This window comes from Cydia splendana, chromosome 6 (genome assembly GCF_910591565.1).
Source record: "Cydia splendana chromosome 6, ilCydSple1.2, whole genome shotgun sequence".
Taxonomy (NCBI): domain Eukaryota; kingdom Metazoa; phylum Arthropoda; class Insecta; order Lepidoptera; family Tortricidae; genus Cydia; species Cydia splendana.
The window spans coordinates 15,956,991-16,245,348 of NC_085965.1; the positions used below are offsets into that span (position 1 = coordinate 15,956,991).

General features: G+C 36.6%; 4 protein-coding genes and 1 long non-coding RNA gene across 5 annotated transcripts; all 5 read right to left on the bottom strand.

Moving 5' to 3' along the window:
• Positions 1 to 8,848: 8,848 nt before the first annotated feature.
• Positions 8,849 to 15,602, bottom strand: LOC134791881 (C-type mannose receptor 2-like). The gene is made up of 7 exons (XM_063763002.1): positions 15,483 to 15,602; positions 14,316 to 14,420; positions 13,688 to 13,819; positions 12,353 to 12,550; positions 11,279 to 11,396; positions 10,838 to 10,974; positions 8,849 to 9,431 (listed from the first exon to the last, which is right to left on the bottom strand). The coding sequence occupies exons 1-7, from the start codon at positions 15,529 to 15,531 to the stop codon at positions 9,247 to 9,249; spliced, it is 924 nt and encodes a 307-aa protein (XP_063619072.1). The 5' UTR covers positions 15,532 to 15,602; the 3' UTR covers positions 8,849 to 9,246.
• Positions 15,603 to 16,450: 848 nt separating this feature from the next.
• On the bottom strand, positions 16,451 to 174,277 carry LOC134791727 (allatostatin-A receptor). The gene is made up of 4 exons (XM_063762852.1): positions 173,988 to 174,277; positions 52,146 to 52,996; positions 40,292 to 40,447; positions 16,451 to 18,903 (listed from the first exon to the last, which is right to left on the bottom strand). Exons 2-4 carry the CDS (start codon positions 52,974 to 52,976, stop codon positions 18,799 to 18,801), a joined length of 1,092 nt encoding a protein of 363 aa, XP_063618922.1. The 5' UTR covers positions 52,977 to 52,996; positions 173,988 to 174,277; the 3' UTR covers positions 16,451 to 18,798.
• LOC134791882 (uncharacterized) lies at positions 128,686 to 129,691 on the bottom strand. The gene is made up of 2 exons (XR_010144360.1): positions 129,294 to 129,691; positions 128,686 to 129,059 (listed from the first exon to the last, which is right to left on the bottom strand). It is a non-coding gene; the product is annotated as an uncharacterized LOC134791882 (long non-coding RNA).
• A 59,693-nt stretch (positions 174,278 to 233,970) lies between the features above and the next one.
• LOC134791480 (uncharacterized) lies at positions 233,971 to 248,935 on the bottom strand. The gene is made up of 7 exons (XM_063762523.1): positions 248,827 to 248,935; positions 240,093 to 240,299; positions 238,498 to 238,649; positions 235,417 to 235,462; positions 234,974 to 235,051; positions 234,772 to 234,875; positions 233,971 to 234,691 (listed from the first exon to the last, which is right to left on the bottom strand). Exons 2-7 carry the CDS (start codon positions 240,294 to 240,296, stop codon positions 234,097 to 234,099), a joined length of 1,179 nt encoding a protein of 392 aa, XP_063618593.1. The 5' UTR covers positions 240,297 to 240,299; positions 248,827 to 248,935; the 3' UTR covers positions 233,971 to 234,096.
• Positions 248,936 to 276,569: 27,634 nt separating this feature from the next.
• Positions 276,570 to 282,542, bottom strand: LOC134791883 (uncharacterized). Its single transcript, XM_063763003.1, has 6 exons — positions 282,333 to 282,542; positions 281,962 to 282,144; positions 281,455 to 281,493; positions 280,953 to 281,378; positions 279,510 to 279,653; positions 276,570 to 276,756 (listed from the first exon to the last, which is right to left on the bottom strand). The coding sequence occupies exons 1-6, from the start codon at positions 282,367 to 282,369 to the stop codon at positions 276,611 to 276,613; spliced, it is 975 nt and encodes a 324-aa protein (XP_063619073.1). The 5' UTR covers positions 282,370 to 282,542; the 3' UTR covers positions 276,570 to 276,610.
• Positions 282,543 to 288,358: the final 5,816 nt, after the last annotated feature.

The following is a 288,358-nucleotide window of genomic DNA, read 5'->3' on the forward strand; positions in this document are numbered from 1 at the left end:
TAGTTAGTGATTACTGAAGGTTAAGCGAGCGTCTGCCTCATAAAAATACGATATTCATCTAAAGTCGGTATGCACTGACTAGCGACAGAGTGTGGAAGTGCCACCATGGCGCCAAATTTTTATCAAAATACAACTTATAGTAGAAGTAGACGTTGCAAAAGCAGTTTCAAAAGCAGTATTCCATAAAGCACACACAGGAACAGAAAGAACCAAAAAAAACATATCAACAAAAATTACATATTTTAACGTCCAAATATCTTTTATGTCTGCATGATTTTCTTTTTTTTTCATACTGTACTATGTCGTGGCGTTGAAATAAATGTATTTCTTCTTCTTCTTTCTTCTATATGTTCAAACAAACAGTAATTGTAACTTGAGTCCATAAACAAAGTCCTGCAGGCATATTATGGATGGCTTTATCCACGTGATAAAATAACTCTCACTTTTTAACACCGCGGGATAGAAAGTGACGGATACCGTTTTATCACGTTGTCACGTAGGTCGTAGACAATGACGACCATCATATCCGTACTGGTCGCAGGAAAAAACAAGGCCAATATCAACTTTAAGCCGATACGAGTATTATGGTTACAGGAGGCCAATTCTGTTTTCAATATTTGATAAGGTATGGTTTTATTTTAATCTCGGCCTCGGATCTCGAGGTTAAGTACTATGGCTGGCTTGTTTTGCTAGGCAAGCTATAAGAATAGCAACATCGACACGCAATCACTCTTTTGTTTCCAATTTCATTTGGAGGGGCCTTAATACTGCTATTTTTCTTGCTTGTTAATAAAAATCTAAAGGAAATACTGTTACCAATTTAAGCTGTTGCTCTTCATAGTCATAGTCATAGTATTTATTTGCTAGAATTATGGTACATTGTAGATGGTGGACATTGATTTGGTAGTTCAACATAATTCGCCACTATATAGGCATGCAAAACTTTACACTATACATCTCTTGTCTCATTATCAGACACAAAATATCAATTGGAAGTCTCATTTGACATCTAAATCCTTTAATATTTATCATGAAGCCCTATCTTCTATTTATAAGGAAAGGATATATCGTAAGTATGATCCTTGTACGGTGCCAAGACTTCACGCTTGACTGGCACAGCTGACTATAATATCTTCGAAAACGATGAAATCAGGATAACGAAATATACTCGTATTTTCGAGATTCGTGAAATCATAAAAAATAAGCAACGAAGCATGAACAAGAGGTACGTGGTGTAAAAATAAAAGTAAAGAGCGAACTTACAGTCCTCTTCACATAATTGCGCGGCAGAATGGAAAACGCTTTGCCTGGCTTACTCACTAGATGGACCATCATTATAATAAGGCCCTTGGCTGACTTGACTTTAAGGAACTGGCTCGAGAATAGTATCCTCATCAATCAGAAAACAATACTAAGTATGTAGGTATTGTTTAGATACTGCCCCGACAAATCAGGAACGAGCATTTTTAAACGGTCCAGGCCTCATGCCATGCCCAAATAACATGCCTATCGCTAATCTACGTAGCGAACGAAACGCAACTGTCACTGTCACACTAATATGGAAGAGTGATAGAGAGACACAAAGCGATTAGATGGCGAAGCGCAAGCGATTGTCACCTTGGCTAGGCCGCCAGTTGCGCAACAATAGCGCTGTAATAGCGGACGCTTTCATCGCTTTGGGTAAAGGCAGACCAAGCTAAGTTTGCAGCGATTTTGATAGCCCAGACGGTGCAAGTGTTATTTTAAACGTCAATCTTCTATAAAATTATGACGTTTATTTAACAATTGCACCGTCAGAGCTATCAAAATCGCTGCCATATATTGGCTTGGTCTGATTCTATTTAATTGTTAAGATATTAATTCCGGTTTAAACCACAAGGTGTTTTAAGGTGGTTTATAAGCAAGAGCTTTGTGTGTGGTCAACGCAAGTCTTCATATAGTTTATATAAATGCATAAAATATGTAGGTAAATATATTTAATTATAAAGCGGAATCTATGTAGAGTAATCTACGCATGGCCTTTTACCTAGAACTTTTATGAAATTCTCTCGGCTCACATTTGTAAACGGCTCGACACTATTCAGCACCTAAGTGTAAATTACGTCTCGATTCGGGAAATGAATTAGAGATTAACTAGATACGATATAGTAAAGATATGTGACGTTCCACGGCAAAAGGTACCTTATGGCGGCTGGCGCCGCGATACCATTGCATATCTAGTGAATCTCTAATTCATTTCCCGAACGCGGCGCCAGCCGCCATAAGGTACCTTTACACGTGGGACGTCACATATCTTTACTATATCGTATCTAGTTAATCTCTAATTCATTTCCCAAATCGCGCCGTTACTCTTTTTCTGTAGGTAGATAATATGTCTTTGTAATAAAGTCTAAAAACATTTTCGTACATATAATACTACAAGCAGAACGCCGCTCAGTGGCTAAGACCCGCAAGCATTGACATAGATATCTAGGGACTGGTTTACGGGCAATAATAATGAGGTATGACAGAGGCCAGTACAGCGGTGTGAAACCGCTACAACGCGATTGGTTGATGAGTTCGCATCACGCGCGCGATTGGTTGCTGAGTTCGCATTACGCGCGCTATTGGTCGCAATTAGTTGCGTTAGACTGCACGATTGGCTGGAATTCGTGAGTAACACCGCTGAACTAGTACCATTTTTAGGGCCCGTAAGGCCCGTCCTTAGATATTATACGTCAATGCCCGCAAGTTATGTTATGCTACATCAGTATAATATTATAATAAAATTGAAAATTGGAAGGATAAGCCTCGGCTTGCAATTTGTATGGCGTTAGGGCCTCATTATCATTTCTAGTTATTATTAGTTCAACAACCGATAATGTCTTATCATTAAATGGACTACGTACTTAACAAAAACCTGTTTTCATTGATAACAGCAAACAAAATGTGGTACAACATAAAATATTAACGCTAACGAAAAATTGAAACCCGAAATTGAAATAACAAAAATCAACCTTATTCCCATTTCAGCAACAGCGAATGTCCAAATACTTTGCCAATCTAAGAAAGTACCTTGGAACTTTACTTTTAATTTAATATTTAAGTAACCGCGTTAAGATTCAAATTTCGCTGTTAACGTGCTTTAACGAGCTATGCTATTGCGTCTTCTGGAGGCGGTTTCGAGTGACTCTTAAAGCCATTGCAGCGTAGTTTGTAGAGTCTGTGCGGAAAGAGAAGAGTCGTAGATCCCATACATTTCACGACTCTTCTCTTTCCGCACCGACTCTACTGTCAACTTTTGAAAGACAATGTAAAGTTTCGTCGTGCCCCCGTGAGTATGAAGATCGTTCCGGCGAACCTCAAATATTTACTTTAGTTAAAAGTATGTTTCTTTCCTGAGTGAAAGTTTGGTATGCTCGTTAAGTCCCATTATCTCGACATACTTCTTTTACGCACACACGTTTTATCACGGTTTCGTATGTATTTTTGTGTCATAAACCGAAATATGTGTTATGTCAACCGACATCCACGTTACTTCTACTTAAAACTATATTTTGAGTTATAATAAGCCCTGTACTCTTATTGTAAGTGCCATCGACATTTTATTTCATTCAACATTCATTCATTCATTTCCTAAACGTTGTCCTTCGCAGTGTCCCGTAACATTCCAAATATTCTATGGAATTGAGGTAGTTAAGTTACTCTTCCGAAAGAGGCTTCGGTTTTTTGCACGATTTTATTAGGCCGCTTGTTTTGTACCCAAGCATGAATATTGTCACCACTCTCTATGCAATCAAAACAATCCAAAACATTTAAATAGCTTTCCTTGTTTGTTCATGTCATGTCATAGGTATGTGACGTATTAGGACAACATTTAATAACATTTAATAGTTAAATTTGGATATAAAATGAACATATTTTGTGTATGACAATAAAAATACCATATTATCAATATAGTAATCGAAAATTGAATTTATTTTTACTGGCAGTAGGCTAGTAGTGGCGGTGTAAAAGGAATTTTCCTAATACACTTGAAATGCCCCTTCCAACATAACAAACTGAAGATACTCCAAATAAATTAAATGTCAGACACTCGAGATTTCACTTTTATCTTTTCGCGTATACGTCTAGAAATTTCGCAGACTTCTTTCAAAGTTTTGTAAAAAAGATTTTTAATTTCAGACTTTAATCGGTTACATTTAAGACTCAATTTCCTTGTAAGCATCGTTAGTAAACATCATCATCACAACAATGCTATACATATTTTTAACAAGATTGATACCTACTTAAGTACTTGCTGCTTTGATTTTACGAAATATTGTTACCATATTATATTATAATGCTTTTACCCCATGGCGTAAAAACTGTAGGTATCACAGAGGGCTTACGTGAAAATCGAAATTTCGTTATCTGCCTCTCTATATAGGTACATACGAGCAATAGAGAGGTGGTAACCAAATTACTATTTTCGATTTTTGCATTACCTAGTCCCTCTTCTTGGTGTCTTATTTTTTTTTTAAGTTTATTTAAACTGAAACAAGGAAATAAAAATACATATATGAAGAGTGTGTGGTGTGGTGTTTTTATCCTTATAGGAAAACTCTCTAACATCTCAACAAACAGACATACTCAGGGACACTTGTAATTTTCTGTTTTTGCCCACTCATTATAACAAGTTACCTATACCTATTTTCGGTCTCATTAATCCGAAACATTTTCCATTGCGGTTTGTTGTGATGTGTTAAAAAGCTTTTGCGGTTTGTTAATATTCGTAAGTTCTGGTTTTCAATACGGTATTGTTATAGATTTTTGCCTAATCCGATGAAGGGTTGCTTTGTTCTGGGCTTACATATTCGTTTTCAGTATTTACGCAACAGTGAATTCAAAAAATAATGGTGTTTTGAACATGTTTCGCGAGTGTGTACACAATATAGGCGTGTATCTACCTACATTGTGTACGCTAGGTATGTGATTTTCATCGATTGTTTAATTTGTATTGGCTATTTTTATAGTGATGTTATAGAGTAAAATCATATTCCGTATCAGTCTTATCACTTGATTGATAAGTAGGTACAATGTACCCGTACCATGGTACGGCAACACATAGTGTAACCTCTATGTATTTAACTTTCTGTGGACAAGTGCAGGCAGTGCAGGCCAGTGTATAATGGTCTCATTACTACGGTGTGTGGTGGTATAAAAGCTTTTCATTCATATTCAAAGAACTGCATTTTGCTGACTGAAAAGCATTTGCTTACACTTCGGTCGTAGCCGTCGCAGGGTATAGAAAAATGACATCTTGCTCATAAGCAACCGAACTTGGTTTTATTTTGAGCATATTAACATTTTTAACCTCTTTAAAATGACAATAGACGCCTAATATTTTTTTTACGAATTGCATGGTAGATGGCACTGCCCCGTGTGATTAAAATCCTAAATCACACTATCAAAATTCTTCGTGAAATAAAGAGATACCCCAGACACATGCAGTCATTTTATGTTAATAATTGATAGTCCATCAATAAATATTTAGGAATTAGTAATTAACGTAGGTAAAAGACAACTTTTAACGGTCTGTTTATATGTTTGTAAACATATAGTCAAAAGAAGATGAATTTATGACGCGTTGTGTGATCATGAATACTTTTTACATATGTATTGTAGGTACTATCTAGTACTCATAATCACAAATTCAAACCACCAAACACGCATAATATAATTATTGTCAATAGTCCGATACGCAACACTCACTACATCCTTTGGCTTTCACTTCTAAATGACTATTCCACGAGTTGGTGACCAGTTAAAACCAACTTCCCAATTAAAATTCTGGGGTGTTTCCTGATTTGAATCGTTTTCGCACAACTCGAGGATTCAAATGGTGTTCAGTGGAGACAAGTTGTGTTTTTATATGAAGCTCAATCCAGTGATTTGCGCCAGATGTCAGAAGTTCGCGCCCCAGCGTCGTCGATCGCAGATTTGTGTAAACCTGCGTCGAAACTTCGGAAATACTGGCACCTGAAGGTAATAAAATTAATTCGCGGTAGAGCCGATCAAATTATTTAATAGTATATTAAAACGCGAAAGTGTTTATAAATACAGTAATTATAGATACGTACAGTAAAACACAAAGGACGTGAATCAAAGCTGGCTCAGTATAGGTAGGTAAATTTTTTATATAAAAACAGATTCCCTTATTTCCCTTTTGTGTTTGTAGGTTTCCTTATAAGTTTTATTATCCACTCCATTTTAATAAATTGATTAAAGTTCAACCTGCAGTATTTTATTTTCATTGAACCTTTATCAACTAAATGATACCCTTAAAAAGGGAGATAACCATTTTCCATCTCTTTCTTTTAGGCATTCGGCAAATACTGAATAGGCGTTTTTTTATTTCTGTATCCAGAGTTACATAAATCTTAACATAAATCGTTATTTTTACCAAGTAGCAACGGATTGCAGATTGCCTAGTTTTAACTTATTTTTTATGAGGCTTTCGAAAGATGATAATAATTCCTATTTCATTCCAGGAAGGTACATGTGTCATACCATTTTTGAATCTGCATATTAACATGTTCAATAGCTTGACGTTATTTGCTGATTACTTTACTAGTATTTTTTTTTTCACGACAGGTGGTCAAAGTCGAAATTAATGTCTCGCTGTGAATTTAATTCAAGATTAAACCAGTACTTTTTTTCATTTTACATTGTTTATCGATAAAATACCTATTCTGTTATCTTAATTAATTATTCATGATGCCGTACACGTAAAAAAACTAACTTCGAGACTTTTCCGAGTGCACACTGGCACTAACAATGTTAAAAACGGTCAAAATTCATGAAAAACCTTAATTTAGCAATAACTCGAAAACCGTGCCACATTTACTGGGGTCATGTTAAGTTGGTTTGGGTCCTCTTGGCCTGGTCTACCTCCAGTGTCACTATGACGGGTCACTTATGGGACATCCTGTATATCACTTTTTGTTGAATTTATTGTGCAGTGTGCACCATATAATTGTATTTGCATGCATTTAAGTATGTTTTATTGCAAATAAAGTGATTGATTGATTGATAGTATCTATAAGTTATTGCAGTTGATAGTACCAGTTGGTACGAGGTAAAAATTAAATAATAATTTAAGTATCATCATCATTCGCTTGCCCTTATCCCATTCATTTGGGGTCGGCGGAGCATGTCTTTTTCTTCCATACCTCTCTCTCGCCCGTCATCTCATCATTCACTTGCGTTCGCTTCATATCATCTCTCACACAGTCCATCCACCCTTTTCTCGGTCTTCCTCTCCCATTACTTCCCTCCACATTCATTCGTAATACCTTTTTCGTCACATGACTTTCATCCCTCCGCATCACATGCCCGTACCACGCAAGGCGATTCGCTCTTACTTTTTCTACTATGGGTGCAACTTTTAGGCTTCCTCTTATATACTCATTCCTTATCCTATCCATTCTTGTCACACCACACATCCATCTTAACATTCTCATCTCCGCTACATGCAACCTCTTTTCATCCGTCACCTTTAGGGCCCAACACTCCGATCCATACATGACGACAGGTCTTATGATGGTTTTATAAATTTTACCCTTCAATCGAAGAGGCATTCGGGCGTCGCAAATGGTTCCCGTGACCTGTCGCCATTTCATCCATCCTGTGCTAATCCGGTTTTTCACATCACATATATATTAAATAATAATATAAGTATCTGTAATTATTTATTTTAAGATTAGTTTTATTTATTTTTAGATTTAGTTTTTAAGTTTTGTAGGTTAGTTATTTAATTATGTTTTGTTTCTAACTAGGTATGTATATTATATTAAGTTTGTATGCACTAATAAATCAGTATCTGTTATTTAAAAAAAGCAGTAACATTTCGAAGCTGCCGTGGTGAAGTTTGATTTGTTTACAAAGCAAATAATAGGTAACTTTTAAAGATAGAAATGAACTCCATTTTATGACCCTGTTAAAGCTAAGACAGTTTCCTGTATCTTTGCAGAAAAAGCACCGATATTGAATAACGGGCCAATTCTCGCGTACGAAGTTAAGGTAGGGTGACTGCTATATATATTGGCCACTCCTAACAAATCAGAAAGAAACAAGCCAATTGAAGCCTTATTGTTAAGAGTGGCCAATTACTAATTTACTATGTACCTAGTGGCAACAATCACCTTAGTGGAATCGGAAAGATATGAAAATTTTATCCACTTCGCGAGTATTGACGCTTTAACATGCATTTTGGTTTCACATTGCCCAAGCTTTTGTTTTACTGAAACAGAAGCACGTTTTATTTTTAATATACTTATAGTAAGTTATTTAATCTTTACTTTTAATTCCTAAATCGCATTGCTTGTCACTGAATGCAGGCTAGTTTCATTACACCACGGAGTGGAATATAGCTTTGAAAGCTCGGTAGAGTCCTTTGTCAACTTGGCCTTTAGTTTTCGATCAATAGCTTTTAAGTTTCAGGAGATATTGTTTTTCCACCTATTATGAAAGAACAACTTTGTAACAAAACTGTTTCTTTTTTGTTCGGCTTAATGTAATGCGATCCATTAACGAAGGTGTGGTGGTAACCGATAAAAACCCAAAATATTGAATATAAAAGCATATTTTTTCGTCTATTTTTATTACTCGATAGTAACATTATATAGTAACGTTGTTCCCATCGATCATACTCAACTATGAGGAGCGTTACCTGAAGACCACAGAAGGCACGCTCTGAGCGCTCACATGACGCTGATAATTTTGTTTTACATATTTAATTACACAAACGGGTCTTACGTGATATAATTTCATCGTTTTTACCTTAAATTCCGACGTTTCGACGAGACGTAAGAATTTTTTTAACAAGTTTTTATTAGGTCGACCTGTATGTAACTAACTATGTAATGGAATATAAGGTAGCTAATTTAACCATCTTCCAAGGATCGTAGCGTCATGAAAATTGCAATTGCAGCTGTATGTAGTTCTGATGACAATACAATAATAATGGTACTGGCGAACTGATCTGATGATGGAGAGAGGAGGTGGCCATAGGAACTCTGTGATGAAACAACGCAACCTAATTGTGTTAGGGGTTTTTAGAATTGTCTCGATGAGTATTAGTTGTCTGACGTAAGAAAAGAACAGTCAGCGATAAAAGCTTGTACCAAAAATGTAATTTTTGCCAAAAACTTATTTATCAATGTATGTTGGTCGGTGTCAGCGTCGAGCGTACGTTTCGTGGCCGTCGTGCGACGCATTACAAAACTATTGACTAAATGGATCCGAGAGTAAACTAGCCGGGTCCTTCTCACAGATAAAAGGGAGTGTGTTGTCGCAGTTGTTGTCGTCTAGCAGCCCGTTCCGGAACATAGCACCGCAGTTCTGGACTCCTGGATTGTCAGGTTGACCGTCGGACCACCGGTTATACCCGGCTGCCGCAAGCGTTTGTCCTAATCGCACAAAAATAAGTACTTAAATTTAACTATACAGAAAAAAGGATTTAAGAAAAACTTTGATTAAAAAAATCCTAACTTACCGTTTTCCGGTAAAGTATTACGTTGTTGCATAATTTTTTTCCCACTTCAAAATTTTCTTGATATTTTCAGTAGTCTCGGGAATATTCTAGAATAAATCTAGTGTATAGTAGAATGTTCTCGAATTGGGAACCAGTTCGAGGGAAACAGCAAATAAGATTAATACTGCTTTTGGCCCAAACACTACTACCGATCGCATAGTACGAAATTGGTTCCAGCGCTTTAATGAAGGAGACACAAGTCTAAAAGACATTCCTCATACTGGTCGCCCCGTCACGTTTGACGAAGAAGCATTGCGGCGCGAGCTTGAGTTGCATTCGGATTCCATCACCAGGGATTTAGAGAAAACTCTTAATTATCACTACGGTACCATAGATCGCCATCTGCAGTCGATGGGTTACCGTAAAGTTTTGTCAAGATGGACGCCTCATGCTTTGACCGATGCTCAACGTGCATTACGAGTCAACATTTGTGAAAGTCTGCTGTTGCGCCCCCAAAGAAAGAGCTTCCTGGAGTCGATCATCACTGGAAACGAGTCCTGGGTCTTGTACGAGAACGTTACACGAAAAGCCTTTTGGATGCTTTCCGATAAACGGCCACCAACACAGCCGAAAAGCAGTCCGCATGGCCAGAAACTTCTCCTGTCAGTTTACTGGGATTCGCAAGGAATGTTGTTGTGGGAGTTACTCGACGACCATCAGACTATCAATGCCGAAGCCTACGTGAATCAACTACAGAAGTTGGAGAACGCTTCATGATAATGCAAGACCACATACGGCGAAAACGACCTGCAAATTTCTAGAGGAGCTCGGTTGGACAACAATACCTCATCCACCTTATAGCCCTGATCTAGCATATTCCGACTATCATCTTTTTCGGGCTTTGAAACAGCATCTTCGTAAAAAGAAATTCGAAAATTCCGGCGACCTAAAAAATTACCTTGCCAACTTCTTTGTCTCTCAGCCACTTTCATTCTGGGCTAAGGGTATTGAAACTTTGCCTGGCAGATTGTTACATGTTCTAGATAATGATGGTGATTATATTGTCGATTAATTGTTTCAATAAATAATTATTACAAAAAAAAATAGTTTTATTCCAAAGTGGGAAAAGAATTATGCAACAACCGAATAATAAAAAATACTCGCATGCATTATGGACATTTTTTAAACTAAGATACATTTCATTCATTTTGTTCATCATTATGATTGTGACCGAAACGACGATGTAAATGTGTAGATACTGTGCCAGAATGTGGTAATAAACATTGTATAAACATTTTATCTACTTATAGGTATAGTCGGACAATTGAACTAACATCTCACCATGTATAGTCATCCATTGGAATTTATTTTCGATAGTTTTGAACCCTAAGAAAGCAATGTCTCTGTTATACTTCCCGGCTACAAAGTGGGGACGGGCATTGTTCCACAGCGTGGCGATGATCTGAGCTTCCATGATACTGAAATAGAATAAGAGCGTTTAGAATCAAGACACTTTTAGGTTATCGTCATCATTATCGGTCTTATCCCCGGCGGTTAGCACTGGAAGTCCTTTTATAGATTGCAATTACAAAGGTTTGTAGACGTAGGTACCTATTGGATTTATTTGTGTGTTTATTACAAATAGTAGTTTCTGAGTTATGGATTTTTCTATGTAGGTATTTAATTAAGTATTTATCTATATGAAAGTCTTCTTAAGAGGAAGGTGGACGAGAATAGAGTGGTAGTCCCTATTTTTTCCTCTTGATTTTCTGCTACACATACCTGTTGATGACAGCAAGATGGCCACCCTCGCGTGCGCAAGCGACGAATGCACGTGTCCAATTCAGAGGGGACCTGTGCACTTTATAGCAGCTACCTGTTCTTGTGTCCAAAGAGTATTCTGTAAATGTTTGTATAAAAATAAAAAATAACGTAAAAACTAAAATATATTATTCTTCCATATTTAACCAAAATCTATTTAAATAGTGACGATGAATATGATTATACCTATAGTGAAGACAGTACACAATTGTCACAATCTCTGTCGAAGTAAGAAAATATTAGACTTATGAGGCTACCAGGATGGTACTCAGGATTCTTCAACTTGACTGTGGCAGTAAGAACTATTATACGGTATGTAAACTAACTAAAACGATTTACTCAAGCCCGTTAATGAATGGGTCACACTGAGCAACTTTTACTATGGGACCAACCCCGAAATCGCGGAAATAAAATTGGCTCCCCCATAGAAAATTTGAATGCTAGACCAGCAAAATGTATGAAATAACCAAATTTTTTTTCGCGATTTCGGGGTCGGTGCCATAGTAAAAGTTGCTCAGTGTGACCTACACATTAACGGGTTTGAGTAAATGGTTTTAGTAAATTTACATACTGTATAATCTGTGATGGCAGTCTGGATTTGGTCTTTCGTCTCTATTATCTAATATTTGCAATACCAGAGAAACGAAATAAAGCCGAAAGTTGCTAATAAATAACGGCAGTTTGTTAATTAAAGAAATATATAAAAGTTTGGCATAATTAGTCAGTGAGAGACAAAAAGTGCTTCAATTTTAATAAAATAGTATTTCGCAACTTTTAACAACCAAAGACAAAATATTTTTAAATTGTCTACTCTTAAACTAAGAAACAAATCAACATATTTTATTAAATAGTGTGATTTGCTTTTAAGTAGTCACACTAACGAATAAATTATAAACAAATTAAATTCAGAATATCCTGGTACGACCCCAGCCCTGAGGACTGGCGGCTTTGGTCACTTTTTCTTTCATATATGTACTTACAACATCGTAACTATTTCAATTAGTCTACTTTTGTCGAAAATATATCGGTATCTACCTTCGTCCATTGTACCGCACGCGTTAATCTCCTTCTTTGCCTGCTCTTGACTGATGTAACAAAAATAAGGGAAGGTCTCCGAGCACTTGACATCAGCCATGGTACCGTTCGACAGCATAAGGAGGCAGTCCTCGGCGTTGTTCGAGTTGTCGGGCTCGTCAGGGGCCCAGGTGACTGGCATGCGAGATAACGGTGTTCCTATGGGAGTAAAACATGGACAGTAGTCATTTTTCGACGGCAACTCATTGGAGTTATTATCTAATGATGTTAAAAACGTAGGTACTATCTTGGACACTATTCACTGTAGACTCTCCGTTTTTTTAAACTCTAACATTAGATAGTTCCTTAAAGGAATGCGTCGATTTCAAAATCAGCGGTATACATTTATCCCAGATGTGGGAGTAACATAGGCAACAAATGTGTTTTGTATTGATAACGATGTAAATTGCACTCGAAAATCAAACATAAAGTTGCATGCTGAAGATAAACAGACATCGGTAATCATCGAGCAATCGTGGTATTCGCGGTACATCCTGCATCAGAGGCGATCGATAGTTAGTTTACTAACGATTCGATTCGAACTTTAAGATACGTCAATTAATAGATCTAGAAACGATATGGATTAAATGTGTCAGTGTGAAAGGTGACGTTTTTGATTGAAGAAACTTATATTGACATATCTAATCCATATCGTTTCTAGATCTATTCATTGACGTATATTAAAGTTCGAATCGGGCAGTAAGCTTCTGTATGACTAATAAGTTCGGCTGATTCAAACTGAAGCAAAATGTGAAGAGAATATTATGGGATATTTTATAGCATTTTTGATGCCGCGGAGTGGTGTTAACCGAATTGGTATAGATAATTCCACCTGAAATGGTAAATTAAGGCTAATATTAACGCTAATTAATTATTAGGGTTAGAATTGTTTATACCAATTCCGTTACCACCACTCCGCTGCACCGAAAATTCTATAAAATTTACGATGTCTGTATATTACTGCTGAGATAGCAGCTCAGCTTCAAAGAGCTGAACAAAATAACTCATTTTATAAAGGAAATTGACAGTGACAACGCCCGCATAAGCGCTGTAAACGTAGGTACCTAATGCAGCTGCAGTTGCCATCCGAATGTCAATTAAGGATTCTTTTTCATAATATATGAATGATATAAAATAAGCAATTTTTCTAAAACCTACTTATTTCTCCCGAAATGAAACATCGAGGTTAGAAGTCTATAGCAAATTGCACGATGGATTATTGGCTGATAAATGACTCGATATTTTAAATTGGTAACTGGTATATCACAAATCGTCCGTGCATTTATAAACACTCACCCTTTACTGAGAAGTAGGCCCCTTTGCCGAACGTCGCGTGAACGCCAATGTATATGCCACAATTTGATAAAATGTTTAATTTTGTTAGCGCCAACTTCATATTTTCATTTTCTGGAGAGGCTAAGACAGCACCTGGGAAACTTTTTCGATTAGGTAACAAAGTTAACATTTCTTAATTAATCCATTAAGTTACCGAATACCTATAATATTAGCTGAAAAACAGTTTTAATTACATTTAATACCTAACTTGTTGCGAATTTCCTATTTTTCGCACTTTTATCGTAAATAACTATTTAGATATTGGCGCTTAATTCGATATTACATAACGCAGTCCAATTATTGTGGGTAATATGTTGACAAATCTGTAACTAGTTTCATATCATTTAACATTTTTTTTACATTCATTTTAAAATGATATTTTAAATAACTGGTTGATTTTTAAACACAAAGAACTATTCGTTTTTAAACGGATTTTAAGTAGAAAACATGAAAGCACTATTGATTATTAAAATAATTCAAGAGCCCCTGTTATAATTACGCCATTATTTATACAATCACGCTAAATATGCCAATTAACACTGTACAGGGGCTAAAATAAAGATAATTATACGAGAAATAACTGTTTTACCTTCATAATAGCAGTTGAGATAAGCGTCTTGCCAAGTTGCCGGTACCCGGTGTAGCTTTAGCCAGCCATCGGCCTCTTGGGAGTACTCGTAGTCAAACCTGTGTGCTGTTTAAATTCCATTTTGCTGTAAGTACCTACATTTGTTATTTATTTTTCTAAAATATCAGCAATAAATAAAGTATTTATCTCTTTCCCACACATCTAGAATGACAATTAAAGAGTACGGTGAAAGGGAAACCATTCACGTCTGATGAACATTTTATGAGTGAACAAATTCAAAAACGTTACCACTTTTGGATTTCTGTATCGACACGTTATAATTGTACCGAAACGTAAGGTAAGCAGACAGGAAAATACGAAAACATGAATTCGGGAGATATTATTGGCGGTTATATCTTAGAATACCTATACTGTCACAAAATCAAATAATTTATACAATCATATATTAATTCTCAATTCAATAGGTACCTTCTTCTAATGACATTTGCCATCATTCCGTATTCGTTCGTTCGTTTGATTTTCATTCATTTATCGTTGATAAGCAATCTTGTATACATTATTATGTGCTCTTGTCATATTTATTGGTTGTGTTGTTAATTTGCATAGCATTTGCAATGACAATCAAATGCGTGGCAAAATCATTATTAATGTCTAATTTCTATAATAATATGACGTTTATAACGACACGTCCTCACTCTGTTCTATTCAAGTCGGTGCAGAGTAAACTTAGACGGACTCTATGTACCTATTGCCATTAACTTATAAAGAACAAATTGTATATATTTATTATAGGTACATAGTTTGACTTAATTGCAGATGTCTTTTATTATTCAGTTAGGTACCATTTTTTTATTTTCCTGATGTTACATCAAATTATTTTTTTACGAGTAGGTAACTATAGTTCGTCTACCGGTCTGGCCTAGTGGGTAGTGACCCTGCCTATGAAGCCGATGGTCCCGGGTTCGAATCCTGGTAAGGGCATTTATTTGTATGATGATACAGATATTTGTTCCTGAGTCATGGTTGTTTTCTATGTATTTAAGTATTTATATATTATATATATCGTTGTCTGAGTACCCACAACACAAGCCTTCTTGAGCTTATACCGTGGGGCTTGGTCAATTTGTGTAAAAATGTCCTATACCTAATATTTTATATTTTACTTACCGTGGACACAGCAAAATGATATCACACATATGTTTATTACGAAAAACATGTTGGCACGAGATTTATTTCAATGCCTGAATACTTTAAGATCGCTTCAACCAAAATCTCGTCTCTTCTGTTACAATTTAATTCAGCTAATGAATCCACAATAAACAACACAAGGATAAGTGTGGTTTGCGGAAAACTTTACTAATAATAACGTAACACAATATAATATTAATTAACAATAACGACGAATAGATTGGTAATTAAATTTTCGATTTTGCAGTAGGTGGTTACCTACTCAGTTGTTTCTGCTATAATTATATATACAGTGAAACTAGGCTTGGGACGTATTAGTTATTCCCATAACGCATGTGTACCTAAACGACAATGTTTTTATTATGATTACCTACAACATACGGTAATTTTACACTGTAGATATGTGTGCACTAACCTCGTAAATTGAGACTGTTTTAGCTGGAAAATTTACCTTTAGGTTACCTTACCTTAGTTACCTTAAAATAGGTATGGAAAAAACTCTCGTTTTGGGAAGATTTCTTTAATTTTAATTACTGTTAATTGTCTAGACTTTCATGTTATATTTGGATTCCAACATTATGCTTTCAATAATTGTTGATTTATTGGTTAAACTTGTATGGAACCGTCACCTACAGGTACTATCAAAGCTGATATTTGACACGTTCCTTTTTGGTTCACTAGAATTATATTATAAGAAGTGTCTAACGCGATACCATTCGACTCAATGCACACCTAAAAAGTAGTGGGATAAGCCTCAAGTAACGAAATAACCGAACCTTTACTAGCGGAGGAAAATATATTTTTATTTTATATTTATTTCTTTTATTGCCAAAGTGCTTAACCACCTATGCATTTTTATCCTAATTTCTTTACTATTATTTCTAGTTTGGTTAGGTTAGTTAGTTTGTTTTTTTGGTTGTAGGTACCTAAAGAAAAAAACTACACCATTTGTGAAAACATTGATTTTTATTAAACATTAAAGCATGGTACATTACATATACACATGATAAATGTAGCTATATACAAAAATAACAACGAGACATTATTTTATTTTGCAGCTCCAAATTTACCTAAATCTATGACTACGAAAGCCTTTTGTCATCATATGACTTTGACACTACAATTAAATCTTTGAATTAATATTAACAATTACATACTTATCCAATGTAACAACATTACATTTCGATGTTTCTACAGCTTAAACTATATTTATACATAATAATAATGATCACAAACATCTACTTAATACATGTTTAAAAATATTTTATAAGCGATATGATACATTTTACTAGAAATGTTTGCTCCTTCTCACATTGGGCTCAAGAATATGAGAAGGAGGCTATCACTAGTAAATTGACTACGTATTACAAATTCGAAACATAACCTAAACATTGCTTACTACCTTAACAATATATACATTATTAATTTTAATTACATCATACTCACATATATTAAGAAGGACCTCTTAAATTTTAAAACTATACAGGGTGGCAATTGCAAAAGGAAATCTGAAACTATAAGAAGTCACGAAGACGATAAAAAAAACCCTAACTCGAAGACATGACATCTTAAAGACATTCTTGAATAGAACCTAAAAACTATAGTTCCAGATTTCCCTTTATCACCTCATTAGAGTTGTTCGCCTTGTAATACTTCACGTTGTTTTGGTGCAATCAGTGATCAGCAGTCTAATATATGACACGAATGTACTGACGCTGACGCTGCCGTTGTATTCAAGCTTAATGGAATTTTCCGGTTCCATTTAGCCACTGAATCCTCCAACATCAGTCCGTTTAACGTGCAGGAATGATTGGGACATTACAATCCAGAGATTAAAATGTGTTGTTTACATTTTTAATTCCTGATAATTATTATTCTTGATATTTCGCCCTTATTGAATTTCACACCATAACTTAAAAAAATAATTTGAATGATAATGATGATGGTGATTGACAAAAACTATCCTATGTCCATGTCTGGTCTTCAAACTATCTCCATTCCAAATTTCATCTAAATCGTTTCAGCGGTTTAAGCGTGAAGAGGTAACAGACAGACAGAGTTACTTCGCATTTATTATAGTAAGGATAACAGTGAAAAAACGTTTGAAGTGTTCTGATAAAGCCACCTGCGGCGGTAGCACGGTCGCATTTTTATCGCTTGTCACCATGCCTGGCACGTTCTAACAAGTATGTAAGTGCGAGAATGACGGGCGATAAAAATGGAACCATACTGCGCCCGCTGTTTACATTGTATAAATGCGAAGCAAATTAAATGTGAATATTTCGTGAAGACAAATACGAAAAGAAATATGTATTAGGACATTTGGTTCCTAACGTATACAAACACATGCTGTATTGTATACCTATTGTACAGGCTACAGACCTACATCAAATACATAATGCAACTTACGCCAAACTCTAAAAACATAATTTACTCCTGAAAACCGAGATAAAGTTAGGCTCTTGCAATATACTTTGCAAGTTACTTTGCCTACCCGTATCCCTCTTAAGCAAAATTGGACTTGACAGGTCGTAAAAAACACACCGAGTGGCGCATTTTTTATATTTTTTGGCTTCTTTTCACGCCAGTATGAGTAACAAACTTTTTAGCTAAAATATTATAGTCGTTAGCTATTTATACAAATTTGTTGTATTTTCCAGTAAATATTAGTTAGCTTTTATTTCCTTTTTGTCCCTTTGTCTATCAAACAACAGATATATTATAATGATATTGCTTGCCTATTATTTTGGTTTTTATCAATCAATGCTAATGGATTAACATAATTTACTTAAATTAATACAGTTTTTTATAGAAAAGAAGGAAGTGTCCACGATTACAAATTAATAGTTATGTCCGTACTAAATATTGTATTCATTTTTCTTGTAAAAATTAAAAATAGATATATACAATCCGTCCAGTATTTTAAAAACCATATCTTACACACATAGGAATGAGACCTAGAACTTGATATTATTTTGCAGTGATACTTTTAATGAAAAGTGATTCCATGAAAATTACTTAGGACATCAGCCTTGTCGACTCCTGAACACACACCCACATCTAGCCTAAGTAACAAATTCAAAAGGACCTTCTCAACCTAATCTAAAAGTATTGTACATTTTTACACTATTACTAATTTACTAACACTTATTTACTTTAGCTTACACTTGTTTACTTAAGTTTACACTTGTTTACTTAAGTTTACACTTGTTTACTAATGTTTTTACTTGTTCACTTATGCTTACACCACTGTAGCTTGTTCGGATTCCCGGGCGCGACGCCCGCGCACCGAATCTCAGACAATGTCATGGCAGGAGTTCCCATTGCCGGTCCTGGTGGTCTTGGTGGGCTGCGGCCGGTTGCACATGCCGTCGTTGTGGGCAGGCGGGCAGTACATCACCTGGAAATGAAATTTAGAATTAACCATTTGAAATAAGAGAAAAAGTGGTTTGTAGGCGCATTGGACGTTTATATTTCCTGAACAAAGTGTACAGTAGAACGACTACCCTGAAAATGAATGGAAGTAAATATTATGTGCAAATATAGATATTTATTAAATTTTGAAACGAGTTTTGATCGAATTGTCATTACAGAACGAATATTTTTATTTTTTCTATAACGACAAGACACGACATACTTTCAGTTTCTATATGTATTGCTTCAATATCATGTTATTGGCCGCAAATACGCGCTAAACACTCGATTGATTGATTGGATTCCATTTTACATTCCAATTCTCGATATAATGATGAATGTATGATACATTTTATCGCAATATAATACATCGTATGCAAGTTGCTTAGGGCATTCAGTTACTGTGTACATTGATAACGTTCCGGAAAACGGACATCATTTCTGTAGTTAACGATTTGGGTACCTACATTTTACTACGGCGTTCATTATATCGATATTAGGAAGTAAAAAGTTTGAACACACCTTAGTTTACAGCAAGAAAATAAGGCTTTAAAGTCAATTTATTTTGATATCCAAAGGAAATAAGCATAATCTTAACTCGCACAAAAAAAGTTTTTGACCCAAATGTATTTAAGTATAACTCATCAGTACACGCTCTACCTGTTTTGTCTTACACATCCTTAATGTTAGGATCGACAGCATATCTAAATCCCCTTTCATGCTCAAATAACTTTTGTTCCCATTAGCGGAGCTGAAAGGTCTAACCACCAACAAGACGGCTTCCGACCGACATTCATAAGTTTCATAACTTTCCAAGAAATATGCAGCAGGAAAGTTATGAGGCTTAAAACTCGAAGCAAATACTTAGCGGGAGAAAATTATGTGTATTTATATTTCTACGAAGAAATAATGCTTTCGAGACCGCTACTCCACACGAATAAAGTAGGTATCAGTACGTTGACAACACTAAATTGTTTCAGATATAATGAGTTCAATCTCGTGGTCGGTTCAGCTCGGTCTTTGCTGAGTTGACCGCAACTAAAACAATGTGACAAACAGATCTTCTGTGCAATGCGGCAGTAACAGGTTTTTCTTAAGTATGTCGCTTAATACCACCAAACATCAATAATTCTTACCCTCTCAAAATTTATTTTTAAAAGACGGTAGTCAATGTCAAGTGATTGTTCTTTTTTTATTCTGGTTTTACTTGTGTATTTTCAATGTTTTCCTTGTTATATAAATGATAATGTTTGTGATTTTTTTATCAATGTAAATTTATTTGTGTGTCGTTGGCGTACGTGTCGCCATCAACTTTAGATGAAGTCAGGTCCCCACAGAAAACCAGCGCCACGGTTTGCCGCGGCATTATGCTGAGTGGGGATCCTATTTTATCTTCCAAATGTCTGTATGCTTTTCTTCTTTTCTTTCATGTACTATGTTGTGGCGTTAAATAAATGTATTTCTTCTTCTTCTTTCTTCTTCTTAATTATTTGTGATTGATAAGAAAGAGTGATATGGGGCATTCTATGAGCTGTCCTACAAATGCATTTTATTTCGTATATTTCCTCATTTTTTTCAAAGTATTATTACTCATTTTATTATAACAATTCTCACATCCACTGCGACAGAAAACAAATTCTATACCTGCTAATCTTTAGAAATTTCGCGTTTGTACGGGACAACGGTAGATAATTTCGTGGAATGCTCCAAATATAAATATCTATATGCATATAATAATGCGTTAAGCCTACGTCGTCGAGTTTTTTTACAAAGCTTAAATACCAAGTACCTACTACCAGAGTACCGGAATACCTCTACCCACGCGCTACAACGTATTACGGATTACGGACGCATTACGGAGTGAGCCTCACTTAGGGATAATTGAGATATTGGAATTAGGCTGCTTTGAGCATACACGCTTGTGAGAATGGACTACAAAATTCATGCTCGCTAAAAGCATGTATGGAACTTGCTTTGATCAAAGCCAATTGGTAGATAATGAATAAAGTCACAGGCAAAGACGCAAATCAGCAGGGCTAAGATGGTCGGTTTTTTATCATCTGTCACCATGCCTGTCACGTGTGTCACGTTCTAACAAGTATATATGTAAGTGCGACAGTGACGATTGACATGACAGGTGATAAAAATGCGACCATGATAACGCTGCAGAACAATAACATTCTTGCAATATACGATTTATTCACGATAAATTAAAGTTGTTCTATGGTAGCTTGCCTTAATTCTAATGACATAATCATTCATAAGGCTAAAATCAAATTACGCAACACTGAACACAGTCGAAGTTGAGGAAAACTTCCGAAAGTATTTGTTAATATCGCTTTTGTTATAAAATGTTTCTAAGACCGAAAACGAGCAAGTATGCTTTTGTGTATTTTTCCTACATTCAAGAGCAATGAAAATAGATTGCCTTGCTCTTACAAAATTTGTAAGTTCGAGTTTCCGTTAGTATTTAATAATGGTTCACCTAAGTCTTCGTCCTTACTCCTTACTTCGTCCAAGGGGCTATTGCATAATCAAATGCTAGCTAATAGTACTATTAGTGATTTTGTATGTAAAATCACTAATAGTACATATTAACTTATATTTTATTATGCAATACGGTGCAAGTCGTTCGTAATTACAATAATATTCTAGAGATGGCACTTCGAGTTGTATCTCTTTATTGAAACGCAACTATACATATTTGCGCCAATAACTCGGCTTGCGCAAGAATCAGACGAGGACCACAACTTTAAAATCCATAAAAAATATATCCTTCCGCGCGTCAAGTCAGGAAAACGCTCTTTAGCAGATAGCTGTTGGAATATTGAGCCAAAATAGTTTTGTGGTCCTCCATTATTCAAAATTCGAAGTATAAATCGTCTGACTTCCTCAAAGGATACTTTCAACAAAGCTTTGAGTTTCACTTTATGCTTTGTAAAGTAGCTTTGCCTCAATTCTGTTTTGTGTCGTATTTTCCAAACAAGATTATACTATTTAGAAACAAATATTTCCTAAAATACGGTTTTTATTATCATGTTTACATATTTTTAGAAACAATAATAATTATAGGTACCTACAACGATTTACAAAGACCCACGCGATCTAAGATGTGCACATGACACAGTTAATGTTTTGGGTGATGTTTTAGGTGGTTCGGGTAGGACAAGATATAAGTTTGAATTATGTTGAAACAATTAGACAACAAAACAAGCTTAACAACTTTTGAAACAGTCCTCACTATTATATAAACACCTAATAAATTAAAAATAATTATTACATATCACACTGTTGATAAAGTTACAAAATAAAACTTTGTAAATGTACAAGTAGATATTGTCACACTTGCGCTTCCTCTAGCAAACTAGTTTGTGGCATTGTACAAGAATGTAAGCAAAGACGATAATATAGGTAACTATTGAGAACCGCAAGAAAATATTACAAATGTTTGATGCATAATAACAATGTGTGCCCATTTGTCAGAGTAGTCACAATACCTTGTTTTCTAGGGCTAAATGAGTGGCACGAGGTGCCGTATGATTCAAAACGATTATTTTTATGGAAATTTAATGTATTTTTAAGGAAAACAATGCCACAATGACAAGGTAGTTGAATCTTGTGTCATTACTGCTGTTTTTGGTTGTAATTATTTATAGCAATACGTGAAAGGGAAGGAAATATATTTATAATTCAACACATCATGTAGGTATATGCGGTGGTGGTCGGATGAGTCTGAACAATTTTAACGCAGCACTCAAACTGCTGACACATAAAACCTATAAATATTGACTAAAAAGTCAATGTCCCAAGACTGCTACAAGATTGGGCTCAAGTCATCACTCACACGTCAAGTCATGTATACGTAATGACACGTGTGGCTTAGCTTGTAAGTCACCTTCAAAGTAAAATTCCATTTTCACCCTCTGTACCTACATGGCACGATGTAAAAGACGCAAGTTATTATTTGCGTCTTTATAACATGAAAGGATGTGGAGCTGTTAAGGTGGAGTATTATATTAATCCAATTATTAGAATTTCCAGGTAATTCCCTTTCTTCCTCGCCTTAAGTATTTCTTGAAATGCTGTTAAATATATGTTATATATCGTGATACAAATTAAATGTTGCATAAGTCATAGATTGGAAATATTATATCTATTTATTCACATAAAAATTTAACTACTTACATTTTAGTGTTCTCTAAAACAACACAAATGTTATTATTTTGCAATAATGGCTTAAAACTTCAATTAGTCTATGCTACATATTAGATAAATATCTCTTAGTCAAGGTAGATTATATGCTCAATTCAAAGTATGTTGGCGCCATACCAGTAGCAGTCAAAGTTTCTCAAAATAAAATAAAAAGAAAATTTAAAAAGCTACAGTATCGGTGGTTTCGTGTAACTCTAATAGGCCCAAGGTACAGCATGCATTACAGCGTAACATTTTTGATTTGAGCTTAAATATCATTATGCCACGTAAAGGCGTTGCTCTCAAGGGTACGCAATCACTTTACGGTGAACACACAGTTTTGTGTCAGTATGACAATTTATACGCGGTCCCCAATAAATAAAAATAATAACTCGGCCAACTGATACAACATTTTATAATATTATATGAGTAAGTACAGAACAAACATTTCAATATCTTTCGGTCACTGTTTTTTAACAAAGTCTTAGGATGCTACAATGGCTAATTGATAACAAACGGCGTATGACGTTCGATTTTAAAGGAGAAAAGTAAAACCGTTGATTGGGTTATTAAATAAAACTTATACGTACCGACCGGTGTGACTATTACTATGAACAAAACAAATTCAATCAGACTATGTCCAGCATATTTCAACGCTCAATTATAAAGATAAGTGTGTAATACAATAAGTGTACCTACTAATTTTATGATACTGACTGATACTGACAACATAATATGTACCTATTAACAGTATAAGTGCCTTGGCTGGCGCTGTAAACTTATACATAGTATTTACCTGAATAAAGAATAAAGAATAAAGAACGCTCACTGAAAACTTAACAAAATATACAAGATGAAAAACTGTCGTATTCGAACTTCAAGATATTCACAAGAGACGACACGTACTAGATCCATTCTAGATACGTTATAGTTTAGATATCAACTAGTTCTCTTTTGCAGCGCAATTCGGGCGACCAAGGTCACTTTTACGTTAGATAGAGTAAGATATCTATTAGATGTGAATTGGATCTCTAAGTCATATCCTGTGGAAATCGTTCAACAGTATCTCCAGAATCGCGCAAATGTCAAATTTGACAGGTTAGATCTTAAACATATCGTTATCGTATCTTGGTGATGTCTAAAAGATGTCTAATAGATGTCTATTTCAAAATCCGAATCAGGCCCAAAGACTGGGCCGCACACTGGACAAGTATTATTCCAATACATTTGTTGTTTTTATCATCATCAAAATATAAAGGTACAAAAGAAAACAATACTTCTGAAGTAATCAAATAATAAAGACAATATTTTACTGTTAGAAACATGAGTACTATATTAAAGAACGCTTCGCTGGTCAATTTATTTCGTTTATTTTGTTTTTCCCTTTGAACGCGAACCCTGCTATAAATCTATTTTTTTCGGGTACAAATACCTACCTGTATCTACAATTGATCTTAAATTATATCTAATACCTTTAAACGAGCAATTCTTGTTTCTATATATCGTAGGCCGATCGTACGATCAGGCAGATCGTAATGTTCGTGTGTAATGTTTTCATCAAACCAATATATAGGTAGGATAGGTTTGTTAGGTTGCTTCAGATGCCCGAAGGGCAAACTGCCCAGAAATAGGAGCCCCGCGTAGCGGGGCTCCGTCGACTCAGGGAACGAGTCAAAGATTTTCACGTTTCACGATATGCCTGATCTTACGATCGGCCGCCGACATGTATATATTTCGGGGATCTCGGATACGGCTCTAACGATTTCGATGAAATTTGCTATAGGGGTTTTTGGGGTCGAAAAATCGATCTAGCTAAGTCTTATCTCTGGGAAAACGCGCATTTTGAGTTTTTATGCGTTTTCCGAGCAAAGCTCGGTCTTCCAGATATTTGTAATAATGTAAGTAGGTATTCCTTCAAATTTGGCATAATTATCAACGATTTGAATATTCCTTTTGTTACAAAAGCGTTACGTTTTAGAAAATTTCTAAGATTTTTTTTTATTTGTACCTACGTACCATGTTGTTAAAACAGAATATTGTTGAGATATGTTTATTAAAATAATTCAATATATTTTGCTTAAGTATAAATAATCATAAACTGGAATAGATGTCATACACTAAAGAAAGTGACCAAGCAAAGACGCCTACGGCGCGATTCGGGAAATAAATTAGAGATTAACTAGATACGATATAGTAAAGATATTATCTTCACTATTTCATATCTAGTGAATCTCTAATTCATTTCCCGAATCGTGGCGCCAGCCGCCATAAGGTACCTTTTGCAGTGGAACGTCACATATCTTTTACTATTTCATATCTAGTGAGTCTCTAATTCATTTCCCGAATAGAGCCGATAGTCTTTCTAAGATGGCATAGGTATGGTCGAGAAATTGGGACGGGTACAGCCTTGACGGGGTAGCCTAGGGGTCCTGCGGCCTAAACAAGGTGACAATCGTTCGCAGAAAACCGGCCAAGGGCGAGACGTGTGGACGTTCCAAGGGTTCCGTACATAACACAATTTAAAAAAAAAAAAAAATTATGTGAAACGTGACGTGAGTGAAATGTCTGTAAAAACCCCGTAGGGGTCGGATCAAAAACTAAGTAATTAAGTCCGACTCACGCTTGATTGCAAATTTCTTATAGGTTTTCCTGTTATCTACAATTAAAGAACTATTATGTATATTTTGTTTCAAAATTTTAGACCCAGTAGTTTCGGAGATAAAGGGGGGGAAATGGTAATTTTTTGGGTATTTTCTTAAATATCTTCTAAATTAAGTATTTACTTTTAAATTATAAAATAAATATATTTGAGATTCTCACAATGAGCTCTTTCATTTGATATACACCAATATATAGTTTGCATAACTTTGTTTTCTAATATTCTCATTTACCCCCCAAAAGTGTTTAACCCCCCAATGTGACGTAAATAAATGAATTTTAAACATTCATTTATTTACGTCACATTTCCGTCTTTGGGTCACAGACTTACATATGATATGTGTACCAAATTTCAACTTAATTGGTCTAGTAGTTTCGGAGAAAATAGGCTGTGACAGACGGACATTACGGACAGCCAGACGCACGATTTGTTCCCAAAAAGTTAAGTAAATAACTTTTTCTCAAAAATGGACGGCAAAGTCGACTTTGCCGTTTAAAAAATAGGTTTCGAAGCGCGTAGTTTATGGTCAGTCAAAAATTAAAAAGTTAAAAACATTGCAGTCTCGATTTTGGGACTGCAATGTTGCATACAAATTCCATTATTTGTCGAGTTCCAAACTTTTTAAAAGTTGAAATGGCCATATCAAATGAAGGCACAGGCCCATTAAACAGCCAAACAGATGATTAGTACCGCGACTATTTAGCTGTCTCAAATAGGTTGGCGTATTTTCGGCAGAAAAATACACTTCTATTTTTTTTATTAAAAAAATAAAACGGCGGCAAAGCTAATTTTTTCAATTGTTTCTACTTTTTTCTGTGAAAATATATACGTAAGAAAGTTGCTTTTGTAAAATATTTCTATGATATTTATATTTCTTGCACCATTTTTGAGAAAAGCACTATATATGACTCGGCTGGAAGGCTACTTGCTGGCTTCGGATTCAATTAAACGGACTCCCAAGGTCGTCCGTTTAAAACGAATCCTCAGCCTGCAAGTAGCTACTTCCGAGCCTCGACAATAATGTACTATTACTTTTGGAGAAGTGGGCGTTAGATACTTTCTGCGTACAAACACATACGAAACGCTTTTTAAAGCCACATGCAAATACAAAAATCGCCCTATTAACATACAACGCATTCGCCATTTTCTTCTCTGAATATTGGCATTGACGTTTGACTTTGTTCGATTTTTTGTTTTTTGTAAAAATTAGGAGATTTCATAGAAATTTTAAATGCTCCTGACTTTTATGATAATTCGAAAATCGAAACCACAACCGGAGACAACATGTAACTCCGTATAAGATGAATAAAGTCTAAGAAAAAAACGTGCCTCGGAAATCAAGAAAAAGTCATTCTCGGATAGATGGCGCACACACCTTTGGCCTATGGTCGGCTAGATAGCGTTGACGACACCGTTTCATATTTAACATTTTTAACACATAGGTATCAGTGAATGAACATGGGTCAAAATGATACAAAATAATAAAATCATTTATCCATATATATAAATTTTTTCGATAGTTTTATACGTTTTCATTTTGAGTTTTAGTCGTGTGTCGATAGATGGCAGTAAATTTACTGTGACTACAAAATTTATATTGACATAGATATCTAGGGACTGGCCTTACGGGCAAGAATAATGAGGCATGACAGGGGCCAGTACAGCGGTGTGACACCGGTACTACGCGATTGGTTGATGAGTTCACATCACGCGCGCGATTGGTTGATGAGTTCGCATCGCGCGCGCTATTGGTCGCAACTAACTAGTTGCGTTAGACTGCACGATTGGCTGGAATTCGTGAGTCACGCCGCTAAACTAGTACCATTTTTAGTGCCCGTAAGGCCAGTCCATAGATATATACGTTAATGAAAATTTACTATGACAGGACCCTCTATACTATCTATTCTCTTTGCCACAACTATGCCCCTACCCTAAGCTGTGGTTGATATTTATACAACCAATTGTGTCAAAATACTTTCAATAATGTTCATATCCGTAGAGGATAATGAGGACTAAGTTTGTATGAAAAGGCGATTTCGTGCGGGTCCTCCACTTTCGTCTTTATAGTTATGTCCTGACAGCGATAAACACGAGTTTAGTATATCTACTTACTTATCTAGTCAATGATCTAAGAAATTCGTTAAAAGAGCAATAACAATTCAATTAACTAAAATGCCGGCCCAAATAGAATTAGGCCCCTTGAAATTCAACAGGTCGGTCAGTTTGGAAGAACTTTCGGAATCCGAAAGTTAATCAAGCTCGCGCCTGGAATAATAATGGGTTAATTATTGCTGAACGGAGAGTCGCGCGCAGACTAATTAAACAATACAACTACTTGACGAGCTGTCTGGCCTAGTGGGCAGTGAGTAGCTGAGCAGTGACCCAGCCTAAGATGAAGCCGATGGTCCCGGGTTCGAATCCCGGTAAGGGCATTTATTTATATGATGATTTATTTATATTTGTTCCTGAGTCATGGGTATGACTATGTGTATAAGTATGTACTTATTTATTTAAATAATATCGTCATGAACATTGTGGCGTCGCCAGTTACCCATAGTCCAAGCTTTGCTTAGTTTGGGGCTAGGTCGATCTGTGTAGAAATTGTTTTATAATACTTATTTATTTATAAAATTTATACTTGTTACGTTCTGACAATTACTTATGTAAAAGACCGACACCCACTTTCAAATTCAACGTGGGTAGGTACCAAGTATATTTTACGACATTGTTCTATCCTATAAAGACAGGTGATGATTGTAACCAGCCTTAATAACGCAAACTTTATGCTGAAATTTGTGAAACCATTAAAGTAATTTTGAATTTAATTTTATCTGAATATACGCGAAACCTTGAGGACGCTTAGGTAAGCCCGATCGTACTTGAGATTTGTGCTTCCGTTGTAAAGTGCTCCTTAAAGGAATATCAGAATGAACTTTATGATATTCCTTTGTTCTGGATATATGTGCACTTTTATATTTAACTATAGATACCTATCAGTTATATCTCAAGGGAACGAACTGGCAGCCTTTTTGCATATTGCGTTGGGAAAATCTTGGTATATACTTAATATAATCATGTGTTTAATTCGCTTATTAGTGTTTGATAATGGCATAATGTTTGATATCTCTAGTGTAGTGTCAGAGGCAAAGTTAGTCTTTGGGTTTGGGTTTCTAAATAGAAAGCATAATATTTTTTGTTTTAATTAGTTCTTTGTATCTATTTTCTTAAACGGCACAATTGATAATCAATGCCGACATTATTATTTAACATAATTCGTCTTTTAAATTTTGAATAAAAATTATAGTTACATAATTAAGGACGATAAATAATTTATTTACCTACAATTTATAATTAATCTCAATAATGTAAAGTTATTAATTAATATAAAAAACGTAGGCCTATTTGTCGATGTCTAATTAAAGAAATCAGATAAACATAAACGATCTTACGCTCAATAGGGCTTGTCAAATACTTTAAATTTCAGTATGCAATAAATAGTATTTCAATATAATTGTAACACTTCGTGTAGCAACTAGGTACAATGTTACTCTTCGAAGACCGCAAAAATATGTGACACAATTGTACATATTGTGGATAATTAGTATAATTACAAATAAGATCTTGTCAGATATTATTGCGGCCTTCGTTGTGTAACTAATTATTGCAGGTGACTGTACCTGCCTAATGCATTTTACACTCGATATGTTACTATCTTCATCAATAGTTTTTAGACAGATCAAACTACAAAGAAAGATCAAACTACAAAGGAAATAATCTATTAACTATCTTAGATCTATTATTAACTCTTCTCGTCTGTTAACTGTTAACGTAAACAGGTATTGTTTTATTGTAAACAGATTTCATTTTATTTACTTTCAGTTTCGGAAAAGGTATGTTACTTGGCAGAGAAATTATATTTACTTACAATCTTCTGCAATTAGCTTATTGTGTTATGTTACTCGTATGTTTCAAGTATGTATTTGGTAGTTTCTTGCGAGACAAAAAAATACAAAAAAAAAATATCACAAACTGTCGTCTATATTAATTTTTGTTGAATCTTAGGCCAAACTCGACATGTGGGCCTTTTTTTAATTTCGAGCGCTCGATTTCATGTGGCTCCCTACAATACATATATCTCCACTACTACGCTTTTTAAATTCTACTAAAAGGATGAAAAACGAGTGGTCAATACCATTAGATTCCCAATTTCTATTGCTAGTATTTAAAAAAATATGAATTTGCCGTTTTCCACAGATTTTCGAGTGACGAAATTGAGCGCTCCTAATTCAAAAATCGGCCCCTGTAGTCTTTAATTATCTGGGGACTGTCTATTTGAAATTTCATTTAGTAGCTATGACGATTCCAGATAGAGCTAAATGTATGTATATTACTTGATTGTAGCAGGCGTGGCTCGCTCCGCGGTTTCATCGCTTTGCTACAGGTAGCTCCGTTCCACACCAATTTTGGTGGTTAGCCATAAGCCGCGCGTGGCGCTGTCGCCACCTAGCGGCCATACCTGTCCCGATCGTAACAGACGCGTTTTGTTAGAGAGTGAGTCTTCTGTACTTAGTACTATTATTTATTCTGTGATTGTAGTTAGATAACCAGTAACCAACAAAAACCGACCAAGTGCGAGTCGGACTCGCGCACGAAGGGTTCCGTACCATAACGCAAAAACAGCAAAAAAATCACGTTTGTTATATGGGAGCCCCACTTAAATATTTTTATTATTCTGTTTTTAATATTTGTTGTTATAGCGGCAGCAGAAATACATCATCTGTGAAAATAACAGTACCTATCTGTCACAGTCTAATTGTTTTACATACTTATAATGATATACGTAGGTATCTAATTTACGTTAAGAAGTCTTTTATTAGAGAATGGCAGATAATTTTGACGCGTAGTTTAATCCGTTATTTTTGATGCTGACTGTACAAACTTTTCTTGAGACTATAACCAATAAACGAACGGACCTACAAATATAATATAAGTACATTGTGCAACATGGGGCGTAAGTTGAATATTGCAAACGAGAGTAAGTTAAATCGCGACGGCTTGCCGGAGCGATTTATAGACTCGAGTTTGCAATATTATTACGCCCCGAGTTACACACAATGTTTTTCATCACACTTGCGATACAAAAATTAAGTATAAAGACAAAAAACTGTTAATTATGGCACTAGAAACTCCATAACTCCCTAGGGAGAACGCTTTTTCTATAACTCCCGCTAAACCTGCGTGCAATTCCACATTTACTGAGCGAGTGTGATGAAATAGTAGATTGTTAACCAAGGGTGGAAGTAAGATGGTTACTTTTACCCGAGTTAAACACTCTACTTTTCATTTCGACTATGAGGAAAGTCAAACACGAGAAATGTAGGTTAATGATTGGTAAGTACCTATATTTCTTTAGAACAAATTTTTTTTCCGATCACAATGTAAACGGCGCCAATTTCAGTCATGCGGAAGCTAATATGATTTCCACCCGGTTATCAGCCTATGAAAGGTGAACTTTCTGAACAGGAGAGATGAAAAATATAATACACGATTAAGTCCTGCTGTCATCCTGTGTGTACGAATAGCGTATTTTCACATTTCCCAAAAAAGTGCTATAAAACTTTATGAACCTATCTAAGCATTTTTACCAAGTAAAAGCATTACCATGTTTCAGATGTAAATTGTGATAATAAAGCAATTTTATATATCTTATAGTGTTACGTTACCGACATTAAAATACAATAGGAAACGACATCAAACTCACCTCCAGTCTAAAAGAAATTCCACCCTACTGACCCAGTGACAAGTGTCATAATTGTGTGGTCAGGTGCCTACACGCTAGGAAGTTGTTAATTTGAGTATTGTACTGATTGCTAAGGTCACGTCACGTATTAAACTGTAACATAATTACTGGTTTTATAAAGCAAGCTCAAAAAGGAAATGGAAAAAAAAAAGATTCAAATAACCAAGTCATGTCAGTGTCAATTAAGCATACGGGTTCCCTGATGGTAAGCAGCTTATGTATGTTAGTAACGCTAGGGGTGTTACATGCGGGTCAAACAGATCACTGTGTTATGTCTTTCCTGTAGACATACACAAGAGTTAAGGGCTATAAAGGTTAATTTTCTTATTTAACCCTTATCCACGTGAAAAGGTCCTCCTTTTATTTAAAGAACTATGATAAAATCATTGCTTACATGCCCACAAGCTGTTAACTATTGCCCACAGGAGAGAAAAATGTACTGTTCGCGATAACACACTAGTTTTCTATCCTGTGGGCAATAGTTAACAGCTTGTGGGAAGTAAGCAATGATTTTATCATAGTTCTGTAAATAAAAGGAGGACCTTTTCACGTGGATAAGGGTTTAATAAGAAAATTAACCTTTATAGCCCTTAACTCTTGTGTATGTCTACAGGAAAGACATAACACAGTGATCTGTTTGACCCTGCACGTTACCGACCCCTTAAAAACGTGCACACTTCTTTTTGAAGAATCCCATAATGGAGTCCTCGAGTAAGCATGAATATGTTTGTCATATTATTTTGTAAAAGTTGGGTCAACCTTCTTCTTTTTGGGTTATCCTAAAAGAAAAAGGACTGAAGTAGAAAATAATATTTTAATTCAATTAAGCCAAAGAAAGTCACGAACAAAATTAAATGTGTAAACGGTATAGTCCCACGTGAAAAGCAAAATAATACCTAATTGATTAAACTTTGCCGTAAAGAATCATGTTCGACCTACGCATGTAATTTTGTAAGTAAAATTATTTATTCAAATTAACACATGGCTTTAAATGTATAATAATTATTTAGGTTAAATGGTTTTTACCACTCTGAATCCTTAGAAAAGTCACTTTGTTTCTGCCAAGAACCTGTAAGTGAGCGTTTCATGTTTCTGATAGCATCTTAATTTGTTGTAAGGGCGCGTAATTATGGCTGCTGGTCATAATTACGCAACGTTTTTACAAAATGCTATTATAATGCGACGGAACGGTGATTTATTTTGTGGAAGTTTATTTTAAAGGCACTGTATCTAAAATTTGGTCCATAAAGGTGCACATGAAGGGAACCTTCCTATATCAATACAAATTAAACTTATGGAAGTAGTGCGTTGGGATAAGGTTGAAGGTTTTTACATGTGCATGGGTTGTACATGTGGGTTGGGGTAAGATTCAAAGGGTTTTTCATCTTACCCCTCATGAAAAACCCTTTCAATCTTACCCCAACCCACATGTATATTCCCATTTTTTCCCATCATTATCTATAGAGTACATACAAACTTGGTTATTAAAAGTTCAGAAATCCAAATTCAATGTTCGTCAGCGTGCCATGGAGCCTGATATTATAGGTAACATATTGCATTAGTTAGACTACCTACGAGACTACGCTCTAAAACTCGAAAAACTTACGTAGCTGACATCACTGGCAAGCTTAAACGGGAGTACGTAGGACACTTATGCCGCATACCGGATTATCTGTGGGCTAAAACCACCACTAATTGGGTCCCACAAAACGTAAGGCGTTACGATAAGCCTCGTCGGAGATGGCAGGACGAGCCGGACGAGTTTGATCGATCGGGATACGTGGACGAGTATGAGGGAAGCGTGTAGTAAACTAGGGGGCTGTTATGTGTTCCTAGTAAAATATTCACATAACTGAGTTCTTCGACTTAACGATTATAGTACGAAATAAGCTGACACATAAATTTGAACCTTAATACTATCACGATAGTTGCTTTTTAGACGACATGGTTGCTTTGGCACGTGCTGAAGACCGCTCTTAAAAGAAACAAAGGCTTTTGTTTAACAGATTAGGGCCCGAGCTCGGGCGGACCCCATACAAGATGTTACTATTTTACTGGCAAAAAAGGACAAAACTTGTACAATAAATAATAACTCCACGCGTTTTTGCTAGGTCGTGTTAACGCAAAACTTACTTAATCGCTTTTTTACAATATATGCCACTTTAGCCATCTATACTTAGGGGAGAAAAATAGTTTTGACATTAAACACGGCTGCTGCAGCAATGCGGCACCGCAATACAGCAGCGCAACAGTAACGCTGGTGCAGTCTAAATTCGAATGTTACCTTTATAAAATGTCCAAATGATTTGTTATTATTATTATGACGTTAGTGAACGGAGACGGTAACGTCACAACGAACTTTTGTCCTTTTGGTGAGTATTTTTAGATTTTAGAATAATGGAAAGCGCAAAAACATCTGTTTTCTGCGTAGGTATTTATTTAATAACCGCTGTGAAAAGATAAAATAAAACAAGCGTTTGTTTAAAAACGTGTCGTGGCCGTAAATATGTCACTGTTTATGCGAGCGTGATCGAGTTCTTGGGTGAACCCACGGAACCAGTGTTGTGTAAACTTGATCCGTAATAATTATATGTAATGAAATAACGTAGGTACCTACACTCTTCGCGATTCTTCTGTCGCTTTTTAGGGTTACGTACCTCAAAAGGAAAAAACGGAACCCTTATAGGATCACTCGTGCGCCTTTCTGTCCGACCCCCCCCCCCTTTTATCTCCGAAACTACTGGGTCTAAAATATTGAAAAAAAAAATACTTAAAATAGTTCTTTATCGATAGATGACAGGAAAACCTATTAGAAATGTGCAGTCAAGCCTGAGTCGGATTTATGTACAGAACCCTTGAAACGCGAGTCCGACTCGCACTTGACCGGTTCTTAGCGATAAGCCCGCCTGTTGTTTACCTTTGCTTGTATTTCTGTTTTATTTTGTATTGTTTTCTTTTATTGAGGTGTGCAATAATAGTTATTTGTACAACAAGAGATTAAAGTTTGATATTTCTTCGAGTGCTTATTTTGAGTCCCGTGCAAGCGAAAGATTCTATAATAGATTCACGAGCGTAGCGAGTGAATCTAATTTAGAATCATGAGCGTAGTAAGGGATTCAAAAGCGCACGAGATGTAAATAACTTTGATCTCGTGTAGTACACAAAATTTTTCACCCTAAGCAGTGAGAACATACCTAGAGGGACAGAGATAATGGAACCCAAGTATATCGAACTTGATAACTAGACTAAACTTTATAGTCAAATGTCATTTCAACATGCGGGGTCTAATACAAGTTCGATATACTTGGGTTCTATTATCTCTGTCCCTCTAGGTATGTTCTCACTGCTTAGGGTGAAAAATTTTGTGTACTACACGAGATCAAAGTTATTTACATCTCGTGCGCTTTTGAATCCCTTACTACGCTCAAGATTCTAAATTAGATTCACTCGCTACGCTCGTGAATCTATTATAGAATCTTTCGCTTGCACGGGACTCAAAATAAGCACTCGAAGAAATATCAAACTTTGTATAAAGGTCACTTGAATGTCATTTTGTCTCACTCAGTGAGCAAAATCGCATTTTGCTCACTGAGTGAAACAAGCTCAGTGAGCAAAATGCGATTTTGCTCACTGAGTGAGACAAAATGATTCAGTGAGCAAAATCGCATTTTGCTCACTGTTTTTAAGAAGCAAAGTACCCTTGTTCGAGCTGCTGAGGTGAAAAGAGTATTTGTATTGTATTGTATTGATGTACCTACACGAGTCTACGTGCGTAATTTGTACCGATTGGTTGTAAAACTTTATCTATGCTTGGGTTCTATTATCTCTGTCCCTCTAGGTATGTTCTCACTGCTTAGGGTGAAAAATTTTGTGTACTACACGAGATCAAAGTTATTTACATCTCGTGCGCTTTTGAATCCCTTACTACGCTCAAGATTCTAAATTAGATTCACTCGCTACGCTCGTGAATCTATTATAGAATCTTTCGCTTGCACGGGACTCAAAATAAGCACTCGAAGAAATATCAAACTTTGTATAAAGGTCACTTGAATGTCATTTTGTCTCACTCAGTGAGCAAAATCGCATTTTGCTCACTGAGTGAAACAAGCTCAGTGAGCAAAATGCGATTTTGCTCACTGAGTGAGACAAAATGATTCAGTGAGCAAAATCGCATTTTGCTCACTGTTTTTAAGAAGCAAAGTACCCTTGTTCGAGCTGCTGAGGTGAAAAGAGTATTTGTATTGTATTGTATTGATGTACCTACACGAGTCTACGTGCGTAATTTGTACCGATTGGTTGTAAAACTTTATCTATGCTTTGCCGCGTCTTATCCATATAGTGGGAATAACTAGTTATGATACTTTTTGTTTCTGGGATAATATCGACACGTTATTAGGTAAATGAAACCTGTTTTCGACACTATCGTAAGTATTTACTTTGAAATTAATGTTTTTTTCAATAGTTATCTCTTTATTTTTTTTTAATAATTATCTGAAAAGTTGGAATACTAGGAAAACTTAGAAATTAAAATGTAGAAAAGTAACGGGATCAAGATTGTTTGATGATCTAGTGCATGACTAAGCATTTTGATACAAATAGACACAAATAGGTATGTACAACGATCCTTATATGTAATTGGATACTTAACGAGATATTTCTCGGGTGTACGTCCCGGAAACGGGAAAATTTTGTAAGTGGCTGTGAAAACGTGTCGTTGGAGAGTAAAGAGTTCAAACGTGCATTGTTTTTGAAATAAATTGCAAATTATAGTAGATTGTACAACAAGGGCATAAAGTGACCCATTTTTACCCGAGCCAATTTTTTGGTCTGAGCGAAGCGAAGACCAAAATAGTAGACGAGGGTAAAAATGGACATTTATGCCCTTGTTGTACACTCTGCTTTTCACTTCGATTGCGAGGAAAATAATTATATTTTTCACGGCAATTTACACCACGAAATTGTCGTAAAGCGAAAGAACACCAATTCCCGCCAACTAACTTTTAAATTTTTTTTTAAATTTTCAACATGTGATCAGAGTTTTAGACGCTTGGTTTTCTGCCAAGTCAAACATTTCGGTGCATGTTTGAACGATAATCGACTCCTATCCTATTTTATGTGATTTACTAAATTTAATGACAGAAAATACGGATTTCTAATAAATTGTAGCAAAAATAAAATAATATAACAAGTTTTGTCATTTACACAATTTTATTGCTCAGTAAAATTGTGCAATATGTTTTTCACTTTTCATGCTCAAAAAGTGCACCTTTATGTCGTGCGTAGACGACATAAAATCGCATTTTATGCTCTAGAGCATAAAAGTAAAATTTTCTTCTAAGACTAAGGTAATCGGTCTCAACGGCCAAACAGTTAAAACATATTGCACAATTTTACTGAGCAATAAAATTGTGTATATGACAAAACTTGTTATATTATTTTATTTTTGCTATTGATCACATGTTGAAAATTAAAAAAAATAATTAAAAAGTTAGTTGGCGGGAATTGGTTATGTATTATGTTCGTTCGCTTTACGACAATTTCGTGGTGTAAATTGCCGTGAAAAATATAATTTTATTTTCCTCGTAATCGAAGTGAAAAGCAGAGTGTACAACTAGGGCATAAATGTCAATTTTTACCCTCGTCTACTATTTTGGTCTTCGCTTCGCTCAGACCAAAAAATTTCCTCGGGTAAAAATGGGTCACTTTATGCCCTTGTTGTACAATCTACTATTAACTGTTTGGCTGTTGAGACCGATTACCTTAGTCTTGGAAGAAAATTTTACTTTTATGCTCTAGAGCATAAAATGCGATTTTATGTCGTCTACGCACGACATAAAGGTGCACTTTTTGAGCATGAGAAGTGGAAAATTTATTTAATAATTACCTCAGTGCATCTCTCTCGCTCCAGAAGCTCTTTAATTCCGTCTTGTCCGAGGGCATAACGCCTGAAACATGGAATAGAGGCGAGGTGGTGCTGTTCTTCAAAAAAGGTGATAACAACCTATTGCAGAACTACAGACCCATCACGCTTCTGAGCCATGTCTATAAGCTGTTTTCAAGGGTCATCACGAACCGTCTCGAACACAGACTTGATGACTTCCAGCCTCCCGAACAAGCCGGTTTCCGAAAAGGCTATAGTACCATAGACCACATCCATACGCTGCGGCAAGTTATACAGAAGACCGAAGAGTATAACTTGCCATTATGCTTAGCGTTTGTGGACTATGAGAAAGCCTTCGATTCGGTGGAAACATGGGCGGTGCTTGAGTCTCTTCAGCGATGCCATATTGACTATCGGTACATCGAAGTGTTGAAGTGTTTGTATAGTAACGCCACCATGTCGGTCCGAGTACAGGAGCAGAGCACGAGGGCGATTTTCCATTGCGAAGAGGCATAAGGCAGGGAGACGTTATCTCTCCGAAACTGTTTACTGCCGTAATGGAAGACGCCTTCAAGCTCCTGGAATGGGAAGGACTTGGCATCAACATCAACGGCGAATACATCACTCACCTTCGGTTTGCCGACGATATCGTAGTCATGGCAAAGTCGATGGAGGAACTCAACCGAGTTTCACAACGGGTGGGCTTGAAAATGAACATGGACAAGACGAAACTTATGTCAAATGCCAATGTTGTGCCCATCCCAGTCTCTGTTGGGAATTCGGTACTCGAAGTTGTTGACTCGTACATCTACCTAGGACAAGTAGTCCAATTAGGTAGGTCCAACTTCGAGAAAGAGGTCAACCGCCGAATCCAACTCGGTTGGGCAGCGTTCGGGAAACTACGTAATGTCTTTTCGTCCGACATACCTCAGTGCCTCAAGACGAAAGTCTTTAATCAATGTGTGTTACCAGTGATGACTTACGGCTCCGAAACGTGGTCTTTCACTATCGGCCTCATCTCAAAACTCAAAGTCGCTCAACGAGCTATGGAGAGGGCTATGCTCGGAGTTTCTCTACGTGATCGAATCAGAAATGAGGAGATCCGTAGACGAACTAAAGTCACCGACATAGCCCACCGGATTAGCAAGCTGAAGTGGCAATGGGCAGGCCACATTGCACGCAGAGAAGATGGCCGATGGGGTCGAAAAGTGCTCGAGTGGAGACCACGGACTAGCAAGCGCAGCGTAGGACGTCCACCCACAAGATGGACAGACGATCTTGTTAAGGTCGCCGGAAGACGCTGGATGCGGGTCGCTTCCAACCGGCACGTATGGAGGTCCAAGGGGGAGGCCTATGTTCAGCAGTGGACGTCTTATGGCTGAGATGATGATGATGATGATCTCTCTCGCACCTCGGTTAACTAACGTCAAAGCAATACCTATCATAATATAAAATATATTTAAAATCTAAACTCATCTCCATCTGTATAAGAGAGCTTCAATAGCTGATTACAATTTCAGTGAATTGCCGAATAATTTTATTCGTAATCGTACCGAAATCTCATAACTTTCTTTTAGTACCCACATTTATTACACGAATGCTAAATTGGATACTGAATTCAAAGCTGAATTTGGGTACGTACGTGATTAGGACTCTCTTTGACTCTAATTAGGACAAGAAAGTAAATACTTAGTCTACTATTGAATTTGATACATTACGGCACGTAGGAGGCAAAAGGTTAGGTACGAGTACATAGATTACTAATTTAATTTAGGAAGACATCATTATTAATTACGTAATTAAAGACGTGTTTCCTCCAAACACGTCTTTAATTAATCTTATATTGAATTAAAGTAGGCAGATTATATTCAATCTTTGACTTATCCATGTTGGAAGGACACAGATAGTTAGGTATTAATGTAGAAAGTGAATTCGAGGAAAGTTATATCATAGACAAAGCGTCATTGTCTCTTATAACTAGCGTAGTAACTCCACAGGGACAGAGACAGGGAGTACCACAGTATACTGTGGTACTTCCTGTTTTAATAAAAATATATCACCACCCTGAGCGACAGTTTTACTCTTGCATATTTACTCATATTATAAAGATTCCTATATTGCAGTTGCCAGCGAATAGATTGACTCAGGGGCGCAACTGAGAACCGAAGACCATTTACCTCGCTCAACGCATTACTCTCGCTTGAGTCTCGCAGTTTAGCGGGGGCATCTTCGGAAACTTGCCAGGCAAAGGGAAGAAGAAGAAGAAGGGGAAGCCAAGGGGAAGGGAAGGTACCTTGTTTCAGATTTAGTGTAGTTATGTTTTTGTATTTTGTAATTAGGATAATGTTAATTTTTGATGTGTAGATGCTGTTAAAATCCTTGATTTCAGTTGTGCCTTTTCTGTCCAGCAAATATTTTTACTAAGTAAGTAAATAAATGCATCATTTTTAATTGTTATTTATTTATTGTTTTTGATATGTTTTGTATCAAAGAAGCTGCTTGTTATGGTGTAACATGTTCAGCAATTTTTGATTTAAAAAACGGAAGTGATCCGTTTTAATATAAGGATGAATCACGCTAGACCGGGCTGTGCCCGGGCCGAGGGGTCCGACATGTCATTTTCTATGACGGCTAAACGGTGATTACGTGGTGCTTTCTATAGAAAACGAAACTTCGGAAGCTCCGGCCCGGTCACGGCCCGGTCTAACGTGTCATCCTTATGTATTTAATAGATGTGAGTCTTACGAAAGTTTTGTTATAGAGACCGTTAAGTTAATTGATTGCAATTTTGGGGCCCATCTTACCTATTCAATCAGCTAAGGCAACTTAGTCTAATTACTTACTTTTCTAAAGGCAACCCTGAAGTTCTCCGATAGGAAAGCATATAGCAGCGGATTGACGCAGCTATTCATGTAGGCCAGCACGTGGGAGACGATCTGCGCCGTCACGGTGAAGTAATTGATGCTGTACGCATCCAGCGCTTTTACTAGCAGGATTATCTGGAACAAGATTAAGCTAGTTTAATATATCACCTTTAAGACGAGAGGAGACGAAGTTATGTGACCGGTTCTTTATATAAACGTAGTCCTCATTTTCCTCTCTGGATTTTAACATTATAGACAATATTTTACGCAATTAAGTGCCACTTGCACCATTCCACTAACCTGGGTTAACCGGTTAAATCTGGAGTTACCATGATTACCAGTACAATTTGACACTGGGTTAACGGTTTAACCGCTTGACCCCGGGTTAGTGGGATGGTGCAAGTAGCCCTTAATGTCTAATATCTGGAAGACCGAGCTTTGCTCGGAAAACATATAAAAACTCAAAAAATCGCGTTTTCCCAGAGATAAGACCTAGCTAGATCGGTTTTACGCCCCGCAAACCCCCATGTAGCAAATTTCATTGAAATCTTTAGAGCCGCGTTTCTGAGATCTCCGAAATATATATATAAATAAATAAATAAAAATATATACAAGAACTGCTCGTTTAAAGGTTTTAGATTAATCACAATCAAAAAGTAGAAAAAACGATGGGGCTTGGCTAGGGGGCTATAGGTCTCTGTTGGCTATAGATCTGTGTAAGGTTGTCCCCAAATACTTATTATTTATTTACTATATTGTAATGTCCCCATTTTCAACGGGTCTATTTTGGACTTACGCTACAAAAGTTTGGTGTTTCCTTAAGCGAAAATTGGTGTAATGTTAAACAAAAGAAAATCTATACCTACTGTAAACTGAGTCTTGAGTTACACTGCCAGTAGGCCTTTGATAGCCGAGTTTGGATAAACTGCTTAAGCACCCTTGTGCTAAAATATTACGATCTATTCTCGTTTAACAGAATTGTCACTGTTTCAGTAGGGTAAGTAACTCAACTCCTCAAGTCTCATACAAATAATTTGCAAAAGGATTTAGTAAGTATACGAAATAGCTATCTGATAAACAAAGCTCTTGTTTGCATATTGTTTGTTTCCCTCGAAGGGCTCCAGAAGGTTTTAGGCTTGCTTTGATTTCGTTATAAAGTTAGAAGAGTTTATTTACAAGATTTAAGTTTACTGAGGGTGGTTGGTGGCTGTGCAAAGTTATATAAAATCTAAATTTGTATTAGGATTATATATTGTTTCTAAAGTATAGGAGATAATTGCAAAAGAACTAACGTAAATGGATTACTGTACTTATATTAGTAATGACATTAATATCGTATCCAGTAAATCTAATGTTATTCGTTATTAGCTGAGTGTTAAAATAATATAAGGATATATTTTATTTATTTTTAGTGACGCTGCCTACGAAGCAGGGAGGTCCTGGGTTCGAATCCTGGTAAGGGCATTTATTTGTGTGATAATCACTAATACATTTTCCTGAGTTATGGATGTTATCTATGTATCTAAGTATGTATTTAAACTACCTACGTATACAGGGTGTCCCAAACTTATGGGACATGAAGGGGAAGTACCTTAAATATCGTAGATAGTGTATTTTGCTCAAAGAAGACTTTATGTTATTTTTAAAAGTTAGTAATTCTGCATTCATAGATTTTCTAAAAATTACTTGCTTCGTCTGGGAATCGAACCGACTTAAATGTCAAAAAAAAAATCACCCTACTTTTATGATGCCAATCGAAAGAATAGCTAAAAAATAATAACTCTGCTTAAGTAATATTGTATTTTAAAAGAAAGGAACAACGTGAAATTAATCATTTTAATCAAATTAAAAACATACATGAAACTGCCGTAGTCAATTAAGTGGGTATTTTTTTGTAAATTAATTAATTAAATGCTCAAAATGTGATCCCTCTTGTCTTACGAAAATCGCCAATCTTTTAATGAGTCCGCTGCCTGTTGATTTTCTTATCATTTTATGGTGAACACTCGATATGATATGGCACAATTCTGTTTGCAACTCGTCCACGTTCTCGTATCGCTTTTTGTATAGCATATCTTTCACGTATCCCCAAAAGAAGAAATAATTCACCATAAAATGATAAGAAAATCAACAGGCAGCGGACTCATTAAAAGATTGGCGATTTGCGTAAGACAAGAGGGATCACATTTTGAGCATTTAATTAATTCATTTACAAAAAAATACCCACTTAATTGACTACGGCAGTTTCATGTATGTTTTTAATTTGATTAAAATGATTAATTTCACGTTGTTCCTTTCTTTTAAAATACAATGTTACTTAAGCTTATTATTTTTTAGCTATTCTTTCGATTGGCATCATAAAAGTAGGGTGATTTTTTTTTGACATTTAAGTCGGTTCGATTCCCAGACGAAGCAGGTAATTTTTAGAAAATCTATGAATGCAGAATTACTAACTTTTAAAAATAACATAAAGTCTTCTTTGAGCAAAATACACTATCTACGATATTTAAGGTACTTCCCCTTCATGTCCCAATTTAATTGTCGCTTAGTACTCATAGTACAAGCTATGCTTAGTTTTGGGCTAGGTCGATCAATGTGATATTGCCCCCAAACATGTTTAAGTTTTATTTATTTATTATTTATTTCTGCCGCGCGTAAATAGTTAGTCGTACTAGTTCACTGAACGCAACTGAATTTTAGAAAATTAGTAAAATGCTATTTTACCGCACAATATTATTAATTATTTTAAGAATTCACATTGGAAGATAAAAATAAAGAATGATAGCTTGATTTTAAATAAATTGAAGGGTACACGGAAAGAACATGTCTAGTCCATTTTTTTGAAAAATGAGATTTTAATCTCAAAATGTAGAGCTCTCAATGAACTATTAGTAACAACTTCGGTTACCTGTGTAATCATAAATATAACTCCTTTTTTTCTTACTTTAAAAACACCTTTACACGAAATTAATATGGTTAATTATGTACATCGTTCCTTTCAAACCGCGATGACTCAAAATGTTGTCAGAGTGACTAGACATGTTCTTTCCGTGTACCCTTCAATTACTATAACTATATGATCTTATAAAATTCAACTTGTTTCAACATCCCTATTATGAAAGAGCTTAAGTGCGAACTGGCACCTAAAGCAGTCTAAAAATAAGTGTTTTTTCGAACGTCCCTATGCGCTTTTAATTTTACCTCGTCTGAGAAATAAAAGATTCTGATGTGCGTAATTCTAGACGAGAGGCATACCCAAGAAATGGTGTTTCTATTTTTAGCAGTGTAATGTTACTACCAACGACTGGTAACGTTGTATTCAATGATGTCTATCGAGTACTCCCAGTGTGGAGAAGATTATCTCTCTACTCAACCATAAAGGTCGGTTTATATCTACGTACAGTCGTACATTGAACTTGCCAGACACGTGCTGTGTCAGACAAAATAATGTTCTTTTAATCAGTGTACTTCTATTAATCTATTTTATATATACTTATCGTTACACGGCCACGCAGACATACTGTATCTTAGAAGAATATTTTTTTTCAATTTTAATATTTATTTGACTGCATAGGTCCATCAAATTGTTAGTATTACAAGTACTTACATTTAGGAGTTAGTGCCTTGCTAAACATAGATTAAAATAATAGAACAAAACTAATTAACGTGTATTAAAAATAAAAATATAAAAAAATATACAAAAAGCAAAATTAAATAAAAATCTAAATAAAATTAAGATCAAAATTAAACAATTAAATTTACTTTAAATTCCAATTCATGTCAAATACAATTACTCATTCCTATTTATTTATCATTAAAAATGAGAGGTCTGCCGCTTGTATGGACAAAGTTCCAATGCCTCATAAGAAGGCACTCACACTTCAAATTTTTCAATAACAGCACTCAGGACACTATAATTTATCAACTTCGAATTACCATAATCCGGCACACAGCAAATTCATGAATCAAAAACATGATTCCGTTTTGTGACCAGAAATTGAATGTGAATATTTAGAATGAACCTTAAAACGAAAATCATAAAAGGATAAAAGGAAATTAATAATTCAAAGGTATCTTACAATTCCATTTTACAACACGAATTTCCATCATCGCGAAAAATAATTTTATTTTTTCCTGAGTAGCTAGTACCTACATATAAAGCCACATTGAAAAATCAAATCACAGTTCATGGATGGATTAATCCAATCTACGTGATAAAATTACCGTCCCTTTTTAACACTGCGTAATTGAAAGTGACGGACACCATTTTATCACGCTGTCACGTAGGCGCGAACTACCACCGTCCACCCGTATCCGTACCAAAAGCATTTCGCTTTATCTGTATTAAAATTTGGTACTGTTTACAACATATTTTAAACTTCCTTAATATTTTAGAGAACTACACTATATCTCAATAGACACAGAAACGAAGACCTTCTAAAATAAACATTATTTACTCAATTTCTCATTGTAGTAGGTACCTAACCTAACTATAGTATCTATATTGATGTCAATAAGCGAGTTTATAAGAATGGTAAGTAACAAAAGTCAGTTATCTCGATGAGGCAATTCCAAGTAAGTGACCGATTCCTGTGCAATTTTCACCAAATATTAAAGTAGTCGATAAATTTTAAGTTTTATTAATAACGAACAAAAAAAAAACATTAAAAATAAAACTAAACTACAACTAAATGCTCCCCAGGTCACCTTCATGCGTTATTTATGGTGCCCAGAAGGCTGGCATCGTTACCTTTTTGGATGGCCAGGCTTATCCTCTGGCCGAGGTAGCTGCCAGCCCTCCGGTCACTTGAGGTGTCAATAAGCCGCTGGGACAGTTTTATTGATCTGTAATGTATGTCCTATGCATGATATGACATCCGCGCTAATCCTCGCGAGTTTGCTACTGTTGTGTTTACTAACTTCAGACGAATTCAATTAGAAAAACGGTATTTAATAAATAATAATAATCACTCGTATTTAAAATTATTCCTGTGACTTGTCAATAGAATGAAGTATAGTAGAAAATATAGGTATTTCTTTTATATAAATATAGTATAAAATAATAATGTTTTATCTAAAATTCTGATGTACCTACTCCGATCCCTTTTCAAATTAAGGTCAAAGTGAATAATAATTCAGAGAAACTCGGAATCCGTTTTTGTTATTAAATGTGTAATTAATTCCCTTTTAAGTCCTAATCTGCTAAAACAACCGACTGTCTTATTTAACTAATATTTCGTGATTACGTGGAACATCTTTAAGTAACTTTACGGAGTTTCGTAATTATAGCAAAAGTGTCAGAAAATACAATCGATACTAATTATGCTTATTCTGATTAATGACAGGTTACTAATTTGATCTGGGGTTTTTATTAATATGATCTGTTAGTTTCAAACGTGACATTTATGATTGAAGAAGTAATGACCGTGTGTGTTGGAGGATCTGCCATCTTGTGGCCTAAATTGGAAACTTGCTTGCTGCATTTCGCGCCAATAAACAGGGGACTCCTCCCAGCCCCAGGTCAGGGGGCTGCCCCCTATAGTTCATGCACACTCCCTATAGAAAAATATGTTTTCTTACTTTTGGCACAGAATAAATAATAGTACTAGGTACAGAAGACTCACTCTCTAACAAAACGCGTCTACGTCTGTTACGATCAGGACAGGTATGGCCGCTAGGTGGCGACAGCGCCACGCACGGCTTATGGCTACCCACCGAAATTGGTGTGGAACGGATGTACTTTCAGCTACCTGTAGCAAAGCGACGAAATCGCGGAGTGAGCCACGCCTGCTTTTGGACCCATCTAACTAGGTACAATAATTTTAGATACCAGTAGAATGTAAATTCAGGTTTTACAATCACAGCATTTCTAAGGCAAAATAAATGCAGCATGAAGCGTAATCTGTTCTTCCCGTTACATTCTTTAAACAATTTAAAACGTGCATTCCTGGTTATTGTAATAGTGTGAAAGCCCAGAAATGCCTGACTACTTCAAAAAGTGCTCTCTGAGGAGCCAGGGGCACAGCTAACGCCTACCCTGTTGACCTTGATGCCACGGCACGTCACGTCCGGAGTCTTGTTTGAGATCCGGCGACGGAAATAAAATTACGTTGTTTATTTACCTACTCACTGGTAAAATTGTAATTTAAAAATATATATGTAGTAGTTACATGAATGTAGTTTTTTGTTTAAAATATAGCAGTATGAGAACAAACATATTGATTTAATGGTGTAAATTTAGGTACCTACTCCTCATTTCCACGAATGTAAATGGCGTCACCAGGATGCTGCTTAAAACATCTGACACAGATGAAAAGGCCTATTATCATTATTACTCCTCATTTTCAATTAGAAATATAAAAAAAGCTATTATTGAAAAAAATTAAAAAAAACTGAAAAGAAAAAAACAAGTTCAGTAGTCGAGAACATTGAATCAGTTTCATGATTAACATTTCGTATGTCAATTTGGACCTTGGAGTTTAAAAATAATGTCCAAATCGCTTGTGACGGATCCGGAACGAGGCATACGAATCGTTATGACACAGATAAAACAAACTATACATTATTATACGAAACAGCAACTTCAACAGTCGGGACCCATTAAAAGTCTAGGCTGCGGCACTAATGTTGACGACAATAATGGGTCCCGACCAAGGCCTATTGACTTCCTTGAAACGATGTGACCCTTCAAAATTTGTACATGTGTTGTCCGTTCCCAGACGAGATTGCCAGTAATTAACATCAAAATATTTTACTACAGCAACATTGCTAGAACTGGCTTTGTCTATAGATACGATTTCTAGAAACAAATCAAATTATTTTGATTTGTATTTTATGAAGTAGTCATATGTAAATTATTATTTATTTTTTGATATATGTATATTATTATCTATTATATTTCAGTTTGTCTTTGTCTATGTTCATAAAATCTACGAAGGGTAGACGTGCCTCTACCCTCCTTGATAAAATAAAAAAAAATCTTTGTCAATTGGCCTCTTTGATAGGCCTTGATTTGGGTCTGGCCGGTAAGAAGATAGACACGATAAAAGTCTGTAATGTCAATGCTGTCATTTAAGTCATTTAATGCAAAAATATAAATTTTCATATAAAACGATTTATTCACTTAAATATATTTATTTACTTACCTATTAATTTTAAAAATAAAAACTATTCATATGTACGAGCAACATATCTAAATGCGTCTTCGCACAGACTTAGTTAAATTTAAACCGTTGTCTCTCTTCCTTCCTTGCTGTATGTATCCGGCAATGGCGACTTTATCAACAATTCTGATCCGGATTATGGAAAGCCCTAATGTGTGTGTGGAAACCGTTGTAGTAAATCAGAAACAGCGATAATTTCAAGGTAAGATATATATTAATCTTTAAATAAAAATGAGCGTGCTAATTACCAAATTCAAATATAATAATTTAATCTTACTATCCCCGTCAGTCCCGCGGACGCTATATTGCGTCCGAAATTATAATCAAAATTCAACATAGATGTAAAATCCCACATTGTTTAAGCTGGTAACCCTAGGCATTAGCGACGTTAGTAATTAGGAAGATAGATTATATTGTTTAATTTTTTGACTATTTTGTTTTAGAAAGTGAATCAGCAGATGGCTTGAGCGTGAGATAATAATATAATCCTGGGCCGTCATATGATTTCTTGGAAAAAGCTCAGAAGGGCACGTATCTGCCGCATATCCAAACTAGTTTCCCGGTGACCAAGAACGCTGCGCGGAGCTGTGAAGCAGAAAATGTCCGATAACCGGATAGATGTAATAACAACTTGTAACCATTTGCCATATCAGTGTATGTATTCATATGTATTATGAAAATATTTATATCTTAATAATACGTAACTTTTTGCTACCTTTTATATTTCACTAATTTCTGAATATAGTACCTAATCATTATCTTTTAACGTATTTTTTTACTTATTTGTGAAATGCTAATTTAAGAGCCCAACAACGTGCACACTAGCGCCACTGCTAAATAATCGTGATTATTTAAATTTAACGACATGTATTTAAAAAAGGGGCCGCTACGGACTGTATTGTGTATTTAGGTACCTTTTGAATACATCAAACTAGATTTTATGTTGCTGGATTCGTCGATCTATGAGCTCAAAACAAAAACGGCCGTTTTAACTTTGGACGGGTAGATTGACGAATCCAATAACATAAAAACTAGTTTAATGTATTCAGCAGTGGCGCTAGTGTGCACGTTGATGGGCTCTTAAAAACCTGACCCCAACAAAAAAGAAAAAAATACAAAAAGAAATTCCCTCTCTGGGATTCGAACCCAGGACCATTAGCTTCCTGAACTGGATTACTGCCAATACCCGCTAGGCTAAACGGGTTGTCAATTCTAATTACAATGGTATCCTACCAGAGCGCTAGTAGTATAAACGAACTTTTGAAAGGGACATTTTTTTGTATGGAGTTATCGTTCTTCTCCTAGTGAGTATTATATTCTTTGGTCCCGACTGTTGAAGTTGCTGTTTCGTATAAGAATGTATAGTTTGTTTTATCTGTGTCATAACGATTCGTATGCCTCGTTCCGGATCCGCCACAAGCGATTTGGACATTATTTTTAAACTCCAAGGTCCAAATTGACATACGAAATGTTAATCATGAAACTGATTCAATGTTCTCGACTACTGAACTTGTTTTTTTCTTTTCAGTTTTTTTTAATTTTTTTCAATAATAGCTTTTTTGCAGTCGGGTTTTTTTATTTTCTAATTACTTTTAGTGTGGAAATCAGTCACATCAGTTTATCACGAAAATTGACAGTGCCGCAGCAGTAACGTTGCAACAGAGTACCTAATGCTACTGCAGTCACCACCCGAATGCCACCTTTATCATAACTTAGAAAGTTATTGAAAACGCGAGCGAAGCGAGCGCGACAATTTTTCGATATAAAAAAACGCAATTCGATAGACAGTTGGACATTTTTACTTTTAGTATGGAAATCAGTCACATCATTATATCACGAAAATTGAATGTCGTTACGGTACGAGTTTATCATTTTTACCCCACCTCAAAAAGTGCTCAGCGCCGCTAAAGAAGTTTTCACTTCAAAAACGCAATTTGATAGACAGTTGTACATTTTTACTTTTAGTAAGGAAATCAGTCACATCATTTTATCACGAAAATCGAAAGTGCTGCAGCAGTAACGTTGCAGCAGAGTAATGCTGCTGCAGTCGCCAACCGAATGTCACATTTATCATATCTTAGAAAGTTATTGAAAACGCGAGCGAAGCCATAGTCTAATAAAACATGGTCTTCCATTCCCAGAGTGACACGGGCCTACGTCACAACAACATGGCCGCTATATATAGCGCTATCGCATATTATCATATAGCGCTGTCGCATGATGACGTAGGCCCGTGTCAGTTAGGTGACCTAGAAAAGACGGGAATGGAGTACCAGGCGGAGTATATTATTATACCATGAGCGAAGCGAACGCGTAAATTTAAAGTACCCACAGTCGTGGCCATTATTAAGTGCTTAAGGAGGCGATACGTATGAACATGGATTTGATGCGATATAATTACGATTAGGTATAATTCATGACGGAGAAAATAAATAATTTTAAATAATTTTATGCAATTATACGCGTGTTGATATGTGTGTTTATTTTTTTACCACAACGTGACTATGTAAACTCATTTTTAGTTGTCTTGGTTACTTAATGTTTACTCAGCTCCTCAAAAGATGGCACTGTGCAATGAGGGGGCAATTAATTTACTGTCGTTTAATTGTGTTGTATTATTAAATCAACACAATTATCAATTCAATTGTTTTATCCGTACGATTGATTGAATTTTTAGAAGAGGGGTCTTTTAAACTTAGAGTTAATTTAGCAAAATCCTTCCTCGGTGGCTTATTTATGCCACATCGTATTAAATTCAGCGCCATCTGTTAGTCTACCAGGGTACTCTATAGTGTTAGCACATATTTGAAAAAAGTTTGCCCCTCCTTCCTAAGTAGGCATACGATTCAGGAGCAAACTTAAGTCAATCGAGTGTTGTGGCTACCCCCCCCTTTTAGGGGTTGAAATTTTATAGCCTATAACCTGGCCGGGGATTTTCTCGACAGATTAGTAAAGTTTTCATCAAAATCCGTTCAGCCGTTTTCACGTGATGCGCGTTCAAATAAATAGACAACAAACAGATAAACAGACAAACAGACAAAAATTCTAAAAACTGTTGGAACGTGTTCTGTTATCAAGTCTAAGTATTCCCAGCCAACTTTTTTTCAAATATCTTCCATGTACAGACTTTCGACCCTCTTCAGCTTTATTATATGTATAGAAGATTTATTCCAAATGAAGTAATATCTCACCGTAAGCTGTAGCCTGTAAGTGACGCTTTAGGTCGTTAAAACTATCTTTCGAAGCAGAAGCACTCTGGGTTTGTCAATTGTATTTTATACAATCGTGATCTAATGACAGCTTTTTCAACCGAGTACCGCGTTTAGGTCACGAAGCTTATTTAATTTTTCTTAGGTACCTATTCTAATCAAATTTAATGATAAGGGAAACGTAAAAAATATAATTTAAATAGGTACTTACATAACGATATGACACCACTTGACATATAGTATGTCAACTTTTTATACTTGCATACATACATACATACTTAAATAAATACGTACGTACATATAGGCTTCATTATCATATTTTTATTTATATTATAGGATAGTCATTATTAGTCACATAGTCACATTGGCCTCCTTTGCGTCGCGCAGTGCAGTATTAATACTGAACAGAATTACTATAACTTTATAACGTTATAGATTTTAAATGGTGACTCTAAATGAAAAACTGTAAAAGAAACCTATAACTATTTTTTAAATACCTATTCAGTGATACCCCACTCGACATATTTCGTTAACTTTTTTTTTTTTTTTTTCAATTTTGGCGTCTGGTTGTCGCCATATTGAATTTTGATTACTGTCATGTCTTTAGTGACACACGCAAAAGTAAGACGGTTCGATTGACGTAAGAATTATCAAAATCGGTTCACGCGTTTGGTCTCTGGAGTGCCACATAGGAACAAACATACATACATACATACATATATAGGCTGATAAACACATTACCCTCCTTTGCGTCGCGCAGTCGGGTAATAAACACATTACCCTCCTTTGCGTCGCGCAGTCGGGTAAAAAGGAGTTGCAGATTCAGACTACCCTAAAAGGCCTGATTTAGTCGATGCGAGAACTCGCATGAGAGTTTCATACCATTGCGGGTTTTGATAGGTTGGTTGAATTGGACGTAACCAACAGTTCGCAATGAAACTAAAATCGCATGCGAGTTCGCGCACCGTCTAAATCAGCCCACATATCTGAATAGGTAAGTTAAATAGAATTACATATAATAATATGGCTTATGTTTCGTTTAATTTAATTAAAAGTACCAGTGATATCAGCCCAGCCACAGTTGGGTCTTGTACTTCGTGTGTGGGTAATTCTTTATTCCTTTTGCCCGTCGCGTCGCAGGCGTGTCGAGGGGTTAAATGTTACAACGTGACGAGGATTGAATTTTGACTGACAACGTGTTTATTATCTTGTATATACGCTACTTATGTTGAAAACTGAAGTAGAACGAGACAATCATCTGTGTTTTTAGTTACAATTTTAATTGTGTAGCTTCTACATTGAAATAACATAGTCAAAAGTCCTTCTTGTCAAAGTCAATGTGTGTACAGTAAGCTGCGGAGATAGCTGACCCCCCCTGCAAACATGCAGTGTTTCTATGCAGGGGTGGGGGGTAGTTAGTTATATCTGCATAATACATTAATTAATTTTGATAATGCTCACCTGTATAGGACACCAGCACACAGCAAACACCACAACCACCACGACGACCATCCTGGTCACTTTCTTCCTCCCCCTCCTGCTTTCCGCGGATACTCTCCCCCCCGGCGCACTCTTCCACAGCCGGATCAACATACACATGTACAGACAACTAATCAACGCCAACGGCACGACGTATGAAGATAGGAAGAATGACAACTGGAAGCCTAGCTTGCTGTAACCCTGCTCTTCTAGAAAGACGCATGACGAATGATTTCTATGGTAGTAAGAGTACTCTCTCTCCCCGTGCCATATTCCTACAGGTATCGCTGTCGTTAGTATCACCACCCAGATGCAAGCTATCGCTAGTAACGCGTTCTTCTCTGTTCTGATCGACATTGATGTTATTGGATGTACCACAGCCATGAATCTGTCCAAGGACATAAGCACTAAGGTGTATACTGACGCGTGGGCGGTCACTACTATGAAATATTGCACAACTTTGCACCACCAGTCACCGAACGGCCATCTTGGCATTACATAGTCGGTGGCTGTGAAAGGTACGCAGAAAATGACGAAGAGGAGATCAGCTATTGCCAGATTTATGATGAGGAGATTTGTGGTCGATCGCATGCCAGGGTTGGCGGAGACGACCAACACGACCAAAGCATTGCCGACTAGTCCAACGATTCCGATGAAGCCGAAGAAAATTGGTACAACCCTGGACACGACTTTCTCTAGTAGTTCTCCACTTTCATATTCATTGCTGTAGTTACATGCTCCGAGGCTAAGTTCATCAGAGGTCATGTTCAAGCATATGCTATAAAAATCTTCGTCTGATGATTGGTGCTCCATTATTTCGAAAGTTGGGTTACCTGAAACAATACAAATGAATTTTTGAAACACTGTTACAATCATAATGTAGCAAATATATTTTTTTCAATACTCCTTTTTTCACGAGAAATCCCGGCTTGGCTATCGAGAGCACATTACAATTTCACGATGTAAGAGTTGCAACATTATTTACATTGACTGTTATTGATGAGATCGGTTTGATTGATTATTTATTCTTCCGTGCACAAACAGAGATGAGATCGAAGAGTTCACTATCTATGAATGATAGTAACTAAATATATATTCATATTCATATTCTTTATTTGTATTGATCATACATTGTCACAGATGCGTAATTTACATTATTATTATACAATAGGTATGTCAGAAATATATACAATTAAAAGTAGGTATCATTGTAAACATTGGAAAATTAATAATAATTAAATTGACAATAAAATAGTTATACCCCGTTCCAATACGTTGGGAATAATAATAATGGCTTTCCATTTAATATTCGTTAGCCTTCTAGGAATTCCTTGACCGAATAAAACGCCTTTTGGATCAGGAAACACTTGAGTTTTTTTATAAAAATGAGATCTGAAGCAACATCTTTTATATCGGTCGGTAACCTGTTATAGATTCGTGGACCTATAATTCGGAAGAAGTTACCTGTTTTTGCAAGTCTGTGCCTAGGTATTACTAGTACCTGCGTTCGTCTTGACGACTCACGCGTAGTAGAGGTGGAAAAGTGATTCCTGCTCCGCCGGATTAGTTTTCCCACCTCGAATATAAAGAGCGAGGGAACCGTTAGGATGCGTAATTTAATAAAAAGTTCTCTTGCCGGTTCGTCGGGCGGTACTCGGCACATAGACCGGACGACTTTTTTTTGGATTATAAAAGGGCGATCACGGTCTGCAGCTCAACCCCAAAGATCGATTCCATAGGAAAGATGGGAGTGAAAATAAGCGTAGTAGGCGGCTAGCAGATTATTTTGGGACAAGGAGCCTTTGAGTCTGGTTACGGCATAATAGCCAGAGTTTAGCCTAGCACAGAGGGAATCAATATGCTCCTATATTGAGGTGTCAACGAGTATTAGAGACTAACTTCACACATTAAATTTTCATGAGTGAATGTTTATGCAAAGCTTGACCTCAAAAGGGGTTTTACTTGATTGAGTCCTCAAGTTTTCTAGTTCGGTTGGTATATTTTAGAGGTGGGATTAATGTCGGGTGGTTTATTAACATAAACCTCATGCTTCAATAATCCTACATGGCGTTGGCGTTGCTATACTGTTATGAATAAATTAATACTATAATTGATAAATTTATATGGAAGATAACTTAGGTACCTATCTACTTCATAATAAATGATGAAAGAATAGTATTTTACCAACCTACCTTTCCGATTTTATTTTTATTTTTAAGTTAAGCCAGTATGTAACCTGTCAATGCTGTAATTGTACTTAAAGATCGTATATAAAATCGTATCGTGAAGGTACGTAATAAAATATACGAATAACATTGTAAAGATGGACAGTGGCGTAGCGTGAACTAATGTAGCCGTGGGCGAAGTCGCAACTGCGAGGCCCTTTTCTTTCAATGTGCCCGACCGAAGAAGGGGCCTCGCGCGAGGCCATTTCGGGCACTAGGCCGTGGGCGACGCCCCACTTCGCCCACGCTTAGCTACGCCACTGAAGATGGACATAGGTTATGATAACACTGATCGGCTTGGATGAATCTCAATGTATTCTCCTGGATCATCTCAAGAAATGTTGAACGATATACATCCCTGGCTCAATTAAGACCGTAGTTCTGTAGAAAGCGACCAACTTTTTATATTTGTCAAAGTGACTTACACCCTAACTCAGTAGCTTTGGTCGCTTTCTGCATTGATAAAAAAATTGAGTTGGTCGTTTTCTGCATAACTACGGTCTTAATGTAGGTATTTGTAGACAACACTTCCCACAGGTTCAGCAAAGGAATCACGTTCACAAAATTATCTTCCTAAATAAGCCCAATTCTGCCCCTCGTATGCTTACAAAGTTATCTGAAATTACTGGATTCCTTCACAAAGCAGGCTGTGTTATGACAATACCTCGGTTTCTGTCGTCCTATATTGCGTTCGGTAGTAAAATAACGCCGAGATTGCATTCATATCTGACGACAGAGCCCGGCGCCACCTTATATTTTTCCATTCCACCCAAGAGATCTTTTATGAATTGGTTTTTGCTAACTCATGAATATCAATAAGCTATTATAAATATTTTCCAGGAGGCGGTCCTAAATAGGCTCTTGTTCAAATGGTTATATATTGGAATTAGTTGAATATTTCGTACTTTTTTTAATACTATTTTACTAGAATTTTTAGTTTTTACAATTCTTAATTGTGTCGTCTCAACGAATAACAAAAATATTGTGTCATATCAACGAATTACAAAAACAATTTAATTTAACATCAAGCCTATTAGTTAGTACTTTTTTAATAAAAAAAATTGCTAAAAAAGGCGTTTTTTTATTAACATGTTTTATTAACCTTACTTATTTTTAAAATGATCAAAACCCTACCATAAGCTACGTAATGAACACGGTGCGCTGAGATTAGTTGAATGTCAGTCAACCAATCAGTGAGTGGAAAGTAAACGTGTAGTAGGTACAATTAGTATTACAAAAATACGTTGTTGGACAGGTGTACAACTAAGCCTACTGTCCAGTCACGATTTCGACCATCTATTACCACATTTCCGAGCATTGGCGTGAAAAAAATATTATATCTAACTTACAAATCATCAACATTAAATTCCCTGAATCATGTTGTTTGCGTATTCTGGAATTGTTCAATAAAGGCGCGAACGTGATGAACTATTTCTGTCTACTCAAGCAGATTTACTCGTTCTGTAAAGTAAACATTAATCGTGTGCTTGATGAGCAATGGTGCTAGAATTAAATAGAATAAGACAACTAGATGTGAGATTTGGGAAATTGCTAGTGTTAATGTTTTTTTTCTTCTTTCTGAACCGATTATCCTATCTGAATCTTTTTAGAATCTGAATCCTATTAGAAGAAATAAATTTCAGCCTACCCCTCTCAACCCCCTAAATTTCCCCCTAAAATCAGAAATAAGTGGTTTTGACTTATTCACAATGTTAGTGATGGTACTTTAGGCTTTGAGAAAAACGCATTTAATCGATTTGCATACCGAAGTGATCCCATAAGAGCTCCGCGAACAGTTTTGTGCGGAGCGGAATCCGTTACTTTTTTGTATGGTAATATGGTTTAAGCCAATAGATCCTCTATGTAAGTATCTATAATTTATAGAAAACGTTAAAAAGTAAACGAATTTGTGTCTCGTTTACTATTCAGGTAGCCTACTCGCTTGCCAAGCCCTTTCTCGAGCAGCTTGCCCTTGGATAAATAAATAATGAATTTGTAGTGATGATGAAGTTGATTAATAAAAGAAACCTGAATGGCTTAATCAAGACGCTCATGTCCGGTTTAGATTTGGAGAAATTATATCTAGGTAATAATATAACATAGCCGAAACAAGTGACTCGGCGATGTTCGACACTTTGTAATTTAGTCTCAACAACAACATGCCATGTCGTCATGTTTGCCGCATGACAAGGGTCGCGCGACCATTAGATGATGAACATTATATTAGATGACAAGTTTCACTAATATTTAATTTTTAACTTGACATGGCGACGTTATGGCCTTTTTTTGGGAAAACCAATAATAAGTACTATGTAAATATCATGAGATAAAAAGATGTGCGTTGTCACTGTCAATTTCCTTAATAAAATGAGTTAAGCATTTAACGTTCTAATCGCGTTCTAATGCCGCAATAGTACCTAATAGGCAAACAAAGCACTGTAAGCTCGCATGACTCCACTGATTCAGTCTCAGTGGCAGCGAGTCCGTGGACTAGGTCTACTGCGTCAATCGCACCGGCTAAGCCTCAAATGTTATGTCAAATAAAGTATGCACGTAAACCAGCTCATTAAGCAGCAACCTATGTCAACCCGCCGCAGCCCAGGCACCCGCAGCCTGCCCGAGACACCGGAGCGCCCAGTGGTGCAAATGCAAATGCTTGGTTTGTTGATGAAAATACAAAAATTATGGATCCCGTCATGAGAACTGGGTTTTGACAAAATGGGAATAATTTGGAACTAAGTATATACTTTCAAACAAAAAAAATATTTTCCCATTCGGTTCACACATGACGGAGATCCGAGGTAACATAAGGCAAGTACATGCCGTTTTTTTTGGAGTCCGTAAATTAGCACACCCGAAAATGTAATAAGTAGACCCTCTTTCTTTTTGGTAAGAATATAAAAAAAAACTGTAGTATCAATGGTTTTATGACACCCACTAGCAACAATTTATCAAACTAGTTGACACACAAACTGCTTTCCTAGTGTTCACTAAAATGAGATGGCCCAACTGACAGATTAACGCTGTTAACAGCTATAATTTGTGTTAATAATCTGTATGTAAACATCTATAAACTAATCAGAGGGGCTAAAACGCGAATAAGTCGTTTATTTAGTTTGCGCCTACGCTAATAAAACTCTTCCAGCATATTTTAAAGTTTTTAAGTATTTTGAGTTTTATGCCGCCAGACATATGGTCGATATTATTCTGACATTTTCTGATGTTCGGAACGTTTCAACTCTCAATGTCTAGTCTGTAATGGGAGACCACACACCAACTATGTTGAATGTAAACTATGATAGGTATGTGATAAATTAGCAAATTGTTGGCAACCAAGACTAGATACGGACCAACAGATGACTAGGTAGATTAGGAGGTAAAGCTACGTCTACAACTCCTACCAACACATTGCTTTACGGTTTCTGAAGTGTAATTGGTAGTGTAAGGTTGACGCTCACCTATCACCGACGCGTCAACTAAGGTTTTAAAATATTTTAATATTCTAAGAATTTGTATTATGTACCTATTGCAAGTGATGCGAAGTGGGCTATTAAAAGCAAACTTTTTTTTTAATCTATATACATCTCGTTGCGTTGATACCATATTTTTCGCTCGCCGTTCACGGGCAATATTCTGAACAGTTTTTACGTGGTGTGCATTAGATTGACGGTGGTTGGCCGCAGGTGGATAACTGTGCGATAACCTTTACGTACTTTAATTTCAGTAGTTTCCATCGTGTTTTGTGTTTTCATGCAAATGTATTCCCAGAAAACGATTCAATTGCAAAATGTTAATTGTGAGATTTAACAATTCTAATGAGATCCTTGTTTCTGACGTGGCTATTAACTAGCTGTCGCAAAGTCTCGTGCTTTGCAAGGTTTAAACCGCCTACAGCAGTGCTTGGGAAAAATATGGATACAAAGCTTAATTGAAAATGCCACTTACATTTTATTAATAAGCTGAAAAAACAGACACAGTAGACATACATTTTAGCATTAAGGTATAAATACTAACTGCATGTAACTATTGAAACTTGTGTAATATACTTATGGTTAAAAGTAAGTAATAAAATAATAATAAAATATAATCTTGCAATGGTAGAAATATGAAAAATTGCATCATCTGTGTGCATATTTTGATTTAAATGATTAGGTAAAAAGTGAAAAGTATAAATAAACTGTGTTAGTTTAGACGGAGATAATTTACAATGAAGCAAAAATATTTCCTCGTAAAAGAGATACACATATACGGATAGAACGATTAACAGTGTAAGTTGAGGTGCCCAGGCAATACACGTCGAGTATCGTTACGTAACCGTTAGCGCCATTTTGAAATTAAAATTATTTTTCCCATGCTTAAGCATGCAGAAAATAATTAATTTATTTAGTAATATACCTACTGGTGATTCCATACATCTTTCGTTTCTCTCAACGAAACATAAATTACGATACCTTTAAGAATAAATAACCTGTAAGTATACGTACGAGGGCTTCTCTTAAGACCCAAAGCGTCAAGACTTCGGACGATAAAACTTACAGGATACGATTCTAGAAGCTAACCTATTAAACTAAGTGGTCGTACTTTGTGCTTACTCCCCGGCAGGATTTGATGGGTGCTTTTATTCGTAAAGTTTATTGAGATGGCCGTAGAGAGTTCTGGAACTAAGTAAGATCGTTAATAAGTTGTAACAATATAAAACCTGGTTTCTTTACGGCTCCGCTCATGTTGAAAAGTGTATAAGTTAGAAACAAACTTCACTTTCTTGTTAAAACTTTCTGACTAGCATTTCTTTCTTCTGGTCTTGCGTTTACTCGTAAAGTATTATAGCAACTTTACGAGTTACACGTGCTACGCGAAATGACATTATTTATCTAAAACCTGCCAAGCGCGAGCCGGACTCGTGCAGGAAGAGTTCCGTACCATTACGCTAAAAACATCACGTTTTTTGTATGGGAGCCCCACTTAAATATTTATTTTATTTTGTTTTTAGTATTTTTTTGTTATAGCGGCAACATAAATACATCATCTGTGAAATTTTCAACTGTCTAGCTATAACGGTTTAGACGGACAGACGGACAGACAGACGGACTATAACAGACGGACAGACGGACAGACAGACGGACAGTGGAGTTTTAGTAATAGGGTCCCGTTTTTACCCTTTGTGTACGAAACCCTAATAAATGTTGGCACTGTTGGCAGGTACATATAAATTTTAACTTCTATAGAAATATTTTAAAGAACTCAAGCTACTTTAATAAAAGTTGTATCGCCTAAAAAGCAATCTGCTAGAAAACAGGGATTAACGTCGCCGTCGTCTCATTCGTAACTTAATTTCTACCGTCCCGTCGAGACGGAGACAGGAGAATTTTAAATAAGGTGGCGGATAATGGGTCATCGGGAAACCGTTCCGCAAAAAGCGGGAAAAATCACATAGCTTATGTATCGTATGCGCGCGGAAAAATTTACAAAACTCGTTTAAAGACGATCCATACAATCATTCCAACAATTTTTATTTGTCTTTCAATGGCCAACAGTATTAGCCAAAGGCCGCTCGTCCATCGGCGACGCCATTTGCTATTCCGTACCAGAGTTACGAGCCGCGAAAACTTCTTGCGTCAGTTGCCATCATGCTTATTTTGCTTGTCTAATGCCAACTGAAATAGACTGCGATGATGTGTTATCCTCTATTTGTGTTGAATTTTATTTTGGATTCGGATTTCTGGTTAAGACGATGGTTGTGGTTAGTAATCGGCCATGAATTTTATTTTTCCTTGATGACGACGTAAGTAAGATATGTTTACTTACGTCACCTATCAGGCTATGATGATCGTATTTGTCTACGTGACAGCGATGGTAAAAAGTGACACTTATTTTATCACGTGAATAAAGCCATCCATAATACGTCTACTGTAAGTATGCATTAGTTTTCTTCCTTTAAAATCATTACCTCAGTAATTAATTTAAAGCCTATTACGTATAAACTGAACGCTTATGATATTGTCATAAGTTTATGCATAGCGTCCATACTGCTATAAAACTTCAATAAAATATATCTCCAATACCGAAAGGCTTGTGTTTTTGTACTAGAATACGAAAATAAAATACCTTCCCGCAACTGTAATAACTGTATTTAACAATATTCCATTTTAATTCACTCAACGAAAACGATGGTACAAAAAATGTGTAGGTACTTATACTTACCTCATGAAGCTGATGACTGTCATAACTCCAAATAGTCCCAGGAATGACAACTAATTTAACATCGAATGGTACCTTAATGGAATGATGCCTTATTTGTCTTTGTGGCAGTTACGAAAAGGTAAAGGTAGATTTATCGATCTCCATGATCGTACCTACTCCGACCGTCCGATAATTTGTTAAAAATTCTTTGGCTGTTACTTTTCGAAAGGAGATAATTAGCATTTTTCATTTGATTAATGGTAAAGTTCGATCAGAGGACGCTGAGTTTTACACAAAGAAATACCAACTTTGCGGAGACTTATCAAAGAACAAAATCGAAGCCGACAGCAAATGTATTTCGTACTTTTCTATTCTGTGTTTATAAATCTGCAAAGAAAAGTTTTAATTTTTGACAAGAACAATTTGGAAACATTACATTCTTTTCCACAGTTTAAAGACTCTTAAGGTATGTTTTACTTTAGCACTAGTTTTTTTCTGTAATAATATATATTTTTTCCTTTATTCTAGAGTACACCCGCATGAAATAAGGTATTTTTCGAGCAAGTGTGATAAAAATTTTTTTTACATGTTTTGGTGGCTGCCGTTCTTCAACCCACCAACGGAGCGGCAGCTGAAGTCCACGAGAGTTAACTACACACATCCCTTAACCACTTTACGAGTTATCGCCTGGGATGCGATGACTGACGAAATTTGCGCTAGCCCGCGATCTAAGTATATCTAAGCATTTATATTTATAAATCTGCGACTACAATGTGACAGCGGCAATTACCTACGGTACGTTGCGCGCTGTCACGTCGCTTTGCAAGGACAGTGAAGAGAAAACTAATTGAGAAAGAAATGGAGAAGCAACGAGTATATTTTTTTATTTTTATATAAATATAACGAACATTAAATATTCCCACCTTAAATTTACTGTGCTGTGTAATGCCGTACTGTGTTACTTTCTTAAAATGCCAGTTGCTATAAATATCAAGTGACAACGCGATATATATAGTTTTGATATACAGAAACCTATTGTTTCCGAGGATTCTGACGCTGGTGTAATATGGATGTAGTTCATTATGTCACTCTTCCTTTGTTATTTTATTTTGCCATTGTTGGCTTATTTTTCTTACTATAATTTTCAGAAATTCAAAGAGGGATGTTTCTTGAATAATTTTAATAATGTTGCTTTGAAATGCTAGGCGTATTTCAGGGCCAATATCAGCAGCGTTTTTAATGCCTAATTCATAGATATCTTTTTTAAAAGTGTGTTTTTTTTTAATCATTTATTTACATACAATATATATACAGTGGTACTACTAAACTAAATTAATAACTAGCCTAAATCTAAAGTGTGTTTACATTTTCATGTTATTTCTCGTTGTTTGGTTAGTCAGGAACCTCTACCAGACAACCAATACTATCATCAAAACATCGAAAAACTTCCTCAAAAATAAGTCGTAAGAAATTAGGGAGACAAAACGAAGTTTGTCACCCAACGGTTAATACACTACACATAAATACATAGGTACTTGCCGAGCGGGATCCTGTCAAAGCGAAACGTACCGACGACGCAACGCATGGAAATTGCTTTTGAGTGTACTATTTAGCTATTCTGTGCCTTACATGTAAATTTCTGTTATCGAAAGCGGTGCCTATTAATGAAGTCAAAGGCCTAGTCAATTCCCAAAGGCGAATAGCTTCTGGAAATTTCAGTGTCGTGATTGCCGTTCACTATCCTCGGCCGTATCTCTTCGGCCACTGAGCGCAGAACCATTTTAACTATAGCCCCGAAACCACCAACAACTATGAGAAATGCAACCACTTGTCTTATTCTAGTTCACCTGAGGGTGATCTGTAAGGGTTTGGAATGATAGCTCCGTTCTGTCTCCCAATTTGTTTGTTAGATGCATTTCTACCGTGAGATTAAGTCGAATGGCAGAGTGACTTGTTTAGATTATCAAACATGTAGCAGCATGCTCTCCGGGAGCCTATTTCAGATTGTTACTAAGTTCCATAATTATGTTTGTATGTAAAATGTTTATTGCACTTTACATAACAACTATTCATTAAATAGACTTTCGGACAATGTATTCTAAAGAAGTTATAACATAAAGTCTAAGAACAAACGAACTTGTAATTTGACACCAGTGCCATGTTTATCAAAAGCTTGTAACTTGTAATACAAGTGGAAGTCCCTTTCTAACGCAAGCTGTCAAAAAGTGACATACGCTTGTATTAAAAGTAACAAGCTTTTGAGAAACGGGCCCCAGATGTAGATTGTCAAACGTTGACGTAGTTGACAATCGAGTTAGAGTGTGTGATGTCGTCATTTTGTTTATTTTATGAAACGAATGCTTGCTCACTTTGTCATAAATTCATAATAATATCTCTATGCGTTTTTGGTTAATATTGCTTAGTTTACTAAATATAAAAAACCAGCAATGCCCGAAATCTATCTACTTTACGATTTATAACAATTATGAAACTACTAACAATGCATGAAATCTTCAATAAATAGTGCTATTTTTGTCAAACCAAATGAAATGAAATCAAAGAGAAACCGGGAACAAGCGATCGTGGAAATTTAAGTACACAATAATTGTTTGTTTTTTCCCTCCGCTTTTTGCGATACCAGATAATGCTTGAATAAATTCGATATCATTTTTGGAGTCAACATTCGACCTTTTTGAGACTGGTTGATTTCTGAAAACGCCTATTTCACCTTTTTGGTGAAAAAAAAACGTAAATGTCTTTAATACAATCAAACCCACATAATGTTGAGAATAAGTTTCTAACACTGCGTGATAATGATTCTAAATTAAGTGGTTTTCAGAAGCATTGAACAATTTTTCATCACTTTCTCCAGAATATATAATGAAATATTTCAAACTTGTCAAAGTACCTTACTCATTTAAAGCAGCGGTCGGCAACCTTTTAGCAGTCAAGGGCCACATAGCAGTTAACGAAGTGGACGTGGGCCGCACTTCGTTAGTATTTATGCCTTTATCAGACATTGTCGTTTGTCAATATTACAAAAAAAATTGCCAGGGAGACTCGCGGGCCGCTGGTTGCCGACCGCTGATTTAAAGGATTATAAAATTGAGAGTGTTCATATTTAATGACTAGGCTTAGTAAGACAGTTGCGGCGTGATTCGGGAAATGAGTTAGAGATTCAGTAGATATGAAATAGTAAAGATATGTGACGTTCCACGGCAAAAGGTACCATATGGCGGTTGGCGCTTACGCTATTATTTATGCCGCTCCAATATTATTGCGGCCGCCATAAGGTACCTTTTGCCGTGGAACGTCACATATCTTTACTATTTCATATCTAGTTCATAATTCATTTCCCGAATCGCGCCCTTGGTAGTTGGTAGGTAGAGAATTTCTTCGAATCGTATTTGGAGCATTCCATGAAATTGTCGACCGTTTGTCCCGTACAAACGCGAATTTTCTGAAGATTTGCAGGTATAAGAGTTTCCTTTTCTATGAAAAATGGTCAAAAATATGCACAGAAAAATATTCGCCTGCTTTAAATGCCGAATAAAAAGTCGCAACACAGGAAAAACGTTTGTACGGGACAGTCCGTGGAATGCTCCATTAATGGGATGTTATTAATTTCATATAGAAGGAACCTCCGATTTTATTTTATATAGTTATAGGGCAATTCAAACTTACAGGAGTTACAGGGTTTTTTCTTACGAGCGAAATGCAAGCCCGAATGATGCAAAAATAACAAAATTACATAATTTTGACATCAAGATGTAGGTAAGTTTGAATTATTATAGATTTATAGCGTATTTTGTGTAATAATAAATAATAAATAAATATTATAGGATATTATTACACAAATTGACTAAGTCCCACAGTAAGCGCAATAAGGCTTGTGTTGTGGGTACTTAGACAACGATATATATAATATATACATATTTATAAATACTTAAATAGATAGAAAACACCCATGACTCTGGAACAAATATCTGTGTTCATCACACAAATAAATGCCCTTATCGGGATTCGAACCCAGGACCATCGGCTTCACAGGCAGGGTCACTACCCACTAGGCCAGACCGGTCGTCAAATTTGGTGTAATATTTATTTTAAACTATACATAGTAAAGTTTGCTTAACTACAAACAAAACTAGACTACTGGTCCGATTCGGATTTTGTAATAGACATCTATTAGATATCTTTTACACATCGCCGAGATACGATAACGATATGTTTAACTATCTAACCTGTCAAATTTGACATGAGATTACTTAGAGATCTAATTCATATCTAATAGAACGATCTATCTTAAAAGTGACATTGGTTGCCCGAATTGCGCTGCAAAAGAGAACTAGTTGAAATCTAAACTATAACGTATCTAGAATGGATCTAGTACGTGTCGTCTCTTGTGAATATCTTGAAGTTCGAATACGGCAGTACTGCTGTTAAAATATCACGTTTGAGAAACTTCTCTGCCAAGACCCTCGTCTCCTTCGAGGGTGTATTTGTCATGTTTTGTTTCACCGAGTCACACCGAGTATTCGAGACGACGACGAATGGAGTACTTCTGCTTGTTAAATTGGAAATCTTTTGTTAAGATAAATGATTAATTTTCTGAGGATCTTTATTCATGTCTCTGCTGTCACACAATTATATGGGAGGTTGTTCGTCAAATTTAATTCGACATACATTTAGGATGAACGTATTCTCCTTATAGGCCAGTCAAATTAGATTTAAAAAAAGCATTTCGAGGAATTAATTTGCAGCAAGCTGGAAATCATATTAATACCTTCATTTGGTCCTAAATGCGTATAATCCGAGTTTGCTCCATCCCAGGAGCCTTGGATTGACAAAACCACTCGATGTAGAAGGAACCCACCATCAATTACAATATCACTACCACTACTACCAGCTAGGTTGTTGTGTGTGTGAAAAAAAATTAGGATTTTAAACAAAGAAAAAGAAATTCAAAGTTGCGGCCATTTTTACAATCTTTGACAATGAATTCATATTAAGGTACCTTTAGGATACTCAGATGTAAATTTTTATCATGATTAGAGCAAATTTTCCGTTAAACGTACCGTTTTTGAACTATCAGCAAGAACCTGAAAAAGAGCAATTTTTTTTCCACAACTCCTGGAATGGAGTGAACTCGGATTACACCAATTTAGAACCAAGTGACGGTATTAAGACGATTTCCAGCTTGCTGGTAGTTACTTCCTGGAAAATATCTTATTTGACTGGCCAGGTACACGTGGAGGCCAAATAGAACTATCAAATTCATTTTCATATTAAGTTATCATTCACCTGTAACACATTTTTAGGGTTCCGTATCTCAAAAGGGCAAAACGGAACCCTTTTAGGATCACTTTGTTGTCCGTCCGTGCTTCCGTCCGTCCGTCTGTCTGTCAAGACCCTTTATCTTGGGAACGCGTGAAGGTATCGAGTTGAAATTAAAACCATGTACTTAGGTCTATAGCCCCTTGAAGCTGTGAAAAAACCGGCGTTTTCCTAGAGATAAGACGTAGCTAGATCGATTTTTCGCCCCCGAAAAACCATATAGCAAATTTAATCGAAATCGTTAGAGCCCTTTCCGAGATCCCCGAAATATATGTATATACTCGTATAAATAAACAAGAATTGCTCGTTTAAAGATATAAAGATAATATATTTTCACATCACCTATTCGAAAAAGGGCTTTTTCTTCCACGCTAGGAGGGATGAAAGTGGCACTTTTCTTCCCTGCTAGGAGGAATCAAAGTTGTACTTTTCTGTTCTAGAACGCGATTTTTTCTTTCTTGCATACTATTTTTTTTTGGTCAAATGATACATATTTTGGAATATAACAATTTCCTCATAGTTAATGTGAAAAGCAGTATGTGTTACACGGTATCAAAATTATTTCGTCTTGGGCGTTAACACTTGAATCCTTTATTACGCTCAGGATTCTACTATAGAATCCCTCACTACGTTCGGGATTCTGTTGTAGAATCCATCGGTTCATTCAGGATTCAATGTACGCCCTTGACGGAAATATATCATTTTGATCCCTTGTAACACAAACTACTAGTACATACTGATAGCTCCGAGCTGACATGCGGTTTTTCTCATTTATGCTCTCCATAAACTTTAATTGAGGTATGCCTTTTACTGTTACTGTTTATTTTAATTCCAATTATTTAGGCATTTCACATATTTTAGTGTAAATCTTGTTTTACTGAACACTAAAGACGAAATTCGGAACATAAGCCCTTTTCCAAATTATAATTATCCTCAATCCGAATCCGCAATGTCCGAAACGGCCACGCAATACATGCGCCTCGTCGTGTGCAGTTTCCAATCAACCTCAAATGTGTGGTGCGAATCTCTGTGAAATATGTTTCACGGTATTCAAATATGGCTCGTTACATCGTTTCGTGTGACATGATTGTCCACCGCCGCGCGGCTAGCTTTCAATTATTATTCGACTGTGAAAAGGAGGCAAAACTCAGTTCGTCGAATTTTTTAAAATGTATATTTCCGATTTATTGAAGACGGCTCGAATTGGAATATTATTATGTATACTTGTATTGTATTTTGTTTTAATACGTTGCAGGCACACCTATAGCGATTTTTTTTAAATAATAACTCGTGTGTGTGTTCTTGGAACTCGGGATAACTATTTACTACAGTCGAAATGTTGATGGAGATCATGAAATTATAGTCTATGGAACTTTTAAATGAAATATGTTTATCGACCTTGAAAAAGGCATTCAATGAGCTGTTAAACTTTATGTCTATTACTGTGTTATCAAATTATGTTTAAAAATAAAAAGGGTTGTTTCATTCTCCGTTATTACCACATACTATGTTTTAATCTGCGCTTTCAATAATAATCAAATATAAAAAAATAACGGGTTGCACTCCGGGAGTGCCGACAGAAGTGAAAACTCAATGACTAGTCCAAAATGTCTGCAGCACTATGTATAATTGACCCATCCTCCTTTCTATTGAAAAACTTTAGTTCCGAAATTGCTGGTCAGTGAGCTTGTTTAAAATTCGAAATTCAAATTTGTAGTGTTAATTGTTTAAAAATCGAATAGAAATTGTAAAGTTACCTTGCAGACCTCGCATCTAAATATATTTGGTCATGATATTTTGAGTTTTATTCACCAGTACTAGAGTTCACTTTTATTAGCGATTTCATCAAGATGTAGCTTTATTGAATTATATTTGAGTGATATAAAGTTAGAATGTAACTGTGAGGTCCTCGTATTTCAACACGTACAAGATTAGAACCTTTTTCATGTAATGTCATTGAGTTTTTCTTTATTGATTTCAATGCAATCTAAATGAGTGGCCATCTAAACCTTACGGTCACGTGATCGCCTTACGCTGTCTCGAGTTTATCATTTTTTCCCCACCTCAAAAAGTGCGTAGCGCCGCTAAAGAAGTTTTCACTTCAATAAATTATTTAAACGGTAAGCAAGCATTTACATACAATTGCGTACCCAAAGGAAACCTTGTAATAATCTTAACTGACCTCATTCTTAAGACCCTTAAGCAGTATCCAAGGGCCCTCACAAGCCATCGGAGCCCTATTGAACCCTGAATGGCGCCTGATTGTGATAGAATCATCGTCATGGGCACTGTGGTGCAGGTGCGTAATTTGATTTTGATTGCGTTGAATGAACGCTCCATTGTGTTACTTATTGGGTTCCTGTGGGTTCTAAAATTAACAGATTGCGTGTCTATTGATATTGAACCTAAGACGTTTGTCAAATGTTAGATATGGGTGAATTGCTAAAAACTGTACGTAGTTAAGAGTAGTTAAGGACCTGTAATTAGTCTTACAATTAGTTAATTGATTCCATTGTGTTACGAAAAGTAACCATGTAAATTGTATTTGTATGGTATTCATTGTACTAAATTCTTACACGCATGAGTGTATAGCATGCTTTATTGTCGTAACACAATGGAGTCAATTAACTTTAGACTAATTACAGCTCCTTAACTATGTAATTCATTAACGTATATTTCTATGGACTGGCCTTACGGGCACTAAAAATGGTACTAGTTTAACGGTGTGACTCACGAATTCCAGCCAATCGTGCAGTCTAACGCAACTAGTTGCGACCAATAGCGCGCGTGATGCGAACTCATCAACCAATCGCGCGCGTGATGCGAACTCATCAACCAATCGCGTTGTACCGGTGTCACACCGCTGTACTGGCCCCTGTCATGGCTCATTATTATTGTCCGTAAAGCCAGTCCCTAGATATCTATGTCAATGATGTAATTATTTTTAATCACCCATATGTTTATTTCAGACTATGAAAAGTGCTTACAAGAGTCACTGAGTTTAATGGCTCTGCTGTATTAAATCTGATTAAATTAAAAACAAATCTAATGAAAGTTTTATATTTATTAAACTACTATAAGTTTTATATTGGACTTACTCTACCAAACATTTGCGTAGATACCTTTCGCCCTTGATCCGTTATGTACCTTCATTGTCTCGACAAGCACTTACACCGGGTGAGGGTTTCGATCTAATGACATCTTGAGTTTACCTGACTGCGGGCTCAAAAGATTTATGAAGAGTTCATACATAACTAAATAGTTACAGTGGGATACCTACAAATATATTTATACATTTTTCAAAAGTTTGTACCTACACAGGTCATCATTTTGGGGATAAAGTACAGTTTACCCACTTTATTATCCGATCGGTAATTTTATAGGGTTTATATTTATGATGACAGTGAGTCTATTATTTTAGAGCTTATTATCTAGTATGATTTGCTATCATGGTTTTTTTCGTGGATTATGACCTGTTTACACGGGTTAATACAATTTAAGCATCCTTTTAAAATCATCATCATTATACATCGAACTGTTCACTAATATACTGTTCTTAATTATGTGTATAATTACACATTATAGGTACATGCATAAATTAACTACTTAGAAAGGTATAATTCAGTAAAAACCAATATTTGAAGTAAAAATATCGCAACAACTAAGCATGATAAGTCAACTTTGAATTTTCTATGAATCCATTAGCTTTCAACCTATTCCATAAATAAACCTATTAATAAGACACGGTTTAATTTCCAGGCAGAAAATGAATTCCAATGTTGAAAACGCTATCATGTTTTCATACAAAGTATACAATTAATATTGACTGTCCAAACTACCTACCTACTTTTTCAGTTCGATAAAATTTAAATCATTTTCAATTGGAACACAGTTGCATTTGTTTTGTATAGTTAAATTTTCAAATAAAATAAATCTACTCTATTTCCTATACATAATATATTAATATATATATGTACTATGGTTCAAATACTAGCAGATTTTGGATTTTTCATTGGTATGGCTGGATCTTAAGAGACTATTATAAATATTATAAATATACCATAAATTATCCGACATATAAAATGACAATAATTTATTTTGAAAGGAAGATAAAACATCTGCATACATGTGTACCTTAGTGATTTTACGTGCCACTAGTATGATCAGGATTGGAGATAACTTATTACAGTTAAATTTGCGTCGCAGTAAATGAGTTCATATTTGATAGTGCGAGGTTAATAACAATACGTCACTCTCAAAAAATTACATAAGCAAACCTAGTAAGCACTTGTAAACATATGTAAATTTGGAAAAAAATCGATAAACCAATAACTCCCAACATGTCATCCTGTTCAAATTAATTGAATACAATGTCACTCTGCTTGCTTCAATAAAGAAATCATTTAAGGGATAAGAGCCGTTATTACTTGATAGTAGAGTTCATTTTGACTCGACTTTAGTTGGGTTAGACAGTAAATTGATTGATGGTCCATTATGACCACTAATTGAGCCTTTGAGAGGATTACTGACGTACATAAAGTTTCTCGTAAAACCAGCTTATGTTGCGTAAATGTTGTTTATTTTAGATAGGGCATGTTTGGATTTGACAGTCAAAGTAAATGTATTAGTGACCTGTTGTTCTAGATCACGTGATATCTTTTTTATGCCGAATCAGGTGCTCAAGAGGAAACTGAATGATTTGAACCGTGAAATCCTAATCTCTTGATAAAAAATTACTCGTAATAACTTTTAATGTGTTTTTGTATTTTTTTTTCGAAATTGTCTCAGAGTTATGTGCAGATTTTTTTATATAACACTATTACTAAAATTAACCGGTTATTATTCCTTGAGTTAGAAGACGTTTCACAACAACTCACTATTTTATTAAAAAAAAAAAGTTTTGCATTGAGTCTATACCCAACTAACATTAGGCGCTAAATATAAGGGTTAAAAGAGTTCTACATAAGCGTTTGTTTACTCCAGAGGTTCTATTGATGTTCTAAAAATAGGAGTTATAGCCGGGTATAACTCCCTAATACCCCCGGATTGGGCACAATTTTTATCACCTTGGGTTGTAAAACGGCGCTACAATAGAGAAATAAGAGGTATAAGAGCGCTAAATTAGTGCTGTAATAGCGTTGATTAAGTACTTAGGATTTAAAAGGGTGCCAAATAAGCGACTAATAACTATTTGAGTAGTAGTGTAGGGCCATATAGATGACACTTTGAGCTTTAGATGGTATATAAGCATTCAAAGTCAATATTTGTAACACTCAAGAAGGTAATTGCGCATTTTTTCCTTAGCCCTATCTGTTTTGGTTGCAATGTTTCCATTTTGTATTATTATTCGCAAACTTGCACTGTGACAGCTTGAAGTGAAATGTAATGGCGGATAAATAAAAGCATATAATTATTTTAGTTCACTGATGCCGGCGTTATCTGCGGATTTATGATGGCGAAATTAATTACACTGTCAATAACTATATGTATTACTAACAAAATTTTAAAGGGCCTCTGATCCTTTGCATATTTATCTGAATATAATATTTTATTACTTGTGGTCCACCGTATTTTATTTTCGAAAAATTGCACAATATACGTGAAATCCGGTTTTAAATATAACAATACTATAGCATTAAGCCAATATTGAGTAAAAGTATCGATTTTTATTAAGTATTTACGTTCTAATTAATAGTTTTTGTTTTGCTTATTGATTCATCGGTCATCTCAACATGGCGCTATAGGCTTAGGTTGCAAGTAAGACTCTATTAACAGTATAAGATGTACTAAGGTATTGAATAACGCTCGTCTGCGACTAAATGATCTATAATAGTGACTCGTAACTTCTCTTTTCGACTGTAAGTGATACAAGAGAGTTAAGTAGCGATTGCGATACATGGAGCTATAAAAGACTTTTTATCGCCTGTTTAGAATCTTAAGTGAAAATTGCAGCTGCTTATTACTCATATCAGATGTTAAGGTGGTAGAATTCACTTTGAGCTATAATACTAGCTGCTTAAGATGCATTATAGCGGCCAAATCGGCTACTGTGGATCTTAAAGCTATACATGGACCTCTTAAAGACCTTGATATCACCAGAGCCTGTAAGTTTAGAATATGTAGCTATTCTACAGCCGTTCTATCTCTTTAGGTGATAAAATAAGTGCTAAGTGTCGCCTAATTGTTTGTTGGGTAGTCCCCAAAGGTATCCCTTAATTTTGCCGTATTTTGTTGGAAAATAACTGAATAGGAGGTCTCATGGGCAGCGGGAATTCCTATTCAGATTCACTTAATCAATGAAAATCAGTCAAAGCCAGGACAAGCGACCTTAGTTATTTGAAAATATCGCATAATTTATGCACGAAACCCGTAATCGTGACTTTTTTATACCTATAAGAAATCTATTTATAAAGTAGCCTAAATTGTTAGAAAGAAATGTAATGACAAGAAAAAGAAAAACCATTTTTGATAAAAAAAACAATCTAGATCATACACCTCAGGCGGCTTAGCCAAGGTGACAAACGCAACTGCCGCTGTCACACTATGGTTCGTTTTTTAGCGTTAGAAAAAAAGGTAAACAATCTTGATGTGTCTTTTAATTGAAAAACAAGTAATAAAAATAAGTCACGGCAAATATGTAACAATTATGAATCTAATACGATCATTTATATCCTTCTGCTCTCATAAGTAATAGTTACTGATTTTTAAAAAGCGTTTTTCAATTAAAAGACATGTCAAGATCGCTTATCTTCTTTCTAATGCTAATAAAACGAACTATAATTTGAGTGATAGAGAGACACAAAGCGATTCTATGGCGAAGCGTAAGCGTCACCTTGGCTAGGCCGCCAGGTCTCGGTTGTTGTTTGAGTATCGGCACGATTCGGGAAATGAATTAGAGATTCACTAGATATGAAATAGTAAAAATGTGACGTTCCACGGCAAAAGGTACCTTAAGGCGGCTGGCGCTTACGCTAATTATTAACGCCGCTCCAATATTCAGCCGAGGCAATGGTACCTTTTGCCGTGGAACGCCACATATCTTTACTATTTCATATCTAGTGAATCTCCAATTCTTTCCCGAATCGAGCCGTGTGGCACATTATCATTGTGTGAATCTGTGCCTTTACTGCATCTTTTCGTGACAGGGAATTTAGTTATTTCCTTAAGCGTCAGTATAGTCGTAAATGCCTATAGGGGATCCATTTCGATTTGTTTTTAGAGGACTTGACGGTATATTTATTACTTTTTATTTGTTTTCTGAATTTACGTTTATTTACTAACAGATACTTCACTCTTCTCATTGTTTATTAAATTGAAGCAATTTTATTGTTTTACTTAATTATATGAATTTAAATATTATTGTTTACATTTTATTAAATAATAGTCTAAATAGTATATACATATATCAAAATATTACTGACTCTTGAGTTTATTCACTGAGTGGTCTTGTTTTAAAAAAGCGCTTATAAATTAATGTACTTAACTTCTAAAAGCGTCTTAGATTTTATAAAAATCTGCTTACACTGACTATTGCAATATTTAAGATAAATACTTTCATAAATATTTAGGTAAATTTGCGCTCAGTCCTCGGGATTGAAAACTTTGAAAAAGATTTTATAGGTATTAAAAGTAGCCCATAGAATTTACTGGACTTAAAGGCTTACTTTTAGTAAGCTTGCAAAAGAACACTTTAATAATGATTACTCAGTATCATTACATTAGGTACTTACATTAAAAATGTTTTACTGATGTCAAGCTACAAATGACTTCTTCCGAGATCAAACGTAAAAATTGTATAAACAAGTCTGGGGTGTAAACCGTATTTCTAGCTGATTGACACTCAGAAACAGCTGCAAACCCTGAGCTTGTCGGGACGATATGGGAAACGGGCAAAGTAAATATCCTCTTAAAGGAAATTCCAGCTTCAAGAGTTCGGTTCTAGAATCTGTTAGTGTCATTTAATAAAAATGTCGTTAAATTTGTTACTCGCTAGAAGTCGTCACACTCAGCTGTTGAGATCGTCTTTGCATAGTCAAAAAAAAAACTATCTAATGAAAAATTCAAAAACAACCACTACCTGGGTAAACAGAACATAATTTAACTAAATCAGTCCCGTAAAGTTTTATGAATAAGGGAGTAAGAAGGGAGTAATAAACCAGCGGTTTCCCAATCCGTTGATCATAATTCGTGTGGTAAGCGGTGATTTCTTTTCGCACTTGGCTATGCAAGTACAGTCGATGTTAAAGATAAGTTTACAGTTTCGCACCTTACCTACTCCTTCGTAATAAGGCGATAAATGTAAACATATCTTTGACGTTGACTGTACATATACTTGTACGCGCTTGTACTGTGTTAATGGGCTTATAACTTTTCTTTCCGCTCGAGCATCACATTTCAGATAGGTATTTCTTGTTATCAATTTGCCATCCATCAGACCATCCACCAGATGTGTCACTGTTGAAACCTGAAGATCATATCCGTAACAAACCGATAACAAGAAATAGGCCTCAAGCAATCATTAATAATTAAAAAAAAAAAAGAGAAAAAAAAAATAATAATTTAGTATTGGGCTAGGACTTAATCAAACACCAATCTAACGGTACTGAAGCCTGACGTCCAATGCAACATCTACCACAATAGTGATATTGTGGTGTAGACCCATTGCAATCACATCACCACAACACCTAGAAACGTTATACGTCCGTTAACGTTATACGTATTAATATGACCCATATTCAATACACAGACGAGAAAATAATAAAAGCTGTCGATCCCGAAATACAGTCTCGGTGCCAGACAACTTTGCTACCACGAGCACCTAACAAAGTGTTAGATGACGCCAATGCCCCCAGCATTGCATTGGCGTCATCTTACACTTTGCTGCTTCAAGCCTCATGTCAGGTACAGATCTCACTTTTACTTAGTACAGTCAGCATCAATATAAATAAATAAATATTATGGGACATTTTTACACAAATTGACTAAGCCCCAAGGTAAGCTCAAGAAGGCTTGTGTTGTGGGTACTCAGACAACGACATATACAATATATAAATACTTAAATACATAGAAAAATAACCATGACTCAGGAACAAATATCAGTATCATCACACAAATAAATGCCCTTACCGGGATTCGAGCCCGGGACTATCGGCTTCATAGGCAGGGTCACTACCCACTAGGCCAGACCGGTCGTCAATAGTGGCAGAAGAAACAACGCGTCAAATATTTGTATGTCGCAGCGTGACTCCAGAATGACGTATTGCAGCGCTACAGTTCATAGTTTTAGACGCCTGTATACAATCGATTAACGAAATCCATACAGTTGCGTAGAGAGTACTCGTAGCGCCGTCTATTGGCGTATTGTTGAACTAAGATGACAGGTAAAAGGCTTTGGAACGTCAAGTGGTTTAACTTGGGTGAAGTTCGTACGAGGTGGCATTTTTGTCGTTATGTTGGTAGACTGGTCAAGCAGGTGAGCCAATTTGACTTTGAGTCGGGAGCAGTGAGGCTCCGCCGCTGGGATTTTTGATCGGACCGCGCTAGAGATAGAATAGTCTGTGAAGTTAATACATCGAGGTTCTACGCCCACCGCCATAGGCCATCTCTGCGACATGTATATGTATCTGCCACCATCTAATACTTTTCCAAATAGAGATCAATATCGACAGTTTTCGTTCAATATTATTCTCTACAGTCTAATTTGTTTTACACATAGAGTTTCTTTTGTTAAGCTGTTAGAAAATGGATACTTTTAACGCGTAGTCTGATCCGTTGACGCTGACTGTACACGATATTTCGTTTATACTTGGGACAATCAGTCTAAATTATTTACGGGTCTCTGTCCTTGTCCACATTTGGACATGTCCGGCTATCTAATTGGCAATCTGACCAAACTACAGCCACAAACGGCACAAATTTGAATTTGATGTGACTATTGCGCGTGGCCAGTGTTGTGTTCACTCACATCAATCTTGTGTAATTCAGAATGCTGCGAAAACTTGCTAAATATCTCATTAAATCCATGGAAAAGTAAAATAACTAAACTGAATTTTAAACCCTCTAACGGCTCGACCACGACATTACGCGACTGGTGACGGCAACAGCGACAGCCATAGGTGGGAACGAAAGGTCCGATCGCTGTGTCTCGCTAACCTAGCTATCGCTGCCGCCGTCGCAAGGCGTTCAATGTCGTGGCCCAGCCGTTAGCGTTGCGTTTTCACATTGTCCGATCCGATATCGGATGTCGGATGATCCTCTCCATGGATCTAAAGAGTGTCCTGTGACGTTAAGTACTTGTTTTTTGGTTTAAAGTTATCTTTTGAACAATAGTACATTGTGCAACATGGGGCGTAAGTTAAATATTGCAAACGAGAGTAAGTTAAATCGCGACGGCTTGCCGGAGCGATGTATAGACTCGAGTTTGCAATATTATTACGCCCCGAGTTACACACAATGTTTTTCATCACACTTGCATCAAAAAACTGTTAATTATGGCACTAGAAACTTCATAACTCCCTAGGGAAAACGCTTTTTCTATAACTCCCGCTAAACCTGCGTGCAATTCCACATTTACTGAGCGAGTGTGATGAAATAACTATTAAAACCATTAAAAATAAATATAAAAAGGCGTATTATAAATTTTTTACTTTGTAGTGCGAACTTTAGACATATGCAGCAACATAATTTATTTATTTATTATTATTTCCAAATATGCAAGTTTACAGTTCTAAACCAAAACGCTTACATACTACAATAATTAACATTAAATTACATTATATTAATACATAATATATGTATACATACAACAAGTTTCAATGAATTACATTGTTAATTTTTTTCTTAATAAAAATATCAAGCTACTGTTTTTTAAGTATTATAGGCATTCGTTTTAGAAGGAGATATACTCTAATTTATACGTTATTCCTTGTCTTAATAATTTAATTTCACATTCTAAATCATGCTCAAAACTAGGCAGGCCTAAAGTTTCTTACGGCCTTCAACTTCACTGTAAGTTGCCACCGGGTGTAATAAAATTTAAGGCAAGTGCTCCCAGATTGCTTTATGGCGTTAATAAGAGGCTACGGTCCAATCGGGTCCATTCACATCGCTTAACTAGGGAACGAGGACACACTGCCCGATTCCAACTTTAAGATAAGTCGATTTCAGTGTCAAAAGTGACGTTTTTGTTTGAAGAAACGTCACATTTGACACTGACATATCTAATCCATATCGTTTCTAGATCTATTAACCGACGTATCTTGAAGTTCGAATCGGGCCGACGGTATAGGGTGGCCAGGGCGCGTAGCCAACGTGCCAATCGTTGACGCTGCGTAGCGTATTGTAGTCTCTCTATTACTCTGCCACACTAGTGCGAGTGACAAATGCGTTTCGTTCGCTCCGGAGCGTTAACGATTGCACGTTGGCTACTCACCCGGAGGTTCCGTAAGATTTGTAAATGAACATCACACGCAAACTAGGGCCTACCGCGAAACACGTTCGACGTGTTGCCTCTCTGTTGCAGCTTTCGTGCAGTCGGTGTGCAGTTCACATACAAATTGCAATCAGGTTGCAGTCCGTCTGTATCGGCCTTAACCGAGAGATTTAACTATCCGGCTGAGGGCAGTGATCGCCGCTTACGTTCAAGTTATGAGTTCAGGACCCGAACGCAATGTTAATTTTTTCAAATAAATAGTTGCTGTAACAAAGCAGCAATTCAACGTTAAGAAGCTTTGTCTCGATCAATTCAACGTTAAGAAGCTTTGTCTCGATCAATTTTCCTAATAGTTGATCTCAATGTACTCGAAAGTAAGCTACTAAGTAGGCCAAACAAAACTGAGTGTCCGTAGAAAAAAAAATCTATCTACAAATTAAAAGGGAAGTGTTGACTGAATTGATTAGTATTAAAACAGAAATAAATCGGATTTAATAAATTATCCCGTCAATTTGTTCTGAGGCACGTTTAATATTGATTTGCATTATTTACCAGTTAAGTAGGTACCTAAGTTAATTTGAATTTGACTTTACATAGCTTTGGATAAGATTCGTGATGCTTACCTGCAACAAAATAAAAATACATATATTATTATTTACAAGGAATGTCTATTTTATAAGTATACATTTTATTAAGAAAAATTGACAATGTATCGTCAATAGTCAAGACTAGAGATGTAATGGATAAGTAGTTGTTTGGCCCGATACCGGCTACCGGATGTTTGGCTTGACCATCGGCCGAATATTCGTGCCGAGTGGTGCTAAGATTATCCTAATTATGTAAAATTGACAAAGTGTAGGTACCTCAGCTAAGAAATATATTATCAGGTTGCTCTGGTTCCTACACTAGGCTCAGCCTGTCTCGTAGGTAACCCGGACTCAAGTGAGTTTATACAATTGAAACTTAAAGCCAAGGAAGAGGAAATAATTACCAACAGAAATTACTTTTACATTTTTACAATAAATGAATTAAGAAACAAACAATTGTAAAACTATCTTAAATTATAATAAAACTAAATTTACCTAGATAAAATTTAAACTTATCCATCAGCGTGCGACTCAATCAAGTTAATGGTTGCTAGTGAATGTGTGTTTGTATGTGTGTATATATATAAATATAAATGTATGTGTGTGTGTATGTGAAAAGAAAAAGTGGTTATTTATCAACTTTTAGAAGTTCTTCTATGTCCACGTAGGAAAAGGAGCTGAGCCATGAAGATATTTTTTTCTGAACTTCCCTAACAGTCAATTTTTGATGAGGATTTTAGTGTTGACTTTGTTGTAGACAAACGGATGGATGAAGTTAGGCAGACGTTGAGCAAAAGCTGATACAGTCGGGGGAACTGGGACTTTGACGTGCGTATTTGTAGCATGCAGTCGTAGTTGGAGGACTTCAAGACTTCTCCGTGAATCCTTGACACCACACGGAGGATAAAAATACCACGAACACTGAGGACATCCAGATCGCTGTACACTAGTTTGGTAGGGTATCTAATTGGTTTTCGAAGGGAGACCTTCATGACAGCTCGTTGCGCCCTCTCCAGAGTGATCAAGTAGGTTTTGCATGCTCAGCCCCAAACAGTTATGCAGTATGCTAGTACAGATTGGCAGATGCTAATGTAGACTGTTCTGAGCAATGATTTGTTTTCAGGTGCGCTTACTTCGAAATCAAGCAAGGTTACTATCCGGTATCCGGCCAGATAGTAGGTCACTATCTGGTATCCGGCCGGATATTAATATAAGTACCGGATAGGCCGGATACCGGATAATAACCGAATATCCAGTGCATCTCTACTGAACGTGCTAAGCGCAGCAGTAATACGGCTATGAATGCCACTCATTTTATCAAGGAAATTGACAGTGACAGCGCCCTTATAAAGGCCGCAGCAGTAATGACGCAACAGTGATGCAGCTGCAGTTGCCATCCGCATGTCTCCTTTAGATTTATGTAAAAATATACAATCAGCGCATAATACAATTAGTGTATAAAAACAATATGTCACATGTCAAACTAAATAGAGTCTGTGCAGAAAGAGAAGAGTCTTGGAATGTATGGGGTGCAATACAATCCACGACTCTTCTCTTTCCGAATAGACTCTAGATCTAGTTTACCTGGGGGCCTAGCCAAGAGTCATCTTCAACGACGATTCGTACATCGACAAACGCCAAACGAAAAGAAACAAATGTGTCGGGATGACAGATGCTAATAAAAGTCACGTGAAACAGCATACATTACTTATTTAAGTTTCATTTTCTAATAACGATTGTTTCTTGGCTAGGCCTCCTGCGTTTGACGTTTCAGTTAGTTAGAACGATATAAAAAGAAAGCAAGACATTTATCGTAATAAAAACTTTTTAACAAAAAAAATAACCGCCGAAAAAAAACTAAAAGGAAATAAAAAAACCGGCACTAACACGAAACGACCAACAAAAATAATAGCACACTGAAAAGAAAAAAATAATTATTTTGTCTTCAATAACGCAAGTGAATACCTATGAACTATGTATATACATACTTCTGAAATCAATCACACAAATCTGCGTATTTATATATTTACAATCTGTTATTTTTGGAGTCGGTGCAGGTGCTTCACTAAGGTGCTCAAGTTTGTTTGAGGCTGGCACCGACTCCAAAAATAACAGATTGTAAATATATAAATACGCAGATTTGTGTGATTGATTTCAGAAGTATGTATATACATAGTTCATAGGTATTCACTTGCGTTATTGAAGACAAAATAATTATTTTTTTCTTTTCAGTGTGCTATTATTTTTGTTGGTCGTTTCGTGTTAGTGCCGGTTTTTTTATTTCCTTTTAGTTTTTTTTCGGCGGTTATTTTTTTTGTTAAAAAGTTTTTATTTTATAATTTTCTGTGGCTATAATTTATACAAATTATTACATGCTTAATTTTTGATTACTTTTAAAATAGCTACCTACCTTGCTTTAGCTATTAACTGTTATATTAATAATCCTACTTTAACTATTATTTTGTTCTGTAATATAAATAAATTACCCCTATTTTCCCACCCTTAGGGTAGGATTTTTTTCCAATTTTTTATTATTATTACGACTACTCTGTAAAAGGTTATGCGTGGTCATACGTTACAATCGGTGAGTGAAAAAATCAATCATCCCCTATTTTCCTACCCTTAAGGTTGGATTTTTTTTCCAAATTTATATGGGACCAACTTCGGGGTATACCCTTTCGAATAAAAAAATAATTATCAAAATCGAACATCTCTGTAAAAAGTTATGCGTGGTCATACATAAAAAAAAAAAAAATATACGCGTCGACTTGAGAACCTCCGTTTTTTTTTTTCGTCGGTTGAAAACAGCCTAAATACAGCATAATAAAACAGCGCTGCTTCGGTTACAAAAATAACTTACTCACTAAAACACTTGAAGTGTATTAAGTATTAAATTAAATACAGAGTAAAAAGAAGAAGTAAAATACAGGATAAATATTACACTGAATGTTACACAAAAATAGACAAGTCCATTCACGTATTCCTATGTATTTAACCGCCCGCGGTTTTCGACTTCCGTCACCTGCTGTATTGAAAGGTATTCAACTCTAACAAATAACGTGAACCAATCCCGCGGTTTCATTTTTAATTTAAAATGGCCACTAGGCATGAAAAATAAATCTAACACAGTCAGTAGTCACAGTACAAAATTCAGAGCCCACGCAAATGAAAGTCCAATTTTGAAATTTCGTTTACAAACGAAAAAAAAAGTTTCTGGCTGTCGTACTGTGTTGTTAGTTACGCGAACTGATTGGATTGCGAGGAATCTTTTTGATTTACTGCACCATGTTCTAGTGATTTTACCCCGTGGTACATTTTTATTGCTAATAGGAGGTATAGGTACCTATGTCTAGAACAATACCTAATTGCTATTACTATAATGAACGAGTTTGTAACTTTTTTTTTCAATATAGGTATGTCTACATTTGTACATGTGTATAGGTACGTTTTTGAGACTCTTGCTGACAATATTTTAAAAGTAATTTAATAGAAATTACATCAAAGGATTTGTGTAGCAAGCTACGGGTAAGTATCTACTTCCATTTAGTGGTACAATTTACAGAGACATTATAAAAAATAAGCTAGAAATTCTCTTTATGTTCATGTTAATACGATCCAATATCAGTAACAATTAAGTAATTGGAATGCCATTAAAATTTGAATTTAAAGAATTAATATTATTCATGACGTACTAAATCAATCTTAATATTAATTTTGTATCTTCATATAATTCCTCGTTAATATTTTAGAAATATGAAGCTAAGCGAATTAGGGACAAGTGAGTATTACACAGAAAATATTTAATTAAGATAACAAGACTCGACATTTCACTTGCAAAATATTCAAATGAAGGTCAAACATTGAAATTTTGTATTTTACTAGGTATCAGTCATGCTCAAACTTTTATAGAATTAGCCGAAGCGAAAATATTTTTGAGAAATAAAATAAAATTCCTATAACGAAATAAACCCAGAAGATGTATTTAGTAGAAACAAAATGACTTTTAACTTTTTATTTTGTTTTTTTCAGTAAATACTTCACAATTAAGTAGTTAAATTTATTGTCTAGCGGTAAGTTAAATACAATAAAAAGTATCACATATGCGCCTTGGCATATTTCGCCTTTAATTCTGCAACCCACATTTTCAAAGCCCATCCTATTTTTCTCATAAACTCCAATAAATCAAACGCAACCTAAATTCGTTTAGCATAAACAATAAAATAAAGGAAAACAATGGCTATCTGTTGCGTTCTTCATTAATCGGAGAAAATAAAAGAATAAATCACTCGAGTCAAAACATTCATATTTCACATCGCCGGGCCATCGATCACGTTCGGATTACGGACGGGTGGTGTGCCACGGATACTGGTCAGGGAGTGGGCGAAGGATTAGACGAATAATATGGCCGATATGATTGTGTACAGTCAGCATTCATTGTAGCGAATTTTCTAATAGCTTTATAAATGGAGAAATGTATATGTTTTAAATTATTAGGTTCCCCAACCTAATAATTTAGGCGCGTTATTTAATCCACTACTATTGATGTTGACAAAAATTCCATTCATAAAGTATGAACTTTTGCAACTGTGTGTCCTTACATGGAACTATACTATGTATTTCTGTTTGCAGGATGACAAATACTATCAAACGAGGTATTTAAATGTTTAGCTCCGATGTGGATAATAATTATTCATGTTGGTATTATATCTAAGTTCAATGTCCAATTGGTCACACACAGCCCTGCGGTAGGTATTCGAGTTGCTACATAATAAAGCTTGCTTTTTTATTTATTTAAACTTTATTGCACAAACAAAGAAAAATGTACACATGGCGGGCTCAATGCCACAAGGCATTCTCTACCAGTCAAGCATAACTAACCGTCTATCACTTTACATTTTTGATGATGTGTAAATATTCTCAAATGACTTTAGTAGGTAATAAAACTACCTATCGCTAGTCATAAGCTCTTAAGGATCTAATGAATATTTAAAGCATTGTGATTACATTAACAGAAAAAAATGTAGCAACATAAAGCTATAGGTAAATTATATCGATAGAGTAAATCGCTTTTAGCTTGCTCCTCGGCAACACCATAAATTATTTTAACGAGAAACGATTAACAAACATTCAGAAACTTCCACTTTCAGCTGTAAATGATTGCATTATTTCATTTTATGAACCTTGAAATGGTTCCAAGTAGGTAATGAACTAATTTCATATTTCATAGCCTCGTATTTTGTAGAATAACCTTCCTACTGGTTGATTCGAAACGAGAGGTTTAGCTAAAGAAATTCACATCAAATAAATTTTAAACCGTGGGGTAGGGGGGCTCGGGGGCTCCACAAGGAGCTCAGCAAACGCCTAAGGCAGGCCACAGGTGACTCTCGCGCAGGCAGCTTTCTCGCGCAAAGATTGCGTGCGTGATGGGCACCTTACCAAGGGCGCAAAATTTTGATAGGTAGTTTAACTTTTTTAGCTTTAGTCATTAGTTGTAGTTAATTTTAGTTTTATATTCATTTTACAATAAATTTTGACCTGATATTAATGTAGACATCATACTTGCTTGTTAAATTGCTTATTTACCTACTCAAAATCACGATATAGTTTCCATCACTCATAAAAGTCATAAAGTTTTTCATATACACAGTTCATATGGTTTGCCTAGGTTATCTTTGTGCATCGAATATTGGAAGTGAAGTTGCTTTGAGCTAGTCAGACAGAGAGCGGGTACGCATTCCAAAGGCAAATTGCAAGTAAGCAAATGTATGGGACATGAAACCTGATAGATATTCAATCACGGCCTAAAGCTGCTTCCGCACAGTTACTTGCGTAATAACATTACAAAACTTTGTTTCATAGTTTTTATTGGAAGCTAATGAAATAAATACTTTCTATAATGTGTAGAATCAACTTGAGATGGAGATCGATATTGCATATGTCGTTTTTATAAAATCATTATGAAAATCACAGTAAACAACCGTAGCACAAATTCAATAGGTATCGTTTTAGTTGTTGAAACCACACTGTGATTGTGAAAACCAAAACAGTGACAAAAACCGGTCAAGTGCGAGTCGGACTCGCGTTCCAAGGGTTCCGTAATTACTAAATTTTTAACAATGTATTTTTTATGTGGAACGTGAATGAAATGTGTTTAAAAAAACCCGTAGGGGTCGGATCAAAAACTAAGTAATTAAGTCCGACTCATGCTTGACTGCACATTTCTAATAGGTTTTCCTGTCATCTATAGGTACTATTTAGCGATCTAGTAGTTGCGGAGATAAAGGGGGGACGGGGAATGGTCGGACAGACAGCCAGACAGACGCACGAGTGATCCTATAAGGGTCCCGTTTTTTTCCTTTTGAGGCACGGAACCCTAAAAATACATATAATTTTCATTTTTATGCAAAAGTCATTGTTTTTTTTGTATACTCGTTTCGCTCGCTCGATTCCCCTCGGTGCAACAGTAACGCTGCACCAGCAGCACGCTGTAGCAGTATTTGCAGCCGTAATACGAATGTAACCTTTACCCCGGTTATTGTCCAGTGACTGCCGGCCCTTATAGACGTCGGAGAATTCAATCTCCCTCAACAGAAATACCTCTGATCGGAATCCGAATTACCGAGGAATCCTTTATTGAGATACCTATTGTAGTCTAACTAATCAGATAATTCTTCTGAAAATCGTTAATAATGACAGTTTTAAGTGAATGGATTAAGGCTTTAAAAGCAAATACTAGTCCAAATTCAATTTATCAAAAGGAGCATTCCATGAAATTGTTTACCGTTGTCCCGTACGAACGCAAATTTTCTGAAGATTTACAGGTATAAAAGTTTATTTTTCTGTGACAAATGGTCAAAAATATGCGCAGAAAAATAATCATCAGATTTAAACGTCAAAAAAAGTTCAAATACATTGAACAAAATACGTTTGTACGGGACAGCCCGTGGAATGCTCCAAAACGGTAACGGTAGCAAATAAATATGTGAGTCATATCAAAAGGTAGGTACCGAATCTACATACAGCAACTGAAACCTACTAGTATATCTTGAGCTCAAGTTTCGTAAGAACTGCGTTATTGCAAACTACAACAATAATGTGTATCGTAATGGGTCCGCACGGTGACCGTTATGAGAAACAACAGTCTGGGTAACTATAGGCCAGTATTCAAACGCCCTATGGCGATAGTGGCGGTGGCGTGACACTCAGGAGCAATTTGTTACAATCGCTTTCAGTGTACAAGCGCGATTGAACAAATTGAATGCACGTACTTTTTAGAGTTTCGTTTCATAAAACGTCATGTCTGTATATCCTTCCATAAGCCCGTCCATCTGTTCGTATATCACAGCCACTTTGCCGGTTTTTACATTAATGCGCGACGCAAAAAGGAGACTAGCAGCCGTATTCAAACAACTGTCATAATTGACGTTTCTTCAAACAAAAACGTCACTTTTGACACGGACATATCCAATCCATATCGTTTCAATATCTAGTATTTGACGTATCTCATTGTTCGAATACGGCCGTTAGAGTTTAGGTATTAACTATAAGTGGCGCTCTATGTTAACTACTGTATAAAATGCGCCTTAATTTAAAGTTTAAAATAATTCTAAATTTCCAACAACATATTGCTTTTGTAGTGGCAGTGTACGTACACAATACTTAGGGGCTGTCCATAAATTACGTCATCGATTTTTGGCGATTTTTGACCCCCCCCCCCCCTATAATCATCCAAAAATCATGCTTCAAATGACCCCATTTCCTCCTACTTCATGCTACCGTCATCCGATGTCCAGACCCCCCCCCCCCCTAATTTGAAATGACGTAATTTATGAATAGCCCCTTAGGTACTTTTGTGTGAAAATAATTATATGTTTTCATACCATTAAAATGTTTGTAAAAGGATGCCAAAAAATCTTGTCATCCTAACCTGATGGAATACTTTGGAGTAGGCAACCGGTAACCAGACGTCACTTTTTATACTAGTTCGCTAGGTGGTAGGTCCCAATTCGAACAGATGGAATATGTACAGCAGCAGGATTAACCGGCTCTGACGAAAAAAGCAAAAGGTCGCTTCGAATGAAAAAATAAAGGTCGCCCTTGTTGAACGTGCAACTGCGCTTTTCTCACAGCTCAGAGGCCTTTTCATGTTTGTATGTGGATATTTTGGTACTCGGTGATGAACTTTGGTAGCCGCGAGGGGCCTGTCAAATGACAAAAAGTTGAAGTAGATATAAGAACATGAATATACAGTCGCCATATTGTGAGCTTTTTAAAAACAAACACCGCTCCGATTATTGTATATTATTATCATCGAAATAGGAACATGAATATCTCTATAGCACTTTAAACTTTCGTGTTTTGTACACATAATTATTCAAGGGTCTAACGCGATTAAATTAATGAAAAGGTAAATTAGATAAAATAATGAAATTTAATCGCATTCGGCCCGTTAATTACATTAATTATGAATGTCTCTAGTCGGATAGTAATAGGACATCAGGTTCCAATATCATTGGAGTTTATGAAGTAAAAACTTTTTTAGCGGCGCTGTGCACTTTTTGTGATGGGGAAAAAATGTTAAACTCGCGACAGCGTAAGACGTAGGAGGCTTCGTAAGACTGTTACAATGTCATTGAGTTTTCACTTCTGCCGGCACTCCCGGAGTGCAACCCGTTGTTTTTTGAAGTGAAAACTTCTTTAGCGGCGCTGTGCACTTTTTGTGGTGGGGAAAAAATGTTAAAAAACTCGCGACAGCGTAAGACGTAAGACGCTTCGTAAGACGGACACGTGACCTGATCGAAAAACTCTTACAATGTCATTGAGTTTTCACTTCTGCCGGCACTCCCGGAGTGCAACCCGTTGTTTCTTTTCCTTTTTTGATATGTTGTCGGAGATACACTCAATAGTAGGGGCGAACAGAGTAAGGTTTTATGTATTTTTTGGAATTTTGGCGAATAATTTGGTAATACATATATAATTTAAGTTCAAAATGGTGATGACATATTGTAATAAAAGTAAGTTAAAGATACCTGCAACACCTGTCATTACCAAACAGAAAAAGCTTATTTTTATGTTATTTATTTTATCCGGAAAATGGGGTAAGAAATTGATGTTCAATTTCAGTTACCATGCTCACAAGCTTTAAAACATACCGCTCCGATTGTTTGTTATTATCGTCAGTCCCCTGACAGGCGACAAAAGGAAGAGATATATTAAGGACGTTATCGGTTTTTTAAGTGACGTTAAGGTCCTCGCTGACAAGTTTGTTTTGGTAGATAATATGACTTTTTGACATGGGTGCCCGGCCAACTGACATTTTCATAATAGCTGCAATATGTATGCTGGTGTCGAGTTTCATATGCATTATTGGGATGGAAAGAAAATTAAAAGCATTATACAGGGTGATTTCGGAGCCGCCGAGCCAGACATCATACAGAATCCAAAGATGAGCCTAATGATGTTGTTAATTATTGTTTATCACCAATAATGATGATTATTTTCTAGATGACAAGTAGGAAAAAACATTTTTGCATACAATTTGGTGACCATACTCGATGTGAAGTCTTGTCGCTTTCCATACAGCGTATGTCAAAAGTCATAGGGTGACCATAATTACTTAGTATAACATTAATTTTACTTGAAAAATAAGAATAATTCAAGTAATTATCTTTTAATCAAATACTACCATATGATAATGTGGATCATTTACAGAGTCAGAAAAAGTGGTTCTGGATGACGACCCCGAAATCAACCTGTATATTAACGTTACCAACACGTTCATGATCAGTTTAATATAATAATTTGTAGAAAACGTCCAAAATGCATTACATATAGATTCACCTCGCGATTTACACGGAGAAGCTGTGTTTTAAGAACGGAGGGTGGAATAAAATAATTTAGATCGTAAATAAACGATTGAAATATATCAGGAAAGAACCAACATAAGAAGTATCCTACTTATAGTCTGTCAAACAACTTTGTCAGTAGTAAACCCTTCAAAGACAATAAACCTTCGCGCCTAAATTTTTTTTTAATTTTCGCTTTATTTACTGACGGAAATTGCTTGACAGACTATAGTAAGTTTAATGTTTATACATTTTCAGTAACTCGTAATCCGAGTGCCAGGGGCTCGTAAACGGATCAAACTAACTTACCTGGAATTGCGCCAAGTTACTGGAAAAGACCCGTGCATTTCCAAGATAACCAGTAATAATCAGATTAAATTTAAAACATATTAAAATGTATTTCATTCAGGAATTTTTAAACATACATTTTTTATTCTCATAATCCAATATCGGCAATAAATTTGAGAATCGAACCCACTATATTGCGATATTTTATTATGAAAGCATCTTCATACAATAGACAAATAAAATTAACTTAATAGCTTCTGGTAATAAAATTATTTCACAAAATTTAGTTGTACAATATTACACCGAAGAAGTCGTCTGCAGCAATCATAAAATCTCGTTGCTATTGAAAACGAGATAAAAGGCTAATGGTTATAGGTATTTGAGGACTTAAAAGACTCTGAATTTAAATTGCGGACATCTTTCTCAAAGTTCCCTTTATTGCTCCATTTTGAAATATGTCATTTATTTTAGATAAAATCTCGAAAGTTAGAGTCTGTGCCGCGAAAGATAAAATTGATTAAAGTAAGTGAATATAAAGTTTTGGGATTCTATTGTATATTATTTTCTATTGTTTTTAGTTTCTCAAAGGATCTAAATTACATCCAATCGAGTGAATAAAAGACACGCTGATGAGGTACTTACTTACCTGTTCAAGTTATATGTTAACAAAGAAATAAATCTTAATTGGAAAACTTTCTTTTGACTGATATATTTCTTAATTAGTGACAATAAAAACTTTCTAAGTAGATCTTAATTTTTACAGATTCGCGAAAGTACTTAAGTATGTGGCGGGTAAGGATGCGCGCGCACTCGCGCATGCCTGTACCTCGATCTGTGTAATCGTCTCGGCACGTCAATAAGAAATGTCGATCTATTTTGCTTAGCCGTTGAATTTAATTTTTTTTTTCATTTATTTATTGCATTCCATGGTATTTACAGATGGTATTTTAAATTGCATTGTACAACATGGACCCTGAATAGGGTATGGCAAGTTAACCTTAATAGCTAAATACTTAAAGTTACCTTACAAAACATATTATCTAGACGGGCCCGCAGCTCCGCTCGCGTAAATGAAATAAAGAGTGTGCCAACCCTGCCAGGGTTCATAACGGTGATAGGGATTTCTTATTTGTACCCGTTATTTGGATAACTTAATACGCAAAATATCTGAAAAAAATTATGTGATTTGATAAAAGGCAAAATTATACTTTTTCATCTACGTAGTTATTTATTTAAAACTCGTTTCAACATAAAATTATTATTTATTTTTGTAAGCCCAATTGCAAAAACGTTCATTAGATTAATTTCCGCCTTAAGACGAATATGGACGACCACCGCCCATAAATCGCCTTTTGGTACAAACGTACGTACTCCCTTTCTGAATATTAACATTACTTACTACGGTTATGTGAATCCTGGCCTCCGAGAAAAGACAAAACAAAACACACCATTTTTCTCGGTCTTGCGATAGCTCTCGCCAGTTCCCATGGCCGAGGATAAGCAAATCTCGAGCAACTACGTCGTTCCAGCGGTAGGTACCTATGACGTCCAATTGGGCGTCTCCCATTTCGTTGTCCCAAGTACGCTCTCGTCACGGCACGATCCTCTCCCATTCTCTCTAAATGTCCGAGCCAATGTAAGCTTAGCCACTTTTGTCTCTCAGTATTCCGCCAGTATATCGGAACACATCCTTATTTCTATAGCAACAGAGTTATATTACGATATTTGGCCGACTGCTGACTGTACGTTTGCTTATTTTCACCAGGTCGTTTCGCTCAGAAATATCTGAACATGCACTTAAATTTTATCTACCTACATTATAACTTGCTATCAACTTTGCATTTTTGGCCCATCTCGGCAGCCCGGTCCCCGGACGAATTTGTTTGTCGAAGCTGTGAAAGTAAATCTGAATAACATAACTCAAAAATAAATTTAAAACAACAAAATACAAATTGCTATTGATATTGATAAGTCATTATCAGTCATTATATGGCATGTCACTCGTACGGGCATAAACTAAGGTAAAAGGTTGAGGTTGACAGCACTTTTTATTTTACTTTGAGTAAAAAAGGCCGAAATCACTGCATACCAACATAACAAACATAATTTTGGTTATTTGAAGTTCGAAACGAAATCAACCGAGAGTTTCCAAAAATAGCCGATAGTCGTAAAATGAAGAATGTTATGAAAATTTATTTTGCTTATTGTAAATTAAATACGCATCGAAAGCGATAGTTTTTATGCTCTAGTTATATTCTCATACTTAGATAATAGATTAGAACAGTTTTTTCTTATCATACATGCGTCGTATTTGAGAAACGTGTCAAAAACTTTTTTAGAAATTTGTAAGGCGCCATCTCGCTTCTTCCCTCGTTTTTTATCCCGTTCTGGTTTTTCAATTTTATACATATATATGATTGCTTAATATCTAGTTAGTTTCATCACAGTAAATAATAATTATGGAATCTAATTAACACTAATAATAATCAATACGAATTTAAATGCTATACTTGTTTATATAATGCAATGATGTCAAATATTAATAATCGAATTTAAGCTGTCGTGAGTCATACTAACACTAAGCGATTCAATACCACTAATAATGTCAATTATTTTATAATAATAATGATGTCAATTTATTTATAATAATAAATATGTCAATTCATTTATAATAATAATTCATTTAATCATTCCATTACATTGAGACAAAGTTATTGGTTTTAGTAAAATTAATAATTTTCAGTCGTTATCACTATTGTCAGATGCCATAAATTCTTGATAATAATAAAATGATTTATCAATTAACCACGATTTCAGTTTATTTCGAAACATATTATAAGTTTCCACGTCTTTAATAGAATCAGGGATTTTATTATATATTTTTATCGAGTGGTAATGGGGCCCGTTTTTATACATAGTTAATTTAGGTTCAGGGAGAACTAGTTGTCTATTTCGACGCGCGCTTTTAACATACTGGAAGTTGGATATGTGTTTTCTTACAAATAGTCCAACCTCCAGTATGTAAATACATGGTAAGGTTAGAAGCTTTAGGTTAATAAAGTGTGGTCGGCAGCTTTCTGGTTGTCGGATGTTAGCTATAACGCGTACGTATTTTTTTTGTGCTATAAATAGATCTTCGACGTCTGTGCTATTCCCCCATAAGACTACCCCATACCGCAACCATGCATAGGCATATGCGTAATATGCCGAAAGTGCATATTCTACGTTTGTAAATACTGTAAATACTGTTGGGCATCCTCACGATCGCTATATAATTACTTATAACATTTTCCTTTATATGTTGCATCATTCGAATGTATGAGTGTTGTACTCCGAAATATAACATTTGGTGTTCACATCAAAGACTTTCATTTCGTCAGTTACGAAGATTATAATCGGGCACTGCATCTCTACAAGTACCTACTATTCAAGAGTAAAAGGAATCAGACGATATAAAATACGGAAGTGTATTTCATAAGAGGGCATTGAGGAAAATGTATAGTGTTTTTCGCCTTTCGTTTCCTTTTGTCGTTGATTTGATTTATTATTGGAAAAAAGAAACAGTCAAAGAGTTTAATTTCCGACCCATTTTGTACTTCTCTACCCAAAGGTTCTCTGGAAAAGATCGCTTCTATTCTAAGCGATAAGACCGCCTGTTGTTACCTAGCTTTTAACTGTATTTCATTTTCTGTGTATATTTAACTGCACGGTGCACAATAAAGAATATTTACTTACTTTGCTTTTGCCACTCAAATAAATAGGTGTTCGACAGCAAACTATATTTTATGTCTGTTTGTGTAAGTAATCGCGGCGCGTAGCTATTTGTTTATTATGGTAATTTATACGAAATGCAGCTGTTGCAACAAACATTAAGAGATATTTTTTAACTAAAACAACCAATTATTATAATTGTAAACAACCAATATCTTAAAGGATCGGAAACTAAGCACAGAATATATCAGTAACTTAGTCTGTGCGGAAAGAGAAGAGTCGTGCAGCTGCAATGTAAGGGAGCCCATACATTCTACGACTCTTCTCTTTCCGTTGCTATTGACATTGCATTACAATCAATCTCAAACTCTTATTTATTTATTATTAACCGGAAATTTTACTTTCCAAAGCGAAATAAGGGTTGTTTTTTACAATCAGGATCGCAAAGAGTTTTATAAAAAATATTGCTGAAATATCAATCTTTTCCGTTAACATGTCTCGGTGCATAATAATAAATATACTATGTGTTTATATATTTTTGTTATGTTTTATAAGTGTTCTTATATTTTACTTTTATACTCACATTGTAAAATCCTAACCTAAGACCCTAATTGAATAAAGAATATACTATAATAAATTCACAATTAAAGTTGTCGAGAGCCGGCAGTCGGCGGCTAGACAAAACTTTCTCTTTTTATGAGTTTACGGGGCAGTACGTTGTGAAATCCTTCTTCAAGTTGTACGTTCGTTTTATTTAATTAAATTCCTTATTCCTTTTCGTTTAGAAGTTACTGCTGCCATGTGTTTGAAGGCACTAATTAAAATATGTATACATACATTTATTGTCCAATACTTATTTTTCTGAACCAAACATTTTACAGTATAAATACCTAGTTAGCTACATTTCAAAACACATTCATCATGGAAAAGTAATAAGTATCTACTAATGTTTTAATTGAGACTAAATGAGAGATCTAATATAAAACATTTTTCTCTACTCTATTTACTACACACTATACATACCTACATAAGTAGGGAAATGGTAAAATTTCTGCTCGAAATCATTATTTCTTCGGCACTAGTAGTAGAAAAAGAAGTCATAATTTTTTCCCTAATGTAACATCCAAAAAGATATGGTCGTTACTCGATACCTCTGATGATGAATGTGTTTTGCGCCAAAATATTTAAAAAAAGGTGGTGGTGGTGACATGTTTCTTTAGAAATAATATAATAAATATGTAATAAACAACTATATATAGCTCTATAGCTTTTTAGCGATAAGACCGCCTGTTGTTTAAGAGCGCTCTTACAAGAAAAGTCGAAATAATGCAAAATTGATGATACTAGTCGACGAAATTCAGGACTTTGCGCTCATTATTAGAAACAATGAGTACTTGTTCCAGTAAAAGCGTCTTCTTATCTTTATAAATGTCGTTGTAAATATTAGAAAAAGGACTTATTAAATTAGTAATGATTTTTTTTCTGATGGTCGTTTCCGAAAAACCCCGTGAAGCACTGAATGGCGAGCTCTTATTTGGAAATGTTGAGAATTTTACTCTGCTAAACCTGGCTATTTTGTATTACTAATACCCTGTACTTTAGGCATATCAAACTATATTTTTCCTACATACCTTTGAGAAAGAGAAAATCAAAGTAAAACGAACTCGATTTTCTCTCCGAAACAAGTGTCAATTCCTACGAAAATCTACTTAATATCGAAGTCATTTTCATACTCAAGCAATCTGCAACGTTTGCTTATACTGTTGGTATACATTAGTGTTTATGAAATTCTACTATAATTTTTTGGCAATTTTTTGAAAACTACTCTATATTACCGATGACGCGCGCTGCGCCAGCTCAGTGCCGCGGCAGAGCTTGTAGAGGCAGGACGTGTGTCGGTCGGCTCCGCACATTTTCAACGGCGACGACGAGGTTTTTTATCATTGTGTGCGGCGGGCGCCGTGTAAAACGCTATACTGTGTGCGTGTAAACCGCAACGAGAGACTTTGATCCTAGCACCGTTTTTATAGTATTATAATTTATAATGGTACAGTTTAATAAACTACCGGACAGGATTAAAAATATTTGAAACGACCTGACATTCTATATGTATTTATTTGACTCAAGATAGTACTCAGGGTCTGATGATGGAGCCGGAAGGTGGGCACCAGTACCAATCAACCATGCAACTAAACCACTTTGTGTTTAGGCTCGTTTTATTCATCTCAACAAGATCTTTGACACAAGATAGTACTCAGGGTCTGATGATGGAGCCGGAAGGTGGTCACCGGTACCAATCAACCATGCAACTAAACCACTTCGTGTTTGGGCTCGTTTGATTCGGCTCAACAAGATCTTTGACTTAAGATAGTACTCAGGGTCTGATGATGGAGCCGGAAGGTGGTCACCAGTACCAATCAACAATGCAACTAAACCACTTCGTGTTTAGGCTCGTTTTATTCGTCTCAACAAGATCTTTGACTTAAGATAGTACTCAGGGTCTGATGATGGAGCCGGAAGGTGGTCACCGGTACCAATCAACCATGCAACTAAACCACTTCGTGTTTGGGCTCGTTTGATTCGTCTCAACAAGATCTTTGGCACAAGATAATACTCAGGGTCTGATGATGGAACCGGAAGGTGGTCACCGGTACCAATCAACCATGCAACTAAACCACTTCGTGTTTAGGCTCGTTTGATTCGTCTCAACAAGATCTTTGACACAAGATAGTACTCAGGGTCTGATGATGGAGCCGGCAGGTGGTCACCGGTACCAATCAACCATGCCACTAAACCACTTCGTGTTTAGGCTCGTTTTATTCGTTTCTATAAGATCTTTGACACAAGATAGTACTCAGGGTCTGATGTTGGAGCCGGAAGGTGGTCACCGGTACCAATCAACCATGCAACTAAACCACTTCGTGTTTAGGCTCGTTTGATTCGTCTCAACAAGACCTTGGACACAAGATAGTACTCAGGATCTGATGATGGCGCTGGAAGGTGGCCACGGGTACCAGTCTACCATGTAACTGAACCACTTCGTGTTTGGGCTCGTTTGATTTGTCGCAACAAGATCTTTGACACAAGGTAGTACTGAGGGTCTGATGATGGATCCGGAAGGTGGTGACCGGTACCAATCAACCATGCAACTAAACCACTTCGTGTTTGGGCTCGTTTGATTCGGCTCAACAAGATCTTTGACTTAAGATAGTACTCAGGGTCTGATGATGGAGCCGGAAGGTGGTCACCAGTACCAATCAACAATGCAACTAAACCACTTCGTGTTTAGGCTCGTTTTATTCGTCTCAACAAGATCTTTGACTTAAGATAGTACTCAGGGTCTGATGATGGAGCCGGAAGGTGGTCACCGGTACCAATCAACCATGCAACTAAACCACTTCGTGTTTGGGCTCGTTTGATTCGTCGCAACAAGATCTTTGACACAAGTTAGTACTCAGGGTCTGATGATGGAGCTGGACTGTGGCCACGGGTACCAGTCTACCATGTAACTGAACCACTTCGTGTTTGGGCTCGTTTGATTTGTCGCAACAAGATCTTTGACACAAGGTAGTACTGAGGGTCTGATGATGGATCCGGAAGGTGGTCACCGGTACCAATCAACCATGCAACTAAACCACTTCGTGTTTGGCTTCGTTCGATTCGTCGCAACAAGATCTTTGACACAAGTTAGTACTCAGGGTCTGATGATGGAGCTGGACTGTGGCCACGGGTACCAGTCTACCATGTAACTGAACCACTTCGTGTTTGGGCTCATTTGATTCGTCGCAATAAGATGTTTGACACAAGATACTACTCAGGGTCTGATGATGGAGCTGATGATGATAGACAGGTACCCGTCGCCACCTTCGCGCTCCATCATCAGACCCTGAGTACTACCTTGTGTCAAAGATCTTGTTAAGATGAATAAAACGTGCCTAAACACGAAATGGTTTAGTTGCATGGTTGATTGGTACCGGTGACCACCTTCCGGCTCCAACATCAGACCCTGAGTACTATCTTGTGTCAAAGATCTTGTTGAAACGAATAAAACGAGCCTAAACACGAAGTGGTTTAGTTGCATGGTTGATTGGTACCGGTGACCACCTTCCAGCTCCATCATCAGACTCTGAGTATCACTTAGTGTCAAAGATCTTGTTGAGACGAATCAAACAATCCTAAACACGATGTGGTTTAGTTGCATGGTTGATTGGTAATGGTACCTTCCAGCTCCATCATCAGAGCCTGAGTACTGTCTTGTGTCAAAGATCTTGTTGAGACGAATCAAACGAGCCCAAACACGAAGTTGTTTAGTTACATGATAGACTGGTACCCGTGGCCACCTTCCAGCTCCATCATCAGACCCTGTGTATCTTCAGTGTCAAAGATCTTGTTGAGACGAATCAAACGAGCCTAATCATGTTACTACATGGTTGATTGGTATCCGTGACCACCTTAATCATCATCAGATCCTCAGTACCAGTTCGTTTTTAAACCCTCGTTGATACAAACTTTACAACCTATAGGTACCAAATGCAATGACGAAACATGTAAATAAGCGAGTAGGTACCTATAATTTCTTTCGAGTAATATACCTTCATAAGTACAAGTATGGGGCTATTCATAAATTACGTCGTTTCAAATGGGAGGAGAGGGGGGGGGGGGGTCTGGACATCGGATGATGGTAACATGACGTAGGAGGAAACAGATTCATCCGAAGCTTGATTTTTGGATGATTTGAGGGGTGGGGGGGGGGGGGGGTCAAAAATCGTCAAAAATAGATGACGTAATTTATGAACAGCCCCTATGTACATTTGCACTGCATTTAGTATTTTCGTACTTACCAAATAACAGTTTTAGAACTTTAAAAGTTAAGTACAGTTAGTGTTGTTATGGTTGATTTCAATATGCTTCGCGAAGGATCAAGAATGTTTAATCCATCATTGTAGTGCGAGCGTGGTAGAAGGGATCGGCGTACTGAGCTCGCACGGCCTGCCGCAGCGCGTAAAATACCTAAACTCGCTCAACGCCGAAATGTAATAGCGCTCTTAACCTCTTCTTCCTGTATTATTTGTATTGTTTTCTGTAATGAGGTGTACAATAAAGAGTATTTGTATTGTATTGTATTGTATATCAGTGGTGCGTGTTACCTTGATAAATTTCATTATCAGTTCGGTTTGCGTAAAGCGCTACAGGTATTGAATTCCATGGCGACCGGTGATAAAGAATAATATTTTAGGACGCAACTGGTAAAGTACAAGGAATTTCCCCACCAGTGACGCATCAAACGATTTCAATCCTGACAATTTTGCAATCGAAGTCTATTTTTAACAATGAGCTTTTGAAAGCAATGGCAATGAATAGGAAGGGACTTCCGCTATCGTCGCTTCCTTGTATTCATCTTATTTTTCTTTTACTTAGAGTTAATTAAGGCGATACTCGCGCAAGGTCTAATTTTACATTTGTGAAAATGTCTGTTATATAAAAAGCTAGAATTTAATTTAAAAACTTCAGGAAATGCCAAAGGCTGTTTTCCTCCAATTTCCCTTTAGAATGTCATAGTATTATATTCCGGTCTTGTTTGATAAACTGAATACCTAAAAATAAACTTGTCATAATAAACCGCATCTATTGGCGACGAATTTCAGTCCCTCGTGTTCGGAACACGTTAATTTTGCGACCACGTAAATTTGCGTGCTTGTGACATTGTAGTTATTTTCGTCCCTAATATAATGACGTCCATACCCGGGAATACCTAAACTCGTTTTCTATCTACAATTTCCGAATTCCAGTAAATGCAGAAATTCTGAAACATTTTCGCAAAATAAAATTTTACTATACTTCGATTTTTAGGGTTCCGTACCCAAAGGGTAAAACGGGACCCTATTACTAAGACTTCGCTGTCCGTCCGTCCGTCCGTCCGTCCGTCCGTCCGTCCGTCCGTCTGTCACCAGGCTGTATCTCACGAACCGTGATAGCTAGACATTTGAAATTTTCACAGATGATGTATTTCTGTTGCCGCTATAACAACAAATACTAAAAACAGAATAAAATAAAGATTTAAATGGGGCTCCCATACAACAAACGTGATTTTTGACCAAAGTTAAGAAACGTCGGGAGTGGTCAGTACTTGGATGGGTGACCGTTTTTTTTTTGCTTTTTTTTCGTTTTTTTTTTTTGCATGCATGATACGGAACCCTTCGTGCGCGAGTCCGACTCGCACTTGCCCGGTTTTTTAGCATTAGATTGACTTCTGGATCACTGGTCCCTGGTTAAAACCATATTGCCTATTAAAATTTCAATATTTGTTCAAAACGCGAAAGTTATAAATGTTAAAAAATTAAGTCAAAATACTACTACCTACTAATCTCCATTTATTTACAGTCATCGAGGGACATTGCAAATGGCTTCAGTGGGTGGATTTCAAAATCCTGCGAAAACTTATGGTTCGGTCTTTATAAAAAAAACTAGTGGGTTGTGCGAGTTGCAACTTTTTTATATGTTTTTAAGAACTATTATCTTCATGTTCCTTCAATTACCATCTCCAATAACTTAATAGTTTTTTTTATATAAAATGTTTTATGTGTCTAAAATCATCACCGTCTACCGGAAAAATCGGAACCTTATTGTTTGCAGTGAAAATTATAGCATACCTATCGTACGATTGCGATTTTTCTTTTACTTATATCTTTTCCATGTTGTTGTTTAACACATGGGAAAATATGCAATAATTCCTTCACCGAGAAAGTACATTTAAAAATATTTAAAATTTTGTCACGAATATTCGTCAACACCGTCATGGTAATGTCAATGTGAGCTTATCTCCGTGTATGAACAACGAAATACCGCTAAAGGTCCTTGCCCTATTTTTCACTTTAATATAGAATGCCAAAAATGATTTCACTATAAAGTCACATCATTGAATCGTGAGAAATATTACGAACAAATTTGTAAAACGTAGTTTGTCACAACAGAGCATCATCACCGTTATGCTTTGGTTAATAAAAGTTACAAATGATATATATGAAATAATTATTGAAATGAATGGCAAACTACATGAAGTTTATTGTGTAGCATAGACATTAACTACTATTATTCGTATTCTAGAAATAAAAACAAGAAACTCTCAAATCGTTAACACCATACCCATCATCACCGGGAAAAAATGACGACCGGTGATGATTTCATGTGTATGGTGATGACGGTTCTCAGAAACTTTTCTAGTTATTTTGCTATAATTCATTATGAAATTAAGCTGTATGTTTGAAAAACGTTCTCTATGTCTTCTAACACTATATAATGTCTACCTTATAAATGTAGAATAAATGTAGAAGAAGATATGACTATTTTTTTCACACTAGAGGATGGTTAGTTTTAAATAACATTTTGACTGAAGTAGGCAAAATTTAGGTCACTTAGAACTTAGAACATACAAATGTTTATTTTTTATTATCTAATAATGTAAATCGTGCAACTTAGAGTCTGTAATTGCATGTTAGTAGTGTTAAAACAAAGTATTTAAACAAGCAACATATATTAAGTTTTAAGCGACCATAGGCTACGGTACTGGCTCACTATCGTAATGGCCTTATGTTTTTTGATAATATTATATTAATTGATGTATATAATTACAGCAATTAATAATTATACCATTGGGTAGTCACCGGACCCAATACCTAACATTTTGTAACTTGTGACGTTTAGCGTCGCATGAAGTAGGTAGATTGCAAAATGAGACGAAAGAAAACTAACCAGAGTAAATTTTACGAAATATAATTTTAAAAAAATAAAAAAAACTAAAGGAAAGACAAGGTCGTGGATCTTTTCTGAGCTGGCAATTAACAGTGGTGAAACGAGTCCTTGATAGGGGTCACTTCCCTGCACTACGTCGCAGAACGTCGAACTTGGAGGTGGCCGTCTTCAAAAAAATAGGGTTCCGGATCCAGCACGGGAACCTTCCGGAACGAAGCGGAGCATGCGAATTCAGGTTGGTAGGTTCCGACTCCAACCCCAGACTTGGTCCCTGGAATTCCGGTAAAAATGGCCATTTCAAGAAAAGTCCAATTTTGTACAAGTGACTGCGACATCCGGATTTTAGGCCAAATTAATGCGCTAATGAGGCTGGTGTAGTGAACCCCAAAGAATTAAAAGGTGATCAATGATGTGGCAATCACAAGTAGAATCATCATTTTAAATTTAAAACAAAGAAGAAAGTGAAGTTAAATTTACTAAATGTACTTCTACAACTAAAAGCTTTATTAATGCATGTCAACTACAATTTGGCATGTAATTTTATACATTTAAATTAGAATTAAGCCTAACTTTGATTATAATCTACAAGATTTTTATAAAGTGGGTAGACTCATATTTCCAGAAGGTTCGAGAAGCTTGTTATTTCCAGCGTTATTTTTATAGGAAAATTACAGTTAATAAGCAGATAGTGATAGCCAAATGTACCCAGAAAGAACTAAATGAAAATGTGATGGCAAGAAGAAAATGATTCCTTAATTTACTACTATGAAAGTTACCTTTCTCTTAAAACTACAAAATATTCAAAACACTCACCCTATTTGGGGAAATACTGGAACTTAACACATTTAATATTAGAATAAATTTTACACCATACTAAAAATTTGTCACATCATGACTGTAAAATTGTATCTTTGAATTTAGTCGATTTGACCTCTCGCTGTCAAAGCCGTGGTAGCAATGTCTCGGACGCGTATGTGTCTCATTAGCTGGCCGGTTCACATCGCTTATCGCGAGCCGGGTGACGTAGTCCTTTGTATTCGCATCTAGTTTTACCTAATAGCAAATGCAGTCGTCAATTCTGTTTGTTCGTAGATTTATTTTGTATATATTAGTTTTCAAGGTTTTTGTGTATATTTTTTTAGATAATAAGTATGAAATGTGTATTATAGTAGTTTATAGTTATATTTAGGTTTAAGTTTATTTCTTATTTTGTAGAATTTTAATTGGAAATAACGGTAAACCGTTACATATGACATGCATTACAAGTAGGGGTCTTGCAACTTATAAAACACTGATTATATATTAATGTTTAGCTATTAAACAATATATATATGGATTTAAATCATTATAGCTATTTTTAAAGTTAATTTATAAAACAACAAAAATACAAACTTATAAATTAAGCTCACTGGTAAACCAGCAATTTTATAATATGATATAAATACCAAGTTATGCAGTAGATAAAAGAAGATGCGGGTTTAAACTGATAATAAGAGTACAATATTGTTAATATGATTTAACATTGAAAAAACCCAAAAAAATAAATGAATACATAAATTGCCTATTTCGGAATATAAATTATTTAAAATTATACAATAAAAATACTTGTTATATATTTATTTATATGAATAAAATGTATTTTTTATAATTTTCTAAAAATAATTTATGTAGCTAGTCTTATGTTCAAAAACATGTTATTTGTAATGTTTATTAAAGTTCTAAAGCCTTACAATTAAAAAAAGTTTTTGTTTTTTAAATACGTTTTTAATACATATATAAATTCGTTCCCAAATCGTCATTACCGTACATGCAGTGTCATTACCGTCTATAAAAGAGTCATTACCATACCATGATTGTCATCACCATCTTGAGTTTTTATTTTCCGAAAGCGATAACTTCAAATATAAGCCACAAATGATTGTATAAATACCATAAATATCCTCAATATACAGCCCCCTATTACTTTACCCAGCTAGAATCGTGTTAAATTAAACATTTAAAAAATATATTTTTTTGTATGGTGAAATTTTTGGTGATGAAATCCACCCCACTACGGTTGCCAGTACTTACTTTTTTATTTGGTTATTACGTATTAGGTTAAATCGTTATTAATCTAAGTTTCGATTTATGTTTTTAAATCCATTTAAACCGAAGTTTCTACATACATTTAATGAAATTTCTCGTCGATTAGTTCAAATATTAAAAGCCAACCTTCCGAGTTGGAAGCCCAGTTTTCAAAGTGACTTGTAGTGATTTAAAACTCGATTTTGGTGCAGAATGCTGGTTTTGCGTATTTTCAAGTAGGTACATAAGAGCTAAAATTCAAACTTTGGGAAATTCGAGTAATGGACTCACTTGCGCTTACCTTTTTTTAGAAGGGTCAGATAATATATTTTTGTTATCTATGACCCTAATGTTTTTTATTAACGTAAAATATGCTGATATATACATTGGTATTGAGACAAAAAATATAAAAACTGTTGGAACGTGTTCTGTTATCGATTCTAAGTATCCCCAGCCAACTTTTTTTCGAATATCTTCCATGTACAGACTTTCGACCCTCTTCAGCTTTATTATATGTATATAAATAGATAGATAGATAGATATAGTAAACATGACTCAGGAACAACTCCGTGCTCATAACATAAATAAATGCCTTTACCAGGATTCGAATCCAAGACGGTCGGCTTTATAGGAATGGTCCCTACCGACTAGACAGGACGTAAAACAATATTGGTAAAGTAATAAATGCCACATCTGGTCACGCGTATGTCATGTAACTTGACTTACATGACTTCGTGTGACCACTATAGTATGGAAGAGTTGATCATGCGGAATCATTTAATTTGAATAAAATGAAAACTATTCAATTATGCAAAAAAAAAAAATTAAAGGGCCTAATCTGTGACCATATTTCCTACAAGTAGATTAGAAAAAATAAAAAAAATACGATGAACCGTCAACGATAACAGCATTTGATTTTTTAAAACTTTAAACGTAATTATCTCGAAACTCAACTTTTAAAGTTACATGAGATGTGCGTGACACGGCAGTAACACTTTATACCTCGTTTTTTTTAACATTAGAAAAAGTGTAAACAATCTTGACGTGTCTTTTTATTGAGAAACGCTTTAAAAAAATGGTAAGCTTATTATACCACACAAGACTACATGAATGATATTACAACGTGGGATTAATTGTTATTCGAAATGATTATTTATTTATTAGGTATATTTGATTATTGATGAGGAAATGGATATTCCGATGTAATACTATCTACTTCTTTTGTTACTTATGTTTTTTTTTTTTGACATTTAGATTTTATTCTAGAAATTCTAGACTAGTATTTTTTTATACAATCTTTTTAATGTTTGACGATCCTTTTGTGAAATTCTTAGTGTTAAATTTGATATGTATAATAATCCAATTTTATTATGGAATAATATTAACATCAATAAATTGCTCTGATAATTAGATTAAGATTAATTACCATTCATAAGAGCTTGTTGCTAGGCCTACATGAATAAAGTATATTTTTGATTGATTGATTGATTTGTACCTAAGTATTACTTATGAAACCAAAAGAGTGTAAATATACGTCCTTGCTATTTAATTGTTACATACCTATGTATTTGCAGTGACTTATTTTTCAAAATTATTTTTCAATAAAAAGACACGTCAAGTTTATTTACCTTTTTTCTAATGCAAAAAAATCGAGGTACCTACCTATAGTAGGTAACCCTAAAAAGTTGTCCCTTAAAATTATTAAAGTTACTTTTAAAATGAATAGGTACCTAAATTAGTTCGCGACTCTATAGACCCTTGAGACGCTAGAAACGTTTTGAAGCTTAAATTAGTCTCCAATTAGCGTCAATTCATGGACGTCTTCTAGTCTATCTAGTTCATAAAACATCTACATAAATGTACCTTATAAACTTTTACTTAAGTACCGTAAAATGGGGTAGGTGCAAAACTGACATTCAAACCTCGATAACATTTTATTTTTACATATGCAAACTGAATGGTGTATATAATAAGTGTTCCGGACGTTTGTATTTTAGTTTTTATTTTATTTTGGGTAGTTCCATTTCATAACTTCGACGATAAACAGGAAATCCCACCTCACCCCGTAGTCCCTCGTATTTGGGGTTAGTTGGGTTTTCATACAAAGGTGATTATGGAAGATTGTTGGATCGATTTTTTTTTATTATGAGTATTACTATAGCTCCATTTTAAATTGGAATACATTATTTTTGTAGCAGTTGCATTAAAATCCCATCTCACCCTCCATTCATTCCTTCTCTCCCCATTCATAACCCAACTCTCCCCGCGAACCCTACTCACCCCATTTTACGGTATGTTGATATATCATTGGAGACTTTAACTAGAAATTAATTATAATTCCATAGACGTGTGCGCCGCGCCGGCGCGCCGCCGCCGCCGGGCTTTTTTGCCACGCCGCCGCCGCCGATAAATGATCGGCGTGAAATCGGCGTGACCTTGAGTGTTGTTAATCAGCTATTTTCACTTGATATTTGGATTACAATAGGATTTTTGCATTATATACGTTACAGTTGTCAAATATATATCAATTATTTATTAAATGAAACAGAATAGCCAGTTGCACAAACTATTTGACACACCAATTTAAGTAATCCTTAGTGTTCAGCGTCAAGAAAGTTGACGTCGTTATATGAAGTAGGATTTTTTCCTGTAAATTTTGTATTCACATTCAACTATTAAATAATTAGAATTTTTACGCCTTCACCTCACATACGAAGTGAGAATGCTATTACATGAAAATACTTACATTGCAATCAACTAGGCAAAGAAAACACAGGGCTCATGTACCATGGAACCTCAATGAGCAACAGAAAAGGAAAACTAACTAGCTAATGTTGCGTTGCGATCATCAATATTATCATCCTTGCTTGTACTATTGTCGACTAGCTTACGGAAATAACAACAAGAAATGCAATGAAATGGCGGCTCTTCGTGAAAATTGAATTTGAAAGTTCTAGAGTGGTCTTAAGATCAACCATTCCAAGACCAAAGTAATGGTTGTAGAAAGTTTGTATATCTTGGTGGTACGAGTTTTCGTCTTTCCTATATTCCATTATGGTGCCGAGATGCTGAGCCTCAAAAAGGGTGACGTGCAAAGGTTGGCGCTTTAGAGATGTAGTGTTGGCGAAGACTACTGCTGTGCTGCTTATACCTAGGACAGCTAGAAGAACAAACCCCTTAACTGGGGTTTCCACAACATCTTTCTTCGGACATATTATGCGGTTTCCAACGCATGATGTGGCGAAACATAATATGAATTTAGGCCCAATGAATGGCAAACGTGCTCAGAGTGGAACATGTGTGAGATTGTCGATGGCTGGCGGCAGTGCAACGGCTTCTGACAGCACGAAATTGACACAAATTACATGTGGTCGCAATCGTCAGCAATAAGAAAACGAGAAAGAAGATACTTCTCACTGAGCCTGGTGCTTGTACGACAAGAAAACCATTAAAGAAAAGCCATAGCAGTCCACTATGTCTAGGATATTGCAAGGATATTTGATGATAAGCCATGTACAGCATGACAAAACGGAGTTACACAGAGATACTAATCTGGTCGACAGTCATTGGGACCAGGTAATCCCTTAATACAAGCCAGTTACTAGCAAAATCAAGTTATTATACCTATCCTATTTATATTCATTAACAAACCCCATTTTACTCAAAACCTATTCAAAACTATACGTAGATTACGTAGTTCACTTACTAGCAACCTGGATTAATCAAAATTTTCAAGAAAAACGACAGATTAATGATTTTTCTTTAGAAACCTGAAAGTCAAGGTCACGCCGATTTCACGCCGAAAACACGCCGCCGCCGCCGATTTTTCGGCAAACGCCGCCGCCGATCGTTTTTTAATCGGCGCACACGTCTAAATTTCCACTAGATAATGCTAGTTATAGAAATATAATTTATAATATACCTACAGTATTACTGAAATTGACCGACTACTATTTGGTTAAAAGTTTAGCTTTTAGCGAAAAGCTTAAAGATACTGAGGATTAAATCGTAAAAGAAACTTTTAAAATAATTTATTCATATTTGAACTAACACTGGACTGTACCGCGTACACTTACTTTAATTATTTACGACATGGCCTGAGACATTTCGTTCTTGGTAGCAAGCAGGCAGGCAGCTATAGTTCGTTTTTTTTAGCATTAGAAAGAACTTGGTAGAATGTAAGCGATCTTGACATGTCTTTTAATTAAAAAACGGTTTTTAAAAATCAGTAACTATTACTTATGAAAGCAGAAGAATACAAATGATCGTATTAGATTCATAATTGTTACATATTTGCCGTAACCTATTTTTAAAATGTGTTTTTCCATTAAAAGACACATCAAGATTGTTTACCTTATTTCTAATGCTAAAAAAAACGAACTATAGGTATTTTATGATCATCTTCTATCTGTGCGGGTTTTTCAAACTACCCGCACTTAGTTTTGATTATTTTCTATTACGCTAAGTTTGTCACTTTGCGATGGTTTTGACTGGATGTTTTTTCACCTTTACATTAAATACCCAGAAAAATAATTAGCACGTTTTAGTTTAAGAAGAGTGAATATTGTGTGTGTGTACCTACCTATAATAGTTATTTGTACAACAAGAGATCAAAGTTTGATATTTCTTCGAGTGCTTATTTTGAGTCCCGTGCAAGCGAAAGATTCTATAATAGATTCACGAGCGTAGCGAGTGAATCTAATTTAGAATCTTGAGCGTAGTAAGGGATTCAAAAGCGCACGAGATGTAAATAAGTTTGATCTCGTGTAGTACACAAAATTTTTCACCCTAAGCAGTGAGAACATACCTAGAGGGACAGAGATAATAGAACCCAAGTATATCGAACTTGTATTAGACCCCGGATGTTGAAATGACATTTGACTATAAAGGTCACTTGAATGTCATTTTGTCTCACTCAGTGAGCAAAATCGCATTTTGCTCACTGAGTAAGACACACTCAGTGAGCAAAATGCGATTTTGCTCACTGAGTGAGACAAAATGACTCAGTGAGCAAAATCGCATTTTGCAACTGTTTTTAAGAAGCAAAGTACCCTTGTTCGAGCTGCTGAGGTGAAAAGATTTTTTTCTTGTCGCGGGTGGTCGCCGATTCATTATTCCGTTGAAAATAGTTATCCAGCAACTTTCTAGAGAATAACATTAAAAAGCGTCAAAATATATGCGTGACGTCATTCAAGGTCATAACTTCATAGTACTGCTCCTCAAGCGCTCTTAGTGAGTGTACGAGGGTTGATCCGAAAGTTGTTAGTTGCTCCGGCTCTACTCATGCGATTGCAATATGATTTATACCATTGTGAGGGATATTTCAATGCTACTTATGTCCATGATTTTTTTTAAACTGATGCGTTTTTTATATAATATATTTTTCAGTAGCGTGCACAGAGATTTGGGACTGGGTAGGCAAAATTATATCAGAAAACCGGGCAAGTGCGAGTCGGACTCGCGCACGAAGGGTTCCGTACCATAATGCAAAAAAAGGCAAAAAAAAAAACGGTCACCCATCCAATTACTGACCCCGCCCTACGTTGCTTAACTTCGGTCAAAAATCACGTTTGTTGTATGGGAGCCCCACTTAAATCTTTATTTTATTCTGTTTTTAGTGTTTGTTGTTATAGCGGCAACAGAAATACATCTGTGAAAATTTCAACTGTCTAGCTATCACGGTTCGTGAGATACAGCCTGATGACAGACGGACGGACGGAAGGACAGCAGAGTCTTAGTAATAGAGTCCCGTTTTACCCTTTGGGTACGGAACCTTAAAAAATGAGAGCTACTAACTCACCAAAAAAATTGCGTGATGGTTTTCATTTTGTTGTCAAGTCTTTTCAATTACTTCTTTTTTTGGCTAAACGAAAGCTTCGAAAACGCATCATTTTTAATAGTTTGCACACACACACACCCACACCCACACCCACAACTTTCACAGATAAAATTATCCATTTTTTCACTAATCGCACTTTATAATTTCCGGCAACTGTTAACTGTTATCTCATAAACTCACCAAAACAAACAAACAATGGCGACCGAATAAAAAATGTAAATAAACTTAACCAAATACTGTAAACGAATAAAAAAATAGTCTCGTTTTTGCACTAAATTACCATAGCAAATGCTACTTTTTAAAATAGTCACGTAAACATCGGAACTATTCGGAAACTTTCGGGCGTCATTCGTTTATGTTTGGTACGAAAGACACTGCCTATTGCGTCTAAATGTGTGCGTTACTTGTATAATTGTGTGCTCGTACTTATAGGAAGGTCCACTACACTGTAACCGCGTAACGACGACTCACGGGGAGGCACACATAGAAAGATTTAGACGGAAATGTTTTCTGTCTTTGCCGTGCAAGGCACGTAGCGGCGCTAGTGCCGCGTGGTGTAAACTTCGTCGCGTAGAATTATTATAGATGATGACTTGATGACAAAGCTTAACCGGTAGATGGAGCGCTTATTAATTTTTAGAATGTTTTAAGTTATATCGATTACTGATAGTACGATCAGGTATAAATTAAATTAAGTAGTTTAAGAGGATAGACATCGGAATTATAGTAGGGTAGGCAGTGCCTTTTTGCCTTTATGAAGTGCACGCCACTGATATTTTTTACTGAAAGCTGTTTTGTATCGAGTTATAAATTACTAAGAAAAAACGTCATTATTTTCACAATTAAATGATTTTCCTATTGAAATCTTTAAAAATCGGACTTATATTTACCCGGGTCTAATTATTCGGTTACTTCTGCCATTTTCGATATATAATTGATAAATAATTTTAGATGTAAAGCACATTTTTTAATTAGTATCTGAAATTACTACTTTTGATGAAATGAGTAATTACTGACACCTATTAAGTCATAATTATGTTTACTCAATCAAAACGATTTATACGTAATAAAACGGTCGGGATTCGCAATTAACAGCACCTAAAAAATCTCATATGATTTTTTGTTGTTTATAAAATGATACCACATAATGGAGTCTCAAATACTGATCATCCTGGCTGATGGTTAGTCTTCGGCACGTCAAAGTAAAAAAATAAAAAATAAAAACTATGCGTTTTCTAAAAATTAATTGACGTCACCTCTTTACGTACTGAAATATCCCTCACAATGGTATAAATCATATTGCAATCGCATGAGTAGATCCGAAGCAGCTAACAACTTTCGGATCAGCCCTCGTAATTTCCATGTGCATGGTTTCTTAGCTTAGCTGCACAAAAGTAAACATTTAACTTGCTACTATTAGATACAAGAGAGGCTTTACCTACTTAACTTGTTTACCTGTTATTCCTGAAATACCCCCCCACTCATATTGTTTTTTATTTGCTATGGTTTTGCGAGTGAAAAGACACCACAAATTCAAATTCTCCCTTCCGAAATTTATCTAACAATTAAATTTTCCTCTAATTGTGTAACGAAATTGACTAATCCTGAGCATTTCGAGGCAGATCTTTGTGGATTTAATTACAACAAATGAAACAAAGGGAGTAGACAGTTTATTGGATTCCATGCAATTTGCATAATTATTCAATTGCGATTTGTTTTAATATTATTTAAGACCTAGGCCTATCTGTGTATCAGCCTAATTGAATAATAAATAATAAATAAATATTATAGTACAATTTCACACAGATCAATCTAGTCCCACGGTAAGCTCAATAAGGCTTGGTTATTTACAGTTTTTCGTTTATGCATTTTGTTTCTTTTTCGCGTATCAATGTATGCTTACACATACGCTTCAATTTGGTAGGATCCGATCAACTTCCTTTCATTTCCTTTCATTTGCCTTCCTTATTTTCTCCAAGTACTATGTCTGCTTCATCTGAGTTCGCAGTGATAAGTTAAACCAATTAATCCCATGACCTCAGCGCCACGGGACATAAAAGAAAGGAAATAGCCGTGGGCACATCTCAAATTGAATCTGCGGCCATATTGTCCCGGATTGGGGACTGCGGTAACATGCAGCGGAGGATGGTATTTCATCTGTCCAATATATTGGTCCAATGTGTATTGTGTATCACATTTTGCTTAATGAGAGAGTGAGACGCAATGACATTGGACAAAGAAATTGGACAGGTGTAATACCACCCAGACTCACTGACTGTATTCTAGAAGCGCGCGGGCGAGTCGAGCTTTAGAGCGAACTAAAGTAAAGAGACCTCGAGATCTAATAATAATTGAGCATAATGGAGCTCGCTTATGCCGAGGTTTGAGTTCGTGCTCGGCAAGCGATTGGAATGTCAGTGTTTGAACTTTAATTAAAAAAGATGGCCAAAGTTTTATGTGACACAGTTAATCATAACTCTTTGCTTCATTCAGTTAGAGCCGCGGTCGGCAACCTGCGGCCCGCGGGCCGCATGCGGCTCGTGAAACTGTCACTTGCTGTCTGCGAGCCTCTGGCTATGTAATATTGAGAAACGACAATGTCTGATAAAGTCATAAATATTAACAAAGTGCGGCCCGCGTCAACTTACTCATCGTTAACTACGCTACTAAAACTACGCAAAAAAAGGTTGCCGACCGCTGAGTTAGAGGAAAGGAAGGAACAGTTAAGTAGATTTCAGAGAAATATAACCTTAATTTTTTTAAATACGAGCCCCGATGCATATGTTTTCGTCTAGTCAGACCATTTTTTGAGGTTCTCGCGTTTGTACAAAAATAATGTTTTAGTTTAAAAATCACTAATACAGTGGAAACTGGATAAGTGGAATCGCAAGGGACCGGCTGTTTAGTTCCGCTTATCCAGGTTTTCCATTTATCCAGTTTTCCACTTAACCAGGTTCAAATAAAACGTTTTCTCACTTACAGAGGCTCTCGCTAACAGAGGTTGTGGATGCTAGTAATGTCGCTTATAGAGGTCACGTATGGTATGATCAAGACTTAAATAAGCATCTTTTATTAAATATGTATGTAGATATGTATGTATTAACAAAAATAGGTATGTAATCCTGACTTTAAAAAAAGCAATACTGTAAATAATCCACAGTACCTACTCGCATACAATTTTCAAACTTACAAAAACAAAATCACTCCTAATATTTATTTATGCAAGAGAAACGAGTATGGTTAAATAAATCAATGTACCGATTGTACTTTAATGCAAAAAAACTGAACGATGTGTGATCTCATACAAAATACGTAGTTAAAACACGAACCATAATGTTAACGAAACAAACTACCCTCCTTGTGACGGTTTATTAAAAATACAAATTTTATAACGCCGAGCTATTCCACTCATAGAGGTTTCGGAGACGGCTGCTTCCAGTTACAGAGGTAAAAATAAGAAATTTTCGAAAAAATGGATTTCGCTTATAGAGGTCCCAAAATTCCACTTATAGAGGTAATTCGTTGCCAAGGGACTGGAACCGAGAACTTGGGTCCACTTAAAGAGGTTTTCCACTAACCCAGGTTCCACTTATCCAGTTTCCACTGTATTTAATGCTTATACTAATGTAGTTTAATTTTATATGGTAATATTCTACAATAACTAAATCCAAATACAAGGAATACCGTTTGTATTGAAGGAAAAAAAAAAACGATTTTTTATTTTTTATTTGACGGGTAGGAATATTATAACAGATGTGAAAACGGCTATTACTAGGGAAAGCAACACGGCTCTGCCAATGTACTGGTAATTTTGTTTCGAGCCCATGCATGCAGCAGTGCTCTAGGAGAGAACAATATTATTTGGACAACATTTTTGAAAAGTACATTTTTTCAGCAATAAAAGCTTATGCAATTTTATTATACCATCAAAATAAACTAGATTAAACATTACTATTATGGTTTCCATTACTGGGTCATTTCATGTTCATGTGTAAAATTTATTAGAATAAACAAAATTGTTGTGCGGAACTAGACGAACTAATTTACATCGGGGCTCGTACGTATAGTTAGGAAAAATTGCGTAAATATCATGCAATTGATGCAATGCATGCAGCAATAAAGAACAATAAAAATAGCCAAACTATGAGTATGGAAATTCTAAAAACAGTAGAACTAATTAGAAAAAGCAATTTATTTAAGCGCCGAAATTCTAAAACGTAACAAATATAAGAGCCTCGGTAGAGAGTACCATTTTGTACCATTTGGTGTTGAAACTCTAGGTCCATGGGGTCCCAGCGCGCATAAGTTGTTCGCAGAAATCGCGAAGCGTCTGGTTGACGTAACTGGTGACCGAAGAGCTGGCGGCTACCTCGCACAACGTATCAGCATTGCGATACAGCGAGGAAATGCCGCCAGCATCCTTGGTACAATGCCTCAAGGGCCTATTTTAGATTTAAGCTAGTTATTAATTTCGTTTAGTAGTACCACTGTATATATATTGTATGTAAATAAATGTTTTAAAAAAAATTTATTTATAAATAAGTTTCTTAAAGAAAACAGCATCAAAATTGAATGATAAATGGGGAAAGGCATATTCACATATAATTTTCTGGCTGAAAGTTAAAGTCCCAATTTTTTATGTGATAAGAGCTATCTCCATAAGAGTCAGAGGTACGAGACGACGTATCAAAGCTTTTGAATACGAAGACGGAGCAGGAATCCTCTACTGAACATTATACTGAAGAGTGAAGATCCCTCAAAAAATATATATATACCTATATCTATATTTTTATGTAACTCCCTACTGTCTCCTCCATAAATTTTATATTGTTTACGTCGAAATAAATCTTGTTCTCGTTTATTTATAATATAATTTCGTTCTTACTCTTACAATGACAAATCAAAAATTAACAAAATGTTATCGTCATAAAATGAATATACAGGGTGATTCAGGAGACGTGAGCAGGACTAACACTGCGCATATCGTTAATTAAAAGCAACTGTTTCGTATCAGTATTAGTGAGGTTAACGTTAATTTTCTAGTCGTGTTGAAAAAAAAGAATTAATTTTTTTACGACATGCATGGTCACCCTAAAATTAGAATACTAAACTACCGATATTCTGTGTCAAATTGAATGTCATCACTGTCATCACGGTCTGGTTACTTTTGAAAACTCGTATCTCACTCAAGTCTGACAGTTTATTTTCTTCGTAATCAAAATGCCATTACGGTTAAAGAGGTTTTATGTTTATTAATTAGGTCCTGTAGGGTGACCATAATTGTTGAGAATTAAATTTGCTCTCACCAAAAAGTTAAAAAATAGGAAAAAGTGTGGTTGTTTCTCCTAAATACGACGGTGATCGATCAATTATCAGTTACTGAGTGTGCAGGATTAGTCCTGCTCACGTCTCATGAATCATCCTGTATATTATTTCATCCCTACTCGGCTTTTAATTAAGCACATACCAACACAAGTAGGATTCCAATAGAACCACATTGCGGAGATCTCACACATAATTATTTGCATTCGAATCGTCCCTAATACATATATGCAGGGATAGGGTCTCCCTATATTGAGTTTTATGCAAATCAAGTGCTGAAATTTATTGCATTTCATAACTTCAAATTTACAAAGTAAATTAAGTCTAAATGTGTGGTGAATGGCTTTGGTTGAAAAACATTAAGTAGGCAAACATCTGCCATAGGTTAAGTTGGCTCATTTACTTACTTGGGTCAAACAGATCACTGTGTTATGTCTTTCCTGTAGACACAGGAGAGAAAACTAGTGTGTTATCGCGAACAGTACATTTTTCTCTCCTGTGGGCAATAGTTAACAGCTTGTGGGCATGTAAGCAATGATTTTATCATGGTTCTCTAAATAAAAGGAGGACCTTTTCACGTGGATAAGGGTTAAATAAGAAAATTAACCTTTATAGCCCTTAACTCTAGTGTATGTCTACAGGAAAGACATAACACAGTGATCTGTTTGACCCACTTCGCTCTTTTTATCCTTTCTTCTTTTTGAATAAAATACAGACTGGGAACTTATATTTATATAAGTATTTTTACATATATTGTGGGCTAGCTTTTCGGTGAAGGGAAACATCGTGAGGAAACCTGCATACGTCTGCGAAGAAATTAAAAGGTGTATGTGAAGTCCCCATTCCGTATTGGGCTAGCGTGGGGACTATAACCTCTCGCGCGTGAGAGGAGGCCTTTGCCCAGCTGTGGGACGTATATAGACTGATTTTTTTTATGATGTGTTTCGTCACTTATTTTAGCTTGTGTCACGACCACCCCTATCTTTTAGTGCGAGTGCTATGCATAACTAGAGAGTAATCTCAAATGAAATCGTATTTTTGTATTTTCTTTAAACATTAAAACTATTATTAACGTTATCTCTTTACAAAGTATAAACATAGAATACTTATACATATGATTGAACTACATATAAACTTTCATGTGTCCTTGATTGAATAGAATTTACTGGAGTACACTGACAGTATGTACACTTGGCGGTCTAGCATGAGTTGCGATCTCGCGCGCGACTCCATACATCAAGCGCGACTTCAAGTATGGATGGACTCGCGCGAGAGAACGCAACTTATGCTAGACCGCCTGGAAAGTTCTTTGTGTTCCTAACATGATTGAATCAAGGGAACTTCACTCCATTCTATAGGTACGAACCGCTAAGTTTTTATCGCGAGCGGAAGGCCGCAGCGTCCGTGAGTTGAGCAGTAGGTACCTTTACCAACCGGAATGTTTGAGATTTTACTTAGGCAATTCGGGCCCATACAAGCATATTCCTGGTAGGTTAAATTAAGTTCTTACTTATAGTAAATAAAAAAGTATAGGGTACATCTGAGAATATGAAAAACTAATGTGATATGCACAAAAATTATATGATACAGAACAATTATTAAACATTCATCTAACTAATTGGTATTTTCCTACTAGTCAAATCAGTTACTTGTTTAGAACTGTCAAAACGATTTGCTAATATGGAATTTATATGAAAAATTACATCGTGACGTCACGGTCAACTCACCTACTTTTTATAATTCTATCCAATTTATTAAATATACTGGGTCAAGCAGATCTTGTCAGTAGAAAAAGGCAGCAAATTTGAAAAATGTAGGCGCGAAAGGATATCGTCCCATAGAAAATTTGAATTTCGCGCCTTTTTCTACTGACAACATCTGCTTGACCCAGTATAGAACTTGTGTTTAAAAATAACTCCTATTTATGTTTTTCTAATAATTATCTAACTAGTGTTTTATTTCATGCATGGTGTAATAGTACATTTCGATGCTAGTGCGGAAGGTATGTCATTACTTCACGAGTACCGAGATATCTTGCCACGAGCCGCAGGCGAGTGGGAAGACTCGGGACGAGTGAAGAATGACATTTCCGCACGTGTATCGAACGACGTTTTTTAATACAGTTGCGAAAAAATAAGTAAAACATTGTTAATCGTACACTAAACAAAAGTGGTAACAGTGACAGCTCGCTTAGACGTCGTCTTTAAGTATATTATATCTATGGGCGTTTGGCAGCTATTCCGTTCCATTCAGACACCTTATTAAGAACGGAATTTTCAATATTCAATATTAAAAAATAAACGTGTTATAATGATGAAGAGGTAAGTATTAAAATATGAAATATGTATATTTTTCATATTCTTACATTAACAGTAGGTTTTTATGCTGATTACGACGTTTAAAGGAAACTAATATTAACACTCATCAATAAGTAGTCGTGAATTGGAACAAGTATAAATTTAAAAAAATTGGAAAAGTAAAAAGCACTAGTTCGACATAACCAACTTTCCGCACGCTAAACAGCTACGTAAAGTAGCACTTTGTGAGCAACTGTATTAAAAAATAATTTATTTTAAATACAGTATAATACCCTATTGTATGAATATTGTGGTCGCTTTTTTATAAAGCTGCAAGTTACAAGTACTTATGGTGTTTACCTACCTTTCTATCGAGCATATATTAGGTCATTGGTTAAATACCTATTATGGTTTTTGGTTTGTTAGATTCATCTGGGCAAACAGCGAACTTGTAACTACTCCAGTGTATGTAACTATGTACCAATGTAACAATCTTAATCTGGTATGCCCGCACTTTTATATTGATGGACATGAGCTGATACCGAATCAGTATGAAAACATTTACAAGTCAATTTTGTTTACCAAGAGCTAACAAATATATAAAGATTGGCGCAACTATCGAGCAAGGTGTGTCAAGCGTATACTGTTTCTAAACTATGTTCTTTAACTAAATGAACACTCCAGGTATCGCCCACAGCTCTGTAGCTGAAGAGAAGTTGATTTTTAGTTTGCTAAACTGATAGAATGAACTACCGAGATAGCTATTTGCTATTCAAAGTAAAAATATACTTTTTCGTTTGATAGAAGAATAAATTCAGCTTAATGCATTTTTAGTTTGTTATTTACATTTCTACTTCATTGTGTAAGTGCTCAGCTATATTTATTTTCCGTTACTTGTATATAAAGGCATTGGCGTCCGTAGTTAATTAATTGCTACATTATTAAAATCAAATTCATCCAGTTAAAATCTGCGAATACATTTTAAATACGTAATGTGTCATTTGTCTGTAGCGACTTCAAAAGCAATAAAATCTCATATCTGAATGATAAATTGACCTAAATGCTCGTTTCAGTAGCAAATGCAATAAATAAATGTGCGTTCATTTGGCATTGCCTACTTGATGTATCTCTTCTTCACCTCATATATATATATATATATATATATGCTTGTGTATATAGCTATTATATACCTACATACCTTCAAGTATGTACCCATGAAAACTTCAACTTGTTCGCGTGATATTTATCACTTGTTAAATAAAATATTACCTGTAATTTGATGCAAGATGCAAGAGCTCTCTTTGCAAAATGATTAATTTAATTATGTTTTCGCAATTAAAAAGGTGGTGTCACAATACATTGAAATGTAAATTGTGTTTTTTTACTCAAGCGCACTAAGTATATACGTCAGATAATGTGTTTCGAATGTTCTTATGTATTTTTATGCGTACATATGTATTTTATATGTACTGCAAATCTATTGATATATTGCCAGTAAGATTTCACTTCACTTCAAGCAGTGAGTTACTAACTGTTCGTCTTATTAAAATTGTTTTGAACGGATAAATCACGTAATTTTAACCTCGCGATAGTTATACATGATCGTCTATAATGACGCGTTATTGACAGAATAAAAAAACTATAAACGACACCGAAGGCACTTTGTCGTTAAGCAAATAGATCGATATTAATATCTTATCAATAAATTATTATTTCCACAAGTCGCCTAAAAAACGGTATTCCAGTTGAAAATGCAAATTAATTGAGCGCGAGCGGCGGCGACGCTGAACCGATAGTATTGAATAAAATTAGCATAATAATGTTAAAAGGGCCTAAATTACGAGCGGGAGCGTTAACGATAAGGCGGATAACTGTCCCGGATTCTGCTGGACAGTCTTGGAGGTTGTACTTCAGTCCCGCATTTAAATGTTGATAAATGTCCCGTAAACGGAGTTAAGTGTCCCGCATGTCCCGAATTCCATACAATACTAACTAAAGATTTATCTCAAAGTTAAAATGAAGAAAATCGATCTTAAACTGTTGTGAGACATAATAACATCTTACAAGTGAGTCTAAACCGTAAAATTATTCGATGAAAATGAAGATATTTTCGCAACATGCTTTTTTACATTGAATGTGTGCCGCATAGTGGATTCTTCAGTCCAGAGTAATCATAATTTAATGATGCGTGGTTAGTCCTAGTCAAGAAAAAGTGGAAAAAACTTTGCTTAATGGCACACAAAAATAAGCTAGTATTTACATATTTTTTTAAAATTTTTAATATTAGGTACTTTATCAGTTTAATTTTATAATAGTACTTTTTTACGCCTATCGCTAATAACTTAGAGTACCGTCGCGAGGGAAACCTGGTGACTTCAATTTGAGTTAAAGATTTTATGCCCACCGCAAAAAAAAACGACGCCTTGAGGAAAGATCTTTGATTTCCAGAAAAAGCACATTTTTGATTTCACATTTTTGGAAATAGCTTATTAAAGTCTGTCTAAGCTAATTTTGCACCGATTTGAACAGAACAAAGAGCGGGAGGGGGATGACATCGTCACTGCGTGACAGAACCCCTTAAACAAAATAAAATATTAAAAAAAAAGAAGAGCGGGAGTGTACTATGTCGTTTCTGAATACAGCCTGTATTACTGATGTGCCGGAGGAAACCTTCCAAAACTGCGAAAGTTTCAGTAACTTCTCACATTTTTGTATGGGTTTGAAAGCTCCCGAAAAATAAAATTGTAATTTCTTATATTTCTGTGAACTTTTCAAGAAATTTCCGAGAAGGTTTTTGGAAAGTTTCCGCAACCTGCACATCTGTAGTATTGGAAACAATGCAGTCATGGAGCAGCGTTAATGGATTTAACGTCCTAATAGCTTGCAACTATGTTGCAGTGGGATTCAACTACAGCTACGGGCTTGCGGTGTGGGGTACATGCCTTAAACACAGATAACGTATTAAAAGCAGCTGTGCCACTCTTAGCAATAAATATTCGAGAATTATAACAATCGCGCGGTTGGCCTTGACTCAGTACGAATAAAACTGACTATAAAAACGAGTATGTGCCTGGATATATTGTAGGTACAATGCAAGCATCAATCTGGCGTAAGCACATTGATTACGTACTTATGTAATATTTTATCAATAATAAAATAATTTAATATTAATTCATGGCGTTATTCATAAATGTGTTAGAAGCCTCAATTAGCTACATGCATGACGATGTCAATCGTTTCACTTTCCATGAGATTCAAATGTTACAAAAAATTGGAGATTTCACATTTCTTTATTGCATTACCTAATTTCGTGTTTTTGAACATCTATTTTTCGAGCATGTAGCGCATTACGTATTAATCTGTAGGTATCTTGAATTTTACATTTATAATAATATTTTATGTTCTTACCCTACCTATACCCAATCGCTTATAAGACTGTAAGTTAGTAAGAGATTGCATCAATTTCCATTATATTTTAATTTTAAATTGAATTTCGTTAATTTAATCCGAACAGTACAGGACAGTACAAGAGTGGCGTACTTGCTTTTCTATTTAATCTGTCTTCGGAAATACTAAGAGAAATTGGCAATAATGGATCAACGGGACGAGATTGAAGAACGTGCCAATCTACCTCTGAATGCAGATTTGGCGAACAAATTAGGGGATTGTTTCCCTTAAGACGTTTTGCATTAGCCTAATACAGAATGTGTAGTGCCATTGTCGATTAATGTAATTATTTAAAATGATTAATATTTGTTGATTAATGTTTTTTTTTATGAAAATGTTTCTATTAAATAAAATAAAATTAAAGTTACCACCATAAGCAATGAGTTAAGTTAACAATTAATTAGGCAATTAGCTAAGTCTACCCATCTATGTTTTAAGGGAGTTCCCTCTGCCAACAAACTGCCCTGCAGTTTGGCAGAAGAGAAAACTGTACAAAAGGGTTTATTTCGCCTTAATAAATGATTTATGTGTTTTTTTTTTTAATTAATTGTAGCAAAATATAAATATAAGTACTCTTAAGTATTCATGTTTTTAGGCATTTAAATATATCAAAATACAAATAATTAATAAAAGTCATCATCATCATCATCTATTTAAGAGTTAGACTCTTGTCAGTGGAGCGATTTCCATGCATGTCGGTCCTCTGCCTTCTCCTTGACAGCCTGATACGACACGACGTTGAGCTTTTCCTTTACTTGATCTATGTACGTTCTCCTTGGTCTCCCCCTCCGCCTCGTTGCCTCAACTCTCCCTTCAATGATATTTTTGATAAATTCGTCGTGTCGTATCAGGTGTCCAAGCATCTTTCCTCTTCTGTTTTCAATGGTTCTCAACAAACTCCTCTTCTCTCCTACCATGCGTAAAACCTCTTCGTTTGTTTTCTTCTCCGTCCAACTGACCTTTGCCATTCGACGCCAGCACCACATCTCAAAAGCCTCCAGCCTTTCTCTATCACGTTGCCTCATTGTCCACGTTTAGCTTCCGTACAGTGATATGCTCCAGATGTACACTTTTATGAGCCTCTTTCATATATTGCATGCTATTCGAGCTTTAAATAGGCAATTTTTTGTGTTAAAAACTTTTTTAGCCATCGCTATTCTGGTAGTTATATCCTGTGTACATCTGGAGTCACTAGTAATTATGCTGCCTAAATATTTAAATGATTTGACCTGTTCTATGGTACTATTATTTAAAATTATCGGGTTTTGTCTTTGCTCTGTACTTGAGGTATTTTTCGAAGTCTGTTTTGAAGTCATAAGTATCTTAGTTTTGTTTATGTTAATTTTTAGGCCAAACTCGTCAAAAACTGTGTTCATTTCATTGAGTAATTCTTCAAGCTGCTTTGATGTAGATGCCAGTGCAGCGATGTCGTCAGCAAAGCGAATAAACTGTATGTTTTGACATTGGAAATGTCTTTTCGTTCGCTCCAGTATAGGGTCCGATTTCACGAAAAAGTGCGATCCCCTTATATCTCGGAAAGTTGTGAAGATATGATATAAAAATAGGCTCAAAAGACGCATAATCACGAGAGCTGTAAGGTGCAAAAATAATTATTCGAGAAAGTCAAAAACGAAAAAAGTTATGGTCGAAATAGTGAAAATAAAATTCTTTTTTTTCCGAATTTTTGATTTTGGTGCTCGATAATTTGGAAACGAAGAATGATATCAAATATTTGAGAAAAACGGCTCTGGACAATTTAGTCAGCTACAATTTGAGCCTAAAACAAAGACGATCGGGTTAAGGGTTTGCCCTGTAGCCTAACCTTAAAATAGTCAAAAAATAAAAAGTAAGTAGTAGAGGTAGAGGTAGAGGTAGAGGTAGAGGTAGAGGTAGAGGTAGAGGTAGAGGTAGAGGTAGAGGTAGAGGTAGAGGTAGAGGTAGAGGTAGAGGTAGAGGTAGAGGTAGAGGTAGAGGTAGAGGTAGAGGTAGAGGTAGAGGTAGAGGTAGAGGTAGAGGTAGAGGTAGAGGTAGAGGTAGAGGTAGAGGTAGAGGTAGAGGTAGAGGTAGAGGTAGAGGTAGAGGTAGAGGTAGAGGTAGAGGTAGAGGTAGAGGTAGAGGTAGAGGTAGAGGTAGAGGTAGAGGTAGAGGTAGAGGTAGAGGTAGAGGTAGAGGTAGAGGTAGAGGTAGAGGTAGAGGTAGAGGTAGAGGTAGAGGTAGAGGTAGAGGTAGAGGTAGAGGTAGAGGTAGAGGTAGAGGTAGAGGTAGAGGTAGAGGTAGAGGTAGAGGTAGAGGTAGAGGTAGAGGTAGAGGTAGAGGTAGAGGTAGAGGTAGAGGTAGAGGTAGAGGTAGAGGTAGAGGTAGAGGTAGAGGTAGAAATATAAATAATTTTATTCGTGAGCACAAACACAAAATAAAAACTTACACAGAGAAACATAAAAAAGAAAAAGTGCCACGAAATGGTCTCACCTCAGCATGTTGCTGGCGGCTGCTAGCAGATAGCTGATGCTGAACCCTGGCAGTACCTAGTGGAGCTCGGGTTTAATACAACATAAGCACACGCTGTTTTGGTCATCGGACTCGTCTCGATGAGCACTTAGGAGAGTAGTACCCAAGATAGAGCTGATGCTGAACCCTGGCTCTACCTAAAGGAACTCAGGTTTGTTGCAACATAGGCACGCGCTGTTTTGGACATCCGATTCGTCATGATGATCACATGGTAGAGCATTACCCAAGATAGCTGATGCTGAACCCTGGTAGTACCTATTGGAACTCAGGTTTGGTGCAACATAGACAAACGCTGTTATGGTCATCTCTCGTCGCGTCAAACTGCTGTCAAGAAAATTTCATATCTTGCAGCAAATGGGCCGCTGCCGATCAAGACTCGAGTGACGATAACGGATTTGTGGCTACCACTTCTCGAGTTGACTACGGATTTGCCGTGTAATAATTTTCTTGTACTTTGAACATTAATATATCGTGCTTGTTAATCGAAAAATGAAATATGTACCTATACTTATGCGCCACGGCGACAATTATTCAAACTTCGATACGCGTGTGGAAATTTTGCAATTTGTTTGTTCACATGCGTTATGTCCAGGATACTTGTGTTAATCTAAGAATAAAATAATTATCATTCAACGTTGTAGTTTTATTTTGTAACTTTTTCCTTATCCAGACTTTCTCGTCGCTCAGCGACAATATTTTTTCGAATTCCGTTGATTCATTTCCAATGTGCTCGATAGTCGTGTGAGGCACGAAATCTGTGATTTTTTTCCATTAAATTTAACTCCTCCTTTTCTAGACTCTACAAGTTTCCTAATAGCACACTCTATAAAAATATTAAAAATAAGTGGCGAAAGTGGACAACCTTGCCTTACCCCTTGCTGGATTTTTGCTTTCCGTGTCTCCTCTCCTATTTCTATAGTACCTTCTTGATTTTTATAGAATTCAAAAATTATTTTACGGTCTTTATAGTCTAGTCCAGCTTTTTTAAAAATCAGGGGTTAATAAAAGTCAGGGGTTATGTATTTCAAAGTAAAGTATACTATATTTTTCTGCAGGGTAGGGTACAGTTTACGTGCTACTAAGTTATCGTCATTATTATTATAATTTCAGTATTTTATCGGCCATTGCTGAGCATATGCTATTCGTAAGCGGAAAGAGCTTCGGGTAGACTACTTGTTCCGGTCCTGCGCTTCCGAATGTCATCCACACAACGAGCTAACGGACGCCAGGCTCTCATCCATCTGCCATCATTCTACCTGGCAACATGCCCACCCAACTCCATTTCAGTTTTGTAATTACTTACCTCACGCCTTGCACCGCGGTGCGGCGTCGGATCTCGACATTTCTCACCCGGTCTTAAAGCTTGATGCCGAGTGTGGCTCTCTGTGCTACCTACTCGGATTTTATGCCCAACATACTTAGTGAGTGTGTATGTCTCGGCTCCGTAAGTCATGGTTAGCAAGACAGGACACTATTATTAATAAGTATATACTTACATTATAGTACTTATTTACGGGTAAGTATAGGTAGACTGTACATAGGTCTGTACTGTACTTACTGTCTGTCTGGACTGTACTTACCTCATTAATAATTTTATTGTAATAGCACGATTTGCTTAAAGCTGCCTACATAAGCTTTACAGAATAATTACCTACCTATAATTTTAACAATGAGTCGAGTAAATTAAGCATTGTATCTATGCAAACACGAGACTTTTGAATGCGCTACTTACACTCATATTAAGATCACAATGATGCTAAGGGTAATGTCACGTGAATTATCCTAGCCCGGCAGGGGCTCTTCCAGAGGAAACTCACGGACAATTAAAGTTACTAAATTAAACGTGCTAAACTTATTTCCACCAGCTATTCAGGGCAATAAAGGATATGAAATGAAAAGTTAGTTTTTGTGACACATCAATTATTACTAATTCGAACACGGGCAGTTATTCTACATGTAAATCATTAAGCTAGCATAAGCACCTTATATTAATAATGTCAGACGATAGAGCTGGGTCGTGCCAGAAATGGTTCTAAAATGATTTACAAGCAGACCTATCTAAATTTGTTCGTCCCTAAATTATCATTTGCCATCACATATGATTCTACTAAATTCTTTAACTTTAAATTTGGAAAATGCTTCTAGGATGGAAGGAAAGCGTACACCAACCTCATAACAATGTTCCACCAGTTCAAGCCCGACGTGTCATCCTCCGCTGTGCCGGAGCCGATTTGCAGCGGGTGTCATTCTGAATCCCTAACAACGTTTGTCCTAAAGTCACTTGCCCTAACTGGTTTGTCCTAATGGGCACATGCCCTAACGATCAATTGTCATAACGATTATTTTCCATAATGTAAGGTTCTGAAAAATGGTTAGGTTTTAGAACTTGCTGCCACAAAAGTGGGTTAGGTTAGGGTTAGAACTGCGACCCTCGCAAAAAAGAAAATATGCTTAATGACATTAGGATAAGAAATCAATAATTAGGGAAACCAAAATTAGGGTTTTTAGTGTTAGGACAACTGATCATTATGACAAACAATATTAGGGAATGTAAAGATAGGAGAAAAGACTTTAGGGATTCAGATATAGATCCTTTGCAGCAGCAGGAATCTGACCCGACACCGCAGAGCACCTACGAAGGACTAAGGTCTCAGTTTGAAGGTGACGTCTCCTCCATCCAGCAGAAGAGCGAAATTCTCATGGCGAACTGCTCACCAGACACACTTGAAGTTTTACGAATATGGACGGACTTCCATACTCTGTTATGCAAACTGATTTCACATACGTAATAACATAAAACCCCAGTCAGCTGAAAGAAACAATTCAAGATTAATAACTAGAAGCATGTGCTCTGCTAACCTAAGAGACATTATATGATCTAAGTTTCTCACCAGCCGGAAATTCCTAGAGTGGACTCATCTCACAGCTCTGATACTCCCTCCCAACCACATTGTTTTACCAGCAGACTGGAAACAAAGCGAAATGGTCAAACAAAGATTGAACAAGGAGTTGCACCTGAGGACATCTATATGTTATCATATTCTACTTACTGTTTGTGGCAAAATAACAACAGCATGAGCTAGCTCATGGATGCAGCGGCTACTGCATAACCAAGCCTCTGATCGATGCTACCAGAGCATGATGTACTTCGCTTCACTGTTCTATGTATAAAAGATGCCCATCCAGGGCGAAAACCAACCGGGAAATGATCTCAAGCCTAACTATCCCTGGGATGACACAATCAAAGTAACAGTAACTAATGAAATTCATGGAATAATTTTATATGTAAGTATAACTCAAAGAAATAAATCATATTTAATTATTTAAACATATTTCAACCTATTTTGTATTTATAAATTAAGTTATTTTTGATTTAAATATTTATTAATATTATTCCATAAATTTAGGATTTAATTTGAAGTAGCAACACCATCAGCTTCAATTTGTTTCTTATTGGCTGAATGCCTGTCATGTATATTGTTGCTACATCAAAGACTTCCTTGCCATAGAACAAAACTACACAAACCATTTCTGACCGCAGCTGCTACTCGTACGAACGCGTCGGTGTTATTGTCAATTTGCATAGTAAAATGAATGGTAGTGCTGCTGTCGTTGGAAATGGACTGTCAACTTAAAGGTAACACCGACGCGTTCGTACTAGTAGTGCAGCTGCGGTCAGAAATGGAATGATACCCTAACAATCCGCCGTTTTCAAACACCTCAATGGCGGCTGAACGGTGAAAGGTAGTGGTGACTCACACAATGTTGTTCACAAAGTGGCGCTGGCATTGACAGTGCGTGTTTTCCTTCATTCATGTCTCGTTTGAGCCTCTTTCTAAATTTCAAAACTATTTTTTAATAACGTTACAAGCCCTTAAAAGGCCCAAATCGTCGTAAACTATGAATACAAGTTGGAAGCTCACCGAGACCAAAAGTTTATATAAAGTTTCATGCCAGACATTGTTGTTGAAACTATTTTTGTAGCTAACAAATCTCGTTAAGACCAAGCAACGGGATTGGATAAGACGAACACAACCTATTCCAATCCATCATTAAGTTACGCTTATTGAGTTACTTTGACGCTTTGTACAGTCACCTGCAATAATATGTTACTCTTCGAAGGCCGCAAAAATATGTGACACGCTCTTATGGCTCTAGAAATAACATTGTGTCAGATATTTTTGCGGCCTTCGTTGTGTAACATATTATTGTAGGTGACTGTACGGGGGGTGGACTTCAAGTTTTAAACTTAGTTTACTTTCAAGATAGCGGGTTCAATGGTTGTATTATGACAAAACATGTGAGAAAAATTAAAAATAAAATGAGTAGCTACGAGTATATTTTTCACGAAAATATGAACAGATACACCGCCGTGGCTTATATTATAAAGGTAATATAATTATTTTTACTTTAAAAATTATTATATCTGCATAATAAATCTACACTGTTTGTAGCCGCATTACTGCCCCAAATAGAAGGTTCAATCCTTCACTCATTTTATCAAATAAATTAACAGTGAAAGCGCCCGTGTCAAGGCCGCAGCAGTAATTTCGCAATAATGCAGCTGCAGTTGCGACCTAAACATCACCTTAAATATAAATAATTATATCATTAGTACCTACCTAAGTCATCATCATCATCATCATATATTTAAGAGTATGACTCTTGTCGGTGGAGCAATTTCCATGTTTGGCGGTCCTCTGCCTTCTCTTTGACAGCCTGATACGACACGACGTTGATCTTTTCCTTTAAATGATCCATGTACGCTCTCCTTGGTCTTCCCTTCTTCCTGTTTGCTTCAACTTTCCCTTCTATGATGTTTTTGATAAATTCGTCCTGTCGTATCAGGTGGCCAAGCATCTTTCCTCTTCTATTATCTATAGTTCTTAACAAACTCCTCCTCTCTCCTACTATGCGTAAAACCTCTTCGTTGGTTTTCTTTTCAGTCCAACTGATCTTTGCCAAAGTATTACCAATGAAATGACATTTAAAGATCCAACTGTATTTAATGTTTTGCGTCAGTAAACTGGTAAACTAAGAAAACATTAACTCTACATAAAATAAAATATGCCATGAGAATAAAAGTACGTTAAACTTTAAGTAATAAAAACTGAAAGAATCTTAAGATATCTAACACACGTCAGGAACAATCAGTTGACTTCTTACTACTGAATGCGCGTATTGTGCTACAGAATACATATAAATATCTTCAATAAGTCAATATTATAGCACTACCTAACTACATATACGCCACCGCAAAATGGCTCGCCTGAATTTAACTCAATTTCATTTTCGCTTTTCTGTTGGAATCTAGGAGTTGGAATCGATGTAATGTTATCTCAATGCATTTTCAAATATAATATCGGACTTTAAAGTATTTTTCTGAATATTTTTAAACTATTTTAAGTGTGTATTTATAACTAATTATTTTTCACTTCTCATGCTCAAAAAGTGCACCTTTATGTCGTGCGTAGACGACATAAAATCGCATTTTATGCTCTAGAACATAAAAGTAAAATTTTCTTCTAAGACTAAGGTAATCAGTCTCAACAGCCAAACAGTTAAAAAATATTGCACAATTTTACTGAGCAATAAAATTGTGTAGATGACAAAACTTGTTATATTATTTTATTGACTTGGCAGAAAACCAAGCGTCTTAAACTCTGATCACATCTAGAAAATTAAAAAAAAAATTAAAAGTTAGTTGGCGGGAATTGGTTATGTATTATGTTCTTTCGCTTTACGACAATTTCGTGGTGTAAATTGCCGTGAAAAATATAATTTTATTTTCCTCGCAATCGAAGTGAAAAGCAGAGTGTACAACAAGGGCATAAATGTCCATTTTCACCCTCGTCTCCTATTTTGGTCTTCGCTTCGCTCAGACCAAAAAATTGCCTCGGGTAAAAACGGGTCACTTTATGCCCTTGTTGTACAATATACTATTTGTTATCTTCTTGTATATTTTTTATATTGTTTTAAACATGTTGAATAGATAAAGCAATATAGCACATAGTTAATAAAATTACGTTTATGTCAATCATTTTATCATTTAGGTTTATTGGGTGAAATGTTACTCTGTAGTACAAATATTTGATGAGTATACCCGTCATTTGGGTCCATTAGAAACATGTCGAATGGAACGCTTGGATATCTAATTTCAGTGTTTAGTCTTCAAACAATCTAAAGTGGCTTAGGATTGCACAGAAAAACCGTGAAATGTATTTTTTCTCAGTATGTTTAAGTTACTAGGTTACTACCTACTTTATACATATACAGGGTGATTCAGGAGACGTGAGCAGGATTAACACTGCGCATTTCTTAAATTATAAGCAACTGTTTCGTATCAGTATTAGTGAGGTTAACGTTAATTTTCTAGTCGTGTTGAAAAAAAAAGTTATTAATTTATTTACGTCATCCATGGTCACCCTACAATTAGAATACTAAACTACCGATATTCTGTGTCAAATTTAATGTCATCACGGTCTGGTTACTTTTGAAAACTCGTATCTCACTCAAGTTTGACAGTTTATTTTCTTCGTAATCAAAATGCTGTCATTACGGTTAAAGAGGTTTTATGTTTATTAATTAGGTCTCTTAGGGTGACCATGATTGTAGAGAATTAAATTTGCCCTCAGCAAAAAGTAAAAAAAATAGGAAAAAGTGTGGTTGTTTCTCCTAAATACGACGGTGATCGATCAATTATCAGTTACTGAGTGTGCAGGATTAGTCCTGCTCACGTCTCATGAATAACCCGGTATATTCTAGTTATTATAAATATATTCCACTTTATTTCAACAAAGCGTATAATATAAATAACTGAGTAAAGAATATGTTATAGTATTTTCAAACTTGAAGGGTACGCAGATAGAATATAGATGTCAATTCAATTCAATTTTGCGACATTTGGAATTTGTAGGTTATAAATTGTATGGAGATGACACCTGTCAGAGTACCCTTCCAGTTTGAAAAATACTATAATAACTGGAATATGAGTTAACTGTTAGTTCCCACCAAAAATATGTAGAACCATATTCACAGGTAGAATTGTAAAAAAAAAAAACTTTTTCATATATTTAAGACAGCATTTTTGATGGTTTCAAAGTAAGCGTCGGGACTGCGTACGCGGCAGCATCACTAATGTCATATCTCATTAAGTAGCAGAGACAACCTAACAATGAAGACTGTTAATCAAAGAATATAATACTCACTAGGAGAAGAACGATAACTCCATACAAAAAAATGTCCCTTTCAAAAGTTCGTTTATACTACTAGCGCTCTGGTAGGATACCATTGTAATTAGAATTGACAACCCGTTTAGCCTAGCGGGTATTGGCAGTAATCCAGTTCAGGAAGCTAATGGTCCTGGGTTCGAATCCCAGAGAGGGAATTTCTTTTTGTATTTTTTTCTTTTTTGTTGGGGTCAGGTTTTTAAGAGCCCATCAACGTGCACACTAGCGCCACTGCTGAATACATTAAACTAGTTTTTATGTTATTGGATTCGTCAATCTACCCGTCCAAAGTTAAAACGGCCGTTTTTGTTTTGAGCTCATAGATCGACGAATCCAGCAACATAAAATCTAGTTTGATGTATTCAAAAGGTACCTAAATACACAATACAGTCCGTAGCGGCCCCTTTTTTAAATACATGTCGTTAAATTTAAATAATCACGATTATTTAGCAGTGGCGCTAGTGTGCACGTTGTTGGGCTCTGAAATTAGCATTTCACAAATAAGTAAAAAAATACGTTAAAAGATAATGATTAGGTACTATATTCAGAAATTCGTGAAATATAAAAGGTAACAAAAAGTTACGTATTATTAAGATATAAATATTTTCATAATACATATGAATACATACACTGATATGGCAAATGGTTACAAGTTGTTATTACATCTATCCGGTTATCGGACATTTTCTGCTTCACAGCTCCGCGCAGCGTTCTTGGTCACCGGGAAACTAGTTTGGATATGCGGCAGATACGTGCCCTTCTGAGCTTTTTCCAAGAAATCATATGACGGCCCAGGATTATATTATTATCTCACGCTCAAGCCATCTGCTGATTCACTTTCTAAAACAAAATAGTCAAAAAATTAAACAATATAATCTATCTTCCTAATTACTAACGTCGCTAATTCCTAGGGTTACCAGCTTAAACAATGTGGGGTTTTACATCTATGTTGAATTTTGATTATAATTTCGGACGCGTCCGCGGGACTTACGGGGATAGTAAAATTAAATTATGATATTTGAATTTGGTAATTAGCACGCTCATTTTTTTTTTAAAGATTAATATATATCTTACCTTGAAATTATCGCTGTTTCTGATTTACTACAACGGTTTCCACACACACATTAGGGCTTTCCATAATCCGGATAAGAATTGTTGATAAAGTCGCCATTGCCGGATACATACAGCAAGGAAGGAAGAGAGACAACGGTTTAAATTTAACTAAGTCTGTGCGAAGACGCATTTAGATATGTTGCTCGTACATATGAATAGATTTTATTTTTAAAATTAATAGGTAAATAAATATATTTCAAGTGAATAAATCGTTTTATATGAAAATTGATATTTTTGCATTAAATGACTTAAATGACAGCATTGACATTACAGACTTTTATCTTGTCTATGTTCTTACCGGCCAGACCCAAATCAAGGCCTATCAAAGAGGCCAATTGACAAAGATTTTTTTTTATTTTATCAAGGAGGGCAGAGGCACGTCTACCCTTCGTAGATTTTATGAACATAGACAAAGAAAAACTGAAATATAATAGATAATAATATGCATATATCAAAAAATAAATAATAACTTACATATGACTACTTCATAAAATACAAATCAAAATAATTTGATTTGTTCCTAGAAATCGCATCTATAGACAAAGCCAGTTCTAGCAATGTTGCTGTAGTAAAATATTTTGATGTTAATTACTGGCAATCTCGTCTGGGAACGGACAACACATGCACAATTTTGAAGGGTCACATCGTTTCAAGGAAGTCAATAGGCCTTGCTGTTAATCTTCATAGAAATAAGCGTGCTGCCGTGTCATGCCAAACTCCGTTAACTCGAGTTACATGAGTTACGGATAACCAGTCTAAATCGTCTTAAAAACCATTAAATATATATCTTCTAAAAGAAAATTTTGAAAATATTCATTATTTACTGAGCAAAGCATATGGCTAACTCATGTAACTTCATTTTTTTCCCGATGGCGTCAGGCACAACTCAGTTAACTTGAGTTGTATGACTGACACAACCAAAATATCAACATTGCTTCTTAAGTTACCGGAGTTAGGCATGACTGGCCGAGCGCTTGATTTATACGACAACAATATTGGTATAGTAAAACGTGTCACGTTTGATCACGCGTATGTCATGTAACTTGACTTACATGACTTCGTGTGACCACTATAGTATGGAAGAGTTGATCATGCGAAATCATTTAATTCGAATAAAATGAAAACTATTCAATAATGCGAAAAAACAATTAAAGGGCCTAATCTGTGACCATATTTCCTACATGTAGATTAGAAAAAATAAAAAAAATACGAGGAACCGGCAACGATAACAGCATTTGAATCTTTAAAACTTTAAACGTAATTATCTCGAAACTCAACTTTTAAAGTTACATGAGATGCGCGTGACACGGCAGCGTGTTGATGTGTTTAATGAGATTATCTCCGCCGCCTCGTTATGACAAGGCATTTTGTGACATTTACTCGCAGAAGATTAGCTTATTCTGCATCTTTAGTTTATTTTACAGTACAATATGGTGGTACTTTACCGCATTAGCGCGGTAATTAGGATTTTACGTGCCCGTGTCGAAAATTTAAAGGGCCGTATGTTATGTAGTATAAACCGTTGTACGACACACCTCGTATCAATATAAAACACTCCCAGGGCATGAATTAAAAAAAAAGGCTTAAATCCTTTTTTATAATAGAATTTTGTTTATCTACGAAACTTAACTTTCGCATTCATAATAATAATAATTAATGAATAAAATATAGTTTTATAGAAAAAAGAAGTATGTACTTCATAAATATCTTCAAGAAACAATATTAAATTGCCCCGCGTCACGTGACGCAGACTCCCCAGAGAGTGGGCCCATGATGGAAAATTATTTTCCCATACGGAAGCTTCGCCAGACATGATCTAATAAGTCCCGACTTACGAGCGGTGTTCTAATATAATAAGCCAATATGAAAACATTACTTAAAAACAATTGCCTTTTTTCCTCTTAATGACTTTAGAGCGTGGTATGGTTTCTTGAGCAGGTTTAGTATTTTTTTAATGTTGTTTGTGTTATATTATTTTACGCCATATATGCTTATTATATTATAAGTCTTAGGTACAGTCGCCTTCAGATATATCGGAGCGGCCAAGGTGCTCAAAAACCTGTGAGCACAATTTTTGTTCTTTTATTTATTTATAATAACATTCTTGAACCCGAATTAATTATAGTTTTATTTTACGTGAGTTTCATTTCTGCTATTAAAAAAATTGTGTGACAATTTCATAACGATAATATAACGAAATTTTTTAACATAATTTAGAAGCTTTTAAAGTAAGTAATTTAAACGATTGCAAGCACTTAATTTATGAATGATGAAAATAAAACTAGAACTGTAGTGAGACGAAATTAACCCACTCAATTTCCTGCTTCTGACTAGCGGAAAATATTCATTGATCAGTGATCACGGAAGATACAAATCAACAATAGCAAAAAACTTAAGGAAATGTTAAGAAAAAATATATTATTCCTAGAAAACATACGGAAAGGAAGACAGATAAGTTCCGTGATTTATCGTTGTACAGAATGAATAATGATTAGAGCAATAAAAATGGGTCAGTATGGTAAACAAGTCTGTAACTGTACCTAAAGAAAATCAATTTGTTTCAATAAAATGGTATTATTTAAGATGCGGATCTAGGAAATAATAAAACTACTTATACTTTTTTGTTAGAGTTAGACCAAGAAAAGTCTGCAGCGGATTTGATAGCCCACGCAGTGCAAGTGTCATTTATACGTCATAATTTCATAGAATTTTGACGTTTAAAATAACACGTGCACTGCGTGGGCTATCAAATCCGCTGCAGACTTTTCATGGACTGACTCTATTATTATTGAGGCGTTGTGGGCCTTTGAGTGCCACGTCGACCAAGCAGGCAAGCAGTGATCTATTATGACGGCCCTTTAAAGTTCATTACTAATGCCCGTTGCATACAAGATATTTATACTTATTCAATTTAAAAAAAAACGGCCAAGTGTGAGTCGGACTCGCGTTCCAAGGGTTCCGTGCATTACACAATTTTTTACAATGTAGAAACGTGAATGAAATGTCTTTAAAAAAAATTGTAGGGGTCGGATCAAAAACCAAGTAATTAAGTCCGACTCACGCTTGACTGAACATGTCTAATTTGTGTATTACCTATTTTGTGTATTTTTTTCAAAATTTTAGACTTAGATAACCCCCTTTTTATCTCCGAAACTACTGGGTCTAAAATTTTGGTAATTAGGGTTCCGTACCCAAAGGGTAAAACGGGACCCTATTACTAAGACTCCGCTGTCCGTACGTCCGTCTGTCACCAGGCTGTATCTCGTGATCTGTGATAGTTAGACAGGTGAAATTTTCACAGATGATGTATTTCTGTTGCCGCTATAACAACAAATACTAAAAACAGAATAAAATAAAGATTTAAGTGGGGCTCCCATACAACAAACGTGATTTTTGACCGAAGTTAAGCAACGTCGGGCGGGGTCAGTACTTGGATGGGTGACCGTTTTTATAGATAATGGTACGGAACCCTTCGTTTGCGAGTCCGACTCGCACTTGGCCGGTTTTTTTTTACTATTTTCTTAAATAACTTCTAAACTATTTATTTTAAAATTACGAAAAAAATATTTGAGATTATCAAAATGAGCTCTTTCACTTGATATGTAACACGATATAGTTGGAAAAACTATATTTTTTTAATTTTCTCATTTACCCCCCAAAAGTGGCCCCCATGTTTAAATTTTTTTTTTTTACATTACATGTCCGTCTTTGGGTCACAAACTTACATGTGTGTACCAAATTCAACTTAATTGGTCCAGTAAGTTTTGGAGAAAACGGGCTGTGACATACGGACAGCCAGACAGACGCACGAGTGATCCTATAAGGGTTCCGTTTTTTCCTTTTGAGGTACGGAACCCTAAAAACGCAATAATTCAGACCAATAGGGATACGGTCCAGTTTAGAAAATTGTCACAACAAATGTTTGTAAATGCGAGACATGCGAGAGAGATACGAGAAATTGTTAATAGAGTTTAGATAACATCTTGAACATGAACTTTGTCAAGGTTATGTTATAATTTTTTACAGTACATATCTGTTGGATCGCTTCAGCTAGTTTGTCAGCTTTTTCCCCGCTAGATGCTCCAGGGACCTCAAGAATGCACAATATGGTGCTTCTTTACCGTACTAGTGCATAATTAGCACATTACGTAACTAGGTCGAAAATTTAAAGGGCCATATGTACCTATTGTAAACGTTGTACTATTGTACTATTATAACGCGAATAAATTAATTATATAAGTAATTAATTTATAAGAAAAAACTTGTTCTTTCATTAATAATATCTTATATGAACACTTAATGACATCAGGTTAGGTCGTGTTATCTCTAAATCAGAAATAACCAAATAACAAAAAAGCAAAGACAGTTTTTAATTAGAGATGCCACGAATATTCGGCAACTATTCGGTATTCGGCCTATTCGGCCACTTTGCCGAATATTCGGTATTCGGCCGAATATTGCCTACTATTCGGCCGCTGTTGCACCTACCTAAAAAGTAAAATTACACAAAAAAATTACTAAAAATAGGTATATTTAATATTAAAAAAGTATTCTTGGAAAGTAGTTAAATACGAAGGCACGTTTTTGAGCATTTGTTGGTTACAAAATATTTTATTTTTATCATGGGTCTGATTTCATTGACTCTATCTACATTCATTAATTCCGTTCAACATAAAAATAGACCTTAGCAAACGATGTGCTTTGTTGGCGAACAGTTTTCATAATAATTGTGACTCAAAATGTTCGCATGCCATGTCGAATATTCGGTCGCCGAATATTCGGTATTCGGCTGAGAGAGGGGCCGAATATTCGGTATTCGGTATTCGGCCAAATTCACTATTCGGGGCATCTCTATTTTTAATGACAACGTGAGGCTGATTGGGAGAGGGAGAGGGAGAAAATAAAAACTTATACAGAGAAACATAAAAAAGAAAAAGTGCCACGAAATGGTCTCACCTCAGCATGTTGCTGGCGGCTGCTAGCAGATAGCTGATGCTGAACCCTGGCAGTACCTAGTGGAGCTCGGGTAATACCTTTCCCAGAATCAATAACTGTTTGATAGGTACACATAGTTTATGACCAATATTACCATCTAAAGTAAAACAATCAATTTTGAAATTATATAATAAAACCCTATTAAAAATAAAAAAGTTTCATTGAAGCAATGTAATTTTGGAAGCCATTAAGGTAATGATAGTTAATTAAAAAACGCTTAGCCATTTAAAGAAACGGCGTCACATTTTCGTTTGGAAACTCAATCCCTTAGGGTTTCAATAGCAACAATACTCTTTTCCGCGAAATTAAATGAGAAAAATAATTACACTGAACGAAGAGTCCATGATTTAGTAGGAGATTCTTATTTTGCTTAGGGTCTGCTTGACTCTAAAATAAATAATATAAAAAAAACATTATAATGTTTTCCTCAAATCAAAGAACAGTGTTAATTAAAAAATTCCGGGGCATTCAAATATCGGGGCATATTTTCATTGGCAGTTCTTAATTACTTTCTTTCCAAATAGGGTATTTGACTGTATTTCAAATAAATTATTTTACACCATGCATGAAATAAAGCACCAGAAGATTAACAGAGAAACGTAGACAGCTTTTTAGACACAATTTCTATTTTAAATCCCCTTATAAAACTATAAAAAGTAGGTAATTTGATTGTGACGTCACATGCTAGTGTTTCATATAACTTCTATATAATAGCAGCAAAATCGTTTTGACAATTCGAAAAAATAAACTGATTTGACTGAAACTGAGTAGTCAAATACCCTATTGTTTGAATTCGTGGTAATAGATTCTTTTTCACGGTAGCCAAAGTTGAGTTTCGTAATAACCTAACAGAGGAGATATTCACCAAGCTCGAGCACTTACAAAAGATTTTTATTTAATACGGTCATCTGATACTATTTTAATACTTTAAACACTAAAACGTCCATGCGTTATTGATTTAGTGTAATTACGCCACAACAAATTAGCCTTATGGCTGCACTTGTGCCGAGCACAAGCGTAAACAGTAGCAGTAGGTACTAGGTACAAAGAAATCACGGAGCGACATAACCTCCTCGTTCAAAGCTACCACGATAGGCTCAGGTAGAAAGTCGTGGAGTAACTGACTGCAAATAAATATGGGAGCGATAGCTTGCACTCCGTCCATAACGGTCACACAGATGGCGATAGCGTCGCATTCTTACGCCGATAAGGATCCGATAAAAGATAATTTTAGATATTAGACAAAACAAAAACCTAAGGTAGGTAATAAACACATAAAAAATTTGCATAGATTATCATTCCATGGAACTTGCTAACTATGTAAACAAAAGTTACTAGTAAATTCATTCATTCATTAAGTTTGATTAAATAGTTAGCAAGTTTCATAGAATGACACTCTACCAATACGACGGTTATGTCAATTACACAAACGTGATGATGAAACGTGAAATAATATTATTCTATTTGGCGTATTACGCGGGACGCGAGTCGTATTAACCGTGAAATGTAATTTAAGTACGACCTCCACTAAATGCATGCACTCATACTCAAACAACAAAATATCTGCAAACAAAAGATTATACGAGTATAGCGCCAACTGCGCGCCTCTGGGCTGTATCTTATTCTTTGAACCTCGTGGCGGTGCAGCGATACAAAATTCACGTACGATCGCAGTGAGCGGGGTAAGCGGGTGGTGCGGGTACAGGTACCCAGACGCTCAAGGGCATTGGGCCTACCTATCGTCTTAATTGTGTATGTAGGGTTTGCACGACGGATCCGAAATGTATGGGAATATCCGCGGATCCGGATCCAGATCCGGATAATTTCATACATTTCGGATCCGGATTGCAAACCCTATGTGTATGCATTAACTATAATTATCCTGTCATTATCATTAAGGATGATTCACACTAGACCGGCCCGGGCGGAGCTTCCGGCGCACGTTCGTTTTCTATGGAAAGTACCACGTGATCACCGATCAGCCGTCGTAGAAAATGACGAGTCGGACGCAACGGCCCGGGCCCGGCCTGGTCTAGCCTGAGTCATCCTTTATGCTATTTCTATATTATGGTAAACCATATAGAAATCTCCATTTTTAAGCAATAAGTAACATTCAATTGCATTAGCATAATATGTATTTAGGACTAATCCATTCAGCCATTTTCAATTTAGGTATAGCAGTTCGAAGTCAACTGTGGTTGTGAAATTTTTGAACGTCTTCTAATAATTTGTTAGACCAAGTATTGAAAATGTTACAGTATGTTATATATTTGTTATACACTTACAAAGTCCTTTCATTTGGTACCCCACATGGTATGTTTAAACGAAAATAATAATAAAAACCGGACAAGTGCGAGTCGGACTCGCCCACCGAGGGTTCCGTAATTTTTAGTATTTGTTGTTATAGCGGCAACAGAAATACATCATCTGTGAAAATTTTAACTGTCTAGCTATCACGGTTCGTGAGATACAGCCTGGTGACAGACGGACGGACGGACGGACAGCGGAGTCTTAGTAATAGGGTCCCGTTTTACCCTTTGGGTACGGAACTCTAAAAAAGTTTGTACTGTCGACTTTATGACGTCATAGCAACTACCCCCACCACTTTCGCGCTTGTCATCTCATATATTTGTATTTAGGGCATTACACTGAATGCATCGATACCATACTCACCGATATCCGAGACGACATGAGCGAAAATCGATTTCTAAAAGAGTTTTCTTTCGTTAGACGCTTTACTATGATGTAATAAATTGTCGTTGTTCTCTCATATACAGTGAAACCTGGTTAATTGGCACCTGGATAAATGGAAAACCTCAATAATTGCAACCAAAAGTCCGGTCCCGGTCCCTTGAGACCAAAAGGCCTCTATAATTGAAAGTTTGGAACCTCTATAATTGCAATTTAGATTTTAGTGCTTTTCGTAATTTTGCCTCTGTAATTGACCACATCGCAACTAAGACCTCTATAATTGACACTGTGCTAAAAAAATCCGTTATTTTTGCTTTTCTTTTTACCTCTATTATTGAAATGAGTCTTACTTATTACCTCTGTAATTGAAATAATGTAGTTGTATGCAGCAGAAACAATATTTTAATAGCAATGATCATTTTATTTATATCTTCATCCAGAATTCAATTTATTTATTGGGTATCTATCACAGCCTGTAGTAGGTGAAATAGTTTTGATTTAATCAAAAACAAAGTATGCTTTTTACATTCTAATTAAACTTTCTTCTACAATTCAAGGGAATTTTTAAACCCAAATGATTAATAAGAAAATAAAGTGGTAATTAATGTAGTGTAAAAATACAAGTGTAAAAGTACAAGTATAGACAGAAGCAATATATAGACCAGAAACCCAGAATTTAAGCGTGTAAATCTACTTTCAATGGTTATTTGCACCTCCATAAAAGAAATTTGTCAAAACGCACCCTCTATTAATGAAAACCTCTATAATTGACACAACGATTTTTTGAACCTCGTTAATTGACACGACCTGCTTAAATGGAAAACCTGGTTAATTGACAAAAAATGGCCGGTCCCTTGAAATTGCAATTACCCAGGTTCCACTGTATATAAATACCTCGGACTCCCCCTTAAAACCTATTTTGGTTGTAACCAATATCGTTTGATGTATAATAATTTCCTTTGATTCAGTTCCAACATTCTCTCGGTAATTGTTCAAAGTTTTCACCGAGTTGCCACGCGTTGCTCTAAATTGATTCCTTCCTAGTCATATTAACTCTCTAAGTATTTGCGTTTAAATAGCTCACATATTAAATTAACCCTTTGAAGTTAACAAATTAATAGAGACGTAGGTTGTTTGGATAGCAAATTATATGGGTGGTACCCACCCACCCATATAATTACCCATATTAGATTAATTGTTACCATATTATAAATTTTTACTACCAGCGACTGACTACAAAATAAATTATATCTATATATTTATACTCTGCCAAGCAATTTCCGTCAGTAGAAAAAAGCAGCAAATTTAAAAAAAATTGGCGCGAAGGGTTATCGTCCTATAGAAAATTCGAATTTCGCGCCGTTTTCTACTGACAACATTATATAACCCACCTATAGTTATTGTTATCTTATTTATGAAAACAATGTATATGTTTTAAATTTCTTGTTATAATTCAAAATTTGCCTCTCAGTCATTCAGATTTAATAAGTACTAAAAAAAAACAACATTAAACCTTAATATTTTTAAATACTAATTGTTGATGTGCCGTGCCGAAGGAAACTTTTAAAAATTGCGAATTATTCTACATGGGTAAGTTTCAGATATTTATTAAATTTTTGTATGGATATTGAAACTTTCCGAAACGTAAAATAGAAATTTCTGTGAAATTTACAAGAAATTTCTGAGAATATTTCCTACTTAAACTTTCCGCAGCTATCAGCATTTTTAAATATTTGTAAGTACATAGTTTTTTTTCAACGCGTTTTCGTAATCTTTATTGTTTACCATGAACTGTTTTCGCGTAGCTGTAAAATATATAAAATTACTAGCATTAAGAATAACCTAGAGGCGTATTCTGATTGTTCTCCTCCTCCTCCTTGTGTCGTATTCCTCATTGCTGAGGGTCGTGGCCTCCACGAATTGTGGACTAACTCCTTCCACTTGTTGCGATCTTCAGCAGTGTGCAGTGCATAGTAGATTTTAGATTTTGTGCCTTCGCGGATCTGATCTGTCCATCGCATTGGGCTTCTTCCACGTGGTCGCCTTCCTTGGACTTTTCCCTGATTGTAATAACAGGTTATTTATGAATTTGTAAATGACAGATGATATCCACAACAAATCCAGATCAAATTCGTAATCTATTATTACAATTACATACAATATTATGCCTAATAGTTCTAAAATTCGTACTAATACTCGTATTACACGACGCCTTAATGTACTTAGATTGTTTTAAATTCGTATTAAAATGCAAATCGACTCTGTAATAGCTGAGCAGCGCACGTACAATACCAACAGCCAACAAATCCACGTGGTTTGCATTCATGCGTGGGATTTCAATTCGACCAATTTTAATATGGCTCCAGTATAATTTTAACATGGCCATTTTAATGTGGCAGCGATAAGACCGCCGATTGTGATACATCTACTTTTAAGATTGTAATTTGTAAGTACCGTTTAATTTTATGTGCAATAAAGAGTAACTACTTACTTATATTTGTTTTATTATATGGCACAATATACATAATATCCGGTAATTAAAAATGAAATGTTGTTGGCACATAACTCGAGTTAACTTGGAAATTGGTCGCTTCGTGAAAAATACTGCAAAGTTAATATCGTTCCAGTAAGCACTTTATTAGATTTTTGCTCCTAGCGCAATGCAGACAAAAATGTACCTACTTATAGCGTGAAATTATTTTAGTTTTTAGAATACTTTGTAATAATATATACCTATAAATGAGTGAAACTTATATTTCTAGCACGGAATGGTGGTTTTTATTAGGCGAAATCACGTCATGTTTTGTGGATAACGTTATTCCAGGTGAAAGCTTTCAAATAATATATAATAATCTATTTAGATAAAATGATTACATATCGGCATTGTTTTCTAAGCAGAAAGATTATCTAAGCATAAACTGTTACTTTACAGATAAAAAACCTGTTAAATCCACTTATAGGCCAGTCAAATTAAATTTTTTCCTAAAATTAATTCCAGCAAGCTAGAAATCGTCTTAATAACTTCATGTGGTTCTAAATTAGTGTAATCCGAGTTTGCTCCATTCCAGGAGATGTGGATTTTTTTTATTATATTTCAGTTTTTTGCTTGTAGTTCAAAAAAGGTACGTAGACGGAAAATTTGCTCTAATCATGATAAAAATTATCATCTGAGGATCCGAAAGGTACCTTAATATGAATTCGTAGTCAAAGATTGTAAAAAATGACCGCCACTTTGAATTTTTATTTTGGTAAAATCGTGTTATAATCGGAAATATTTTTTTCACCAGTCTCTGATCTATACTGGTAGTGACATTGTTGTTGACGGTGAGTTCATTCTACATCGAGTGGTTTTGTCAATCCAAGCTAAAATGTATTTCCCAAGGCTCCCAAAATTTACCCACACCTCTTGGGATGGAGCAAACTCATATTATATGCATTTAGGACCAAATGAAGGTATTAAAATTATTTCTAGCTTGCTGGGAATTCATTCGTAAATACGCTTTTTTTGGATCTAATTTGACTGGCCTATTATTATGACATTTGTGTTTGTCAGAAAGGAACAAAATTTTACAGAGATTTGCTAAGTTTTACGAATAAAAAGGTAAGGTAATAAGACACTACGCTCATGTAATCAGTGACATTAAAATCACATTCATAACAGTGGAATAGGAAACTTAATGCGCTAGTTCCGGATATTACCAGATCACAGATCGGGCTGTTAATGACTATTCTACAGTCACGGTTAGAGCGACAAGCGTTCGTTATCGGCGATTCAGCGTTATCCATACGGCCACTTTTACACGGTTTCATTTAAGTATCTACAGTACATACCTAGCTATAGAGACAGGAAGCCGTGAAAATGAAATGCCGGTCGACCGTTATGTGTGAACTGTCACCATTTTTTTTAATAACATACTGACATAGGTACTTAATATATAATCTAATTTGTAGTGATTTAAGAGCTTCTATTTACGAGCGCTGTTGCAAGACAATATACCTACTATTCATTTTTCCGACAAAGACTGCATACCAAAAATGCGTTGCGGAGGCGTTTTCGTACACTCGGTTAGTCAAGTTTTAACTTTTAAGTCGAAGATTGCTCGACATGTTTCGCTCCATAACGAGGAGCTACAACGGGAGCACGCGTTGGCGGGGCAGACCAAAGCAGACTGCAGCCTTGTTTGTATTTAAAAGTTTGCTTTATAAATATTGTACTCACCGATAACAATAAAAATGATTAATGTAGGTAATTAGTTGCTTAACAAACAAAAAAAATAGGAAGCCATAACTATTATTGTCGGTATAAATTCAACGATCCATTAATTTACATATGAAGAGTAAATATTAAACCACCGCCCTCGAAAGCGTTTGCACTGTACGTGTTTTTGATCTCAATACCAAGACAAACGGCTCGATTCGGGAAATGAATTAGAGATTGACTAGATATGAAATGGAACAGATACTGGTCGTTCAGAGAAATAATGAAAGAGAAAAAAATGAACATCTCAGTTAAAGGAAATTTAATACCTGCATGCTCCCTATTTTAACATTCGGATGCCAGACTTGGGCGCTCACCAAATCACAACAAACCAAACTTCGTACTTGCCAACGAAGCATGGAACGAAGCATGATGGGAAAGAGGAAAAGAGATAAAATCAACCACAACATAATCAGGAAAGCTACAAAGACCCAAGATGTGGTGCTAAAACTAAGAACACTTAAGTGAAAATGGGCTGGCCATGTAATTAGAGGAGATGACAAATGGAATAAATCAGCAACACTATGGTACCCAAGAGAGGGCAAGAGAAAGAGAGGAAAACCTTTCAGAAGATGGGAGGATGATCTGGTAAAAACAGCTGGCAAAACCTGGAACAGACTGGCACAGAAGAGAGAAGATTAGAAAGTGTTGGGGGAGGCCTTTGCCAAAGGGCACACAGAATAATTAGCAATGGAAAATAATTAAACAAACGATACGTCACATATATTATTCTGATACAAGGCTTAAAAAAAAAGATATGAAATAGTAAAGATATGTGACGTTCCACGGCAAAAGGTACCTTATGGCGGCTGGCGCTTACGTCGCATAGTGCCGCAATAATATTGGAGCGGCGTTAATAATAGCGTAAGCGCCAACATCATCAACATCAACATCAACATTTATTCAGCAAATAGGGCACTTTTACACGTCATCATAGAATTTACATACAAGCAAAAATAATAACATCAACAATTTTACAAAATAAAACTAACAATTCAATCTAACGTATTACAATTACTAAGAGATGTATTATGGTCTCTTAATGTCGAATTACATAAAAAATACAGATACAAAACACAAAAAAAAAACTATAATATTTAGAGGTGTAAATGTCTCTAGGTGTCAGAACTATATAGTTATATAGATTATATAGATTATATAGTTTATCAAGTTATCCTTAGAGATGTATAGGGTCTCCAAGAGTCGATATCCTGTATAATTAATACATTATTAAGAGAAAAGAAACATACGAGAGCAGAATGAGGCGTCTCACTGTAATTAATTAATAAAAATAAAGTTACTAAGTATAATAGCTTGTGTTAGCCAACCGCCATAAGGTACCTTTACCCGTGGGACGTCACATATCTTTACTATATCGTATCTAGTTAATCTCTAATTCATTTCCCGAATCGCGCCGAAAGATCATTCACCGTACGTCTGAAAAATGTGAAGAGCACTTTGTGCTTTGTGGACTCATGAATGTGCCATTTGCTTTGTCGTCTGAGCTTTCGACACAAAAGTCGCGCTTGACGGAGTAAACAAGTATTTAAGCATACAAGTCACGTTGTCTGCTGGTGTTTGGATGGAGAAGATTTATGGTTTAGAAACAATTGAGTATGCAAGAAACCAACTGATACAAATTTACGTTCAAAATGAAATCAAAAAGTGATCAAGCACAATGTGGATTAGATATGTAAGTGTCAAATGTGACATTCTTCAAACAAAAACGTCACTTTTGACACTGACACATCGCTTTTAGATGTATTCATTGACGTATCTTATAGTTCGAATCGGGCAGGCCGTCTGCGTTTTTCAACTTTGGACTTTGAATTACAAAATATTGATGATGATATTTTAACACACTCACTGCGGCACTGGGCCGAAAGACCTGAGGGGCTACCGCGAAAACCGAAATTCGCAAATTGCGGGGATTTTTCTCTATTACTCCAATGAAGGCGTAATTAGAGTGACAGAGAAAAATGCCCGCAATTTGCGAACTTCGATTTTCGCGGTTATAGCCCTGATACGAGTACAAAGTATGGTTAATTACGAGTAACACTAATTGCCGCAGCGAACGCCTCATAGAATTTTCGTGGTTTTATAACCATAAATACTTACTACAACCATCTCCATTGCTCGCTCCGCTTTCCTCTAGTCTATTGAAGACATTAGCGTATGGCTTTATCTAGGTACATTATATTCCTCGTATGATCTCGTTAGAACACAGCTTGGGTTACTACTTAAATATAATTACTTTCTTAATTACTATCCATGATTATATTTACAAGATGTGTATTCATGTAAGATTATATTCTGCTTGAAGCTTTACAATATTTATTTTTATTCGTAATTTTACTTGCTCAAGCGTCGATGTCAAACAGGTTAATTTGAATCAGTTTTTACCAAAATTATGAAAGGAATATTTCCTGATAGCACTTAACTTAGGTAACAGAAATGGAATGTTACCCTTCTAAAGATTGATGGTAGGATCTTTATAAGGGTAACATTCCATTTCTGACCGCAGCTGCACTACTAGTACGAACGCGTCCGTTATTGTCAATTTCCATAGTAAAATGAATGGTAGTGCTGCTGTCGTTGGAAATGGACTGTCACCTTTACTCTCTAAGTGTTCTACTTACAAATTATAAGTAAATTTACGTTAATACATAGAAAAAATGCACACAACTACCAGAATTCTATAGGGTTTCGCAGACTGAGTGACTGCTAATCTTTTCATCCTCGCGTTATCCCGGCATTTTGCCACGGGTCATGGGAGCCTGGGTTCCGCTTGACAACTTATCCCAAGAATTGACGTAGGCACTAGTTTTTACGAAAGCGACTGCCTTCTAACCTTCCAACTCAGAGGGGAAACTAGGGCAGATTAGACCGGATTCCTCACGATGTTTTCAAAACATCAAACAATAGACTGAGTGACTGCTAATAAGTAACTATTTAGGCTAAACATAAATATCACTATTTCACAATATTTACGATAAAAACATAACTTCAAAGACTTGTCAGTTCGCACAATGTAGTGACAAAAACAAAATCTCCTTTGTCAGACATTATATATACCTACAAATAACCTGCTTAAATAGCTAGTGTGACCTCTAAGAGATAGTGTGACGATGAAAACAGTGACATAATGAAAGAGAAAAAAAATCTATCAATTTATGTAAAAAGCATTCTCACAATCATATTAGACACGCGCCGACACGTGAATCGGAAAATATAATTTCATGCAAATAAATAACTGATCTAACTAACCAAGCACTTAATATGATAAACTGTTTTCGCAATTGTCTTGCATTCCAATCATAATTCCCGTGTGTAGTGAGTGGAAAATGATGTGTTACGTCTTGTATAGGAGTAATGTGATATACAAGTACTTACATAAATTATATTAGGACCAGATTGATCATTGGTGAAACATTGGAATACCTAGGTACTTGTGCCATGTATTAGGTCATTACCTATGAAATTGGCGTTTTGTTCGGAGAATTTCAACGAAACACGAATTTCCATACAATTAATTTTGCGGTTATTTTTTTGATGGCTAATTCAAACCAAACAAAATTTTTCCAGTAATTTTTGACACCTTTAAGGTATGTTTTCAATATCTCCATTTCTTGAAAATTGGTACCATTAGAAAAATATAAGTAATTTTAATACTCGAACCGACAGCACATGAAAAGACCTATTTTCAAGGCTTAATTCTGAACACTTAACAATAAAAAATAACAATTAATTGTATGTAAAATCGTTGTTTATTGAGTGCACTGTAGTTTTATTGTAATTGTGTATGTACTTTTGTAAAAAAAAAAAAACTAGGATCAGACTTATATCTATGAACAAACACGCCAATTTCATAGGTAAGGACCTAATACTACCACTTGTGCTATGTGCTTGTGCTTTGTTATCTTTTATTTTAGAAAGCTTTGAGTTGTACTCATGTTGACTGGTGGAATTGACTTTTAAGTGATGCTTTTAAATGATACATATTTAATAGCATTCATTTGGATTTGATTTGAACTGGTTTACAGTTAGTAATTTCACCACACCAACGCGAGGAAATTTAAAGGCACAACGGTCGCAACGCTTATGATTCCACTTTTCGAACCACTCACTCCGATTGTTCAATTTTGAAATCTTTCGCTTTTTCGGGTATGCACGAGGAGTCAAACAACTACTTTGCCCCCTTGTAAAACAAATAACTATAAAACTGTCTTCATAAAAAGTGTTTTTATGTAAGTAATTGTGTCATAATCTTTTCAAAATTGCCCCTTCACTTACTAAATAAGTTAATTGGTATAGTCTTAGTGAAGCATTATAATGCTCGCTTGATTTTTATTAAATATTTACTGGAAGACGTCTTCATCAACATGTAGTTATGTTATGCTGTATGGGTGATTTTAACTTCAAGGTGCCTTAAAATTCGTCTCGGTTATGGATGTAGCATTAGTAGATTGTGTCACAAGGGAGCAAAATTACATATTTACGGCGTGGGCGTTCAATATTAATGAATCCTGAAAGAATCGAAGGATTCTATAATTGAATCTCCAGCGAAGCGAGGGATTCTAGAATCCTGAGCGTAGTGAGAGATTCAAGTGTTAACGCCCAAAGTGGAAATAATTTCGCTACCATGTGACACGTCACCTATGAGGAAATTATTATGTTAATTGTTGTGTTTATGTTACCATTTAAGCTACAAAATAGCATGCAAAAAAGTAAAAAAATAGTGTACTTGAACAGAAAAGTGCCACTTTAATCCCTCCTACCAGGGAAGAAAAAGCCCTTTTCCGAATAGGTGATGTGAAAATACTATTTCTTTAAAGTAAAGTTGTTTAATATAAATAATTAAATGCCTTATCTGTGTTAGGTAGTCTGTACACTCATTGACATGATTCCACTAATAGCATACCATTCATGATCAAAGCGCGCCCGAGAGTCGTTCTTTCATACGTTTCTTTGGCGCGGAGTAAAGTACTGTCGCAAATAACGATTTCGTTTCACGACACAATCTTTTCAGAGCTTGAAGATTGTTGAATAGTTTCGAATGAAAAAACTTTCTTGTAAAGTTTTTCAATATAAACGTTAATGTTTCCATTAAAATTCCTTCATAAATATTTACACTCATGAAAATATCTGACACTGTGTTCTCCTTGATATTTGATACGGTTGAAATGTTTCAATCTGACACGTTTTCAGAAGAAACGGTTACAGCACTCAACGATTGATTCAGCGATCCTTAAAGGAGATCAATATGCAGTAAACGATTCGAAACAGCACACTGCACTTTAAGTTTTAAAGGTTATAGAACACATATAATATTCACTATCGTCATCGACACAGACTGCAGGACAACGCAGATTGTTGTAAATGAAAGAAATTTCAAGCGTGTGGGAGAGTCGGCTGCCGTAGCTGGATGGTTGAGTAAATATAAATATCGTCAGGTCGTTCGTTTTCGTCCTCGGCTAGAGCTCTAATCGGTCCATTAGAAATAATTTCGAAAAATCATTGGGTACATGAAATAAGCATTTTGGAGAAACATGAGGATCAGTACTTTCTATTTGCTTATTTGGGTCCTCCTTTGTTTTTTCTCTTTTCCTAATTTTTTTATTCCTATAGGTATATAGATTCTTCAACCGATCAAGCATCTACCTACAATGACTGGATCTAGACCTGGAATTGGACTTTTGGCCCCCCAACCTTGATGCTGGCAAAATTGTCCCAATGGACAGAAGCCATAAGAACTAAAAACTGAACTGAACTAACCTCGAATTGGCCTGTAAGTGGAAATGTGAGCGTCAACCTTTACTCTGATTGAGGACCCATAAAACTAGCATCTTGTTTGCAAACATTCGATCGTTACGTTTAATATTAGAACCCGATTACTGGAGCGCGCGAATTCCTATTTGTATTATAGGTACCGATTGACGTTTGGTCTAGACACCGTTCGATGTTTCCGGCCAGACTTATCGAGGTTGATAATATTGGTCGTTGATATTGAGGTATCGTCTTGGGTCGTCCCATTCGTTTTTAGCCAAGTTCTTAAAAATCAGTCCTATTCTGCTTTCGTCACGCATTCCACATTGAAAGCCACCGACGATTGTGACGAATGTAGAATGGGTGACGAAAGCAGAATATGACTAATTTAAGAACTTGGCAAAAAACGAATGGGACGACCCAAGACGATACCGATATTGAGATGATATTGGTAAGTATTTCTTATTTCACGAGTTCTTTTACCAAGTATCTGTACATTTACGTTTAAGTTAATAATTTTATTAAACTAGCTTTTTCTGTTTCTTCTATAAATATTAAGGAACCATTTTGAACTACCTTTCCTTAATTGTGTTTGGTCGATCGTAAATATATGTTTGCATTCGGACTAGCGCACGTGTGTGGCGTCACTGCTGAGTGTGTTTCGACGACATTACAGGTATGTGTCGTTCCCGTAGCCTTTTCATCAAATGTCACAGTTTTGATTGATGCTTAATTTGTTGATGAAAATACAAAAATCACTATATGTATGCCTATAAGATTTGAGGAGTTCCTTGGATTCCTCATGGATTCCATCATCAGAACTAGATTTTGACGAAAATGGACCAATCTGTATGTAGTTCTTAGATACATAACAAACAAAAAAAACATAACCGAATTGATAACCTCCTAATGGAATTTCGAAGTCGGTTATAAAGTTCCGTACAAAACGATACGAATTTACGATATGAAACAGCCATACAAGCAAATTCACAGCACGTATTTTTAATGACAGAGACGTTTTATAGAATATATTCTTGTTTTTTATTATTGTTTTTTTTTTGTCCAGGCATACAAAAAAACAGTATTCTAAAGTTAAAGTGAGGCAGGAAACATTCACTTAATCACAAAACCTTTGTAGAAAACAAAGTTTTTTGTGAAGACCAATCGATTGAAGTGCCACACGTAGATTTTGTAATTTTGTTTAGGTATGTACATATTTACATGTAAATATCTGTCCTAAGGATCTTTACATTACCGGCTAGCCTTGTTTTGCAAAATAAGAATGCAAAACATAAGGTTCGTGTTTCATAAAAATTAATTCATGCGGCAAGCAAACTCCCACCTTTTATTCATACAATCTTTTCATGTTATTCAGGAAGGGTCACGTTCATTATAAAAATGTTAAACTTAATTAACACATTGTAAAAACACTCGTTCATTAAGTAGGGAGTTAATTTTCATTTGCATGTAAGCGGTTCGCCTGGTTTTCAAAAGTAATATAATTGACAAGTAAGAAGAACGACATGAATGCCTCCGGCCAAAGGCTCGGAACCGGTTTCATACAAAAAATACCGGTATTATTAGGTACGTTCTTTTTCGTTCTTTGGTTTATTATTTCATTTTTAATGGGACAATCTAATAAGACGAAGTTGTTATCTTAATATGATTCTGTCCTACGTAAAGAGCATAAAATAATTAAAAATATTGGGCTATTTCGGCTTTAAAAAAAAACATGTTCCGAGCACGGCGCCCAGTCGTATTTCGTGAAGTAGGTATATTTGTAATGTTTTAACGATATGTCAGCCATTTGCCAATCGGAAGGTAAAAACATTATCGGAGAAACAGATGCAAACGAAAAATCACGTGGTCATTTTCAAACACTATTTACTTTTCGAATTATGATAACGACCGACAATAAAATTGTCATCTGGCTATACACAGGTACCGTAACCATAGACCATCGGTTTAGTCACAAAAATAGGAAATGGAACCCTGACTTTGTTATGTTCATCTGCCTGTTTGTCTGTATGTCACAGGTGAATAATAGTTTATCAACAAATTTCAACATGCGGCAGTAAGTACTACAGATGCCCGGAATAGTGAATTTGGCCGAATATCGAATACCAAATATTCGGCCCCTCTCTCGGCCGAATACCGAATATTCGGCATGACATGCGAACATTTTGAGTCACAATTATTATGAAAACTGTTCGCCAACAAAGCACAACGTTTGCTAAGATATATTTTTATGTTGAACAGATTTAATGAATTTAGTTAGAGTCAATCAAATCAGACCCATGACAATAATAAAATATTTTGTAATCAACAAATGCTCAAAAACGTGCCTTCGTATTTAACTACTTTCCAAGAATACATTTAAAATATTAAATATATGTACCTAGTTTTAGGTTATTTTTTTGTGTAATTTTTCATTTTAGGTAGATGCAACAGATTGTTTATTGTATATTACTATTTAAATTCACAATTGTACCTTAACAGCTAAAGCGGTCCAGATTGGGAGAATAGTAGGCAACATTCGGCCGAATACCGAATAGTTGCCGAATATTCGTGGCATCTCTAATAAGTAGTACTTAACTTAACTTATTTTTAATATATCTTTTTGTACAATAAAGAGTTTACTACTACTACTACTTAAATCTTAATCCATAATAAGTGAAATGATTCTGAATAACTTTGATAGTAATTATGGTTCCGGTTGGAACAACTCGGGTACACAGCACTAACAAGGGAAAAGGAATTGAACTATCAGTCCCTAAAACGTATTAACACATTCACTGCCCCCGACGCACATGTGCGTCCACAGTCATACAAGTTTGTTCCTAGGCCACGCCCCCTGGCAGTGAATGTGTTAAATTAACGTTATGTACCTATTAATAAAGTCAGAAATTATGCAAAATTGACCCCTGTATCTTTGAAACTAAGTTAAAAATCAAGTGGGAAATATATACCATCTGCCCTATACAGGCTGAAGACAGTCTACAGTAACAACCAGAACAAACAATGGATGAAACCCACAAACTCTGTTAATGCGAAATTCTACTTTAGTTATATCAATACACTTCATTAAGGTGGTGGTACTAGTTCTCGACATGCTAATGCCCAATAGATGACACCCTGCTGTCACCTCTATTGACAATGACTAAAGTTTCAAGATGGCATGTACTGGGACCGCGTCGAGCACCAGTACCACCACCTTATATCAACAACATTTTAAAACATTATAAACCCGCCTGATATACAATTTGGACAGTTTTATTACGCAAAAGTACTTAACACATTAATATACTTTAGTCAAACGAGCTTCAATGCGTAAACAAGAATCTTCGCGTTTCATAAAAATGTTTTATAGCTCAATGAGATTACAGAATTTGTATTAACTATATCCGGTCCGTCTGTTTTTTTTTTTGCTAACTAGCTTTACGGCTCGATTCGGAAAATTAATAAGATTTCTACTAGACTTCAACAAGTTACGATATGGATAATCTAAATATATAAACGTGAAAGACCTGACTGACTGACTGACTGACTTAAATCAACGCACAGCCCAAACCGCTGGGACTAGAAAGTCCAAATTTGGCAACTAGATTCCTTATAAGGTCTAGGGGTCCACTAAGAAAGGATTTTTCAAAATTCATCCCCTAAAGGAATGAAATGGGGGTCCAAAGTTTGTATGGGGAAACAAGATTAGTTAGACTATTTTATTCCAAATTTCACAGGAGTATTCCTAAAGATAAATGAGTAAAGACGTGTTTCAGGTTTTTTGAAAATTGAACCCCTAAGAGGGGGAAAAGTCCCCAATAGGGTTGATATCTCAAAATATCAATATGGGTATCGTTTTCATAGTATTTTGAGACGCTAATAACAAAAATGGCATCAACATTAAAATTAACGTAGCCGAAGTGAACAATCATCCCCCTGGTGGGGGTGCAATGGGGTTGAAATTTCAAAATATCAATATGGGTATCATTTCCATGGTTTTGTGGGACGCTAATTACAAAAATCGGATCAAAATTAAAATATAACGTAGCCGACGTGAACTATGGCCCCTGGTGGGGAATGCTAATTACGAAGATAGCATAGACGGTTGTAACATACATGCTGATTTACAGCCACACGTGATCCAGACTTTTGAGAATGCAATGCCTTAAAGTAAATTTTTTTAGCTATTAGCTCAGAGAAAATTTCACTAATACCTACAATGGCTGTTGAATCGTTGGATATTGATGGGACCATGTTGGCTCACACCGTAGTACCTATAATTGGAGATGGAGCCTGTCAGGCCGCGTAGCCAAGATGCCAATCGCTTACTCTCCGTAGCGATCGAAACGCAACTGTCACTGTCGCGCTAATATGGAAGAGTGATAGAGAGACATAATGCTTTTCGTTGTCGAAGCGATAGCGATTGTAACCTTGGCTAGGCCGGCTGTTTCGCGCCATCTCCTATCTTCTGTATGATACGCAGGTGATGGCCAGGGAGGTGCGCGAGCAAATCGTTAGTCACGTGGTGGCCAACTGGGAGGAGTTTGTTATTATGTCTCATTAACAGTAACGGTGATAATTACTCCAGCTCCGTTGAATACTGCCTTGAAATGTCGCGCCCGTTTACTTACGGTAGTCTCTGCGAGTTGGTAGCGGCAGGACAACTGTTTCCGTGGGTTTTCGAAGTTTACCGCAACAATGAGCTATATATGAGAGTTGGTACTGTGGGTAATCCGGGGTGGGCCGACTAAGATTTTCAAGTGATTTGTCTAGCGGTCATTTTGACGTATATATTCGCAGTGAATTACTCGTAAGACCCACAATATCAGAGCCCCCTTCTTCACTCCTCTCTGTGGTTGCCAAGAAGATTACCACGAGAAGGAATGAGGAGATTACCACCCCATTTAGAATCAGACTCATCATTATCTCTTACCGCTACCAAAACAGTTACTAAAAAACGCCGTGCCAGGTTCACGAATACTACACGGAACAAACAACTAAAAGCTGCCGCAAGTAAATATATGCAAAACAAATCATCAGATCACCAAGCTGCCGTAAGCAATTACCAGAGAAGCAGTAGCTAGGTATCAGCATCAGCAAACCCACCCCGAGGTAAACCGTGACACCTCCGCTAGGTATCAGCAAACCCACCCCGAGGTAAACCGTGACACCTCCGCTAGGTATCAGCAAATCACACACACTGATACACTTCATCCATCTAAAACTACGCACCATTTTGCAATTCTCTCTCAAGTTGCCGTTTAATGTCGTCCGAAAAACTGTCCTTATATTTTTCCCAGAGACTTAACGGGTCAGTAAGTTGACAAAAAACTAACATTATTATGAAAAGTTCACGCAGCTTGAAGGGAGAATCGCACAACGCAGCTTCCTCTAAAGTTGAGTCCCAATGTTTATCGTCCTCTAGCAATCCAAGGGAGAACCACTAATGTAGTGTATAAGGAGGTGCTATAGGTACAAAAGGCTACAACTACATAAATAAAAAATATAAATTAAAAGGTGTTAGGTACAAAACGTACATTAGATTATATTAAATAAGTCGAGCTCGATTAATCGATATAATTACAATTGGTGTCTTCAAGTCAAGAGTGAAAACTGTGAATACGCTTTTACTGAAATAGTGAGCTACACCTTCGTAGGGTTGCAAATAGAAAAAAAACCAAATGTTTTTTTTCAAATTTATGAAAAAAAAACCTGGCACCATGGTTTTTTTTCTAAATTAGGTTTTTTTTTTCAGATGAACAAAAATATGCCACAATAACGGTTTTTCGTGATTTATTTGTATATGTAACTTAAAACTAAGTAATTTTTGGGGAATCCCTGAATTCCCCGATGCGGCGACGAGAGGCGTTGGTGTTGCCAACAGTAAATTGCGATAACTACCACTACAGATTTCATTTATGTTGTTATTAATCAAAGTTGTTAAATTAAATTGGTTTAATGGTTAACATAAACTGACATAAAGTCTAAAACAAGTAAAACAACCGTATAAAAGTATTAACTGCCTTGCAAATTTTGAGTTTTCATACTTTTGAAAAAAAAACGTACTCCAGAAAAAAAACGTTTTTTTTTCACGGTTTTTTTTCATGTTTTTTCTCAAGTCAGAAAAAAAACCGTTTTTTTACAACCCTACACCTTCGGCCTTGTCATCACTTTCCAGCAGGTGAGACTAACGTCAGTCACTGTTCAGTCCGTAAAAAAAAAAACAAAATTAAAAAAAACTCTCCTGCGTGTGCGAAGCCGCGGGCAAAAGCTAGTTTAAAGATATTTGTAAGATAGATATGTCAAATTTGACGTTTCCGCGATTCTGGAGGTCCTCCTGAACGATTTCGACAAGTTATGACTTAGATATCCAAGTCACATCTAGGCGATATCTAATGTAGATCTAGTTGATCTCTAAATCGTCTCAAGATCTTGTGATTATCTCGAAATCCGAATAGGCCTGATAGTAAAATTCGTATTTTGCATAAACTAAAATCTAAAGCAATCATGTAGGTAGCAGTGACGTATAGCGGCGACAAACAAACCGTATGCAAGCTGGGCCATATTTACCTTTTGCTTCAAGGGCGGGGATCAAATAGCTAAAAATAGGTGAGCCCATGGGAAATAACATCTATATCCAATTATACACCGTGCGTCCAAATAATCTAATAAACTTAATTAGGATTGCAAGTTGTTTGAGTGTAAGAATATAAAGCAAATAGAAGAAAAACTGACGAAACAAATTGGTTTTGATTATAGTTCGGCAGATAAAACTTATCTCTATCAATAATACATAATAAATTGTAATCCTTCAAAACTAAACAATATAATGTATTCTAAATTTGGCCCCTGTGGCATGGTGCCGCCTATGCTGTCAGCATTTCTCCACTGGATCGCAATGCGTTGACGAGGATGCTGCCAGATCTGACACGGGTTACGTCGATCAGCCGTTTAGCCAAATTTCGGTTCGCCGCTGAACCCCATGAACCGAGGGTCTCGACGCCATAAGCAAAAAAGCTGTAATTTGGCGTTGAGACTACTGTATTTCCATCTCTTGAGGGTTAGGGAGGGTGCCGCTCTGTCAGCCGCGCCTGCCTTGTTCATGGTACCGTGGAGATGGGACAGTGCCAGCGTGTCAGCGCACCCGTTCCAAACTCCACGGAATTCGGAAAAACTTACTCTTAAAACTGTCAGAATACGTCTGTAAGGTATGTCGGATTCATAAGGCCCACAGTGTATAAGTAGAGCATCAAAACTTTTCTGTTTGTAGCCAGTTAAATGAGAAAAAGTTTAACTACAGCTACAGCGATGGTGGATTTGAATTTAAATAGGTTTTTATAGTTACATTAACTATAATACAACTTGCGACAGTGTAACATTTATTTCGTTGCTAACTTAAAATTATTACATCAGTCAGCTTACTACGAAATACTAAATATAACCTAATATTTTTTTCAAGAATTATGTCTTTTGAAATAAAATAGGTAAATCATCCTCCGTACAACATTTATTAGACCCTTGCCAAAACTAACCACCTACACAACCATTTGGAAGAGCAAGTGGTAAAACGAAAATAAAGTTTTTGGATATTTTACCTATCTTCAAAGCAATAAAAATGAACGCACGGACGGTATCGTGATAGCGCGACAGGATTATGTATGTACTTAATAGCACTTTATTGCGCACTCACCTAAAAGGCTATCAAGAAGAGATTTTTCAGCGATTACTCGTATTATGTAGTCTCGTTATCTCTGGTATTGTATTATGTAGCATATTAGTTAGGAAACCAATTTACGACATAAGCAACAACGCGATTACAACAGCGAAAACAACTACGGTAGAACGGGGTTACTTTCAAATGCAGGGGCGACTTTAAAATTCTAGTTTTTAAGCCATAATATATATTTATGCGAGATTTTTTACAGTGAATATGAATATAATTATAGTAATCTAACTAGTTACAGGAACATTTTCAGTAAATAATGGATAATGGTAATTCTATGGCCGTTTTAAATCTATCAAAGTAACCCCAAATTTTCCAAAGTCACCCCGGTCTACGGTACTTAAAAACATATAATTACTCTTTTGCTTCGTACAGTCAGCAGCAGAAGCAGCTAAGCGAGCCAGGTGTTAAAAATGATCTTGACGCGACTTTATTGTTAAGAGAATAAGCGCGTGTCAAGGTAATTTTGAACACCTCGCCCGCTTAGCTAATTCTGCTGCTGACTGTACAAACGTGCAGTTCAAAATTATCTGAACTTAATTGTTAAGGAAATAAAACATGTGTGTTTACTGTGTCAATTGTACTTAAAGTTTCCAGGTTAAATAATTATGTGATGATAACTACACTGCACCTCTGAAGGGACTTTATCTATTCTAGTATTTCTAGTAGGTCAAAAGCTTACGGAAATTCTGTTAAAATTATATTTTTATAGGTAATGTTTAAAAAACATGACATCACTATTTATATACAATAAAAGTCTTTCTGTCTGGGGGGGAGCCGGCAGGCCTCGTCGGCGATGGCGGGATGGCTTGGACTCCTTCTTGAGAGGCTGGCCAGATATAGCACTGAACAGGGACGACAGGAAGGAGAGGGGGAGGCCTTTGCCCAGCAGTGGGACACAGTGGGCTCTGTATAATAATAATAATAAAAGTCTGCTCAAAATATATGGATGGATATGATCTGTCAGTTTCAAAAGTGACATTTCTCTAACCAGAAAAATAACTTTTGTTATATAGATCATAGCCATCATAAAATATCAAGTCCATAACCTGTTATTACAATCAGAATACATCTCCTTGTTCTACAACTCGCTGCCCCAATATTACAGGGTTCTATGTTACATTTTCAAGATAGTTGAAATTCGACTTAATGTCACTATGACAATGTTCAAATTTCAGTTCGATAAAAGTGAAACATAGAACCCTGTAATACTGAGCCAGCAAAATGTTCCATATTATTTTTTATGGATAATTCATTTGCTTCTGTTAACCCTTTCCAAACAGATTGTCCTACTTTCTAAACTCGGCCCACAATTGGATAGGTGCTGACAATAGTACCTACATTTACCATTGTGCGTAAAATCATAAATTAAATTTCAGTTCGTGTAATTTTGTCCTTATATTCTTCTTTAAAATTAATTTCATTGATATTTCCAGTGACGAAAATGTTATTTAATTGCCAGTATTCGAAAGGAAGTATAAGCTTTGGTGTTTTCATCAATACGCTTTGATGTTTTTAGGATTAATTCCGTTATTATTACATTAGTTCCCCGGGGCTATTGACGAAGAAACTATTTTACTCCTTTCTTCCCAATAAAGGAAGTATCGAAGGTCGATAAATCTCTTATAATACTTGTTTGCCCTCATTTATAATAAGGCCCGTATATAATATCGAAAGGGTTAGCTAAAGTTTCGTATCGTAAGAACTGCGACCCTCCTTCCCCTAGAAACTTACTGCTTACAGAAAAGTAGGTATAGGTTACGTTATAACTGCGACCCCTACAGTAAATAACTGTTTTTAAAAAAGTAGGTTTAGGTTACGTTAGAACTGCTACCCCCCGTAGAAACGTAGGTACCTTTATTTATTAACAACAAATTCGGAATATCGTTATTCGGAATTTAAAAAATAGGAATTACGTCAAATCGGAATTCAAGATTTCGGAATTATGACAATTCGGAATTCGTGATATCAAAAATCGTAAATGTTAAATTCGGTGTTTCTCCCTATCGGAATTGTTATATTCGGAATTATGTGGTTCGGAATTTAAAAAATCGTCGGTTTTACTATTCGGAAATATAAAACTTCGTGATTTTCATCGTTCGGTAATTATGACAATCGGAATTTTGATGGGTCGAGCATTTAAAAATCGGAATAATAAAAATCTATATTTTAAAATTCGGCATAAAATATTTCGGAATTATGTAGTGTACCCTGTTTAAAGATACAGGTATTCCATAGTTTTAATTATTTTATTCGTAAAATTAGGACACAAATTAGCGACAATTAACGATACGACACGATTACGGACCTTATTTGAGGAGCATAACAAATTTTCATAATATTAAAGCCCTCAATAAAAGGTACTTTGTATTCGTAATGTTCAGGCCTTATTGATTTCTTCCGCATCAACAAGGAAGACTATTATTGACAGCCATTATCCCACTTAATGACCCAACCCTTCTAAGGCGTAAATAACAGAGTGAGTGAAAGATTCATCCGTTTCAGCGCAGATATACAGGATGTAACAAAAATTGTAGTGATGCGTTTAAGGGTATATTCGGTATAAATAAATAATAATAAAATTATAGGACAATTTTACACAGATCGACCTAGTCCCACAGTAAGCTCAAAGGTGACATTTGGGTGGCGACTGCAGCAGCATTAGATACTCTGTTGCAACGTTACTGCTGCGGCAAGGTCAATTTTCGTGATAAAATGATGTGACTGATTTCCATTCTCAGCTGAAATGCAGCAATGAACGTCACTCAATTTACAAAAAAAATTCAATGTAATCTTGATGACCCTAGGGAGAGGGGGCACCATGGTCTAGAAATACTCAGGGCATCAAAATATCTTAATCCGGCACTGGTCGTTTGCGGAGTCAAACGATTTGGGACTCGCATTTTATACGCATTACCATGCCTTTTCGAAAAAAAACTAATCATCGCGAAAGTCTCGCAACGCATTGAGGTTACAGGGGGCACGTGGTCTTCCTCAGGCTCTAGCCAGGCAGGCCGCTTCGCTTTCGCTCGCGCGCGTATACCTTACTGTATCGTCCGATATACAACTACTACTCTGTCGTTTAAATCCTTAGAGAATATAACCAACGGAGACGCCATGTCTATAATTTTCGGTAGAAAATAGTCTGCCGTTTTTTGCGCATTGGCCGCCTATTTTCGACTAACGGGAACGCCTGTTAATGACCACACCGTTTGGTTATATTCTCTAAGTTTAAATCACGTGTAAAATTTGAATAAGGGCGAAAAAAACTATTGATTTTGGAGTGTAGTTTTATTTAGTGGTACCTTATCGTAAAATATTTTATCTGGACTTCAGTCCTCTGGCATATCCATTTGTCAACTATACTTCAAGTTCCGCCTCCAGGGGAGAGGGAGAGAAATTAGGATTAGAAATTAGCCGCTTACTGACACAGACCGAATTCCACGCGGGCGGAGCCGCGGGCACAGCTAGTCACTACATATCACATTATGGCTGCGATACATTACGCAACCCCGCAGTGTCAGGGAGCCGGCCGCGGAACTTAAGAGCCCATCAATTGACGTGCACACTAGCGCCACTGCTAAATAATCAAGTGGCGCTAGTGTGCACGTTGATGGGCTCTTAAATAAATTTTATATGTGGACAGCCATATACATCACATCTTAAAGTATATTCAGTAATGAAGACGGGCTAACCCTAGAATAAAAATTGACCTTTTCACTTTCATACCAACCCAAACCTAGCATTTTACAAATGCTTAGAAAATCAACTGGCAAAAAAGCTGAGCCCGATAACGATATAGAGTAAATTGTCTTAAATATTTCTTCTAAAAATCCCGTCTAACCTAGTAAAACCTAGCTCGGCCAAAATTGGCACAATCCGGCAAAATATAATTCTTCGTGTTTACGCCATACTGCCACACTTGACCGCTTTTTCTAATAAATCACTTTCCTTTTATTATTAATTTCCTCATTTCTCTCGCTTCTGGGGATTTTATCGTTACTTCAATAAACGTATTCTTTATTGGGGGCGTTTTCATTTATTTCTTATTTGACAGGTACGTTGTAATCGTTTCCGGATGGAAGCCAAAATGTATAACAATTTGAAAATAATTCGGATATTTAGGGTATTTAAGATATTTTCTTAATATAAAATTTCTTTGTATTGTGGTATTTATTTTTATTTTCGATATTTGTTTACGTTTCCTTGCCCCTCTTTTTGATAATACATTAATTTGAAATGATTGATTTGATACGGTGTATCTATATTTACTTTAAGGATTTTTCCTTATTAGCAATGAACACATTGAGTATAGAGTACCTATTTATTGAGTACTAGCTGTGCCCGCGGCTCCGCCCGCGTGGAATTCGGTCTGTGTCAGTAAGCGGCTAATTTCTAATCCTAATTTCTCTCCCTCTCCCCTGCAGGCGGAACTTGAAGTAAAGTTGACAGATGGATATGCTAGAGGACTGTAGTCCAGATAAAATATTTTACAATTAGGTACCACTAAATAAAACTACACTCCAAAGTCAATAGTTTTTTCGCCCTTATTCAAATTTTACACGTGATTTAAACGACAGAGTAGTAGGTGTATATCGGACGATACAGTAAGCCGTAAGGTATACGCGCGCGAGCGAAAGCGAAGCGGCCTGCCTGGCTAGACCGCCACTCACCGTAGTCTTCTTCAGATTCCTGAGGAAGAACACGTGCCCCTTGTAACCTCAATGCGTTGCGAGACTTTCGGGAATGATTCGATTATTTTCGGGAATGCATGGTAATGCGTATAAAATGTAAGTCCCAAATCGTTTGACTCCGCAAACGACCAGTGCCGGATTAAGATATTTTGATGCCCTAAGCATTTCTAGACCATGGTGCCCCCTCTCCCTAGGGTCATCAAGATTACATTGCATTTTTTTGGTAAATTGAGTGACGTTCATTGCCGCATTACAGCTAAGAATGGAAATTAATCACATAATTTTATCACGACAATTGACAGTGCCGCAGCAGTAACGTTGCAACAGAGTACCTAATGCTGCTGCAGTCACCACCCGAATGTCACCTTTATCATATCAAAGAAAGTTATTGAAAACGCGAGCGAAGCGAGCGCGAAAATTTTTCGATATAAAAACGCATTTTTATAGACAGTTGTACATTTTTACTTTTAGTAATGGAAATCAGTCACATCATTTTATCACGAAAATTGACAGTGCTGCAGCAGTAACGTTGCAACAGAGTAATACTGCTGCAGTCGCCATAGCTTAGAAAGTGATTGAAAACGCGAGCGAAGCGAGCGCGAAATTTTTTCGATATAAATAGGCAATTTGATAGACAGTTGTACATTTTTACTTTTAGTATGGAAATCAGTCACATCATTTTATCACAAAAATTGACAGTGCTGCAGCAGCAACGTTGCAACAGAGTAATGCTGCTGCAGTCGACATATGTTAGAAAGTTATTGAAAACGCGAGCGAAGCGAGCGCGAAAATTTTTCGATATATTATTAATTTATTAAATCAACATAATTATTTAATTATTTTTGTTGATATCCGTGTCTTCTAAACTAAGAGTTAATATGGCAAAATCTTTCCTCGGTGGCTTATTCATGTCAGAACGTATTAAATTCAGCGCCATCTGTTAGTTTACCAGGGTACTCAATAGTGGTAGCACATATTTGAAAAAAATTTGCCCCTCCTTCCTTTAAGTAATATATAAGCGCCATAAGATTCAGGGGCAAACTTTAGTCAATCGAGTGTTGTGGCTACCCCCCCTTTTAGGGGTTGCATTTTTATAGCCTATAACCTGGCCGGGGATTTTCTGGACAGATTAGTAAAGTTTTCATCAAAATCCGTTCAGCCGTTTTCACGTGATGCGCGTTCAAATAAACAGACAAACAGATAAACAGATAAACAGATAAACAGATAAACAGATAAACAGATAAACAGATATACAGACAAACAGACAAAAATTCTAAAAACTTTTGGAACGTGTTCTGTTATCGATTCTAAGTATCCCCAGCCAACTTTTTTTCAAATATCTTCCATGTACAGACTTTCGACCGTCTTCAGCTTTATTATATGTATATAGATTTCTGAACTATTATCTTTTGGCATCGTACTTACCTACTATTCACTTACATTGTAAATCTTACAATGTTTTTATTACTTACTCGCTCAATCGAATCGTAACTGAGACCTGAGATTAGGACTTATCAATATCAAATTAACGCGGTATATTTTACAAAGGTTCCAAAAGAAATGCGATAAATCTTAAACAGTTTTCGTCAATACATCGTCCTCTCCTGCCTGCTGCCTGCGTAAAGTATATAGCCACATCTCAAAAATTATGATAATTGGAGATTAAATCTTAATTAAAAATAATAAAGTTACCTTTCCAATAATCATAAATTTTGAGATGTGGCCGTATAGCAGGCAGGGAACGACATTCACTTATTTTTTATTTCATTTCGACAGTTCGTAGCAACCATAACTCTAAGACTGAGTGAAGTAACGACATATCTTTAAATTTTACGATTATCGAGTCAGAGCGACTGAAAGTTGAGCCTAATGCTTAATAAAATGGGCGCATAAAAAAATATTTGCTACAAGAAACGGCATCCAAAAGATACTCGTAATTTCTGACTGAGATTTTTATCACATAGAAATATGTTGCCAGTTTATATTGGTATTTTAAGTAAATATGTTAGAACAATCAAGTATTTTTTTAAGCGGACTACAAACTCGGATAGATAGAACTCGATACGAAAGCTACGAAACAGCTTGCAAAAAAGCTTGCTTTGCAGCTTGAAAAAATAATTAACAGCTCTAACGACAGCTAAAACGTAATTCATTTAAAAATCTTTGACTTATTTATATTTTAAATTAGTCTCTAAAAATGGTCGTTATTTATGTTTTTTACTACGCAGTAACAGTGTTACTAAATGAAAGAAAAACTCTGCAAGTCACAAAAAATTTACAAACTGGACTTTTAGGGGTTCGTAGGTAGATCATGACTGCATGTCTTCCATGCTTACTCCCGGATTCACTAATTTCGAAATTTCATTACTTAATTTATATGCAGATAGAATATTTATCCGATATCCCACCCACCACGTATAACAATCGAGGATAGTGGACGGCCGTTTTTACAAACGTAGTCCCCATATCAGTCCCCATATACATTCCTGGATATTGACATTATGGAAAATATTTTTACATAATATATGAACCATAAGTATGCCCGTTCGTTTGACTATTTTCGTTTTTTTGATTATTACTCGCATAAGAATTAGGAGTATAAAACAAATTCCATATAAATTTTATAATACGGCAACCAACCAAGAGAAAATATTTTCTATAATTAATGTCCAGAGAGGAAAATGGGGACTACGTTTGTATGAAGAAGCGGTCACGTGACGTCGTCCCCTTTTGTCTTAAATGACAGAGCAGTTTGAGATTTTTTGTGCCAGGAACCGGTAAATAATTAAACGCGTTTATTTCATCGTGAATGTGTATATTATAAAATATAAATATGTACCTCCTTACTTATCTATATAGACATGTGCCACCACCAAGTGACTAATGTAACGAACGTAAGCAACTATTTATTTATTAGAAAGTACGGAACCAAAGCGCGAGTAGTCACAGCTCTCATTAAAGTTCCTGTTATGCCACCAAAGGGGCAGGCGACTCTTATTTTTTTGGCAAACTTCAGTTATGACGCTCCTCCCGCATCTTTAAATTTATACTTTTATAGCACCCTTCGGTGTCAAAATAACTGTCAAAAGTTGAGCTGAAACAACTAACTTGATTCATTATTAAAACTGGATGTCAAGAGTTCGAGTGGTATTCTACGAGTACATCCATATATAAATCTTAGACGCCGTCCATTGTCAGTCGGGTGAAAATTTATTGATTTTGTTTTGTACCACGACGGTCGCAAAGTGTACGACCCTGATAGGAAGTAGTCACATTTCAAATGTTTTTATTTGATTTTTTTTTGTATGTTGTGTAACCTAATTTCAGAGGTGTCAAACGAAGCAACACAAGCAAAGATATCAGCACAGATAAAGTACATACAAACCAATAAAAAGCTAGCCGGCGCTAAAGTTTTAATAAATAATTAAAAGTAAGTTTTTAATATTTATAGGTGATACGCTTGGATTGTTTTCTCCCGGTATTTAAGGACACGAGAAATTCTCTAACGAGACAACTTTTTCAAACAAGACAGTTAAGTAGGTACAGTAAAGGGCCATAAAGTTTGCACATCGGAATTTCGGCTTCGTAGAGCGTTGTCTCTTTCATTCTCGTTGCCTCCAATATTCTCTTTCTAAATACCGATGTGCAAACTTTATGGCCCTTTACTGTACTTAATGGAAAATAAGGCTGAGTCGACATTAGGTATTTATTTATACCTAATTAGGGCGAGCGAAGCGAGCCCTATCACTAATCGACGAACAATGCATTCTTGTGGTACACTTTACGGCAAAACTACTGCACTGTTAGGTTTGAAATTTAACATAGTAATTTAAATTCATGTCTAGATGTGTTATCAAACATAAAAATATCATTTTATAAACCTAAAAAAATAAAATAAAGTAATAACACTTTGTATTACTACTAGCGACATCTGTTGGCAAAATGATGAATTAACATTCGTGCTAATGTTAATTATTTCTTTCTCTAACAGATGGCGTTAGTAATAAATAAATAAATAAATATTGGACATTCTTATACAAATTGACTACTTAAGAAGGCTTGTGTTGTGGGTATTCAGACAATACGATACCTATGTGGTGTTTTCAAGTTCAATAATGTCGATGGCGCTTACCCCATTAACAACGATGAATTTTGGATTCAACCCACCTCGCTTCACTTGGTTTGATTCCCATTTTAGCAATTAAGTTTTTGTGAATACCTACTAGAACAATCAATCTTGCTGTATATTTACTGCGGAGGTCAATTTACTCGTATGTTTTGTGACGCTGACGATGTGATGATCAGTCATGTTGTGTTAGCAAACTTAAATCGGGTATTTTCAGTTCGAGATACAGTTTTGGCGCCATTCATTTATTACGTAAGACGATTTTGGGGTTGGAGGGGGGTCGAACATATCTTATTTTTTCTTACAAGGGGGTGGGAGGGGGTTTTCATAGTTCTTAAGTAAGATCACAAAGATGCGATATTTTTTTTAATTTCTATGAAATTATGACGTTTAAAATAATACTTCCACACTCTATGCTATCAAACACGGTGCAGAGTTAGCTTAAACGAGCTCAAGTACCTTTGTACAGGTCCAAATAAACATTCATAAAAATATTTTTTTGAAAATAAATTATATTGGTGGCTGGACGGGGTCAGCCTATTCTTATTATTTCTTACATAGGGGAGGGAGGGGGTCAAAAGCTGGCAAAAATTGTCTTACGTAATTAATGAATGGCGCCTTTAGTGTTACTATTGCTTGGCACTGCTAAAATTATAAATAAAGATAAGCATAATTAATACAAACTTCAGTGACTTAGGGCCGATACAGACGGACTACAACCCGACTGCAACTTGTATGGGAACTGCACGCCAATCGAAACGTCGGCGTGCAGTTCAGCAAAATGACCCAGTACCCTGGCAGTACCTAGTGGAACTCAGGTTTGGTGTAACAAAGGCACATTATGGTTTGGTCATCCGACTCATCTTGATGAGCACTTAGGAGAGTAGTACCCAAGATAGAGCCGATGCCGAACCCTGGCAGTACCTAGTGGAGCTCGGGTTTGATGCAACATACATAGACACACGCTGTTTTGGATATCCGACTCGTCATGATGATCACTGGGTAGATCAGTACTTTCAGTACCCAAGATAGCTGATGCTGAACCCTGACAGTGCCTAATGGAGCTCAGGTTTTATACAACATAGGCACACGCTGTTTTGGTCATGCAACTCGTCTTGATGAGAACTTAGGAAAGTAGTACCCAAGATAGAGCTGATGCTGAACCCTGGCTGAACCTAGTGGAACTCGATCAGGTTTGATGCAACATAGACATACGCTATTTTGGACATCCGACTCGTCATGATGAGCACTTGGGAGAACAGTACCCAAGATAGAACTCATGCTGAACCCTGGCAGTACCTAGTGGAACTCAGGTTTGTTGCAACATAGGCACACGCTGTTTTGGCCATCCGACTCGTCTTGATGAGCACTTAGGAGATTAGTACCCAAGATAGAGCTGATGCTAAACCCTGGCTGTACCTAGTGGAACTCAGGTTTGGTGCAACATAGGCACACGCTGTTTTGGTCATCTGACACGTCTTAATGAGAACTTGGAAGAGCAGTACCCAAGATAGAGCTGATGCTGGACTCTGGCTGTACCTAGTGGAACTGTGTGTGTTAGTTTATGTGCGGAGCAGCGTGATTACCGCCAGTAGGTGTCCAGACGGGATAGTTTTTCGATCAATTGTGTGGAGTGGACGCAAAAATAAATTCAAGAACATTGGCTCGCTGACCCAACATTATGTAGGAAAGCCAGTTGGGTTCCTTACAGAAAGTACTGTGCGACCGTGTAGGATGTAATGCACTTATGAAATTGTATATTAAGTGTGGATGATATTGGCAATTTAATTTTGTCGTCTGGACACGTTTTTAAAGGACAAAGTAAAAACTGTAACAGACAGGCGTACCGGACAGCAACCGGTTCGGTACGTTAAGGTAGAAAACCTCCGCGAGCCCTTACAAAGCTCTGCTTTTTGCTAGTTATTATAGCTGTATAAGTACTGTCAGTACTTTAACATCGAGTAAAACCATATTTGACCATGATTGCTAGATTTTTACATCATAGCCATAAATACCATGGCATAATATACATCGTGCGCCCCATAAATTCGACAGACCTTTTACTCTGAACACCAGAAACTTATTTTCGATATTAACTTGAATTACTCTTGAATCTAGATCCACGATATTTGAGAGAATTTTTCAAGCAGATGGCAAGGCAATTTTTTCGTAGAACTAATGGCCTTTGGGGTGGAAAGGTTCATGAGAATCGATTGCGAACGCGGATGCAGCAGAAAAGGGCTCTTAAGGGTTCCCCCAAATATGTCGACGCGGAATCGGCAAAACCCGATAGGAAAAAGCTTTATGTCTACGCAATAAGAGCGAAAAAGTCGTTGTTCGGCTCGGCTCGCATCGGCCGGCACCTGCCGACGTGTCGATGGCTTTTTCGCGCTTATTGCGCGGACATAAAGCTGTTTCCTATCGGATTTTGCCGAATGCGCGTCGATATATCTGGGGAGACCCTAACATCGCAGTGGCAAGATCGCAAGAACGTTGGACGAGAGCTGCGCACAACCGGTCATTGAGGAAATCCTTGGGGAAGGCCTATGTTCAGTAGGAAACTTTTATCAACTAATATGATAATGATGATGAAATTAGTAGAAAAAATTAAAATTTTGCTAGCTATGTCTCTATCACACTTGCAAATTAGGTCGATAGACAAATAAAGGATAGGCAAATAAAGGAGCTAACAAAAGAGTGATTCACGGGTACAAAGATATTTTAAAAGAGAGTGTTGCGAACGCAACCTTTATTTGTATAATACAGTAACTAAACGCAGCCGTCGGGCTCGGCTAGTATTTGGAAGCTTTTTCTAAAGCACCAATAGGAGCGCTCCACATATTATGTATCGCGGCCAATTAGAGGCACCCAAATCTTAACCACTATTTTCGGACATTCAAATTATGCAAATCACTCTTTCATCAGCCTCCATACGATTACCACACCACTTTTACATTTAACCGTTTAGTCAAGGAACCCTTGTAAAACCAGTACCTATTGAAATTATAATAGTTTACTTCAAATCGAAGCTTTTTATTTGAGTCGTCGAGATCCTGACCTGCACGGCGGCTACAGAGAGCAACTCCAGCATTACACATTCAAACGCGGGAACAGATCCTCTTTATTATTTTTTTCCATCATAGTTCGGTATAACATGTTCAGTTTCCATTATGACCACAATAATAATAGAATTTGTACGGGTATTAAGCAGCCTTTGTGAAATAGATGAATGGTTAGGACGTTGACATGGATTAACACCATAGCATTAAGATTACTCGGCCACGCGCTTCTCAGCGAGCCCGAAAGCCAGATGCTTTATGTATTTCCTTATATGATGGTGCCTGAATATCAGAAAAGTGTAGCAAAACCGAGTATCAGCAAATGAAAAACAAAATGTCGCTTACTGCTTCTCTATCGAACAATTATGAAAGCGATTTTCGTGTTTCGCGATAGGGCCTCTGTGTTCTTTTAAAACTGAGCGGTTAGAGATCTGTTGAAGGCCTGTCAACAGAAGCGCTTGAAACAAATTTCAAAGTGAAGCGCTTGTCACATGTTGAAGATTTCTCCAACAGACTGAACGGCTCCACTGTTCACTACAGAACTCACTGCCTACTGGTGCATCGTATTAAAGCATTGCACTCATCATCTTCCTCGCGTTATCCCGGCATTTTGCCACGGCTCATGGGAGCCTGGGGTCGGCTTGACAGCTAATCCCATGAATTGACGTAGGCACTAGTTTTTACTTGTCTCTATCGAACAATTATTATTGCATTGCTATAGCATTGCAAAATAGCGGGAAAATGCTGCCTGAATTCTTGAGCGCCAGGGTGCTAAAGCATAACCTTTAATATATTTACATATATTCGTGTTATTTGATAAAAGTTTATTAGGTTTTTTAATTTATCTACCTATAGAATTTTTGTTAAAATATATTTTTAGGGTTCCGTAGCTTAAATGGCAAAAACGGAACCCTTGTGTTTCATCATTTCCGTGTGTTGGTCCGTATGTCACAGTCATTTTACTCGAAGTTACATTTTAACGAAATCTGGGACAAAGTTGTATTTTGTAAGCCGTTACTTAGTACAGAAATTAAAAATTAAAATGTAATATTAAGGGGATACTCTATAGGTACACGTAAATAAAACAGTAAAATAAAACAGAAAAACGCACCTCAAACTCTAGGTTTTAAGGTAAAAATAACTTTAAGGTTATACATATAATTTTTGATTAGGTGAATACTTTTGAAAATAATACAAAATATTTTACTTAAGTACCTACATGTGTAGAATACTTTAGAAAATACTACAAAATCATTTATTTCTATTACAGGAAAAATCAGTTTTTAGTGAAAAGGCATTTTCCTTATACTTCGTTTTTTTAGCATTAGGTAAACTCCACAGAAGTAAGCGTGCTGTTTTTATCAGGCTCTTTAATTAATTAATTAATCTAATATTAATATTAAATTAATATTATATTAAAAAATAAAATTGACCGCAAAAAATGACCGATTTGGAAATTTAGTATTAACTATATTTCTTTTTTTAGGGTTCCGTACCCAAAGAATAGAAACGGGACCCTATTACTAATTCAGCATTAAAAAGAACTTTGCAGAAGTTAGCTTGTGTTTCCAAATCGGGCATTTTTTGCGGTCTAATTTTGAAGTAAATAATAAGTATTAATGCTACATTAGATTAATTAATTAGTTTCAGAGCCTGATAAAAACAGCACGCTTACTTCTACTTCTGCTTCTGCTTCTGCTTTAGTTACATAACTAGTTTTCCATAAGGCCTCGGTGAAAACTTTTCCCTAGTCAAAAGAAGTTTAAACAAAAATAATTTCTTAATAATTAGTGAAAACTAATTAGTTTTTAGGGTTCCGTAACTCAAAAGGAAAAAACGGAACCCTTATAGGATCACTCGTGCGTCTGTCTGTCCGTCTGTCCGTCTGTCACAGCCTATTTGCTCAAAAACTACTGGACCAATGAAGTTGAAATTTGGTACACATATGGAAGTCTGTGACCCAAAGACGGACATGTAATAAAAACAAATGAATTTTAAGCATAGGGGGCACTTTTAGGGGGAATTTGAGAAAATTTAAAAACAAAGTTTTGCAAACCATATCATGTTACATATTAAATGAAAGGGCTTATTTTGAGGATCTAAAATATATTTTTCTATAATTTTATATGAAATAGTTTAGAAGTTATTTAAGAAAATAGGCAAAAAATTACCATTCCCCCCCTTAAGAGCGCTATTACATTTCGGCGTTGAGCGAGTTTAGGTATTTTACGCGCTGCGGCAGGCCGTGCGAGCTCAGTATGCCGATCCCTTCTACCACACTCGCACTACAATGATGGATTAAACATTCTTGATCCTTCGCGAAGCATATTGAAATCAACCATAACAACACTAACTGTACTTAACTTTTAAAGTTCTAAAACTGTTATTTGGTAAGTACGAAAATACTAAATGCAGTGCAAATGTACATAGGGGCTGTTCATAAATTACGTCATCTATTTTTGACGATTTTTGACCTTCCCCACCCCTCAAATCATCCAAAAATCAAGCTTCGGATGAATCTGTTTCCTCCTACGTCATGTTACCATCATCCGATGTCCAGACCCCCCCCCCCCCCACTCCTCCCATTTGAAACGACGTAATTTATGAATAGCCCCATACTCGTACTTATGAAGGTATATTACTCGAAAGAAATTATAGGTACCTACTCGCTTATTTACATGTTTCGTCATTGCATTTGGTACCTATAGGTTGTAAAGTTTGTATCAACGAGGGTTTAAAAACGAACTGGTACTGAGGATCTGATGATGATTAAGGTGGTCACGGATACCAATCAACCATGTAGTAACATGATTAGGCTCGTTTGATTCGTCTCAACAAGATCTTTGACACTGAAGATACACAGGGTCTGATGATGGAGCTGGAAGGTGGCCACGGGTACCAGTCTATCATGTAACTAAACAACTTCGTGTTTGGGCTCGTTTGATTTGTCTCAACAAGATCTTTGACACTAGGTGATACTCAGAGTCTGATGATGGAGCTGGAAGGTGGTCACCGGTACCAATCAACCATGCAACTAAACCACTTCGTGTTTAGGCTCGTTTTATTCGTTTCAACAAGATCTTTGACACAAGATAGTACTCAGGGTCTGATGTTGGAGCCGGAAGGTGGTCACCGGTACCAATCAACCATGCAACTAAACCACTTCGTGTTTAGGCACGTTTTATTCATCTCAACAAGATCTTTGACACAAGGTAGTACTCAGGGTCTGATGATGGAGCGCGAAGGTGGCGACGGGTACCTGTCTATCATCATCAGCTCCATCATCAGACCCTGAGTAGTATCTTGTGTCAAACATCTTATTGCGACGAATCAAACGAGCCCAAACACGAAGTAGTTCAGTTACATGGTAGACTGGTACCCGTGGCCACAGTCCAGCTCCATCATCAGACTCTGAGTACTAACTTGTGTCAAAGATCTTGTTGCGACGAATCGAACGAAGCCAAACACGAAGTGGTTTAGTTGCATGGTTGATTGGTACCGGTGACCACCTTCCGGATCCATCATCAGACCCTCAGTACTACCTTGTGTCAAACATCTTGTTGCGACAAATCGAACGAAGCCAAACACGAAGTGGTTTAGTTGCATGGTTGATTGGTACCGGTCACCACCTTCCGGATCCATCATCAGACCCTCAGTACTACCTTGTGTCAAAGATCTTGTTGCGACAAATCAAACGAGCCTAAACACGAAGTGGTTTAGTTGCATGGTTGATTGGTACCGGTGACCACCTTCCGGCTCCATCATCAGACCCTGAGTATTATCTTGTGCCAAAGATCTTGTTGAGACGAATCAAACGAGCCCAAACACGAAGTGGTTTAGTTGCATGGTTGATTGGTACCGGTGACCACCTTCCGGCTCCATCATCAGACCCTGAGTACTATCTTAAGTCAAAGATCTTGTTGAGACGAATAAAACGAGCCTAAACACGAAGTGGTTTAGTTGCATTGTTGATTGGTACTGGTGACCACCTTCCGGCTCCATCATCAGACCCTGAGTACTATCTTAAGTCAAAGATCTTGTTGAGCCGAATCAAACGAGCCCAAACACGAAGTGGTTTAGTTGCATGGTTGATTGGTACCGGTGACCATCTTCCGGCTCCATCATCAGACCCTGAGTACTATCTTGTGTCAAAGATCTTGTTGAGATGAATAAAACGAGCCTAAACACGAAGTGGTTTAGTTGCATGGTTGATTGGTACCGGTGACCACCTTCCGGCTCCATCATCAGACCCTGAGTACTATCTTGAGTCAAATATATACATATAGAATGTCAGGTCGTTTCAAATATTTTTAATCCTGTCCGGTAGTTTATTAAACTGTACCATTATAAATTATAATACTATAAAAACAGTGCTAGGATCAAAGTCTCTCGTTGCGGTTTACACGCACACAGTATAGCGTTTTACACGGCGCCCGCCGCACACAATGATAAAAAACCTCGTCGTCGCCGTTGAAAATGTGCGGAGCCGACCGACACACGTCCTGCCTCTACAAGCTCTGCCGCGGCACTGAGCTGGCGCAGCGCGCGTCATCGGTAATATAGAGTAGTTTTCAAAAAATTGCCAAAAAATTATAGTAGAATTTCATAAACACTAATGTATACCAACGGTATAAGCAAACGTTGCAGATTGCTTGAGTATGAAAATGACTTCGATATTAAGTAGATTTTCGTAGGAATTGACACTTGTTTCGGAGAGAAAATCGAGTTCGTTTTACTTTGATTTTCTCTTTCTCAAAGGTATGTAGGAAAAATATAGTTTGATATGCCTAAAGTACAGGGTATTAGTAATACAAAATAGCCAGGTTTAGCAGAGTAAAATTCTCAACATTTCCAAATAAGAGCTCGCCATTCAGTGCTTCACGGGGTTTTTCGGAAACGACCATCAGAAAAAAAATCATTACTAATTTAATAAGTCCTTTTTCTAATATTTACAACGATATTTATAAAGATAAGAAGACGCTTTTTCTGGAACAAGTACTCATTGTTTCTAATAATGAGCGCAAAGTCCTGAATTTCGTCGACTAGTATCATCAATTTTGCATTATTTCGACTTTTCTTGTAAGAGCGCTCTTAACTCCGATACTACTGGGTCTAAAATTTTGAAAAAAATACACATAATAGTTCTTCACCTCTAGATGACAGCAAAACCTATTAGAAATCTACAGTCAAGCGTGAGTCGGACTTAAGAGAAAAAAAACGCGGTTGGGATGTTTTAGGGCACAGCCGTAATGGTTTACGTGAAACGTAGTGTGGACAGTTTTTGCGAAGGCCGAAGGCCGAGCTACGCGTACGGCCGAAGGCCCGAAGCGTCCCCCAGAGACTTTTTGAATCGCACGGCCGAAGGCCGAGGTGCGGGAGGTTAGTGCTCAAACACAGAACAATTATAGTCAAGTGTCTGAATGCGAAGGTCGACGGCCCTGAAGGCCCGGAGCCTCTGACATGTGCATGCTTCCTGCAAAGGAGATCGTCGATTTTGTTCTATCTTTTGTTAAGCGATTGGGCCCGATACCTATAGATTACTGGAAAAACGTATAAGAAGTCTGCAATTAAGTGTGAGCCGGACTGAAGAATAAGAATTGCGGATAAGCTCTATCAGGGCCACAACCGCAATTGTTTACGTGAAGCGTGGTGTGGACAGCTAGTGCGAAGGTCGAAGGCCAAGCTCTGCGTTGGGCCGAAGGCCTGAAGCATCCGAGAGAGGTGTGCCTCCACGTAAGAGCTAAGGATGAGCTGTAGGAGGTTAGTGCTCAAACAGAACAAATAATTGGTTTAAGTACGAGTAGCTAAATGAGAAGGCTGAACTACCGAATATCAGAGGGTCTATCGCGAACACCGAAGTTCGCAAATTGCGGAGATTTCTCTTTTACTCCAATGAAACCGTAATAAGAATGACAGAGAGAAATGCCAGCAATTTGCGAACTTCGATTTTCGCGGTTATAGCCCTGTTATCTTGAAATAACAGAGATACACATAACCAATGCAAAAAAAATGTAGGCACTATGCTTAACATAATACTTAACACAAAATTAAAAAAATATATTGCATAACTATCCTTTGATGGTTCAGTTAAAAAACACGGAAAAGCCGGGGCGTGCCCCTACCCAGCCGTGTGTGGAACAATTGAATGAACAGTTGAATGTACTTAAGAACTTCGCTTTGCTCGCTCGTTCGAAAATGTGTGCAGTACGGAACCCTTAGGACGCGAGTTTGACTCGCACTTGACCGGTTTTTTTTAATATAATAAATGTTTTAGAGCTTAACTGAAAAATGCCAGTTAAAATTAATTTTTAACAAGGTGTTTTGAAAAACTAGTGAAAACGCGTTTTCATTAAGGCTTTACGAAAACCTGGAGTTTTAATTAGGGAATACGCGTATTCATTTAAAATGAGGTTTTATGGTAGCATATTTATAAATATTTGCAGCCAACGTAGGTCTTATTATTAGTTACGCTATAAAGATCCGAATTCGATCCGAAGAAAAAATTATCGAAACGAAAATCCAAAAAAATGTGTCCCCCTTAACATCTGAACCGGGTATATAGAAAAAAATTCACGAAAGTTGTTTCAAATGAACAGTTGCGCCATTAATGAGTTTTTCAAAATAAAACCTTTTTATTAAAAGGACGTAAGTGCCGTAAAGGTACGCCCATTTGCTTGTTGAGCTTTTTCATATCGTATGAAGTTACAAAACCCACCAAAAAAAATATTAACATACATTTTAATGAAAACGTTATCCATATTACAAATGTTAGTAATATAGGTAGTTATAGGATGTAAAGGATAGGATTTTTAATTTTTAATTTAAAATTTATTCCTATTCTGAAATTGAAATTTTAAAACGTGTGTAATGAAAATATAAAAAAACTTGGATATCATAAAAAAAAGAGTGGCCTTCCTTGTACTTTTTCATCTCTTGTAGGCTAAATTTATCATTAAGTTTCGCAAAACTCTTACACAACTTTTGCCATTATAAAAACGTATTTCATTTGTAATGGACTCGTTTGGTATATGTACAATTGTACATATAATGTATTTAATAAGATATCAAAATATCAACAATATAAAAAATCGACTATCGTACTAATAACGACATTCGAGAAAATATCATGTCAATAAAATTTTATCGCTAAAACTCAAACAAATTTATAGCAAATATTTATAATAATAATATTAATTATTATATACCTTAATCAAATATATATATATTTTTTTATATTGTAAAAAATAATTGAAATGACTTTAAACATAAATAATCGCCTTAAGTTTAAATTTAGGTACTTAAAAATTTAATTAAACTTAGTAGAGAAAACTTGAATCACTTACATTACGTCGTAAAGTTGCGACCCAACGGCCAAATCAAACGAAAGCAGTTCTTGAAACACTTATCCACTCTTTAAAAAAGTTTACATTTTAGTCTTAAACACACACTATAAGTAACAAAACAAACGCATCAGTCACTTACAAAATTAAAACGGGGTGCTTTTATTTCTTGCAAAACAGTAACGTAAGTTTTTGTAACGTATTCGAAATTTAATCTAGGGTTTTATTTTTAAATATGGAACGCGTCCCGAGACTCGGATCGTTGGGCGTTACGCAGCGTACGCTCGCGACGAGTTCCTGGCGATGACTGAACTGAATCCAGCCGCCACTTTAGGCTGGAGCGACATTTGATTTTCCAAGCTTTCTTATTGATAGATTGAAACTTTTTTAGGTTTTAATGGTCCTTCCTTTTTATGGTAGTTAAAAGACCCAATAGCAAATATTTGGTTTATACACTACCTACTTATAGATGGTCAAGCAAATCTTGTCAGTGGAAAAAGGTGCGAAATTCAAATTTTCTATAAGACGATATTCCTTCGCGCCTACATTTTTCAAATATGCCGCCTTTTTCTACGGACAAGATCTGCTTGACCAACTATATATATTTTTCACAGAATTCATTAACATTATTTTTCTTCCTGCCCTTAGCACAGGCCACGTTTTTATTTTCTTTAATGCTTCCTATTTAAACTTAATCCACTAACTTAAATAACAGGTTACGAATTAGATCTCGATCAGTTATAGATTTGATCGAATTCATAACCTGTTATTAATATCAGAATACGCCAGATTAGTGTCGAAAAGTGGCCATCAGAATCTGACTCGAGAAGACTACATTGCTTGATTACTCTTCTTTTACTTTATTACTCGGCTTAGTAGTATGTGAGTATCCGATTAGTACCTGTATAATTTTTATTTTCTAGCTTTAGTAAACCATCTAGTTAAAATAAAACTGTATAGAGTCGGACCAAGAATAGTCTGCAGCGGATTTGATAGCCCACGCAGCGCAAGTGTCATTTATACGTCATAATCATAATTTCATAGAAGTTTGACGTTTAAAATAACACTTTCACTGCGTGGGCTATCAAATCCGCTGCAGACTATTCTTGGTCTGACTCTAAGTTTAAACTTTCTAAATTTTGCGTGGCCGTTCTACATGTTTTTAACCACTCTATATAATTATGTGGTCGAAATATGGCTTTTTCAATTGCAGGTTTTTGGCAAACCACGAGTACAGTCAACATCAAAAGTAGCGTATCAGACTATCAGGCCACTTCGACCGTAAACTGACATGAGAGTGATATCTGAATGATTTAATTATCGTGCGTTTCGCTCGCGCCAATACATGTACGAGTAGGTACGAGTGAAATCCACGATAGCTAAATTACATCATTCAGGTATTCAGTCTGATGTCAGTGTAAAAAAAAAGTATCTAAGTACACCATGATCTGATCTAGCTTAACAAAAAGAGATATGGCTCTGTATTAAGAACCTTTAAACTGTTGCAGGTACTTTTGAACGCCAACAGTCGAGATAATATATTATTATGCTCGTGTCGATTTTATCGCCACTGGTTGCGAATTTCCTATTTTTTCCACTTGTATCGTATTGTACTATTGTTTTGGCGTTATAATAAAATAAAAATAAAAATTTTCAGATAATGACAGAGCGTTCTCTAATTATAGTACATTGTAGGAGAGGACGGAAAACCGCTAAAAGATGGACGAGTGAGTTTGAGGGCCGACACGTTAGTGGAGGCCCTCAAATAATACGAGTCAATCTTTAGCGTTTCCGGCCGAGGCATTACATAGTGCTTTTCACGACTACTGCGAGAAAATAAGAAAACATTTGCATAACTATAAGTACTAGCCCGCGATTTCTCTGGTAGCAAATTACTAGCCACTGCCTGTGCTGTCTCTTGAATTTCGGTAGGCGTCAGCGTAAGAATATCATTTTCTTCACTAGAAGAACTCATTTTTATAGCGAGCGTAGATACGTGTTTCTTGTATTTTTTTGTCAAACACAATTTACACTATCCAATTCAGTACGTATTTTCCGATCCCGCCTTTTTTCTTTTTTTATCACTTTTAAGAGGCGTTTTTCTGTGGTTTGCTTCAAACCGACTCTAAAATTAAAAGCGTTTTTGCTAAAAAAAACACAAACAGCTACAAAAGTAAAAAACGCCTTAAGCGTGAACTAAATGTACTGACTGAATGAATGAATGGTTTTGACATTTCTTTTATAACCTTATTTTATTTTTGAATGAAAAAGTTGCGCCAAAAATACCTTTTATTGATTTTTATGTTTTAATGATACTCATTGCTGTAGCGAACCGTCACCAATGACAGATGATGACAACAATGAAACATTGTAGTAGTGGTGGTTCCAGGTGCTACAGCTATTGCCTACTTTCCAGCTTGGTTTTTGACCATTTATTGCCACATTTCCGAACAGTGGCGTGAAAAGTACCTAGTGAGTATTGAGGGTTCTCAAAGGTCGGCAATGGGAGTGAATGCCTCTTTTGCTGACGCGTATGTCCATGGGTGACAATGGCTGTTTCTCATCTCGGCTCGTTTACTAGTTTGCTATCTGATACGTAAACAAGTAAACATCTCGGCTTTTTTCTACGAAATGTATGCAAGGTTAAATCCTATTCCAGAAGAATTTACAATTACATAAATACATAATTCTTGCTGAATAATGGTCAACTTATAAAAAATTCGCTTACGAGTAGGTATACAAACTATGATCTTGTTTTAATTTCAGACAAATAACAACTAAAAAGGATTAAAAATTCTTTATTCCATAGCATTGCAGCAACCTATTAGTCACGCTCACTACAAGATGAGCGAACTGCGCCTCGGAAACTTGTAATTTCCGTAATGTGTCCATGCTTCACTACAGACACTGAGAACGTCTGGTATACAACACGTAACACGTGTATTGTGTCGGTACAACACAATAGACTTCTCTGACAGATTATTAGAGGCAAGATATCCACCACTGGATATGTAGGGAATATCTGAAATTTAAGTACCCGTCAGAGTATGAGTCAGGTTTGGCTTAACCAAAGTCCAAAGTTAACAAGATTGGAGTGATCAACTTGGATATTCAACATACGAAAGGCATAAATCCAATCGGGACTGTTGGATGAGTAGTGAAGTATGTAGGTAGGTATAGCAATCTTTTTCTGGGTCGAGCATGCACGCTTGGAGCGTGAGACCCAAAATCCAGCTTAATTTTACCATTTAAAGCAAACTATCTAACTGACCTTTGTACCGATAATTAAGTACTATCTTTTTAACTCAGTAAGATAAGTAAGATAACCTAGTAGATTTTCATTTCTGAGTTTGAATAGGTACCTAATTGTAACCAAGAGTACTGGCTAAGAGCGATGCGTGGATTTTATTAGCCTATTTATTCCCACTGCTGGGCAAAAGGTTCTTATATTTTATCATCGCAAGGGAAGCTAAAACAGCACCGCTTAATTTTCCTTGTATTTTTTTTCCTTTAAAATGGATAGCGCCATTTTATATATCGTATCTACTCAACACAACAAGATGAACCTAATTTTAAAAGAGAAAATTCTTTAAGAAATGGAATAGGATCCGTTGACTAGATTTTATCCTCATCCTGTGATTCATTACAGTCAGCTCCAGAATGAAATACCTACTTCCTTTTTAGCTGTCACACATAAATTGCGATACAGTGACCACGGACATTGCATAAACAGACTACGCATTTGTGAAGTTAAAACAACGTAGGTTCAATTTTGTAGCGAAAACTACTACATTACTTTATAGGTAACATTACTAAATATGTTTAATTTAACACTTTTCCAGGCCGTGCAAATTCACAAGGTTTTTCTAAAAAATACAAATATATTCCAATTAATCCTGCTTTGATGATAATGATGATTAATTTCAAGACAAGTCATATTTACCGAAAGTCTAATCTAATTTGAAACCTCAATCGGATTGCTAAGGCTGAAATTCTATTGGCGCATATGTGGTCTATAAATCGTACTAAGTATGCCTAGAAAAGGGTTAAGTAGTGCGTGTGAATTGCTTTGAATTGTGTTATCTTTAAATAAGTATGTATGTTTCTCATACTTATCACCGCTCACCCCGAATTTGCGACTAAAAATTGGCTGGATTGGGAAAACTTCAATATCTAAGCCGAAATGTATGAAACCGACCATTTCCTTCCGCGATTTCGAAGTTGGTCGCAAAGAAACGTTGTTGAATTATGATCTACATTAATTTTGTAGTCAGCAGAAACGACTGCGATCGATGCTATTAAGCTTAGAAACAAATTCAAAATGGAAAAGAACCCACGACCTGTCTGTGTCCTAAAATTTCCATACATTTTTCAAACTTTCCTTTTTGTTACCGCCATACAAAGGGGGAAATGGTAACAAAATAGGGAAAACACTATGGGACATTTTTTTATCCCATTAGGATCGAAAGAGCTCGTGATTCTGAGTAGAAATAACATAAAAGTGGCAAAAAAGGTCACAATATATATCAATTTCTCATCTAATGGATCAAACATTGGAAAAACATCTCAAAAAATAAATATAGCTTATCGTCTCTAACCATTTACACTTTCAATAGATATTGTTGTCCTATGAAGTACATACTTGTGATAACCATTTTTAAATACCTATCTGGTGTCACCGACGTAACACAAGGAAGATCAAACCCCATTCAGTTAGCATTATTTGATGGCATTTGAATGAGACTACAAAGGGCTCGTTGTCAAATTAAATTAACTCTGAATATAAAGTACTAGCGACCCGCCCCGACTTCGCACGGGTTATACACCTAAACCTTCATCAAGAATCACTCTATTGATAAGTGAAAGCCGCATGAAAATTCGTTCACTAGTTTTTGAGTTTATCGCGAACATACAGACAAACAGACGCGGCGGGGGACAGTATGGGAGATCTGTCACACTGTCAATTTGCATAATAAATTGCGTTGCTATCGCATTGTTGTCGCGATTAGAACGTTTGATCCGTCACTCAATTTATCAAGAAAATTAACAATGAGATCTACCATTCCCCTTATGTTACACAATTCTCTTTGTCATGTTTCAATGCTAGTTTACTTTCATTATTCTGTATTCTTAGTTCAGTAGGTATTCTGGTAAATAAACGATAAGTTTTACTATTAAATTAAAACGATTCGTGTTAGTAAGTATTTGTAATATCACATCATTTGAAATTCATGTGATACTGACTTGCCATTGCAGCCCATATCAAATCAAGATTTTAAAGCTACGTATGCCGCTCAAGATCTTTTTCATCCACACTGTCCATGCAGTGTGATCGCCGGGGAAGCCCCCGGGGCCGCGCGATTGATTCGTGTCGGGTAAAAGCTCGGTCGATGTCTCCTGCGTTCATTTCCCGTGAGTAACGATGACCAGAGACAAGGAAAATAAAGACTGCAGATTTTGATGCAAAATTGCGTTTCAGTTAGCGAGGTTTTAGAACCGGTAGAACTTAGTGTTAATCACACACATTACGGCCTCTTCTGACTGCGCGGTTTTGAAAATCGTTTAAAATTTGAGTCAATATCTACTTATATATAATATAGATGTTTAAACTTCAAATGCTATTTTGATATTAATAACAAAAGTCGGTCTGCCAACGCACGTGGCTCCTGTTGAAGCTTCTCTTTATGGAACGAAATATGCCGGGCAATCTTCGACTTTAAATACGACTTAAAAACAAATGCCGCTCCAGATATTTTTCTTCCCATTCTGTCCGTCCTGTGAAAACGCCAGCTTTCCCGGGGCTGGATAATTTGATTCAGACCTAACTGTCTGGCGGGGTGTAGAACTTATGGAGAAAAAATGATGGATATCCTTAGGTAAGGAAATAAAAATTATTGATTGATTGATTGATTGATAAGGGAGTAGAACATGATTTTTAGATTACTAATTAAAAATAACCATTAGATAATATCTATAATTTTTAACCCGGCACAATAAGCAATTAACTTTTGGCCGCTGGCGTGAGATCAATTTGGGCCTATACTCAATACAACGAAAAATATAATATACATATATAATAATATAAAATAAAATATAATATTAAGGTTCTTTTCAGAAAAGAGACTAAATTAATGTCTAATACCTACTTACGCTTATTTGTGCTTAACCAAAAACGTATGAAAATTTACACATACCTATTACTGAAAATAACCTTACATTGTCTCTTTTTATAAATAGGTAAGGGCATATGAGTAAATTTGCATAAATATAAGTATTTATACTTGTTGTTAGTACAGTATTTAAAGCTCCTGTTGTATGTAGCAGTGCTTTGTTAGAATATATATTCCATATTTTAATATAACGTTAATAATGTAGCTACGCTTTGTACACTCAATCTGTTATTCAGACACGTATTTAATGTAATGTACGACTTTCTATTATATATTTATGATATATATTTTATCTCTACGATATATTATTGCAAGAAATGTTTAAAAAGCGCTCAAAAACAAATATTTAAAAGCGAAAGCACTTATTGTGTGTGGTTAGCAGTAGAAAAATGCAATCTATAATTATTAACACATTCAACACCAAGAACCCGACTGTCGGGTACACTGTTCGTAGCGACTACGCGCTACATACGACGAAACCGTGGTTCGATGCTACGAGCGTAACCCGTAGCACTTAGTGGTATTGAATGTGTTAAGTATTCCTTGGCTCTACCATTACCGTACATAGGTACCTACGTATATAAACGAGCACATTTAATTTATCTTACGATTGGTAATAATAGCATGTTGGCGTAAAAGCTTCAATATTATTTTAAACTTAATCTGACATAACTTATGAGGGTTCGCGAATTAAATATTAAGAAAGTAATATTATTCCTACAACGTTATTAAAATTTCTACGTATTTCACACGTTAACAAGCTTTGCGGTTTTACGAGTACATATATGTATACCTACACACGAGCGTTTTTAATATAAGTATTTAGTGAAATAAAATAAGTGGTACTTATAATCTACAACTCAAAAGCAATTAACCGTGAATTTGACATAAACGTCATGAAATAAGTATGATTGAAATCAACAATAATCCACCAATTAACGAAATGTATTTTGTTGACATAAAACTTACATTTTAAGAATTGCATACATTGAAGCCTTTAATGTATAGCCAGCAGGAAAGTTTGGGCTAGTTCTTTACCCTAAAGGGGCCTACTGATTAACAGTCCGCCGGACGGTATCGGCCTGTCAGTTAGAACAAAATTTTGACAGTTCCGAACAACTGCGCGAAGTGACATGCGCTTTGTTACACTAACAAAACAAATATCGAGAGCTCAGTAGTTCTGATTTGTATACCTATTTATTAACACACATTTTACCACTTTGGAAGTGTCTCTCGCGCAAACTATTCAGTTTAGAAAAAAAATATATTAGAAACCTCATATCATTTTTGAAGACATATCCCACACGTACATGGGTTTGATGAAAAAACAATTTTTGAGTTTCAGTTCTAAGTATGGGGAACCCCCAAAATGTATTGTTTTTTTTCTATTTTTGTGTGAAAATCTTAATGCGGTTCACAGAATACATCTACTTACCAAGTTTCAACGGTATAGTTCTTATAGTTTTGGAAAAAAGTGGCTGTGACATACGGACGGACAGACAGACAGACATGACGAATCCATAAGGGTTCCGTTTTTTGCCATTTGGCTACGGAACCCTAAAAACGCTGCGTTCTACCCGTCCGTTTGTGCTCAGTACGATAAACAATTTCCTTTAGGTACCTACCTTGGAAAGTATATTTTCCCTACGACGAGAAGCGATATTAAGGCAAATATTTGACTGCATATCATATCTCAACTTCTACGCGCGTTCATGAAAAACGTTTGTCATTGGCTCATATTAAAAGCGTACCAATAAGAATATGCTGCCTACTCATAGACAGTACCTATAATAATAATAGAAATATGCAGTAAAATAGTCATTTAGGGTAATTACGTCAGTTTACCGTCCAGTGCCAGTTTCCGTCCACTTGACGGATTAGCCAATAATAGATTTCATTTTTAATTTGCTACTTGCGAAATATATTTTTTATGTAGATATATAAATTGTTTAGATATTAAGGATTGCAATAAGTCCATATTTATGCAGCAAAGAAGGTTTATATTTAAATTTCGTCAAGTGGACGAAAACTAGAGCCGGATGAAGACTAGCGCAATGACCCTATAAGTAGGTGCATTAAATCTTGTTTTACACGAATAGGAATGCTTAATTTTCCTTCATAGCATGTCACAATATAGTTACATTATACGATTAAGACTCAAGTGTCATGGTAAATATTTTTGTAATTTGATATAGAAGTGACATGACCCGTTACACGTGGCGCCTTTTCGAACATACATGGCCCCGGCTGCTGCTGACAACCTGATATTTATATCCTTATGACGAAAGTCAAGGACCCGCGCGAAATCGCTTTTTCATACAATCGTAGTCCTTTTCCTCTCTGGATATTAACATTATTGAAAATATTTCCACACAATTTGTTGTATATCAACCACGGCTATGCCGGACGTTTGATTTTTGGAAATTTATAATTATTATAAGAGTTAAAAGCATTTAAAAATCTGTACATATGAAATCTGTTATACAGGCGTATTCGGATTTCGAGATAATCACAAGATCTTGAGACGATTTAGAGATCAACTAGATCTACATTAGATATCGACTAGATGCGACTTGGATATCTAAGTCATAACTTGTCGAAATCGTTCAAGAGGACCTCCAGAATCGCGGAAACGTCAAATTTGACATATCTATCTTACAAATATCTTTAAATTATCCGTATCGTAACTTGTTGAAGTCTAGTAGAAATCTGATTCATTTCCGAATCGAGCCGATAGTTGCAAATTTTTACAATAATCAAAAAATCTAAAAAAGTCAAGTTCAAGTTCAAGTTCTTTATTTGCGTTCATGTTGTACATATGGGTATTAAATAACAAATGAGTTGTTTCGAACATGAGCCCTGCAAGGGCATAGCATTATTACTTAACCTAACTTATACCTAATACAAATAAAAATGTAAAATTGTAATCTTATTAGAATAGGTACATCTTAAAACTTATTATTTAAATATTCGTCGACAGTGTAGTAGCTTTTGTTTATAAGGGTTTCTTTTAATTTTCTTCCAAATAAATGTTCTTTCTTTTCTTCCTTTATATTTTGTGGTAATTTATTATATATCTTTATGGACATTGATAGAGGGCCAGACGAATGGAGTTTTAATCGGGAGGGTGGTGGCATTAACTTTGATTTGTTTCTTAGTGTATAAGTTAGTTGTACATCTTCACGTTTGGTATATAATTCTGAATGTTTACGGACAAATTTGCATATTTCTAAGATATAGAGGCTAGGTAGGGTAAGTATTTTGTGTTCTTTAAAATGAGGTTTACTACTATCAGTTTGCTTTATGTTTAGTAGTATGCGGATAAGTTTTTTTTGTAAGATGAATAGGGAGGGAGCATCTGTACTGTTGCCCCATAGGATTATTCCATAAGAAAGCCAGGAATAACCATATGCATAATATGTTGTAAATGCTGTTTCAAAGTCTGTGGTTTTCTTTATTTCGCTAAGTGCATAAGCAAATGTTGAGAGTTTACTTCGAATGTGTTTAATGTGCGATTTCCATGTTATGTGAAACGTCAACGTATTTCCAAGTCAAACGTAGGGGCATAGCTATGGTTAATATACTCATACATGAAGTTATATAAAAATGTTTTCCACAATGTCAATATCCAGAGAGGAAAATGGGGACTACGTTTGTATGGGGAAACGGCCCTCCCCTTTCCTCTTAACAATAGCTAAGAAAACCGTTACGATAGACTGACTTTTATTTTCAATTTGTATTTTTCCTCTGAACGAAATGAAATAAAACGGAAAGGTTGGCTTATTTTATAAAAGCTTTGGTATTTTAAGAGGCATCAATACAATCTAAAATTTTGTATTGTAATCTGAACAACAATCTCATCTATGTGTTCCTTTTACTTAGATCCTCGTATACATTTTTGTATTTTTCCCGTTGCCAGTAAAACACATTTAATATTTTATTTTAATTGAATCCAATGAAATTGCAGTACGAAACAATCTTATTGGTTTTTAGGGTTCCGTACCCAAAGGGTAAAAACGGGACCCTGTTACTAAGACTCCACTGTCCGCCTGTCCGTCTGTCTGTCTGTCACCAGGCTGTATCTCATGAACCGTGATAGTTGAAATTTTCACAGATGATGTATTTCTGTTGCCGCTATAACAAAAAATATTAAGAAGTACGGAACCCTCGATGGGTGAGCCCGACTCGCACTTATCCGGTTTTTTATCACAAACTAAACAGCAGTTGGCTCTCTTCTTAAGTAACGGAGGTTAAAGCCTCACTCTTTCATTTTCTTTTATTTTTGTGTTTCTTTTTGACGATGTACTGATTCATGGAAATTAATATAGTACAACAATTTTTAATGTAATGCTATTATGAAATAATTAAATCAAGCAAAGATTTAGCTTTATATTAGGTAGGGTGGTCTAAGACTGCGCGGTCGATAAGAATGCGCATACGTCATAACTTAGATTCAAAGTGAAGTTCGTGGCTAACTTCAGTGTTGTTTTGAAGTGTAATGGCACCTGTTATTGCTCCAGGAATTAATTTAGTTTACTGTGAAAATACGACACTCTAGGTGAGTTTGAAGTTTTTATCACATGCTGATCTTATTTTTCTTCAATTTAAATGTATTGTCACTAAATAGTCTTAAGTAAATTAAAAGATGGGATCTTGAATTAGCATCGCGTATGCGATTGCGCGTTTGAATGGGAGTCGCTAGTTCACGTCATTTTGCATAGGTGGCGTTACCAGTATGCTTTAGTGAAAATGAAGGAATGTGTAAGAATGCGTATGGTACAACCGTGTAAAAATGCGCGCGCTGTCTTGCACATGCATTTCCGCATGAATGTGAAAAATGGCTCAGAAATAACTCAGATAACCCAGGAAGAACTATAACTGTATTCCAAATGTGTAAAACCTTCACACCAACTTGTCTCAAAGCTGCAAACCCGCCAGGTGATGCTGAAAGTTTTTAAACTACAGGAATATCGCCTTATAATCCTGAGGTATTCACTGAAGCTGATTTGTTGGCTAATTCTGTAACCGATATTATAGAACGATATAACGAGGCTAATTTTGCTGAAGGCAAAGAGACACATCAAGCGCAATCTACAAGCCAAGATATGTTGTTGTAAATCATGTTGACCCTCTTGGACATGCCCGTGATGTGGCGAGATCTATAAAGATCCTATTACTGAAGACTGGATCGCGTGCATCGCTTGTAATGATTGGTGGCATAAACAATGCACAGCGTACACGGGTGCTGCCGCCTTTGCTTGTGACTTATGTAAATAATTATAGCCTTTTTGGGTATCGCGCATTCTTACCCTACCCGCGCAGTCTTACACATCTTGCTGCGCATTCTTACAACACATGTAGTGTAAGAATGCGCATTTCTCATTTTTCAATTATGCTCTAATATATCAAGATTGGTTGATCTCATCTACAAATAGTGTCTAAAATTATGTTGCCTTGTTATTTCGGAAGAAAATAACAAAAGTTGATTTCATTTACACCGTTTGTTTTTATTTTATCACGTCTAAAACCTTAAGTGCGCATTCTTAGACCACCCTACCTACTCTGGCTTTACATATAGTTACTTTAATAGTATTTATCAGAAAAAACAAACGACGACGGGAGTGAATTTCTAGTATTCAGTAATATAACACTTTTGAGGGAAAATACTTAAAAATATAGGGTTATCTACAATTTATCATGGCTCATGGAAAATATTTTTTTTTACAATTTTACTTCGCGGAAAAGCTTAACTCACGCACAACTACACACAGCTTCGATATAATTCAATAAAAAGTCACAGACAAAGTTGGCAGTCTGCCGTTTTCCCGTTGCCTCCCATCAGTATCCCATCGCCTACAACGTAGAGATCATGTCGCCCTACGAAACACTCTTCGCTTATTTCGGGGTGAGTAAAATATAAATAAATATGCAAATGAATCACTAAACAATCAACTGTCATTTGTTTTGTTATCAATTTACCTAATTGCTTTTCACGCTATTAGATTTGATTTTCGCGCATGCGTTCAAACATGTTATCCAAGCGGTGATGTCATAGCATACGCGAGTAAATTAAGTAGTCCGGGATAGTGCTTGGTGTACAAGGTTGGTTAGTGTGTTTTCTATTTGGTCGTATTAAGGAAAATGTATTATGCATCTGTTTTATTCGTGGTGGATTGCCGAAGGTTTTTAGTATGATTTGTGTTCCGGGAATGGTAGAGGTCTCAGTGCCAGTGTAAGACTGTTTTCCTTCAAGTATGAGATCGCTTTATGACGCCACGATGTGTGTCGTAAAAAAAGACAACCTGACCCTTTTTTGATGGCGTTCTGTGGAATTGTTTTACATAAGTCGATCATAAATCTGGCAACGTGATGTACTTCAAAGAAAATTTGATGTACCTATTTTTTTTTCTTTTTAGCAACTGAAAATCATTTATTTACATACAAGTATATACAGTGGTACTACTAAACTAAATTAATAACTAGCTTAAAAATAAAATAGGCCCTTGAGGCATTGTACCAAGGATGCTGGCGGCATTTCCTCACTGTATCTCAATGCTGATGCGTTGTGCGAGGTAGCCGCCAGCTCTTCGGTCACCAGTTACGTCAACCAGACGCTTCGCGATTCCTGTATATTTATATTTGTAGGTATACAGCATACACTCGAATCGTTTTACATAAGTCGTTCATAAATCTGGCAACGTGATGGTACTTTAAAGAAAATATGATGTATGTATATACCTACACATAAATTACAGTAGCTTTTGTACTATCAAAATACCTACCTTTCAATAATAAGGTATTATAGATAGATAGACAGATGAAATATCTTTGGTGAAATTGCTTCAAGAACTTACTTATTACTTTCTATTAAATAACCTGAAATATTCATATAGTAATTTGATATACATTATATAATATCATTGTAGAGTAAATAAGACCTAAAAGACAACAAAGCCAGATCGTTGTACAATTTAGAATTAATTCGAATTCAATTATTGACACTGAATGCAGACGATGCAGGCTTCGCTCTAATGCCACTTGCGAGGGAGTTGATGCAAATTGCAAATCGATACGAAACTTCTGCAATCCTATTTCTATGTCATTAGCAAATTGCAATACAAAGCTTCATATATATTTATGTATAAAGCTTTATAGAAACAGGAACATAATTTCGTCTTCCCAACTTATTGCTCCCGAAATCTAAAGAAGCCTGGCTTATTCGGCTACTTTTACTAGAACAAACTTGTAGAACTGAAACTACTTCTACGTGCATTGTATTTTACTTAAACATACAAGTTGAATATATTAGGTACAGTCAAGTGTAAAAATATGGGTGCACAAATCATCTAAAAAATATATCCCATAGCTCTTATGTCAGCGAATTAAGAACTATGACATCTATTAGACATCTTTTAGACATCACCAAGATACGATAACGATATGTTTAAGATCTAACCTGTCAAATTTGTCATTTGCGCGATTCTGGAGATACTGTTGAACGATTTCCACAGGATATGACTTAGAGATCCAATTCAGATCTAATAGATATCTTACTCTATCTAACGTAAAAGTGATATTGGTTGCCCGAATTGCGCTGCAAAAGAGAACTAGTTGATATCTAAACTATAACGTATCTAGAATGGATCTAGTACGTGTCGTCTCTTGTGAATATCTTGAAGTTCGAATACGGCAGTATGGGAAATATTTTTGAGATAAGTTGTCTACCTGTCTACTGTAAGTACCTATATAATATTCTTTCACCAAAAGCGGTCGCCGGGTAAACGACGTTGTTTGCTTGCGGCGACGGACCTAGTGTATTTAGATGCCACAGAATCAGTAAGTATTTACCCACCCGAATCAAATTACCTCACCCCGCGGCAGCAAATTGTCTACAGATTCACAGAACCTCAGTTCGATTGGAGAAAGTTAAATGACCTACCAATCGGCTTCTCGAAACTTTTGTACGACGTCACGATTTGAACGCGAGAGCTTCGATTTTGAAATCACTCGCCGAACAGATATCGACAGATATCTTCAAATATCTATGTACATATATGTATTTTCTTAAAAAAGGCTGCATTTGTCTTTCGTTTTCTATTATCATGACGTACCTACACGTGTCACGGAGGTGACACACCAACTATTATGGGCCATTTTATTTAACGTTGTCCCCTACACTTTTTTTTCTCAAATTTGGGATTTTTAATGTTATTTCTACTCAGAATCATGAGCTCTTTTGATCCTAATAGGAGAAAAAAGGTGTCTCAAAATTTCCATACATTTTTCGATCTTTCCGTTCCGTGACCGCCATACAAAGGTAGAGCGAAACATTATTTTACTTGTTTGGTCACCGTCCCTTAGGACCTACCCTGAGATATTACCTAACATTTAATAAATAACATCTTATATGGAATCAACTCATGTTTTTGTTCCATAGCCTGTGGAATTCTCTTTCATGTCACGAACGCGTTTGAATTTCTATAAGCTTTGACCATATATGTCTACAGTAAATAGTTACGGCTCGGTTCGGAAAATGAATTAGTTTTCTACTAGACTTCAACAAGTTACGATACGGATAATTTAAAGATATTTGTAAGATAGATATGTCAAATTTGACGTTTCCGCGATTCTGGAGGTCCTCTTGAACGATTTCGACAAGTTATGACTTAGATATCCAAGTCACATCTAGTCGATATCTAATGTAGATCTAGTTGATCTCTAAATCGTCTCAAGATCTTGTGATTATCTCGAAATCCGAATAGGCCTGTTAGCCCGCATTAGCTATTAATCTGAAATATAATTATGTAGGTCTAGCCCCAACTGAACTCACAGCCTACGCTTGCAGCTTACTTACGCCTTGTGGGCATAACAAAACGTAACCCACGACAAAAAAATCTCTCAACCTCCCTCAATTTCATTAGGATTTAATTAAATCACACGCACGTGGAAAAATAATACGCTGACAGTTTCATCTGCTGCATGACGTATTTCATAAAACATCACACAAGTGACATGAGTTACAAACACTGCTTTATTTAGATAGTCCAATAGAAAATTGGCCATATCAAAGCTCCAACAACATCAACTTCACTAGTCTCAAAAGGAATTTGCCTTTAAACATGTATAAGTCCAGTTGACATGCGAGCGGCCGGGACAGATGCCTGGGGAGAAATGCGAGTTTGCATTTGTATAGGACCACGAACCAGTAAGAGGCACCACTGGGTATATAAGTAAATAAGATAAGTAAAGCTCCGCGTTGTATGTCGGTAACAGTGAAGTGTTTGGACAAACATTTCATACCTACCTATTTGAATTTTGTAATATAGTCTCCCCAGATATATCGATGCGCATTCGGCAAAATCCGATAAGAAAAAGCTTTATGTCCGCGCGAAAAAGTCGACGCGTCGGCAGGCGCCGGCCGATGCGAGCTGAGCCGAACGACGACTTTTTCGCTCTTATTGCGCAGACATAAAGATTTTTCCTATCGGATTTTGCTGATTCGGCGTCTACCTACATATGCGGGGGAACCCTAACATGATGTTTGTAGACACATTATTTAGCTAGGAAGATTTATTATTCTGTGGACACACTTATAATTTAACTAGAAGACTAAGCATATGGGGCATTATGTATGAAAAGGGACCTTATTGTCGATGGCGCATACGCCGCACAGCGTCGCGCGGCATTGTATTTGTATCGGAGCATCGTTAATAATGGCGTAAGCGCCATCGACAATAAGGTCCCTTTTCATAGATAACGTCACATATATCCTTGTCAATGTTACGTAATGTTTTTTGTAAACTGTACACAAATACAAGGATTTTAAATAATGTTGTTTTACCTTTTTGTATATAGTGAAAATGAAATCACAGCGCATATGTTTGTTTATTTGCGCAAATATTATAAATCGGCAATACTTCTACCTGTACAAGTAAATAAATTTAATTGTCGTTTAATTTCCGATATAGTTGATTTCACGTGTTTGGGTAATTTTGTAGGTACTAGCTGTAATGCCTTCAATAAAATACTTAACGAAAGTAAATAAACATTACAATTCTTTTTTCATTTGACGCATCCATTTTTTATTCAAATATGAATAACCTAAGTAACATATATGAGAGTAAAGTTACAGGGTTCGAGTGTACAGTGATTGAAGTGTTGAAGGTAAATTGATTTGTGTGCCAATATTTTGATTAAATTCACGTTTGTATTAGATGTCAAAACGTCACTTTGTGGTCATTAAGTAGTATATTGTGCACTTTACCTGTGAAACACAGCGCGCCGTAGTTTAATGTGGTCAATCAAACGCCACGCCTTATTCACAGGCCTATTCGAATTTCGAGATAATCACAAGATCTTGAGACGATTTAGAGATCAACTAGATCTACATTAGATATCGACTAGATGTGACTTGGATATCTAAGCCATAACTTGTCGAAATCGTTCAAGAGGACCTCCAGAATCGCGGAAACGTCAAATTTGACATATCTATCTGACAAATATCTTTAAATTATTCGTATCGTAACTTGTTGAAGTCTAGTAGAAATCTAATTCATTTTCCGAATCAAGCCGTCAGTCTTGGCGTGGTAACTTGGGTGAACGCTACGCAGATCATGTTTCGTAGAAATATCGTAGCACCTCTACAAAGTAGAGTTGTTTTCCGATGTAGCGATGCAAAGCTGCCTTTTTATGTACAGGAACAATAGTACGTATAAACGTATACATGTAGTCTACAGCGGTAGCTACGCAGGTCCCGTAGACAACTTGCCAATCGCTAACGCTACGTAGCGAACAAAACGCATCTGTCACCATCACACCAATATGGAAGAGTGATAGAGAGACACAAAGCGATTCGACGGCGAAGCACAAGCGATTGTCACGCCGCCTGGCTAGGATATCGACAATAAAAGCGAAAAATTTCCAAGCATATATCAGATCAGCAATCCAATTTCGAGCGGCACTTATTTAAACACGTTAATCGTAAGTATAGTTTATAGATTGGTTAATAGGAACAAATTTATTTCATAATTAAAATAATTTATAGATTAGATTTAAATTGTATTGGTTGGTCTATTTTACTTTCACGAACAAGTGTGAAGTTTTCACAATTTCTACAGAGTAGGTACTATAATAAGGTTGTTGACACATGTTGAATTGTATAACTAATTAAATCTAGTTAAATAGATAGAAAATGAGCAATTTATCACAATAAATTGGAAACTTAAACAATATATTTATAAGAATAATAAAAAAATACAAGACCTCAAACTTAAAAAAAAAAATTTTTTTCAACTTGCAAATAGGAAAAAAATAATGGTACCATTCGATTTCTTACATTTTATTTAAAAAGATATTGTATAGCAACAATATACATAAACGCAATATTTCACCGTCAAAATCGCAATTTCCTTGTTTTCCATATATCGAAACGGCCTCAAACGTTAAGTGCTGACGTCACGATGTATTGCCATTTTCTTAGAAGCGTTTTGTCAGTAAAGTGCGGGTGCCAGACTTTGACCATCATTTGTGAGTTTTGTATTGCTTTAAGACTATGGGTCCCATACAGACATTTGATCCTCAAAACAAACCTGATCGATTGATACCATTCATAAAAAAATTGCGAAATACCCTATTGTCAATAAATTGTACAGGTTTGCTAAAGTTTGATCAGAATAGGATTGCTGGCTTTAAATTTTTAATGAGGTTGCTGCCTGTGACGTACTTAACCGCTTCAATCGAAACTAACGAAGCAATATTTAACGAACTGAAACATATTGAAGTGTACATTTTCAACAAGCAAATATAATGTTGATTTAAACTAACCCGATTTTCACTAAAAATTTTCACATAACCGCTTGCACTTTATTAAGGGCTCATTTAGACGGTGCGAGTTTCATTACATTGCGTTATTTGATCGGTCGGCTGAATTTATTGAACCTGCAATGTAACTAAAATCGTATATGAGTTCGCACGCCGTTTAAATGAGCCCTTATTATTCTGACGTTTCGAACGTGACGTTACGTTTATCCAACCGTATGACAATACTGTTGACGTCTTCTTTTTATTTGGTTATATATTTTCAATTTGCTCCTCTTATGGATTAAACATTTTTCTAAAGAAAGCTCATCGTCTTCCTCGCGTTGTCCCGGCATTTTGCCACGGCTTATGGGAACCATTTTAAAGGCTATTAATTTCTTAAAACGTACCTGCTATGTGTGATTAAAAGCAAAACAATCTAACTAGGTATTGTTTTATTTTTCAGCTCTACTTCTTGTTTATGCTGGGATTCTTCGTGCTTATATGCCTCATATGCGCGTTAGTGCTGATCTGTTACCAGAAAAAGCACGGGCTTGACATTACATCATCCACCGAACCCAGAGAAGATACGCCTTTGCCGGTGAGAAGAACTTGTGTTAATGAATTCTAGTGGAAAATATTAATACACACAGAACATTGAGCTCCGATGGAATTTTTTATATAATGCATAATCTAATCTCAGCGACGCTATCGATCCGACTGCGTAAATCATAGACTAGGAATCCTCTAGACGGAGCTTAGAGCAATTATTTCATGAAACCGATGCTGCCAAAAATACAGGGGTGCGGGGGACGAGGTGAGCGAGTCCCGTGCCGTGATTGGTCCGTTCAAAGACACTTGGGCGTCACACAAAGACACTTGATCGCAAATGGAGTAAAATTACCGTATATTTGTGGCAAAGGGGGTAGTGCTACTATGCTATGTCTGGAGGATTCCTAGTCTATGGCGTAAATCCAAGATGGCGCATGCCAAGCGCTAGTGATGGGGCGTGCTCCGAAAAATAGTGTTGTGTTTGTGAATCGTCTTTTCAGTAGTTAACACTATACAGGAAGTTCTTTGGCTTGAAGTATAATGAATTCTAAACACCAATAAGTTCTTGAAAAACAAATGACACGAACCAGCATGTGTAAACTATGTAGTTAGTAATCAATAAAATATATGTGAGTGAAATGATCTGAATGTTTGATACAATCTGTTATTGTGATGTGATTGCCTTGTATACCTCTAAAGTGCCAAATTATATTCTTAATAATGTTTACATTCCAACGAAATAGTACCTATATAAATCTAATTAACTAAATAAGACAAATCTATTTTAATATTACTCTAAAATAATAGTTATACACTGTTAATCCGAAAATATAGTAAATGAGTGCCTAAGGTCAAAATATTGTACTGTATTCATATAGTTATATGTATCTCAAGTTATGCTTCGTTGTTGTGTGTGTAATTGTCAGTGTTACTGTTTTATATATTTTTATTTTCTTTTATAAGAAAACACTTTTTTTAGCACTGGTGTATAAAGATCTCCTATATGACATTAATTATTATGCCTAGCATTAACAAAATGATTTAACCATTGAAAATAAACTATACCAAGAATTGTGTGCCCTCGATAAGACGAAACCTCGGACAAGAAGTTTTTGGCGTTTCCCTTGAGATTCGTGCTATCGAGGTTCCACTGTATATGGTAAGACATAAATATGTATAATATATATTTATTAAATACTAATACTATAAGATATCTTTTCGATACGTCTTTATCGCTCGTACATATAAAACCATACATAACGTAATACATATAATAAGTTTGAAAAAAGTCTTTAATTTATTGGGGCGGCACAATGTGTCAACAAAACGATTATATGCCTTTCCAGCGTTACTTTTCTAAAAACTGAAGACATGCTGACTTTGTTACATTTATTGTATGTACCTATTAAAAATAAAAAAAGTAGTTTTCTTTAATTCCAGATACCACGATATTAAAAAGGTATAACTAAGCTAAAGTAATCCGGACTTATTGAGAGTGCTTTTAGCAAATTACTTAGGCATTCAACCAGACACTTTAACCCTTTTAGTAATAAAACATAGGCGTATATTTTACCTAACTAAACAATAAGGGAGGATAATATTAACTGATCTATCATATGTGTACCTACTTACTACTACTAGATTTACTATTTAGGATTCCGTTTTTCTCATTTCCGCCTATCTGCCTACTTTTATATGTCTCAGGTATTTTATTTAGCATGCAGCACTGTAACACATCTTCAAGGTATCTAAAGTACCTTTTTGATTGAGTAAACTTTCTTGCAAATAATTGCTTCAAAAAGTTAAAAAAAAAGTGCCTTCACGCCTTTGTACGCACGTAAGTCAAAAATATATAAATAAATGAAGCGCAATATTATAGCTTTTTGTTTACTAGCCGTTTGAGTGTCTCACTGCTGGGTAAAGGCCTAAATTTATTTGTCTTCTTCTCTTCTTTCCATTCTGTTACCCCCTTCTGGGGTGTAGGGCTCGAATCATTTTCTTCCTCTGACTCCGGTCCTGGGCAGCTTTGGAAGCCTCCTCCCACCCCATCCCCAATACACCCAGCTCTTGCTCCACAGAACGGCGCAAGTACATTTAGGGGGAATTTATTTGTAAAAGTTTTATATATATTATCGCTGAAAAAAAAGTGTCCGTGAGACAAAAAAAATGGCATTTAGTTTGCGCTGTTTTGTATCGTATGATACATCATTCATTTTCAAATATTATCTACGCTACAAACATACCTCCATTATCCAAATGTTTATTAGATATTTTTGTGCACTTTGGCCGCTCCGCTCTTACACAATTGTATTGTTAGCATGCTGTTTGTGGACACCACAACAAACGTAAACATCTGTATAACCGTACTCTTTTCAAGCAAATCAAAAATAAATTACACTCTTAAATTACACTCCGATAAATCTATCGAACACTCCATTCAATCGGCACTAATACTGGTTGCCATTATGACGCAAGCGAGGAGCGTGACGTCACGCATTAAGGGAAATGGCTGAGATTAATACATACATAATCATCCGTTCATTTCCCTTGGGTCAGTGCGCCGGAATTATTGCCTATTATTGCTTATGCAGGCATTCATGAACACAGATTACCAACTATAGGAGGTATTTCTCTAATTCATCTAATTTTCGAGAACAGATGACGTGGCCGTCTATTGATCTGATTTAGCTCGTCTTGCCTCGTGCAAAATTATTATCTTTTTCTTGCCTACTAGGAGGGATCAAAGTGGCATTTTTCTGTTCTAGGACACTATTTGTTTTTGCATTTTTTTAGCCTAAATAATGTTTTGAAACATAATTATTTGCTAATAGGTTATGTGAAAAACAGTATGCGTCACGTGGTAGCAAAATTATTTCCACCTTGGGCGCTCGCTACGCTCGGGACTCTTAGAATCCTTCGCTTCGTTCAGGATTTTCACTTACAGTTATTTTTACTCTTATATGCTCATTTTCTAGCCATATTAAGTACAAATCGACATCAACACGGAATTAACACGTCCATGGTATCGGTTTATTTATGTAGGGCAAGAGGATTACGGAACCCAAAGTTTGCCCGATCGAGCCTCATATAATATTCATTGATTCGTCCAATAGTTGCAAATAACGCCGAAACAAAGCGTTATATTTGAGTTATCCCAAAGGAGCCTAATAATGCGGACAGCTATTGACATAATCTGTTCTGGGCTTTATAATATACAACCTGCCGTAGAGAAAATTAAGGTAGGTTTTCGGTTTTTGAACACTTCGTGTGTATTCTGTAACACTTTTTGAATTCATGTACATTACCCATACCGTGCCGTGCCGTGCTGTGCCGTATATATGCCGTGTGAGGGACGGCTTTAGAATAGCCAACCCTCACATATGATAAGGGTGTCGTACAGTCAAGTGTAAAAATATGGGTGCACAAATCATCTCCAAAATATGTCCCATATTCATATTCATTTTATTTATAATATTAATAATATTACATGTCAATTGTGTATATAAAATAATTTACAATTTATTAAATTTAAATAAAGGTAAAAAGTAAATTTGATTAACTATTCGTTAATTTATAATTTAACATTTAAAAACTCTTCTAAACTATAAAATGTGTGCTCGAGAAGCCAACTTTTAAGTCTTCTTTTAAAACAACCTACAGAAGGAGCTGAGGTTATAGTTACTGGCAGCTTGTTATAGACAGTTGGACACATGATGTGTGTTATCTTCCCAGATCTCGCAAGTCGTCGCTTAACCGGCAGAAGCCTGTTTGGGTATCGGAGCGGACGGGCTGAGTCTGCGTGTTTTTTATAAGTGTGTAGATTAATGTGGGCATAAATAGCAATCTGTTGTATTAATATTGACGGCATAGTCAGTATGCCCAGTTCTTTGAAGAAGGGCCTCACGGAAGTATCCTGAGACACCTGCATCACCGCGCGCACAGCTCTTTTTTGGAGTCGGAAAGCGAGTTGCCAGTCCGCTGCGCGCCCCCACAACTCTGTGCCATACTCTTATGCTCATATATACATACACATAGCTCTTATGTAAGCGAATTAAGTACTATGGGACATATTTTTAAATAAGTTGTCTACACTCATATTTTTACACTTGACTGTCCGAGGCGACTTAGTCCCCAAACGAAGCAATAAGTTGTTTCGTCACAGGGGAGAAGGACTTCTTAGCATTTGGCTTGCAATCCATCTAGGAGAAGGATACTTACTCCAAAATTAAAACCTGGAATGGAGTTACCGTGTGGCGTGAGTAGGGTCCAACCTGAAATAAACGGCAGATTCCTGCAGCAGACACGTATTGGCTCGCTTTTCCTGTGGGATAACATAGTGAAGCCGAGAGGGTAATGTAGGTGCTGGGCATCCCTGCGTTTCCTTAATTCCGTCCCAGGCGGTGTAATGTATGTTACACCATAAATCGTCTGCAATAGACGCTACCCATACCACTGGCTTTAGGTACAGCCAAATACATATATCGTAACATACCATAGAAATATCCTTATTTGATGCCGATTGTACTATGTACTAATAAGAACCATGGGGATATTAACAACCCTTTATCGTAGTATATAAAAACTACTTTTTACTGGAATAGTTTTTTAACAATTGGGCAAAACTAGTTTTCATCAAACCATTTTTTGTTTTCACTGAAGCGCTAGGGAAAACGCGTTTTTACTAAAAACAGGTTTTTATGGTGAGTATCTGTCACTTTTCATTATTTTTCACTTTAATCCGAACAAGTTTAATAAAATATAGTGCAACAAAAATATTTTGCAGCTGTACAATGTTGAAATGAAATATTCGACCTCAAAACTTGTAATTCTAAAAATGCTTGCCTTTGTTTTACTAAACTATTTTCGTAGAATACCTATTAAATCCCACCAAAACATTTCATGTCAAGTGTTGCCAAGACTAGGCGCATAAAGCTTTTACGCTAAAAAGTTATCAGATCCCGTAGTAGGTACCAAGACTTTTACTCCGTCAGTCCCTAACTTTATAAGCTGTAACAGTATAAAGCCAACATCTTAGTCAAACAGTACGGCTTGGCCGTTTCGTTGCTGTCATATGGACAATCCCGTAATGAGACTTTCAGAATTTGAAAGACCTTTGTTACTACTTTGTTGCAGTCACATAAACAGTCCACTGAGGGAGTGTTTATGTGACTGCAACGAAACGGCCAAGCCGTACTGTTTGACCAAGATGTTGGCTTTATACTGTTAGAGCTTATAAAGTTAGGACTGACGGAGTAAAAGTCTTGGTACCTACTCGGGATCTGATAACTTTTTAGTGTAAAAGCTTTATGCGCCTAGTCTTGGCAACACTTGACATGAAATGTTTTGATGGGATTTCATTCATTTTTGTAAGAGTTGATATACCAGCTAGAAATAGGCTAAAAATGAGATATTCCTTTATAGAAACTACGATAATAAAAGGTCATATAAGCAGGCATAATTTTAAAACATTTTAACATTTAGGTTTTTATAAAAGTTACGTATCTATTTCTAGCGCCATCTATGTAGGGCTTATATAAATTATAAGTCCGGAATTTTATGTATTATATTAAATTGCAAGTTTTTAGAAATTTTAAAGCATTATAAATGTAATAGGGATTTTGCTAAAACACAGAACAATAGTTCAAGTGTCTTAATTGCGAAGGCCGAAGGCCGAGCTTCGCGTAGGGCCGAAGGCCCGTAGCGTCCGGTAGGTTAGTGCTCAAACAGAGAACAATGGTTCAAGTGTCTTAATTGCGAAGCCCTAAGGCCGAGCTCCGCGTAGGGCCGAAGGTCCGAAGCGTCCGGCAGGTTAGTGTTCGAACAGACAACAATAGTTCAAGTGTCTTAATTGCGAAGGCCGAAGGCCGAGCTCCGCGTAGGGCCGAAGGTCCGAAGCGTCCGGCAGGTTAGTGCTCAAACAGAGAACAATAGTACAACTGTCTGAAGGCTTGAAGCGTCTGGGAGGTTAATACTTAAACACAGAACTATAGTATTAGTGTCTAAATGCGAAGGCCGAAAGCCGAGCACCGCGTAATGTCGAAGGCCCGAAGCGTCTAGAAGGTTAGTTCTAAAACACGGAACTTAAGTTTCTTCGGCGCCCTCATACTAAAATGATTACTTGGGACTTCGCATATTTTCCAAGCTAGGAGTTATATAGTGTGGGCAGGCCACACCTTGCATCATCACGACAGGAGTTGGAGGTAATTTTTAAATGCCATATGCCCCTACTGCCTAATACTTCAAATCCTACTTTGAAATCAGAACTTTATTAATCTTGGTGGTTGAGGCAGGCAGTAACCTTGCAGCATCAGAACTGATGACTTGGGAGGACAATATGAAACGTAAATGCCTCTACCTAAAACATAGAGCACTACTTTAAAATTGACACATTCTCCAACCGGTCGGTTATGGTAGGCAGTAACCTTGCATCATCACGATTGAGGAGTTGGAGGTCATTATTAAATGCAAGTGCCCCTGCCCAATACTTTAAATCCTACTTTAAAATCAGAATTTTCTCAATCCCGGCCGCTAAGGCAGGCATTAACCCTGCAGCATCAGAACTGATAAATGGAGGTCATTATGAAACGTAAACACCTCTACTTAAAACTTAGAGCACTACATTAAAATTGGCATATACTCTAACCAGTCGGTTACGGCAGGCAGTAACCTTCCATCATCACGACTGTGGAGTTGGAGGTCATTATGAAATGCAAGTGCCCCTGCCCAATACTTAAAATCCTACTCAAGAATCAGAACTGTATCAATCCTGGTGGTTAAGGCAGGCAGTAACCGTGCAGCATCAGAACTGAAGAGTTGGAGGTCAGTAATAAGTCACTAAGGATTTGTTTCATTGCAACAATAATATAGTTAAACTAGGAAGTCTGTAATACGGTTGAGGTAAGCGGTGTTTCTGCATCATCAGGATTTGAAGACCAAAGTTTGAAAATAACATAAAATTCATTGTCACGGGGACTTGGTACGCACACCAAATTTCAACTAAATCGGTTCAGCGGTTATTGATTCCCCATACAAAATTCCACCCCTTTTTTCACCCCTTTAGGGGCTAAAATTACAAGTTTTTGAATTTTTTTGTTGTTTGTGTACTAAGACTATCTTACATACCAAATTTCAGCTTCCTAGGACTTCAGGAACTAACCTTAAGGTTTTGATGATCAACAGTGAGTCAGTGACGAAATCGGGGGTTTTTTAGACGGTTACATATCAGAATACCGAAAACTGATTTACCTAATGTTGAATCACCTATGCTTGATTCACCTATTTTTAAATTACCTATCGATCATTTTACCTAAACATTGACTGACCTAAGTTTATAATACCTAAGCTCAAATAACCTAATGGACGAAACACCTAATGCACGATATTCCTAATGCACGTTTTACCTACTGTACGTTTCACCTAAAGCTATTATACCTAATGCACGAATCACCTATAGCTGATATACCTAATGGACGATACACCTAAAGCTGATATACCTAATGAACGATGTACCTAAACTTGATTTACCTAATGGACGAAATACCTAAAACTGTTAAACCTGTCGCACGAAATACCTAAAGTTGATATACTTCCTGAACGAAATACCTAATTTCGATATGCCTAATGCACGGAATACCTAAAGTCTATATACCTAGTACAAAATTCATATCATTTTGCCGAATGATCAAGTGGCAACTTCACCCAATAAATCGTATGATTTCCCAACCTTACAGTAGAAACTGTTTCGTTTGGATAACAACTTAAAAAACTTTTTGAAACGCTACTTTTTAGGTAGTAGAATGATTTCGTAAGTCTAATACAAAATTAGTTATCTTATCTTATCAAAAACTTAATTTTTGTAAGTTAACATCATGACGATGAATAAAAGTCGGTTTTGGCACTGTTTGGTCGTAGTTAACCTAACACGCTCCTCCTCGCTTTGCTCGTCGTCGCACCTATCTCGACTCTGGCAAATGACTAGACCTTATATTATAATAAAAAAATAGTAAGCCAATTGAATGATTTGGGAAAAAAAAATATACCGAATGTTGTAAGTATGTCCTAATAATATTACTAAACAATAATTATATTTTTGATTTTAGGTACATATTTCGTTAATTAAGTGCATCGACTTCAGGTATTTCGTGCATTAGGTGTATCAAATTTAGGTATTTCGTTCATTAGGTATGTTAACTTTAGGTAATGCGGTCATTAGGTATACCGACTTTAGGTAATTCGTGCAGTAGGTATGTTAACTTTAGGCAATTCGATCATTAGGTATACCCAGTTTAGGTATTTCGTGCATTAGGTATATCAACATTAGGTGTTTCGGGTATTAGGTATATTAGCTTTAGGTATTTCGAGTATTAGGTGTTTCAACTTTAGGTAAATCGAGCATAGGTATTCTGAGCTTAGGTAAACCAATTGTAGGTGAAACGAGCAATAGGTAATTCGTTCATTAGGTGTTATGAGCTTATGTTAATTGATCATTAGGTATTTAAAAAAATAGGTGAAACGAGCATAGGTGATTCAACATTAGGTAAATCGATTTACGGTATTCTGATATGTAACCTTCTTAGGCATGAATAAAATCTAAAGTATAAGAGCTATGAAATTGAATTTTGTTGGGCTTAAGGAGTCCACTATTGACATCATATCCCGAGAATTTTGTTTATCTGGTATAATCAAAACCCAAGTTATGAGGGTTCGAAAAAACGACGAAGCGCTTCGAGGAAAGGTAGGTAGTGCTCCTGCGCTTCGCTTTGCTTGTCTTGGCGGGGGCACTGCCGTGCCCCCAGATTTCGCAGACATTTTGTAATTTTTGTAATAATATAATTTTTGTTTTAAAATAGGTTACCTGCGAATCAGTGGGCAGGTTCTTTTTTAGTTTCATGTATTGTGTGTCTGTCTATAAATAAGCTATAAATAATACTAGCTGTGCCCGCGGCTCCGCCCGCATGGAATTCGGTCTGTGTTAGTGAGCGGCTAATTTCTAATCCTAATTTCTCTCCCTCTCCCCTGGAGGCGGAAATTGAAGTAAAGTTGACAGATAGATATGCTAGAAGACTGCTGTCCAGATAAAATATTTTACAATTAGGTACCACTAAATAAAACTACACTCCACAATCAATAGTTTTTTTGCCTTTATTCAAATTTTACACGTGATTTAAACGACAGAGTAGTTAGATGTATATCGGACGGTACAGTAAGGTATACGCGCGGGAGCGAAAGCGAAGCAGCCTGCCTGGCTAGAGCGCCACTCACCGTGGTCTTCTTCAGACTCCTGAGGAAGACCACGTGCCCCTTGTAACTCGATATACACTCAGCGTCAGAAAAATCGCACATATTTTGACATTGGAAATGTCTTTTCGTTCGCTCCAGTATAGGGTCCGATTTCACGAAAAAGTGCGATCCCCTTATATCTCGGAAAGTTGTGGAGATATGATATTAAAAAAAGGCTCAAAAGACGCATAATCACGAGAGCTGTAAGGTGCAAAAATAATTATTCGATAAAGTCAAAAACGAAAAAAGTTAATTTCCGTTCCATTAACAACCTTTTTCGGCAATTGTGGAATTCGCAGAGTGCTTTGTCCCTTTTAGGGTTATGTTTCTGATGTTGATGTAGGTACTAATACATGATGGTATTGCTTTATCAAAAACGGAAAACAAAAAGCTAGACCACACTAAGTTTTACTGCTAAGTGCTAGATTAGATTACGAGTAGGTTAGATGATTTATTTCATGAAAGACAATTGCATAATAAGTTTGCATTGATGTCAAAAATTTAATAATTTTACGGTTTAGACTCACTTGTTTTTAGTCACTCACGCGACATATGGCTCCTTTCTCAAGCACTAGCACGCGATATACGGCCGTCGTGAACGCTGCTTGCACTATTAGTGCTTGAGAAAGGAGACCTAGGCTCTCCGAAACATGTCGCGCGAGTGACTAAAAACAAGTGAGTCTAAACCGTAAAATTATTCAATGTTAGTATATCTCACAACAGTTTAAATTCGAATATAAGATTTTGACATTGGAAATGTCTTTTCGTTCGCTTCAGTATAGGGTCCGATTTCACGAAAAAGTGCGATCCCCTTATATCTCGGAAAGTTGTGAAGATATGATATTAAAAAAAATAGGCTCAAAAGACGCACAATCACGAGAGCTGTAAGGTGCAAAAATAATTATTCGAGAAAGTCAAAAACGAAAAAAGTTATGGTCGAAATAGTGAAAATAAAATTCAATTTTATCCGAATTTTTGATTTTGGTTCTCGATAATTTGGAAACGAAGAATGATATCAAAAATTTGAGAAAAACGATTCTGGACAATTTAGTCAGCTACAATTTGAGCCTAAAACAAAGACGATCGGGTTAAGGGTTTGCCCTGTAGCCTAACCTTAAAATAGTCAAAAAGTCAGAACGACATTTTTCACATGACATTTATGACTTCATGTTTCGCAGAGTTCGTTATCGGTGTTTGTTGTGAATTATCGGGATTATGAAATCGCTGCAGATTTTTCTTGGTCTAACTCTATCTATCCTGTTTGAGACGGGCGTAGATAACGTGTTCACTATTCGACAATCTATGCATTCCAGTGGTGGTGGAAATAGAAATAGAGGTAGAGGTAGAGGTAGAGGTAGAGGTAGAGGTAGAGGTAGAGGTAGAGGTAGAGGTAGAGGTAGAGGTAGAGGTAGAGGTAGAGGTAGAGGTAGAGGTAGAGGTAGAGGTAGAGGTAGAGGTAGAGGTAGAGGTAGAGGTAGAGGTAGAGGTAGAGGTAGAGGTAGAGGTAGAGGTAGAGGTAGAGGTAGAGGTAGAGGTAGAGGTAGACATAGAAATAGAAATAGAAATAATTTTATTCGTGAGCACAAACACAAAATAAAAACTTATACAGAGAAACATAAAAAAGAGAAAGTGACACGAAATGGTCTTACCTCAGCATGTTGCTGGCGGCTGCTAGCAGATAGCTGATGCTGAACCCTGGCAGAACCTAGTGGAACTCGGGTTTAATACAACATAAGCACACGCTGTTTTGGTCATCGGACTCGTCTCGATGAGCACTTAGGAGAGTAGTACCCAAGATAGAGCTGATGCTGAACCCTGGCTGTACCTAAAGGAACTCAGGTTTGTTGCAACATTGGCACACGCTGTTTTGGTCATCCGACTCGTCTTGATGAGCACTTAGGAGAGTAGTACCCAAGATAGAGCTGATGCTGAACCCTGGTTGTACCTAGCGGAACTCAGGTTTGGTGCAACATAGACAAACGCTGTTATGGTCATCTCTCGTCGCGTCAAACTGCTGTCAAGAAAATTTCATATCTTGACCTCGCAACGAATTCCGTAGATTCATTTCCAATGTGCTCGATAGTCGTGTGAGGCACGAAATCTGTGAATTTTTTCTTTCAAGCGGTTTTAAACCTTATATTATATAAGGCAAGGTAATACTATGAGGCCTCATTTGAAAGGTTATGAAACCCTCTATTGGAAAATGTCGTAAAATTGACGATCTACCCCATAAAAAAAGAAAATTTTCAGGAAAAAGGAATCAACGTGTATTCAGGTCAAAACACAAAACATAACTTAAAACATTGTTATTAATTAACAATGTTTGCTTAACCTTTCCAAGCATGTTTCATTCACGCGTTAAATTCGTACCTCCAAATACTTGAACTCACACATAGTCCTGTTTCAGAACACATTATAAATAATTAGTTTCTAAAGCACTGATAAACCTTGCCTCGTTAACAGATTACAAAACCAGCCTAAGTGATTCCATTACGAACCCTTCGCCTCATTTGCCCCACAAGCCTAAACTTAAGAGCCCATCAACATGCACACTAGCGCCACTGCTAAATAATCCTGATTATTTAAATTTAACGAAAAATATTCTAAAAAGGGGGCCGCTACGTACTGAATTTTGTATTTAAGTACCTTTTGAATACATCAAACTAGTTTTTACGTAGCTGGATTCGTCAATCTATGCGTCCAAAGTTAAAACGGCCGTTTGTTTTGAGTCATAGATCGACGAATCCTGCAACATAAAAACTAGTTTGATGTATTCAAAAGGTACTTAAATACAAAATTCAGTACGTAGCGGTCCCCTTTTTAGGGTTCCGTACCCAAAGGGTAAAACGGGACCCTATTACTAAGACTCCGCTGTCCGTCCGTCCGTCCGTCTGACACCAGGCTGTATCTCACGAACCGTGATAGCTAGACAGTTGAAATTTTCACAGATGATGTATTTCTGTTGCCGCTATAACAACAAATACTAAAAACAGAATAAAATAAAGATTTAAGTGGGGCTCCCATACAACAAACGTGATTTTTGAACGAAGTTATGCAACGTCGGGCGGGGTCAGTACTTGGATGGGTGAACGTTTTTTTTTGCCGTTTTTTGTTGCATTATGGTACGGAACCCTTCGTGCGCGAGTCCGACTCGCACTTGCCCGGTTTTTTAAATATCTTTTGTTAAATTTAAACAATCACGATTATTTAGCAGTGGCGTTAGTGTGCACGTTGATGGGCTCTTAAACAAAGAAACACCTAAACAATAATATATGCAATAATCCAATCTGAAACCTACCTTATGACATTGATATACGGGTTTAATATTGAGTGTTAAGTTACCGTACCTAATATCTTAGCTCAATAATTTTCGGTCTTGCTTGACTTATTATCAATTGTACAGAGAATTTGTCATAGTTAGTTTTATGTTAAATTAAATAACGCGTAGTCTGATTGATGCAAGTGACACCATCTCATTATTGTGCATAATATATGCAATATACCTTAGATCAACCAGGGCTAATAAGCGACTTACTACTGGAAAGTGTATGGGAGCCAGCGAGGAAGGTGTTCTTTGACGTTCGCATTGTAAATGCCGACGCCGCCTCGTATGGTCTACTCACATGGCCCACGATTGCCCAAATACACGCTCGCGAAAAACATCGCAAATACGACCTGGCTGCAGAAGATCTCAGCGCCTCATTCACTCCTCTTGTGGTCTCCTGTGATGGCGCTGTCGGAACGGAATATGAATCCTTCATAAAAAGAACATCCCTTAAGCTCCATGAAAAATGGTCCAAACCATACTCACAAATAATCAACTGGATCAAAGTCAAAATACAAATATCAATCATCAGAGCTGTCTCTCTAAGAATTAGAGTAACGAGAAGAAGGATAGAAAGATTTGGATCTGAAGACGGCTGTGGAATACCTATCCTTGAAGATTAGATTTCTCTTCTTTCTACCGCACAACTGTATTGAAATAAGCTTACAATTGTATTATTTAACGTAACCTGTGCGTAAAATTTGTTACTCTTCAAATTTTAACAACTGATCAGGGATAAAAGCGCTGGTGGCCTAGCGGTAAGAGCGTGCGACTTTCAATCCGGAGGTTGCGGGTTCGAACCCCGGCTCGTACCAATGAGTTTTTCGGAACTTATGTACAAAATATCATTCGATATTTACTAGTCGCTTTTCGGTGAAGGAAAACATCGTGAGGAAACCGGACTAATCCCAATATGGCCTAGTTTACCCTCTGGGTTGAAAGGTCAGATGGCAGTCGCTTTCGTAAAAACTAGTGCCTACGCCAATTCTCGGGATTAGTTGCCAAGCGGACCCCAGGCTCCCATGAGCCGTGGCAAAAATGCCGGGATAACGCGAGGAAGAAGAAGATCAGGGATAAAAGCAACGCAGCAATCGCAGCATAATTGTACTACATAACTATGTTCACTCACCTATAGATAAACAATCCAACGAATTCAATTAACTACGTGACAAGCATGAAACATTTTATACAGTTGTAATTATTACCCTCCATTAATTTGTGGGTACTTTGTAACTGTTCCGTTTTTGTTCAAGTCACGACCCTTGGCCCTATTTTAGTCGTACAAAGCTGTGGCGGGCCTTTGCCGTCCCCATAGCGACCGATTGATATAAATTGATCTAATTTAATTTCTATCGCCGGAAAATTGGATTGTTTTTAGGGGATTTAGTCCCTACTAAATCCCCTAAAAACAATCCAATTTTCCGCAAGTGAGAAATTGTTACAAAACTTTTTGCGGTAAACATATAGTCTATTGTTTAACTGAGGCGTTTGGTAAGAAAGAACTGCTAAGAAGATTGGTTGAAGGCTTGGCTGCATACCTAAGGGTGGTATTCCATCTGTCCAATATGGTCCAATGTGTCATATAATGTCTCTCATTAAGCAAAATGTGAGACAAAATACGCATTGAACAAAGAAATTGGACAAGTGGAATACCACCCTAAAGCTACACAGAAAAATAATGAAGGACGGACGACAGATATGCCGAGACGTGTTCACGTTATGCTTTCTATAGAATACAGAAGTGTCGGACGCCTCAGCGCCAACCCGGATCATTCTAGCATTTTTTGCTTTAACATTTTATCAAATAAACGGCAAATGGTGGCCACATTTTTCCGTTTAGAGGTATTACGGCTCGATTCGGAAAATGAATTAGATTTCTACTAGACTTCAACAAGTTACGATACGGATAATTTAAATATATTTGTAAGATAGACTAAACTAACTAAAGATAGACTAAATGTCAAATTTGACGTTTCCGCGATTCTGGAGGTCCTCTTGAACGATTTCGACAAGTTATGACTTAGATATCCAAGTCACATCTAGTCGATATCTAATGTAGATCTAAAAGGTTTATTTCATAGGAAAAAGACAGTAGAAAGACAAATAAATAACTTATGAACTAAATACATCTATAAATAATACTAAATTAAAACTAACAACCCTAAATATATCTAAAATAAAACAAGGAATATAAAAACTACTCAAAGAGGCCTCCCCGCGCCACTCCCGGCGCAAAGGTGCCCATCACACTCGCTGCGTTCCCGCGTTGAATTGCGATGGACACCTTTGCACCAGGAAAAACCCGGAGCGCGGGTCAAGGCCCCTTTCTTGCATGCGGCGACCTACTTCCCTAAGGAAGGTTTTTGCCTCAGCACACCAACATCCGGACGTCTCTACTGCTACTGGGACGAACAGGTAATCGGTGAGTGCTGAGTATTTTTGGTGTTTATGTAGGGCCGCCACCTCAGCGGCTGCGCCCGCCGTCCGGATGGTACGACAAAGGTGTGAGGGGGCAAAAGTGCTTACACACGTAGCGTCCCATAGTAAACACTTGCCTTTTTCCCATGGCACCAGTGTCAGGCCGTCAGGCCTTTTACCATCCGACCGGCTGAGGCCTGGCGGGTCTAGCGTGGAGGGGATGTTTGCCGACACTAATGCCCTGCGGATGATGTCGTTCAGGGCATGGAATCGTGGGAACCTGCCGGCGCAGCGGCAACAGCTCAGTGCGTGATGACCGTTACTCTCCACCATAGAGCCGCAGATGCACAAATGAGGTTGACATACATCGCAGCCCAGACGAAGAGCAACGGCCACCCGCAGTGAGTCGTTGTCGAGCAGAGTGCCAAGATTGGGAGATGGGAGGGCGTGTAACCAAGCACCACTTTCAGGCCTCGAAGCTGCATTTAGTCTGGCCCTATCTGCACCAACAGCGTTTGTCATCAGGGAATCGGAGATCCGCTTGACGCCCACGACATCCCAACAACGTTGCAGGAACGACTTTTCGGGTACGGACGCACCCGAGTTGAGAGCCATCCAAGCCGACTGAGCGTCAGAGGCATAGGGTATGGTAGTCCTGTCTCCATCCAAAGATAAAATTTTAGAGACAAGTTCTACAACCCCTGCCGCCGACGCCAAGAAGGCCGGAAGACTCACCTCACGAGCGCGGCGTAGTCCTAGGCCACCATCCCGAATAGGCAACGATGCCAAATCCCATTGGTCTGAGTTAAGGGATACGTTAAGCAGGCACTCAGCCGATTCCTTTAGTGTACGGTCGAAGGAGTAGATATGTTCGGGGTATAGCCAGGTTGGTACGGTGCGAAGAAAATATGTAAGTCTGGGAACGGCAAAGCAGGACCGTAACAGAGTAAGGGACACATGAGCTGATAGGTTTTTAAGTCTTTCTTTGGCGAAATGAAGAAGTTGTTGTTGTTGTTGTTCTCTTATTTGGAAGGCTTCGGGAACGGCTTCAGGAAAAATGGGGGAAACTAGGAGCTTGAAGTTTTGGGTGGACAGCTCTTTTAGTCGGGGAAGTATGGTACTGAAGGAAGGAAAACTCTCCCGAGAGTCTGCGCTGCAAGGGTAAAACTCACATTTACTCGAGTTTACCTCAAGACCCAGTTCCTTTAGAAGTGGAAGAAGCGCGTCAGTAGGTCTTCATGTACTTCTTCCGGCTTGCCTCCGATTATGCCGTCATCTAGGTACCAGACATTTAGTGGGGATCGAGGTGTTGAGATTGCTTTCTGGATACCTAGGCTGAAGATAAGGGGGCCAAGCGGATCTCCCTGCTGAGCACCGACCTGAGAGATTATGGGCGACTCACTGAAAAATAGTTTGGAATTAGATGAATAAATGTAGATCTAGTTGATCTCTAAATCGTCTCAAGATCTTGTGATTATCTCGAAATCCGAATAGGCCTGTTAGTTATTTACCTACTTATTCGTTTCTATGTTATTTTTTTTTTGTGTTTATAATTTTATCTAAATACTTTCGGAGATCCCGGATGAGTTAAGTAATAACTATGTCAATTAGGAATAGATGATGCAACCTTTACTGAAGCAAAGCAACGCAAAAGTTTTACCTGCCCAATAAAATGCCCCAGAGACGTATTCTGAATGTCGTCTTATGAATTCGATCTGGATTTATTATAGTCGGTCAGTGTCAAAAGTGACATTTACGCATGAAAAAAGTAACTTTCCAGAATGCGCCGTCCTAATCTTTATATATCTACGCAGCAAACCAATTTAAAAATATAATCCTAACTAACTCTTAGGCTGCTAAATAATTCTTATGCTACTGTTTTACATTCAACACAAGTTAGATTAGATTGACTTTATATTTAGTCCATGGTCCCTAATTGAGTTGGCTAACTATTTCCAATCCCATTGGTACGAATTGGACATTCTCTCGACTGGAACTTAAATTTTGTGGACAATGGACCCGGTGACCACACTCCGGAGATCCGACTACTAAGATCCGGGATTTAGCAGTCTGGCGATCCCTCGCTTTGTGACATGTTTGCTGAACAACTTTGGTTGTATTATTTAACAGAAATCAACTCAACGGGCTTTTACTTTAACAAGGAGTAGTGGAGTGGACTTTAGTGGAGTAGAACATGAGTTAGTTCGAAGTAAGTATCCGTATTAAAATGATAAAAATGGCTACCGTAAAACGGGGTGAGTAGGTTTCGCGGGGAGAGGTGGGTTATGAATGGAGAGAGAAGGTTTGAGAAGGAGGTGAGAAGGGATTTTAAGGCTACTGCTACAAAAATAATGTATTCCAATTTAAAATGGAGCTATAGTAATACGCATAATAAAAAAAAATCGATCCAACAATCTTCCAAAATCACTGTATGAAAACCCCTCTCACCCCAAATACGAGGCACTACGGGGTGAGGTGGGTTTTCCTCTTTATCGTCAGGGTTATGAAATGGAACTACCCAAAATAAAATAAAAACTAAAATACAGACGTCCGGAATACTTATTATATACACCATTCAGTTTTCATATGTAAAAATAAAATGTTATCGAGGTTTGAATTTCAGTTTCAGACCCTACTCACCCCATTTTACGGTAGGTACCTACCAGTGGGTGCATTAACAGATATCGCGCGCGAATTATCAGATATTACAAATGTAACTTACCAGTGTTACATTTTACCACATTACGGCGATAGGACACTTAAGAAACGTTTACCCTATTTACTGAACACTTTGCCGGCGGACAGAGTAAAAGAGCCCAAAAAAAGTAGATTTAAAAACAGTCTGAACAGGTATCTCTTGAATACTCTATAGGGGAATGTGTTACCTTATAGAGTATTCATGACATACCCACTTAAGTAGGAATTATAACTCCTAATGTAAGCCTATTATAATATTTAAATTTAATTAAGTATGGAATAGACAGTCAAACAAAAAGAAGTTTTGTGGCGCTCCTTCCTTAACAAATAAGTTGTAACTTCTTGTGTAATAAATAACTAAATAAAATAAATACCATCCTGAATAAGTGAAAAGAAAGTGAATAATAGTGACTTTTTATTCCTCGTATAATTATAGTCTAAATCCAGGAATCTTCCGAATCATAAGATAATATTTTGTTTTATCTCAGTCCAATTGCGGGAATTTCTTAGTATAAAAATATGTGGGTACATATATACATTTTGAATGAAATAATAATAAAAGAGAATTATCAGATTAAAGTAGAAGTTACAATTCATGGAATATTTTACTGACATTCACATAATATCATAACGTCCAATTTAAAATATGACATTTCAGTATAGTCCGTATTAATTTTTTTTTATTTACAAAATATAGTTGTTGAAAATTTTGATCGATAGAAATTGTTAATCGAAGATAAAAATATCAAATAAAAGCATGGAATTTTATTTAATATTCAACTACAGAAGCTATATTATATAAAATTACTTTATAATAAAATTAAAAAAGCATTTAAAAGCAATTCTTATATTTTCACATGTTTTCTGTTTTGAAAATATTTTGACACACGTGTGAAAAATTCAAAATAACATTTTATAACCTCTGTCAATGGGCGAAGTCCACAACTACCCTTGGTTTAAAAAAGTGAATAAATTTAGGTAATCCATATTGTAAACCTCACAGGTCCTTTACCTCAGAGGACAAGATATTTCAATTTGTGTACTGAATAAAAAAAACAACCCACACTAAGTTAAGTTAAATGAAGGATGAATGCTTTCAATCTTTGTTAGAAGTAAAGGTAATTGATTTGCCGAAGAAGAAGCCGGTAGCGACTAGTGTTGGCAAAGGCTCGAGTCTGTGGTAAGTTCTTGATCAGTGATGAACGAGACATAAAATTTCGACGTAAAAAATTGTTAGATATAAGTACATACTCGTAAGGCTAGGTTCACACGGCGTTGATTTTTCCCGGATTTTATCGAATACCGTAGTAACATCAAAATTTGTATGACAACGTTCAAAATCGTTCACACGGCGTCTATGCGGGAAAGCCGTCTAGCCGTGTGAACGATTTTGAAAGTTGCTATACATTTTTTTTCTGTAATGTAGTCGGCAGCATTCAAATTATAGTCCTTCATCATTATTTAAAATTCCACCAATATTTATTTTTGTTAAATTAGTAGGTAAGTGACCAGTTTGTAGCCATACGATTAAATAAATAAGTAAATAACGGCGTGTTTAATACAGACGCAAAAACAAAAACTGGTATCTTTATAAGGAAACCAACCCATACTCGAATCGTTTTGAGTCAAACAGTCTTCAAAAAGGACTCGAATAAATGAAGACTCGTAACACTGGTAGGTGACAGTTTTTACCAACACTAATTGCGACCGAATCGAGAGAAAAAGTAAATCTAATTCCGATAACGACTCACTCTTCTGTCTCGAAGTCATAAATCCGAATTAGACCCTTGATTGAGATCTATGCTTGCATACTACAAGATACAAAGGAAAAGCTTTTTCACCACATCAACTCGTAAAAGCTCTCTTTCTTGATCAAAAACTGACGAGAAAGGTGCATTTTATCCAGAAAGAGAGGCAAAATAATTTAATGCATATTTTGAGTTGATTAAAAAGTTGTTTTGAGGATTGACTTTAAAATGATGATTTTGAATGATAAATATTTAGTAACGTTCATTTGGTTTTGATTTTGTTTCATGTACCTACAGGTAGTATTTTCCTCGTGTATTTTTGGTGTGGTGAATTTATTTTTGTTTCACTTGGTGGCAAAATTTGTTTAACCCTCTTGCCTTGAACCCCAGAACGCTCAAGACTCCACTTGTTGAACCACTCGCTGCGCTCGGGCGCTCAATTTTGGTATCTTTCGCTTGCTCGAGAGTCAGTATGTATTAGCATCAGTTAAACAAAAACTTGGCCCCTTGTAAAACAAATAACAATAACCATTTATTTTTGGCATTGAAATGGATTTTTTCTGCAAATTGACTAGTACGAGTTCCATGAAAGCGTCCAATTTATTTTAAGTTCAAATTTCTTCAATAAAATATCTCGAGTTATCAACTTCTTTCCGCCGTGTACGGATATAGAATACCTTAAAATCACAATACATACCGAACGTATATCCGTACATACATTGCACATTGGTGCCAACACGAGTTGAGCTCGAACGTGACCTATACCAAATCCTTAGCACTTCGACGATCTGTAGCCAATAAGTACGAGTATACTTCAATATAAAGTGAAAACACTAGAAATTTGAACATTCACCGTTTTAAAGCAAATGAGTGGGCTCTAATATAAATTTAGGGTAAGTATTTATGTACTTTGACTAGATGCTTACTTTAGAGGAACATGGCTGGGTGAGTACAAGGTACCGTTGACAGTTATACTTAGACTGATTTATTCCATCATAACTAAGCGTTTTATACGTCATGTTATCTTAACATCACATCTCTAATCTGCGGCGATACAGACATTCTCTTAACTGACTCAGCGCGTGCTCCAACCTATACTAAGTTATCGACACGCGCTGATTATATTTAGCTGACCGCTATACTTACCTAATCATGTTTGTCAAGATGGGCAAGTACTTAATCATATTTTTTAAAATAAGAAAATATTTTAGAAGAAATAACGACATCTAACTGTTATTTTTCCAACTTCAAGCAATTAAAAGGCTTTTAGGCTCTACATAACGATATTATTTGTCAACTGATAAATCTAATGCCAAACTCGGTAGAAATAACAAAATAATTATTAAGCCTCCCACCCAGACATCTGGTATCCAGCATCGTGTTATACGCCTTTGCATCTTAGGAATTGTGGGAGTAGGTATTAACAAGGAGACTCAAGGCTCTATCTAGCCTAGGGCGTGTGGCGTCTAAATTTGGGTAGCGAGTTCGAAACCTTGGCTAGCTGATAATTTAAAAGGTGTGTGTAAAAAACTCAAACCACATTGTATAATTATGTTATGGTATTTTTTTTGTTTATTTATTTATTTTTTTTGAAGTCAAAACTTCTTTAGCGGCGCTGAGCACTTTTTGTGATGGGGAAAAAATGTTAAACTCGCGACAGGTAAGATTCGTAAGACGTGACGTCACGTGTGACGGACACTGTTACAATGTCATTGAGTTTTTCTTTTTTGATTTAAATGCCATCTAGTGAGTTTCCCCCAAAGTGGTACTAATATAACTCTAGTACTCACAGTGATGTGCTTAGGGGTTTCAAGTAATGCGACGAAATAACGTTAGATAGCGTTAACCTCAATTATTATTGATAGTAGTGAAATAGAATGTGTCTATATGTTGGGTGATTTTAATGCACATCCCAGTGAATTGTTTTGGAACGAGTTAAGTGATTTCTGTTGTTACCAAAAGTGGCGATGTGCGGATATAGAAATATTAAAATCATCTCTAGGGACTTACACCTTTGTGAGCGATGCACATGGATGTGTGAGATGGTTAGACCATTGCGTTGTAACGGAAGGAGCCTGGCAATCAGTGGACGAGATAATAGTACGTTATGACACGTATTGGTCTGACCATTTCCCACTAGAAATTACGTGTAACTTTAGCACTCTTAAGCCAAAGCGACAGTTTATAGACAGGTCAGCGAATACTGTTAGTTGGGGTGTGAGACAGGGCCCACAGATTGATGAATACATGACCTTATGTAATGAGCGTTTAAAAACTATAGATTTGCCCGAGCAGCTTATACAATGTAGCCATGGTATGTGTTGTGACGTAGACCATCTTAATCTAATAGATTCGTTGTATCACGAAGTTATAGATATTTTGTGTGTGGCAGCAGAACGGACAGCCAGGGCAAAACGACGGCCGCAGCAGCGGGTCGTCGGGTGGAACAAGCACGTCAGGGACGCTCATGGTGAGGCTAGGCTTTATTTTCAGACGTGGGTGATGCACGGTAAGCCATCTGAAGGCCCTTTTTATGTCATGATGTGTGAAAAGCGTAAACAGTTTAAAGCTCGCCTTAAATGGTGTCAAGTAAATCAGGAACAAATTAAGATGGACATCCTAGCGACACATCATGCATCAAAAAACTTCAAGGGTTTTTGGAAGGAGACCGCTAAGCTGAGTCCCAAATCAAGTCTTCCCATTAGCGTCGGTGGCGTCAGTGAGTCGAAGGCAATAGCAGAAATGTTTGCTGAACACTTTAAGGTCGAACCAGCGGTGCTGCCGTCTGGGGGGGTGCGCGATGCTCATGCCGCTCCTGGTAGTCAATGTCTTCACCTTCACCTTTTCACTGCAAAAGATGTTGCGACAGTGATTAAGAATATGACCAGAGGTAAATCACCGGGGCATGACGGCTTGAGCATCGAGCACCTTCAACATGCGGGGATCCATCTGCCAAGGGTATTAGCGCTGCTGTTCAACATTTGCCTGAGACATGCATATCTGCCTGGGGACCTCATGCGCACAATAGTCGTCCCACTTATAAAGAATAAGACGGGAGATCTGTCTGACAGAAGCAACTACAGACCTATATCGTTAGCCACCATTGTTGCCAAAGTACTGGACGGCTTGCTTGATGGTTTTTTAACTAAGCACCTGAAGCTCCATGATGCTCAGTTCGGCTTCAAACCTGGGCTATCGACGGAAACCGCGGTGTTGTGCCTCAAGCGCGTCGTACGGTACTACACGGATAGAAAAACGCCGGTCTATGCGTGTTTCTTAGATTTAACGAAAGCTTTCGATATGGTCTCGTATGACGTGTTGTGGAACAAGTTGTATTTTGAGACAGATCTGCCGTCCGAAATAATACATCTTTTTAAGTATTGGTATGCCAACCAAACAAACTATGTTAGGTGGGCAGGCAAGTTATCTGACGCATATAGGTTGAATTGCGGTGTTCGACAGGGGGGGTTAACGTCGCCAAAGCTATTCAACCTATATGTGAACGGATTGATCGGTGAACTCAGCAATGCCAAGGTCGGATGTTCAATCGACGGCGTAAGCGTCAATAACATCAGTTATGCTGATGACATGGTGTTGCTGAGTCCATCGATTAGTGCACTTAGAAAGCTGCTTGGGATATGTGAGAGGTATGCAGTTGCACATGGCCTCAAGTACAACATAAACAAGAGTGAGCTCCTTGTTTTTAAGCCGCGTGGGGGTTCTGTCGGGACAGTACCGCCCGTCTACTTGTACGGAAGTGAACTCAAACACGTGTCAGAGTTCAAATACTTGGGCCACTGGGTGACTGCGGACCTCTCAGATGGCATGGACATGGAAAGGGAGAGACGCTCCATGGCTGTGCGTTGTAATATGCTTGCCCGCAGGTTTGCACGGTGTACAAAAGAAGTCAAAATAACATTGTTTAAGGCTTACTGCCAGAGCTTCTACACGTGCAGCCTGTGGGTAAGATACACGCAGAGTACTCTCAATACCTTGAGAGTACAGTATAATAATGCTTTCCGGATACTGTTGGGTCTGCCGCGCTTCTGCAGTGCATCTGGTATGTTCGCGGAGGCTCGAACCGATGGCTTTCACGCCATAATGCGGAAGCGTACTGCCTCACTGATGGGGCGGTTGCGCGGTAGCTCCAACAGCTTGTTACGTGTGCTGGCCGAGAGGCTAGACTGCCCGTTCCAACACCACTGGATGCTGATGCACGTACAGCGGTAGTGTTTGGAAGTGGTTTGGAATGTGGCAGTCTTTGATTTATTAAATAAGATATTTTAGTATAATTATTTCTATTTTAATTTTGTACTTACTAACATTAGCATATTAAGATTAATTTATATTGTATTACTAACAAATTATATGGGCTTTTATGCCTGAAATAAATGATTGATTGATTGATTGATTGATTATACATAGTGCTGCAGACATTTTGCATTAGATGGCGCTGTTATTAATATTTTGAGTTACAATGTCATTGAGTTTTCACTTCTGCCGGCACTCCCGGAGTGCAACCCGTTGTTTTTTTTCATGTCATGTATTTTAGTCATGTGCCCATCTCCAGGATTAAGATGTATAATATCAAATATGATGAAGGTAATCGAAACGTACATTTTGATCTCATGTCACGGGTTGGAAGATCAAGATGGCAGTTACTTTTACAAAAATAATAAAAAAATCGGCCAAGAGCACGTCGGGCCTGGAAAAAATCGAACTTGGTAAGTAAAATGCTCTAGTGCCGAAAACGTATCACTTTCTGCACACCACATAGAACAACAACGACCCTATTTCAGAGCATAAGAAATGAAAATATAATATAAATAGTTAACGTAGGTACTTCTAATAGTTTCATATATCCCCAATTGGATTGCTCACACTGTACACACCAAATACCCCTCGAAGGCCCGCAAATAAGCAATCAGGGCAAATACAACCGCCGTCACGTTCTCCAATATTTGCGGCGGATGACGTCATAACTTGATTAAAACTTTTTTTAGATCGTAGCAAATTAAAGTCTAAAATAGGATTTTATCCCTCACAACCTTGTTTACAAGTAGCATTCGCCGAAGAAACACCACTTTGAAGTTCTACTTTCGGTCAATCGTACAGGTCACATTCCAATATCAACAACTGAAATATCAATTATCCTCGAACACGAAACAAGGTTCGCTTATCGCCTCTGTTCAATCATTAGTGAGATTCCGGTGTATAAATATTATGTTACCGTAAAATCGTTTTGATAGGAAACGCTAAATCCCTAGTTTAAACTACTTTTCGTGTCATCTCAGTGAAAACGCGTTTTCACTAGTTAAAAGTTTGGCTAAATTTCATGTGAGTAAACGTCCTAGGACTTCTAGGTTAGACAGTCCCAAATTTTTATATTAAAGGAAAAAAATTACGCTTCCGGCACTGCACAATCCGTGCGTTTGCTCTTAATCAATTGAGCTACGGAATCCTACCAGAACCTCGCGTATCTTTCCATTCATTCCCGTATGTATACACGCCTTTGGGGTGGCGTATAGCGACATCTACAGAAAGACCCCCCGCCGGAAGCGTAAATTTTTCCATTTTGTCCTTTAATAAAAAAATTTGGAATATCGCTCGCAGACGTATCTGCTTGTTTAAAAAATTAGTTTAGACAGTCTCATTCTAATAATTTACTGCTATTGACTCTATTATTATAGAGATTAAAATGAAAGGTGGCAAGTCTTGGGGCAGTGTGGAGCACTCTACAGGTATATTTGCGTTATCAAATGATGAATGCTAGCTGCATATTTTAAAAAGCTTTCATGACCAGGTGTAAAAGCAGATTTACGAGTAAGAGCTAGTAAAAAGAATCATAAAATCAAAATGTTTGTCCCCATTCGTTACCACGACCCTTTTCGGGCCGTAACTAAACTCGTAAAAAGTTTACTTAAATTTTACGGGTTGATCATGATTGAACCACTGGAAAAAAGGTAATACCTACTTAGCTTTTAATTTGTAGCATCTGGTTATGTTTTTCTTAATTGGTTCTTTTAAATTCCGGCAAAAAATGTTACATGTCGATGCAATTGTGGGTTTCTTATCACTTTGACACTTTTATTACGTACCCAATTTCATTGACCATAACTATACAGGGTTTTTGTTTAATTTTGATCACGTCACTTGGAAATTATTTAATAACGAGTTTTACATTAAACCGTCATTTTTTATATTCAATCGAAAAAACAGGATGAAAGAAAAACAGAAAAAAGAGATAACTAAATTTGTTATTAGGAACTACGAAAGCTTAACTCGAGATGGAGATTATGGAAATTGAAAAACTACATTAAAGAGTTTGTAGAAAGCCTTTTTAGGGTTCCGTACCCAAAGGGTAAAACGGGACCCTATTACTAAGACTCCGCTGTCCGTCCGTCCGTCTGTCACCAGGCTGTATCTCACGAACCGTGATAGCTAGACAGTTGAAATTTTCACAGATGATGTATTTCTGTTGCCGCTATAACAACAAATACTAAAAACAGAATAAAATAAAGATTTAAGTGGGGCTCCCATACAACAAACGTGATTTTTGACCGAAGTTAAGCAACGTCGGGCGGGGTCAGTACTTGGATGGGTGACCGTTTTTTTTGCCGTTTTTTGCATTATGTACGGAACCCTTCGTGCGCGAGTCCGACTCGCACATGCCCGGTTTTTTTGTAAACAGCCTTACCTCCAGCCGAGAATGGAACGCTGTTAAAATGTGCAAAATAACTTTAAAGGGGCCTACAGATTAGCAGTTCTCCGGACGATATCAGCTTGTCAGTTGTTCGGAACTATAACCTTTTTCGATTAACTGACAGGCTGATATCGTCCGGCGAACTGGTAATCTGTGGGCCCCTTAAGTCCTTTTAATGCGAAAGAATAATTAATTGACAAACACGATATACGGCCGTCGTGAACGCTGCTCGCACTGTCAGTGCTTGAGAAAGGAGACCTAGGCTCTCCGAAACATGTCGCGCGAGTGACTAAAAACAACCGTAAAATTGTTCAGTAATTAAGTTACTTACACTATGAGGAATAGATGTTAATTTTTAGGGAGGAGAACGTGAATGCGACTAAGGAAACTGACAAATTTCATCATTATCTTTGCAAGAATATAGTATCACAGAATGACAGTCAGACTAGTTGGGTTATCCAGGGACAGTCGACTATATTTACTTTTTTTTATTCTAAATATAATAATTACGAAATTATCATTTCATTATCATAAATACTCAAATATTCCTCTTTTACTTTAAATAATCTTAACGTTGATGGACTCTTTTAAATAATTTTAACAAATTAAAATGTTTAAGTCATCCCCCGCCGAGGCATTTTGTTTCAATTATGCCTTGTATCTAATGAAATTACGCTAAAATTTTAAATCCTGGGTATTTTGTTGCCTTGAAATTTTACTAATTTTTTATTATTCACTTAATTATACGGAGCTCCGTTTTAATGAGAAATAATTGTCTAAAATTAGCGCTTAAGAAATTACTAATTATTTGAGTTTTATTCTAAATATTTATTTAGTTTTGCGGAAAAGAATAACGTAAATACCTTATGTTAATAATTGATTTCTCTCTGGTTAAAATTAAAAAAAAAAAAACAATAATGCAAGTGCGCAAGAAAGTAGGTACCTATTTATGTTATTTTATTATACAGGGTCGGCAACGCGCATGTAACATCTCTGGAGTTGCGGACGTCCATAGGCTACGGTGACACTTATCATCAGGCGGGCCGTATGCTTGTTTACGATTGTGCGATGTTGTATTTGTATGCACTACTCTCGAGTGGTTTTACAAGGGCATTTATGTGCACGTCAAACAGTTAAATCCGTACATTTCTCTATCACTATCTATTTGACGCTGACTGTACCTGAGGGAGTGGAAAGGTCAACTTTATTTCATCTTCATAGTTCACTACGTGCCGCGTGAACCAGCTTCTTAGATTTAGTTCCGCACTTAGATGACATCTCTCAACGCACAAAAAAGTGTACACACACAACAAGTAGGTAAGTGATGTTACACGAAGTGTATGAAAAAACCGGACAAGTGCGAGTCGGACTCGCCCACCGAGGGTTCCGTACTTTTTAGTATTTGTTGTTATACCGGCAACAGCAATACATCATCTTTGAAAATTTCAACTGTCTAGCTATCACGGTTCGTGAGATACAGCCTGGTGACAGACGGACGGACGGACGGACAGCGGAGTCTTAGTAATAGGGTCCCGTTTTACCCTTTGGGTACGGAACCCTAATTATGGACATAATAAGCAAAGGTGCCCTGCTCCGGATGTGGCACGGCTCGCAATCAGCAATGGTAATGAGCCGGCTGTTATTTACTAGTTCTGTACGATCCACCGATAGGGATAACTGCTAACGGATGTCAGGGTGCGGTGCTAGTCTTGGCGAGGAAAACATTTTTTTGGCGGCTGGCAGCAGCCAGCCTACAGGCCGTTATTATATAGTAGATTTTTTAAATGGGGCACTGAGCAGCTACCAAATCAGGATAATACTTTCGAGAAAACTTTCGAGACCAACCTAGGTAGGCCAAAGGTATTCAGCCGTTCTCGCCAATTGAAACGTGAATATAATTGAGCATACACCAGGAGTAATACTTATAGATAGAGATTATAGAATACGCTTTTTGGACACCTCAATAAAAAATACAGGTTCAGAAAAAACAATTGATTAAAACATGGAGACAGACAACAGGCGAGCTATCTCTTCCAGACAACCTTTGGGTAACAGAGTAATATAAGGACAGGTCATTGAGTTCGCTTCAAGTGTTGTTGTAGGTAAAGTTGTAAATTTGCATAACGTGCAGCAATGTGGCACAACAATGCAACCGCATTTGGAATAGAACCTTCAAGAAATCCAGGATTCATCCGCCTCAAGTCAGACTGCGCTCAACAGCCGATAACCTTTAGCTATCGTGCCTAGACTCGTTTGGGTTCATTTTGAGTCAAATTGCATCGTGTGAGACTACCATTTCTATCGTACTGAATGTTATTGGCCATTTCAGAAAATTGAAGCTCTATTCGACATTTGGTTGACTCTGTTCCAATATTGGATTATGAGCAATTTGTTGACATTATCCCGTTAATATTTGCACAACTTGTTTGTATCAATCGTGATACATCAGTTATACGGGCCTTGGGGCTTTATCTCTATAAAGATTTTATTGATTCTACTCTTCAAATAATAAATAATAAATAAAATAAAAAGCCTTTTATTTCCCGCTAAATTGTTACAGGTTTTTTTGCTGTTAAAGATTTCTTACATTATGGTTAGTAAATCATTTTTTGTTTCATGCTTAAATACTAGTTTAGAATTGTTAATTTTCTTATAAATATTTACTAAATAATGTGTACATAACAGGAACCCCTCTCAGGTGAAGGCCTCTTCCAAAGTTTGCCATTTTGTTCGGTCTAATGCTGTTTGGTGCCAGTTTGGTCCAGCTATTTTTATTATGTCCTCGTCCCAGCGTGAGTATGGTCTTCCACTGCGTCGCTTGCCTGCAGGGCCTTTCCATAGAGTGACGATTTTCGTCCATCTGCGGTCTTTAAGTCGTGCCACATGTCCGGCCCATCGCCATTTCAACTTTTGAGCTTCGTTGAACTCTTCAAATATAACTTCAAATTTATTTATAAAATCTTACTTAGAACGTAGTTTTTGATATTTTTAAAAATAATTATATGTATTTAAGAATATTTATATTATATATATCGTTATAACACTTTAAACTCTCGCGTTTTGTACACATATTTAATAATTATGTACCCATAACACACGCCTTATTGAGCTTACTGTCATGGGGTTTTATTATATTTATATTTTATAAGACATTATTATACAATATACATTATTATTATTTTATAGACATCGGTCATTAATTACATCATATGAACGAACTCATCATACAGGAATACTTAAAAGAAAATCGATAACCTTGTAAACGGGTTATTCTTCAAACACAACCAAAATTTTGCATGTTTGCAGGCTTGCATAGCAAAAAACTCTTTTTTTGCGTTTTAAAATTATTATTGTAAATAAAATACACCATTTCATTGGATACTGTAAAAGTAGGCATTTTCTAAATGAATGAAGCCAAACAAACCTTCAAAATACTGACAAGAAAAGAGCCGCAACATAAAAGCTGTAATTTAAATCGGAAGCTTCGACAATATTGCCATTATAATTTTTTTCTTCTTAATTATTTTTTATGTTCATTTCCAGGAAAACCACAATTTCATTCCTTTCAAAAACATGAAAGGGATAGTCACGTCCGATGGAATTATGAGTTTAAGGAGCTGGCTGCAGTTACTGTCAATCGGACCGATTCGGGAAATGAATTAGAGATTAACTAGATACGATATAGTAAAGATATGTGACGTCCCACGAGTAAAGGTACCTTATGGCGGTTGGCGCTTACGCTATTATTAACGCCGCTCCAATATTATTGCGGTGCTATCATGCTATGCGACGTATAAGTATAAGATGAATAAAGTCTAAGGAAAAAACGTGCCTCGGAAGTCAAGAAAAAGTCATTCTCGGACAGATGGCGCATACACCTTTGGCCTATCCTCGGCTAGATGGCGGTGACGACACCGTTTCATATTTAACAATTTTAACACATAGGTATCAGTGAATGAACATGGGTCAAAATGATATAAAAATAATAAAATCATTTATCGATACCTTTGGGTTCAATTGGCGTAAAGGACATTTTGGCGAAAATGAGTTATATATACAGTTTTGTTCAGAATTCCAAGCGCTATCGTTCTGTATAGTTAAAATTAAAATGTTGCAAAGAAAATGATAACTCATTTTGCGTCGCCATGTGAATCAAACAAGACTTTTGTATGAATATATCTATAGTCAGATAAGCTGTACTGGCCCCGTAGACAACATGCCAATCGCTAACGCTACGTAACGAACGAAACGTAATTGTCACTGTCACACTAATATGGAGGAGTGATAGAGAGACACAAAGCGATTCGATGGCGAAGCGCAAGCGATCGTCACCTTGGCTATGCCGCCTGATTAGTTGCCGAAACTTTGATGGACCAGTAAAGGTATCTTCGTGAAAATGTATCGAACAAATCCGGTTATGCTTTGTAGGGAACCAGCTTTCAATCCATTATTTTTTTATTAGTACAAGGATCTTCCGGAAAACTGAAACAAAATTTCAATATAGCAACTATATTTTAAAATTATCGATATAACTATAATTATTATCCTTTCGTCAATAATATTTGATTTTGACTACTACTTTATCACACGGCTACATAAATAGTAGGTTTAAAAAATAATTATCATTTTTTCTGTCTTCAATAATCGATTTTAATCGATTAAGAATTCGGCATTGAAAATCGCAGGGTACAACACTATATCTTACTTTTGACAGACGAATGAGAAATCAACCTTAAACGCGTCTCGACAAGTTTGGATTGTTTTATTTTCGTTGCTGGTTTTCAATGCTTGCCAAGTCTAGCGCGTCAAATTAAAGCCGAAATGGAAAAGTAGCATTAGACACAGAGTCGCCTGCTACTGTTTATATGAAATTAATACTGAGCAGCAAAATAAATTGTTTTGTAAATAATAACAGATATTTTAGGGCAAAGAGTACTTCCCGATGAAAGGAAATGTCTTGATTTATAGCTCCTACTTTTTTGTTGGTGTTTGAACAGTTAATTATCGAGCAAGGGGCCATTTTGTTATCACATCCGAACGTCATACACGGAAAGCGGTCGAGAGCGGACTGAGCATCGCGGCGAGCAAAGACGATTTATAATCGTCTTTTCGGCACGCGAGGTACATACACTTTTTCCGTCTACTCGATATAGGTCTGTGGTCAAGATGGTCGTAAAGGACATATTTTACTATTGATATTATTGTACTTGTCCTTTACGACCCGCTCTAAAAATATTTTTTTATAAGTATAAGAAGCGAACAAGGTTGTAAAATACTTTTCTAATACTTGTGTCTTTTACTACCTCAAATTAGTTTCTAAACTCCAAATTTAATACAAATAACATGGACGTAGCGGTGAATAATATCAAGTAAATCGTTTTCTGGGACCTTTATTACTATAATGTAATGTTTGCCCTTAAATTTAAAAGCATTTACGCTAAGAGTTTTTTCCGCTGTTATCTTTTTGCACATTCGCTGATACATTTTTAAGCTTCGTAACAGTAAACTATGCTGAAAACAGTTAACATGTGTACCGTGGCTGGTAACTAATACACCTCAAATTTGGAATAAAATAGTCTGAGAACGTCACTTACGACCCATTACTAAACAAGATTCACTAAATTATCAAAAATTTCATGGGCGCAAAGGACATTGATACTGTTTTTGACCAATTTTAAAGGACATTAACTTCTTTCCTATTTAATTTATAGATATGATTTCTAATTTTAGTTAAAGAGACTAACATTTTGAGTTCTTTTCTAATACACATCGAAAATATAGCTCGATAAACAACAAAAATATATCAAAATTAAAAAAAAATCGCAGTTTTTCGAGTCTCCTGAAAAGTTGCATTTTGTCCTTTACGCCAATTGAACCCAAAAGTATCGATATAATATATATTAATTTTTTGATAGTTTTATACGTTTTCATTTTGAGTTTTGGTCGTGTGTCGATAGATGGCAGTAAATTTACTGTGACTACAAAATTTACTATGACAGGACCCCTCTATACTATCTATTCTCTTTGACAATACTATTAGCACCTTTCTCTGCAGCTGACTGTACATAAGTCAAAAAAGAAACAAAAAAATATTAGACTTATAAAATGGACGTCACATTAGTAAATATTAAAAAAAACCGGGCAAGTGCGAGTCGGACTCGCACACGAAGGGTTCCGTACCATTATCTATAAAAACGGTCACCCATCCAAGTACTGACCCCGCCCGACGTTGCTTAACTTCGGTCAAAAATCACGTTTGTTGTATCGGAGCCCCACTTAAATCTTTATTTTATTCTGTTTTTAGTATTTGTTGTTATAGCGCCAATAGAAATACATCATCTGTGAAAATTTTAGCTGTCAAGCTATCACAGATCACAAGATACAGCCTGGTGACAGAGGGACGGACGGACGGACGGACGGATGGACGCGGAGTCTTAGTAATAGGGTCCCGTTTTACCCTTTGAGTACGGAACTCTAAAAACTTTGCACATGTTATTCCTATGTACTTATTTAATGATGACAAATGTCACATGTTTTAGAGCCTTTTTTTTATTTATTTATCTCTGGTTATATTATCATGATAACCCCGTTTACATTTGGGTACCGACACAATAATAGGGAGTATTACTGCAATGTTCTGCCGCCAGAGTGCAGCACTAATTTGTTTAGTAAACCATAGAGTAACTTACACATACTAGGCCTTAAACAGTTTTTTGACATGTTTTCACTATGACATTGATGCACCAAGGCGGTTTTTTACAGGTGGCCTACCGCGAAATGCGAAAATCGAAATTTCTTTATCTGCCTCTATATCGATCGAATTAGCAAGAGTGATAGAGAGGCAGGAACCGAACTTTCGATTGTCGTGTTTCACGGTAGGCCATGTGATTGACCTAGTGACGCATGATGTGTCATTGATGATGTCAATGAGGTTTGTTTACTGTATGTGCTAGTCGTGACACCTACGCAGAGCTTTGCCTAATATTCCCTATTATGCGATCGTCGAACAATTCGAACATGGACTGTACGAGACGGTACATGAAATATGTAATGACATCTGTCAAAAGGTCACTTGAAAGTCAGTATAGAGCTTACCTCGTATCTAAGCACAAGCGTTAACGGTTATGAACAATATATGTGTGATGTAGTAGTTAGAAGAGTGGAAATACAGTTCTTTATTAATATTTAAAATATGTTTCATTAGTGCCTATCAGATTATGGTCCTTCGATGGGCCGTTAGCGCTAATAACTGTAGCTACGAACAATGTGCGTGGACATGCGGTGCGTGATAGATCAGCGGCCGACTCCATATCGTCGGTATTGTGCAGTGCGCAAGTTTGCTGAACTGATGTGAGGTGCTCTGTGCTCAAGATTTTAATTGCAAGTTGCAAAATAGAGGACCTACAAAAACGCAGTGCGTGTGCGTAGTGACTTTTTGGTGTGGGAAGTTGTCACCAGCGTTTTTCCGGGGTGCGGTGCTCGCCGGGACGCAATACTAAATACCGAATATTTCGGTGTCTGTTCATTGAGCAGGGATTCTTTAAAAATAAAACGCAAGTTGCGCATGACCCGCGTGCAGTGCTCGTGTGGACTAATTCTTATGTCTCGAAGTTCGAACATTTTCAGAGTTCAGTGAACTATATTTTAATGCGTAACGCAAGTTGTGCTAGCAGTTAAATTACGTCTCCGTGTGCAGTGCAAACGGAGTGATATTGGCATTTCTTTCGAACTTTAATGGCCCCTATAGTGGTCTACATGTATTTAGTGTAACATACTATCAAATATTAAAGACAGTTCCGTTCTAACGGTCAGTGGCTGCAGTGTTAAAAAGTGTTAACCAGTATTACAATTAGCATAGTTGCTAGTTGAACGTTTGGAGGGTTGCATTTATTTAGCTATTTTCCCGTTGGGTACCCTTTCTAGAACATTTGACTTTTTTAGTTCGTTCATTTGGCATTAAAATTCGTTCATCTATTTCCGCTAGAAACCGGACCAATAGCTATCAACTTTGTATAACTTCATGATAACTTCACTCACATGCGTTTTGGTTATGCAAAGTTATAATCGGTAACTTCAATACGCACAAGTTAATTGCAAATGGAAAAAAGTTTGCTCGAGTGAGCATAGTTTGCAAAAACGAAACGTCGCCGGACTTCGGAGATCTACGCCAAGCTTCGTGTTGCAGCCGCGTGCGCCTATTGGCCTTGCGCAACGCCGTTCATCCCGTTCCGTTCCAATAGCAGCGTGGCAGGAATCCTTCGTTCACGCATTCACTCATATCGGACGCCGACGACGCCATTAATTTCGTTTCGACAAAGGAAATAATTCGTGTTATTTGTGCTTGGCTTATACTTTGTTTTCTAACTCTCCAATTTTTCTTTGTAAGAAAGTGCGGTTGCATAAACAATTGCAAAAATTAACCGCATGAACGCTAAGTTAGTGTTTACATTGTGTTTATAAGCATTGCAAATTGCATTTCATTTGCGGCACGGTGTGCAAGGCTTTAACAATTTGTACTTATACGTTTTGGTTGATACAGGTAACTATAAGGTATACTTAGTTATTGTCAATTTGTATTCGGTTCATTGTGGGAGGCTGGAATAAAATCTGTGAAATACCACTTGAAGCGGGTTGTAGGTGAAACCGTTTTAACATACGAAGAATTAAATTCGGTAATCGTACAAATTGAAGGCATTTGTAACTCAAGGCCCATGACTGCTTTGCCTACAACCGATGTTAATGAGACTCCATATCTTAGCCCTGCTCATTTTTTGACTGGTGCTCCTCTTACCACATATCCTGAAAAAGATTGTACTAAAGGGCCTGTTAGTCTTACTAAGTTTTGGGAACAATGTAACCGTATGGTTCAAAACTTTTGGAAGCAGTGGCATAAGCAGTACCTTGTTCAATTACAAAATAGGCCAAAATGGCGCAAAGATTGTAAAAATATAGAAGTAGGTACTTTAGTGATAGTTAAGGATGATAATGTAACGCCTTTGAGGTGGCCCATGGCTAGAGTAGTAGAGGTCTACCCCGGAGTTGATGGAAAAGTAAGGGCACTCTCCATAAGGACAATTAAAGGGTCTATCATAAGAACAAGCATATATAAAGTGTGTGTTCTACCAATAGATAGTTAAGTTGTATAACATAGTTAGTTTCTAAGATAGTTAACATATAGTTTATATAAACCTTTTTTGTGGTTGGGAATATGTACGAGACGGTACATGAAATATGTAATGACATCTGTCAAAAGGTCACTTGAAAGTCAGTATAGAGCTTACCTCGTATCTAAGCACAAGCGTTAACGGTTATGAACAATATATGTGTGATGTAGTAGTTAGAAGAGTGGAAATACAGTTTTTTATTAATATTTAAAATATGTTTCATTAGTGCCTAACATGGACATAATTCTCGTTTATTGCTACGGAAATAATTATTTGTAGTTTAATTACTGGTCCTGATGAAATAACTTTTTTAATTACGTTCGATGATTATTGTGAAGTAGCTCGTGCAAGGCTTCACAGTCAATTAATGTCTGTATATTTTATTTCGTTTAAAATTACACTTACGTCACATTTCTATAAAAAAATTCACAGATTTCGTGCCTCACACGACTATCGAGCACATTGGAAATGAATCTACGGAATTCGAAAAAATATTGTAGCTGAGCGACGAGAAAGTCTGGATAAGGAAAAAGTTACAAAATAAAACTACAACGTTGAATGATAATTATTTTATTCTTAGACTAACACAAGTATCCTGGACATAACGCATGTGAACAAACAAATTGCAAAATTTCCACACGCGTATCCAAGTTTGAATAATTGTCGCCGTGGCGCATAAGTATAGGTACATATTTCATTTTTCGATTAATAAGCAGGATATATTAATGTTCAAAGTACAAGAAAATTATTACACGGCAAATCCGTAGTCAACTCGAGAAGTGGTGATCGGCAGCGGCCCATTTGCTGCAAGATATGAAATTTTCTTGACAGCAGTTTGACGCGACGAGAGATGACCATAACAGCGTTTGTCTATGTTGCACCAAACCTGAGTTCCAATAGGGTCGTAACCAGGGTTCAGCATCAGCTATCTTGGGTAATGCTCTACCATGTGCTCATCATGACGAATCGGGTGTCCAAAACAGCGTGTGCCTATGGTGCACCAAACCTGAGTTCCGCTAGGTACAACCAGGGTTCAGCATCAGCTCTATCTTGGGTACTACTCTCCTAAGTGCTCATCAAGACGAGTCGGATGACCAAAACAGCGTGTGCCTATGTTGCAACAAACCTGAGTTCCTTTAGGTACAGCCAGGGTTCAGCATCAGCTCTATCTTGGGTACTACTCTCCTAAGTGCTCATCGAGACGAGTCTGATGACCAAAACAGCGTGTGTTTATGTTGTATTAAACCCGAGCTCCACTAGGTACTGCCAGGGTTCAGCATCAGCTATCTGCTAGCAGCCGCCAGCAACATGCTGAGGTGAGACCATTTCGTGGCACTTTTTCTTTTTTCTCCCTCTCCCTCTCCCTCTCCCTCTCCCTCTCCCTCTCCCTCTCCCTCTCCCTCTCCCTCTCCCTCTCCCTCTCCCTCTCCCTCTCCCTCTCCCTCTCCCTCTCCCTCTCCCTCTCCCTCTCCCTCTCCCTCTCCCTCTCCCTCTCCCTCTCCCTCTCCCTCTCCCTCTCCCTCTCCCTCTCCCTCTCCCTCTCCCTCTCCCTCTCCCTCTCCCTCTCCCTCTCCCTCTCCCTCTCCCTCTCCCTCTCCCTCTCCCTCTCCCTCTCCCTCTCCCTCTCCCTCTCCCTCTCCCTCTCCCTCTCCCTCTCCCTCTCCCTCTCCCTCTCCCTCTCCCTCTCCCTCTCCCTCTCCCTCTCCCTCTCCCTCTCCCTCTCCCTCTCCCTCTCCCTCTCCCTCTCCCTCTCCCTCTCCCTCTCCCTCTCCCTCTCCCTCTCCCTCTCCCTCTCCCTCTCCCTCTCCCTCTCCCTCTCCCTCTCCCTCTCCCTCTCCCTCTCCCTCTCCCTCTCCCTCTCCCTCTCCCTCTCCCTCTCCCTCTCCCTCTCCCTCTCCCTCTCCCTCTCCCTCTCCCTCTCCCTCTCCCTCTCCCTCTCCCTCTCCCTCTCCCTCTCCCTCTCCCTCTCCCTCTCCCTCTCCCTCTCCCTCTCCCTCTCCCTCTCCCTCTCCCTCTCCCTCTCCCTCTCCCTCTCCCTCTCCCTCTCCCTCTCCCTCTCCCTCTCCCTCTCCCTCTCCCTCTCCCTCTCCCTCTCCCTCTCCCTCTCCCTCTCCCTCTCCCTCTCCCTCTCCCTCTCCCTCTCCCTCTCCCTCTCCCTCTCCCTCTCCCTCTCCCTCTCCCTCTCCCTCTCCCTCTCCCTCTCCCTCTCCCTCTCCCTCTCCCTCTCCCTCTCCCTCTCCCTCTCCCTCTCCCTCTCCCTCTCCCTCTCCCTCTCCCTCTCCCTCTCCCTCTCCCTCTCCCTCTCCCTCTCCCTCTCCCTCTCCCTCTCCCTCTCCCTCTCCCTCTCCCTCTCCCTCTCCCTCTCCCTCTCCCTCTCCCTCTCCCTCTCCCTCTCCCTCTCCCTCTCCCTCTCCCTCTCCCTCTCCCTCTCCCTCTCCCTCTCCCTCTCCCTCTCCCTCTCCCTCTCCCTCTCCCTCTCCCTCTCCCTCTCCCTCTCCCTCTCCCTCTCCCTCTCCCTCTCCCTCTCCCTCTCCCTCTCCCTCTCCCTCTCCCTCTCCCTCTCCCTCTCCCTCTCCCTCTCCCTCTCCCTCTCCCTCTCCCTCTCCCTCTCCCTCTCCCTCTCCCTCTCCCTCTCCCTCTCCCTCTCCCTCTCCCTCTCCCTCTCCCTCTCCCTCTCCCTCTCCCTCTCCCTCTCCCTCTCCCTCTCCCTCTCCCTCTCCCTCTCCCTCTCCCTCTCCCTCTCCCTCTCCCTCTCCCTCTCCCTCTCCCTCTCCCTCTCCCTCTCCCTCTCCCTCTCCCTCTCCCTCTCCCTCTCCCTCTCCCTCTCCCCTCTCCCTCTCCCTCTCCCTCTCCCTCTCCCTCTCCCTCTCCCTCTCCCTCTCCCTCTCCCTCTCCCTCTCCCTCTCCCTCTCCCTCTCCCTCTCCCTCTCCCTCTCCCTCTCCCTCTCCCTCTCCCTCCACCACCACAAGAATGCATAGATTGTCGAACAGTGCGTTATCTACGCCCGTCTCAAACAGGATAGATAGAGTTAGACCAAGAAAAATCTGCAGCGATTTTAAAAGCCCACGCAGTGCAAGTGTTATTCTGCCGTCATAATCCCGATAATTCACAACAAACACCGATAACGAACTCTGCGAAACGTTAAAGTTATAGTTAATAATGTTATGCATATTTCAATTATGCGGAGTCATTATTATGCGCAATAAGTGTTATGCGTTTTTATTATTATGCCTGTTCAATGTTATGAACAATTATTTTATGCCAAATCTATTATGCGAATTCATATTATGACAATTAATGTTAGGCGTATTAAGGGGCACCCACCAAACATAGGTTCGTGCTTCGTACCTCTTACACACATAAACAGTACATACTCGTACATACATAAACAGTTGAGTTTGTGTGTTGTAGAATCCTGTATTGAGGACATTACCTACTTGAGTTTTCAAACACACTTTTAAGGATGAATAAAACGGTCCGGGACGTGGCTTCTGACACTTCTTTCTCTATGACAGGCGATTGGTGATCACGTGATGCTTTCATAGAAAACTAAAGTGTCAGGCTCCCCGGCCCGGGCCCGGACCGTTGTAGCGTGAGTCATCCTTTATGCAGGGGAATAGGGGAGCAGCTAACTGTTAATTAAAACATAATATTATTATTTATTTTAACGTAAACTCTGGTAAGTACCTCTACCTACTTATAGCCCAATACTGCAAATTTAAAAATTTAAAATTTACAATCATTATCGTCAAGCTCAGTACAATTAAATTATTGGTATACCTACTAGTAATATTTAATGGGTATCATACTTCGGTACATTATTGTTGTTTATAGATCATACTATCATTGTTTCTCAAATATTTACGCATATTTTCTATAAGCACGTAAATTTTGACTATGATTGTGTGACGCGGACTCGAAAACAAAACATAACTCTCCTATGAGAGTCAAGTAAAAATATAAGTAGAGAAGATCCGTCATTAGAATTGTTCATTTATGTAATCTTATTAATATACTTAATCAACAACTAAAACAAATGAAATATTCTTATCTACCTAAAAAATAATTTCACATCGGCCTATTAAAATATTTTTATTGTGCTTACCTTTTATTATGAATTATTTGAATGTATTTCTTAGCTGAAGTGGCAGTGGGCTGGCCATATCGCACGAAGAACCGACAACCGCTGGGGTAAACGTGTTCTTGAGTGGAGACCGCGACTTGGCAAACGTAGTGTAGGACGCCCTCCGACCAGGTGGGATGACGATCTGCGAAAGACTGCAGGCAGATGCTGGATGCGGCAAGCTGAGGACAGGGCGCTATGGCGCTCTTTAGGGGAGGGCTATGTCCAGCAGTGGACTACTATAGCCTGATGATGATGATGATTTCCCCCTCTTCTTTAGTTTACGTGATTTTCAGTGGCGGATTTGCAGCATAGTGACTACATTTTGAGTTATTTCTTGTTATCATCAGCGAATTTTTCGTCAGAATTTGCCGCCCCTAATATCTTGCCGCACTAGGCCCGGGCCTATTTGGCCTTAGAGCAAATCCGCCACTGGTGCTTTTGATACATTTTACCTAGCTTTCATAGTTTAATTCAGACGGAATTTCATTTCCAAAATAGTCGTTTGGATGGAACGCGTAATTTTGTCGTTTACTGGGAAATATTTCAGAAATCCAAAATACTCAGGCTTTGTGATTAGTAAATTAAGTTTAAGCAAAATTTTCCAAATAATACAAAGGTTGTTTTCATTTTCGATTTATTTAATCCAATACGTTCATGGCATATCTAGACGTCGTAATTACAAAGGGTCGTCTTTATCGGCTGTTTTTAATGTCACGATACCGACATTGGTTCACTTAAAGGATGACTCACGTTAGACCGGGCCGTGTCCGGGCAGGAGCTTCCGGCGCTTACTCTTCCATGACATGACAGGCGATCACGTGATGCTTTCCATAGAAAACGATGTACCGGAAGCTCCGGCCCTGACACGGCGCCCGGCCTAACGTGAATCATCCTTAAGGAAGCGCTGGTGGCCTACCGGTAAGAGCGTGCGACTTTCAATCCGGAGGTCGCGGGTACATAAGTACTAGGTAGGTACACCCAGGTAAACTTAAGTTTACTTAAATTAAGTATACCCATGTTACGGGTAATGCTAGAATATTGAGTAGGTAAACTTAGGTTTACCCGGGGTTACTTAGTATTATCCAAGCTTTTTGGGTAAAGTCCGAATATGAAATAAAAAATAGTAAGTGTTCGGCGTTTACCCGTACACACTTAGGTCTTCCCAACGCTAGCTGTAATAATATGTACAGGTAATGCTAGTTATACCCGGGTAAACTTAAGTTTAATCAACCTTCTAACGCTACCCATAACAATTTATACATTAAGGTAAATGTACTAGTGCTGGACATGTTAATGCCCAATAGATGACACCCTGCTGTCACCTCTATTGACAATGACTGAAGTTTCAAGATGACATGTACTGGACCGCGTCGAGCACCAGTACGTTTACCTTATATCAGCTCTATATTGATCGTGAATATTCCACCCATTTAATGGCAAGATCATCTGAACAGGTGAACTGAAGCGAAAAGAGATAATGAAGCAAACATTTTATACATAAAATAAATTTATTTTGCCTTATAAAATACGTATCATTATAAACTGAACTAGTTCGTGAATGTGACATGTCGAAGTAAAAATATAAGAAGGTACATACATTTTAGCATAATAATATAGTGACCTTTAAGAACCTAATTAAAATTTCGTATATTACTGAAGTTTATTTGAAACACAACTGATTTCATGGAACAAATCGTTTTATAATTAAGGCAACAAAATTACTCTCAATAAATCAAAGCACAACAATTTCTTACACTCTCTCATATGACTCATAGTTCAAAGTAAAATTAATATTTATTACAACGAACCCGAACGAAACTTGATCTTGAAATTCATTTCGTGAAGTTAATTATCCATTTTATTTTACCTAACTTTCAATTTGACTTCAATGTTTGTTCTTTACAAATAAATATATACACCACCAAGATACCTTTTAGTAGTCGTTTTTTATTACGTATAGTTATAACTAAAACAACCCCAGGACTCAATTTTCTTTGTAGCACTACCAATGTAATTAAATTTAACTTATTGTAACAACTACCATGATAATGAGGAATGAGAGTATCACTTACGTTTGATTAATACAATTATCAAAAATACAAAAGTTGAGATTGTATTATTCATTAATAAATTTTATCTTTCGTCCATGCTCTCGCTTGTATCACCGTTACTGAGGATACTATTCAATATCTTATCCTCTTCATCTGCTGATATGTCATGGTTTTCTAAAACTTCATTAAGAACATTGTCGTGATTATCCGTTGCTTCGCTTGTATCAATTTGACTCTTTTCTTCAACTTCAGAATCAAGTTCACTCACTTCTTCTTCTTCTTCTTCTAAAACTTCTTCTTGTATACTTTCTTCCTCCAATGCAGAATTTGTAACTTCTTCTTGTATACTATCTTCCTCCATTGCTGAATTGGTAACTTCATTCAGTTCTTCTACCTCGGACACCTCTTGAACGCTGTCTTCCTCCTCTTCAGGGATTTTTGGTGGCAACATAATTTTATTTTCTTTTACATTGAATTCAGTTCCATTAGGGATGTTTTCAGTTTGTCCTGTACCATTAATTATAGGCCCTTGGCTGTTGGTGTTTTGAGTCTCTTTAGGTATATCGTTTTGTAATTTATCTTTCGCGTTGTCTATTATTTGCTGAGATGTTGACTGGATACTATCTAGAACAATGTCCTTTTGGGTTCTAATCATGGGCTGTACGGAGAACTTATCTCTGAAAAATAATGTTTTATTAATACAACATATTATTCGATTAATAAGAAGAAATCATATTTTAATTTCACCAAGAATTACCTGTGTTTACCTTCGTACTTGCTTGGCACCATAAAACAATTGGATTCTCTGTAAATTATTCTTCTTTTGCTGACCCATGGCCATTGTAAACTCCAATAAGAACTCTGAAATTAAATTAAATCAATTAAATAAATGTATCACAGCCTCGAATGATTCATAAAAATCATAAATCATTTAAACGATTATTTAAAGTAAATCTTACCACTTTGGCATGAACTTGTCTTTTCCGTGCCTTTTCCTCTTCTTTTCTCCTTTCTTCTTCACTGTCGTAGCCGGTGTCCTGAGAATTAAAAATAAACATCATTTATCAAATTCGCACGTCGTTGCAAATAACTCCTAATTAGGTGCTTGGTGCTAGAATTTTATTTACAAATATACTATATAATTATCACCATCAGTAGATAAATGATTGATGAAGATATTATTATATTAAATATACATTCTTATACAAGTGGGCTATGAAACATTCATCATCATCATCAGTATTTAAGAGCTCGTGTCGGTGGAGTAACCGCCACTCTTCTTTTTGTTTGGCCAGCCTTTTAACTGCCTACATAACCTGAAACATTAGGCTATTAAACATTAGGCCTATGAAACATTAGGCAATTAAATAATATTGCATTGCTATAGAGATTTCGTTCTTACCAAAGGATCCTCGTAACAGTAATAAGCATCCTCCTCGTCATCAGGTCTGAAATAGAAAAAATAGTAAGTATTTTAGTATTACGATGACTTAGACGATTTTAACGAATATCAAGTTTATTCGGGTTTAATATGGATGTTAAATCGTTTTCATTGCTGCGTAGTTTAAAAATGTATGAAAAATCTACATTAATTCGCACATTCGAGTTTTTATGGGATGTGATTAGGTAGGTAACGAATACTTATGTTACGAATACAATATTTTTTAAGAACCTTAACAAAATATCTTATATTTCATAAATAAATCCAAATTATCGAGATTTTGTAGTAACAAGAATACATAAGTACCTATGGTATATTTTTACCCAAAACCTACAATTTGTTTTTCTGAATCATCTTATGGACTTTGCTTCGTTATCTTCTTCTTCAGCGAAATCGATAATATTTCCTTCTTATGAATCCTATTGGAGTATAATTTATGTTGTTAATAAAAAGTTTAGTAAAAGTCAGTGCCTTATTTCCGAGAGAGCTGGCAAGTCGCACTGGGAAAGCCTGGAAATGCCGCGTTCTTAAGCCATTTGTCTTTTTATGCTGGAAATTGATTATGTTATCGCGAGAAATAGTAGTTTGTGTTACAAGGGATCAAAATGATATATTTCCGTCAAGGGCGTACATTGAATCCTGAATGAAGCGATGGATTCTACAATAGAATCTCGAACATAGTGAGGGATTCTAAAGTAGAATCCTGAGCGTGCAAGTGTTAACGCCCAAGACGAAATAATTTTGATACCGTGTGACACATACTGCTTTTCACATCAACTATTATGAGGAAATTGTTGTTCCAAAATATGTATTATTTGACCAAAAAAACATAGTATGCTAGAAAGAAAAACTCGTGTCCTATAACAGAAAGGTACAACTTTGATCCCTCCTAGCAGGGAAGAAAAGTGCCACTTTGATCCCTCCTAGTGGGGAAGAAAAAGCCCTTTTTCGAATAGGTGATGTGAAAAAGTACTTACAAGGAAGGGTAGAGTAGTCTAAAATAACGGACACGTATTTTTTTTAGCTGCCCAAACTCAACCTGTTAGGAGAAAATGGCCTTCAAAGTACTGAAAATTGACCAAACCTTCTAATTTCTGAAATTCCCTGCTCGCAGAGGCAGTGGGACGAGCCGATCTGTCAACTAGTACGGAAAAACCTTTTAGATACGTCACCTAGTTCGACAGACCGAGCTCGTCTCCTTGCGACTGCAGAGTGGGAGTCAGGGCTGTGGCTGCAGGCGCTACCCTCTCCAAACATTGGGACTTTTCTAGACAACACTACCTTCCGCCTAGCAGCTAGCTTACGTGTAGGGGCATCAACCAATCAGCCTCATCGCTGTCAATGTGGCACCACGGTGGACATTCTTGGCCACCATGGCCTCTCATGTGTTCGAAGCGCTGGCAGGATCCCCCGCCATGCCAGTATAAATGATGTCATCCGTCGGGCTCTTGTTAGTGCCAAAGTACCTGCAGTCCTCGAGCCCAGCGGTCTGGCCAGGGATGATGGCAAGAGGCCCGACGGATTGACACTGGTGCCTTGGAGCATGGGTCGGCCGCTAGTTTGGGACGCTACTTGCGTTGATACCCTGGCACCGTCCCATGTTCCAAGCACCAAAGATTCTGCTGGCGCTGCGGCTTCCTCAGCCGAGAGCCTCAAGCGCCGCAAATATGCCGCTCTGGGAAGCAGCTACATATTTGCGGCGTTTGGTGTCGAAACATTGGGGCCGTGGGGGCCAAGTGCGCGTCGACTGTACAAAGACTTGTCGGCGCGCCTAATAGAGGCTTCTGGTGACCAGAGAGCTGGCCACTATTTCGCCCAGCGTATTAGTATCGCCATACAGCGGGGAAATACAGCCAGCCTTCTGGGCACCTTGCCCGTTGACGGCGATCTGGGCCAAATTTTTTATCTTTAGATTTTTAAGTTTTATTATGTTTGTTTATTTCTTTCTTTGTTTTTACCAAATAAAATTTCTGAAAAGAGATTTGTTCAAAAAAATTGATAATTAATTACTGGTTTCGTTATATGTTGGAGAACATGAATAAAGAATGAGGAGGTGTTTTGTAACTTCACCACAAACTCATTTTTTATATAAAAATATATTTATTATATTTTTTTTTTTACAAATCTCTTCTCAGAAATTAGAAGGTCAATTTTCGGTATTTTGAAGGCCTAACAGGTTGAGTTTGGGCAGCTAAAAAAAACAAAACGGAAATATGTTATTTTAGTAACTAAGAATTCTAAATTATAACAAAGGCGACTTCGGTTTAATTGTGAATTGCAGTATAGTATCAAAGACAATATATGTAGTTCAGGTTGAAGTGACAGGTGAACATAAAACTATAATGGAAAACGGCGTTAAACCAGGTCGAGGGACTCGTTTCAGCTGTGTTAAAATAAACAATGATTTAGAGTTCCCAGAAACACGACGACAGACACGTAGACAGACACGTAGATTGTTTTTTACTGTCGGGTTCTATCTGCAAAATTTGTTCTGTGTGACCTTGTATATAAACTCAAAGGGTCGGCAAACACGCTGGTAAGATAGAGGTGCATCGTCCCCAGGCTACGGTGACTACTTATGGGCTCTGCCATCAAAGCTTGTTAATATGACTAGAGTGCCTAGATTTACGATGTGACGGCTATCCTGAGGTGGATCCCGGACTTGATGATAATGGCGTTCGCCTCTTGGATGTTGAGGGTGTAGGTATACAAGTATCATTTTTACTCAGGAACTTATCACCGAGGTGGATACCTGTTTTCTCCGGCTCTACTATTACTTTCTTCTGTAAGGCTTCTTCATTTGACTCTGGCCACCTAGACTTACCCTGTGACAGCTAGCTTAAGGTGGATCCCGAACTCGATGAAAATGGCGTGCGCCTCTTGGATGTTAAGAGTGGAGGTTTCGATGTCATTTTTGCTCAGGAACTTATCACCGAAATAAGTTCCTGAGCAGATGATAGGTATTCCTATCTTCTCCGCCCTGATATTGGTTTCCTGATTTCTTCTGCAAGTTTGTTCATTTGGCTTTAGCTGCCTACTTACGATGTGACTGCTATCTTGAGATGTATCCCGGACTCGATGATAATGGCGTGCGCCTCTTGGATGCTGAGGGTGGAGGTGTCGATGTCGTTGATGCGTAGGAGCTTGTCACCGGGACGGATGCCTGCCTTCTCCGCTCTGCTGTCAGGTTTTACCTGTGACGTTCAGATGTAGTGCATAATTATTTTCCATCGGGTTTTCACGGAAACGTACGAACGTATCTTGCTATTTCAGTCAGTCTCGGTACAAAAAGTACTGAGGTTGACTGAAGTAGCATGACAAATACGAACGTTTCCGAGGAAATACGACGGAAAACAATTATGCATTACATCTGTAAACAACATACTTTAATATGGCTGTTACGGCATTGTCGGTATTAGTATTATATTTTTAATGTTTAGTACTATAATATAATACTAAACATTAAAAATAGTACTATAATAGAATATAAAGTTTGAGACAAAACTTAATTAAGTTTGTATCTGTATATTTATTTTAGCTTAAGGTTATGATCTTATGATATAATGGAGATCGGAAATTGTCCACAAAATACTTATTTTAACATTTTACCAAATATATTAGTTGTCAAAATAAAAGTTATGACAGTTTTTCCTTCTGTAATCCTAATGCTATGCATACGTAATGCGTAAAACTACTTCTGTTAAATAAATGCAATGAATACTAAAACTAAACTCAAAATTTCAAAATGAAAAGTCCAGCCATTTCATAATTTTCGGCCAGAATTTTTAGAACAATTTATAGGTACTCGGACAAAAAGCGTTCAGTTTATATAACTAATTATGTGAGAAGCCGTGCAATAGCGTTTACACGAAAGGTCTGTACCATTCTGAAATTAATTAAAAAGTTAAAGTTCTAGTTAAATTAGAATCCGACACTCATCTAGTCTCAGTCAAACCGTGTCAAAACCAACAAATCAGCTCTTAGACATACTCATTTAACAGGCGATGTCTGTAGGTCATTACATAATTAGTAATAAAAGCTCGCATTCTAATTACTAAACCAATATTTTCTGGCCTAGAATAATGTGTATGACTGATCGGAAGACGGTTCAAGTAATTTTATTATTGCTTCGTCTACTCTTCAACGAGGTTAATCTCGAACTTCTTTATCTATAGTGGACTTCATAAGATCTAGTTCAAATCTAGTTACCCAATAAAATTATATTTTGACGATAGAAAAATAACTGGCAACAATAACCCTTAGAGCTATTTTTATGCAACTATTAGGGACTATAATCAGTAGACAGAAAAGGAAAAAACAGCAACAATTCTTGCAAGCAAGAGTCTTGTAAACCCACGAGCGAGATTAAATTAAATACTGCGTCTTAGAAATTAACGTTTGTTTCTTACATTTTTGTTACATTTTTCGTCAAATAAAAAAAGAACTTTCAGTAGGTAATCATTTTCAAACTAGTTGATACGGGATTTTCCTGCAAAATTCAATCCCTAAATCACTCCCTTTTTTGTACGTTCATTTTCCAGAACTACTACATGCGGCTGTACTCATCATTCATCATTGTCTGATTGCCGATATAACGTGAACAATATGAATACCAGATTAAGAAAGAAAGAACTTACGGCAACAACTCTCAAAGGAGTCTTGTAAAAGGATCCACCGGCGAGATCGAAGCCCCAGATCGCATCTTCAAAGCTGACACGCTCGTGGATACCCTCGTTTTTGGACTGCCAGCCTGGCTTTTGTACCTCACCAGCCAGTATGGCCGCCTCCGAGGCCTTCAGCTTGGTGCGGCGCATATCGATCGCCATGTTTTCTGAGGGCATGCCCTGAAAAAAAAAAACGTTTTTATCATTCTCTGTGATTAACCATATGGACGTACGAAGGTACATATTAATTAAACAGTAGGTAACCATGCGCGTTGCGCGTCTATGGCCGTCTTTGGTGGTCAAAGGTTTGATCACACCGTATACGTAAAGCAGCACTGCTCCAGCTCGCTGGGTAAGTAGTACATATCATTTGCGTTGTATACTCTTAACGAATGCGTAGGACATTGTAGTGGTATTATGGCCCTGTAGAAGAAAGCTTGAACAAACAATAACCTTGACCACACACCTCGGAGCCACTTCCTCACGGACAGAGCCTGAACCACTATAATTCGTGTTCGTCTGGGACGAAAGTAATTAATTCTCGACCGGTATCGCGTCCGACGCCGGTGGAGGCGCGGAACAGTTCTAGAAGCTTTGGTATCTCAGAGAGTACCTTGTTCAGTACTTTTCACTTGCGCTTCGTGTAGTGGTATTGTGGCCCTGTAGAATAAAGCTTGAACAAACAATACCCTTGACAACACACCTTGGAGCCACTTCCTCACGGACAGAGCCTGAACCACTATAATTCGTGTTCGTCTGAGACGAAAGTAATTAATTCTCGACCGGTATCGCGTCCGACGCCGGTGGAGGCGCGGAACAGTTCTTCCTAAGCGTAAGTGAAAAGTACTGAACAAGGTAGTCTCTGACATGGTATAATAATATACTCCGCCTGGTACTCCATTCCCGTTGGTCTCTGAAATTCCAAAGCTTCAAGAACTGATTCCGTTTGCGCTGCAACGCAAGGGATATGTAGGTAATTAGGCAGTATGTAGAGGGCTTAGAGCCGTGCTGCATTACGCATACGGTGTGTTAGGGTGTGTATTTCACCTGTCCAATTTCTTTATCCAATGTGTTTTTTGTCTCAGAGTGAGACGCAATGATATTGGACAGATGGAATACCACCCTTAGGCATATGTTGGTCATCGAGCTAGGACCGTTAAAACTATGAAATTATGAATTCTGTAAATTTAAATTTGATTAAAAACTTCCGCTTGTATGATTCGGTCAAATTGTGTTTTTTGAAAAACTAATTATAGCCAGCCTTTTATGAATGTAGTATGATACAATAAAAAATATATATTTTTTGTGAAATTGACCTAAACTCATATTTACATCTTTTCCTTCTTTTGACCTCATGTATACATTTTAGGAAAAACGTGTCAATGAAAGAAATAATCCCTTATTAAATTCTTAGTAAAAAAGGTTATATTCATTTTATAACACTTTTTAACTTATTATACAAGGTGTTCTCAAGAAATGCGAAAGATTTTATTTCTGAGATCAAAAGAAGGAAAAAACGTAAGTAATATGAATTTCGGTCAATTTCGCCAAAAAAAGTTTTTTTTTTGTTTTTTTTTTTTTTTCTATTTTTTGAATATATTTGTACATAAAAAGTAAATGTTATTGGTAAACATGTCAGTTAAAATGGATTTTTCCTTTTTTTTTCGTAAAACTTAGCTTTTGCAAAGTGTTACTTGTCTCTTTTTGACATCTATCAATAAGGATATTTAGACTACGTCCCATAGTAGCAACATCGCCATCAAAAAGGCGTTTTGCACTATGTAACAATAAAAACTTGTTTTTTTTAAATTGGTATTAACTCTGAAATTAGCCGGATTTCAAAAAAACTTATAGGACATTTTTGTCTCTAAATATGATCAGGAATACGCTGTTAAAATTATTCGGATTCCTCGTGTTACATTGTGTATAATAAATGAGTTTCGAATCCTAAGTAAAAACTATGTTATTTCGAATTTTAACAAGCTAATACTTACATGAATATGGTGCATCATATAAAAAAAATGAATATGACCTTTTTTATTAAGAATTTATTAAGGCTTATTTCTTTCATTGACACTTTTTTCCTAAAATGTATACTTTCCTCAAAACATGTAAAAAACTGTGAACCGGGACATCATATTTCATGCAAAAAGGGGGGGTTGCGTCAGGGGGAGGGGAAGGGACGCTAGTGTGCGTAAAGCACCATACCCTAAGGTATCATACTACATTCATAAATTTTTGACGTAAAATGCTTAAACATGGCAACATTTTAGTATGAACATTTTTCAGTTCCATTTTATTTAATTTCTACTATGTATAATGTCGCACTATACATTTCCTTTTGTCTCTAAGCAAATTCAACCGCACGCCTCGCGCCTGCGCCGTAATAACGGAGCTTATTACGTCGAAGGGCGCTGTCAATTGACGGAAACGGGTCAAGAGTAACACGCTAGTAAACAGATTTAATGAGAATATTTTGTTTTATATATACGCATTGGTTTTTAGGGTTCCGTACCCAAAGGGTAAAAAGAGTAAGGAGGGAACAGTTGCTCGGTAGAAAAAGGGCGGGTACAGTGGCTCATTCAACCTAATTTCAACAGGACAGAGGCGATATTTGGGCGACTGAGCCACTGTTCAAGCTGAGCCACTGTTTCCGCCTTCATCCTACACAAATACAACTAAGCCTACTTTTCCAATCCAGTATTTGAACTAGAGCAATTTGAACAATATATTTGAAATAAATATGACATTGATGCATAAAGGCGGTCTGTGTTTACAGTCTGTACTAATGGCGGCCCCTACGCAGAGTTTTGCGTAATATCCCCTATTGATTTTTTGTAGGTAAGTTTCGTTTTATCTTGTTACAGTTTTATTAATTATATTCACCAATTTTAATATAATTATTGTGGGTACAACAAAAAAAAAACAGTTGAATTTAACAAAAAAAAACTAAAACGTAGAACTAAACATGTATTTGAATTACCTCAGTTAATCTGACACCAAAGAGAATAGAGTGCATATAGGCGCATTGTCAAAGTAAATTATGTATCCACTGTAAATTTACTGCCATCTTTCGACAGAAAATTAAAAATGTTAGAACGTCATTTGACTTTGATCCTTATTTTTTCACTGATATGTGTTAACTTGTTAAATATTAATATTAACGCCATCTACTCGACTGTAGGCCAAAGGCATGGTGCAATATTTTCGAGCGATGGCGCTATAACCTTCAGCCTACTCTACATATCAGTGAAAGAATAATGATCAACGTCAAATGGCGTTCTAACAGTTTTAATCTACTGTCGAAAGATGGCAGTTAATGTACTGCAGCTACACTGCTACATAACATAATTTACCATGACAGTAACTCTCTATTTCAAATTCTCTTTGCTTACACTAAGGAAATTTACTAGAATTACCATAATTTTATTCCCAAACATGGCTTTTAAGGTTTCGCTACATGTAAAATAATGTTGTTATTTCTACCTACACTTTCTCCAAATAAAATTACTGGGGGTAATTGGTTTTCCTTACGCTCTGAGTGCCATTGACTTATATCAGGCGGAACAGAACGAAGGACTTTTACGCAAACTGGGAATTGTTCAGGCTAACAATAAGTACTTTATTTTTCACTTATTAATCACGTTAATATTTCTAACTGTTTTTGAGATACAGTTTGTTAAACGTTAGGACAAAAATCTGTATGTTTCAACCCTAGCAAGTAGATCCTATGAATGACATGACATGTGTCAATTTAAAATGTAAATAACTTTGTAGGGTTGTCACTGATATAAAATAAGTTTATTTTAATGATTTTGTTTTACTTTTTAATCCAGATTCACGATTATAATAACTCGGTTGTAGATGACTTAGATAACACTATCCTTTCAGCTTAGTCCCTAGAAATGTTCCACCCTGTATATACCTTCGTAAAGACGGGTCCTTCGGACGAAACGAAGTGGGCCAGTAATTGGTGTCAAATCGCGTTGTGCGCAACCAATGCGGGATAGAATTTAAAACATTTTTATTTTACATATTATGTATAAAACTTTTTTTATATCTCTATTGTAATTGTATAAACATAGAGGTTGTTACAGAATTGTACGACTTCTATTTTACGGTACGTACGTATATTCGTATTTTAAGAGACTGTCTTATATATGCATTAGTTTGACTAGTTTAAAACCGAAATAAGAAAAAAAAAAACTAAGATAAAAGATGTTATTACTTAATAGGGGATATTACTGCAATGTTCTGCCGCCAGAGTGCAGCACTACCGACTCTAGTAAATTCATAGATTAACTTATACATACTGTGCCTTAATCTGTTTTTTGACAAGTTTTCACAGACAATAAAATATGACATTGATGCATCAAGGCGGTTTGTTAACAACGGCCTACCGGTAAATAAAACGCGAAAATCTAAATTTAGTTATCTGCCTCTTTATCGCTCGAATATGCAAGAGTGATAGAGAGGCAGAAACCGAACTTTCGATTGTCGTGTTTCAGGGTAGGCAATGTGATTGACGTAGTGACGCATGATGTGTCATTGATGTTTGTTTACTGTATGTGCTAGTTGTGACACCTACGCAGAGCTTTGCCTAATATTCCCTATTTTAACCTACCTATTTAGGTATGAAGATAATATTTGTAGGTATTCAGTTCCACCCACACTTTAACATGACCATGTTTAAAGAAAATCTTACAATAGACTGCTCTACCCTGTCACATAACAAAGGATTCAGGATAGCGTTACATTTCTTAATTAAAGCAAATAACGTCTTTTGTCCTCTGGGAAATTAGTACTCCCATCTCGATTCAGCCCAACGTATCGTCACTTTATCAGATGAGACAGTCGAATTGAAGAATGTGGGTATTAGGCGCTTTAATCTCCTTAATATTTGATCGTTGCAATTAAAATCTAATCTAATCTAATCTAGATAATTCGAGAAAATAAACGAAAATCAGTACGTGTATTGTTAAACGTTACATTAATTCGGAACGAGTTCTCGCGTACTGTAACTACATTACTGTTGCGACATTACAGTGGTGGCGTTGAAGCAGGCGCTGTCACTGTCAATTTCCTTGTTAAAATGGGTGACGTTTACCGCCGCGACGTTTTTCGTCACTCAATTTATCAAGTAATCGGCGGCAGTGCCCGCGACGACGACGCAGCAGTATATAATGCCGCAACAGTAAAGGATGACTCACGTTAAACAGGGCCGTGTCCGGGCCGGAGCTTCCGGCGCTTACTTTTCTATGACATGACAAGCGATCACGTGGTGCTTTCCATAGAAAACGATACGCTAGAAGCACCGGCCCAGACACGGCCCGTTCTAACGCCGTGTTATTAAGTCATCCTTAATGCAGCTGCAGTTCCCATCCGAAAGTCATTTTCTCTACTTAAGGTTTTTATAATGCTGGTTAGAGTAGTGAAGTCTTTTAAAGGAACGCTTTTTAGGGTTCCGTACCCAAAGGGTAAAACGGGACCCTATTACTAAGACTCCGCTGTCCGTCCGTCCGTCCGTCCGTCCGTCCGTCTGTCACCAGGCTGTATCTCACGACCCGTGATAGCTAGACAGTTGAAATTTTCACAGATGATGTATTTCTGTTGCCGCTATAACAACAAATACTAAAAACAGAATAAAATAAAGATTTAAGTGGGGCTCCCATACAACAAACGTGATTTTTGACCGAAGTTAAGCAACGTCGGGAGTGGTCAGTACTTGGATGGGTGACCGTTTTTTTTTTTGCTTTTTTTTTTCGTTTTTTTTTTTTGCATTATGGTACGGAACCCTTCGTGCGCGAGTCCGACTCGCACTTGCCCGGTTTTTTCATAACTTAATTTAGCCTACACCACGCCTACACCATTGTTATGCGCAGTGTCTATTCAACTTAAGTATGAAATACTATGGATACCCCTTTAAATGTGTTTGAAGCGCATACTTAGCCTGTGTCGTCACGTATGGTTTCGGAGATACCTCCTTATACTAGTTTTTACACGCAGAATGCTCTATGGCGCGGAAGGAATGACCTCATCTACTTTATTTTTTGTAAATGAATACCGTTGCGATCGTAAAGATAAATGGCACATGAAATTATCCTCAAATTTTGTTTATGTGTTTTCACTGAGTGACCGTTTAAGGATGACTCACGCTAGACCGGGCCGGGCCCGGGTCAAGGCGTCCGACCTGTCATTTTCTATATCGGCTGTTCGGTGATCACGTGGTGCTTTCCATGGAAAACGAAGCGCCGGAAGCTCCGGCCCGGTCTAGCGTGAATCATCCTTTAATGTTGTAATGTTTTGATAGGTAAGACGATTTTCCTCTGGCAAGTCTGCCACTTAAGAATAAATGAAAGAAAAACATTAGCAATTGACCCCAATTCTGTTGTTCATGTTTTTCCCTTAAGGCTCTTTGATGAAAATATTAATGGAGCTACGTTTTGGAATGTTTACATTAATTAAGTTACTCGTAAATGAGCAACAATAAACTTTGTATAGGTACTAGGTTAATACCCGACCCAAACATTTTGGGAGATGACCCTAACCTTTATTTGAACTTACCCATAATTGTACGCGGGCCATACTGAAAGTTTCTGGATTCTGATATATGATAAGACTTTAGGTTTAGGTAAGACTAAGGTTTCTCTTCGATCTAGTTATAGTGGTGACAAAGGGAATTGTAAGTGTGAAAAGATATAACATACTATAGAATACCTAAAAGCACCAATGAATGTGGGAAAAGGCTCTGGCCAATATACGTACCTAATATCTTGAATAGCTTACCCAAACAAGTAGTAGAAACTTTTGAAAAATATCCTGATAAAGCAAAGAGTACACTTAAGAAAGCACTGATTAACATGAATTAATGTAAGATATAGCTAGTATTAACATTTAAGCACTAACTAACTTAAACAAAACAATATAAGTACACATAATTAAGGCTAAGCTTAGTTTAAATAACCTCCAAATATTGTAACTGAATTTGATTGTAGCTCCCTATTAATAACCTCTTAATTGAAATAAACAGATTTTTTTTTTATGGAGTCAGTCACGTTTTCACTTGACTTTTTTCCTCAAAATATAATTTTAACGGGTGTGGTACCAACACATTTCAACGTCATAAAATGCAAAGTTATAATGAGTTGCAGAAGCTTGGAACAATAAAGCCTACAGGTCAAACAATGAAAAAAAAGATGTTAGGAGTCATAGAATCTGAATGCTGCTCCAAGAAGGTGAGTCCGAGCTTTCGTTATAATAAAAATATAGTCAGATGCAGTATCGGTCAATAAGTATTGATAGAGACTGAGACAATCTTGTTCCACTACGTTCCACCTAGTTTTCCAATTTATGACTTTTCAAAAATATATTAGGTACGACTCGTACATACGAGTACCTTTAATATTACAAGTTTTTCTGTCAAGAACTATTCCAGGCATACCTTTTTCAGACGGGTTCCTAGTTACTATAATAAACATCTCTCCGAAATAGATTGCTTTCAAAATTCGATATCTAGTCTAAAAACCATAGTTAAACGTAAGTTGTTTTAGTACCTAAGTACTGATAGCAGTTTTTTCTATCTGGTATTAATATGCAGTAGTTATAATTGTACTTACACAGTTAACATAATTTATAATTTATGAACCTCCAGGTCTTTTTTTATTGTATCTTTTGTTGCAGTACATCTTGTATTGTATTTTTGATATGTTTATATGACTGTTTGGTTTTCTCAATAAATTAAAAAAAAAAAAAAAAAAAAAATTCGCTTGACTCAGGACATTGTTTATATATGTGTAATTCGTAAATTAATAAGTTGATTTGTACCCTACTAGATGTATAGAAATGCAATTTTTAAACTTTTATCTTTAATTATAATCAATTCGGTATTTGTTAAGATCTAATACAGGACCTAGAACCAATACCAATGCAATATAAATAAGAGCATATCGATCATATTTCCATACAAGCAAATGTCAACTAATCCAAATTACTTTATTACAGTACCTAAGAACGTGTGGTCTATTTCGCGCGCGAGCTACTGTCGCTTCTCACTTGTTCTAGGAATGCAAAAAAAAAACAAAGAAGTATGAAACTAAATAAATTCAATTCAACTGTTTTTCTTTTACTTTTATAGGTACAACTTGATTGGATTCGGTCACTTATACCAGTTGAATTTGGAAAGTTTTAATTTAAAAACAGCGAGAACTTTATGGCTGCTAATAATGCATTGTTTTTAAAACTTCTAAGAAAGCAGAATTCAAATTTAATTAAACAATATTAAGAAGCCTCTAAAAGACAAGCTCCTCGGGTTTGAAAACTCAATGGATTAAATAATAAACAACCCAATATAAATCTTAAAATGTTAAACAGAAGTCATTTCACGGTTAGGTATTTGTCTATAAAATAATAATAAACAAAACAAAACATAACTTGCCTACTATCGCAATGTCATTTCACTTTGACTTTGAAAGGGCATCGTCGCAGGTTTATGTTTTAACAAATTAGAACTTTGTCTTGCGTGTCAACTCGAATTTAAATGATATGTTTTTTATAGAAATTATAAAATACCTACTTATATTATGCAATAGTTATTTCAAAATTTTAAACGATATCCATATAAAACACACATCGCTGGCAGTAAGAAGAGGTCCAGCGCAGTCTAGACCTAGTCTATGGAAAGGCTCAAATGTCACTCCCCACCACTAACCTTCGCAGTTCCAGGCACAGGTAATGATCACTCAATATGGGGTTCGGCGGTCGACTGATCCAATTATCTGTGATTGAGGTCGACGTGGGCGTGCTTAGTGCCAATTCGTCTTGACTGATCATTTGGCAATGCTGGACGGCGGCACGGTGGAGATAGCCGATAATTAAACTTCGGTTAACACGCTCAGGTTCACAACATGTGAACTTACAGTCAGCTTCAAATATAGTTGTTTGAACAACGCACTAAAGGTAACTGCTATCCTCTACTCACTTGTTTTGATGCGTAGCTTCTATTGAAGTTGACTTCTATTGAATCATATTGGGTCAAACAGATCACTGTGTTATGTCTTTCCTGTAGACATACACGAGAGTTAAGGGCTATAAAGGCTAATTTTCTTATTTAACCCTTATCCACGTGAAAAGGTCCTCCTTTTATTTAAAGAACTATGATAAAATCATTACTTACATGCCCACAAGCTGTTAACTATTGCCCACAGGAGAGAAAACTAGTGTGTTCGCGAACAGTACATTTTTCTCTCCTGTGGGCAATAGTTAACAGCTTGTGGGCATGTAAGCAATGATTTTATCATAGTTCTCTAAATAAAAGGAGGACCTTTTCATGTGGATAAGGGTTAAATAAGAAAATTAGCCTTTATAGCCCTTAACTCTCGTGTATGTCTACAGGAAAGACATAACACAGTGATCTGTTTGACCCTATTATGTCATTGGATGTTATTGCTTCACTATCGATTAACGTGGACGTAATATCAACAATTACTCTGCTGTAAGAATTAATCAATTTACCGTTATAATGTGTGCCATCCACGAATACGTTCTAATAGAGACTGCAGCTGCGGGGATAATATCAGTGTCGACGTTAATATCCGATCTAATATCCCGTCGAGTCAGGTAAGTCCATGTTTGATCGAGTAAAGAAAACCCTGCATTAGTTACCAAGCTGTAAATATCCACTTCATCATTGATACAGGATCAGATAACATTGACAAGTGCTTAGTAAATTATTCTCAGTGACTGTTCACTAACAACTGGGTCTTGGTATGTTTCTGCTTTGATGTAGGTATTTATTAAAAAAGGATAAGTCAAATCTAAACTTATATGTAGGAACTGACTTACTGTTAACCAAGGGATTACATAAGTTAGCCGCACGTTAAGGTAAGTTTAATGTCCCTACAACTGGCCCCGATCATGAATGGAAGCGACAAATGACATCGAGCCAAGGCTGAAAGTGCGTACAGCTCCACGCAACTTAGATTCTGGTGCTAAAGTTCTTATAAACAATGGAGTAGGGGCCGTTATTGCTTGATTTATCACGATATTTTTATGGTTTTACATCTGGCTAGGGCAGTGATGTGCCATGCATGTTGCGTTTACGAAGCGATTTCTTTGGCTACGCTTATATACTCGTATATGGGTGAGTACCGTACCTATGGGTAAAGGATGACTCACGTTAGACCGGGCCGTGTCCGGACCGGAGCTTCCGGGGCTTACTTTTCTATGACGCGACAGGTGATCACGTGATGCTTTCCATAGAAAACGATGCACCGGAAGCTCCGGGTCGGACACGGCCCGGTCTAAAGTGAGTCATCCTTAATACGGCCACTTGGGCATCAATTTTTTAAAAGAAAACTTAATTTTATTATTTTTAATTAAGATTTAATCTCCAATAGTCATAAATTTTGAGATGTGGCTATTAATATATGTGTACGTATATGTTATGTACGTATGTCTGCTGTAACCTTATCGGTAAAAAATAAAGCCTATCCGTACGTGCCAGCTTAAATTCTTCGTCTGTTTTCTGTCTACAGAGAGCTCTTCGTGTCGACAGTCGACATGTATGTAATATTTCCAAGATTGCCTCTGATTTCGGGGCGACACGACAGTTAAGTAGGTGTATGGGTTATGAATAAGGCAAAAGTTTATATTGCCTACATATAAATGTTCGTTTAATTATTTCTCGGGTGTGTACGAGACCTAGACCTACCTACCTCAGCCTACCTGACTATATTTGTATCTAAATCCTGTCTTAAGACTATTATGTTATGTCAGAGAAACATGAAAAAATACTTAAGTAGTATTTGAGCGTTTCTTTTATTTTTTGTCATTTTATATGTATTGCGTTATTTCTAGTCAGGATCGCGAGCCCTTTTCATCCTTATAGGAGAAAAAAGTGTCCTAAAATTCCCATACATTTTTCAAACTTTCCTTTTTGTTACCGCCATACAAATAAATAAAAAAATAAAATAAAAAATAATTTAAGTATTTCAGGTTTGAGGACCCATATTACATTTACAAAAAATTTAATTGAATTAAATTAAATACATTTACAAACTAGGTACGCTACAAACATTTACAAATAACAAACAACATACAATACAAATACAAATTACACATTATTAGCGACACTAGGTAAAAATCATCACTTTGTTTGGCCAGTGATGATTTCTACCCAGTGTCGGCAGTTTTGTCATTGGGCAGTCCAAGCGCTCAGCGAACATGCTCAGGATGGTGTTGGAGCTGCCGTGCACTCTGTTCAGCAGTGTATGGGGAAATGGTAACACTCTCTCTCTCCTCAGCATTATTATTCCCATCTGATTGTGGGGTCTGCTTTTCTGGTCTTTTCTCTCCACTTCGCGCGATCGGACGTGTCGTCTACTGAAACGTCGCAGGCCCTCATGTCTTTTGCTATGGTGTCTGCCCATCTCATCTTCGGTCTTCCTCTTCCTCTGGAGCCGACAATGTTCAGATCCATAGCAACATTCCCGATGTAATCAGGAGGTCTTCTTTTTACGTGCCCAAACCATCTCAGTCGGCTCTCTTGTAGCTTATCGGCGATATCACGTACTCCGAGGCTACCGCGAACGTACTCGTTGCGTATCTTATCGAGCCTCGTTACCCCGCACATCCACCGGAGCATCTTCATTTCGGCGACTTGGACAGATCGGACATGGCTCTGCGTCATAGCCCATGTTTCACTCCCATAGGTCAGAACCGGTCTTATTATGCTCTTATAGACTAGGCCCTTAAGCTTCACGGGCATCCTCCGATCACAGGCAACGCCAGTGACTTCCCGCCACTTCAGCCAGGCAGCGGCGATCCGGTGCTGCAAGTTTCCCTCCAAATTTCCTGAGCTGTGCACCATGGTACCCAAATATCTGTATTCGTCACACCGAGTGACTTGCTGTCCATCGATAATGAGAGGGTCTTCAAGCGGGTTTGGTTCGTTACACACCATGTATTGGGATTTCGCGATGCTCAGCATCAAACTCTGGGACATTTTTTTATCCTAATCGAAAGAGCTCGTGATTCTGAGTAGAAATAACACAAAAGTGGCAAAAAAGTCACAATATATAAAAATGGCAAAAAATAAAAGAAACGCTCATTTAGATGAATATCCAATAAATTTATACCTTATGTGAAACTGCCTTATTATTGGCCTGTTAAGATTCACTTTCGCCTGAATCATCAATCCGTCAACGCACGCTACATTTCAGTCTATTATGTCACCTGTGCAAACAAAACGATGCGCTCGAACAAATCGAGAACTAGGGCTATGTCTAGCAGCGTTGTTTGATCAGTATCGTAGTGTGAGGTTTGACGACAGTATATGTAACTTTGCTCTGTATTTGTCTTTGAAGCATGTGACCGCCCACCTGTAAGCAGTGAGCCAAGTTATCCGATCTACTTTTACTCGGTGATTAATCCAATCAAATGTCAGGTTCGATATGTGGACTATTTCCTTCCTAAGTTGTGTAGGTGAGGCTTACTCACAACTTGGTGCCATAATAAATCACGAGTTGACTATTTACGCATTGTTCTGTGGCACGTATTAGACAGTTTGATATGTGAATAAATGAGTATACACCCTGCATTTGTTATAATAGGTACCTACTAATGACATTTTCATTCATAATAGGTAGGCATCTAGAAATGTTTAGTTATTATTTGTGTTGATCATACTTACGTTAAAAACAATAAGTAACTGTTTTATTTTTCACGCAGGACACAGAAAAGAGGTGAGGCGGTTTCGTTTTAAGAACGTGCTACTTCCAAACCGGTAGTCATAGGTTCGAATCCAAACTCTTACCTTTGAAATTCACGAAATATATTACCTATACCACAGAATAAATAATAGTACTAGGTACAGAAGACGCACTCTCTAACAAAACGCGTCTGTTACGATCAGGACAGATATGGGCGCTAGGTGGCGACAGCGCCACGCACGGTTTAATGCTAGCCACCAAAGTTGGCGTGGAACGGATGTACTTTTAGCTACCTGTAGCAAAGCGACGAAATCGCCACACCTGCCTATACGTCTACGAAAAAAAAAGAACACATCATTATTTACTAGTAGATCTTTGAAGAAGGAAAACTACCTACGAGTTGTTGTATAGGGTCACGTGCATAATTTAAGGCCTTCAATTTAGTGGGGACATTTCAGTAGTTCACGCAGATTTTACATGGCCCACCCTTATTACATTCAATGCCCTTGAACCCTTGTATGGTAATAGCAGACGCAAAAGTTTCACGCTCTCTTAGCTGTTCCAAACGCGTATCGAACGCAGGCGCCAACCTATATAAATTTGTTCTTCGGTTACCTGTAGCTATTTATCCAGTTTAGCCATAAAGCGCTGATGTTCTAAAATAAGCCCCAAAGTGTCCCACTATGCGTGACGTCAGAGACATGTCCTTTCCAAACTCAAGCACGGCAAAATGATGACAGATCAACAAAAATAGTAATCGATTCTTCTTCTTAGTCGTGCACTCTTGTCAGAGTGGTCGTGGCTGTTTTGGATGACGCACATGGCTGGTCGATTAGTGGCCGATAAATTCGGCCTGTCACTAACTATATTAGTCAAGAATATTTTAGAATTTGCCAGTTTTTTGGTACTAAGTAACAATGCTACAGTGGCGTACCTACAAGCAGAGATAGGAAAATTCGCAATCACAAAATATGTGTACAAAACGCGAAAGTTATACGTTATACTCGTAGCTACACTGGTTCGCCCGAGTCAAACCATCGCGGCAATACATGGCCAGGCTCTATTGGAAGATACTTCGTCATGCAAATGGTCTAGTCTAGACCGCTCTGATTCATTTACAACTTTTTCTATGCTGATGAGTTCGGGACAAACATTTTGATATTGTTTAAAAGTTACTGCTTATTAAGTAAACTAAAAGTATAAAATTGCTTGTTGCTTCGATATTGTGATTGTAAGTTGTAAGTTAATTTTGACTTTTATGTAGGTATTTATTCTTCGAAAACTTCAAGTTATTCATGGTAATGAAACGTTATTTTCCATAGTAAAATAAGGTTTACAATTGGCAGCATTCAATACATGATTACAACGATTAGAAGACAATATTAGACTATTCATGACTTGACCTTAAGAGGAAAGGTGTGACGGCCGCTTCTCCATACAAACGTAGTCCCCATTTTCCTCTCTGGATATTGATATTACGGAAAACTATTTTACATAATTTAATGTAAACCATAGCTATGCCCCTACGTTTGACTTTTTTAGATTTTTTTATTATTGTAAAAATTAGGAGCGATAAACAGATTTCATACAAATGTTTAAATGCGCCTAACTCATATTATTAATTAAAAATTCGAAAAATATTCAAACGTAGGAACATAGCTGTGGTTGATATATAACAAATTGTGTCAAAATATTTTTAATAATGTTAATATCCAGAAAGGAAAATGAGGACTACATTTGTATGAAAAGGCGAATACGCACGGGTCCTTCCTTTCGTCTAACAATAGAGTAGCTGCACTGCTCAATATACAGTAACATTGTAAAACGTGGTGATAAAAGTGGCAAGCTGTAAAAATTTTACTACGACATATAAAGTTAAAGTAAAAGGATCATGGCACATGATTCAAATCACAAGTTTTTCAATATCACGAGCTATAATATCGAAACACGATACAGAAGCACTCAGTTCTTGCAACTGAAATTAGTACATTGCGGCTTAAGTTAATTATCATATTCACAAACAAAATCAGTTATAAAGTCTGTCAAGCCAATTCCGTCAGGAAAAAAAAGCGGCAAATTTAAATAATGTAGGCGCGAAGGGTTATCGTCCCATAGAAAATTTGAATTTGGCGCCTTTTTCTACTGACAGCAGTTAATGTGTCATATTAACTGGTCACCTTTATTTCACTTCATATATCTCTATACTAATATATAGGTAGTCCACAAGTTATACGTAGGTATTAGTTATGTAATAGCTGCTAAAGATTCGGTTTTCAGTGGTTTCAACCCACACACTGCATTTTTAACAGCCGTGTAAAACGGCTTGCTTTGTTCCCTTTTTTGTTGTTTTGCATTCATTTACGATCCTTCAACTGCGTGCGGATAATAAATCAATCGCTAACCAATTGCAGTGTATAAATAAAACACAATTTGTAAGCAAGCAATAAAACAAGGCAATGGAATAACCGAATGTCACAGTCAGCGACTAGGAATGCTGCGCGCGCGTCCGCATAGATCGCGAGGGTTGGGACACAGTGGTTTTATTACATTGCCAATTTTACATTATTTTATATTATTGAAAGAGAGATTAAAGTGCCACTTGAGATCTTTTGTGACAGCCCTTTAATAGTAGTTTATATGGTGTACTTTCGTTTGGGCCAAATACCTTTCGCCAAATTTCACTTCCCAACAAACTTATCGCAATAGTTTCATTTCTAAAGGAACCTTTAGCAATGTTACACTTCGCATATAATTTATTTGGTCAAATTATCACTTGGCATGATTTTACTTTGTCAAATGTTGTTAGGACAAAAAAATATTTAGCAAACGTTTTTTATTGGCTAATATTTATATTCCAAAAAAGCCGTTAAGTGGGTTAGGTTAGGTTTGAACTGCGATCCTCACAGAACCGAACAAAAGTGGGTTAGGTTAGGTTAGAACTGCGAGCCTTACAGAAACGAATTGCTACTAGAAAAGTGGGTTTGATTAGGTTAGAACTGCGATCCTCTCAGAACCGAACTGCTATCAGAGAAGTGGGTTAGGTTAGGCTAGAACTACGACCTTTACAGAAACGAAATGCTACTAAAAAGTGGGTGGTTTTACCTCTTTTTCTACATACCTAGTGCACCATCTACAATAATCTTTCACCGGCCCCCATAGAAATCGGTTTTTTTCTTAAAAATTATAATGTTTATGGTTCAACTAATCACATCCGTATTATGCGTAAAACATAACCAAAATGATAAAAAAACCGAGGTCGGGATTAAGTATTTCAAATAAAAGCAAAAATAAATATCCATTGCTATGTAAATTGTATGCCATGCAATATATGTTATGCTTAATGATAATAATGATACATTTGACTAAATAATACTTGGTAAAATGAAACTTGTCCAAGTAATTATTTGCTAAGCAATAACTTGCCAAAAAAGACTATTGCTAACTGAAAAATTGCGATAAGTTGTTTTGCCAAACATTTTTTTGGGAAATGATAATTTGGGAAACATAGTTTGGGATGTGATACTTTGGGAAACGTTTTTGGCCCATTCGTTAGTAAACCAGTTTATATGACTGCTACATAATGAAAGGCATTAAAATACGAGTGTGGGTTTAACAAACGAACGAAGTCACTCACAACTCACAACACCAAAGTTACAATAATATGAAATTCCTATTGGTGTATCACGAGGTACGGAATGGCACAGAAATCAAATTCCTTGACTGTACTCTGTAATTAAATATGTTGGTCAGAACCGCAGGTATAGTCGAATTTCCGGTTGCAAAATAAATGTTCTCGGAAACCTGCTGTTTGCATTTGATCGTACGGGGATTCTGAAAACGGGAAAAGCCATCAAAGAAAAAACATTTAGATTAGGTTTGTTAATTCCAAATAAATCTACTGTTAAAGGGTCGTTCACCGAGTTTATGTCTGCGGTGTCGTCTAATTGCCAGTACTCTTTTCATACATTTTGTATGGGTCGCAGACATATTTTTTTTGAGAATGACCCAAAAATAGATAACAAAAGCAAACGTTTTTATTGCGTTCATGATTTTATTTATTAAGTTAACGCATGTACGCATATTAGTTTTCGCAATAGGTAAGTACTTTAAAATCGATGAAATATCGTACCTATTTCATTCAAAATATTTAGATAAGTACAGTCAGCGTCATATAGTATGTAGCATCCAAAGTATTCAAATAGTTAGGTACGCCATACAAATGATATATTATGGTGTACCGAACTATTTGAATACTTTGGATGCTACCTACTATATGACTCTGACTGTACCTGTATTTCTGACATAAAGCGTAGTGAAATTGATCTCACTGAATAACAAAATTTAAAATGCGATAATAATACATACAAAACAATCCAAATAAATATCGTTATTGATATACAAATGATTAGTTTCAGGTCTCAAGTGTCCCCTCCCTAACTATTGCAACGCCCAATTTGCACCATAAATACTCAGAGTGGCGTCTCAGATGGATGGAACCCGACAATGCAATGACGAATTCAAAAGTTTGCGACTAACTTCCCGATTCGAACTTTAAGATACGTCAAATAATAGATATAGAAACGATATGGATTAGATGTGTCAGTGTCAAAAGTGAGGTTTTTGTTTGAAGAAATTCACATTTGACACTGGGGGCCCCTTTGTTTCCCATAAAGTTTTAAGTCATAATGTATTGTTTGTCATATTATCGTTAGTCATAAAACTGAAACCGTTAACTTTTCAGGATTTTCGTAAGGGTATTCTGTAGATAGGTAAGGTTAGGTTAGGTTTGTTATATGGCAATCCTGAAAAGTTACGCGTTTCTGAGAAAAACCAATTATGACTAACGAAAATTCGGACAAACAATACATTATGACTTAAAACTATTTGGGAAACAATAGAGACCCTTGACACTGACATATCTAATCCATATCGTTTCTAAATCTATTAATTGACGTCTCTTAAAGTTTGAATTGGGCCGTATGTCCTGACTCGTTCATAAACATGTATATATGTATATGCTATGACTGTTTGTAGACAGTGTCACAGCGATGCACTTACGATACAGAGGCTTCATTCTACAATTACATTATAATTATATAATAATATTAATAAAAGCAAAATAGGTATGTAGGCGTTCGCTCGCTTCAGAACAAGGTACGTGTGAATAAGCGCGTCATATAGATATTAACAGGCCTATTCGGATTTCGAGATAATCACAAGCTCTTGAAACGATTTAGAGATCAACTAGATCTACATTAGATATCGACTAGATATGACTTGGATATCTAAGTCATAACTTCGAAATCGTTCAAGAGGACCTCCAGAATCGCGGAAACGTCAAATTTGACATATCTATCTTACAAATATCTTTAAATTATCCGTATCGTAACTTGTTGAAGTCTAGTAGAAATCTAATTCATTTTCCGAATCGAGCCGTAAGATAAGTACCTACATAGAATTGGTAGTCCATGTTATTGTGTCTTCAGTTTCCAAATATAGGTACACGCCAATTCGAACGTACATCAGAATGATATTTGAACCATATTATTTTATTTGGTTAACGTTCTCGCCCGAGCATTACATGTACGGAGAAGAACAAGCGAAATGCACGATGTCAGTGTACGTTCAAATTGGCCTGATTGTTTGTAAATGATCGTTTGTAAATGTATTTATAGAATTAACAAAGGCATTATGGCAAGGCTTACCTACGTATACTATGATTATCTAATAGTAATAATAGTCTGAGAGCATTTCATCTCATACGAGATCGTTTAATTATCTATAAAGCGATTATTTATAACACTGTATGTAATGAAGCCTTATACAAACAAGATTAACAATAAGCACGATTAGAAACACAATTTAACTTCACAACTCAATCGCATGATTGTCAATACGCAAATGACTTAAAACTAACTGAGATTTTCAGGAGTTTCACCCTTTTGTGCTGAGTCTTAGCTTGAAACACGGGTGTTAACAATTGTTGGACCGAGAGACTTGCCAGCTTAAGCGTTGTTCACATTATAATGATTTGTGAATTTAATACAGATTTGTAATAAAATTCGGAAAGTCACTTTTTGTTGAAAATCTAAATTTATGCGCATCACCTAGAAAAATTGGTGATTATATGAGGCTAGAGAAAGTAAAATTGAAATTGATTATTTATTTGTCAAAAGTGGGTTTACAAAGAGTACTTAAAACTATTTACAATATGTATGTACATACGATCTCCACATTGTGACTATAAAAAGACGACCGGTCTGGCCTAGTGCGTAGTGACCCTGCCTATGAAGCCGATGGTCCCGGGTTCGAATCCTGGTAAGGGCATTTATTTGTATGATGATACAGATATTTGTTCCTGAGTCATGGTTGTTTTCTATGTATTTAAGTATTTATATTTATATATTATATATATCGTTGTCTGAGTACCCACAACACAAGCCTTCTTGAGCTTACCGTGGAGCTTAATCAATTTGTGTAAACATGTCCTATAATATTATTTATTTATTTATTATTTATTATTATTTAAACTGGCATACAAATTTAATTAAACTAGCCTAATTACATGCATAGAATCCAAAAGAGAGCATCAAACCCAAGAACTGTGTCTCGCTTAGACAAGTCAACCATTATTACTTTTAGTATAATATATGTACCTATAATAATGGGTATAATATTAAATAGATTCGTAACTTAGATACTGGCAGACAACAAACAACCTAAATTGCTCAAGGTACGTACAGTCGCCATCAGATATATCGGGGCGGATAAGGCGCTCACAAATATCTGAACACGTCTCTATTGTCAAGGCGTTAGAGTGCGTGTTCAGATATTTTTGAGCACCTCGGACGCTCCGATATATCTGATGGCGACTGTACAGTCAAAGAATTTAATTTTCTACCCAATTCGTACCTTGTCACAGTGACAATCAAACATGAAAGTCACTAGAGACCTCGTTAAATACTACTTTTTTTTTCTACGAAATTTGGCACATATACATGTCATATGGTTAGCTAAAGTAGCAAACCTCTTAACTCCATTTGAAGAACATGGCACTTTTTCGTCAGTAGTCGATGATAAATATTTGAGAAAATGCTACAAAAAAACCCATGCTCAATGTGAGCGCAGCTTAAATCTAAAAGGAATTCCAACATCTGTGCGGATACAGGCGTTATCCAATCTCGTAGGCGTCGAGTGACAACGCTAAAATACAACGTCTTCGCAACAGATTCAAGGGAAAGCAATCAATTTAATCTCAACAAGTACATTTGTGGGGTCTTATTCAGTCTAAAATCAATTTCCATTCAACATACGTAATTATTAAATAGAATTCCGGTATATTTACTTTTACTTATTCCTTTGGAGTAGGTTACAATTTATTTCGTCAATATTATTACCACCACCACCACTGGTGGTTTATTAGGCACCAGTTCACCAGTTATCGACTTAACTATGGATACCTAATAGAAAATACGGTTTAGGAACGAGAAAATGTATTACCTAACCTTAAATATTTTAACAAAGAATAAAATTGTGATATTTGGAATAGTTGCCTATAATATTTAGATTATTTTTAGTATCATTATAATGGTCGCTATGATTTTGTGATTTGCAATTGGGTACATATCATGCAAAGAAGAAAATACAAACCTTACTTATTACTATTTATGTATGTATGTATGTATGTTAGGGTGGTTCAAAAAACATTTTTTTTTATTTTCCGACGGGGCACCCCCTTATTTTGTTTCACTTATTATGCTGATAAAATAAAATATAAAGGAGGTGCTCAACCACTTAATGTTGTATGAAAACCAAAAAAAAAGTATTTATTATTCAGAATTTTATTTAAGTCTCTGTTTTCATATTATTTGCACATGTGATTGATAAGTTTTTATGTAGAAAAACATTTTTATTTCTATTTTTTATAATTTTTCAAACGTATGAATTTTAGAATTACACCTAAAAAAATCATAATATATAGAAATAAATATGGTTTTTCACCAAATAACTTTTAAGTCACACTTCCAAATAATGTGAAAACTACTACTTACATAAAACTCAAAAAAATAATAACTTAATTTTTTTGGATTTCATACAACTTTGAAAAATTTCAAAGTGTTTGAGCACCCCCTTGTAGTTGACATAAGATTACAAAACTTGGCATATTTAGTCAACAGAACAAGTGTAACAAAATGAGAGGGTGCCGCTTCTTCTAGCTAGAGTTTGAATTTTTCCCATATAAACGTGAACCACCCTAATGTATGTATGTATGCATGTATGCATGTATGTATGTATGTATGTATGTATGTATGTATGTATATACTTTATTGTACATAGAAATAAAAACACGAGAAACACAGTTACAGAGTAAATAAATACAACAAAGGCGAACTTATCCCTGCATGGGATCTCTTCCAGTTAACCTTTAAGGCAATTAGTAGGACAGAAGTAACGATAAATGACAAACAAAAGCAAAAGTGTACAATCACTAAAATTCATAAAATGCAAGATTATTTATATTTAAATAGAAAAAAATGTATAAGAACCAATTAAAATATCGCTATCTCCTCTTTATCTCCATAGCGACCTCTAAATAATGTTTAGTTGCTCTAACAATTAGATAATATCTATGTATATTGGATACAAAAAAAACCTTGCTCAAGAAGGAACATTCATAACTTTATTTTGGAACATCCTATTGTACCTACTTCTAATTATTTGTTATGTCTATGGTATAAGTAGGCTAGTAATCGGATTTCTCAAAGCAGCCGTGGACCTTATCAAGGCGCCCAGACGAAGCTGTGCTGTTTTAGCAAATCGACACGTCCTCCCTTATTTTCAGGCAACAGATTCTGTTTTAACAAATGTATATGGTTTTCATCTTTTGATACGACCTAGAGTCGTGTCATCAGGCATCTCACTTGCACTAATGAGTGCGAGCGAAATGCCTTATGAGATAACTTCTGATTGCATTTTGTCAGCACCATTTAGCGTGAGCCGTTAACGCTGATTGGTGCTCAAGGTCAAGGTCATATCAAAAGAAGGTATCTACAGAAAACTATATCAAAATAGTCCATCTGATAAAAGGAACACGCGAGTCATCGACTCTGAGACCTTTTGTGTTGGATGATGCTGGACATTCTTAGTACCTATAGTAATAAATTAGTTTTCAATTACAAATAAATTCAAATGTATTTCTAATTTAATGCATGTTAATTATAAGGTGTAATGTTTTGAAAAGATGTGTCCCGCCGAGTTTCTTGCCGGTCCCATATTGGGATACCCTCCTACAATTTAGGAGGGAATTAAATCTTCTCGGGTCAGAGGTGTAGGGTTAGAGACGGCTTAGCTTTATCGCGTATTTTTATCTTTACTTGAAAATAGTGGTAATGTAGAACTAGCCTTATGAACCAATTTTGCATGTATAACTGGCCTTACGTGTTCCTGTAAATAATATTCCAGATCATAAAAAAGCATTAGCCTATGCTGCTGTATACCAGACCAACCGGAATGTAAAATTCATACTGTACTTCCAACGGAACTGATGAGACTTGCCCAATCAAAAATAAGTAAATCTAACACTAAAGACATATTTTATGACATATCAGGTAACTTTTTATATATGGTCATGCACACCTTATCCGAAGAAATAACGTACCTTGTAAATAATATCTTAACAACAACAGTTTATCCGAATTCCCTTAAACAAGCCCGTATATTATGTCCTATATATAAAGGTAAAGGAGAAAAATCTGACGTGGAAAACTATAGGCCAATTACCATTGTACCAACCTTATCTAAACTAATTGAAGCAACATTATCCAGTACCATCATCAAACATATTACAAATAACAGTACACTTTCAGATGCTCAGTTTGCTTATCGACCAGGTCAATCCACTACAACCGCGGCGCACCAATTTATCAAACATATCTGCACTGCCTTAGATAATAAACAAAAAGTCGCAGGGATTTTCTTGGATTTGTCAAAAGCCTTTGACACCGTGAACCATGCACTGCTTCTCAAAAAGTTAGAAGTGTGGTGATGGTATGCGGGGTCAATTGGCGAATTAATAAAATCTTTTTTAACTGACAGAAAACAATCGGTAGAAGTTAAGATTAATGGATTACGACAACGATCATCTACTCATAACGTATCAATTGGTGTTCCACAGGGATCCGCATTGGGTAATACTTTGTTCCTTATCTTTGTAAATGATTTATGGTCATTGAACATAGACGGAAAAATGATATTGTATGCGGATGACACATCAATTGTAGTAAGTGCTGAAACATACGAAGAATTGCAATTAAAAATAGTTAAAACTATTCACACATGTGAGAACTGGCTCAAAGCGAATGGTTTACAGTTAAATTCAGAAAAAACTAATATTATGTTATTCCAACCGCGTAAACCTACAACAACACTACGTGTCACCTTAAGAGACAATAGAATATTACAAACAGTAGACAACGTTAAGCTTCTTGGATTTCAGTTAGATGCTGCATGAAAGTGGAATCTCCACATTGATTTGGTTTGTAGTAAAATCGCGAAGGGTATTTATGCAATGAGACAACTAAAATCCTTAGTATCGAATGATAGCTTAAAACAGATTTATTACGCCTATGTACATTCAATAATATCGTACGGCATACTATTGTGGGGAAAATCTATTGAAAATGAGCGAGTTTTAAAGTTACAAAAGCAAGCTATAAGAACACTAGTGGTAGCTAAGTTTCGGGATCCATGTAGACAGCACTTTAAAAATATATAATCTCTGTATATATAATGGAAATAATCTTATATGTAAGAAAAAACATTAAACAGTTTAAGCTACGATCACAATGTAATCCCCGCCAAACCAAACGATCTCTGGATATTATACCAACTAAATATAGGTTGAAGATGAGTAGGCGCTTACCCGACCCTATGGGATGTGAACTCTATAATAAGTTATAATAAGTGAAAACACTTCTGTTGTATCTCACATTGTACAGCGTTAAAGAGTACATGAATAATGATTATTCCGAATTTGATATTAATTCAAACAATAAATTATGAATTTGACCACAATAATTGAGCTTATGACCCATATATAATATTAGTAGTATTTGTTGAAACTTAATTCTTCATTGTATAGAACTGATCCTAATAATAATTGTAATATACTATGCTATAAGAATAATAATTATACATAATTGTATTTCTTTGCATGAACGTAATCTCTGACGATCATTATAGTAATACGTTTTAGGTTTGATTTAAGGCAAACTTATAATGTATTTTATAATGAAATAAATATATCTTATCTTATCTTATCTCTTATCTTATCTTTAAATGTATACATATCAAAATGTTAAAAAAGGATCGGCCTCCAGGTGAAGCCGAGTGTAGGGAGAAGATTATCTTAATAAGAATAAATAGGTAGGTACCTAAGTTTAAAAAGTAGCGAAAAGACAAAAAAATTAAAATGAAATTAGGTTAACAGGATTTAATAAACGTTTAAAATTTGGTTAGTCCTTCACAAAAAGTAATTAAAAATTTCTGCTTCCTTCAAATAAGAGCAAATCTTTTTTGTTTTGTTTAAGGTGTTTTTATTTAATCATTATAGGATATAGAAATATTACGTAGGTTTTGGTTGGAAACTCTATTAAAAGGTGCAAATTTTTGGTTCAAAAGCTGATTTTATAAATTTTATTCATATCTACTTTGCTTTGAACCAGTTGTACCTAATACCTATACCTACATAAATTACAAAATTTGTTGTTAACCTGAGTAACCCTCCTTCGGTAGTCAGGTGAAATATATCTCTTATTTATTTATATTTAACTTTAAATCACTTAATTTATGAATAAATTACCCAAAGTCATTGCCCGTTGTTTGTTTAAAAATAACTCTAGGTATTTTATTTTACCTTAAAGAGAAGAGTGAACGACCGCGCGCGACGACCTACCCAATACATACGTACGAGTAGTCCCCATTTTCTTGTGTCAACCTAGCCAACTACGTTTGTATAAGGAAACACTGCCCGATTCGAACTTTAAGATACGTCAATTAATAGATCTAGAAACGATATGGATTAAATGTGTCAGTGTCAAAAGTGACGTTTTTGTTTGAAGAAACGTCACATTTGACACTGACATCGTTTCTAGATCCATTAACTGACGTATCTTAAAGTTCGAATCGGGCCGACAGTCGTCCAAAAATTCCATCCACCTTTACGTGGTATGTTCACGTGATTTCTTAAAAATCAGAACATCGTGTATTTTTCCTTGTTGGGAGTTTTTCTTCTTATGTCTTGAACAAAAAACTTGACTATTATTAAAAAACTTAGATTAAAGTGGCTAACGGGTCGAGTATAATGTTTCTTCATTAAAGGTTTTTAAAGAAAAAAGAAGAATATAAACCTTGCACGTGCTTCCTCTGACTTATACCTATCAAAGATTCATAAATGTGGTAAGTCTAAGAAAAAACTGTACCCTGAGTTTGACAACTGAAGAAGGATGTTGTAGGTATGTAACTGTTGTTTTGAGGTACTAGATACCTAACTGAATTGTCTAAAGTGATTTCTCACCAAAAAGTGCTATCGCATAATTTACGTAGAGTCAGACCAAGCCAAGTCTGTAACAATGTTGATAGCACACGCATTCAAACTGATTCAAACAGATTACACTATACATGTGTTAGATTCACCACTCTTTAAAGTTTAAACCCCCTTATTCATAAACGTCTACTAAAGTTGACAAGCCGATAATAATCGTTTGTCCCTTTCCATCATACCAATACGTCGGAAAGGGACAAACGATTATTATCGGCTTGTCAAATTTAGTAGACGTTTATGAATAAGGGGGTTAAACTTTGAAGAGTGGTGAATCTAACACATGCATTGTGTAATCTGTGTCAATACACGTGGCAAAGGACTTTTTCTAATTGTTATTTAATTATCTTATGTTCTTTTTTACAGAGGGAAACATGGGCTTATAAATCTTACAAGACTTATTCGATTATTATTGCTTTTTCGATATCAGGTACGTACTTGAATCATTTATTTATTTTTTACGTGAGTGTTCCAGAATAATCGTCTAAAAAAGATATACCTATAGACGTTAAAAGGAAGTTTTTGAATTTAATTTATTCCCGTATAATTTAAATTTTTATGTTCTTATCTATATTACTATTTTAACGAATAATAATACATTACTTACATGCGTCATCACACCAATTAACGTTACTATGCCAGCAAAAACTCATTTGCAATAGCCCGCTGGGACTTTTCACTTTAGCGTGAATTTTTGCCTAATTTAAATAACAACAATACCGTCAAAAGATCAAGTAGGCATGTCAATCTTGTCAGGTTTACTCGTAGCTATTTATAAACAGTATTGAATATAAATATAGGTACAATATACATGTGCCGCAAATCTCCGTGCATACCATTTCATATTCGTACTTAGTAACAGCCAGGAGGAAAAAAACATTATAGTGGGTAATGTAACCGCGAATTAACAGAATCAAGGATAACATAAAACAAATTTATGTAGAGCAGTTTTATTATTACGAGTGTTGCACGACGAATATGTGCTGTTTATTATGTGAACTAACTCAACGAGAAAGTTTTATTTTCACGGAAAATAGTGATGATTGTGAATTTTTAGCGCGTTATTTATTCAAGTAAACAGTTTAAGAGTGCGACAAATTACAATTTAAAAACGATGATGATGATCGAGGACTCAAAAGTGCCAGCCATTACATTCGTCATACTATAGTAAAAGATGACCAAAAACTCAACGAGAAAGTTATATTTTCACCGAAAATAGTGATGATTGTGAATTTTTAGTGCGCTATTTATTCAAGTAAACAATTCAAGAATGTCAAATTACAATTTAATTAAGATTATGATGATCGAGGACTCATAAGTGCCAGTCATTACATTCGTCCGACTATAGTAAAAGATGACCAAAAGAGACCAAATACTAAACAAGATAACCAGAGAACATTGACGAGAATTATTACAGACAGAACTGAAAACTAGAAGGAACTGTTTTTCATCTACTGTATAAAATAGTACATGATTCCAAGTGCTTTATTGTATAGTGATTTCAAGTGCCATGTCAACTACAGTGCTGCCAACGTTTGGCTCTTTATTGGACCAAAATACTTCCCCAGAAATCAAGACTCTGCTACAATCATTACATTCAATTGTTATAATTCTGTCGGTTTTAAACTTAACACTGTCAGTAATTAGTTTAACTTTTGGAATAACATCCTGGATCATGTTACCAAAATGGAGACTGTTGCATAATTATGTGTTTTTGAATATTGTAGTAGCTTCCGCGGTAAATATATTAAGCTATCATGTATGTGCGCAGCATAAATATCCTCCTATAGTGGTGACACTGATTTTGATCGCTCCGCGGATCGTCATGAGCCACTGGCTATTAATTGCGAATGTCATGTTTTATAGATATATGGTAAAGGTGTTTAACTGTGATGATAATAAATATTTAATTGTTAGTATACTCTCTTGGATAGTGCCATATGCCGAAGTGATGATCATCTATGGGGTCGATCAATTAGTGGAAGTAACTATAATCGATACATTTTATTTTGTAAATAATTTTATAGTATTAGCTCTCACTGTAATTTTATATATCATAATAATTTTCAACATAGTTAAGTTAATTTTAGGGCGTAATCACGGAAATAAGACACGTCGAATCATATTCACATGGACTTTGACCGCATTGATATTAACAATTATTTCTGGAATTTCGACATTGTTTCCTGTTATTATACTAGAATGTGTGCACGCGAATCTAGAGTTGTATAATATTGCGCTAATCATATCTTTGGTTACCATTGTAGCAGGCCACGGGACTTTCTTGTCATTTAAGCAAAATAGGGTCTTGTGGTCAGAATACAGACAAAAGCGCAAATGTATTAATAATGCGTAAATTTTGAATGATTCGATGCACATTGCACCCTAACTACATAAGGTCGTATGATTGGTTACGAATATAAATATATACCAGCAACACACACACAACACACACAAATACATACACACACACACACACACACACACTATCGTATAGTTAATATTAAACAACAATAAATATATTTAATAATTAATAAAAATATAGCATACCTAAGCTGAATTAAAATTATGTACATACATTAATAAAGAGCGGGTTCCCCTGATACAGGTATACATATACTTACAAGGAGGACTCAAGTCTAATTGTATTCAAATTGTACTGTTTAACACAATAAACGTTTTTCTTTTTCATTTTTTCATTTTCATTTTCAAATCAAAACCACTAGTGCTTTAAACACCCAAAAAGTGTTAGTTAGTAAATTAATATGTTAGTTATAAAGCAGTAATGTGTAATTTCACGCTCAGAATTGAGAATAACCTTAGTCCTAGTACTGCTATATTTTAAATTGTTGTAAAAAAACATAGACAGCTACAATTAAAATAAATATTTTTCAAACATTGAAAATCTTGTGTTGATTTGAACGGGAGGATTGTAAAAACGATGTAAATATATACTTAATTAAGGACCTGGAATTAGTCTTAATTTAATTGATTCCATAGTGTTACGAGTACGACGACAAGTGTTACGTAGTTACTATTTAATGCATGAAAGTGTAGCCCCAGCGTCAGTAGTTCCACAAAGAGCTTTAATTTTAGAAGTGCAACCGTGCGACGTCGCGTCGGTCAATAGGCCTTTTGAGGTCTCTCGTCAACATGAATAACGCGTTTGTCAGAAGCTTCTGGAAGCTTCAGTGTTTCTATTCGGTGTAAATTGCAGCTGGAATTTGTGAAATGGGCCACTGCTCGAATTAACGCCTCTTAAATGCGACATAGACCATGTTCCCTCGCAATATATTACGGAAGTGTCATTTCCCGCTGCCGAGTTAAAAAAGAAAAGTAAAAAATAAGAAAGATTAATGAGAAGATTTACAATAATATAAAAAAAAAAACCAACAGCATGATTATGGCAAACTCTTTTGGGAGGAATTGTTCTGAGAGAAATATACCCTCGGTTTTCATTTAGGAAAGTTGTTGTAATTTAATTTCCGTTCCATTAACAACCTTTTTCGGCAATTGTGGAATTCGCAGAGTGCTTTGTCCCTTTTAGGGTTATGTTTCTGATGTTGATGTAGGTACTAATGCATGATGGTATTGCTTTATCAAAAACGGAAAACAAAAAGTTGGACGACACTAAGTTTTCCTGCTAAGTGCTAGATTAGATTAGATTAGATTACGAGTAGGTTAGATGATTTATTTCATGAAAGACAATTACATAATAAGTTTGCATTGATGTCAAAAATATAAAAATTGAATCATTTTACGGTTTAGATTCACTTGTTTTTAGTCACTCGCGCGACTGTTTCGAAGAGCCTAGGTCTCCTTTCTCAAGCACTAGCACGCGATACACGGCCATCGTGAACGCTGCTCGCACTGTTAGTGCTTGAGAAAGTTGACCTAGGCTCTCTGAAACATGTCGCGCGAGTGACTAAAAACAAGTGAGTATATATAAACCGTAAAATTATTCAATGTTAGTATGTCTCACAACAGTTTATAATTCGAATATGAGAATTTCTATCATGATCGTCAAAATAAAATAAAATTATAGCTCCAATAAGGATTGTCAACAAAGTCAAGTAATAGGTCCTATGGAATATGTATGACAATTTCCTTGATAAATTTGTAACAACTCTCTCAATTCTGCTTAAGAATAGATACAGAAAACCCGCCTAAAACTATTTTGAAGGAGCTAGGCAAAAAACGCGTCTTGCGAGATAATAATAGGAATAGGTACTTGCTTGCAAGACTACGTAAAATTATGTAAGTATTAGGGCTCATTTAGATTTTAGACGGCGCGCGAACTCGCATGCGATTTTAGTTACATTGCGGACCATTGAAGTTACAACAATTCAGCCGACCGATCAAATAACGCAATATAATGAAACTCGCATGCGAGTTCTCCCGTCTAAATGAGCCCTTAGGTATGTAGGTTTACTGTTTATTATAATCATGTAAGAACGGAAACGCACTTATAAAGATTAAATATGAAATTTATTAATTAACGCAAAATAGAGGATCTATTCCCATTGCGCATCGCCTCACCTCAACCAGTAGGTATATGTGACTTTATATGTAGCTACTCACAATCAAATGATTCGTCTGATACGATGTAAGCGTTTAGGCCAGCTGGGGTAACTATTACTCTCAGGGGCAGTTAGACGCCTTCCACCGGGTTTTCCACCGCGAGCGGAGCGGATTCATTGAGGACTTATAGTTTAACTCGCAAGACTAAACTACGTACTTATGTTCCCACCAACAAATAGTCGAGCGAAAATGACAAAATGAGCAAAAAGAGTAGAAATGAGCTACCTCAGCTCGTGAGAGCGGAGCTGTGTCATTACGGAGTCCGGTCAACTCGCAATGGTAAATTACATAGGCGCGTTTCCACAGGGAAAGAGGTGAGCGGAGCGAGTCAACTAGTTAAAATGAGCCCCCTGCGTCAAGGTCCGGCCGACTAGTTTGAAAAGGACTCGTTGCTGTGTCCGCCCCTCCCTTCCCGCCGCCGCCGGCACCGAGCGCGCTTTCGTATTGCTGAGATAGCTGATTGACTGACGAGTCGTGTTTCTTGGCAATAATGGAGTGATTTATTGAAGCTGTTCGACAATACCCATGTTTATTTATTTTATTTTATTTAGAAATTTAATTCAGGCAACAAGGCCCATATTACAAATACCTTACAGACTAACATACATATGTATTTTATAAACTTAAAACTAAACACTATTTAGTCGACAAAACGGCGTGGCTCCGTTGCATCGGCTGCTCTTGTGTCTTGTGTTTATGGGACGTAGCAAGTAAAGAATACCGAAACATAGATAAAAAGGAAGCTGCATGGAAATCTCTCGCATCTCTCATCGCTCGACATCATGTTCAAACACGACCACACGCAACCAGTTCAAAACTTTAACTGAACTCGCTCTCTGTGGAAATCGACTATTCATTTTCTATTTCTCATTTTCCGTTCAGCCCGCTCCGCTCATTCCTCTTTTTCATTTCTCTTTTGCGGTGGGAATCAAATAACTAACTCTTTGTTGGTGGAAACGCAAACCTATTTTTTAACAACGAAGTCCACTCCGCTTAGCCATCTCTCACTCATTACTCGTTCGCGGTCTGTAGTTAAAGGCCTTGCAATTTCCTTACTACGAGAAATGCTATCACAATGGTGGGGCCTCTGACATTGACGTCATAAGTAAATATGTATATGTATATTCTATAATAGACGTAAATACCTACTCAATTAACGTCATTGCCCGAACTGACATCAATAACAGCCCTGTCTGTGTATGTGTTGCTAGAATACGTAATTTCTTATTTGGGTAAGTTTTTTGGTGAATTAATAAAGTGTAAATTTGTTTAACATTAGGTACCTACCTGTTCATGGTAAGGATACACCGGATAAGGACTAGGACCTCCACATCAGGGAGTACGTTTTGTTAACGGTCCCTACGGTTATGGTCATTTAATAAGTGTCGTAACGGTCGGTAAGTTCAGATTTTAAGTTCAAATGGGGCTCTAGAGTTGGACCAAGAAAAGTCTGCAGCGGATTTGATAGCCCACGCATTGCAAGTGTTATTTATACGTCATAATTTCATAGAATTTAGACGTTTAAAATAGTAACACTCGCATTGCGTGGGCTATCAAATCCGCTGCAGACTTTTCTTGGTCTGACTCTAGTTTTTCTGGGGGCCTAGCCAAGATGACAATCGTTGACAGAAAACGCCAATCGAAACTACTCTACGTGACTATTTCGTAGCATCTGTCATTCTAATATATACATTTTAACTTTTCGTTAATTTTGTCGATGTACGATTGTGCTACGAAAAGTCACATGACTATTCCCATACATTATTTAAGTTTCTTGTCACTTGGCTAGGTTCTCTGGGGAGCTTTCGCCTCTCCCACGCCCGACAAGCGATTGTAACAGATTACTGTATCCCTGTAATTACATCAAATATCGCCCGTAGCGACAATTCCCTCCATTTTCGTGTCGTTATGACTCCCCATATCGTTACTCTCTCTTCTTATCTCTTCTTCTTGTCTCTTTAGTTAAGTCTCAAGTGTTTTCACTTCCTTTAATGGTATGTTGCGAACGCAACCCTTTATTTGTATAAAATCCTAATGCAGTAGCTAAACGCAGCCGTCGGGCTCGGCTAGTATTTGGAAGCTTTTTCTAAAGCACCAATAGGAGCGCTCCACATACCCTGTATCGCGGCCAGATAGAGGCACCTAAATCTAAACCACCATTTTGTACTTTCAAATTATGCAAATCACTCTTTCATCAGCCTTCATACAATCACCACGCCACTTCTACACCTAACCGTTTAGTCAAGGAACCCTTGTAAACCAGTAACTTTGGAAAATTATATTAGTTTACCTCAAATCGAAGCTTTTTATTTGAGTCGTCGAGATCCTGACCTGCACGGCGGTATATGTTGATATCTTACAGTCATATGTAGAAATATAAAATATGATGTCAAATTGATTTAAATAGCATTACTTACGTCGCGCTCGCACTCATATAAATGATGTATATTTCGTAATAGGGCAATTTTGAAACCAGATTAGATCATATTTATTAGGTAGGTATAGATATATGTTTCTAAATATTTCCGTATCGACAGTCGCAACAGCGGCGATAGGGAAACTCCTTTAATTGTTCAATACCCAATGACCCTGAATGCACAATAAATTCTAAATTGAATCTTATACTGCTGTTATGAGCATGGGGCCAAATATATCCAAATTAATTATGTACGTCGTACGTGTCAAAATCATAATAATATACTTAATTGAAAAAACGTATTAGTTAAGGTTCCGTATTGTATATAATGGACATTCAGTACCTACTTACCTACACAAAGCTCGGTCGATAGAAAATCGAAGCGAACATTTTACAAAACAACAACAAACTAGCCAAGGTGACAAAATGACATCGACAAACACCAAACGAAAAAAATGTATCGCGATGACAGATGAAAACCACGAAAAGAAAACAAAAACGAACGAATCGAAAACGAACGGAGTGTTCAAAAAGTCACGTGACTATTTCCATACATTATTTAAGTTTTGATTGTCGTTTTTTGTCACCGATAATCGTCTTGGCAAGCCCCCCTGTTTGTACGTTCTTCATTAAAGCGTAAACATATAAGTGTATACTAGGTATGTATTACTTCCTTACATTCATTGAGCAAGCGCATCCGGAACTGTCAATAAGATATAATAATATATTTAATGATCAGTCACATGAATGATAAATTTAAATCATTAGATGTTTATCAAAATGAATCAGTTGATAGACACGTGGGCGTGGCGTGTGACATCTATCGAAAATAGAACGTTATCATTGGTTGGCGGAGCGCCAGCTCTCAGCGCGTACAGATGGAAGTGTCATCGCACACGGTAACTTTTTGTTGCAATTGTTATTATTGTCCACCACTGTGTAGAAATTTATGAGCAGACATCGTAAATTTTATAGCATTTTCGGTGCAACGGTGAATTGGTATAAACAATTTCAACCCTAATGATTAATTAGCGTTAATTACGTTCATTTTAACCTCAATTTACCATTTCAGTTGGAATTATCTATACCAATTCCGTTAACACCACTCCGCTGCACCAAAAATGCTATAAAATTTACGATGTCTGTTTATGAAAGATATAATTTCAAGAGCTTGTGAAAACACAAGGAATTTATGAAAATAAATGTCACTTTATGAGACAACATGTATTGAAATGACAAGTCTCGTTTAGATACTTTTAGCAGCTAATTAGCGATAGAGTCGGACCAAGAAAAGTCTGCAGTGGATTTGATAGCCCACGCAGTGCAAGTGTTATTTTATACCTCATAATTTCATAGAAGTTCTACGTTTAAAATAACACTTTTTGTACTGCGTGGGCTATCACATCCGCTGCAGACTTTTCTTGGTCTGACTCTAAACGGGCGTGATTTATTTTATTGCAAAAGGTTGTTCACAGAAATTTTTGAATCGTCAGATCGCGCGAATCGCGCGTCAGAGTCGTGTCATTACTCATTTCGTTCATACTTATCGGTGTGCGTCAGATGCACTGCGAGATGTGTCAAGTTCGTATGAGATGTGACAAGTTTGCAACAAATTGTAATTTCTAACCTAACGTCACGTAAACGCGACGGTAAATAAAACTAAATAGAATCAAATTACCTACCTTATATCTACACATCGGTAACTCGTGGCATTTAGGTAGCACTTAAAAGATTAGTGATGAGCACTCATCGGTAACTCGTGGCACTTGACAGTTTCTAACAGACTAGTGATGTGACAATGTTCTTCCTATACGAGTCGAGAAAAAGAAACCACTAAAAAAAGGAATTAATTAAACTAATCTTTTAAGTGCTGCCTAAATGCCACGAGTTACCGATGTGTACAGTTATATCGTACAAAATCAGTATTATTGTACTAGGTGTGTTTCTTTAAAATTTTCATATTATGAAATACATAATGATATTAGGTATAAGCAAGTAATATGTAATAAAGATTTGTTATGGCATGTTTCATCATAAGCCGCATGTAGCTCTAGTGAGTCTGAATGTAGACTGCTAAATTTATTCCGCGTTAATCATTTTCAAGTGTTGTCGATGAGGAGTTGCCAGTTTTGTTTGAGTGGGTGTTTTGTATGAATGAATCAAATGAATGTAATCGCGCGTTTGAATTATTGGCTATTTAAATCAGATTGGCGTAGGCGTCAAGACATTTTTGTAACGTGTTGGTTTTGTATGCGCATTATAGATCAAACGGGAATATGGTTACAAATGTTACGCCTGTCCTAACAAGAATCAGGGTGAAAATTATGTATCCCTCTAATTTATGAAACGTGCGTACAAAAAAATGGAAAAAAGGGTAACAAAGCTTTGTAAATACTTTCCACGAAATTATATAGTATTAAGCGTGAGCGGCTGAACCATTAATGGAGTTTTCCGAAAAAGAAAGAAACCTGGATAAAAATAAATATCTGTATGAAGGCTATGTAAAAGTTATTCAGTTCTGACAAGAAGTCATCCGTCATCCTTGTAAAATCCGGACTTAGTAAGTAGTCGGAGGCCGGATAAAGTAGCCTCGCCCGGGTAAACGAGACACAGGATTATCCTGACGGATAACCTCCGCAATGCAACGCGTTTTCAATTTCTTCGCAATGTATAGGCGCGGAGCGGTTTATTGACCGATGCGTTAGAGAAGGTCTCACTTTATCACGGGCTAAATGCTTTCGTATATCCGGATGTTCTCCTCTACAGGTCACAATTCTCAACCGATTCTCGTGAAATTTTGTGAGCAGGTTCATTAGTTAGATAGATTTTTCTGTCGTTTAGTTTTAAGAAAATGTTTAAAATAGTGGAAATTGGCATAAAGAACTAAGTGACATTGCATCTATGGTGAAGTTGACAACTATGGCACTTAATACCATTGCAAATACGCTGTGATAATGACTCAACGAAGTAATTTTTTTTTGTTTTTATATTTATTTACGGCTGTTGTTGTCCTAAATATCAATTAAAAAAAAAACTTTTTTTAAGCTTATAAGCTCACAGAGCCACTTGTTTAAATTCATAACAGTAACTGTAGGTACCCCTACGTAGATATATACAGACATTAAATAAATTGGACATTCAAACTAAAATATACGAGGATTACTCGTATGGTTGATATTAATATTTCTACCGATTTTTCCTTGCACGGCAAAAATAGCGTCAAGCCAAATAAATTGTTCACCACGTGGAAGAACGTAGAACCTGTTTCCTTCGTTGTTACTAGCGGCCTAGCCACGTGTTACCACAGAATAAATAATAGTACTAGGTACAGAAGACTCACTCTCTAACAAAACGCGTCTGTTACGATCAGCACAGATGTGGCCGCTAGGTGGCGACAGCGCCACGCGCGGCTTATGGCTTTCACCCAAAATTGGGGCGGAACGGATGTTCTTTTAGCTACCTGTAGCAAAGCGACGAAATCGCGGAGTGAGCCACGCCTGGTGTTACTTATTTATCTTTGCCTTAAGCTGTATGGTATGAATATTAAGATAAATATGAATTAATATAAGAAATCATCTACGTCTCAGCATTAGTTCTTTAAAGATGTGTTAACACAAGAAGGTAGAAGTTATTTAAATATCAAAGTGTAAATTTAACGAGATTTAAGTAAAACCAATCTTAACCATACGGTATCTAGTAGGTACTTATCTATTGTAGGTAATATAAATATAAATCGCGGAATGGTTGACACATTCCTGTTTCGATTGATTAATGAATCAAATTATTGCCTGCTTCATACACAGCATTTTACAAGAGTTTGACAAAATCTTGTTACTTAAGCCCTAACTTTTTAAACAACTGGAAAACAAACTGTTCGCGAGTACTATAGTAGGTTGTCTTACTAAAGCAGTTTGGAATTGCATTGTGTTTTAGCTTTATACGCTCAAAGGGCACTGCAAAATCCCTATTTCTCAAGTAATTGAACGACGTCCTGGATAATTGACATTTCCTGTGGCATTGCAGTCTACAGCATCGCTGCTGTCGTAACCCGAATAAATATAAGGTATTGTTTTTTTTACAAAAATGGCATAAAAGGAATCGTCATTGTGTGGCAACCATTCGCAATTTGGATGCAGGTAAAAAATAGGCCAAATACGAAATATTTAATATCGTAAGACTGTTAGCAGACTTAATCTTGTACACTCAATCTGTGGTAAATATGGTTGAGCACGGGATCCTCATCATAAGGCTCCACGTTTTCCCCAATCGACTTCGGCATCTCACCCATATATGGTGCTGAGCCTGTGCAAGCGTGCCGTGATACCAGTTCCAACTCTGAAAGTGATCACTATTAGTTAATACACAACATATTATAGCCTTCACCATTATCATCATTAACTTAAGAGTTATTCTCTTGACGGTGGCGGTAATTATATTCTTATGGCGTTGTAATTTGGGGAAGAGCAGTAGACATAGAAACTGTTTATGTTCTAACCTAGTGACACTGCTGATTTATTAGCAACTAGCTGTGCCCGCGGCTCCGCCCGCCTGGAATTCGGTCTGTGTCAGTAAGCGGCTAATTTCTAATCCTAATTTCTCTCCCTCTCCCCTGGAGGCGGAACTTGAAGTAAAGTTGACAGATGGATATGCTAGAGGACTGTAGTCCAGATAAAATATTTTACAGTTAGGTACCTCTTAATAAAAGTACACTCCAAAATCAATAGTTTTTTTCGCCCTTATTAAAATTTTACACGTGATTTTAACGACAGAGTAGTAGATGTATATCGGACGATACAGTAAGGTATACGCGCGCGAGCGAAAACGAAGCGGCCTCCCTGGCTAGAGCGCCAATCACCGTGGTCTCCTGAGGAAGACCACGTGCCCCTTGTAACCTCAATGCGTTGCGAGACTTTCGCGACTGATTCTATTTTTTTCGGGAAGGCATGAAAATGCGTATAAAATGCGAGTCCCAAATCGTTTGGCTCCGCAAACGACCAGTGCCGGATTAAGATATTTTGATGCCCTAAGCATTTCTAGACCATGGCGGCCCGTCTCCCTCCCTGACTGTTTTTTATATCGAAAATTTTTCGATATAAAAAACGCAAGTTGATAGAAAGTTGTACATTTTTACTTTTAGTATGGAAATTAGTTATATCATTTTATCACGAAAATTGACAGTGCTGCAGCAGTAACGTTGCAACAGAGTAATGCTGCTGCAGTCGCCACCCGAACGTCACCTTTATCATATCTTAGAAAGTTATTGAAAACGCGAGCGAAGCGAGCGCGAAAATTTTTGAAAAAAAAAACGCAATTTGACAGACAGTTGTATATTTTTACTTTTAGTATGGAAATCTGTTACATCATTTTATCACGTAAATTGACAGTGCTGCAGCAGTAACGTAGCAACAGAGTAAAGCTGCTGCAGTCGCCACCCGAATGTCACCTTTGTCATATCGTAGAAAGTCATTGAAAACGCGAGCGAAGCGAGCGCTAAAATTTTAGATATAAAAAACGCAATTTGATAGACAGTTGTACATTTTTACTTTTAGTATACATCATTTTATCACGAAAATTGACAGTGCTGCAGCAGTAACGTAGCAACAGAGTAAAGCTGCTGCAGTCGCCACCCAAATGTCACTTTTGTCATATCTTAGAAAGTAATTGAAAACGCGAGCGAAGCGAGCGCGAAAATTTTTCGATATAAAAAATACAATTTGATAGACAGTTGTACATTTTTACTTTTAGTATGGAAATCAGTTAAATCATTTTATCACGAAAATTGACAGTGCTGCAGCAGTAACGTAGCAACAGAGTAATGCTGCTGCAGTCGCCACCCGAATGTCACCTTTGTCATATCTTAGAAAGTAATTGAAAACGTGAGCGAAGCGAGCGCGAAAATTTTTCGATATAAAAAACACACATAGACCGTTGTAAATTTTTACTTTTAGTCCCAACCAGGCGCGAATCCAGGATTTCATACAGAGAAGGGATGGGACAGTTTTTTATCAGCCTAGCTTCGCATAGGGCTCGATATTTAAGGGTCTCAGCGAGGTTGTTTGATGCAAGAGAGGTGAAAAGATGCAAGAAAGCAGAGCTTGGAATTGACCAAGTGAATTGAATTGGCGAAGTGTGAGCAAGGCAGAAGGCCCAGCTGCGAAAGAGGAAAGCTTGGATTTGGATCCTTCGCCCAAGTGTAATTAAGGTAGAAGATCAACTTTGCCGTAAGGCAGAAGGCCTCGCATAAGACCTAACGCCGAACTGCAAAAGAGTGGCTTGAAATCGAATCTATGCATGTAATCACGACTCTTCTACTGCTCGCTCTTTGGCTTCACTCGAAAGCGCTTCTTGATAGGATTCTTTTAGTTTTCGGCTTTCACGGAGCCCCTTATAACACTTTGACAATTAGGTCTCAGGATCGCGGCTAAGGAGCAACTCGGCTTGGCCGACAAATCTGGCGTGCAAGAGAGCAAAATTCGCTAGAAAATCGGTAACCTATGTCGGAAAAATCGGCTGGCCGCAAGCCCGAAAGCAAGATATCTGTTAGTTTACCAGGGTACTCTATAGTGGTAGCACATATTTGAAAAAAGTTTGCCCCTCCTTCCTAAGTAGCGCCATAAGATTCAGGGGCAAACTTAAGTCAATCGAGTGTTGTGGCTACCCCCCCCTTTTAGGGGTTGAATTTTTATAGCCTATAACCTGGCCGGGGATGTTCTCGACAAATTAGTAAAGTTTGCATCAAAATCCGTTCAGCCGTTTTCACGTGATGCGCGTTCAAATAAACAGACAAACAGATAAACAGACAAACAGACAAAAATTCTAAAAACTGTTGGAACGTGTTCTGTTATCGATTCTAAGTATCCCCAGCCAACTTTTTTTCGAATATCTTCCATGTACAGACTTTCGACCCTCTTCAGCTTTATTATATGTATATATGTATAGATAGATAGATAGATGTATAGAAGATATGGTTACAGATGTAGTGCATAAAAGTACTGAGGTTGACGGAAGTATCCTGATTACAAATACGAATACTTCCGAGAAAATACGATGGAAAATAATTATGCATTACATCTGTACACTAGACTCACTTTCATTAGGATGCTGGCACTGATACATCCTCATGAAGCAGCTGCTCATGAACGTGCGGTAGATGCCGTGAGGACAGCGCGCACACACCATCACTCTGCGATTTTGGCACTTCTGAGGACAGTCGGCTCCAGATTGGTCATTCCCTGTCAACATAATTCAAGACTTAATTCCACTTTGACAGTTCCATCATGACATGATCAAACATGGAGATCAGTCTGGCATACTTAAATCTGAATCGCTTATAAATTCATCGAAAGCGATATGCCTTGCTTTCATCATTTTCCTCGCGTTATCCCGGCATTTGCCACGGCTCATGGGAGCCTGGGGTCCGCTTACTAACTAATCCAAAAAGCGAAGACTGATAATTATGCCTTGCCTTATCATGGACATGGACATCTAGGTCTCTTCAAGGCAAAAGTGGCTACTAATTAGACTATCACTACTAAAATAAAGATTTAATCAAATAAATAAGCAGGTACCTTTTACGATTGGTAAACTCAGTTTAAGACGAAACAGGAGCTGAGTTTTAAATATTTTAGGTAAATATACCCGTCTCGCTAACGGAAGCGGCACCTAAAAGTAGTGCGATAAGGACAAGGCGAAAAATCCTGCGTAAAAATCTCAAAAATCGAGGTTTCGTACTCCTCTGTTTCCTCCTCCAAAACTTAACCAATCGTAACCAAATTTGGAAATCTAAATGACTATGAAATTATCTGTTTCGGACCGTTTTGCTTTTTTGGCTAATTGATATCAGTTTTGAATGCCACGCCTCTCATTGCGGCATAGTCAATTAGGCCATTTTGGCCAATTTTGAAGGGCTCTAGCGCCTTAAAAAACATAAATATCAAAAAAAGCAAAACGGTCCGACACAGATATTGACAATATTAATCTGTGTTGAAAAAATCATTGCTCTAGCTTCAAAAACCACGGAGGAAAACGAGGAGTACGTTTGTATGGAGAAATGACCAATCCCGTTGGCTCTTAACTAACTAAAAACCTGTCCAAGTGCACGTCAGACTGACTGAGAGTTCCATATAACTAGGCAACTCTGGAATCCATAAACTATGAAAGTAACAAAAGAGATATATCATGTATGATTAATTGATTAATTTAAAATACATCGGCATAAATACAAGTGGGTACAAATTAACAGTTTTCGGACTTTATCTTTAATATTTATACTCTTTACTAATGAGTTCTTGTCGAGTTTTATCTTTCTTGATCAATGGAAATGCTGAATCAAATTTTTGTGATGTAACTAAAAATGTAAAATTTTGGACATTAACATATCCAAAATGTCATGAAGTAGAGTTGCTGAATAATCCTCGGCAAATAATGGAATTGCATGCTGCTGTTGTCGCGTAAATGGAGCATATAATTATTTATTAAAATCATAATTACGGTCAAAATTATACCTAAATGATTTTCTTCTTGGAACTTACTTTTTTCGCCATCGTTATCACCTTCTACTCGCGGTACGTCATCGTTATCAGATTCATTAGCAACTTCTTGCTGGCCTACATGGTCTTCTTCTTTCGATATCCCAGAAGTATCGGAATCTTTACCAGGATCTTCATCATCTACAGGGTTTTCTTCTTGCTGAATTTTGGAGGGGCTGGAATCGTTGACAGGATCTTCCTGATCTACACCGTCTTTCGGGCCGGAGTCATTAACAGGATCTTCCTGATCTACACGGTCTTTCGGATCGGAGTCATTAACAGGATCTTCCTGATCTACACGGTCTCTCGGAGCAGAGTCATTAACAGGATCTTCCTGAACTACAGGGCTATCTCCTTGTAGTATCTTGGGGCTGGAATCGTTAACAGGGTCTTCTTCCTTTCCAGGTAAAATGTTCCCTTGCCTAAGTGCTGTAAAAATAGTCACTTTCACGAATTCATAAAAAATATATTTCTACTGAATAATAAAAAGTATCATATTTTTTACCGTTGCAGTACTTTCCAGGTACTACTGTTGTGTTTACATCTGAAAAAAAAAATATGTTCGAGATGATTGTTAAAATTAAATATATAGGTACTCCAAGGGAATAAAGAACATGTACCTTTATTCTACCCTTCTATATAATTGCTTTAATTTATAACGATAAATTTAACCAATAATAATGTAGCGCAGAAAAAAAAGAGAAGAGAAAAAGAGGGAGAAACAGACCCACCACATACCTAACTCAAGATGGTTAGTAAGGTAAAGGATGACTCACGCTAGAACGGTCCGGTTCCGGGCCAAGGCTTACAACACTCTGTTTTCTATGAAGGGTTGATCGGTTATTACATGATGTTTTGTATAGAAAACTGAATTGTCGGACGCCTCGGTCCGGACCTGAAACTTTGTAGGTAGTGTCCGAAGTGACTTGTGATTTACTGACATGCCACACGTTCAACAAATGTAAAAATACAGTTTTTTGGGGTCATTTTGTGGTTGAGACGGTAAACTAACCTCCATGACATTTGATAAGTTTCAGCTCGCATTTAGACATCATGACATGACGCCTCGGAGTATTTTGGTCCTTTACTTTCACGCAAATGGTGGCTTTCACCAACGGACATACTATTTTAGAACACTTTTCCATTCGTTTTAAATGCCGTAAATTATTCGCTAGTATCAAGCTGATACAAAAAACTGTAAAATTAAAGGTTTTTTTTATTTGGAATAATATGGAGATTTACATTTTTTAATATTTTACTGTGTGTAATAAATACTACGGTGGTGTACTTATTGCTGATCTATTGTTACAATTTACAATACAAAACGTTATTTAATTCTAACTCATATTTTCAACCTTAGGAATTAAACATTTAATTACTTACTCGACAAAAAGTATATTGTGTTTGCAAATGAATTCATATTGTATATAAATTATTAATTAATATTTATAAGCTACGTCTTCTCTGTAACCATTTGCAGGTTTCTTTTAAATATTTCATTTGTTATCTCTATTAATTTGATACAGGATGTTTACTAAATCCTTTGCAATACCCAGATTGGATAGCCCTTGACCTTTTCTGTCTAAGCCAAGGATCTCTAGTGAAGTGGTACAGGGAATCAACTTTACAAAGTATCTACAGCGAAAAAAGTGCTGACATTGGCAATTTATAAATTCATGTAAAATGCGATAAACATGCTTATACCTCTAGCTTATGCTGTGAGAGGTTATTATCTTGGTAAGACATTTGAAAGTTTACATAATTCAGTTATGTAACACAAAGATAATAATATATTTAAGTAAAAGCCATTGTGATAAAAAATGATTAATTTTTTTTACTTTTAGGTATACATAGTGACAACGAAACGTTCAGGAAAAAATCCCGAAATGTCAGGGGCAATCAATACATATAAATTTTGACGTAAAAGTATACAAAAAAAAACAACCTGTAGATCAAAAATGATTTGAATAATTATTGCGTGCGGCCGATTGCTCGTTAATTAAAAATGAAATAACAATCTGCACATAACTGTTTTTATGATCATAAATAGTTACGATGTGAAAGCAAATTGCAATTTGAACTTTCCAATGTCAACTTCATGAATGTTTGCATATAAAATATTTATATCAAGCCAAACCCAAAATGATGTACTAACTGCACGGTACTGCTATAATTCAGTTTAGTGATTTCAGTTCTCTATTAGAAATTATAGATATACATCATCATATTCATATTTCAAAGAGCCCACCACCTTTCGATTGAGTAATCGCCATTCTGTCATCTTTTCTGATATCTACGATGTAACGTAGGTGGTAGGACTGGTAGGCACCCAAGTAGCATTGCAAGCTGTATATAAGCTGTATTAAAGTTTATTTGTATACTATAAGCTGTACAGTTAGGCTGTACAAAGGCTGTATAAGCGCTTATACAGCCCTTATAAGTAAAAAAAGGGCCCAAATTATACAGCCTTTGGCGTTATTAGAGCTGTAGAGTAGCTGTATAAGCAATACATAAGCTGCATAATAGCTGCATTACAGCTATATTTCGGTGTAACGGGAAACCTTAACACTACAGATAATCTCTTATAAGTACGATATAAGAATATAAGTTTTAAATGAGTTATAAGAAAGAATTACAAGAGAATAATAATCATTTAAGAAACTAAAATGTCTTAATCTTGTTCATTCGTAATATAGTAATGGCGACAATAAAGTGTTATAGTGGATGGTAAAAGTAAAAGTAAATATTATACAGGACTTCAATGGAATTTTACATTATTGGTAAGTGCGGATTATTATTTATTGTGAACCTGTGTATCTTTTCTGGCAAAATATTTACGCGCCTGCAAAATAACAAAGAGAAACCATAAGGAAAATATCAAAAATCGGTAAAGTTACTGTTTGTTTTTAAGGTTAGAGTATCAAAAATATTTATAAATATTAATTCTAAGGCTAAACAATTTATTTTAGCTGGTAATCATAACACGGCGTTAGTCTGCTAAATATTTGCAAGTATTTCTTTAATTATATTTACAAATACGTTTTTTTATTTCTTGTAAAATGGCGACAATTTTTAAACAGCCTACAGGATAGTTGGAGAGCATTATAATCTTAGTAGCTGTGCTGTGTAATAAATAGAGTGTCTTTTACAGCTTTTGTAATTAAAACAGCTTTATAATAGAATATTTGTATTCGTTTGGCTGTATTTCGGTTCTCCGTACATAAGTTATAATTCTCTTTAGAGATCCGTATAACAAATAAAAAACCTGTACTGTAACTGTCATTCATTAAAAACATTCGTAAAAACTAAAAAACTAAAACTAGTGCCTACGTCAAATCATGGGATTAGTTGTCAAGTGGACTCCAGGCTCTAATGAGCCGTGGCGAAATGCCGGGATAACGCGAGGAAGAAGAAGAGTGTAACTGTCATATATTCCTTTAGTTTTATAATACACTTATTTTCAGAAATCATTACACTACTATACTTATACGAGTGTAAAATTACGCCAAAAGATTGTTATAAGCGACTCTATCAGTAATACAGAAAAAAGCTGTACTATAGCTGCCATTTATTCATTTGGTTTTATAATACCCTTACAGACAGAAGTTATACAACTACTATTCTTATAGGAGAGTAAGATTACGCCATAAGAAATAGCTTTAAAACGGGGTTGACAGATACATTTGTACAGCTACAAGTGCCAAGTGATACTACAATACAGCCTGTATACAGCTTTTACGATAAAATTAGCTTGTAGTGTTTCATAACACTTAATGTTTTAAAACGGAGTTGACAGATACTTTTGTACAGCTAAAAGTGCCAAGTGTTACTACAATACAGCCTGTATACAGCTTTTACGATAGAATTAGCTTGTAGTCTCTCACAACACTTTTAGTTTTATAGTAGATTTTTTATATTCTGATAAAGCACCCCATGCTTCCGCAGAATCCTTTATAATGATTTTATACAGCTTGAGCTGTATAATGTCTGTAAAGTACCTTTTATACAGCTTAAATCTTTTCTGACACTCTTATACGTCCCTTAAATCACTCTAAGTTCTTAATTGGCTGCTATATTGATGTTGCCGACACTTCCATGCTACTTGGGCATGTACGTGTAAGGTATACATCAGATGCATGTATACCGCAGTGTGCGTATATTTGCCAGCTATCCATTTGATGAAATATTATTTCCAACTCACGAAATAGTAACTCTATAGTTTTGAATTTGCCTGAACTGACCTGCTCAGATTACCCAATTCGTATAACATCGATTTTAATAGTTTCATTCATACACGATCAAGTTTCGCAGATTAATTGAAAACAGGGCACTCGAAGCCGCGCAAGTAGCTCGGCAAATTAAGGAAGACCGACGACTGAACATCATTACGACGCCATCTTGAATTTTCTATACTATTCTTTTAGGGTTCCTATGACCCGTCGACGTCAAAGATATGTTTACATTTTTCGCCGTATTACAAAGGAGTAAGGTGCAAAAGTGTCAACATATCTTTGACGTCGATTGACTTAGCGCCAAGATGTTATATCCCATCTTTGTAGTTTCTGAACCGTTATTAGGCATAATTTAAAAATAGATTTTGGACGTAAAAGTGTCAAGTGAGACTTCCCTACAATTTCTGGAAGCTCTTTCAAAATAATTCCACACTTGACCTAGTATACTATTTTTTTCAGTGTAACTAGACTGAGAAATTTTGATGTGACAGACAGACGGACCGAGTCACAACATAAGGGTTACTTTCTACCTTTTTGGTACGGAACCTTAAAACGGTACATATATAAAGAAAGTTAAACAAAGTCCCGAAAGCATAAGAAATGCACGATTTGCGTACGTCGTTCACATCCACGTACTGGGTGTAAAAATGTATGACTATAATTTTAAAGGTCGTTTTTAACCAGGGCTTACCGCGAACCACGTTCGACGTGTTGCCTCTCTGTCGCACTTGTAAATTCGTACGTATGTGTGACAGGGAGGCAACACGAACGTAGTTCGCGGTAGGCCCTCTGCGCTCAAGTACGTTCACAATAAATTGTGTTTATAAATTGCGGGTCTCAAGTGCCTTTATGTGTAATATGGTTTGTGTGATACTCCGGGTGGTGCAAGTCATGAATAACAAGATGAGATGCTAAAATATATTATTTTATATACATACCCTATTTCCTTCAAAGATAAGAAAATATCCACAGGGCAACTGACAGATGGATACAAATACAGATACAGGCTTTGTCATAGACTCATAGATATTGATAATCAAATTGACAACAGGCTTTGATGATTTTTCAAAATTACAATCTTAATAAAAATATGTTATGCTTAATAAGACATGATAGTAACACCAAAAAGAATAGATAGTATAGAGGGGTCCTGTCATTGTAAATTTTGTAGTCACTGTAAATTTACTGCCATCTATCGACACACGACTAAAACTCAAAATGAAAACGTATAAATGTTAGGTTCCGACATCGCGTCCATAGTTAATAGTAGTAATAGTATGTTTTATCTTTATATCAAAAAGTAAGTAAATGTGAACGCGCCTTATTAGTGGGAGACCTTTTTAAAAACTTAAGCGCGATGCGCGGGAAATGTGACAGATGTCAGAACTGGAAAGGCTATTAAAAAAAAACAGAAGACAATGAAGTAGACGATGCTGTGATAATTTAATGAGTTTTGTGATTAAACTTATGTCGGCATTAGCTGTAGACTAGATGGATGGATATTGTGTAAAGCGGAATTGAAAATGTAAAACCAATAAAACAAGGAAAACTAAAGGGAGTATTTCATTGGAACCCGAGCTTTCCCAATAGTTCAGCCAGTGGGATCGTAAGGCTACTCTCATGTAAATCGCCTAAATCACGTCCACATCCCGGAAAACAGCAGGTAAACAGTCTTTATTTTGGAATACTTTGCAATGGAGTGAAACGATTCAACATGATAATGATTCTCAGATATTGTGAACGGATATCGAAATATAATGGAAAGAAAAGTGATTATAAGATAAACAGGATAAACTACTGATTGTTTTGAGTGCTTTTATCAATATAACAGATTGAGGTACAGGCTACCAGTGTGTTTAGTCTATTAATTACAAGAAATGTTTTTTTTTACCTACTTACTGCACTTTCTTACATATATTCCAATCATGCATTATAACTTGTACTTACCTGTCATTGGGACTGCGGAAAGATTTGTTCTTAAGTAAAATTGTATGTATGTTATTTGATTCATTTTGTAGAATTAATAAGTTTCATGCATAACATTTCCTAAAAAGATGAAGATTCACATTAATACATGGGATAAAAAGTCTTGTTGTCTAACTTGATCAGTTACAGTAAAAGCAGTTTGGCTTCACATTTTAACCAAAGGTAAACATATCACAAGGTGCTTTGGAGTTGGTTACTTAATTATTATTTTTTTCCATATGCATGTTTTTTACAAAATTATCCTCCCATATTTTGGTAAAATAGAAAATGATCCTACTTCATGATTGACATTATGTTTTTATTGTTTAGTAAAACATTCATTGAGTCGAGTACAAGTTACCCACCCACGTTACAAGTTATTCAAGGCACCTAGTTGAATAAATTTCATATTTATTTTGATATTCTTATATGGTTCAGGCATCAGTTGAGATTCTGCTGTTCCATAAAAGGATACTTAATATAATTATTATGATAACATTTATAGTGTGTACCATGTATGTGTGTGTGTGTGTGTGTGTGTGTGTGTGTTGCAGATTATTTTTGTAATAGTACAGTATTAGTACAAATATATTGTGCTATCACTTTTAACATTGCCAGATTAAAATCAGTCATCTGGTGTTAGATTGAGTCTTTCTTAAGTCTCTATATTTATTTAAAATTCGATATTGCTGCATTGGCAAGATGTCATTATATAATGAATTAAAGTATAGCCAAGGAAAAGGGTATGTAATTGAAAAAAATAGACATAAGTGACAGCCTCTGACTGAAGAAGTGATCTTTGTATGTGGGTGTTTGTGTGAACGCTAGTGACTATTATATTTGATTCTTTGTTTTTATCTGTTAAAAGTATTAGTCTTTTGTTTGAGATGTGTAAATGAGTGATATCATGATATGTAACAGGAATATAAATAAATAAATAATAATAAATAAATAAATGTACAAAGAGTAAGAGAATAGAAAGTGCAAAATAATTAAAGAATAAAAACTAATATTTGATTGGAAGTTTCAGGATGGATGACGGAACTGACCAAGGAGGAGGTCAGTACGTCAAGCATGCAATACTGACGGAACTGACCAAGGAGGAGGTCAGTACGTCAAGGATGCAATACTGACGGAACTGACCAAGGAGGAGGGTCAGTACGTCAAGGAGTGGATATTGATGGATATTCAATCCGGAGTGCATTGGGTTCA

Bases quoted from the DNA above. Each gene is read 5' to 3' on its own strand.
- LOC134791881 (XM_063763002.1), bottom strand. From the start codon at position 15,531: ATGTTTTTCGTAATAAACATATGTGTGATATCATTTTGCTGTGTCCAC. The intron at 14,421-15,482 runs GTAAGTAAAATA...GAATTTAAACAG, and splicing joins ATCATTTTGCTGTGTCCACG to CACACAGGTTTGACTACGAG. The intron at 11,397-12,352 runs GTAGATACCGAT...AAACATTTACAG, and splicing joins GTGCGGTACAATGGACGAAG to AATACTCTTTGGACACAAGA.
- LOC134791727 (XM_063762852.1), bottom strand. From the start codon at position 52,976: ATGGAGCACCAATCATCAGACGAAGATTTTTATAGCATATGCTTGAAC. The intron at 40,448-52,145 runs GTGAGCATTATC...ATCTTGTTCCAG, and splicing joins TGTGCTGGTGTCCTATACAG to ATAATCCTGCTAGTAAAAGC. The intron at 18,904-40,291 runs GTAAGTAATTAG...TTTCATTTCCAG, and splicing joins TCAGGGTTGCCTTTAGAAAA to GTGATGTACTGCCCGCCTGC.
- LOC134791480 (XM_063762523.1), bottom strand. From the start codon at position 240,296: ATGCCCTCAGAAAACATGGCGATCGATATGCGCCGCACCAAGCTGAAG. The intron at 235,052-235,416 runs GTAAGAACGAAA...TTTAATTCTCAG, and splicing joins ACTGTTACGAGGATCCTTTG to GACACCGGCTACGACAGTGA. The intron at 234,876-234,973 runs GTAAGATTTACT...ATTTAATTTCAG, and splicing joins GACAAGTTCATGCCAAAGTG to AGTTCTTATTGGAGTTTACA.
- LOC134791883 (XM_063763003.1), bottom strand. From the start codon at position 282,369: ATGAATTCATTTGCAAACACAATATACTTTTTGTCGA. The intron at 282,145-282,332 runs GTAAGTAATTAA...TTAATTTTACAG, and splicing joins CACAATATACTTTTTGTCGA to TTTTTTGTATCAGCTTGATA. The intron at 276,757-279,509 runs GTGAGTCTAGTG...GATCACTTTCAG, and splicing joins GTGCCAGCATCCTAATGAAA to AGTTGGAACTGGTATCACGG.